This window comes from Pongo pygmaeus, chromosome 17 (genome assembly GCF_028885625.2).
Source record: "Pongo pygmaeus isolate AG05252 chromosome 17, NHGRI_mPonPyg2-v2.0_pri, whole genome shotgun sequence".
NCBI lineage: Eukaryota > Metazoa > Chordata > Mammalia > Primates > Hominidae > Pongo > Pongo pygmaeus.
Window position 1 is genome coordinate 91,986,776 of NC_072390.2, and position 243,793 is coordinate 92,230,568.

Here is a 243,793-nt window from a genome sequence, read left to right on the forward strand (position 1 = left end):
GGATCCCATCTGGATTGAGAACATCTCTCAGAGCAGAGTGGCACTTCCAGCAACCAATACACATCCCAATTAACCTCATGCCAGATATCTGAAAGGGTCATTTGAGACATTAAAGAGACATTTTGTTCATTATGATCAAAAGCTTCTCTATTTGAAGGTAGACCACCCACCACGATTCATGCTAAGGTCACTTAGAAAATAAAAAGGTGGGAGACAGAGGTGGGCGGATCACTTGAGGTCAGGAGTTTGAGACCAGCCTGACCAACATGGTGAAACCCCGTTTCTGCTTAAAATACAAAAAGTAGCCAGGTCTGGGGGCTCCTGCCTATAATCCCAGCTACACAGGAGGCTGAGGCAGGAGAATCACTTGAACCCAGGAGGTGGAGGTTGCAGTGAGCTGAGATGGTGCCACTGCACTCCAGCCTGGGGGACAGAGCGAGACTCCATCTCAAAAAAAAAAAAAGAAAAAGAAAAAGAACAAAACATAAAGAAGAAAGATTGAAAAAGTCAAGTGACTGTTCGCAAAGAAGGTACAGTACAGCAGGACCGAGAGTGCCTCCTTGCCTGAGTCATCGCTGATTCACCACCCACATCTTCTTCCTGACGCTTAAATTATGTTCTCAAAAGGCCAGCTCCTCGGAGGCATCGGATCCAAACTGCTGGCAGCATTTACAGTCTGTGACATTTTAAGTTGAAATGATAGAGCGCAACTTAAACATCGCAAATTCAGAATAATCTGTTTGGATGACAGATCCCTTTCCTTCCAATCCAATGGCAGTGTCTTTTAGATTTCTTTAATCAGAATATTTTCTTAAAATTAGTAATCAAGTGATTACAATATTATAATTAATACTATTTGCAAATGGTTATAAAATAAATGCAAATAGTTTCTGTTATCATTGCTTTTCTTCTTTCTCTTGTGATAGTGATAAATCTGGGCCATTCTCTTTTTTTTTGAGACACAGTCTCACTCGGTCACCCAGGCTGGAGTGCAGTGGCACGATCTCAGTTCACTGCAACCTCCACTTCCCAGGTTCAAGTGGTTCTCCCGCCTCAGCCTCCCTACTACAGGCTGGGACTACAGGCGCGTGCCACCACGCCTGTCTAATTTTTGTATTTTTTGTAGAGACAGGATTTCACCTTGTTGGCCAGGCTGGTCTTGAACTCCTGACCTCAAGCCATCCACCCACCTTGGCTCCCAAAGTGCTGGGATTACAGGTGTGAGCCACTATGAAGGGCCGATCTGGGCCCTTCTTGACTGCTATAGAGAAAAAGGCAAGATGAAAAGGAAGATGTCAGTGAATTACTGTTTTTTGGCTGCTTAGAATGAGAAATTTACAAGGTTGGGATCCCAGGCTGAATTTTCCTATGGGCACTGTGATCCTATGTCACATATTTTTTGAGGCAGTCATAATTTCAAATGTTCTCTTTTGTTATTTTTATCAATACATTGTAGTGTGTCAGACTGTGAGTCTCCATTTTTATTGGACACTTTATCTAAGGATATGTGCCCCGAGCAAAGAGATGTGTCAGGTCTTTCATCAAGAAGCCTGGGGAGCAAGTACGAACAGATCAAAGCAAGTATATCCTCACCACCTCCAGGCACACACCTGGACAGTGCATCCACAGTACCATCTTCCTATGGAAAAGAAGTTTGCAAAAACAAGTCTGGCAAATGGGATATCAAAGTAGTAGAGTATGGCCAACATGGTGAAATCCTGTCTCTACTAAAAATACACAAATTAGCTGTTCATGGTGGCGTGCACCTGTAATCCCAGCTACTGGGGAGGCTGAGGCAGGAGAATCACTTGAACCCGGGGAGAGAGATGTTGCAGTGAGCCGAGATTGCGCCACCGTACTCCAAGCCTGGGTGAGGCAGCGAGAGCCTGTGTGGAAAAAAAAAAAAGTGGAAAAGTAAAGTAAAAAAAGTTATTTTCACTGGGTTGGAAAAACTTGATGTGGAAAGAGAAAACTGTACATTTCCAGCTAATTGGTGGAGTCTCTAATAGGTACAGCTGAAACGTTAATGACAGACTCCCAGCTCTACAAGTAATTCCCATGAATCAAAAAGAACTTTTTTTTTTTTTGAGACAGTCTTGGTCTGTCACCCAGGCTGGAGTGCAATGGCGCAATCTCGGCTCACTGCAACCTCCGCCTCTCAGGTTCAAGCTATTCTCTGCCTCAGCCTCCCGAGTAGCTGGGATTACAAGCACCCACTACCACGCCCGGCTAATTTTTGTATTTTTAGTAGAGATGGGGTTTCACCATCTTGGCCAGGCTGGTCTTGAACTCCTGACCTCGTGATCCCCCTGCCTTGGCCTCCCAAAGTGCTGGGATTACAGGCATGAGCCACCGTGCCCAGCCTCAGCTCACATTCTTGATGACAACAACATGCTGCATATAACATTCAAATTACTTTTTGAAAATACTGTTATCACAGCTAGGTACGATACTCATAGGGAAATAGGGGCAGTTGAACAGTCCTGCTTTTGGTGGTGGTGGACATCACTGTGAGGCTGGAGGATGAGGAGTAGCAATGGGAACATGCATGCAGTAGTGAACGGTAAGTGTATTCAGGGAGGGAAAGGAAGACAAGACTTTTTAAGGGGAAAAAACTTGAGGAGGATTATGTAATTCTTTTAAAATAATTATCTTTGGCTCTAAAGATAAAAAATGAATGACAGCAGTCTGAGGTAAGACAGGCAGTTGCTGAGCAGATGTTCTTGCAGAAGTATTTTTTTGTGTAAGGCTGTGATGGCCTTTGTGCAAGGTTGTGGGTTTTGCAGTCTTTGCGATAGTTTTTGTTATCAGGAATACAAGTGTGAGAACCCTCTTTTCATGACCTTCGTTGGCTGTATTTGTCAAGGGTTTGTTTGTTTGTTTGAGACAGGGTCTTACTCTGTCACCCAGGCTGGGATATAGTGGCGTGATCTCAGTTCATTGTGGCTTCTGCCTCCTGAGTTCAAGTGGATCTCCTGCCTCAGCCTCCCAAATAGCTGGAATTATAGGCATGTGCCCAATTTTGCACCAACCTAATAGTACTACAATGGCACAATAATTTTTTTATTTAACCAATGAATACTAAAGGATATTTTTAGATTAGCTTCTGTGAAGTTACCAGCAGAAGCTATTAATTGTGAAGTTGTAATTACATCATTCTTCTGCCAAGTGAAAAAACGTAGCATTAACGGGGGTAAAAGGCTCATTATGATATGGAGTCTTGCTCCGATGTCTTGGAAAAAGCTGTCTACAGTGTGAAAACATCAACTTCTCTTTCAGATTTGTAGCTTAAATGGCTCTGGTAATGGCATTGTGCAGTTTGGTAAACTTTTTGTGTGGCCCACACATAAGCATGACAATTGTTTCTTAAAATTTATCTAGTTTCAGTTTATAGGGCTTTAGAAACAGAGCAGTTTTGCAGTTTTGTTTTTCTTTTTTTTTTTTTGGAGACAGAGTCTTGCTCTGTTGCCAGGCTGGAGTGCAGTGGCACAATCTCAGCTCACTGCAACCTCTGCCTCCCAGGTTCAAGTGATTCCCCTGCCTCAGCCTCCCAAGTAGCTGGGATTATAGGCACGCACCATCATGCCCAGCTAATTTTTTGTATTTTAGTAGAGATGGGGTTTCAGTATGTTGGCCAAGATGGTCTCGATCTCCTGACCAATTTTTGTTTTTAGTTCAAGAATTACAGCTAAATACTGGAGGAAATTAGAAGAATTTCGTATCTAGTTTAGTCCATAAATAAATAACAAAAACTTGAAAGCAATGCAAAGGGCTATAATCTAATAAAAAGTATATTGCAATTTTTATTGGGAAACATAACTTTTTCTCTCTGCATTGATTACATGGGAATCTCTGATTTAAATAACCCTTGAGGCTAGGAAGCCAAACCAAGGCAGATTTTAGATTTGCCTACAGTCTTAAGGTTCTTGGGCTTGCCAGGAAATGACAGTTTGTACTCACTCACTGTAAGGCTGGGAACTCTTGAAGCCAGGCATTTTATGCACATTCTTAAACGTGAAGTTTCAGTTGAAGCCTTGTTAATATAACAGTGTTCCCAGTTGTATCCTCCTTATTAAGAGAAAGCAGATCTTTATTGAATATATATAAACAAAAATAAGAATAGTCACAAATAGTTTTTGAATTCTGGAGGAATCAAATAGGGAGAAAAAGAAAATGCTTTCACTATTTGTTTACCAAAGTATACTTTACCAAATAGTTGTAAACTATAGATAGCTTATGAGAAAAGTTTCTTTAAATCTGGAAAACAAAACATTTAAATAAAGAATCAGGCCAGGTGCGGTAGCTCACGCCTGTAATCCCAGCACTTTGGGAGGCTGAGGTGGGCGGATCACGAGGTCAAGAGTTCGAGACCAGCCTGGCCAATGTAGTGAAACCCCGTCTCTACTAAAAATACAAAAATTAGCTGGGCATGGTGGCATGTGCCTGCAGTCCCAGCTACTTGGGAGGCTGAGGCAGGAGAATCACTTGAACCCAGGAAGTGGAGGTTGTGGTGAACTGAGATCACGCCACTGCACTCCAGCTTGGTCAGCAGAGCAAGACTCTGTCTCAAAAATAAGTAAATAAATAAAGTAAATAAATAAATAAATAAATAATCCATAATATTTCAAACAAAAGACATTATCTTGTTACAAAGACATTATCTTGGTCAATTACTGAATGTCACATAATGAATTTTTTTGTTGTAATTGATCTTGATTAGCAGTTTTATGAATGCATCAGTTTCTATATTTGAGTTTTAAAATTTTTTACTTAATTTATCTTTTTTATTTTTATTTTTATTTTTGAGACAGAGTCTCACTCTGTTATCAAGGCTGGAGCACAGTGGCACGATCTCAGCTCACTGCAACCTCCAGCTCCCAGGTTCAAGGAATTCTCGTGCCTCTGCCTCCCAAGAAGCTGAGACCACAGGCACGTACCACAATGTCTAGCTAATTTTTGTATTTTAGTAGAGACAGGGTTTCACCATGTTGACCAGGCTAGTCTCAAACTCCTGGCATCAAGTGATCCTCCTGACTTTGGGATTACAAGCATGAGCCACTGTGTCTGGTCTTCATTTATCTTAAAGTTATCAGAAATCTGTGTTTGAGAGTGCTTGTCTTTTGTGTGAAGAGCAATTTTGGACTATAGCTGATTGCAAATGTTTTTAGAGAATAATTTGAAACAGCAATAGCTGTGGATGACAAAAACTTAGAATAGCCATGGTTAAAATCTGATTAAAATTTCCAACTGATAAGGAAATTTAGTTATTTCTAGTACATTCAGATTTTTTTTTTTTTTTTTTTTTTTTTTTTTTTGTAGAGATGAGGTCTTGCTACATTGCCCAGGCTGGTCTCAAACTCCTGACCTCAAGCAATCCTCCTTCCTCAGCCTCCCAAAGTATTGGGATTACAGGTGTGAGCCACTGTGCCTGGCTATGTGCAGCATTTTAAGATGACAAACAGAATCATTACTGACAGCATCAATTGAGACCATCAGACTTCTATAAATTTCATATAATATTTAGGTTACTCACATTAGTAGAATATCCATACATATATAATTTTAGAAAAGATTTAACACAACTATCAAAATTATGACTGATAACATTAGATTTCTATGAATTTATATAATTTTAAAAACATTTTGGCTGGGCGCAGTGGCTTATGCCTGTAATCCCAGCACTTTGGGAGGCCAAGGTGGGCAGATCACAAGGTCAGGAGATCGAGACCATCCTGGCTAACACAGTGAAATCCCGTCTCTACTAAAAATGCAAGAAAAATTAGCCAGGTGTCGTGGTGGGCACCTCTAGTCTCAGCTACTTGGGAGGCTGAGGCAGGAGAATGGCGTGAACCTGAGAGGCACAGCTTGCAGTGAGCCGAGATTGCCCCACTGCACTCCAGCCTGGGCCACAGCACGAGACCCCGTCTCAAAAAAAAAAAAAAAAGAAAAAAGAAAAAAATTTATATTAACAACCTACCAATAAATGTAACTGAAATGAGATCAAGCATCACTTATCATTTGACAATATTTCTGATATAATTTACCAAATAAGCCAAATAATTTAATATCTCTACCAGATGAGCTACATTATTTGAGCATCTCCAGAGGTCCAACTGGAAAATCCCAAGGTTCCTTTTTTTTTTTTTTTGAGACAGAGTCTCACTCTGTCACCCAGGCTGGAGTGCAATGGTGCAGTCTGGGCTCACTGCAACCTCCGCCTCCCGAGTTCAAGCAATTCTCCTGTCTCAGCCTCCTGAGTAGCTGGGACTACAAGTGTGTACCACCATGCCTGGCTAATTTTGTATTTTTAGTAGAGACAGGGTTTCACCATATAGGCCAGGCTGGTCTCGAACTCCGGACCTCAGGTGATCTACCCCCCTCAGCCTCCCAAAGTGCTGGGATTACAGGCGTGAGCCACCACACCTGGCCCCAAGGTTACTTTTAAATCAGAAAGATGTAATTTAAGATTTTGATCCTGGGGAAACCTGCCAAAGATATCAAATGGTTCAAAACATTTGATCAAAACAAAATCATAGGTCATTGTTAGATTGTATATAGTCATCTAATCAAAGTGATAATCAAGACTTCTAAAGCTGATTTTTGTATAAAGTGAGAGATGAGGATCCAGTTTCATTCTCCTACATGTAGCTTGCCAATTGCCAATTATCCTGACATGATTTGTTGAATAGGGTGTCCTTTCCCCACTTTATGTTTTTGTTTGCTTTGTCAAAGATCAGTTGGCTGTAAGTATTCAGATTTATTTCTGGGTTCTCTATTCTGTTCCACTGGTCTATGTTCCTATTTTTATACTAGTACCATGCTGTTTTGGTGACTATGGCCTCATAGTATGTTTGAAATCAGGTAATATGATGCCTCCAGATTTGTTCTTTTTCTTGGTCTTGCTTTGGCTATGTAGGCTCTTTTTTGGTTGCAGATTTGAAACTATAAAAATTCTAGAAGATAACATTGGAAAACCCCTTCTAGACATTGGCTTAGGCAAAGATTTCATGACCAATAACCCAAAAGCAAATGCAACAAAAACAAAGATAAATAGGTGGAACTTAATTAAACTAAAGAGCTTTTGCACAGCAATAGCAACAGTCAGCAGAGTAAACAGACAACCCACAGAGTGAGAGAAAATTTTCACAACCTATACATCCAGCAAAGGACTAATGTCCAGAATCTACAAGGAACTCAAACAAATTAGCAAGTAAAAAAAATCCCATGAAAAAGTGGGCTAAGGACATGAGTAGACAAATCTCAAAAGAAGATATACAAATAGCCAATGAACAGATGAAAAAATGCTCAACATCACTAATGATCAGGGAAATGCAAATTAAAACCACAATGCGATACCACCTTACTCCCACAAGAGTGGCCATAATAAAAAAATTAAAAAATAATAGATCTTGGGTAGATGCGGTGAAAAGGGAACACTTCTACACTGCTGGTGGGAATGTAAACTAGTACAACCACTATGGAAACAGTGTGGAGATTCCTTAAAGAGCTAAAAGTAGATCCACCATTTGATCCAGTAATCCCACTACTGGGTATCTACCTAGAGGAAGAGAAGTCATTATATGAAAAAGATGCTTGCACGCACATGTTTATAGCAGCACAATTCACAATTGCAAAAATGTGGAACCAGCCCAAATGCCCATCAATCAACGAGTAGGTAAAGAAACTGTGATATATAGATATGTCACAGTTGTTGTATACATATATATATACACACATATATATATGATGGAATGCTATTCAGCCATAAAAAGGTATGAATTAATAGCATTCGCAGCAATCTTGGTGATATTGGAGACAATTATTTTAAGTGAAGCAATTCAGGAATGGAGAACCAAACATCATATGTTCTCACACATAAATGGGAGCTAAGCTATGAGTATGCAAAGGCATAAAAATGATACAATGGACTTTGGGGACTCGAGGAAAGGCCTGGGAAGGGGGTGATGGATAAAAGACTACACATTGGGTACAGTGTACCCTGCTCGGGTGAGGGGTGCACCAAAATCTCACAAATCACCCCTAAAGAACTTACTCATGTGACTAAACACCACCTGTTCCCCAAAAACCTATGGAACTGAAACTTTAAAAAACAAAACAAAGCACAATAAAAAAAGGAGCATAGAAAAAAAAGGCTTCAAAACAATACATCAAGTCATATGGATGTACAAATCTTAACCCTTTTAAAGCTCAGTTTTCCAAAGTAATTACAAATCTAATAAGACAACACAAAAATTATCTTGATAAAATGTAAAATCTTTGGTTTTTTAAGAGACCAGTTGCAAAAAAAGGTAAAGGAAAATATCCTGCAGTGTGATTGTCTCTTCTGAAGGGAAGGCCATTTAAATAACTTGGAAAATTTGAATACCCTTTTCAAACCTGATGAAAAGTGTATTCAAATTTAATCAGACACAGGAAATGTGTCAAGGTTTATGAGCATACACTATATTATGGAGGAATATAAACAAGAAAACTAGTCAGAATACATGATTCTTAGTAACAGCATAGGAAGTTTCCTGGTTACATGAACAATTCAGATATATTGAGAAAAGCCAAGAGTGCAGGGTCATGTCATACTGCAGGGAAACATTGCTTTTCCAGACCTTCCACATAAACATTTCAGTGTCAGGCCATAACAGCAGAGTTGGAACTAGAGGTAAAAAAATGTTATAGAGTTGACAAGCAGAGAGTCATCATCCCAGCCAAGCAAAAATACATTCCTTTTCAAGGAGAGAAAGAACAAAAGGCAATGAGGAATGACCTGCAGATCATGTGCAGTAAGGTAAAGAAAGGTGAGCTTCTGAGATATAAATCTGAGAAGTTTGGGGGAAAAAATTTACCTCAAGAAATAAAATTGGTATTCTGAATAAAAAGGATGACAATTTTCATCCTGAAATAGAGAAATTAATTAGGTCACAGGAAGAAATAAAAACTGTCAGTAGTTTAGAAGATGGCTGTTAAAAAAACATCAAAATTAAAAATCAAAATGCCTGTGGTTTTAGTAAGAGGTAATCAATACTTTAAGAAAACCTGTTGTTGTCACATAGGGGACCAAATTTTTTGGTTTTGTATTAATGTCTTTTTTTTCTTTTTGAGATGGAGTCTCGCTCTGTTGCCCAGGCTGGAGTGCAGTGGCACAATCTTGGCTCACTGCAAGCTCCGCCTCCTGGGTTCACACCATTCTCCTGCCTCAGCCTCTCGAGTAGCTGGGATTACAGGCACATGCCACCATGCCTGGCTAATGTTTTGTATTTTTAGTAGAGACAGGATTTCACCGTGTTAGCCAGGATGGTCGCGATCTCCTGACCTCATGATCCGCCCACTTCCTCCCAAAGTGCTGGAATTACAGGCATGAGCCACCTCGCCCGGCTGTATTAGTGTCTTTTTAATATCAAAGCTCAACCTTTAGAAAGACTTATAAGTTACAATCATAGCCAAGTAAATCACGCACAAAATTCCTGTAGTAAATTCTCTTTTTGTGAACTTCATCGCAACTTAATCAGACTATTAACGACAGGCTTGGACTTTCTAATTTTCCCTATTATTCTTCTTTTTAAAATAAGCAGTCATTTTACTGCAGGACAGAGTTCACCACAGGAGATTCTTTCTCAAACAAAAGTATTTCTTTTCTTTTTAACCTTCCTTACCAGAAATACGTCTTCATATCTAGAACTTTTCTCACATCTCCTTCTCCTACTTACTGGTTCCTTTTTATTTTGTTTGCTATTTTGAAACAACCTCTAAATAACCTCCAAATTCAACAAAATTATTTTTTCTTAATCAAGAACATATTTTATGCCTTTCTCATTAAAACACACATCTTATTCTTTTGGCACATTTTACATATAAACATATATATATTTTAACTCTTAGTAACCCTAAATTTTAGTGAAAACTTAGAAGGAAGAAGTCTTGAATTGTCTGTCATATATCAGTATTTTATAGACGACAACCATTTTATGATGTTTAGAAACATGTTTCCCTATAATATTTTTATGTATATTAGTAAACCCAAATATATGTAATCTTTCTATAAAATTTAAGAAACCAAGAACAAAATTATGTATATGTTCAGCAATTTGTTTTCATTGTTTTTAAATCTTATTTAGAAATAACCCAGACATTTAATATTTACCAATTAATTTAACATAACTTTAAGATTTCAAATGGCATACAAGATTAATTTATAAACACTTATCCCATTTACATTTACTTAATTAATTTATTTTTGAACAGTTTACCTAGATTACTTATGAGAACTGGAATACAAGACAAAGTTGGTCATGATTTCAAGTTATTTCCCTGATATTCATTTCTTATTATTTTTTATTTTTTTATTTTTTGAGGTGGAGTTTCACTCTGCAGCCCAGGCTACAGTGCACTGTTGCCATTTTGGCTCACTGCAGCCTCCAACTCCTGGGTTCAAGCAGTTGTCCTGACTCAGCCTCCTGAGTAGCTGGGACTACAGGCACTCACCACCACACCTGGCTAATTTTTTGTATTTTTAATAGAGACAGGGTTTCACCATGTTGGCCAGGCTGGTCTTGAACTCCTGACCAGGTGATGCACCTGCCTCAGCCTCCCAAAGTGCTGGGATTACAGGTGTGAGCCACCACACCCAGCCCTGATATTCATTTCAACAGCCTGTGAATATCAGATGTTCACTTAGGTAAGAATCTTAAATACATAGGCATCTTGCCAATAATGCAGAAGATACGGAAGTTTTTATTAAACCAATAATATTAAATTAGTCTTATCAAAAAATTTACACAAAGATTATTCTGTTTTAGGCTGGTTTTATACTTTTATAACCTTTACATCAAATTCTGACACTTTAAAATATTTAGGATAGACAAATATAAGACTGTCTGACTAGGAAACCCAAGCAAAAATGTATGCTGACAATTCTGAAGACATTTCTATTTTTATTTTACCAATAATTTTAAAACCAGCTTATCTGTTAAAGTTTTACTTAAGTCACATGAACTCAAAAGCATTTGTGTTAATTACTATGTATTTTATATGAATGTTCATTTATCTTTAAGGTATTTCTGGCCAACTACCCAGATTTTACTATGTGGACACAGCATATAACATAATGCATGTATATATGTGTAAAGAACATCTAAATGCATACACACAAATAAAGATCTTACATCTTTCACTTAATAATTTAGTCATGAGATAGTAATACAAACTCACTGGTTTATAAAAGATAGTTGAATTCAAATAATATTTGTGACAAAATTGGAAGCCATTCATATAGCTAGACTTTAGTTGCTCTGTTAGGTCATCTAATGAAAGCTGTACCCTTCTGGGTAAAGGAGTTTCCATGGCAGTTTGATTTTTAAAAACTTTTCACCCCTTTTTTTCTTTTAGTTTCAAGTAAGTTTGGGGTTAAATGTTCAATGTTTGCATTTTAGCTGGGACTGGCTGAATTGTGTAAGAAAAACAAAATCTCCAAGTAGTGTTGAACTAGTAACAAACCTATCTTTTGTTTGCTGGCCTGGTTTGCTTGATTAGCAAATGTGTGTGGGGAAGAATTTTAGCAGTTTTTTTTTTCTTTTTTTTTATCCAGCCTTTTCTTTTTGGACTCTGCATGACAGCAAAAGCAAAAACTGAGAAAATCAATGAAAGGAAGAAATCCTAGATGGCACCAGGATGTAACATGGGAGGACTCTGAAGAAAGATGGTGTGATGTGTGAGGAGCAGCACTGTGGGGAGGAAGCCTTTCCCTGGTCATGAACTGCCTGGATCGCTACCTGTCCAGCATCTCCACCCAATGGCACAGTCGCAGCTGCTGGGTGCAGTCCACATGCTGCTGGCCTCCGAGCTGGGTGAGACCATACTCCTGACCATCAAATAACCATGCATCTGCACCAACCACGCTGTCTCTCCTTGCCAGTTGTGGCTGTGATTGCTCTGATTTCCTGGCCCTGATTCTGCACCAGCTCTCTCTGCCCTGTGACCAACAGATCTTGGTTGAAAAGCACTCCTTGACTTTTTTGTCCCTGTGTGCTAGAGCTTACACTTTTGCTGTGTACCTGTCATGCCTGATTGCAGCGGGCACCATTAAGGCCATGTGCAGGGCCAGGTGACTGCTCCACACCCAGAACGAGCTCACAGAGCTGCTGGCAGGGGTCACTGAAGTGGGCTGCCTGCAGGCCTGTCGGGAGCAGATTGAAGCTGCACTCAGGGAAGCCACCCAGACCAGTCAGCCCAGACCAGTCCCAGCCCAGTACCCAAAGCCCAGTTGAGCTCTGGCAGCCAGGGACCCAGCCAGACCAGCACTCCCATAGATGTTGTGATCATCCACCTATCCACCTGTAGCCCTGGAGAGGCCCCCTCAAGTGGCCATTAAGCAGAGGAGAGGCCACTGCTACCTTTCTCTCTGCCTCCAGGAACAAGCCACACCACAAAGGGGCTTGTTTGGGAGCCTAGTCAAGTCTCTACTCCCTGGATGTCAGCAGCTCAGCAGCTCAGCTCCTTCCCTGACTCTAGCTGGGGGTGAGCCAGGCTGGTCAGGGAACATTGGAACAGGTAAAATGCCTGCACCAGTGTTCTTTTTGAGGCTGCCCCATCCCCAGGACTCTCATGTTCTCAACTGCCAAAATGCCCCTGTGTCTTCTGAAAGTGTTGCCTTTCTAGGGTTATTGCATTTAGATGGGGGTCCTTCCAAAGATGAAATTTCAGGCATGATTGATTGACAGACACGAGTGAGGGGACATCGTCCAGATGGTTCCTCTCAGCACGTTAGAGGCCCCTGTATAATCCACTCTCATAGTTGCTCCTGGAGGGAAGGGTCTCGGCCTCAAACCAGAGGAGCAAGAAGCTATCAGTTCCTCTTTGCTTTGCTTGCTCAGCTTCTCCTGTGTGATTGAGGGGTTTGGTGCTGATGTGAGAAGTTGTTTTAATTTCTTAATTGCTTTGAGTACAACTGTAAGAAGACGTACTGGGCACTGCCTATCACACAAGTTGTGGGTTTCTGTTTCCTTCCCGTCTGCTGCTGGCTAAAAGATCTTTGTGGTGAAAGAGTTGCTGCAGCCTGGGCTGGGGTCAGGCCCTCTTCTCCAGGGAGAAAGATGAGACAGGGATGCCTCGAAGGTTGTTGAGACCCTATCTAGAGAGGGAGGCAAGTCCTGCAGACACAGGTCTCTCCTATGGCCACAAGGTTTAGGCTGGTGACCAAGGACCATTTTGCTACCTTCAGAAAGATTATAGATTAAAAGATGAAAAAGAAAAAATGTTATATTGAGCAGAGGTACTTTGGGAGTTTTTTTGTTGTTTGTTTTTGTTTTTGTTTGAGACAGAGTCTCACTCAGTCACCCAGGCTGGAGTGCAGTGGTTCCATCTCAGCTCACTGCCACCTCTGCCTCCTGGGTTCAGGAGATTCTCCTGCCTCAGCCTCCCGAATAGCTGGGAATACAGGCACATGCCACCACGCCTGGCTAATTTTTGTATTTTTAGTAGAGACAGGGTTTCACCATGTTGGCCAGGCTGGTCTTGAACTCCTGAGCTCAAATGATCCACCTACTTCAGCTTCCCAAAGTGCTGGGATTACAGGCGTGAGCCACCATGCCTGGCCTGGACAGAGATACTTTGTATTACTGCTCTGAGCTCAAGATTTTGACTGGTTTGATCTGAGAGCTTAACTTTTATAAACACTTTATCTAGAGTTCTTTATCTTTTAGAATTTTACATTTTAATTTTAAATTAGAATTCTAATTTAAATTAAAATAAAATAAATTTAAATTCTAAATTTAACTTAGAATTCTAATTTTTCTTAATTACTAATTAAGCATTCTATCACTATATGCCATCATTAGTCAGGCAAACCTGAATTCATATTTCTAAAATGTGTCTAGGTTGTTGGTTACCACGGAGCTGTTGTAATTTGTAAAGTCATTAATTTGAAGGATCTTTAAGACTTTTTTCTTTTTTGTCATGGCTGGAATGTCATAAGCAGTGAGTTTCATCTCAAGACTAGAAGAAAAGTCAGCAGATACGCAGGGCACAGTGGCCCATGCCTGTAATCTCAGCGCTTTGGGAGACCAAGGTGGGAGGATCGCTTGAGCCCAGGAGGTTGAGACCAGCCTGGGCAACATGGTGAAACCCCGTCTCTACAAAAAATACAAAAAACTAGCGAGGCATGGTGGCGCACACCTATAGTCCCAGCAACTCTGGAGGATGAATTGGAGGATCACTTGAGCCCAGGAGGTTGAGGCTGCAGTGAGCTATGATCCAGCCACTGTACTCCGGCCTGGGTAACACAGTGAGACTGTCTCAAAAGAAAAAAGAGAAAGAAAAAAAAGTCAGCAGGTTCAAAGTAGGCTGAAAGAAAGTAGTGAGAAAGAGAACTTAGAAAACCATGTTAATTCTACAGTTGCAGATTTTTCAAATAATGACCATTTGAGCTCTGATTTTTACTTGATGTAATTTGCCCATCAGTTTAGAAATACGCACAAGAACAGGCCATGATACGTAACCAGCTGGAGTCCCAGAGAACCTGGCATGACTTACTGTGTGAGAATCCCATTCTATTTCTTATTAACCCTTGAGAGCAAAGAAAATCCTATAAATCCTGTTATGGAATGTCAGAAGGGTAGACCGATGTTTGTTGGGCGTGGTGGCTCACGCCTGTAATCCCAGCACTTTGGGAGACTGAGGCGGGCGGATCACGAGATCAGGAGTTCAAGACCAGCATGGCCAATATGGTGAAACCCTCTCTCTACTAAAAATACAAAAATTAGCCTGACGTGGTGGCATGCACCTTTAGTCCCAGCTACTCGGGAGGCTGAGGCAGAGGAATTGTTTGAACCTGGGAGGCATAGGTGGCAGTGAGCCGAGATTGCACCACTGTACTCCTGCCTGGGTGACAGAGCGAGACTCTGTCTCAAAAAAAAAAAGAAGGGTAGTCTGATGTTTTAGATGGTGGTGGCCACCCTAGTGACCTTTATTTTATTTTATATATATATATATTTTTTTTTTTGAGATGGATTTTCACTCTTGTTGCCCAGGCTGGAGTGCAATGGCACGATCTTGGCTCACTGCAACCTCTGCCTGCCGGGTTCAAGCAATTCTCCTGCCTCAGCCTCCTGAGTAGCTGGGATTACAGGTGCCTGCCACCAAGCCCGGCTAATTTTTTGTGTTTTCTTTTTAATAGAGATGGGATTTCACCATGTTGGCCAGGCTGGTCTCGAACTCCTGACCTCAAGTGATTCACCTGCTTCAGCCTCCCAAAGTGCTAGGATTAGAGGCATGAGCCACTGTGCCTGGCCCTTAGTGACCTTTAATGAGCCATCCTGTACCCACAATCCAGCATGTTTATTTTACCTTTGGAAGATTTTCAGAAACAAGCAAAGGAAAAGAGTCAAACCAAATCAAAGGAAATCAAAATAACAGTGTTCACAAAAATGTTAATCTAGGTATGCAGATCAAACAAAATATTAAACTAGACACGCAAACCAGAAATGGCATGTCACAGACAGAATGTAAATTCTGTAGAAACTGAGAGTACTCAATCCAGAAAGACACTTGTCTTTACATCAGAAAAGATGAAAAGCTTTTTTTTTTTTGAGACAGAGTCCCACTCTGTCACTTAGGCTGGAGTGCAGTGGTATGATCACAGCTCACTGCAACCTCCACCTCCCAGGCTCTAGCAATCCTTCCAACTCAGCCAACCAAATAGCTGGGGCCACAGGCATGCACTACCATGCCCAGCTATTTTTGTATTTTTGGTGGAGATGGGGTTTTGCCATGTTGCCCAGGCTGGTTTCAAACTCCTGAGCTCAAGCAATCCATGTGCCTCAGCCTCCCAAAGTGCTAGGATTATAGGCGTGAGCCACTGCACCCAGCCTGGGAAACAAAAAGTCTTTTATCATCCTAGGAGTGATGTATGATCCTTTATTAAGACAGCCTTATCCAAACAGATCCCAAACAATATCAAAAAGCCTCTACCGGCTGGGTGCAGTGGCTCACACCTGTAATCCCAGCACTTTGGGAGGCTGAGGCGGGCAGATTACCTGAGGTCAGGAGTTTGCGACCAGCCTGGCCAACGTGGTGAGACCCGTCTCTACTTAAAATACAAAAATTAGCCAGGCGCGGTGGCGGGTGCCTGTAATCCCAGCTACTTAGGAGGCTGAGGCAGGAGAATCTCTTGAATCCAGGAGGTGGAGGTTACAGTGGGCCAAGATGGTGCCACTGCAATCCAGCCTGGGCAACAGAGCGCGGCTCCATCTTAAAAAAAAAAAAAAGCCTCTACCAAAGGAAGGGAGACTCAGTCTAAAAGAAGATCCCTGCCAGGGCAGAAACATGGAGCTGTGGACGCAGAGAGCTCCAACAGCTCACATGAGAAAAGCACACCAGGTCCAAGAATCACCGACCTTTTTTCCAACAACGATCTTCTGCAGGTCCTGATATCATATATGTCAACCTGAACAACAAACAGAGAGAGTCTCTCTAAAATGAATGATACTTATTTGGGAATAGAGCATTGCAATGGGAATATGTGTGCCATCGTAAACAATGTGTGAATTCAGGGAGGTGAAGGAAGACAACGGTTTTCAAAAAGGAAACATGAGGATTGCATAATTGTTTTGAAAGTATTATCCTTGGCTCCTAAGACAATGCCAAGGGTGAGGCCAGTGCAAGGTTGGACAGGCAGTTGCTGGGCAGATGACCTTGCAGAGCCGATTTTGTGTAAGGTTGGGAGGCCTTTGTGCAAGGTTGTGGGTTTTGCAGTCTTTTGTGATAGTTTCTGTTCTCAGGCACATAAGCATGAGGACCCTCCTTTCCCCAACTCTGTTTATTGGGGTTTTCTTAACATTAGGGATTCCATTTTGATTCTGGCAACTTTCACATGCCTATCCCCTTTATCAAAAAGCAAAACACGTAAGGATTTCTGCAGCACCTCCTCACATACCAGTGAGGTTGAAAGTGTGTCGTTTCTATTTTTCTTCCAGACTAATCTTTGTGTTAATTTTAACCTGATTCTCTGCATAGACAAATAATAATTAACATTTATAGTGTCTATGTACACAAAGATTGTTTTGGTTGACTCTCATCATGATCAATTGAATTGATATTATTATTTCTACTTTCCAGGTGATGAAACTTGGAGGTTTATTGACTTTTTCATGAAGGAGAAAAGAGGCATGAAAGGACATGGCCAGCTTTTCTGACTCTGTGCTGTTACCATTCCAACAGACTGTCATTGTAGTACTGGGGGAGCGCGGCTGAGGAAGGACTCCGTCATCATCCCATTCCCATGAAAGGCCTTCAAACTCGTAACAACCAACTTTGGAAGCTTCAAAATTGGTAGTCATATTCAGAGCCAGGCCTATCACAATTCTTTTAGGAATCCAATTCTTTTTTTTTTTTTTTTTTTTTTGAGGCGGAGTCTCACTGTGTCACCCAGGCTGGAGTGCAGTGGCGCGATCTCTGCTCGCTGCAAGCTCCACCTCCCGGGTTCACGCCATTCTCCTGCCTCAGCCTCCCTAGTAGCTGGGACTACAGGCGCCCACCACCATGTCTGGCTAATTTTTTGTATTTTTTTTTTTAGTAGAGATGGGGTTTCACTGTGTTAACCAGGATGGTCTTGATCTCCTGACCTCATGATCCACCCGCCTTGGCCTCCCAAAGTGCTGGGATTACAGGCGTGAGCCACCACGCCCAGCCAGGAATCCAATTCTTAAAACCATTCTCCTTGCCTCTGTTTATTTTAGAGAGAGGATCTTGCTCTGTTGCCCAGGCTGGAGTGCAGTGGCATCATCATAGCTCACTGCAGCCTCAACCTCCTGGGCTCAAGTGATCCATTTGCTTCAGCCTCCTGAGTAGCTGGGACTACAAGTGCCCCACCATGCCTGGCTAATTTTTAAAAATTGTTTATTGTAGAGAGGGGTCTCACTATGCTGCCCAGGCTGATCTTGAACTCTTGGTCTCAAGTGATCCTCCCACCTTGGCCTCCCAAAGGACTGGGATTAAAGACAAGGGCCACCATGCCCAGCCCTTTTTGCCAATAAATAATTTTTTTAAATAAGAAGAAAAGTCTTTTAAAGATGTCACACATTTACCATTTCTGATGTCCTTGGGGCACCTGTGGGTGGAGCCCTCCATAGGCACTACGGCCAAGGGCTTGCACACGGTGATAGGTGCGTGTCACCCTCTCCAGGACCACACCTGTGGGTGGAGCCCTCCATAGGCACCATGGCCAAGGGCTTGTGAACAGTGATATGTGCGTGTCACCTTCTCCAGGACCACACCAGTAGGGCCGTGCTCCAAGAGCAGTTATTCACAATTTAGAGTGTCACACATATTACTTCTTCATTTGAAAATATTATGGACATAAAAACACTAGAAGTGTTTGCTAACCTAGTTTATTTCAAGATATCATGTATTTTGTTGTAAATGTTAAAAATTCTTTAAACGGACATGCACCTTTTTATTTGGAGAAGGGTTTCATGTGAAGCTTCACGTGAAAACTAATCTGTAAAGACATCCAGAATACCACGTGTTAGAGAGTGCAGCTGAATTAGCTCAAGCTCAACATGGGAGATCAACGCCAGCCTCACCATCACGCCAAAGAACCTGCCTTGAAACTTCTTTTGCAGCCAATTAGTTATTACTCACACAATAGCCTTCAGAAACCAGATCTGTTCTCTTTAGTAGGTTTAAAGTTCAGCTTCCCAGGCCAGATCTGCGTGGTTTGCTTCCAGCTTTGTCTAATCACCTACTTCCCGTCTGGCGCCTCCAATTGTCCCTTCAGCTTGACTGATAATATCACTATGTCACAATATCAAGGACCGTGGTAACTTAGAGCTGAACTTCATTTATAAACTTCTCATGATGATCCTGTGACGTAACAGACATGAGGGGTTGGACCAAAATTAAAATTTAGAGAGGAGAGGATGTTCCAATAGAATCATAAGCGATTACGTAATCTTTTGAATAAATCAGGTATTTTTCTCCAGGTTGGTTGTTACATGACCATAAAGGACAGCATCAGAAATAATAAAATAATTATATTTTCCTTTTCTAATTAAAATGAGGATGGAAAAAATTTCAGAAGGTAACATTTGCTTGGCAGGAGGTTTGCAAGCAGCTAGTTCTATCTCCAAGGGGCTGTGTGGTGACATTTAGGTGACCCAAGAGAAGCCAATGACATTGACTGGAAATGTCTCCTGTGAGCTGCAGATCCTGAAGGTGGTCCCTTCTAAGCAATGTCCCTAGATATCTTTTTGTTGTTGTTGTTGAGATGGAGTCTCGCTCTGTCGCCCAGACTGGAGTGCAGTGGTGCTATCACTGCACACTGCAACCTCCACTTCCCGGGTTCAAGCGATTCTCCTGTCTCAGCCTCCCGAATAGCTGGGATTACAGGCGCCCACCACCACACTCAGCTAATTTTTGTATTTTTACTAGAGACAGGGTTTCACCATGTTGGCCAGGCTGGTCTCAAACTCCTGACCTCAAGTGATCCACCCTCTTCAGTCTCCTGAAGTGCTAGGATTATAGGTGTGAGCCACCTTGCCCAGCTGACATCTTTTTAAAAATGCAATTGTGCTCGGAAGGGCAAATGAGAAGTAACATCACCATCAACATGACTGATATTTTGGCATGACTTCATTAACAAGTGGATTTCTGATCTGTCAGTTTCCTAGGAACCGGACTGGGAGGTTGGACTCCTAAGTTTGTCAGGTATCAAACACTTGGGATTAATACTAAAAAGAAATAAGCTGTCAAGTCATGAAAAGACACGGAGGAAGCTTCAACATATATTCCTAAGTAAAGAAGCCCGGGAAGCCTGCATCCTGCGGGGTCCAGCCGTATGACACTCTGGAAAGGTGACGCCATGGGGACAGCAAGATCGGTGGTCACCAGGGGTCGGACAGAGGGAGGAACAAATAGGAGGGACACTGAAGATGTTTAGGGCAGTGAAAATACTCCGTGTGTTACTGTAATGGTGGGTATATTTCATTATAAATTTGTCCAAACTTACACCTATACAACTTATACAACACCAAGAGTAGGCCCTGATGTGAACTATGGACTTTGGGTGACAGCGGTGCGTCAACGTAGGTTCATCAACTGTAACAAATGCGCCCTCTGGTGGAGGGGAGAGCACTGCACATGTGGGGACAGGGGTTCTAGGCGAACTCTGTATTTTCTGCTCAATTTTGCTGTGAACCTGAAACTGCTCTTAAAAACGTTGATTAAAAAATTGCAATACGTGGTAGCATCTTATATTATGAGATTAAAGCATTTGATAATCCTTCTGCAGCAAAGTAAATTGATCATATGCAATTCCAATACCGGGCTTAAACATGATTTGTTAAATTTATGGTTCATTTCTGAATCTATGAAATTTATTGACAAATCCGGTGGCTACTGCCAAGCAGAATGAAGTATTTCAAAATTGAAATTAATAATAAAAGCCATCTAAGGGCTATAATGACTCAAAACAGATGATCTAATTTGGCATTTCTGGCAATAGAACACACGTATAATCCTAACAGCACAATTAGCAATTTTGCTGAAATGAAGACAAGAAAAAATAAATTTACAATAACTTATTTAAATGAAATTTAAAAAATTCCAGGAACTCCAGTTCCAAGGGAAGGGGAGATGGAACTAGGGCCTTCCAAGAGCCAGGAAGGACTCCTTAGGGGCCTGAGGTGGGAAGGACCTTTGCTCCTGCAGCATGGGCAGGCTGCCCCTGGAATCGCATGGGTTGAGACCCAGGGACCCAGCAGTGTCCAGCTCTCCTCCTTGCATTGTAGGTGAGGAAGGGGCACCCGGGAGGGAGGGTGACGATGCAGCTGCAGCACGGCTCGCTCGCTGCCTCTGTGTCTTGCTCACATGCTTGCTTGCAGTATTGATTTTTTTTCTGATTAAAATTAGATGCTTCTCATTTCAGAACTCTAGGAACTATAGAAAAGCCTAAAGAGTAAATAAAAACAGCAAGAAAGATGGTTACAGAGATGAGCAATAGTAAAGTGACATTTTCAGAGCTGCGAGATGGGGCCTGGAGGATCTGGCTCCTGTTTTGTCTCCAGGTGACCCTTGTGTCCCCAGAGACGTCAGCTGACCTTGCTCTCTAACCGCTTTCTCCTCCCACTCTGCGACTGGCTGGCCAGGGCACCTCCTCCTGTCGTTTGTACATGTTCGCGGGGTTTTTTGCTGTCCTCCTTCCTGCAATGCTATGTCACCTGTCTCTGTTCTGGGGCAGGAGAATCCAGCCTACCCGCTTAGGGGGCCCTGCGGTGCACTGCTAAGTGTACTCATCATCCGTGTGGCCATTCAAACACTCTGACAAAAGCTTCCTGCATTTCAAAAGGCAACCTGTCCATTTTCCATTTTAAGATAGATACTTTTGGAAGAGTACAGACACAACAAAAACGGTAACATTATTCTATTTTTACAAGATATGTAATAAAAAGACTACATTTTCAAGAGAAACCTATAAAATAAAGTGTGCCAAATCCTCAAAAACGTTCCATTTTAACGGTGGGCTGGCCGGGACTTTTAGAAACAGTTTATCTGGAAAATGCCAAGCCAGCTTATAAATATTTTCCAGCAGCATCACTGCTAAAAGCGTGATGTGTTTATTGCAACTGTTGTGCGTTGTGCAGACCAGGCCATTTCACACGGTGAGCGATGGCGAGCTGGGTCTCTCGCTGCGTTTCCCAGTCTGTTTTCTTGCTCCATACTTCTCAAAACGAAGCTGTCACTCTCCTTAAGAGGCCAGTTCTACCTTGACTCTGAGAAGCTCTGCTGTAAATACTTCTGAAGTGCTCGTGTGGTCTTGCTTTTTCTTTCTTCTTTTTTTCTTTTTGCACTTAAAATTGATTTTAGGTGTTCTTATCAAAAGGAACTCCTTCAATCTTCCTGCATCTTATATAGTAATAATCGTTGCACTCACTTCAAAGAGGGCCTTACTGCCCGAGAGCTGGTCAACCTCACTGAATCACCCATAACACAAACCCTCCAGGAGCTACCGGGGGCACCTGCTGTGCTGGCTGAAGGGTCACGAGTGCCTTCAATGTCTTTATCGAAGGCTGTGGCATGGGCTGGATGTGTCCTTGCTTCCTGGGGGGCCGTGTCTTCACCTTTTCCTCTCTGAGGCTGTGGCTGCCTGGGGCGCTGTCCCTGCTGGAAGTCTCCCGTGGTGGAGGAGGCCTGGGGGTGCCATGTGTGGCCTCCGCATGGGCAGGCCTGGGGCGCTGTCCCTGCTGGAAGTTTCCCGTGGAGGAGGAGGCCTGGGGGTGCCGTATGTGGCCTCCGTGTGGGCAGGGCGGGGGTACCGCACAGTGCAGCACTGTCTTTCCAGGTCTTCTTTGGGACATGACTGTCAGCGTGTTGAGAAGACCAGCCAGGTCCCACTGCTCATCTCGGTCAGGGAGCCAGACCATCCCACCCGCACCCCTAGCGTCCTGTGAGGCCAACAGCACTGTTGGCCATGGCTCTGGCTCACCATGTCCCTGGCTACCGTGTTTGTTGGGTTTTTTAATGATTGTGGTAAAATATAAAGACATAGAATTGACCGTGTTAACCATTTCTAAGCGCACAGGTCCGTGCCACTAAGCATGTTTGCACTGATAAGCAGCCAGCACCACCCTCTGTCTCCAGAACTTTCTCCTTGTCCCCGACAGAAACTCTGGGCTACCTTGTTTTGTTTTATGAATTACCTCTTTTGTTCCACGTTGTCTCCCTAAGCAGGTTTTGCATCTCTTGAGAACAGGTCCGATCACACGGCCCGAACTGTGCGTAGCAGGAGCGCAGTGGACCCCTGATGCCTGCGTCCTGCGTCTGGGGGCCTCTGCCTGGCTCCTGCTCAGAAAACTGCCTCCTCCCTCCCTGAGCCCCTGTTCATTACATGAACCAGAACGCGCCGTCTGTAGCTAAGTGGACCAGGGCTGAGTCCTGACCCAAGAAGGGCCAACTGAAGTCACTCTGCCTTGGACTTGGAACAGAAGTCAAATCAGTCCTGGAAGTGACTGGAAACGCAACATTTGAACCGAAAAGCCATGGAGTCCCCCAAAAAGCAGACATGGGAATAGGCAATGAGAGAGAGAAAGGAAGTGGGGGGGGAGACGGAGGCTTCACGTCCTGCTTTTCTTCCTTTTCCAAGGCCTGACTCAGGTTCTCCTAGCCCATGGAATAACCCAGCGCCTCATATGAAATGCCTCTTTTAACTAATGCAGTTTTATTAAGACTGACCTGCAGGTGGTGGCACTAGCCCAGCAGCGTGATGCTTGCGGCAAAACTCACGACTCGAGCTTCCAGTGGCAGGAGTGAAGCACAGGAAACTGGGCTGAAGCTCCTGAACGTTGTTCCTGCCGGGGAGGACGCCTGCGGCCTTGCTCTGCTCCCACACCAGCTCCGCACGGGCTCCGTGCCCACCGTCCTCTCCCCGGCACGGGTAAGGGGCAGCCTGCAGAATCGCCTGGGTAGCGCCAAGCGCCGCGCAACCGGCAGGGCACTCGCAGATGGAGGCCATGCGGCCTGCAGAGAAGCCCCTCTGGCTCGGTTGTTGATTGAACCATTAACTTTCGGCTTCCATTTCCTGCAGGAGGCTGAGCCTTCCACTTGCAACACACATCTCCACATCTCAGGAATTCGCCATTCAGGTTTCTCTGCCCCGCGTCACTGTCCAGTGTCCGCAGCTGCTGCCCAAGCAGGGACTTGGGGCCCCGGGCTCCGTTCTCCTCATGTGGCCCTCAGGGTGGCTGATGGGAGAAGAGACAAGCGCGGATGCACAGGCCAGACTTTTTTTTTTTCTTTTTGTCTTTGTACAAGATTTTATTAAAGGTCTTTACAGAGCAACATCCAGACTCCAGAATACAGTTGCCAAGGAGACCCTGTTAGCTGTGGGGCCTGGCTGGGGCATGGCAGGTGGCTCTGGCTTCCCATCTTCTCTTTTGAGATGGGGGTGGTGGGCAGTATCTCATCTTTGGGTTCCGCGATGCTCACGTGGTCAGGCAGGGGCTTCTTAGGGCCAGTCTTGCCAGCTGGTCCCCAGGGAAGCATGATCTTCAGCTTGATGGCACCAGCCAGACTTTTATGTGCAGAGCTGGGGATGGCAAACGTGGCTTCCCTCACACACATTTGCCCCCTGCCTATCTGCCAGGGGTCAGTTTGGCTGTTTACCTAGGAGGAAAACAAAATGGGTTTGGGGAGCAGGTAGCACTGCCCACCACGCGCGTGAGGAAGGTCATTCTGAGCATTTTCCCCCTCGAAGTAATACACAGACTATTTTTATTTTTATTATTATACTTTAAGTTCTAGGGTACATGTGCACAACATGCAGGTTTGTTACATATGTATACATGTGCCATGTTGGTGTGCTGCACCCATTAACTTGTCATTTACATTAGGTATTTCTCCTAATGCTATCCCTCCCCCCTTCCCCCACCCACGTCAGGCCCCACTGTTGATGTTCCCCACCCTGTGTCCAAGTGTTCTCATTGTTCAATTGCCACCTATGACTGAGAACATGTGGTGTTTGGTTTTCTGTCCTTGCGATAGTTTGCTCTGAATGATGGTTTCCAGCTTCATCGATGTCCCTACAAAGGACATGAACTCATCCTTTTTTACGGCTGCATAATGTTCCATAGTGTATATATGCCACATTTTCTTTCTTTTTGTTTTTGAGACGGAGTCTCGCTCTGTCGCCCAGGCTGGATTGTGGTGGAGCAATCTCGGCTCACTGCAAGCTCCACCTCCCGGGTTCACGCCATTTTCCTGCCTCAGCCCCCTGAGTAGCTGGGACTACAGGTGCCCACCACCACGCCCGGCGAATTTTTTGTATTTTTTTAGTAGAGACGAGGTTTCACCATGTTAGCCAGGATGGTCTCGATCTCCTGACCTCATGATCCACCCGCCTTGGCCTCCCAAAGTGCTGGGATTACAGGCGTGAGCCACTGCGCCCAGCCATGTGCCACATTTTCTTAATCCAGTCTATCATTGATGGACATTTGGGTTGGTTCCAAGTCTTTGCTTTTTTTTTTTTTGAGATGGAGTCTTGCTACGTCACCCAGGCTGGAGTGCAGTGGCACGATCTTGGCTCACTGCGAGCTCCACCTCCTGGGTTCACGCCATTCTGCTGCCTCAGCCTCCCCAGCAGCTGGGACTACAGGTGCATGCCGCCACACCCAGCTAATTTTTTTGTATTTTTAGTAGAGACGGGGTTTCACCATGTTAGCCAGGATGGTCTCGATCTTCTGACCTCGTAATCCGCCCGCCTCAGCCTCCCAAAGTCCTGGGATTACAGGTGTGAGCCACTGAGCCTGGCCAAGTCTTTGCTATTGTGAATAGTGCTGCAATAAACATATGTGTGCATGTGTCCTTATAGCAGCATGATTTATAATCCAGTAATGGGATTGCTGGGTCAAATGCTATCTCTAGTTCTAGATCCTTGAGGAATTGCCACACTGTCTTCCACAATGGTTGAACTAGTTTACAGTCCCACCAACAGTGTAAAAGTGTTCCTATTTCTCCACATCCTCTCCAGCACCTGTTGTTTCCTGACTTTTTAAAATGATCACCATTCTAACTGGTGTGAGATGGTATCTCATTGTGGTTTTGATTTGCATTTCTCTGATGGCCAGTGATGATGAGCATTTTTTCATGTGTCTGTTGGCTGCATAAATGTCTTCTTTTGAGAAGTGACACAGACGTATTTTTAAATTCACTTGTTACTTTAGGGTTAGATAGAGAAGCAGCTGTTTCCTTCCTAAGTCTCACTTTTCAGCGGCAAGGAGCCATTTCTTCTGGTATTTATCCCACGATTTCTAAATGCAAGACAAAGATGCAGCTCTCGTAACACCGTCACTTTCTGTGTACTTTTCTGTCCTTTTCCCCACCAGTTTGAGTGTGTTTATTCCTATACTTTGCGGGTGTTTATTCCTATGCTTTGAGCGTGTTTATTCCTATATTTTGAGTGTGTTTATTCCTATACTTTGAGGGTGTTTCTTCCTGTGCTTTGAGTGTGTTTATTCCTGTGCTTTGAGTGTGTTTATTCCTATACTTTGAGTGTGTTTATTCCTATACTTTGCGGGTGTTTATTCCTATGCTTTGAGCGTGTTTATTCCTATATTTTGAGTGTGTTTATTCCTATACTTTGAGGGTGTTTCTTCCTGTGCTTTGAGTGTGTTTATTCCTGTGCTTTGAGTGTGTTTATTCCTATACTTTGAGTGTGTTTATTCCTGTGCTTTGAGTGTGTTTATTCCTATGCTTTGAGTGTGTTTATTCTTATACTTTGAGGGTGTTTCTTCCTGTGCTTTGAGTGTGTTTATTCCTGTGCTTTGAGTGTGTTTATTCCTATACTTTGAGTGTGTTTATTCCTGTGCTTTGAGTGTGTTTATTCCTATGCTTTGAGTGTGTTTATTCCTATACTTTGAGGGTGTTTCTTCCTGTGCTTTGAGTGTGTTTATTCCTGTGCTTTGAGTGTGTTTATTCCTATACTTTGAGGGTGTTTATTCCTATGCTTTGAGTGTGTTTAGTCCTGTGTTTTGAGTGTGTTTATTCCTGTGTTTTGAGTGTGTTTATTCCTGTGTTTTGAGGGTGTTTATTCCTATGCTTTGTGGGTGTTTATTCCTGTGTTTTGAGGGTGTTTATTCCTGTGTTTTGAGGGTGTTTATTCCTATATTTTGAGGGTGTTTCTTCCTGTGCCTTGAGGATGTTTATTCCTATGCTTTGCCAGAGGGCTTTCCAGGAGACCTGCAGGCTCCACGAGGCTGGCAAGCTTGAATAGAGCCCTTTTCTACTCTCAGGTTGAATCAACACTTCACTTGAAAATAAAGTTTCAGGTTGAAATCATGTCTTTTCAGAATTTGGAAGACATTGGTTCATCGTTCTCTAGCATCTAATTTGTTTCTGTAAAGTCCAACGTCATTCTGACTGCTGAACTTGTTAAAGTAAACTGTGTTTTTCCTCTTTCTCTTTCTTTCTGGGAAACCCTAGGACCCTACCTTTACCATCACCATTCTTAAATGACACAGCAGTGTACCCTATGTCTGTCTATTCAACAGGTAGAGACTTGGTGGGTTCTGGTTTTTGTTGTTGTTGTTTTTGAGACAGGGTCTCGCTCTGTTGCTCAGGCTGGAGTGCAGTGGGACAATCATGTTTCACTGCAGCCTCGACCTTCCAGACTCAAGGAATCCCCCTGCCTCAGCCTCCCTAGTAGCTGGGTCTACAGGTGTGTGCTACCATGCCCTGCTAATTTTTTTTTTTTTTTTTTTTTTTTTTTACTATTTTTAGTAGAGGTTGGATCTCACTGTGTTGCTCAGACTGTTCTCAAACTCCTGGGCTCAAGTGATCCTCCCACCTTGGCCTCCCAAAGTGCTGGGATGACAGCATGAGCCACTATGCCAGGCCCTTGGTACCTTCTTTTAAATTTTATGTCCTTTTGTTTAGGGACTTTTCTGTAATTATTTATTTGGTGATCTTGTCTTCTCTCTATATTTTTTTCTTTCTGGAAATTTTATTTATCAGCAGTTGAACACCCTGAATCGATCCTTTTTCCTTTTTGACAAGATCTCGCTCTGTCTTTTTATTTGGGGGGCTTTTCTGGAATTATTTCTTTGATGATTTTTTCCTCTGTGTTTCTTTTTCTTTCTGGAAATTTTATTTATCAGCAATTGGACACCCTGAATTGATCCTCTATTTTTTTTTTTTTTTTTTTTTTTGGGACAGGGTCTCACTCTGTCACCCAGGCTGGGGTGCAGTCGCATGATCTCGGCTCACTGCAACATCCTGCCTCTGCTTCCCGAGCAGCTGGGATTGCAGGCATGCACCACCACGCCCAGCTAATTTTTGTATTTTTAGTAGAGACAGGGTTTCACCATGTTGTCCAGGCTGGTCTCGAACTCCTGACCTCAAGTGATCCTCCTGCCTCCGCCTTCCAAAGTGCTGGGATTACAAGTGGGAGCCACTGTGCCCAGCCTGGTCCTCTAATTTGGTCTTCTACTTTTATATCTGTTTTCTGGTTTTGCTTTTTGAAAGATTTCTTCAACCATACCTCCCAATATTTCTATTGAATTATTTTGTTTCTGTTTTCATATTTTAATTTCTAATAATTTTTTTATTCTTTAATATTCCTTTTATACAGTATCTTGTTCATGTTTCTTGGATAAAATAGATTCTACTGTCTGTACCAGGACATAAATTGTAGAATTTTTTTGAAGTTTTCTTTTTCTCCTTATGCTTTTTTTTTTTCTGAGTTCCTCATCTCTGTCTTGCTGAAATGTTTTCTCAGATATCTAGTAATATTTAATTGTCCGTGTTTAAGAAGAGTAAGTCGTGATTGGAAGAGGGAGAGTTAAAGCTGATGGAGGTTCTCTGGTGGACCCGTGGCTCGCATTCCAGGGAAGGAGTCAAAAAACCTTTTCTACAAAGAACCAATAGTAAATATTTCAAGCTTTGTGGGCCATCTGCCCTCTGTTGCAAACTCCACCTCCACCCAGCCCTAGTAGTGTGTTATAATGCGAAAGGGGCTATAGGCAATACAAAAGGGGATGAGTGTGGCCCTGTTCCAACGGAACCTTGCAGAAACAGGCGGCGGCCCTGGCAGGGCCCATCAGCTGGACTCGCCAGCCCCTGGCATCGTGCCCGGCCCCCTCCCTCAGCTGTGCCTGGAGACCTTGAGGCCAGAGCCTCCCCGAGATAGGGTCACCAGAGAATAACTCCCTTCTGCCCGTCTGGGTCAGTTGTTGCCGGTACACACAAATTGTGGGAGGGGAACTGGGAGTTCTGATGACCAACCTGGTTTCAGGGTATCCTTGAACCTACTCTCAGAGGCTACGCTGCCTCCAGTCCTGAGGGTTTCACACCTCAGCCACGTCCTGTTATTTCCCATTAGGCAACGGGAAGAAAGCTTCAGCTTTCTCCAACTACAAAGTCAAGTACTCCTCAGCCATTTACTCCCCATTTCCCAAAATCACAGATACTGTATTTTTCTTTGTTTTTTTGTTTGTTTGCTTTTGTTGTTGTTGTTGTTGTTGTTTTTTTTTTTTGGCAGAGTCTCTCTCTGTCGCCAGGCTGGAGTGCAGTGGCGCGCTCTCAGCTCACTGCAACCTCCAACTCGCTGGTTCAAGCGATTCTCCTGCCTCAGCCTCCCGAGTACCTGGGATTACAGGTATGCACCACCATGCCCAGCTAATTTTTGTATTTTTAGTAGAGACATGGTTGTGCCATGTTGGCCAGGCTGGTCCTGAACTCCTGACCTCAGGTTATCTGCCTGCCTCAGGCTCCCAAAGTGCTGAGATTACAGGCATGAGCCACCACGCCTGGCCTCATTTTCTTTGTTCTTATGGGCTTATAACATTTCTTCCTCTTATGGTCATTTTGGTAAGGTTTCGGGAGGATGCTGAAGTAACATGTGTGTGCAATCTACCATGTTTAACTAAAACTCTGATTTGGCAACCTGTAATGTTTTAAAAAACAGATGCGAGTCACAGGGAATGAAATGAGAAGGAAAATTTTTAAGAGAAAAGAAAATGGGAAAGAAAGACAGAATGGAAGGCAGGAAGTAAAATAACATTCAGATTTTAAGTTTTTCCCCTAAACACAGAGACGTGAAATGTTAAAACCTCTTTTACTTTACCCTTCATTCTCTCCACATAAAAAGCCAGTAAGAAATAAAGTAATAAATAGCATTGAGAGGTACATTTTGCCTTAGAGACTGGAGCTGAAATATAGAGAGGTTACTCTAATTCACTTTCTCTATGTCTGCACTCAGAGGAAGCCAAAAAAATTGTACTAAATATGAAATATGACTTGCAGAGATCATTACTTCTGACAATAGCATTATTTTTGACAATATTGCAGAATCTTTTTTTTTTTCCTTCCCTGGGAAATTTTCAGGCGGCATCACACTGAGATCAGATGTAAAGTAATCACTGCTTCAGGATGACATAAGTGTTAATCACTGCTGAGACATCTGCCAAGGTAGTGTTCTTATTCCAGCCATTCCGGAGGAGCACAGTGGTTTGATCGGAAAGGTTCCCGAATCAGGATTTAATGTCATCATGACTAATTTTGTACAGTTAAAATGCCACGGGGCTCTTTCAGAATTAAATAATTGATTTTTAAAGTGCTGTTCTTTAGGGAAAGAAGAGAAAATAATAACGTTCCAAAAACAAAGCATGGCATCATCCCAGCTGCCTCCTCCTCCCCATCTTCCTCTCTCTCTCGCTGTCTCTCACACACACACACACACACACACACACACACACACACACGCCTCCAAACTGGCTGTCTTTCCATTGCACAAAGTTGTATTGCTCGATTTACAGTTGAGCTAACCTCAAATACAATCCATTCGGAACCTGACAGTATGGAGGAATATTCAAGCCAGAAGCTGCCCATGGTGGCCTGAGCGAGCCTGGAAATACTTCCCAGTGGCAGGGGCTGAAGGAGAGAAGGGAGAGCTGCGTGAAGCTGGGGAAGGCCTGCCCGCTGTGTGGCAGGTGCATGGCACCATCATGGTGTTCAGGAGTCCTTGGTTGTGGGTGAAGAAGTGAAGGACTTCAGCTTGACCTTGGGGTCGACCAGCTGTGGTCAGACAGACAAGGTGAGAGCAGGAGCGAACTCATTAAACTCTTGGCCCCACTCCACGGGAAAAGCAATGTCCCAGTCCCTGCTTAGTAGGTGAGACCCTGAGAAGCAGAAAGGCTAAGTGACTTGCTTGCAGTCACCCTACACGGTGATAGAGCCAGAATTTGCGCCCAGACAGTGTGGCTCTAGAGTTCAGAGTCATCTCAAATGGGATGAGAGTCACAAGCTTTGTGCAGTTAGATGAAGTGAAAACCAAAAATCCTTGAAGCTGAAAAGGTAGGAGGCAGGAGGAGAGAGGGTCTTCATTGGGGTAGAGCTGCAGCCTCTGAAGACTCTGGGACCTACATAGGATTCAGCCTGGTCTTGGGTTCTGGGTCTGAGCCCCTAAACAGCTGCTTGTCTTTGGGAAGTCACTGGGCGTTCTGGATCTGCGGCCTCATCTGCAGCGTGAAGAAGTTGAACCCAACGATCTCCATGGTCTTTTTCCATGAGAAAATCCTAGAATTCTAATATGTTCATCATCTGTGGAATTCGCTATGATCTGTTGTTCTTTTAAAATTATTTTCTGTCAAAGAGAACACAAACTTTTTTCAAGAGTGAAAGCACTGTCTGAGGCCAGGTTGTATCACTTACGGGGCTGTTTCCTCTTTGGTTTATTCAATACACTTAATAGGAAGTGTGCAAATTTTAAACTTGGCCTCCTTCCTTTGCTCCTATATTCAACCCATCACCAAGTCTTGTAACTTCTACGGGCCTCCACCCCTAAATATCTAAATCTGCCTACATCTACTCATTCTCACAGCCACCACTCTTGTCTTAGCACCTGCCGGTTTGGGAGCTGCGTTGGCTGCCAGCTAGTCTTTACGCTTTCACGCCTGACCCCTCAAACCACAAGACCATAATAGCCAGGGCGGGTGCTTCCTGAGCAGCCATGAAGCCATGTGATTCCCTGGCTCACGCTCATAGCAACTCCTCAGTGCATGGCTGTAACACCAATTCCTAACCTTGAAGGCTTTCTAGGAACAGCTCTCTCCTTTCCTCGCCTGGTGCAATATACTCCTGCCCTGTGGAGAATTCTGATTCTCAAACATTCCATCCTTTCCTACCCTTTGAGCTTCCCCCATTTTGTTTTTATTGAAGTAAAATTCACATAACATAAAATTAACCATCTTAAACTGTGCAATTCAGTGGCACTAAGTAGATATACAATAGTGTACAACCTTCACCACGACCTAGTTTTAGAACCTTTTCATCACTGCAAATAGAAACCCCATACCCATGAAGCAGTCACGCCCCATTCTCCCCTCCCACCAACCCCTGGCAACCACAAATCTGCCTTCTGTCCCTGTGGATTAACCTCTCCTGGATATTCCATATGAATGGAATCACAATACGTGACCTTTTGTATCTGGCTTCTTTCAGTTAGCATACTGTTTTCAGGGTTCATCTGCATTGCTGTATATATCCAACTTTATTCCTTTTTAGGGGTGAATAATATTCCATTGTAGGGATATTTCACATTTTGTTCATTCACTCATCAGTCAATGACATTTGGCCAGTTCCTACCTTTCAGCTATTGTGAATAGTGCTCCTATGAACATATGTGTGTAAGTTTCTGTTTAAGTACTTGTTTTCAGTTTATTTAGATATATGCCTAGGAGTAAAATTGCTGAGTCATATGGTAATTCTATGTTTACATTTTGAGGAAATACCAAACTGTATTCTATAGTAGCTGCACAATTTTGCATTTCCACCAGAGAGGGTGCCAATTTCTACACATCCTGACTTTATTTTCTCCATTTTTTATTACAGCCATCTGAGTATGAAGTGGTACTTCACTATAGTTTTGATTTACATTTCCTTAGTGAATTAGGAAATATTTGTCATCTTTTCATATGCTTATTTGCCATCCTCTGTCTTCTTTGGAGAACTGGCTGTTCAAGTCCTGTGCCCATTTTTTAGTTGAGTTTTTTGTCTTGTTGTTGAGTTGAAAGTGCTCTTTATATATTCTAGACATTAGATCCTTATCAGATATATGATTTGCATATATTTCTCCCATTTTATATGTTGTCTTCATTTTCTTGATAATGTCCTTTGATGTACAAAAATTTTACATTTTGAGCAAACCTATCTATTTTTTCTTTTCTTGTTCCTGCTTTTGGTGTCATATCTAAGAATCCATGCCAAATCCAAGATCATGAAGATGTACCCTATATTTTCCTCTGAGTTTTGTACACTCATGGTTAGGCCATTGACCCATTTTGAGTGAATTGTTGTTCATGGTGTGAGGTTGAGTTCCAAGTTCATTATTTTGCGTGTGGGTGTCTAATCATCCCAGCACCGTTTGTTGAAGACATTATTCTTTCTCCATGGAATAGTCTTGGTACCATGGTGGAAAGTCAGTTGACCATAGATGATGGGTTTATTTCTGGATTCTCAGTTCTATAACATTGATCTATGTCTGTCCTTATGCCAGTGACACACTCTTTTGATTGCTTTAGCTTTATAGCAAGTTTTGAAATCAAGAAGTATGAGTCCTCCAATTTACTCTTTTCAAGGTTCTTTTTTTGGCTGTTTGTGATTCCTTGTAATTTCGTATGAATTTTAGGATCAGCGTTTCCATTTCTTCAGAAAAGGCCACAGTGATATTGATAGGGATTTCATTGAACGTGTAGATTACTCTGGTGATCTTAGCATGGTAACAATATTAAATCTCCCAATTCCCCCCCCCATTTTTGCAATAGGTGCCTCCTTTTCACTTAAATTGTAGCTCCACTGTCTCCTTCTCAGAGAGGTCTTCACTGAACAATCACCTGCCATACATAATTGTGTTTTCATACTTCGTACGGTGCTTACCCCTGTCCTTTTATTCATGTTGGCTAGTTGCTTTGCTTTGTCTCCCTGTCCTAGAATAGAAGCTCCTTGATGGCAGAGGTATGTCAGTTTGCTCAGTACTTTACCCTAGGCATGTGGAACCAGGCTGGCACCTAGTAGACCCTTGACAATTTGTGATGATGAAGAAATGAGTCAAGGAAAGCTAGCTAGGGGGGTGGGGCAAGTGAGCCAAGGAGCAGAGCTGGAGGAGTCCGCTGTCCTCACCGCGGAATGAGATGCATGGACACATGCTATTGACATGTGACTCTGCAGAAAGCCTTTTTCTCTCCTACTGCTCTGATCTGCATGTCCAAGCATTTAGCTATAAGAAAAGTAGACAGAATTGATATTTGTAGTTGTTAAGAATTCACAAAAGCTACCAAATTGTTATTATATATTTGCATTCCTTTCTATTTTGTCCTAACGGTATCATCTCCATTTATCTGTCGGTGCTATGTGTCTCTGTCTGTGAGTGCTGCTGTAACAAAACACCCCAGACAAGGTAATTTCTAAAAAGCAGAATTTTTACTATTATGTCTTTTCTGGAGACAGAGTCTCACTGTTGCCCAAGCTGTAGGGCAGTAGTGCGATAGTAGCTCACTGCAACCCCAATTCCTGGGCTCAAATGACCCTCCCACCTGAGCCTTCCAAATACAGGTGAGTGCGAGCTGTTACACCCAGCTAATTTTTTTATCTTGTGTAAAAATCATGTCTCTCTATGTTGCACAGGCTGGCCTTGAACTCTTAGCCTCAAGCAATCCTCCCACCTCAGCCTCCCAAAATGTTGGCCTTACAGGCATGAGCCACTGTGCCTGGCCCCAAATTTATTTCTCATAGTTCTGGGATCTTGAGGTCCAAGAGGAAGGTGCCAGCAGGTTCAGTGTCTTGTGAGGGCTTTGTCTCCATTTCCAAGATTGTGGAAATTGCACAAAGACCACCTCTGTGGAATTTCCACAATTTGCCAGATGTGACACTTCTGGAGTCAGGAAGATGCTGGAGAACCCGAGTACCGGCCATATCCAACATTGGTGATGGTGGCAGAGAGCCCCGCACCCCTGGAGGTGTTTGTAGTACATCTGAAAGGTCAGCAAAAACAATTAATCGATGAATGGAGGTTGATGCAGTTTTGAATCTGGGGCCACATTCTGGGCCTGATTCTTTAAGTTGTGTGCCCAGGAGAACAAACAGCATCAGTGGCCCCCAGCCTGACTGTGATGCTGTGTGTTAAATTCAGGGACGGAGGAGACTTGGCCGGCTGTGGGGAGCTGCTCCCCGTGCTGCCCACCGTGGCCACCTCTGATGTGGCGCTCAGCACTGCAGGTGCACAGCATGGCGAGCCCCTTCCCGTGTCTCTGGTCACCTTTCAGCACCACGTTGGTCCCACCTGCTCCACAGGGATTTTCTCAACAGAAATTGCTTCCCTTGGGGCTAGATTAGCATGATTGAAGAAAAGCATTTTCTTTACTCTTTTGCCCAGTGCACTGTTCAATACAGGGCAAAGGGGAAAAGGGGAGAGTGTGTTTTGACACAGGGCAGCATAAAGAGCCACTCCCGGAGAACTAGTCTCTTCACTTGCAGCCAGGCCACGGGTTATGATGGAGAGCACGCTGGAAGAACGAGGTCCACTTCTTCTTTGCATCAGTCACTTAAATGTCTTCTCTGTGAATAAACATACCTTAGTTCTACTTGAAAAATAACACATTTTTTAAATGCATATCCTTTTTGTAGCTGTTATAAAATAATTTGAGTGGGAATGAAAATTTATGGCTTTCTCTTTTAAAAGGGGTCAGACTGTTGACCTCCAAGGAGGGTAAGATACTTTCCCTCATGCTTGTAAACTTCCCTTTTCTCCCTGTTCTCTGTTGCGCTCAATCTGCCCATCCATTCTCTCTGCATTCAGCCTCCTTTTAATTATTAACCAGTGGAGACCCTGGTTAAACAATGTGTGGGGAAAGGAACCTTTGAAGGCTCTTTTTGAGGCACTAAGTCCGGTTTCAGGAGGATTAGTGATTCACTGATTTAATTACCATGCACAAATTGTTCTTTTCTGGATGCATAACTGAAACATTGTCTTCAAACTCCAAGAGGAAATTGCCTGTGATATATAGATGAAAATGAAAAGCAGGCTTCTACCCAGGACGTTATGAGAGCTCATGATGAATTTGAATCTGGACACAATAGAACCCTTTCACACTTCAGGGCGATTGAAATGTCAAATAATTCTTAAAGTATAATGTGTGGCTTGTTAATCCCTGCAAAAGGCTTAGCGCTCTTTGTGCAATAAGGAAGACGGAATTAGAGCAGGGTGATAGTGAGAGGGGACATTTGTTCAGTAGAGTTCTTTGCTGTTGGCTCCTGCCTCCACGTTCGCCCTTGGGCCCCGGGAGGATTCTGGGAAACACGCAGCCTACCCCAAGCGTATTTCAAGGGCAGTGGTGAATAAAGGAAGAGAGTTCAGGGCCTTCAAGGATCGGACATTTTCTATCAAGTTTATCATCAGAGATGATAAAGTAGTTTGAAAGAGTTAATGATTAATCGCTTTAGCAATGTTCCTAATGATTGATATGTAAAATGCTCTCACAGATCAATAAGAAAAAGGCAACCCCATCACGCCACTTCCAGAGAAAAGTGTTAAGGATCCAAACAAGTGTTCACAAATGAAAAAGCTCAAAAGGCCAATGAACTAATAGAATACGTCCAACTTAAAAGTTGCTAAAGAAATGCAAAGTAAAAATGGGGTTAAAATATGCCTTTCTGGCTGCACAAGATGGCAAGGATTGTTTTTCCTCCCAAATGGTAATGCTTAGTGTTAGGAAAAATTTGGGAAACTGACAACCTTCTGTGCTGTTCTTGGGGTAGAATCGAGGGTGTCACTTTCTGGAGTGTGAGTCTCGCTCATCTTGGTAGATAAACCCTTGGCCTGACGGATCTCACACCCACACATTTACTCTTTTCCCTCAGGAGAAGCTGTGCATCTGTATAAATCCGTGTGTGTCACGTCATCACGACGCTTTCCACAGCCAAGGAATTTGAAATTATCTAAATGGCAGATCAAAGGGATATGGCAGAAACCGCTAGCTGTTCCCTACTTCTGTTCTCTCTTCCTCCACAGCAATAGAACTAAGTTATGTTCACTTGTCTGTTTTTCTTACTGGAGTCATGTGCACCAGCTTGAGTTCACTGTTACCCTTGCTTCACAATAAATCATCATGCTTAGCCCATGTGTGGCCCTTTTGACAGACATGTTCTTTCGTAAAAACGTAATGAGCACCTGTGAACCCACTACCCAGCGTGAAAACCAGAACTTGGCAATAACTGTGTCCACTTGCGTGTCTTCCCCACACTGTGTGCTGCCTCCTTGCCACCTCCTGACTGCCCAGAACCTGGACTGTTCTTTCTCTTGTGTTCCTTTCGACAGTAGTGTTGTGTAGAGCAGTGTAGAGTAGTGTAAGGTAGGGTAGTGCAGTGTAGTGTTGTGTAGAGTAGTGTAAGGTAGGGTAGTGTGGTGTAGTGTTGTGTAGAGTAGTGTAAGGTAGGGTAGTGCGGTGTAGTGTGGTGTAGAGTAGTGTAAGGTAGGGTAGTGTGGTGTAGTGTTGTGTAGAGTAGTGTAAGGTAGGGTAGTGTTGTGTAGTGTTGTGTAGAGTAGTGTAAGGTAGGGTAGTGTGGTGTAGTGTTGTGTAGTGTTGTGTAGAGCAGTGTAAGGTAGGGTAGTGCGGTGTAGTGTTGTGTAGAGTAGTATAGAGTAGTGTAAGGTAGGGTAGTGCGGTGTAGTGTTGTGTAGTGTTGTGTAGAGTAGTGTAAGGTAGGGTAGTGCGGTGTAGTGTTGTGTAGAGCAGTGTAGAGTGGTGTAAGGTAGGGTAGTGTGGTGTAGTGTTGTGTAGAGCAGTGTAGAGTAGTGTAAGGTAGGGTAGTGCGGTGTAGTGTTGTGTAGAGCAGTGTAAGGTAGGGTAGTGTGGTGTAGTGTTGTGTAGAGCAGTGTAGAGCGGTGTAAGGTAGGGTAGTGCGGTGTAGTGTTGTGTAGAGTAGTGTAGAGTGGTGTAAGGTAGGGTAGTGCGGTGTAGTGTTGTGTAGAGCAGTGCAGAGTAGTGTAAGGTAGGGTAGTGCGGTGTAGTGTTGTGTAGAGTAGTGTAAGGTAGGGTAGTGTGGTGTAGTGTTGTGTAGAGCAGTGTAGAGTAGTGTAAGGTAGGGTAGTGCGGTGTAGTGTTGTGTAGAGCAGTGTAGAGTAGTGTAAGGTAGGGTAGTGCAGTGTAGTGTTGTGTAGAGTAGTGTAGAGTAGTGTAAGGTAGGGGTAGTGCAGTGTAGTGTTGTGTAGAGTAGTGTAGAGTAGTGTAAGGTAGGGTAGTGCGGTGTAGTGTTGTGTAGAGTAGTGTAGAGTAGTGTAAGGTAGGGTAGTGCGGTGTAGTGTTGTGTAATGTTGTGTCGAGGAGTGTAAGTTAGGGTAGTGCGGTGTAGTGTTGTGTAGTGTTGTGTAGAGCAGTGTAGAGTAGTGTAAGGTAGGGGTAGTGCAGTGTAGTGTTGTGTAGAGTAGTGTAGAGTAGTGTAAGGTAGGGTAGTGTGGTGTAGTGTTGTGTAGACTAGTGTAAGGTAGGGTAGTGCGGTGTAGTGTTGTGTAGAGTAGTGTAAGGTAGGGTAGTGTGGTGTAGTGTTGTGTAGAGCAGTGTAGAGTAGTGTAAAGTAGGGTAGTGCGGTGTAGTCTTGTGTAGTGTTGTGTAGAGTAGTGTAAGGTAGGGTAGTGCGGTGTAGTGTTGTGTAGAGCAGTGTAGAGTAGTGTAAGGTAGGGTAGTGCGGTGTAGTGTTGTGTAGAGTAGTGTAGAGTAGTGTAAGGTAGGGTAGTGCGGTGTAGTGTGGTGTAGTGTTGTGTAGAGTAGTGTAAGGTAGGGTAGTGTGGTGTAGTGTTGTGTAGAGTAGTGTAAGGTAGGGTAGTGCGGTGTAGTGTTGTGTAGAGCAGTGTAAGGTAGGGTAGTGTGGTGTAGTGTTGTGTAGAGTAGTGTAGAGTAGTGTAAGGTAGGGTAGTGAGGTGTAGTGTTGTGTAGGGCAGTGTAGAGCAGTGTAAGGTAGGGTAGTGCGGTGTAGTGTTGTGTAGAGCAGTGTAAGGTAGGGTAGTGTGGTGTAGTGTTGTGTAGAGCAGTGTAGAGTAGTGTAAAGTAGGGTAGTGCGGTGTAGTGTTGTGTAGTGTTGTGTAGAGTAGTGTAAGGTAGGGTAGTGCGGTGTAGTGTTGTGTAGAGCAGTGTAGAGTAGTGTAAGGTAGGGTAGTGTGGTGTAGTGTTGTGTAGAGTAGTGTAGAGTAGTGTAAGGTAGGGTAGTGCGGTGTAGTGTTGTGTAGAGTAGTGTAGAGTAGTGTAAGGTAGGGTAGTGCGGTGTAGTGTGGTGTAGTGTTGTGTAGAGTAGTGTAAGGTAGGGTAGTGCGGTGTAGTGTTGTGTAGTGTTGTGTAGAGCAGTGTAGAGTGGTGTAAGGTAGGGTAGTGCGGTGTAGTATTGTGTAGAGTAGTGTAGAGTGGTGTAAGGTAGGGTAGTGCGGTGTAGTGTTGTGTAGAGAAGGGTAGCATGCAGTAGTGTAGTGTAGGATAGTGTAGGGTAGTGTTGTGTAAGGTAGTATAGGGTAGTGTAGTATAGCATGTGTTATGTGTATACATTCCAGAAAGACGATGTCTAATTGATAACTTTTAACTCTACAAAAAAAAGTTAACCTCATACTGTGTGTCATCTTTGAAATTTATTTTGACCAGGCGCGGTGGCTCACGCCTGTAATCCCAGCTCTTTGGGAGGCCAAGGAGGGCGGCTCACTAGGTCAGGAGATCGAGACCATCCTGGCTAACACAATGACATCCCGTCTGTACTAAAAATACCAAAAAATTAGCTGGGCGTGGTGGCAGGCTCCTATGGTCCCAGCTACTCCAGAGGCTGAGCCAGGAGAATGGCGTGAACCCGGGAGCCGGAGCTTGCAGTGAGCCGAGATTGTGCCACTGCACTCCAGCCTGGGCGACAGAGCGAGACTCCATCTCAAAAAAAAAAAAAAAAAAAAGAAATTTATTTTATTTGCTGAATGTGTATTGCCCATATTCATCCATATTGTTGCATGTTACTGTAATTTCTCCATTTGGGCTGCTTTTATGTTTTGATTAAATCATAATTTATGTTTCTACTTTTCTATTAATGGACATTTGAAATGTTTCCAGGTTTTTGCTCCCGAGAACAGAACTGCTATTCAAGCATGCATAGCACGTTCTTGTATACATCTGCTGCTATACATTTGCAAGTTTCTTTTTGGAGTGTTGTATTAGTTTCCTGGAGTTGTCATAACAAAGCACTACAGACTGGCCGGGCGCGGTGGCTCATGCCTGTAATCCCAGCACTTTGGGAGGCCAAGGCGGGCAGATCACCCGAGATCAGGAGTTTGAGACCAGCCTGTCCAACATGGTGAAACCCTGTCTATACCAAAAACACAAAAGTTAGCCGGGCGTGGTGGTGGGCCAACATGGCAAAACCCCATCTCTACTAAAATACAAAAATTAGCTGGACATGGTGGCAGGTGCCTGTGTAATCCCAGCCACTTGGGAGGCTGAGGCAGGAGAATCACTTGAACCCAGGAGGCAGAGGTTGCAGTGAGCCGAGATCATGCCACTGCACTCCAACCTGGGTGACAGAGAGAGACTCCATCTCAAAAAAGTACTACAGACTGGATGGCATAAAATGACAGAAATTTACTCTCCTAAGGTTCTGGGGGCCAGAAGTCTGAGATCCAGGTGTCCACAGAGCCCTGCTTCCTCTGAAGGCTGCAAGAGAGGGTCCTTTCTTGCCTCTTCTGGGCAATCCTTGCGGTTCCTGGGCTTGTGGCTGCATTGCTTCAACTTCTGTTTCCCTCTGTGTGAATTTGCATCTTCTTACAAGAACTGCAGTCATTGGGTGGACGACCCCCTCGTGCAGTCTGACCTCGACCTCATCTTAACTGGATTACTTCTACAAAGGCTCTTTCCAAATGAGGTCACAGTTTAAGATATTGGGAATTAGGACTTCAGCATATCTCTTTCGAGGAACACATAACTCATAACAGCTCTACACCAAGGAAGGAAATTGCTAGGTCATAAGATTTGTGAATATTTAAGAGTAATCCAGTGAGATTGCATCAATTTATGCCCAACTTGGGTAAGTTTAAAAAACATTTTCAAAGCAAAGTATTTTGAAATAAGTTTATTTTTTACAAATAACAGAAATGCAACTTTACGATTCCTTTGGATTTTACATTTATTTGAAAACCCTCTTCCTTCTTTAAATTGTTGTAGTTAAAATAGGGTTGACAGAATGGGCCCAGGTGAATGGTGAGACACCTGAGGGCTATCCATACCTGGAATACTACTCAGCAATACCAAGGACAAACTAATGATATGTGTGACAACTTGGGTCAGTTTCCAGGGAATTACACTAGCTGGAAAAAGCCAATACCAAAAGTTATATACAGATGATTCTATTTACATAACACTTTCTTTTCTCTCTTTTTTTTTTTTTTTTTTTTTTTTGACAAGTCTCGCTCTGTCGCCCAGGCTGGAGTGCAGTGGCACCATCTCGGCTCACTGCAACCTCTGCTTCCCGGGTTCGAGCAATTCTCTGCCTCAGCCTCCTGAGTAGCTGGGACTACATGCATCCGCCACCACGCCCAGCTAATTTTTGTATTTTAGTTAGAGACAGGGTTTCACCATCTTGGCCAGGCTGGTCTTGAACTCCTGACCTCTTGATCACCTGCCTTAGCCTCCCAAAGCACTGGGATTACAGGTGTGAGCCACTGCGCCCGGCCTATGTAACATTTTCGAACTGATAAAATTTTAGAAATGGAGGAAGATTAGTGGTTTCCAGGGCTTAGGAATGTGGGTGGGGAAGTGAGTATGGCCATAAAACGCCAAAGCCAGGATCGCCATGCCAAAGCCAGGATCGCCATGCTACTGGAGCTGTTCAGCATCGTGGCTGTGGTTGGTGGATGCACAATTGACAGTCTCGCTTGGCACCCACAGGGCATGGGTTCCAGGACTCCCCATCATGGGTACCAATATCTGAGGATGCTGAAGTTCCTTATATAAAAATGGAGCAGTGTTTGCCTATAATCTGTACACATTCTCCTGTATACTTAAATCATCTCTATATTACGTATAATACTGAATATAATGTGAATGCTATGTAAATTGTTGTTATACTGTATTGTTTATTTGTACTTTTTTAAAAAAATATTTTCCATCAGTGGTTGGTTGAATCTAAGGATGTGAAACCTGTGTACACAGAGGGCTAACTTCTATACAGAAGATAAAACCATATAGAACTGAATATACACATACACATACACACACATGAATACAAATAAAATTGGGAAATATGAATAAGATCAGTGCATTGCACTAACATTAATGTCCTGGTTGTGATACTGTACTACAGTTTTGCAAAATGTTACCATTGGGTGAAGCTGAGCAAAATGTATGGTGATTTCTCTGTATTACTCTTACAAATGCATGTGAATCTGCAATTATCTCAATAAATTTTTTAATTTAAAAAAATTGGGTTACCAGATTTAGCAAGTAAAAATACAAGATGGACACTTAAATTTCAGAGGAACAACACATCTTTTAGCATAAATGTGTCCCAAATATTGTGTGGGGCATACTTCACTTTAGACATTATTGTCATTTATCTGACCTTGAAATTTAACTGGGCATTCTGCATTTTTATCTGGCAACCTTAAATCAAGAAAAGAGATAGCACTGATGTGTCAGCAGGAGCTCGCCCCCAAGCCGGCCCCACAACATGGGACCACATCGGTGTCTGGGCCTCAGCTTTGCAGGTCCAGCAGCCTGACTTTTCTCGTAGACCCTGACTTGAACGGCTCAGTGTTCTGAGTTGCACACATAAACCAGAATCCTAATTTATAATTTGTGACAGGAAGCAAGACTTCTAAGCAAATGAGAAAAACTTATATTTGGTCATTTTGCCATCTCTCTTCTGCACTGGAAACCTATGAATGTTTAACTGGATGGTTTCCTGGTGATCCAATCCTTAATTTATTCCTGAAATCTCTGTGAACCCTGAAAATCTGAGACAGGTCTCAGTGAATTTATAAAGTTTATTTGCCAAAGTCGAGAACGTGCGCCCGTGACACAGTCTCAGGAGGTCCTGACGACATGTACCCAAGGTGGTCAGAGCACAGCTTGGTTTTATACCATTTAGGGAGACATGAGACATCAGTTGACATATGTAAGATGAACATTGGTTCGGCTCGGAAAGGCGGGGCCTCGGTGACATCAGTCGACCTATGTAAGATGAACATTGGTTCGGTTTGGAAAGGCGGGGCCTCGGTGGCATCAATCAACATATGTAAGATGAGCAGCGGTTCCGTTCAGAAAGGCGGGGCAACTTGAAGTGAAAGGGGGACAACTCGAAGCTGGGAGGGGGCATCCAGATCACAGGTAGGTGAGAGACAACAGCTGCATTCTTTTGAGTTTCTCATTAGCTTTTCCAAAGGAGGCAATCAGATATGCATTTATCTCTTTGAGCGAGGGGTGACTCTGAGTACAATGGGAGGCAGGCTGGCCCTAAGCAGTTCCCAGCTTGAGTTTTTCCTTTAGCTTAGTGATTGTGGGGGCCCAAGGAATTTTCCTTTCACACCTTACTGAGGGTCTACTCTGTGAGTCTCTGTCCTGGGTACTGAGTAGACATTGGAGAGTGAAATTGACGAGGTCGCTTGTCCTATTGGAGTTTTCTGTCTAGTGAGCTGATGGGACTAGAATGGAGGAAGCTGGTGAAGGCATCCTGGGTCAGTGTCATAAAACATCTGTCACCTCGTCCACCTGCCTGTGTTAGCTGACTTTTCTCCCTGCTGGAACACAGCTACTGGAGACTGGATTTGAGTCCCTCTATTTTGACACTCCCCGTGTGCCACTGAAATAGCTGCTTACCTGTCTGCTGCCACCATGAGGGCATCCTGGGTCCTCAGCACAGAATAAGCTCAACTACTATATGAACCACAGCAGTCATGGCCACAGCCTCATTCGCTTAGAGCCTGGGTAAACGATGCTGCCTGAGGATCTGCGGGCTTTCATAAGAGCCTCACCGACACAGCTGCCGTGGTCTCCATATTGGTGTCCCCCCAAAATTCCCATGGTGAACTAACCACCAATGCAATCGTATTAAGAGGTGGAGCATTTAGGAGGTAATTAAGTGATAAGGACTGAGCTTTCATGAATGGGATTAACATCCTTATAAAAAAGGTTGAAGGGAGAACTCTGATTTCTTCAGCCCCTCCATCTCTCCTGCCTCTTGAGGACACAGCAGTCATCTCTTTTTGCCCCTCCTGCCATGAGAGGACACAGCAGGAAGGCGTCATGTTGGATGTAGAGAGCCACCTTTACCAGGCACCAAATCTGCCTTGAACTTCCAGGCTCCAGAACGGTGGCAGAATAAATTTCTGTTCTTTATACATTACCCGGTCTCAGATATTTTGCTATAGCTGCACAGACAGATGAAGGCAATGGGTTCACAAGTTTTTTATTGTTGTTGTTACTGTTGAAATCATGTTAAGAACATGCAAAATTCAAGACACATAAAGAGAGGCATGTAGTGATGTTAGAACAAGACAAGGAGAGCTTTCTTTTACTAGCACATGTGGTAGGCAGAATCATGGCTCCAGAGATGCTTATGTGCAGTCCCTAGACCTGTGGCTAGGTCACCTTCCATGGTGAAAGGGACTCTGTGGATGTGACTAAGATAAGGACCGTGAGGTAGGGAAATTATCCTAGATTTTCCAGGTGGGCTCGGTGGAATCACACGAGTCCTTCAAAGTGGAGACTCCTTCCCAGATGCAGTCGACGGAGCTGTGCCCACAGAACTGTCAGGAGATGCAGCGTGCCTGGCTGTGCAGATGGAGGAAGGGGCTGCAGGCGGAAGCAGGTGGTGGCCTCTGGAAGCCTGAAAAGAAAAGGAACGGATTCTCTCTTAGAGGTTCCAGACGGCAACACGACCAGGCTAACACCTTGATTTTAACCCAGAGAAGCCCATTCCAGACTTCGGACCTTTGAAACTGTAAGGGAATAGATCTGCGCTGTTTGGAGTCACTACGCTTGTCAAAATTTGTGACTGCAGCAATGGAAAATGCACATGGTAAAGCACACACCTGCTTCATGTATAGACAACATTTGCTTTGCATTAGAAATATCTGTTATGAGCTGAATGTTTGTATCACCCCAAGATTTCTCTGTTGAAGCCCTAGCCCCCAGTAGGGTGGCATTTGGAGATGAGGCCTTTCACTAATCTAATGGAATTAGTACCCTTATAAAAGGAGACACCAGACAGGTTGCTCTGTCTCTTTCCCCACCCCCGAACACACACCCACACAGAAGAGGCCAGGTGAGTGCACAGCCCAGATGGTGGCCACCTGCATGTCAAGCAAAGAGGCCTCCGAAAACCTTCCCTTCCTGGCACCTTGATCTTGGACCTCCAGCTTCCAGAACAGTCAGGGAATAACGGTTTGTTGTTTAAGCTGTTTGGTCTATGGTATTTTGTTATGACAGCCAAGCTGACTGATCCACTACCTCTGTATAACTCATTGCTTATAGAGGGTTCATCCAGGAATAAGCTTTGAGCCTTGAAGAAAGCTTTGTAATTCAATTTTTTTTCCTCTAGGATGAAGTTCATTTACTTTTTATTTTATTTTATTTATTTATTTATTTTTTGAGATGGAGTCTTGCTCTGTTGCCAGGCTGGAGTGCAGTGGTGCGATCTCAGCTCACTGCAACTTCTGCCTCCCAAGTTCAAGCCATTCTCCTGCCTCGGCCTCCCGAGTAGCTGGTACTACAGGCGCGTGCCACCATGCCAGGCTAATTTTTTGTATTTTAGTAGAGATGGGGTTTCACCATGTTGTCCAGGATGGTCCCCATCTCCTGACTTCATGATCCTCCTGCCTCGGCCTCCCAAAGTGCTGGGATTACAGGTGTGAGCCACCGTGCCTGGCTACTGAAGTTTATTTCTAAGACCCCAAGCTCTTGGTGCTATTAAGAAAATGTTTATTGGTGCTTTTTTTTTGGCAGTTGATAATGCTGTGGTAAAAGACTCCAATACATCTGTAGCCACTCAGCAACATGGCAAGGTTTCCAAAGCAGAGATGCCTCCCTCTTCTCCTAGCAGCAGACGCCAAGGCTGTTTAAATGGAAGCAGCTAGGCTCTTAAAGAAGTAGAACAGATTTTCTAACCTAATAGAAAATTAGTCTCAGCAAATGTTTTGAAAACATCAAATCATCACTAACTAACAGTTGGTGAATGAAAGCCTTGTGGAACAAAGGAGAATGTTAGTTGTTCTCCCTTCTTCATGGAATATCTAGAGTTTCTTGCACAGAGTATTTTTCAATAATGAAATGTGAAAATTGAACATGACCTTGGAGATAGAAATTGCCAAGTCCAGCCGAGCGCGGTGGCTCACGCCTGTAATCCCAGCACTTTGGGAGGCCGAGGCAGGCGGATCATGAGGTCAGGAGTTCGATACCAGCCTGGCCAATATGGTGAAACCCCGTCTCTACTAAAAATGCAAAAATTATCCGGGCCTGGTGGCAGGCGCCTGTAGTCCCAGCTACTCGGGAGGCTGAGGCAGAAGAATCACTTGAATCCAGGAGGCAGAGGCTGCAGTGAGCCGAGATCACACCACTGCACTCCAGTGTGGGCGGCAGAGTGAGACTGTCTCAAGAAAAGAAAAGAAAAAAAGAATTTGCCAAGTCTAGGCTGGGCATATGGTGGCACTCGCCTGTAATCTCAGCACTTCGGGACACCGAGGTGGGCGGATCACCTGAGGTCAGGAGTTCAAGATCAGCCTGGCCAACAGGGCGAAACCCTATTTCTACTAAAAAATACAAAAATTAGCTGGGTGTGGTGGTGGGCACCTGTAGTCCCAGCTACTCGGGAGGCTGAGGCAGGAGAATTGCTTGAACCCGGGAGGGGGAAATTGCAGTGAACTGAGATTGGCACCACTGCACTCCAGCCTGGGCGACAGAGCCAGACTCCGTCAAAAAAAAAAAAAAAAAGAAAGAAAAAGAAGAAAGGAAGGAAGGAAGGAAAGAAAGAAAGAAGTTGCCAAGTCCTGTTAAGACTTTAATTGCTGATACCAAGAGACAGGCATAGCTTCCCAGCCCATCATTGTTTCCTGGGCCACGAGGAACAATCAACACAGTGAGGAGAGTTCAGATTCCTCCACATGTGGAGAGCAGCTATTCACATGTCACCTGTCAGTTGCATGGTCCTCCCCCCGCCTACTAAAGGGTTAGTATGCAGGGGGGAAAGACCACACAACTGAAAATTGTATTCATTATAATTTTCTGATTCTAAAAATAAGACATTGTCACTGTACTTGGAAACTGGGAAAATCCCAAAAAATATGAAGAAGTAAATTAAAAACACACATAACCTACTCTTCACATTTAGTGTTGGTTTCTTCCAGCCTGCCAGTTTATATACCTACCTGCTATCATCAGCATGGAAGAAATGGGAAACTGTGACTTAGACAGCACTTAGAATTCAAAAGCGAATTTATTCATCTCCATGTTTGCTGATATCTTTTTGGAAGAACCGTTTGTCATTAATACTAGGAAAGTAAGCAAATAAATAAATATATGAGCAAATCCTTTTTCCTCCCCCACCTGGGAATGCTGCGCAGACTCGCTCAATAACAAGCAGCTGGAATAAAAGAATCTATACTTGGAATGTGGAGCAGCTGCCCTTACAACTTTTCATTAGGGGCTTCTCTTCGTTCCCACTGCTCGCATTTCTACGCCCACAGCACCGTGGTAAGTATGGCATTGCTCTCTGGATTAACAGTGATGCCGCCTCCCATTGCCCCTCAGGTTCAGCCTCCTGGAAAAACAGCTGCCCCGTATAGATGGGGATCCCTGGGACTCCCCGAAGTGAAGTCAGACACCTGACAGCCAAATATACCTGCCAAATCTGAGGACAAGCCATCCAACTGATCTTTCTCCAATGCAGTAATAAACACACATAACCTTCATCTAATTTGCAAAAACTTTTTTTCTGGTTTACGTAAGGAATTGGAACTTCATTGCTTTTTGTTTGCTTTCCATGTGCTAGACCAGCTAAGGCAAGGCAGAAATGCCAGGTAGAAACACGCTGGGTGAAGAAGATTTGGCCAGCCGGGCGCAGTGGCTCATGTCTGTAATCCCAGCACTTTAGGAGGCCGAGGCGGGCGGATCACAAGGTCAGGAGATCGAGACCATCCTGGCTAACACGGTAGAACCCCGTCCCTACTAAAAATACAAAAAAATTATCTGGGCGTGGTGGTGGGCGCCTGTAGTCCCAGCTACTCGGGAGGCTGAGGCAGGAGAATGGTGTGAACCCGGGAGGCAGAGCTTGCAGTGAGCCGAGATCGCGCCACTGCACTCCAGCCTGGGCGACAGAGCGAGACTCCGTCTCAAAAAATAAAAAAAATAAAAAAAAGATTTGACCATGTGTCTGTGTTGGCTTCAGTTTCAGATGCTCCCAGGAGGCTTTTTCTGCTTGACCGGCTCCCAGCATGCATCCTAAACCATCCCTGCCTCTGTAGAGATCCAACTTAGAAAGCCACACTCTCTCTTCAAGTGTCCAGGAACCCCTGGCTGGGCCCTACGTGCCCATCCGGGAGGAAGCCTAGGCTTAGCCAGGGCGTTTGGGGATGCAGGGGTTCTTCAGGCTTACCTGACCCCAAACCAAGGGGGGCTCAAGGACACGTAGGTTCCCAGGGTGGCCCAAGGGGCAGGAGGTGTGCTGGAAGGACGGCGGCCTGGTCAGACAGAGCATGAAAACATGCCTATCTGCCTTCCACATTCCAGGCTGTGCCCCGCATCTCCCATAGGATCACATCATCCAACCCTGAGCCCAGATTCTAAACTGCCACTTCACAATGGAAGAATAAGGACTGGGAGTGGCCAGGCAACTTGCCCCAGATCACACAGAGCTGCTAAGTGACCCAGCCCTGCAGAGAGTCTATGAGGCTTGTCCTGAGGGTTGAATCTCCCTGGAAAGCCTCCGGCTGCAGTGGCATCTGAAGCGCAGCTCTCCCCTGACCCCTCGAGGGACCCCATTCCCAAGCCCCTCTTCCTCTGGGGCAGCCATCCTGGCTGGTGTCTCTGCCCTCTGCAGTCAATGCTGCTGGCCATTTCTGTCTGCCCTTCTGTGTCTTCTGTGCTCTTGGTAGAGCCAAGCTAAGACAGCTCCACTCCCAAATGCTCACTGCCTAGAAAACAAGCATAGGTGTAATCCCAGCATTTTGGGAAGCCAAGGCGGGCAGATCACAAGGTCAGGAGATTGAGACCATCCTGGCTAACGCAGTGAAACCCCGTCTCTACTAAAAATACAAAAAATTAGCTGGGCGTGGTGGCGGGCACCTGTAGTACTGGCTACTCGGGAGGCTGAGGCAGGAGAATGGCGTGAACCTGGGAGACGGAGCTTGCAGTGAGCCGAGATTGCGCCACTGCATGCCAGCCTGGGCGACAAAGCGAGACTCCACCTCAAAAAAAAAAAAAAAAAAAAAAAAGGAAAAAAGAAAAAAAGAAAACAAGCATAGGAAGAAGTCCCTTGTGCTGCATTGACTGAGGGAAACCAATTGTCTCGTTATCCTTTCCAGATTTTATTTGGAATTACAAAGGCTACAAAAATATTTTGTGTTTCATCTAATTTTTTGACGTTCTCCTTTTGCCTCCAGGGAAATTTGTCAGTCCCGAAATGCAGCAGGTCCTTGGGAGAGGTGAAGACCAGAGGCTCTGAGGAAGGATGGAGGGAGAAGGAGAGGAAGGCTCGAAGGCACAGCAGGGGGCATTCAGAGGCCAAGGGGTGGACAGGCGGGCTCTGGAGCTCTCTGCACAGCAGCTGCATGGCACCACACAGCTCCAAGACTGGGAAGGTGTGCCCACTGGGTGTAACAACAGCTGACTCACTGAGGGCGTCTTGTGCTCAGTGCTTCTGTAAGGATTTCACTTACGCCACTCACAATCCACAACAACCTCCTGAGGGGCTGGGAGCTCCTAGACGCAGGTGCAGGATGCCAGGCAAGGGTGAGCCCCAACCCCAGAGCTGGCCAGGCCCCTCCTGGGGCAGGGCTCTTAAGGACCAGGCTCTCGGGTGAACCTAGGACTGTTGACGTTAACGGTCCTAAAATGATGGCAATGGTCTCGTTTTAGACCTCGAGGTTTTCATTGAAGATTTCTCATTTTGTCTTATTCGTACTGACTTCATTGCTGAATGCGTTCAGCCCAACCTACCAACACACGTGTGTGTGCGTTCCTCACATGGTAACCAGTGTCGCAGTCATCTGAGACGAGCTTCTGCTTTTCTACCTACACCTTCGCTGTTTGTTTCGGGTATCAGCTGAGATCCAGCGGAAGCTTTCATTTCCTTCCCCTTGTGGCGAAATGTCAGGCATATCCTGCGACTTTGCAGAGTTTTCTATGTAGCAATTTTCTGTGTCTCAAAGGTAAGCCTCAAAAATCATGGAATCATCAAAGTGGCAGAACTAGAGAGAACATTGGCAATCACTTACTCTAAATAGAATAATAAATTGGGGCTCAGAAAAGTTAAGCAACTTAGCATGCAACAACTACATAATAACTAACTGTAAGAGCCCTGGGCTCCCGGCTCTAGACTCCCCTGAGTTCTCATTCTTCGGTGTCATTCTGCAGAATAGCTCCTGGAAGAATCTGCTGTGCAAGAGAAAGTTACATAGTCTTTACTAGACATCACTCGAAATTAAAACTCACCTTTGGTATAGGCAGCATGTCTAAAACTTTGCTATTCCCAAGACCTACCCCTGGGAGAAGTAATGATATTAACATCTCAAGAATATCATAAAATAAATATAATCCAAGTCTGTTTTTCTGGGGAACCCAGAAGCAAACAGTGTTGAACAAATGCTGACATGTGTTAAGCATCCTGAACCGAAGGTTATCATTGTCCATAAGTTTTGAAACAGAAGTGTCAAATCAAAGGCTGCAGCCCCTGAGTAATGCATTTTCATGGATGTTATTATTGTTATTTTTCTTTTAATTATACGTCACAGAAATGAACCTGTGTCATTGCTGCTATTTCACTTTAAATGAGAGATTTAAATAATATTTTCCAAAATGTTGTAAGCATACCACAAATAGCATGGGAAATTGTTTTAGGCAACACCTCAACAAGTATGTTTTATTTAAATATCTGTGAATTTATTAAATGTATATTAAAAATATATTGTGAAACACATATCTGATAAAGGACCGATATCCAAAAATATACAAAGAACTCCCAAAACTCAACAATAAAAAAAGAACAATCCAATTAAAAAATGGGCAAAGATCTGAACAGACATCTCACCAAAGAAGATCTACACATGGCAAATAAACATATGAAATAATGCTCAATAGCATACATCATGAGAGAATTTCAAATGAAAACAAGATGCCACTCCACACGTATGAGAGTGGCTGAAACCCAGAACACCGGCTTCATCAAATGCTGGGAGGATGCGGAGCACCGGGAACCCTCACTCATTACGGTGCAAATGCAAAACGGGCAGCCACTGTGGAAGACAATTTGGCAAAGCCAAACACAGTGTTACCTCGTGATCCAATTGCACTCCTAGGTATTCACTCAAAGGAGCTGAAAACTACGTCCACACAAAAACCCAGACACACACGTTTACAGCAGCTTTATTCATGATCACAAAAAAACTGGAAGTCACCAGGATGTTCTTCGGTGAGTGAATGGTGAAACAAAAGGTGGTACATCCACTGTAAGAGAAATGAGCTAAAGATAAATGAGCTATTGAGCCACACAAAGACGCGGAGGAAACTTCAATGCACAGTGCAAAGTAGAAGAAGGCAACCTGAAAAGGCTACATGCTGCATGATTCCAGTGACAGGACATTGGAGAAAAAGTGGAGAGGAAGAGCAGGGGATGAGCAGGCAAGCCACAGGGAGAGTGAGGGCAGTGGAGCTGTTCTCCATGGCACCAGAGGCAGGCAAATCCCATGCATTCCTCAAAGCCATAGACCTGTACAACACACAGGGAACCTTAAAGTATGGCATTTGTTTAACAATAATGTAGGAATGTTGCTTCATTAATTGTAACAAATAGGCCGGGTGCGGTGGCTTACACCTGTAATCCTACAACTTTGGGAGGCCAAGGCGGGTGGATCACCTGAGGTCAAGAGTTCGAGACCCACCTGGCCAACATGGTGAAACCTCACCTCTACTAAAAATACAAAAAGTAGCCAGGCATGCTGGAGGGCACTTATACTCCCAACTACTCGGGAGACTGAAGCAGGAGAATCACTTGAACCCAGGAGGTGGAGGTTGCAGTGAGCCAAGATTGCACCATTGCACTCTAGCCTGGGCAACAGAACAAAAACTCCATCTTGAAAAAAAAATTATAACAAATAACTGTACCACACGAATGCAGGATTATATTAATACGGGAAATGTTGAGGGGAGAGTGTAGATGAAAACTTTATTAGCTGCTCAAATATTCTGTAAATCTAAAACTGTAAAAACAAAATTGTCTATTTTTTTTTTAGAAAACTAGGCTGAGTATGGTGGCTCATGCCTTGCAATCCCAGCACTTCAGGAGGCCAAGGCAGTAGGATAGCTTGAGGCCAAGAGTTTGATACCAGGCTGGGCAACACAGCAAGACGCCAGACTTTTTTCTTTTCTGTTCGTTTGAGACTGGCATCTCACTCTGTCCTCCTGGCTGGAGTGCAGTGGCATGATCTCAGCTCACTGCAACCTCTTCCTCCCTGCTTTAAGCGATTCTCCTGCTTCAGCCTCCTGAGTAGCTGGGACTACAGGCACGCACCACCACACCCAGCTAATTCTTGTACTTTTAGTAGAGACGAGGTTTTGCCGTGTTGGGCAGGCTGGTCTCAAACTCCTGAACTCAAGTAATCCACTTGCCTCGGCCTCCCAAAGTGCTGGGATTACAGGCATGATCCACCGCACCTAAATTTTTTTAAAATTTAACTGGGCATGGTGGCTCATGCCTGTAGTTCCAGGTACTTGGGAGGCTGAGGTGGTAGGATCGCTTGAGGCTGGGAGAAGCTGCAGTTGAGTAGAGATTGCGCCTCTGCACCCCAGCCTGGGCGACAGAGTAAGACCCTGTCTCAAAAAAAAAAAAATTATAAAATAAAATTGTAGAAAATCTCATACCACTTGGGGGAGTTTATGACAGAAAAGAAAAAAGAAGAAAATCCCTGCGTCAGTATGCACTCAGTGCTAGGTACGCATTCGTGCCGCGCCCACCCTGCATCGGGGTCAGGGCTGCATCGTTAATAGCGCCCACCTGCGCTGTCTCCCGCCAGGGAAAAGCCCGTTACCACCACCGGGTGGTGTGCGCAGCATGCGCTGTGTCTCTTATTCATTTTTCCAATTCCGTTCAGATTTTTTTCTTGTTCCCTTTCCTCATCCACCTTTTGTCCCCGGTCCGCCACTCTAGGATCGCGAAGGCAAGACCCAACGCAGGGTCTTGGAAGCCTCCGAGCAAACGCGGAAGGGCAGCCTCGGGAATCAGACCGGACTTGCACCCGCGGCTTCTTCCGCGTTGGGGAAGGCGCGCCCTCCCTACAGCTGCCTGTGTGTCCAGAATTGGTGGGTTCTTGGTCTCACTGACTTCAAGAACGGAGCCACGGACCCCTGCGGTGAGTGTTACAGCTCTTAAAGGCAAAGGCAGCATGTCCAGAGTTGTTCCTTCTGATGTTCGCATGTGTTGGGAGCTTCTTCCTTCTGGTGGGTTCGTGGTCTCGCTGGCTCAGGAGTGAAGCTGCAGACCTTCGCAATAAGTGTTACAGCTCTTAAGGTGGTGCGTTTGGAATTGTTCATTCTTCCCAGTGTGTTCGCGGTCTCGCTGGCTTCAGGCTGCAAACCTTTGCAGTGAGTGTTATAGCTTATAAAGTCATTACTGACCCAAAGACTGAGCAACAGCAACATTTATTGCAAACAGCAAAAGAACAAAGCTTCTATAATTTGGAAGGGAACCAGAAAAGGTTGCTACTACTGGCTCAGGCAGCCTGCTTTTATTCCCTTATCTGACCCCACCCACATTCTGCTGATTGGTCCATTTTACAGAGAGCCGATTGTTCTGTTTTACAGAGAGCTGATTGGTCCGTTTTGACAGGGTGCTGATTGGTGTGTTTACAATCCCTGAGCTAGACACAAAAGTTCTCCACGTCCCCACTAGATTAGCTAGATACACAGCGTGGACAAAGGTTCTCCAAATCCCCACTAGAGTAGCTAGATGCAGAGTGTCGACTGGTGCATTCACAAACCCTGAGCTAGACACAGGGTGCTGATTGGTGTGTTTACAAACCTTGAGCTAGATACAGAGTGCCGACTGGTGTATTTACAATCCCTTAGCTAGACATAAAGGTTCCCCAGGTCCCCACCAGACTCAGGAGCCCAGCTGGCTTCACCCAGTGGATCCGGCACTGGGGCCACAGGTGGAGTTGCTTGCCAGTCTAGCGTGGTGCGCCCACACTCCTCAGCCTTTGGGTGGATGATGGGACTGGGCACCTTGGAGCAGGGGGTGGCACTCGTAGGGGAAGCTCTGGCCGCACAGGAGCCCACGGTGGGGAGGGGGAGGCTCAGGCATGGTGGGCTGCAGGTACCCAGCCCTGCCCTGCAGGGAGGCAGCTAAGGCCCGGAGAGAAGTCGAGCACAGCAGCTGCTGGCCCAGGTACTATACCCCTCACTGCGCGGGCCGGCGGGGTGGGTCGGCCCCTCCGAGTGTGGGGCCCACCGAGCCCTCGCACACCCGGAACTCGCACTGGCCCACAAGCACCCTTGGCAGCCTCAGTTCCTGCCCGCACCTCTCCCTCCACACCTCCCCGCAAGCTGAGAGAGCCGGCTGTGGCCTCGGCCAGCCCAGGAAGGGGCTCCCACAGTGCAGCGGTGGGCTGAAGGGCTCCCCAAGTGCCGCCAAAGTGGGAGCCCAGGCAGAGGAGGCGCTGAGAGCGAGGGAGGGCTGCAAGGGCTGCCAGCACGCTGTCACCTCTCACCTGGGAACCCGGCCACCCGCGTGCCCCTCCGTGCCGGGACCTGCCTCTCAGCGCCCGGACTTGCCCCGGCAGCGCCCCGCGTTCCCTCCCCAGCTGCACTGGTGGTTCGCGCTCCACATGCTCCCCACGGGCCTTCCTCATGGGATCCGTCAATGTGCAGTTTAGACACCCCAGGCTCTCCCGCCCTTCACGGAGATGAGAAAAAGGTTGATACAATAGATTACATTAGGCCGGGCGAGGTGGCTCACGCCTGTAATGTTAGCATTTTGGGAGGCTGGGGCAAGTGGATCACCAGAGGTGGGAGGTTGAGACCAGCCTGCCCAGCACGGTGAAACCCCATCTCTACTAAAAACACAAAAATTAGCCGGGCGTGCTGGCAGGTGCCTGTAGTCTCAGCTACTAGGGAGGCTGAGAGGCAGGAGAATTGCTTGAACCCGGGAGGGGGAGGTTGCAGTGAACCGAAATTGCGCCACTGCACTCCAGCCTGAGCAAGAGCCAGGCTCCATAAAAAAAAAAAATTACACTACACTCAAAACTTGAATTTATTAAGTGACAAAATAAGCTAAATTAGGCCACAGAATGGCGAAGATCTTTATAACACATTTATCTGATAGAATACTAGTATCTAGAATATATCATTATAATAGCTGGATTAAAATATATACACCTTATTTTTAAAATAGAGAAAAATAAAAAGGCAGATCAGTGAGGAGGAAAGTAAAATGAAGAGAAGTTTAACCTGCTTAGAAATTCCCAAAACTGAAAATCCCAGAGTTTAGTAAATATTGGGAAGTCTAATCACACCAAATGAAGATGAAGATGCACAGCAGGAATTTTCAGGTACTGCTGGCAAGAAAGTAAAGTATTTCAATCATGTTGAAAATGACTTAAAACCCTAGAATGTCCATTCTTACATTCCAGGACATTTACATACACAGAGACATACACAAGAATGTTTAAAGTGATTTTTTTGAGACAGGGTCTTGCTCTGTTGCCCAGGCCGAAGTGCAGTGGCATGAACTAAAGTAATATTATTTATAATTTTTTTAATATTAGAAATTGCCTAAATTTCATCTACAGGAGAATAGATTATTGTATAGTATACAATGGAATTCAACATAGCAGTGAAAATGAACAAAATTGAAAGTGAATTAGCCAGCCATGGCAGGGCACACCTGTGGTACTAGCTACTCAGGACTCTGATGGGCGAGGATCCCTTGAGCCTGGGAGATGGAGGCTGCAGTGAGTGGTGATTGCACCACTGCACTCCAGCCTGAGCAACAGAGTGAGACCCTATCTCTATTACAAATAAATTGAGGCTGGGCGTGATGGCTCATGCCTGTAATCCTAGCACTTCAGGAGGGCAACGCGGGCAGCTCACCTGAGGTCAGGAGAATTGCTTGAATCCAGGAGGGAGAGATTGCAGTGAGCCGAGATGATGCCACTGCACTCTAGCCTGGGTGACAGAGTGAGACTCTGTCTCAAAAAAGAAGAGAAAAAAGAAAAGAAAAGGAAGGAAGAAAGAGAGAAAGAAAGGGAGAAAGAAAGAAACAAAGAAAGGAAAAAAAGGAGAAAAGAAAGAAAGAGAAATTGAAAGTAAAAAATGATGCATAAAGACATGTACAACATGCTATCACTTATATAAAGCAGGCAAAACAATGCTATATGTAGCTTAGAGATAAGAGGCAGCAAAGGATAAAGAAACGGCTGGTAATGATAAACTCCTAGCTCTCTCTCTCTCTGGGTCACTTCCCCGAGGGAGGAAGAAAAGAGGGGAGAGTGATAGGCAGGCCTCGTTTCACAGCACAACTCTTGGGCATAGCAAGCAGGACTGGGCGGGGGCCCTGGAGTTAGGCACCACAGCAGCTGTGAGGACACAGGCCTCCAGCCTCGTGTCATGGAGGTGCTGATGGGCATGCAGGTGTCCATAGCAAGACTTCTACCATTTTGCACATCTTAAGTATCGCATGTTCTATGTTTAAATCCTTAGTGCAGGAATTGGCAAGCCATCATAATATTTTAGCTTAGGAGCGAAAAGGTCAGGCTTAAATGTGAGAGCTGGGACTCCGATGGCAGGAGAGCAGAAGGACTGTGAGAGGAGAGCCTGGAAGCAGAGGTTTGCGAGGTGACAAAAGCCGGGGGTCAAGAGGATGCAGGTGTCACACCAGGCTCTGGCAGCAGGACCGGACAGGAAGAGGTGGTGAGCCGAGCCTGGCCACTATGCCAATGATGTCGTGGTGAGGCAGAAATTTAAAAATAAATATGCATTTATTCACTCCAAGAAAAGTAACAGGCAAGGCAAGGGTTAAAAAGAAAAGACCACGTTTTCTTCTGCCTAGCAAGCTCACTTCAAAGACAGTTACAGGATAATGCTGTTTAAAAAACCAAGGCCAAAGGAATGGGCTCCAGACAACCCCCTCTGCCCCGCCTTCCAGGGCTAAGTTGAAGGAAAAAAAAGGCAAAAAGACAAATTCCTTTACTCTTACTCCTTTCCCTGGCTTCTTAAGCATAACTATGTTTTACAAATGTCTATAATTTAGCCAGTTCTTGTTTTTCTTTCAGTGCAGTTACAAGCTACAAGCTATGCAAGGCCACAAGTTAAGTGATATTTTGCTATAGATTATGTGACCTATCATGTGATTAACTGCTTTTGTTTGCTTCTGTAAGTTTGCTTATAAAAACCCCGCTCAGTCTTTGTTCAATGCTCAGCTTTTTGGATATGAATCCACTAATCCAGTGAGCATCTGAAATAAGCAATCCTCCTGTTCTCCATGTCAGTCTCTCTAGTCCTCAGTTTCCCACAACAATGGTCCGCGCCAGCTGACTGATCAGACAGATTCGCCAGGGAATCAAGGAGTGCCAGCCAGGGAAGCGAGATGGTTGCTAGAAGAGAGGCAGATTGGATGGAGCAGGGAGTTTGGGTGTGACAGGATGACTGTGGTGTGGTGGTAGGACTTCGATGTGTGGACCCCCAGGTATTTGGAAATGTAGGTCCAGGGTGCACTGGAGGGCTCCGGACTGGAAGTGCACTTGGGGAGCCACAGAAGCGCTCCCAGAAGTGCACCCAAGAGGAGCAGTGGGGGGCCTGGGCTGGCAGGAAGCTTGAGGAGCACCCACCCGCAGGGAATGGGAAGGACAGCACAGGAGCTTGAGGAGAGGACGCTCAGAGGGTGAGCTTCAGAGGAACACCCAGGGTGCGAGGCACAGAACCCAGGCGTGGCACAGCTGCATGGAAACCCGGGGCAAAGCAGCATGAGCAGCTGCCAAGAAGTCCGGAGGGCTCCGCGGTGGGCAGACGCGTCTGTGACGGAGCCCACGGCAGGTGCAAGTGTGAGCTGAGACCTGGGTCTGCTAGAGAGAATTGAGGATGCCCCTGATAAGGTTTTGAAGCTGAAGGTGCCACGGGAGGCTTGATGATGGGGCAAGCAGTCCTGGGGGTGGGCGAGGAGAGCACACTCAGCATGCGTGCTGGTAGGAGGGGCTGAGGTCAGGGGACAGGAAGAGAAGGTTGGGATGGTGAGGGGAGAGCGACACTCAGCATGCGTGCTGGTAGGAGGGGCTGAGATGGGGGGACAGGAAGAGAAGGTTGGGATGGTGGGGGAGAGCACACTCAGCATGCTTGCTGGTAGGAGGGCTGAGGTGGGGGGGACAGGAAGAGAAGGTTGGGATGGTGGGGGAGAGCTACACTCAGCATGCGTGCTGGCCGGTGGGGCTGAGATCAGCGGGGACAGGAGGAGAAGGCTGGGATGGTCGGGGAGGAACAGCACCTCTTTTCCCGTGTACCTTGGACTCCAGATGAAGACTGGCCCAAGTTGAGGTTGGCTGAGTTGAGGATTGAAGCGGCTTGGAGAGGGCTATCTTCTCTTTTGAGGTGGCTGCCCTCTGTGTACCCTATCTCCCCGGAGAGGGACAGTTCCGTGCTATCAGTGATCCACATAAAGAAAGATGGCCGTAAGTTTACTCGTGAATCATTAGTACATTTTTATTTTTATTATAGCCAAGTGTGCTCTCACAGCTGTGATCAAACGAGCAGACAGGAACACTCTGAACCCTAGAAATGGATGGCCTCCAGGGCCATTGACTTCTAACCATCATCCAACAGATTTTCTAAAAAAAAAAAAAAAAAAAATGCTTGATGTTTTATGGTTCAATCCTAGAAAAGTCATAGAATATTAAACTTTGTGACGACCTCAGAGAGCAGCTAATTCAACTTTCTCATTTTACAATTTGAGACCTAGAAAGGTCAGGTGGTTTTTCCTGGGGTCACACGGCTTGACACCTGTATTTTTCTGTGAAGTGAAAGGCTCTGAGCGTCTTTCAGGAATCTACAGAAGAAAATATGTTGGAATTTTTAAGCTTCACAGAGCAACCGTCACTCCCTAAAACATTGGCTGTAGAACGTTGTTGCTTCCTGCAATTTAAAGTAAGCATGGGGCCAGGCGCCGTGGCTCATGCCTGTAATCCCAGCACTTTGGGAGGCCGAGGCGGGCGGATCACGAGGTCAGGAGATCGAGACCATTCTGGCTAACATGGTGAAACCCCGTCTCTACTAAAAATACAAAAAATTAGCCGGGCGTGGTGGCGGGCACCTGTAGTCCCAGCTACTCGGGAGGCTGAGGCAGGAGAATGATGGCGTGAACCCAGGAGGTGGAGCTTGCAGTGAGCCGAGATCGTGCCACCGCACTCCAGCCTGGGTGACAGAGCGAGACTCCGTCTCAAAAAAAAAAAAAAAAAAAGTAAGCATGGGTGGCTGGTCTGGTGGCTTATGCATGTACTCCCCACGCTTGGGAGGCTGAGGTGGGAAGATCGCTTGAGCCCTAAAGTTAAAGGCTGCAGTGAGCTATGGTCACATCACTGCACTGCAGCCTGGGCAACAGAGTGAGATCCTGTCTCTAAAGTAAATACATAATGAAAGTAAAGTGATCAGGAGGAGTGGGTGTGTGGAAGAGAAATAGTCCATGCTGCTTCTTCCTGTCCCCTGGGGCAGGTGAAGTTAATTGGCTGGTAGGAAGGCTCAGCTTGCATTAAACTTCTCATTTTCTGGGAGGAATTGAACAGATGAGGTTTTCCTGCCTCCAAATATAAGAATGTTTTTGTGTTTTCTGTTTTCGGGGGAAAAATTATCTAACTTTGTATCCACCACAGAATGACAACAGCCTCTTTAATTTTCTGGAAGAATGAACTGAAGTCATTAGTCAAGGCTGAAGGCTAGGAGGCCTGGAAAATTGCTACAGGGTAACACTTCCATGGAATGATAGAACACATTACTTGTTCTTACTTATTTAAGTGGAAATACACACATAGATCATACTTCCAAAAGGTAGTTTATGTCACTGAAGTTTGTACTGTACACTGTCCCAGAATGTTTTATAGAAATGGAAACTCGAAAGATTTATTGACAATATATGTTTATTCAAAGTGGTTGAAAGAAAAAAAAGATTTATCAAGTGCAATTAAACAACAGAAATCTACATTTTATTTCATTAGGTGGGGAGGATGGCTGCAGAGCTTGGAAAGGGGTCTGTGTAGTTGTGTCAGAGGGGACATATTTATCTGTCCTCTCCAAAGAAGATGTGTTGCCTCTCCCCAGGAACCTGCAGGGCCATAGCGTACCTGTGCTCGGCAGTTCTTTTTATGACCAAACAAGCTTCCCACCAACATATGCTCTAAGCAATGAAATGAAAGGAGAACATTGCTGAATTGCTGATCCGTGTAAGAAGTGTGCTGTATCTTCTAGTATGTTCTGAACGTAGACGTTGTTGAAACAGATTGTTACTTCTGCCTCAGTCCTTGGTGCAGATGAATAAAGAAACAATGTCAAAGACCAAAGGGCTGGAGAAGGGTGGTGTAGGATCCAGGTATAAACTCAAAAAATTGGAGTCGGAGCTGTTGTGGGTAAAGATCATATGGAAAAAAGCACTGGGCTGCGGATCTGAACATCTCTGGAGAACAGCTCTGCTGTTCATTTTCCACGAATTGAGCAAGTGTGTTAAAATTGGACTAACACCGCTCGTATACTTCAAATGGTGCTATGAGAATCAAATGATAACAATGAAATATTTTATTAAAAAGAGATTAAACAGCTGGGCGTGGTGGCTCACACCTGTAATCCCAGCACTTTGGGAGGTTGAGGCAGGAGTTTGAGACCAGCCTGGCTAACGTGGTGAAACCCCGTCTCTACTAAAAATCCAAAAATTAGCCAGGCGTGGTGGTGGGTGCGCCTATAATCCCAGCTACTTGGGAGGCTGAGGCAGGAGAATTGCTTGAACTTGGGAGGCGGAGGTTGCAGTGAGTGGAGATGGCGCCATTGCCCTGTAGCCTGGGCGACAAGAGCAAAACTGTCGAAAGAAAAGAGAAGAGAAGGGAAAGGAAGGGAAGGAAGGGGAGGGGAGAGGAGGGGAAATTATAGTTTAGGAGTCATGCGGAAGGAGGGAGGGAGGGAAAGGAGGGAGGGAGGGAAAGGAAGGAAGGAAAGAAAGAAAAAATTATAGTTTAGGAGTCATGCAGCTAGAGGCTACAAGATTCTGACCCTCCCTAAGCTGCTCCTAAGATCGGTGCTTGAGATAGTTTGCAGACCCTGCACTCAAGCTGGCACCACCCAGATTGATAAACTGGCTCATGTGATCTTGTGGTACCCCACCCAGGAACTGACTCAGTGCAAGAAGACAGCTCTGTCTCCCTTTAATTTCATCTCTAACCAATCAGCACTGCCGGCTCACTGACTTCCCCCCACCCACCGAGTTGTCCTCAAAAATTCTGCTCCCCGAATGCGCTCGGGAAACTGATGTGTGTAATAATGAAACTCTAGTCTCCTGCCCAGCTGGCTCTGCGTGAATTACTCTGTCTCTATTGCAATTCCCCTGTCTTGATAAATTGACTCTGTCTAAGCAGCAGGCAAGGTGAACCCACTGGGAGGTTACAATTGAGTAACACTGTTCTTTATTTCAGAGCAGCTGACTATGCTTTTTGAAATCATGCTCTTGTTAGCAACCTACCTTCCCCCCAGCCCTTCACTCCCAGCCCCCATCAGTTCCTTGCTGGTCCTCACATGATCCCTTCAATGATCCTTGTCATGTGGAACTGTGTCCACTTTCTTGGGCTGCCAAGTGCTTCCTAGAAAGTCATGAGATGAGGTTGCCTGGTATCGCTACAAATTTCAGATTGGATTTAGCAACCATTTGATTTAGCTACTTGTTATAAGTTGTTATTAGTATTATTTTCACTATCATATTATTTCTATTTGCTTAGGTTGCTAAACTAAGTTAGTTTATCCCTGGAACTACTCCAGACAGTTTCAACTTGATAAAGGAAAAACTTCAGCCAAATTAAATTTAAAGGAGTTTAATTGAGCAATGAACAATTTGCCAATCAGGCAGCCCATGGAGTCACAACAGGTTCGCAGAGACTCCAGCACGTCCACATGGTGGAAGATTTATGGACGGAAAAAGGAAAGAGATGTACAGAAAATGGAAGTGAGGTACAGAAACAGCCAGATTGGTTACAACTCAGCATTTGCCTTCTTTAAACACAATTCAGGCTGGGCGAGGTGGCTCACACCTGTATTCCCAGCACTTTGGGAGGCTGAGGTGGGTGGATCACCTGAGGTTGGGAGTTCCAGGCCAGCCTCACCAACATGGAGAAATCCCATCTCTATTAAAAATACAAAATTAGCCGGGTGTGGTGGCGCACACCTGTAATCCCAGCTACTTGGGAGGCTGAGGCAGGATAATCGCTTGAACCCAGGAGGCAGAGGTTGTGGTGAGCCGAGATCATGTCATTGCACTCCAGCCTGGGCAACAAGAGTGAAACTCCGTCAAAATACAAACAAAACAAAACAAAACAAAAAAACACAGTTCAAACAGTTGGATACATTTGATTGGCCAAAATAGGTGTAGGCTATGATCTGTTTACACCTCCACATGCTATATAGTCCACAAGACGTACAGAGAAATCTTTAGGCTGAACTTAAAATATGTTAGGAGGCAGCTTTAGGCTAAACTTGATTTAGCAAACTTCAGGCCAGTGTCAGGATTTAGTTTAATTTGGAATCTGTGAAATTAAACAACTCTGGAGTGAACTCAAGTTAAATTTCTAGATCACAGTTTCCTGAACTACTAGGTATATTCTTCACTCTGCTTACCTGGTGTAAGAAAGAGTGCAAGGCCTCTAGAGGCCTTGAGGCTGCTTTTCCATCCCAACTCCAAGACTTACTGTGTCATTTTAGGCGAATATTTAACCTCTCTTAACAAACTTGTAAAATGGGAGTCATCGTACACTCTTCAGGAAATTGTGAGACAATGAAAGGAGAGTAAATATGCAACAGGCCGGGCGTGGTGGCTCACGCCTGTAATCCCAGCACTTTGGGAGACCAAGGCATGCAGATTGCTTGAGGTCAGGAGTTCAAGACCAACCTGGCCAACATGATGAAACCCCATCTCTACTAAAAATACAAAAATTAGCCAGGCGTGGTGGTGCATGCCTGTAGTCCCAGCTACTTGGGAAGCTGAGGCAGGAGACTCGCTTGAGCCCGGGAGGCAGAGGTTGCAGTGAACTGAGACCATGCTACTGCACTCCAGCCTGGGCAATAGAATGAGACTCTGTCTCAATAAACAACAACAACAACCTGTAACAGTGTCTGGTAGCAAATGATCGATGCCAAACCTTTTTCCTTCTTCATTACCCTTGCATAGCTTGCACCATATCTGCTGGTGTTTCATCCTTGGCAGCTGAGAACAAAAGGCAAGAACAGCAACAAATTCAAAAGCTGAAACATCATTTCTATGACTTGAAAAGTGTGTGTTCAGTAAGAGTCAAGAGAGAGAAATACTTCCCAATTCAGAGACCAGTGTTACCCTGATACAAAGACCCAAAAAACATGTTCCAAGAAAGACAACAACAAAAGAACAGGCTGAGAGCCCTCATGAATATAAATGCAAAACTTCTTAACACAATTTTAGCAAATCCAGCATTCATGCATGATAGAAACACTCACAAACTAGGAAAGGAAGGGCATGTCTTCAATAGGATAAAGGGCTTCTATAAAAAAAACTACAGCTAGTATAATAATTAATGGTCAAAGACTCATTTTTCTTTCTAATAGCAGGAAAGCAAAACAAATATTTCCTGTTACCATTTCTATCTGTCATTATACTAGAGGTTATAGCCAGTGCAATAAAGCAAGACAAAGAAATTAAAGGCTTCAGTTTTGGGGAAAAAGTAAAACTCTTTATTTGCAGAAAACACATTTCATTCTTTTCTTTCTTTTTTTTTTTGAGATGGAGTCTCACTGTTGTTGCCCAGGCTGGGGTGTAGTGGCGCGTGATCTTGGCTCACTGCAACTTCTGCCTCCCAGGTTCAAGCAATTCTCCTGCCTCAGCCTCCCAAGTAGCTGGGATTACAAGCACCCACCACCACACCTGGCTAATTTTGTATTTTTAATAGAGACGCGGTTTCACCATATTGGTCAGGCTGCTCTTGATCTCCTGATCTCAGGTGATCCACTCACATCAGCCTTCCAAAGTGCTGGGATTACAGGTGTGAGCCACCACACCTGGCCAGAAAACACATTTCTTTAGTTGAAAAATCCTTTTGGAATCAACAAAAAAGCTACAACAATTTATAAACGAGTTTCGTAAGCTTACAGGATACAGAGCCAATCTTTAAAAAACAACTGAACAATAAATTTGAAACTACATAAACAATATATTTTAATATATCAAAAATATGAAACATTTAGTGATGTATTTTGTAAAATATGGACAATATCTGAACATTGCAAATTGCAGAATATCACTGGGAGAAATTAAAGGAAACTTGAATAGATGGAGAGATATACTGTGTTGATAGGTTGGATAACTCAATCTTAATGAAGTATGAATTTCACCCTATCTGCAGTTAAAAGGAACGAGGTATTGATTCATGCAACAACATGGATAAATCTAAAGGTAACTATTCAAGGCAAAAGAAGCCAGAAAGAAAAGAAGATTTAGTGTATAATTCCATTTACTAAAAATGCTAGAAAATTAAATCTAATCTGTAGTGACTGAAAAAAGATCAGTAATTGCCTGGGAATTAGGGAGCAGGGAGTAGAAAGAGTACAAAGAAGAACAAGAAGACATTTAGGAGTGACGGGATATGTTCATGCATTGGTTGTAATGAAGGTTTCACATCTACACACGTGTCAAAACCTATCAAACTGTACCCTTTAATATGTGCAGTTTAACATAGGTCAATTGTATCTCATAAAAGCTATTAAAATGAGGCATAACAAAAATTAAGACATGAACCCTTATTAAATCCTTGGAAAAATAAGACATTTTAGGCTCAATCAAGCAAATGTGAATGTGGACTAGGTATTAAATGATGTTAGGAGATTATTTAGTGATGTATTTTGCAAAATATGGACAATATCTGAACATCGCAAATTGCAGAATATCACTTAGGCATTATACTTAGGCATAATGATGGAATTCTGGATTTGTAAGAAAATGCCAGTATTCTTAGAAGATTCGTTTCCACTGAAGTACTTAGGAGTCAAATGTCATGTCTGCAACTTATTTCGAATCTTTTAGCAAAATAATCTATAGAAAAATAGATACAACAAATATAGCAAAAATATTAACAACTGATAAATAAGAGTTAATTATACTATTATTTCAACTTTTTGTGTATGTTTATTTTAGAATTAAAAAATCGAAAAATATTGACCAAGCACATTTGAAAAAGGACCAAATTACAAAGACAAAAAATAATTAAATTATCAGAGCAAATGGAGAGGTTTAACGGAAGACATAGTAGAAGATAAAATTAGTGAATTACAAAATAAATCTAATAAAATTACCCAGAATGCAGTATAGAGAGAAAAAAAGATAGAAAATATGAAAAAAAAAAGTTAAGAAACTTGGAGAATACAATGACAAGGCCTATCATATGGGTGTTGGAATTTCAGAGGAAAGAGAAAGAATAAGGCTAAGATTATATTTGTAGAAATATTTCTAAGAATGTTTCCTCAGAAATGATTCCTGAGAGGCCAGGCGTGGTGGCTCACGCCTGTAATTCCAGCTCTTTGGGAGGCTGAAGCAGGTGGATCACCTGAGGTTGGGAATTCGAGACCAGCCTGACCAACATGGTGAAAACCCGTCTCTACTAAAAATACAAAAATTAGCCGGGCATAGTGGTGGGCACCTGTAATCCCAGCTACTCAGGAGGTTGAGGCAGGAGAATCGCTTGAACTTGGGAGGTGGAGGTTGCAGTGAGCCAAGATCACGCCATTGCTCTCCAGTCTGGGGCAACAGAGTGAGACTCTGTCTCAAAATAATAATAATAATAATAATTATTATTATTATAATTCCTAAGAATTTCTAATAAGTAAATGGAATAAATAAAAAGAACCCACAGTTAGGCACTCCATCATGAATTATCAAGCACCAACAACTAAGAGAAGCCTCCAAGGCAGCACTGAAGACGATGGAGATGTCCAAATGAACAAAGATTATCTATTTTCATCACCCACAACAGAGGCAGAGCTAAAAATGGAATATTGTTAGCGAGCTCAAAGAAAATAATTGTGTACCTAAAATACCATACATAGAAAAAAAATATATATTTTAATATTTAGAGTGCCGGGTGCGGTGGCTCATGCCTGTAATCCCAGCACTTTGCGAGGTCAAGGTGAGCGGATCACCTGAGGTCACGAGTTTGAGACCAGCCTGACCAACATGGTGAAACCCCATCTCTACTAAAAATACAAAAAAAATTAGCCGGGCATTGTGGTATGTGCCTGTAATCCCAGCTACTTGGGAGGTTGAGGCAGGAGAAGTGCTTGAACCCAGGAGATGGAGGTTGCAGTGAGCCGAGATCGCACCATTGCACTCCAGCCTGGTCGACGAGAGCGGAACTCCATCTCAAAAAAAAAAAAAGAATTAGAACAAAATACGGGTGCAGTGGCTCATGCCTGTAATCCCAGCACTTTGGGGAGCTTGAGCTCAAGAGTTCATGACCAGCGTGGGCAACATAGTGAGACCTTGTCTCTAATAAAATTTTTAAAATGTTAGCTGGGCATGGCAGTGCATGCCTGTAGTTCCAGCCACTCGGGAGGCTGAGGCAGAAGGATAATTTGAGCCCAGGAGATGGAGGATACCAGGCTATGCTTGCGCCACTGCACTCCAACCTAGGCAACAGAGTGAGATCTAGTCTCAGAAAAAAAAAAGAAAAAAAAAAATTAGGGTAAGATAAAGACATTTTCAGGTAAACAAAATGAGTGTTTGCCACTAGACATCCTCACTAAGAAAACTTGTAAAAAATATACCTGTATATAAGGCAGAAGGAAGATGATGCCAGATGAAGGTCAGACACACAAAAAGTAAGGACAAAAAACTGGCCAATATGTAGGTCTAAACAAACAAACAAAACAAATTAGACTAAATAAAATAATCCTTTCTGCAGTTTATTTTTATGTATTTTTTTTTAGGGGCCATGCTAGTCTTCTCTGTGTTGTTCCAATTTTAGGTGAATGCAAAAGTAATTGTGGTTTTTGCATTGTTGGAATTTGCTGTTTGATACTGGAATATGTTCTTAAATAAATATGATGTTATACATCATTTTAACGGGCATTTCTCGCTTTATGTTTTTTGCTAATGACTTATTACTTGCTGTTTATTTTATGTTTATTTTAGACTATGGAAATGATGTTAGACAAAAAGCAAATTTGAGCAATTTTCTTATTTGAGGTCAAAATGCAGAAGAGACAACTGGCAACATCAACAACGCATTTGGCCCAGAAACTGCTAGGGCACACAGTGCAGTGGTGGTTCAAGAAGTTTTGCCAATAGATGCCGGCCATCAGAAGTTGACAGTGATCAATTGAGGGCAGTCATCAAAGCTGATCCTCTTACAGCTACAGAGAAGTTGCCGAAGAACTCAGCGTTGGCCATTCAATGGTCGTTTGGCATTTGAAGCAAATTGGAAAGATAAAAGGCTCAATAAGTGGGTGCCCCATGAACTGTGCGAAAATTTTTAAACATCATCATTTTGAAGTGTCATCTCTTATTCTACATAACAACAACAAGCCATTTCTGAATTGTATTGTGATGTGCAATGAAAAGTGGATTTTAAGGGCCTGGGCAGTGGCTCATGCCTGTAATCTCAGCACTTTGGGAGGCTGAGGCGGGAGGATAACTTGAGGTCAGGAGTTCAAGACCAGCCTAGCCAACATGACGAAACCCCATCTCTAAAAACATTAGCTGGGTGTGATGGCGGGGCCCTGTAGTCCCAGCTACTTGGGAGGCTGAGGCAGGAAACTGCTTGAACCCGGGAGGCAGAGGTTGCAGTGAGCCGAGATCGCGCCACTGCACTCCAGCCTGAGCGACAGAGCAAGACCCCTCTCCCTGCCTCCCCCGCCCCCCCAAAAAAAGACAGAAAAAGCACAGCCCTCCGTTGAGGCCTCTGGGCGATCCAGTAGGATGGGTCTAGGCGCGGACTGCGTGGGGACCACGCACGACCGTGACAGGCGCAGTCTTGAGGACACTGGCTTTGAGAGCAGCTGAGGGACTGGGCGAAGAAGGGGCTGCAGGTATGAGGGTCAGGCTAGCCCAGAGGAAGTGCGCACGGGTGTGCGGGGGTCATTCAGGGCCCTGACGGAGCTAAGGGGAAAATTTAGCCCTGAGTCGGCTCTGGGATGTGGGGTGGCGGGATGGGGTGCCCTCCCCGGGGTCAGGGCAAGCAGGGTGCGGGGCTCCTGGAGGCTAGCAGGATTAAGGTCGTTTTTAGGATGAGTGAGCCCTGCAGGTTCCCTGCTTTCAACCCGGAGGGAACCTGGGCCCACGTGATCCCACGGAAGGGGCACCGAGACGCGCGGCCGCGAGGGACAGGGGCGCCCACGGGAGCGTGCGGCTCATATTATTAGGGAGGCTGTCCAGGGCGTCGTGCCCCGGCCGGGCGCCAGGTGGCGGCAGAGGCCGGTGCGGCGCAGCTTCCTCGGCCGCGGGACAGCGGTGCCCCCAGGGTAGGAGGCTGGGGCTGGGCTGGAGCAGAGCCGGAGGGAGGAGTGCAGCCAGCAAAGACCATCCGCGAACGCCTGAACTTGGGTGTCGAGTTGTATTTTAGGATATGTTAAAAAGTTAGGAATATTAAGTAATTGGCACTTGGCCGGGAGCGGTGGCTCACACGTGTTATCCCAGCACTTCAGGAGGCCGAGGTGGGCGGATCACCTGAGGTTGGGAGTTCGAGAACATCCTGGCCAACATGGCGAAATCCTGTCTACTAAAAATACAAAAACTAGCTGGGCATGGTGGTGCGCGCCTGTAGTCCCAGCTACTAGGGAGGCTGAGGCAGGAGACTCCGTCTCAAAAAAAAAAAGGCACTTAATCCCAGACTGAAACCCTCTTTTCAGACTCTACATTAAGAGCTTAAAGAACTTAGGTCCAGGCAGGCGGGTCACTTGCGGTCAGGAGTTTGAGACCAGCCCGGGCAACATGGCAAAACCTGTCTCTACTAAAAATACCAAAATTAGCCGGGCTTGGTGGTGCGAGCCTGCAATCTCAGCTACTCCGGAGACTGAGGCAGGAGAATCACTTGAACCTGGGAGGCAGAGGTTGCAGGGAGCCGAGATCAGGCCGCTGCACTCCAGCCTGAACGACAGAGCGAGACTGTCTCAAAAAATAAATAAATAAATAAAATAAAATAAAATAAAGAGCTTAAAGAACTTAAGTAAACACCAAATACTTTGGAGGTACCAGTGGCAATGTAATTAATGAGGATACTCAAGGAAGGTGACATAACTTGCCAATGTAAAAATAATTAAACAATTTCCAAAAGTCTATTTCAGTGAAGGGAACATTTGTCTTTAAGGGAAACATCAATGAAAATTATGTTTATGGCAAAAATGAGCCCTTTCTGCAAGCTTCATTTAGAAAATTGTGGGCATAATTATCATTTTACACAAAATAACTCTAGAAAGCTTTTTGAAATAAGCTATTGAAATAAAATGCCAATTAATTACCCATTTAACTTATTAAATGAGAACTATAGGGTGCTGATTTTTAAATATTTTTTTAAATTGCTTTGAAATAATACCCTTTCTTTAGACTTGAGAACATATATAGCTAATATGAATTGGTGGAACAAAGATTTTTAATTACTTCTTTTATTATTTACCTATATATTCTGTACCAGTTAATTTCATTGCTTAAATTATTAATGTCTAATATGCCACTTGAAGCATTCATATTCTGAAAATGATGTAAGTTACACATGTCGGTTGGCCGAAAGTATTATATACTAGGACACAGCGGAGTTTGGGGGTGTCTGCTGCCTGTCCAGGAAGCTGCAGGTATATGAGTTGTAAATGTAGGAGAATTCAGTTCAGTATAAATAGTTTAGCTTCCTGTTATATTAGGATAGGCAGTTAAGCTTATGTTTTTGCCATAGACAAATTATCATTATCTGTCAGTCCTACAGTTTAGGTTTTGACATAACTCTTTAAGTACAAATGGAGAACACATCCCCAGCAGCACTGCAGCCCTCGTTCACACCACTGAGTTTCAGTGTAGTCAGGGGCTTTGAAGTCAGTACCATGGGAAACGCAGATGGAGGATGAATGAAAGGCACAGAAAAGTCCTAAGGTAGAAATGGGGGGAACAGAAAAGCAGACAGACACCAGAGGGCGCAGGAGGAAAGTGGGTTGGAGTCCTGGAAGAGGAGGCGGGCTGGGTGAAGGAAGATAGTGAAGAGGGCACTCTGAAAAACCATCCAAATCTACCTACAATGTAGGTAGGCACCACCCACATCATGTTGTCATTGCAAACTGGTTCCTTCCATACGTCCCGAAAGGCTCTCCATGGTAGCTTACATCTCTCTATTTGACATTTGATGGCTTTCTTAAGGTATTTAGGTCCATTTACTAAAAATGACTAATCACTTGTTAATTAGATAAGAATGTTTATACATTTTTTTCAGTTTAATTTCAACCATAGGAGATAAAGAAAAAAGGTGCTTGTGGCCGGGCATGGTGGCTTACACCTGTAATCCCAGCTGAGGGGAGGCCGAGGCGGGCGGATCACCTGAGGTCTGGAGTTTGAGACCAGCCTGGCCAACATGGTGAAACCCTGTCTCTACTAAAAATACAAAAATTAGCCAGGCGTGGTTGTCCGCGCATATAATCCCAGCTACTCAGGAGGCTGAGGTGGAAGAATCTCTTGAACCTGGGAGGTGGAGGTTGCAGTGAGCCAAGATTGCGCCACTGCACTCTAGCCTGGGCGACAGAGTGAGACTCTGTCTCAAAAAGAAAAAAAAAGAAAAAGAAAAAGAAAAAAGAATAAAGGTGCTTGTTCACCTGTACTTTGTGCATGTCAAGTGATATTGAAAACCAAATCTGTAGACTGCGTGTGGTGGCTCACGCCTGTAATCCCAGCACTTTGGAAGGCTGAGGCGGGCAGATCATCTGAGGTCGGGAGTTCAAGACCAGCCTGACCAACATGGAGAAATCCCATGTCTATTAAAAATACAAAATTAGCCCAGCGTGGTGGTGCATGCCTGTAATCCCAGTTATTTGGGAGGCTGAGGCAGGAGAATTGCTTGAACCCGGGAGGCGGAGGTTGCAATGAGCCAAGATTGTGCCATTACACTCCAGCCTGGGCATCAGGAGTGAAATTCCATCTCAAAAAAAAGAAAACCAAATCTGCAGACGAACTTGAGTGCCTGTGTAACAGGTTGTGTTGTCTGTTGTCTATCGTGTTGTGGACTTGTGTTGTCCATATGCCCTTTATGCAAATTATTTACCAAAATAGAGCTTTTTGAATCGTGTTTTCCATTTACTATTTCCTAAGACATAGTGTGTATCTATATTAAAAAGTTAAGAACAGCAGAAAAATGTACTTTCATTTTACAAGAATGACTTCAATTTAAGTTAGTTTTTATTCACCAAAACCTATAATGTTCCATGTGTCACAATAAAACAAAGCAGACTGCCAGCGTGAATCCACTTTTACTGAGGATGAGGGTCATTCACGGACCTAGAGGTTACAATAGTCAAAGTGTTCTGCACGAGGACAAACACACAGATGTCTTCCAAATGTGATGCAAAAGTGCAGACTGCTGCCTCCTACTGATGAAGAGGAAATGAGTGAGATGCTATGAGTCACTAATTGTGAACCTAGTCAGCCAACAACTCCAAGGGCCCACTTCATGCTGGTGATGAGATCCACCAGTGGTGGTCTGGCATGTGAGGGCTTTAGTTGAAAGACAGGAGAGGTGGATCAGAGACAGCTAGAGGAGCAGGCAGTTCCCGAGTGCTGTAAAGAGGGACTCATCCCGCTAGGAGAACGCCTATTAGGGAATTCAGACCAAGTCCTGGAAAGGAATCCACAAAGAAGTCTCCGGGAGCAAGGAGGAAGGGGAAGGGAGAGGCAGCTGGGAAAATGCGAGACACACCCATCCACCCCTTCCCCAAAACCCTGGCTTACACACTCGTGAGAGCCTCCTGTGGCTCAGGGAAGTCTTAGGGGGTCCTAGGAAACATCACACATTTCACTTTCATCTGTGCACCAGTTAGCTACACTCGGGCTTCCAGATCATCGATTTTGTTTTTTAGGAAGTCTTGTTCTATAGCCCAGGCTGGAGTGCAGTGGAGTCATCTCAGCTCATTGCAACCTCAGCCTCCCAGGTTCAAGTGATTCTCCCACCTCATCCTCCCCAGTAGCTGGGACCACAGGCACGCGCCACCACGCCCAGCTAATTTTTGTATTTTTAGTAGAGACAGGGGTTTCAACATGTTGGCCAGGCTGGTCTTGAACTCCTGACCTCGTGATCTGCCCGCCTCAGCCTCCTGAAGTACTGGGATTACAGGTGTGAGCCACCACGCCTGGCCGACAGGTGTTTCCTAAAAGCAAAAGCAGAGAGAGGGTAGGAGAGAACAAACAGGAGGGGAGGGACATCTTCTGGCCACTGGGCTCTCTTCTCAGGAGAGAATGAGGCCTGAGGTGGGCACAGGGCCCTCTGGGTGTGTAACAGGCCCAGGGCAGCCTCGCCAGCCTCCACTGCTTGTCCATAAACAAAGCATAACATTATGTGTAAAAACAAACATCATCACAAGATAGGCCAGGTACTGCGTTGCGACAGCAGCCTTGTGACTACTGGATGTTTGTGGGTTGACCTCAGTAAGGTAGGCGCCCTTCTCCGCACCATCGTGCTCAGGGTCAGGCTTGCAGTTCCACAAAGCGGCCCCCTTGTGGGTTGCCTTCAGGAGCATACCTCTGACTCAATGTCCCAACCTCCTCTGTCCTGCCATGCCCAGGGCCCTCATGTGCACACACCCAGGATCTGCCCAGGGCCTTCTCTGCTCAGCCCACAAATACTGCTTCGTTCCCCTGGCTGACTGGCTGCACCTCCAGGTAAAGCAATGATCTCAGGCCCCAGCCAGGTCATTCTTCATGGCATTATTCTATGTACTGTGGGAGGTTTAGCAGCACCGCTGGTCTCTACCCCTGACGTGCCGGTAGCGCCTCCTCTCAGTGTGACAACCAAAAATGTCTCCAGACGTCACCAAATGTCCTGAGAGGCAAAATCTCTCTGAGTTAAGAACCACTGAATGCAATCTGAGAAAAGCTGAGCGTGCTAAGGAACGCCTGGAAAATAGCTGAGTGGCCTCAGACCCTGCCTCTCCATTGCTCAAGACATTCATGCTCCCCAAATTTGATGTCTCCTTTGCACAAAAGTTTAATCCTGGCTTCTCTTTGTTCAGGCTTCAAGCAGAGTAGCCCCTTAGGTTAACCCTAAAAATATGAATAAAAGTGTAATAATGTATTAAAATTCAGTTTAACTTTCAACAGATGATGATGTGGTTGAATAGGTTTTGGTCATTTTACAATGACTGGCTGTGACATGCGAGCCTCAGTCCTCGCTGTATCAGGGAGCAGCTTCCTCCGACTATCGGAATCACCCTTGCCCGATGGCATCTTCTCAGCCCCATGCTTAGTAAGTCCCCACATTCCTTTACAGGTGTTCATTTAATTCCCTTTGGGTTATTTCTCAGTAATTTCTTTCTCCAAGAGTAACCTGATTTCTGACCTATACAATGACCCCTCTGGTCCAGTGGACCATTTGCCTTTCCCACTTTTCTGTCCCCAACACGCACACACTCCACCCCCTTGCATAAAATAACAGTAAGGAAGAAGCAGAATGAAATTCCACCCCTGCATCAACTACTGGAGTTGGGGCTGAGTTTTGTCTGATTAAGAATTGCCAGAGCAGTGGCTCACACCTGTCATCCCAGCACTTTGGGAGGCCGAGGCGGGCAGATCACCTGAGGTCAGGAGTTCGAGACCAGCCTGGCCAACATGGTGAAACCCCGTCTCTACTAAAATACAAAAATTAGCTGGGCGTGGTGGCGCACATCTGTAATCCCAGCTATTCGGGAGGCTGAGACTGGAGAATCGCTTGAACCCGGGAGGTAGAGGTTGCAGTGAGCTGGGATTGCGCCATTGCACTCCAGCCTGGGAAACAAGAGTGAAACTCTGTCTCAAAAAAAATAATAATAATAATAAAAATAAATAAATAAAATAAATCACTGGGTAAATCCCCATGGGGATGCACTGAAGAGGAGCCTGGGTGTTGGCGTGGCTCCGAAGAGGACCGAGGGAGGTGCAGCTAGAAGGGGCAGCAAGAGGAAGGCATGAAGGGTCGATGTCAGCAGAAATACAACCTGGACAATCACCCTGGTGGCTGTGGTGTGGATTGAGTGTTTATTTTATTTATTTTGTTTTGAGACAGAGTCTCACTCTGTCGTCCAGGCTGGATGGAGTGCAGAAGCGTGATCTCGGCTCACTGCAACCTCCACCTCCCAGGTTCAAGCGATTCTCCTGCCTCAGCTGGGATTGCAAGCCTGTGCCAAGCCCGGCTAAGTTTTGTATTTTTAGTAGAGACGGGGGTTTCACCACGTTGGCCAGGCTGATCTCGAACTCCTGACTGCAGGTGATCCACCCGCATTGGCCTCCCAAAGTGCTGGGATTACAGGCGTGAGCCACTGTGCCTGGCCAGGTTGTGTGTTTTCTCTGTTGGAGGCCCGCTCGGTGTGCGCAGGACCCTCCTCAAGGCCTTCCACCTCTGCTCCTACATCCTCCGCTGGGTGTATGTTACAAATAGTCCCAGATTTGTTGTACATCTTCTCACACTTTTTGCTATTGAAAATTCTTACAAAGTTTTCTTACCTGCCAGAGGGCAGAGAAACAAATTGTCATGAATGTTCTAGGACCTAGAACACAGCTTGAGGCAGGGAAAGTATTCACAATGTTGTTGGCTGCAGTCAGGAATAATACATCAATGTTGAGTGGATAAACTAATGAATAGTTTTGGATGGATTTATGCCAAAAAATAGTAATCTCCAGGGTAGCTGGGCACGGTGGCTTACACCTGTAATCTCAATGCTTTGGGAGGCCGAGGTGGGAGGATCCCTTGAGCTCAGGAGTTCAAGACCAGACTGGACAACATGGTGAAACCACATGGCTGCAAAACGTCCAAAAATTAACCGGGCCTGGTAGCGCGCATCTGTTTTCTCAGCTACTCAGGCTACTTGGGGATGCTGAGGCGGAAGAATCACCTGAACCTGCACTCCAGCCTGGTTGACAAAACAAGATCCTGTCTCAAAAAAAAAAAAGAAAAAAAAAAGAAGTGATCTCCCAACACCCTAAAAGAATTCCAGATAAGAGCAACAGGTCAGCCCGATCACACTCCTCCAGGTATCTCTGAGTCTGATGGCAGTGGTTGCCATGCTCAAGGGAGGGAGGAGGAAGCTGGTTGTTTTCACTACCAGTAAGACCCTGGGAGGCCTGCTGTGGCTTTGATTGCAGTTCCGACAGATCCTTCCTTCCCAGCTGGTACACACCCAATGCACCCCTGCAGAGAGAGCCAAGGATCCCCTGACAGGCATGTTCGTGGGGGAGCGTGCACAGTCCTAACAGGTTGCCTGCGGACTCCTGCAATTCGGCTTCCGGAGAATCCCAGTCTTACAACCGTGAAGAGGAAGTAGGGTTCACATACTGTAAACAGTAAGCAGGCCCTTGGTAATCCTGGGGTTGCTAATTTTTGAAAACCGAAGTTTTATTTTCTAAAGCAGAATACATTCCATTAACTTGACATCCTTTAAAAAAAATTAAGGCTGGGCACAGTGGCTCACGCCTGTAATCCCACCACTTTGGGAGGCCGAGGCAGGCGGATCACGAGGTCAGGAGTTCGAGACCAGCCTTGCCAATATGATGAAACCCTGTCTCTACTAAAAATACAAAAAAATAGCTGGGTGTAGGATGGGCGTGGTGGCTCACGCCTGTAATCCCAGCACTCTGGGAGGCCAAGGCGGGCGGATCATGAGGTCAGGAGATTGAGATCATCCTGGCTAACACAGTGAAACCCCGTCTCTACTAAAAAATACAAAAAAGAAATTACCTGGGCATGGGTGGCAGGCGCCTGTAGTCCCAGCTACTTGGGAGGCTGAGGCAGGAGAATGGCGGGAACCCGGGAGGAGGAGCTTGCAGTGAGCTGAGATCGCGCCACTGCACTCCAACCTGGGCGACAGAGGGAGACTCTGTCTCAAAAAAAAAAAAAAAAAAAAAAAAAAAAAAAAAAAAAAAAAAAGCTGGGCGTGGTGACACATGCCTGTAGTCCCAGCTACTCAGGAGGTTGAGGCAGAATTGCTTGAATCTGGGAGGCAGAGGTTGCAGTGAGCTGAGACCGTGCCATTGCACTCCAGCCTGGGTGACAGAACGAGACTCCATTTAAAAAAAATATTATTCCATGGAGGTATTTTAATTATGCAATAAAAGGCAGAAGCGACTTTACTGCTGCAACTCCCAGAGCAATTGTTTGCATTTAGGTTTTTTTCCAGTCTCCAAGGGGTCTTGATTTTCGAAGCCACTATCACCCCAGCAAACACCTGTGAAGCTGAAGGCATGTCCTTCTGACGTTCTCTCCCATGCACTGCCCTTGATCAGCCTTCAAAATCCAGGGTCCTTGGGTCACCGGGCTCTGGAAGGGAGCCCACAGGTTGATCTCTCCAGTTCCACTTACCTTTTCCCCTTGTATCGTAGTATTTGCTGCCTCTCCCTTTCCCATAAAACCTGCAAGTTTCTTAAGACTGGGGGTGGCTTTTTTTCATCATTGTATCCCATTCACACTGCATGGCATTCCACAGTATGTGTCCCATTAATCTCAAATGAAAAGCATTCTTCTTTCCCCCCAGAGGCCAGCTTAGGGAACAGGAGCACTGGCATTGTCATGCCCTTGGGGGGTTTGTGGATAAGGACTGGGTTAAGGATGAAAGGACTTTTTTCACTTTTGTGATCTCTGTAGGCTTCCCAGGGGTGCTGAGCACTAGTGCTGAGTGCAGAGATGAGCGATGCCGGAGACCATCATCTTCTCCACCTAACTCCATTCGGGCTCCTTGGAGTGCTTTTTCCTTTTTCCCTCTTTTTTTCTTCTCTCCATTCTAGCCTCTGGGTGCTTTTTCAACTAGGTCCTGACTTCTGGACTTCCGTGTTATCTCTGCATTGTCCAATTTTAGCAAGAGTCCTGCTCAGCCTGTTTAGCTACACCCCGCACCCTCGATATCTGACAGGTTCCTCATCCTCCACCCTCCGCCAGGCCACGTCTGATCTCCCTGGCCTGCCCTCTGCAGGTCCTGTGAGGTTGGCTTAGCCAGAGTCCTCCCTCACCTCTGATGTCTCCTCTTAGTAAGTTTCCATCCAGTGACCTTCCACCTTCTCCTTAGCTATAAATACCCACTTTTTCTTGTTGTATTTGGAGTTGGGACCAATCTCTAAGCCCCATTGCGAAGTGGTCCCTACTCAAGGTCCCTACAAAGGGGTCCCTTGAGTAAAGGTCATGCCCCTGCTTGACTAAAGCCTTCCTTATTGTCTTTAAGAAGTGTCATGAATATATATTTATATATATATTTTTCTTGAGACAAGGTCTCACTTTGTCGCCCAGGCTGGTGTGCAGTGGTACGATCACGGCTCACTGCAGCCTCGACCTCCTGGGCTCAAATGATCCTCTCGTCTCAGATGGGACCACAAGCACTTGCCACCATGCCTGGCTAATTTTTTTGAAAAAATAGTCAGGGTCTCTTTATGTTGTTCAGGCTGGTGTCCAACTCTTGGGCTCAAGAGAGCCTCCTACCTCGGCCACCCAAAGTGTTGGGATTACAGGTGTGGGCCACTGCACCGGACCTGAATTTTTTTTTTTTTTTTGAGACGGAGTCTTGCTCTGTTGCCCAGGCTGGAGTGCAGGGGCGTGATCTCGGCTCACTGCAACGTCTGCCTCCCAGGTTCAGGTGATTCTCCTGCCTCAACCTCTCACGTAGCTGGGATTACAGGTATGTGCCACCATGCTCGACTAATTTTTGCACTTTTAGTAGAGATGGGGTTTCACCATGTTGGACAGGCTGGTCTTGAACTCCTAACGAGCCACCCTACTGCCTTGGCCTCCCGAAGTGCTGGGATTATGGGCGAGAGCTACCACGCTGGCCCATATCTATTTTCATAGAAGCCTTTGACGATATGCTAAACAAGGGGTGGACTATTCATGCCTCCTCTTTTCAGACCATATAGGGTAACTTCCTGACATCGTCATAGCATTTGTAAACTGTCATGGCGCTGGTGGGAGTGTAGCAGTGAGGACGACCAGAGGTCACTCTCGTCGCCATCTTGGTTTTGGTGGGTTTTAGCTGGTTTCTTTACTGCAAGCTGTTTTATCAGCAAGCTCTTTATAACCTGAATTTGTTTTTTCAGAGACGAACTCTTGCTTTTGTCCACCAGGCTAGAGTGCGACGGCGCGATCTCGGCTCACTGCAACCTCTGCCTCCCGGGTTCAAGTGATTTTCCTGCCTCAGCCTCCCGAGTAGCTGGGATTACAGGCATGTGCCACCATGCCCGCCTAATTTTTGCATTTTTAGTAGAGACGGGGTTTCACCATGTTGGCCAGGTTGGTCTCGAACTCCTGACCTCAGGTGATCCGCCCGTCTTGGCCTCCCAAAGTGCTGGGATTACAGGCGTGAGCCACTGCGCCCGGCCAGCCTGTATCCTTTTTTGGTTTGCTTGTTTTTTGAGATAGAGTCTCACTCTATTGCCTATGCTGGAGTGCAGTGGTATAATCTCCGCTCACTGCAACCTCCACCTCCCGGGTTCAAGTGATTCTCCTGCCTCAGCCTCCCGAGTAGTTGCGATTACAGGCGTGCACCACCACGCCTGGCTAATTTTGTATTTTTAGTAGAGACGGGGTTTCACCACATTGGCTAGGCTGGTCTTGAACTCCTGGCCTCAAGTGATCCACCTGCCTTGGCCTCCCAAAGTGCTGGGATTACAGGCATGAGCCACTGTGCCCAGCCTATGACCTGTATCTTGTGCCACCCTCCTATCTCATCCTGTGACTCAGAATGCCTTAACCATCTGGGAATGCAGCCCAGTAGGTCTCAGCCTTTTACCGAGCTCTTATTCAAGATGGAGTTGCTCTGGTTCAAATGCCCTCTGACAGTATCATATCCAAGAAATCATTGCCAAATCCAATGTTATGAAGCATTTCTCCTATATTTTCTTCTAAAAGTTTTATAGTTTTAGCTTTTTTAGGTCTTTAAGTTCTAAAAGTTTTACAGTTTTAGCTTTTTTAAGTTTTATAGTTAAGTCTTTGACCCATTTTTAGTTAATTTTTGTATGTGGTAGAGGGTAAAGGTCCAACAGTATATTTTTTGCATGCGAACATCCAGCTTTTCTAATGACATTTGCTGAAAAAACTGTCCTTTCCCCATGGAATGGTTTTGGCACTCTTGTTGAAAATTGACCAACATGTGACGGACTATTTCTGGGCTCTCAATTCCATTCTATCGGACGGTACATCTGTCTTTGTCAGTGCCTGTTTTGGTTACTGTAGCTTTTTCTTATTATTTTTATTTTTTTTCTTTTCAGAGATGTGGTCTCACTATACTGGCTTGGCCAGGTTGGTCTTGAACTCCTGGCCTCAAGCATTCCTCCTGCCTCTGCCTCTCAAAGTGCTAGGATTTACAGGCATGAGCCGCTGCACCTGCTTTTTTTTTTTTTTTTTCAAGAGACACAATCTCACTATGTTGCCTCAAACTCCTGGGCTCAAGTGATCCTCCCACTTCAGCCTCCCAAGTAGCTGGCATTTTAAGCATACACCACGGCTCGGAGCTAATTACTGTAGCTTTGTAGTAGGTTTTGAAATCAAGAAACACGAGGCTTTCAATTATATCCTTCTTTTTCAAGAAGGATAGTTATTTGGGTCCAACTACATAACTTTTGAAAGACCCAGAAACTGGCAGAGCTAAGACAGACCAACAAGCAAGTTTTCAACAATCAAACTTCCTTTGCTTTTAATGCTTTTTAATGATTTTAAGGAGTGTGAAGCTTAATTTTATGTATTTCTGGGTGTGCCTGCGAGGGCATATGCAGAAGAGATTAGCAACTGGGTTGGTCGACGGGGTAACGAAACTCCACCCTCAGTATCGAGGGCAGGCATCATCTCATCCGTTGAGGGCCCAGACAGAAGAACAAAAAGGGTTGAGAAGGGCCAATTTGCCTTTTTACCTCAAGCTGTGACTTCCATTGTCCCCTGGACATTGAGCTCCTGGTTCTTAGCCCTTTGGCCTGAGAATGAATGACTGCACTGGCATTCCTGGTTTTCCAGCTTGCAGACGGGGGACATCTCAGCCTCCATAATCATGTGAATCAATTCCTATAAGTCGTCTCCTCTATCTTTTATATAGCTTATTGGTTCTGTTTCTCTGGGGAACCCCAACAGGTGGCCAACTAGGTGAATCAGACCAAGGCTCCTATTGAGGGCAATGAAGCGCTCACAAGTTAGTTAGAAACTGTCAGCCCAGGATCCGAGAGAAGACAGGTTAAGTCAGCATTTGTAAGCTGTTTTTGCCTAGGTGTTTTTTTTTTTTTTTTAAATCCAGAGTACTAAGGCTGGGGGCCCTATGAAACTGCTAAGCACTGAGAGCTGAAAACCCCATTGACTGTACCTAGGAGGAAGGGCAAACTGGAAGCAAATCTGCTCCTGCTCTGGGCTATGGCCATCCTTGAATCACGGGGTGGTGCAGGCTGTCCAGTCTGAAATAAAACAAAGGTGCTCACAGAATGCCAGGAAGCTGGCAGAAGCAGATGAAAATCTTTTATTGAAGTATATCATCTTATACGTTAAATTACTTTTTAAGTAATTTTCCAAGTCATTTCTTGTATATATCTAGACAAACAAGAAGGCAGGGCAACACAAGAAGAATCAGCACAAATTAGAAACAAACAAACAAAAAAAGGCACACATGCACTCCCTACAGTAGAATTATCAGGAATTAGGCTCATGAGGTTAAAATGAAATAGAACATATATATATACATATATATATATATATATATATTTTTTTTTTTTTTTTTTTTGAGAGAGTCTCACTTTGTTGCCCAGGCTGGAATGCACGATCACAGCTCACTGCAACCTCCACCTCCCAGGTTCAAGTGATTCTCCTGCCTCAGCCTCTCAAGTAGCTGGGATTACAGGCATGGACCACCATGTCTGGCTAATTTTCGTATTTTTAATAGAAATGGAGTTTCACCATGTTGGTCAGGCTGGTCTCGAATTCCTGACCTCAGGTGATCCACCTGCCTGTCTCCCAAAGTGATGGAATTACAGGCGTGAGCCACCGCACCTGGCCTAGAACATTTTATTATTATTTTTTTTGAGACGGAGTCTTGCTCTGTGGCCCAGGCTGGAGTGCGGTGGTGCGAATCTCCACTCACTGCAAGCTCTGCCTCTCAGGTTCAAGCCATTCCCCTGCCTCCACCTCCCGAGTAGCTGGGACTACAGGTGCCCGCCACCACGCCCGGCTAATTTTTTTTTTTTTGTATTTTTAGCAGAGATGAGGTTTCACTGTTAGCCAGGATGGTCTCGATCTCTTGAACTTGTGATCCACCTGCCTCGGCCTCCCAAAGTGCTGGGATTACAGGCGTGAGCCACCGTGCCCGGCCAACATATTTTAAAAAATTACTTTGGGCTGGGCATGGTGGTTCATGTCTGTAATCCCAGCACTTTGGGAGGCCAAGGCAGGTAGATCACTTGCACCTAGGAGTTTGAGACCAGCCTGGATAACATGACAAAACCCCATCTCTACAAAAAATACCAAAAATAAAAAATAAAAAAAAATTAGCTAGGTATGGTAGTGCACACCTGTAGTCTCAGCTACTCAGGAGGATCACTTGAGCTTTGGAGGTCGAGGCTGCAGTGAGCTGTGTTTGCGCCGCTGCACTCCAGCCTGGGTGACAGCGTAAGACCCTATCTCAAAAAACAAAACAAAGCAAACTCTGCTGACGTGAAAAAGAGTCAACTAAAATTCAAGAACTGAAAAATCCAAAACCCAGCTTAAGAACTTAATGGGTATGTTCAACAGTAGTTTTGACATAGCCACGGAGCAATTTAATAAACTGGAGGATAGATCAGAATAAACCAGAACGAACGATAAAGGAACAAAAAGATAAAAACCTCATATAGAATAATTTTTTTTAAAAGTATAAGATGATCCAACATTTTTTTTTTTTTTTTTTTTTTTGAGACGGAGTCTCGCCTTGTTGCCTAGGCTGGAGTGCAGTGGTACGATCTCGGCTCACTGCAAGCTCTGCCTCCTGGGTTTGAGCGATTCTCCTGCCTCAGCCTCTGGAGTAGCTGGGACTACAGGCATGCACCACAATGCCTGGCTAATTTTTGTATTTGTAGTAGAAACAGGGTCTCACCACGCTGGCCAGGCTCGTCTCGAACTCCTGACCTCATGATTTGCCTGCCTCGGCCTCCCAAAGCGTTGGGATTACAGGTGTGAGCCACAGTGCCTGGCCTCCAACACATGTTTAATTAGAACTCTAGTAGGTTAGAAGAGAGATATTTGGGCAGAAGCAGTATTTGAATATATAATAGCCAAGAATTTTCCAAAATCGAAGACATTACAACAATCCAGACACTCAGTAAGTCTAATCAATTCTCAATAAGATGAATAAAAAGGCATATACATCCAGATAAACTATAGTAAAACTGAAGAAAATTGAAGACAGATAAAAACTTGAACGCAGTCAGAAGAAAATATTTATTTCAAAAAACAGCAGAAAATACGGATGCACGTAACAGTGGAGTTACATCATTAATGTGTTGAAAGAAACGAGCTGACAACCTAGAATTCCATACTCAGAAAAAATATTTTTTAAGAATAAAGATTAAATACAAATATTTTCAGATAAACACAACTGCGATGATCAGCAGACCTCCTCTAAAGGAAATAATAGTGGGGGTACTTCAGGTGGAAGGGAATGACCCTAGAAAGTCACAGAAGGATAAAACGCAGTGATAGTGGCATATATGTGGGCCATCAAAATGAACATCAACAGTACTGTGTTTTGTGCAGTTTTAAATACAGAAACAACTAAAATATCCAATAAACTGTTTTAGCATTGTCTGGGAAGAGGAAAAAATACTAATTTACATTAGACATCGATAAGTCAAGAACGCATGTTATAATCTCAAGTGTACCACTAAAGGCTATTTATATATATAAATCAGCTGTATATATGTAAATATACATAGCTTTATATATAAACATATGTAATATAGTGTATATATAAAATATTCATATATATAGAAGTATATATAAAACTTTTTTTGAGACAGTCTCACTCTGTCACCCAGGCTGGAGTTCAGTGATACAATCTCAGCTCACGGCAACCTCCCAGGCTCAAGTGATCCTTCCCACTCAGCCTCCTGAGTAGCTGGGCCCACAGACACACGTCACCATACCTGGCCGTTTTTTTGTATTTTTGATAGAGATGGGGTTTTCCCATGTCGCCCAGGCTGGTCATGAACTCCTGAGCTCAAGCGACCCACCCACCTTGGCCTCCCAAAGTGCCGGGATTACAGGTGTGATCCACCTCGCTGGAATGCAGTGACGCTGTCTCTGCCTGCTGCACTCTCTGCCTCCTGGGCTCGAGTGATCCTCCCACCTCAGCACCCCAAGTAGCTGGCACTATAGGTGCTCACCACTATGCCCAGCTAATTTTTTGTAGGCAAGGGGTTTCACCATTTAATTTAATTTACTGATAAATAATTTACTGATAATTTTTAAACATCAGTAATCCAAAACAAAGCAAGAAAGGCGTAAAGAACATAAAACATATGAGTCAAATGGAAAATGTGAAAAGACATCTTTACATGTAACAATATCAGGAATTACTCTGTATAAATGTACCAAATGATCTAGCTCTTAAATTTTGCTGTACATCGTCAAATTACCTACAGATCTTAAAAAACAACAATAACAAAACACCAATGCATGGTTCCCATTCCTGTCAGATTTATGGATGTGAGGTACGAACAGGGCATTGGGACTTTTAAAAGCTTTCCAGATTATTCTGAAGTGCAGCAAATTTGGGAGCCACCACTCTTTCAAGACAAAGATTATCAAATTGGATTTTTAAAAAAACACTTGGCCAGGTCCGGTGGCTCATGCCTGTAATCTCAGCACTTTGGGAAGCCAGGTAAACTCAGGAGATTGAGACTAGCCTGGGCAAAATGGTGAAACCCCATCTCTGCAAAAAATTAGCTGGGCATAGTGGTGAGCACCTACAGTCCCAGCTACTTGGGGTGCTGAGGTGGGAGGATCACTCGAGCCAGGGAGGCAGAGTGCAGTAGGCAGAGACAGCGTCACTGCATTCCAGCCGAGGCAACAGAGCCCGACCCTGTCTTAAAAACAAACAAACAAACATCATACACACACACTTCTTTTTTTGAGACGGAGTCTCGCTCTGTCGCCCAGGCTGGAGTGCAACGGCGCGATCTCGGCTCACTGCAAGCTCCGCCTCCCGGGTTCACGCCATTCTCCTGCCTCAGCCTCCCGAGTAGCTGGGATTACACACGCCCGCCACCACGCCCGGCCAATTTTTTTTTTTTTTTGTATTTTTAGAGAGACGGAGTTTCACCGTGTTAGCCAGGATGGTCTCAATCTCCTGACCTCGTAATCCGCCCGCCTCGGCCTCACAAAGTGCTGGGATTACAGGCGTGAGCCACCGCGCCCGGCCACACACACACACTTCTTAAACTCACCTTAACTCTAAAGGTACACACAGGAAAGCAAGCTGGTGGTGTTATTTACATATGAGGCAAAGGCAACAACAGCAAGCATTATTAGAAATAAAGAGGAACATTTCATAATTGGAAATATTCAAAAGAGCTGGAATACATTTGTCTTATTTAAGGTATAGAAAGAAGACTCGCATGGCTGTAGACAAAACTGATTGGAGGATAACCAGGTACTAAGCTGTATCTGTAATCCAGGTGAGAGAGCATGGCTCAGGGGTAATATACGTGGGGATGACTTGGATTTGGTTTATATATTGGCGCTAGATCTTTGATGAGATTGAGCGAAGGCTGCAGTGGGAAAGGGTAAGCAAGAAGGACTCCTAGACACAGCTCAGCAATAAAAAGGACTTAAATATTTATCAATATATAGATGAATTCCAACATAATTATGCTCAATGAACAGCCCCCACTTCCCTAAAGATTACATAGGATACAATTCCATTTATATAAAACACCAAGAAAAACAGGTTGGGCACAGTGGCTCACACCTGCAATCCCAACACTTTGGGAGGCTGAGGCAGAGGGTCAATTGAAGCCAGGAGTTCCACAGCAGCCTGGGCAACACAGAGAGACCCCATATGTTTAAAAAAAAAAAAAAAAAAGCTAGACATGGCGGTGCTCACCTGCAGTCTCGGCTACTCGGGAGGCTGAAGCAGACTAATTAAGGGCAGGAGTTTGAGGCTACAGTGGGTCCCGATCATGTCACTGCACTCCCGCCTGGGTGACAGAGCAAGCGAGACCCAGTCTGTATAAAAAGGTATTTAAAAACTCTAGGAAATTCAAACTATAGTGACAAAAAGCAGATGGGTGGGAGGGGGAGGAGGGAAGGAGGGAGAGAGGAAAGGGTTACAGAGAGACGGGAGGAACATATGAACTGTTGCTTGTGATGATGGTTTCACAGTGTATATATGTGTCAAGATGTATCAAACTGCACACTTTAATTTGCGCCACTGCACTCCAGCCCAGGTGACAGAGTAAGGTCGCCTTCCCCGGGCTCGGCCGGCCTCTCCACCCGGCGCTCGGGTGCTGCGCTGCCTGTTCCTGTTGCCATTTCGTGCAAGTTAGCGCGGGCAACAACACACAAGACCAGCACACGTGAAATGGTCCACTAATGCACTGCCCCCAGGGAAAGGAACATTACCGACTTCTCGCCAGGTCGTCTTCCCAGTCCCAGATGGCGGTTCCGGGTTTGGGCTCCGAGGCCCTTCGCAGCACTAGGGCGGCGCGAGTAGGGCCGCCCTCCAAGCCATGCTGCGGTCCGAGGTGACGCGCGCACGCGAGCTCGTGGACACGCACGAGGCGCCCGGGCCACGGAGGTGCAGGGCTGGCCCCGGGTCCCCGCCAGGCCGAGCTCTAGGGCTCCGGGCCCGGCCCGGCCCCGGTGACCCCCGCGCTCCCCTCCGTCCGCTAAGGCCCCGCGGCGCCGCGCATGCGCCCCGCGCCGCCCCCGCCCCCACCGCACCCGAGCCCAACGCCCCCACCGCGGCCCGCGGGCCATGGAACCCGCCGAGGCCGGCGCGGTTCGAGCGCTCCGGTGCGCGCGTTCGGGCGCCTTTCCCCCGTGAGCCCGGCGGCGCTCGGACAGGGCCGCCCGCCGCCGGGCAGCTCCGCCCGCCTCTAGCGCCGGCTGGGCGCGCCCCCGCCCCGGTGCCCGCGCGTGCGCGCCCCCGCCGCCGCGTGTGAGTGTGAGTGTGAGTGTGAGTGGGTGTGGGTGCGAGCCAGGCCGCCGACGATGCCGCGGGGCCGCCCCCCGAAGCCCAGGGAGAGCAAGGCGCGCGGCGACTCCGGTAAGGCCCGCGGCCGCGCCCTCGCGCCCCGCCGGCGGCCGGTGCGGGGCCCGCGCCCTGCCAGTCCCCGGATGCGGCGCGGGGGGCGCCGGGAGCGGCGGGGCGGGGGCGGGGGCCGCGCAGACCCGGGCCGCCGCCGCCGCCGACTGGCCGGGCGGGCCGCAGCGCGGGCGGAATGATACGGGCGAGTCGCCGCCCGGCCCCTCCGCGCGCTGGGCCTACTTTCCTGGGCCGGGCGGCGGCTGAGGCGGGAGGCGGGAGGCGGGAGGCGGGAGGCGGGAGGCGGGTGAGGGAGCAGGCGGCCGCCTCCTCCGCGCGCCCTGACCTCCCCCGGCCCTGCCGCGGCCCGCGCTGAACTTGAGGGAAAGTGGCCGCCCCGTGTTCCGTCCCGGGGCCGGAGGGCCGCGGGGCGTGCTGGGGAGGCGGCCTGGCCAGAGCCCGGGCCTGCGGATACCGCGCCCTGGGCTCCTCCCGGACGGCGCCCCCGCCCGACCCTGCGCGGCGCCGGCTGCCCTGGGGACGTTGGGCTCGGCCCACAGGGAGGCCGTGGAGCGCGGGGTCGTGCACACAGTAGGCGCCAGCGTTGTCCGGGAAGCGCAGGGTCGTGCACACAGTGTGCTCCAGTGTTATCTGGGGCGCGCTGTGGGTCGTGCATACAGTAGGCGCCATTGTGGTCCGGGAACTTGAACCCTGAGCCTCTGCAGACGCTATGGGGAGTGCATACAGTAGGCGCCATTGTGGTCTGGGGAGCTGGAACCCTGGGCATCTGGAGAGCGCTATGGGTCGTGCAAACAGTAGGCGCCATTGTGATCCGGGTAGCTTCAACCTGGAGCTTCTGGAGAGCGCTGTGGGTCGTGCATACAGTAGGCGTCAGTGTTATGTGGGGAGCGCTAGATCGTGCACACAGTAGGCGTCAGGAAGTGTTTTCCCCAGTAATTTATGCTCCATGGTACTTTGCTAAAGTCATGAAATAACTCGGATTTTGTTTTCCAAGGAAGGAGAAAGGCCCAGAATTTAAAAGCAGGCAAACACACAACCGGGCACCCCCAGACCTTGGCCCTTCCAGCAGTCAGGAATTGACTTGCTTTCCAAAGCCCCAGCCCGGAGCTTCAGGAACGACTTTCCTGCGCAGGGGGAACGGGGCGCACTCGCCGGTGCCGCGGTTCCCAGGTCGAGGGCAGTGGGGTAGGGGGCGCCGCGCCTTTTCTCGCGGGCGCCGTGGTTCCCGTGCGGCCTTGGACGCGAGTCCCCCCCTGCAGGCCTGGTCCCTGGTCCTGGTCAGCCGTGCAACTGGAGCGGCGCTCCGCGTTTGGAAAGGGTTTTGAAGGGGCTCTAAGGGGGAGTAAGGGCCTAGGACTCCGTATGGGAGTCGGTGGGTTATACTTTGATTGCCATTGATTTTTATTTAACTGCTTAGCTTAGTGACTCAAGTGTTTCCCTTTTCTTGGGGATGAGTAAACTGAGGCTCATTAAAGAGCTTGTGACCAAACACCACAGGTGCCCCAGAGAAAGGTCAGGCCTGGAAACTACAAAGGATTGTGTTAATTTTGTGTTTAGGAAGAAAGAGGTAATGGGTAGGAATCAATGTAAACTTACTCATAGGCCACACCAAACCAGGAATTCTTCTTGTCGTGATTGCACTTGGTAGAGTTAACACACATGCACATTAGGGAAACGTTGGTGGCCAACAGGCGTTTCAGCGAGCGTTTGCACACCTCATGGGCCTTTGTGGGCTGCTGGACAGATGTTGGCTGCACCGTGACCCAGGTGTGCAGATTTGTAGTTGGATAACAGCAGTGCTCAGAATTTTGATTAATGGTTGATGGTGTCTGGCCTTTAAGGAAGTCTTTGTTGCCTCTTCCACTTTGAGTTTTGGCCTTGACCTTGTTTCATTAGTTTAATTGTTTTGTTTTGTTAATATGCCGTCTGCCAAAAATAATGTAAGGTGCGGTGTCTCAGTTACTTTGAAGAAGGCTTAGGATAGAGAAAGAATGTAAAATTTCCACGGCCACAGGCGGGGCACCCATTCCCCCAGTATCCCCATCTCACCGATGGTATCCCTGTCCACCTGGTGTTTCACCCTCAGGCCTCAAGAATTATTCCATTTCTTTTATGCCCCAACACACTACCTAATTCAGTGTTGCAGCTTCTACCTCGGGAATGTATTTCCAGTGGGCCCTCCTCTTTCCATCTCCAGAGACACCCTCTGACCCAGCAGCCCTCTCTGGGCTGGAGAGCTGCAGGAGCCCTCTTCCTGGGCCCTGCTAGTCCTGGGCTCCTGTAAATAAATCCGTCACTTGTCAGCGTGGATGATCTTGTTAAATGTAAATCAGATGGCCACACCCTGATTAAAAGCGTGCATTGGCTTCCTCATCCCTTTAACAGAAACCCACTCCTCCAGGATCCTGTTGATTGGGCCTTGTCTGGCTCTTCTCTGTTTCCTTGCTCAGGCATGCAGTCTTTTGTGTTCCTTGATGCCACATTAATTTTTGTCTTAGGGCATTTGCCATTTCCTAGTCTGAGAAACACTTTTTGCTAGTCTGTGGCTCTAGGTGATTTAGCGTCTTCAGAGAGGCCTTCCTCAAGCCTGCTTAAAAGTAACCTTTCCCTTCTTAACACCAGTCCTCCTGTAGCAAAGTGGTTCTCAAACTGTGGTTCCTGGACTCCTGGGGGTTCCCTGAGATGTTTTCAGGCTTCTGTAAGGTAAATATCATAGAGTAAGACTATTAGGCTTTTTCACTCTGTTAATTTTTGCACTAATTATACGAAACAATTGTTGGCACAACTGCTGACATCTTAGCACAAATCTAGGTGGTGGTGGCAGTGCCTAAGAGTGAGGCTGCATTACCTTCATGTATCACAGTCAAAAAGAACAGGTTGCACCAGAGAAAATGCAGAATAGATATGACAATCCAACTGTCTTCTATTAATCGAGACATTACAAAGATTTGTAAAAATGAAAACCATTCTTACTATTTTTGGGGAAGACATGTTTTTCATAAAAATAATTATGTTAACATGTAGACATTTTAAATAAGTAAATATTTTTAAAGTTGCTTAGTTTTAATTTCTAATAGGACAAACATCAATAGATAGAACTTACATAAACTAGAAGGCTTGTAGGGCCTCTTTTTTTGTTTTGTTTTGTTTTAAATAGAGATGGGGTCTCACAGTGTTGCCCAGGCTGGTCTTGAACTCCTGGGCTCAAGTGATCCTCCCACCTCAGCCTCCCAGAGTTTTGGAATTACAGGCATGAGCCACTGCTTCCAGCTGAGGGCTGCATTTAAGAATGTATCAAGGGGTCCTGAAACCAAAATGAGGGACATTGCTCTATCACTTACTGTGTTAATCACGTTTCTTGTAAGTGAAGTGGTTTTATTTTCTTTGTTGCCCTATTATGAATTTTATTCCTAAGAAAACTGTGCAAGGGATGTAGGGATTTTTACAGATAGGGGAATGAAGCTCAGAGCGGATACCTGATTTTTTTTTCTTTTTGAGTTGGAGTCTCTATTGCCCAGGCTGGAGTGCAGTGGCACGATCTCGGCTCACTGCAACCTCCACCTCCTGGGTTCAAGCAATTCTCCTGCCTCAGCCTCCGGAGTAACTGGTATTACAGGTGTGAGCCACCATGGCTGGCTATTTTTTTTTTTTTTTTTTTTTGTATTTTTAGTAGAGACGGAGTTTCACCATGTTGGTCAGGCTGGTCTCGAACTCCTGACCTCAAATGATCCGCCCGCCTCAGCCTCCCAAAGTGCTGGGATTATAGGCGTGAGCCACCGCGACCGGCCTGGAAACCTGATTTGGAAAGTCCACCCAGTTAGTGAGTGGCAGTTGGGAACTGGATCTCCATTTGCGTCCAAAGCATGCATTTTAGGCTTGTCACGGTGGCTCACACCTGTAATCCCAGCTCTTTGGGAGGCTGAGGTGGGCAGATCACTTGAGGTCAGGAGTTTGAGACCAGCCTGGCCCACATGGTGAAACCCCATCTGTACTAAAAAAAAAAAATACTAAAATTAGCCAGGCATGGTGGCTGGCGCCTGTAGTCGCAGCTACTTGGGAGTGCTGAGGCATGAGAATCGCTTGAGCCCAGGAGGTAGAGGTTGCAGTGAGCTGAGATCGTGCCACTGCACTCCAGCCTGGGTGACAGAGGGAGACTCAGTCTCAAAAAAAAAAGGCATGCATTTTAGTGTTCTGCCTTGATAAATATAAAACCCTTCATGTGCACTAATTCCTGTATTCAACAACTATTTTTTTGTTTTTGTTTTTGTTTTTTTTTGAGACACAGTTTTGCTCTTGTTGCCCAGGCTGGAGTGCAGTGGCACGATCTTGGCTCACCACAACCTCCATCTCCTGGGTTCAAGCGATTCTCCTGCCTCAGCCTCCTGAGTAGCTGGGATTACAGGCATGCACCACTATGCCCAGCTAATTTTGTATTTTTAGTAGAGATGGGGTTTCTCCACGTTGGTCAGGCTAGTCTCGAACTCCTGACCTCAGGTGATCCTCCCACCTCGGCCTCCCAAAGTGCTGGGATTATAGGCGTGAGCCACAGCGCCCGGCCTGTTGTTGTTGTTGAGACGGAGTTTTGCTCTTTTTGCCCAGGCTGGAGTGCAGTGGCATGATCTCGGCTCACTGCAACCTCTGCCTCCCGGGTTCAAGTGATTCTCCTGCCTCAGCCTCCTGAGTAGATGGGACTACAGGCGCATGCTACCATGCCCGGCTAATCTTTTTGTATTTTTAGTAGAGACGGGGTTTCACCACGTTAGCCAGGATGGTCTTGAACTCCTGACCTCGTGATCCCCCCACGTGGCCTCCCAAAGTGCTGAGATTACAGGTATGAGCCACCATGCCTAGCTGAACAACTATTTTTAGAGCACTTCCTGTGATAGGTGAGCCCTGTGCTAGGGTCTAGAATACAAAGCTGAACAAGAGACATGATCTCTAGGTATCCTTATAATGGTAGAAACTGTTCATGGTGACAGATGGGACACTTGAAGTCTAGGCTTCCTGGAGAAAATGTTGTTAAAATTGAAACCTAAAGAAATTAGTAAGAAGAGGCCCACTGAAAGAATATTTGTTGAAGTAGTCAGGACGTGAGAAGTGAGTCTCACAGGCATCGATGGGGCAGCATTCGTTCAGCACTTGATGTGTCCCTGGCACTATCCTGGGGATAGAAGGATGAGTGGGATATGCTTTTTTTTCTTTATCATAATTATTTTAGCAATAATGTGACCTTGAGGGAAACCACATTTTGGAATCTTGTATGACTTCCATCTGTTTTTTCCAATGGAATAGTGCAAAATTTTTCTTTTCAGCTTGCCCCTTTAGTTGCCCTCCTGCTGTTTCTTTTTCCTTTTGGAGGGATATTTGTAATACTTAGTTCATTTCCAGAGAGCGGAGACAGGCGGACCATGAGCCCAGTGGATAAACAAGTCTTTTCCTGGTTAGGTTACCAGTTCAGGAATTTTCAGTTTTCTTGAATGAATTCAAGAGCGCAAGGGGAGGCACCACCAGTGTAAGCTAGGGGTAGTAGGACTCTCCTTTTTTTTTTTTTTTTTTTTTTGAGACAAGGTCTCGTTCTGTCACCCAGGCTGGAGTGCAGTGGTATGATCTTGGCTCACTGCAACCTCCGCCTCCCAGGTTCAAGTCATTCTCCCACCTCAGCCTCCTGGGTAGCTGGGATTACAGGTGCATGCCACCATGCCTGGCTAATTTTTTGTATTTTTAGTAGAGATGGGGTTTTGCCATGTTGGCCAGGCTGTTCTTGAACTTCTGACCTCAGGTGGTCCACCTGCCTTGGCCTCCCAAAGTGCTGGGATTATAGGCGTGAGCCACCGCGCCTGCCAAACTTTATCTTTTTAAGAGGCAGGAGGCAGCCAGAGCTGTAATACCATCAGGCTTATGGTAACAGTGGAGTACTTACTTGCTTCAGGGAGGCAGCTTCTGCTTAAAATAGTAACTTTCTAACAATATCAGGTATCTATCCAAATTTTTTAGGTAGGCCGAAATTTGGAGTATGTATTTATTTATTTTGGAGATGGAGTCTCGCTCTGTTGCCCAGGCTGGTGTGCAGTGGAGTGATCTGGGCTCACTGCAACCTCCGCCTCCCAGGTTCAAACAATTCTCCGGTCTCAGCCTCCTGAGTTGCTGAGACCACAGGCACACGCCACCATGCCCAGCTAATTTTTTGGATTTTAGTAGAGACAGGGTTTCACCGTGTTGCCCAGGCTGGTCTTGAACTCCTGAGCTCAGGCAATCTGCCCGCCTTGGCCTCCCAGTGTTAGGATTACACGTGTGAGCCACTGTGGAGTATTTAGTATTTTGAAGGAAGTGTGATTAGATAACCTCTAAAGATTTTATAATCCTGGCATTAAGTAGTGACATCACATGCGTTTAAAACCTTGGTCTTTTATGCAAAACGACTATAGTGTAAACCATAATTCCTTATTAGATAAAGTCAATTCCACGCTTTTGGAATGCTTTTTATATTTCACTCCTTTATATTGTCTGTGTGTACAGAGATAGTGTGTCTCTGCTTTCAAGAAAGTAGCAGTGGTTTTCGAGCTGTGTTTTGTCATAGAACTTTTCTTCACATGAAGTGTCATGGCAAGGCCTGCAGCGTGGCTCTCACCCTTGGCGGCTCATGCATTATGGAATCTCCTGGGGGAGGTTTTTTTTTTAAATTTTGGACGGAGTCTCGCTCTGTCGCCCAGGCTGGAGTGCAGTGCCATGATCTCGGCTCACTGTAATCTCTGCCTCCCGGACTCAAGCCATCCTCCCACCTCGGCCTCCTGAGTAGCTGGGACTACACCCTTGCGCTACTACGCCCGGCTAATTTTTGTATTTTTTGTAGAGATGGGGTTTCGCCATGTTGCTCAAGCTGGTCTCAACTTCCTGGACTCAAGCTATCCCCTGCCTTAGCCTCCCAAAGTGTTGGGATTACAGGCATGAGCCATGGCGCCCAGCCAGTTTATGATTGCTAAGAGAAGCCAGAAATGTGTATATTTATTTGAAACCTCTTTGTTGTTACGTTTAAGTAACTATTTTATTCACAAAAAACATCTGCCTAGAAAAGTGCACAGGTTTTAGGTGAGGAGCTTCATGAGTTTTCCTGTCAAGCCAGCACCCAGTGTATTTGTGCCCCTCGCAGTTACTGGCCCTCCCTGCACTGTCCTGGCTTCTGATACCACGTTAGCTTTACCTGTTTTTGTTTTGTTTTTTCTTTTTTGAGACGGAGTCTCGCCCTGTTGCCAGGCTGGAGTTCAGTGGTGTGATCTCCACTCACTGCAACCTCCGTCTCCCGGGTTCAAGTGATTCTCCTGCCTCAGCCACCTGAGTAGCTGGGATTACAGGCACGCGCCACCACGCCTGGCTAATTTTTTTTTGTGTTAGTAGAGATGGGGTTTCACCATGTTGGCCAGGCTGGTCTTGATCTCCTGACCTTGTGATCCACCCACCTCAGCCTCCCAAAGTGTTGGGATTACAGGTGTGAGCCACTGCGCCCGGCCAGCTTTACCTGTTTTTGAACTAAATTGAATTTATAGTATGAACCCATTTTTTTTTCTGACTTGATTCATTCAATGTTTATTTTTATGAGATTATTCCTGTTGCTATGCAGCAGAACTGTGTTTATTTTGATAAGTATATAGTATTACATTATATGAACCTACCATAAATTACTCTTCTCCTCTTGATATTTGGATTATTTCCAGTTTTTGGCTCTTTTGAATAAGTGTTGCTACAAACTTTTATATGTATTTATGGGCCATAGTGGATACAGCCCGCCAGTCTCCCAGTGACAGTCCCGGCTTCCTCTCCTACCAGCAGGGGGTGAGCGTGCATTTGGTGCATTTGTTCCGCAGGCTCAGTAGCACTTAGTATCGCCTCTCCCTGGGGATTCAATGTTTCAGCTTCCCTGGGCCACACTGGAAGAACTGTCTTGGGCCATACATAAAATACGCTAACACTAATGATAGCTGGTGGGGTTAAAAAAGAAATTGCAAAAAAAATCTCATAATGTTTTAGGCAAGTTTACGAATTTGTGTTGGACCATATTCAAAGCTGTCCTGGGCTGCATGTGGACTGTGGATTGGACAAGATTGGCCTGTCCCTTTATTGTTTAGCTGTTTTGGTATGTATAGTGGTATCTCATTTTGATTTTTATTTTGAGTTCTATGCTAATACAGTTTTTATGTTTGTCAGCCATTTGTTCTCTTTTGCTAAGCTCCTGTTGAAGACCTTGGCCTGTTTTTCTACTGGGACATATATATTTTAAAATTAATACTTTCTTTTCTAGAGCAGTTTCATGCTTACCCAAAATTGAGCAGATAATATGGAGCAGATAGTATGGAGAGACGACTTCTGTCTCTCCTCACGGTTTCTCCTATTGGTAACATCTTGCATTAGTGTAGTAAATTTAGCCAATGTTGATACATTGTTATTAACTAAAGCCCATCGTTTGCATTAGGATATATTTTCTGAGTTGTGTATCCCATGGGTTGGACAAATGCATATCTGCTGTACAGTGTCATACAGAATAGTTTCACTGCCCTTTCCTCCGTCTATTCATCCATCCCTTCCCTGACCAATGGCAAGCACTGATATTTTTATTGTCCTTATAGTTTTGCCTTCCCCAGAATGTCACATAGTTGGGAGCATTCAGTATGCAACCTTTCAGATTGGCTTTGAGTAAGCAACATTCATTTGCATTCCTCCATGTCTTTTCAAGGCTTGATAGGTATTTCATTTTGTTGCTGAATAATATTGCACTGTATGGATGTATCACATTTATCCATTTACATTTTGAAGGACATCTTGGTTGCTTCCAGTTTTTAGCAATGTGAGTAAAGTTGCTATAAATATTTGTGTGCAGGTTTGTGTTGGACGTAAGTTCTCAAGTCATTGGGGGTAAATCTCGGGGACTGTTGACTGCTGGGTTGTATGGGAAAACTATGTTTAGTTTTTTCTAACAGGCTGCCAAGCTGTTTTCCAAAGTGGTTGTACCATTTTGTATTCTCACCGGGAATGAATGACAGTTTCTGTTGTACATCCTAACCAGCATTTGGGATTAATTAGTTTTTTGGATTTTAGCCATTCTGTTAGGAGTGTACTGGATATCTCATTTTAATTTGAAATTTCCATCATATGTTTAATTTTCAACGTATGATGTTGAGCGTCTTCCCATAGGCTTATTTGCCATCTGTGTATCTTCTTTGGTGAAGGGCTGTATGCCGTTTTATTACTGATTTATAGGAGGTCTTTATATACTCTGGATGAGTTTCTTATAGTCTCCTATTCACTCTTTTAAAGATACCTTCTAATCAATTAAACAAGTTCTTAATACCAATTTGTCAGTCCTTTAGTACTTTTCGGATCTATTTAAATAATATTTGAAAATAAGTAATATTTTCCTGTGTTTTCATCTAGAGGCTTTATTGTTTTACATCTTTATTTTATTTTTTTGAGACAAGGTCTCGCTCTGTCACCCAGGCTCGAGTGCAGTGGTGTGATCTTGGCTCACTGCAACCTCTGCTTCCTGGGTTCAAGCGATTCTTGTACCTCAGCCTCCTGAGTAGCTCAGATTACAGGTGCGCACCACCGCACTTGGCTAATTTTTTGTATTTTCAGTAGGGATGAGGTTTCACCATGTTGGCCAGGCTGGCCTCCAACTCCTCGCCTCAGGTGGTCCACCCACCTTGGCCTCCCAAAGTGCTGGAATTACAGGTGTGAGCTGCTGCGCCCAGCTATACGTCTCACCTTTAGATTGACGCTTCATCTGAGTGTGATTTGAAGAGGGAAAGGTCAGGATTTTTTTTTTTTTTTTACACATATAGATATCCAATTAATCTGCAGTATTTGTTGGAAATACCATTTTTGTCTTTTTTTTACGTGATTGCAAATCAGGTGAAGAATTGTTCTGTACTTACTCTTTTCCATTGTTTTTTTTTTTTTTTTTTTTGTTCCTGACTAGTCAGTTTCACGCTGTCTTAATTATGCTATTCTGAGTCTTGGTATCTGGTATGGGAAATATAAGTCCTCCATTTAGTTTTTAATTTTTGCGATCATCTTGACAGTTGTTGGTACTTTTCAATTTCATGTAGATTTTTGAATCAGCATATAAGTTTTCATTAAAAAACTTGCTGGGATCTTGATCAGATTATATTGACTCTATAGATAATGTGGGTGGAACTAATGTCTTTACAATCTTGAGTCTTTGAATCTAAACATGATCTCTTCTATCATTTCTTTCCTCGTTATTGTCTCTCGGTAATGTTTTGGGACTTCAAGATACAGGACTTATACAAATATTTTTAAATTTATTCCTAGATATTTGATATTTCCTGAAACTGTTGTTGATGGTATTTTAATAATTTCATTTTCTATATGTTGCTTGTTTATAGAAATACAATTGGTTTTTAAAAATTGATATTGTATCCAAAGTCTTTTACATATTTATTATTTGTAATAGTTTAGCTGTAGATTCTTTTGGAATTTTCTCTAATCATATTTGTAAATATCAACAGGTTTATTTTTTCATTTCTAATCTTTATCACTTTCGTTACTATTTTTTCTGGCTTATTGTACTGGCTAGGATCTCTTCTATAATGGTGAATAAATGCGGCGAATAAGGGACATTCTTGACTTGTTCCCAACTGCAGAAGGAAAATTATATTATTAACTAGGGTGCTTGTTGTGGGTTTTCTTTGGGGGGTGGAGGTAGATATTATAAGATTACATACGTTTTATTTCTATTTTGCTAAGTGTTTTTTATCACGAATGGGTCTTGAATTTTATCATGTTTATTTTGTATTTTTTGTGGTGATCATGTGATTTTTCTTTTATATTTTGTTGATAGGGTGAAAAACATTGGTTTTTCTAATGGTAAGCCAAACTTGTGTCCCTGGGATACAAGCAAACTTGTTGTGATGTTATTCTTTTTTGTATATCTGGATTTGATTTGTACATACTTTATGCTTTTTATGTCTGTGTTTATGAGCCACATTGGACTACAATTTTATTTTTTTATATTGCCATTCTCAAGTTTTGATATTAGTATTTTGCTGGCTTCATAAAATAGGTTGGGAAGTCTTCCTTTATTTTCTTTTCTCTGTAAGAGTTTATAATAAGGTTGACATTACATTGTTTTTAAATCTTTGGTAGAATTCCCTGTTAGAATCATCTGGGCTTTGAAATTTCTTTGGGGAAATTTTATATTTTTAATTTTTAAAATAATTTTAAAAATAGGCATGAGGTCTTGTCATGTTGTCCAGGCTTGTCTTGAACTCCTAGGCTCAGGCAGTCCTCTCACCCCGGCCTCCCAAACTGCTGGGATTACAGGCATGAGCCACCATGCCTAGGCCTTTTGGGGAAAATTTTAAATTACAGATTCAATTTCTTTAGTATATATAAGACAACTGAAGTTTAAAATTTTACTTTGTGTCAGTTTTGGTAAGTTTTGTTTGTAAGAACCATCTAATATTTTAAAATTTATTAACAGAACATTATTCATAAGTATCTCTTATTATCTTTTTATGACTGTAGGCTCTGTGGTGATGGCCCTCCTCTTTTCCCTGATGGTGGAGATTGTGCTTTTTCTTATTTTTTTCTTAGTCATGGCAGGGTTTATCAATTTTAACAATCTTCTCAAAGATCCAAGTTTGGACTTTCAATTCAATTTATAGATGTTTGTTTTATATTCCACTAGTTTCTTCTCTTTATCATTTTCCTCCTTCTACTTTCCTTAGGGTTTTTTTTTAATTTCAAGTTTTAATGAAAGCTTGTATATAAGATTACTTTATTCCTGCATCTACTCAATTGTTTCTTCCTTATATTTGCCCTTTTACTTTTCTACTTGGCGATATTTGGCTTTCCGTTCAAGGATCTTTTTGCGGTCTTTGTCCAGTTTTATCCTAGTGATAACCACCTTGCTGGGGTGAATGCCTGTATGCACAGTTGGGGTGAATGCCTATATGCATAGTTGTGCCATTAGCCTTTTACTGTTGCACCTGTTCAATGTAGAGGACCTATTTCTTCCTGTAAACCCAGACTACTTTGCCAGTTTGCTGACCTTTATAGCGTCCTCGTACAACCTGAACATCATCCTTTCGGATGGGCATGGATCGAACATTGTACTTATCTCTTAGCTCTTTGGAAAGAAGGGAAGACAAAATCTTCCTGCGAATGTGGGAAGGTGCATTGAAATGTCTTTTGTGGTTGTTACTTTGGTCAGAAGTCACAAAGGGATTGAACTTCATTTGGGCTGCTCTCGCTTCAGTGATGGCCGCAAAAGGGACGAGAACTACACACACACCGCTTCCGCTTCTGTACCTACATTTTATTTTCTGGTTTTTTTTTTTTTTCCTCAGCTTCTTGATGTGGATACTGAACTAATTTTCAGCCTTTCTTACTTTCTAATATCTACATTTAAGGTTGTAGGTATTAAGGCTATTGGCAATTCTACAGTTTTAACTGCATCTACCAAATTTTGATATGGTTTATTCTTGTCTTCACTAAGTTCAAGATTATTTTCTGATTTCTATTGTGAGTTCTCATAAGTTATTGCAAAAGGTGTGGCCAAATTTTGAAATTACCTTCATTGTTATTGATTTCTAGTTTACTTGGATTGTTGTCAGAGAACTTAACTTGAATTATTTAATTATTTGAAACCTTCTTGGGTCTTTTCATGTTATGTGGTTATATTTGGTAAATGTTCCATGTGCACTTGAAAAGAACATATATCGATTTTTTTCTGTCAGTTACTCAGAAAAGTGTATTAAATATTAAATTCTCCTATGCTTGTGAATTTGTCTATTCTTATATTCTGTCAATCTTTATATTTTGAGCTACATTTTTAACCATACAAATTGAAAGATCTTATATTTTATTGGTATAGTAACCCTTTTATCATTATGAAGTAAGTCATACTTTATATCTAGTAATGATTTTTGCCTTAAAGCCTCCTTTGTTTGATATTGGTACACCTGCACCATGACTGCTTTGGCTGGTGTTCTAATAGTATTTCTTTCTCAATTCTTTTACTTTGTCTTTCTGTCCTTATATGTAAGTTATATCTCTTGCAAGCAGCCTATAGTTAACTTTTCTAAGTATGGCCTGATGATCTTTGTCTTTAATTGATATGCTGATTTTAAGTACATTTAAGGCTGTTTTGAGACATAGTTTTCTACTTGATTCATCATTTTACATTCCCTTTTCTTTCTTGCCTTCTTTTGGCTCAATAAAGTATTTTTAAATGTCATTTATATCTCTCCATCCATTAGCCTGCTATTTATACATTCTTTTTTGAGATGAAGTCTTGCTCTGTTGCCTAGACTGGAGTGCATTGGCACAATCTTGGCCCACTGCAACCTCTGCCTCCTGGGTTCAAGTGATTCTCTTGCCTCAGCCTCCCGAGTAGCTGGGATTACAGGCGCCCGCCACCACGCCAAGCTAATTTTTGTATTTTTAGTAGAGACAGGGTTTCATCATGTTGGCCAGGCTGGTCTCGAACTTCTGACCTCGTGATCTGCCCACCTCGGCCTCCCAAAATGCTGGGATTTCAGGTGTGAGCCACCACGCCTGGCCTATACAGTCTTTATAGTTTTTTTTCTTTGAGGCAGTGTCTCACTCTTTCAGTTGCCCAGGCTGGAGTGCAGTGGTGCGAGCATAGCTCACTGCAGCCCCAAACCCCTGGGAGCAAGTGATTCTCCTGCCTCAGTCTCCCAAGTAGCTGGGACTACAGGTGCCCACCACCATGCCTGGCTAAATTTTTTTGTTTTATTTTTTAAAGACAGGATCTTGCTATGTTGCCCTTAAACTCCTGGCCTCAAATTATCCTCCTGCCTTAGCATCTCAAGTAGCTGGGACTGCAGGCGTAAGCCACCATGCTTGGCCCTTTTCTCCTTCTTGATAGTGCCCTTTGATTCACAAAGGTTTTATTTTCATTTATTTATTTATTTGTTTATTATTATTATTATTATTATTATTATTTTTTGAGACAGAGCTTTGCTCGTCGCCCAGGCTAGAGTGCAGTGGCGCGATCTCGGCTCACTGCAAGCTCCGCTTCCTGGGTTCGTGCCATTCTCCTGCCTCAGCCTCCCGAGCAGCTGGGACTACAGGCGCCTGTCACAGCGCCTAGCTAATTTTTTGTATTTTTAGTAGAGGTGGGGTTTCACCGTGTTAGCCAGGATAGTCTCGATCTCCTGACCTCTTGATCCACCCGCCTCGGCCTCCGAAAGTGCTGGGATGACAGGCATGAGCTGCCGCGCCCAGCCTATTTATTTGTTTTTTTGAGACACAGTCTTGCTCTGATGCCCAGGCTGGAGTGCAGTGGTGCAGTCTCGGCTCACTGCAACCTCTGCCTTCCAGGTTCAAGCGATTCTTGTGCCTCAGCTTCTGGAGTAGCTGGGATTGCAAGCGTATGCCACCATCCCTGGCTAATTTTTGTATTTTTAGTAGAGATGGGGTTTTGCCATGTTGGCCAGGCTGGTCTCGAACTCCTGGCCTCAAGTGATCCGCCCCCTTCAGCCTCCCAAAGTGCTGGAATTACAGGCATGAGCCACCATGCCCAGCTTTCACAAAAGTTTTAAATTTTAATAGAGTGCAATTTGTGTTTGTTTCCTCCTGGTTATTTGTAGCTTTTCGTGTCAAATTTAAGACACTGTTGCCAAATCCATAGTCATGAAGCTTGTCCCTTATGTTTTTCTTCTAGGAGATTTATAGTTTTAGTCATTAAATTGAAGTCTTTGATCTGATTTAATTTTTGTATATGGTACGTGGTGAAGGTCTGAATTCCTTTTTTTCTTTTTCTTTTTCTTTTTTTTTTTTTTTGAGACAGAGTTTCACTCTCATTGCCCAGGCTGGAGTGCAGTGGCGGAATCTTGGCTCACCGCAACCTCTGCCTCCCAGGTTCAAGCAATTCTCCTGCCTCAGACTTCTGAGTAGCTGGGATTACAAGTGTGTGCCACCACGCCTGGCTAATTTTTTGTTGTTTTAGTAGAGACAGGGTTTCACCATGTTGGCCAGGCTGGTCTCGAACTCCTGATGTCAGTCGATCCGCCCACCTCAGCCTCCCAAAGTGCTGGGATTACAGGCGTGAGCCACCGCGCCTGGCTTTGAATTCAGTTTTTAACCTGTGTATATCCACTTCGGCTAGAACTGTTTATTGCCTCATTGAATGGTACTGGCATTCTTGTTAAAAATCAATGGATGATAAATATATGTGTTTACTTCTGAACTCTCACTAGTGTCTCTGTCCTTTTGCCAATATCATACTCTTTTGATATGTCAATGATACTTTATGTCAAGACACATTAAAATGGATAGATAGCCATTAGAATTAGTTATTTGTGTATCACTTAACGTCACCTCACAAATTGTTGGTGGTACATGTCATATTTAGAAGACACTGCACATTTTTAGGAAATATATACTTTTGCATCATTGGGCAGCAAACTAGGCTCAAATACTCATCATCACATTTATCAGCTTGAAAATGCTTGGCAGAGAACATTCAGTGGATGGGTTAAAAACATATGGAGTGAAGTACATTGATCTTGGGCACAGAAGTCAGAAAGAGACAACTGTCTTTATTGTGTTAATTTTCATAAAGTTATTATTTAGGAGAACAACCAGTCTTTCTATCCCATGACTAAGACAGAGGGCCTTATCAGCTTTAGGGAGATTATGGTTAAGTAAACATTAGAGCTTTTTACTGTAGAAAATAATGCATAGTGCATGTAAACCTTTAATGCCTTTATCTCTCAGGGACTTCACTGTGGTGGGAGGAGTGCTGTGACTGTGGAAAGTCGTGCAAATTTCAGGGATTGCAGTCGTGATGGCTGTGATTCCAGATGGAGTCATAGTTGACAGTTTAGTGCAGGAGTTGGCAAGTATTCTTTATGTCAAGGGTCAGATGGTAAATGTTTTAGGCTTTGTAGGTTGTACGGCCTCTGTCATGACTACTCAGATCTGCTATATGCCTGAGTTTCAGCAAACCTTTGTGTACCAAAAAAGGCTAGGCCATAGTTACTTGACCCCCAATCTAGAGGAAAAGACAGGAAGAGAAAAGAAAGTTATGTATTATAGCACTTTACTTTTGAGTAAACTATATTGATATATAACACACAGAGAAGATCAGAAATTGTGGTTGGCTCAATGAATTTTTCACAAAGAGAACTCACTTATGTAGTCAGCACCTAGATTAAGAAAGAAGACATTAGTGGCACCCTAAGAAATCTTCACTGTGCTCCATCCCAGTAAGGACCCTCCTTGTTGCGACTAGCCACTTTGCTGATTTCTAACAACATAGGTTAGTTTTGCCTATTTGTTGAACTTTTTAAATAAAATGAAACCATACAGATTGTTTTCTTACATCTGGCTTATTTTGGTAAAAATGTGAGATTTGTCCGTGTTTTTATGTAGAGCAGAAGTTTGCTCATTCTCACTGTTTGATAGTATTCCATCATAAAATCTGCTCTAACATATTTGCCCATTCTGTTGTTGGAGGGCATTTGTGTTGTTTTTTGTTGCTGCTGTTATAAATTGTGCTACTGTGAATGTTTTAAACATGGCTTTTTGGTGCACATACATACACATTTCTGTTGGAGATGTACCTAGGAGTGGAACTGCTGGATTATAAGTTATGCATGTATTTAGCTTTAGTTGATGCTGCTAAATAGCTTTCAAGGGTGGCTATAGCAATTTTCATGCCCTCTAGCAATATATGAGATTTCCAGTTACTTCATTTCCTCATCAATCTGTGGTATTGTCTGTCTTTTTAGTTGTAGCCATCTGATGGATGTGCACCTTAAAAAGTATTTTAAAAGTTATTTCACATTTATTATATAACTTGGATCTTAACAACCCTGTGAGTAGGTAGAACAGAAATCATTATCCTTATCTTTGGGTGAAGAATCAGGCTGAGAGAGTTTATTTGGCTTGCTGGAGACTCACAGCTCATAACTTGGCAGGAATGAGACTCACCCTCAAGTCGTCTGACTCCAAGTGCTGTATTTATCAGTGTCTTCCCAGTCTCTGCTGTGTATCCATATTTTCATGTATAGATATCCACCTTTCAAGATGCATGTTTTATTGAACATGGGGACAGAATCTCAGAATGGGCTCTCCAGAGTTCTCTGTGGCGCTCTTTAGCTCTACTTTATCTAAAAGTTAATACGTGTGTTGTTTTGATGTTCACACAAATTGTATGTTTGTAGAGGTGAAAACAGAATAATGGCAGCAAACAAAACAATAAATTATGCTGTATATAGAAAATTAGTTTTTTGCATTGTCAACGGAAGCACTCTACTTTGCAATATGCTGCTGGATCATTTTCAGAAAGGACCTGTTACTTTCAGATCCTGAGCCTAGAATTCTTAGAGTTCTGGTTAAAGGTAAGGCTATAGACATTTGAGGTGTTATTTTGTTATAATTTAATATGCTGTGGTTTTTAAAAATTTGGGTAATGTGTGTGTAGTGCATGAACATACATCTACCCAAGTTTACAGTCTTTCTTTAGAAATACAAATTTACAGGTAGTAAAGCAAGTATTTCAAAGGGAGTTGGTGTTTCTTTAAAAAATGAGGGAGACCAGCTAGGTGCGGTGGCTCACGCCTGTGATCCCAGCACTTTGGGAGGCCAAGGCGGGCGGATCACCTGAGGTTGGGAGTTAGAGACCAGCCTGACCAACATGGTGAAACCCCGTCTCTACTAAAAATACAAAATTAGCCAGGCGTGATGGCACATGCCTGTAATCCCAGCTTCTCAGAAGGCTGAGGCAGGAGAATTGCTTGAACCCAGGAGGTGGAGGTTGCAGTGAGCTGAAATTGTGCCGTTGCACTCCAGCCTGGGCAACAAGAGTGAAACTCCATCTAAAAAAAAAAGGAGACGTTAATAACATTAAGCATGAAAAGAAAGAGTTTACACGAATACAACGAATACATACAGATACTGACAAAATTAGCATTAAAAGAACACCTGGGTAAAGGTGAACTTTTTTTTTTTTTTTTTTTTTTTTTTTGAGATGGAGTCTTGCTCTGTCGCTCAGGCTGGAGTGCAGTGACGCGATCTTGGCTCACTGCAACCTCCGCCTCCCAGGTTCAAGTGATTCTTCTGCCTCAGCCTCCCGAGTAGCTGGGATTACAGGCATGTACCAACATGCCCAGGCTGGAGTGCAGTGGTGTGATCTCACTTCACTGCAACCTCCACCTCCCGGGTTCAAACGATTCTCTTGCCTCAGCCTCCTGAGTAGCTGGGATTACAGGCATGTGCCACCACACCTGGCTAAGTTTTGTATTTTTAGTAGAGGCAAGGTTTCACCATGTTGGTCAGGCTGGTCTCTAACTCCTGACCTCATGATCCACCCACCTCGGCCTCCCAAAGTGCTGGGATTACAGGCGTGAGCCACCGAACCCGGCCTCGTTTTTGTATTTTTAGTAGAGACAAGGTTTCACCACGTTGGTTAGGCTGGTCTCGAGCTCCTGACCTCGTGATCCACCCACCTTGGCCTCCCAAAGTGCTGGGATTACAGGCGTGAGCCACTGCACCCGGCCTCATTTTTGTATTTTTAGTAGAGAACAGGTTTCACCATGTTGGTCAGGCTGGTCTTGAACCCCTGACCTCAGGTGATCCACCCGCCTCGGCCTCCCAAAGTGTTGGATTACAGGCGTGAGCCTCTGCTCCCGGCCAGGTGAATCTGTTCTTGGAAAACAGTCTGCTGCAAGAATGTGAGTGAACCGACACTATTAAGGACCATTTAATGAGTTTCTGAACAGATATTTATCATGTCACAGTTATATTTCATACATTTATTACGGCAAATACCAAAGTTTTGGAATATAATTGTTTCATTGGAACTACTCATGCCTTTGATAATTGGGTACTTTGGCTTGGCTCCTAATTGAATAAACAGTCCTAGGCTTACATATTAGTATACATCGTTGCTGATAAAATCCAAATTTGTCTGTTGTTTTTACACTAGGCTCAAAGTAGCAACTGGGTTTTTTTTTTTTTTTTTTTTTTTTTTCTGAGATGGAGTTTCACTCTTGTCATCCAGGCTGGAGTGCAATGGCACGATCTCGGCTCACTGCAACCTCTACCTCTGAGGTTCAAGCCATTCTTCTGCCTCAGACTCCTGAGTAGCTAGTATTACAGGCACGGGCCACCACACCAGGCTAATTTTTTTTTATTTTTAGTAGAGACAGGGTTTTGCCATGTTGGCCAGGTTGGTCTGAAACCCTTGACCTCAGGTGATCTGCCTGCCTCGGCCTCCCAAAGTGCTGGGATTACAGGCATGAGCCACCGTGCCTGGCCTAGCAACTGGGGTCTTATCTCAGAAGCCATTATCTTAAGAGGAGTGGAAGCAAAATTAATTAGGAGAGTATCCTGGATTATTAATTGAAAATTATTACTAGCTATGCCACTGGTTTAATTATGTGATCTTGACTAAGTGGCTTAATTTCTCTGGGTGTTAGTTTTCTTATCCACAAGGGCACGGACAATATGACTGGCCTTCCCCCCACCCCCCATAAAGTTTATTTTCTTTCATGTTTAATTCTTTTTTGTTAATACGTTATCACCATTCAACCTTCACCCGTGATAATTATGTACCTCTCCCTTACCAGCCCCCATTCCCAGTCAGATAGTTGCCTTTTTCACAGGGAACCAATGCTACTTTTTTTCTGTGGTTTTAGAGGAACATTTTTTGAATATACAAGCAAATGCATGGTGTAACTCTGCTCCACCCCCCCAACTTTTTTTTTTAAGAAGTGATACCATAGCCTGGTGCGAAGGCTGACACCTGTAATCCCAGCACTTTGGGAGGCTGAGATGGGCAGATCACCTGAGGTCGGGAGTTCGAGACCAGTCTGACCAACATGGAGAAACCCCATCTCTACTAAAAATACAAAATTAGCTGGGTGTGGTGGCACATGCCTGTAATCCCAGCTACTCGGGAGGCTGAGGCAGGAGAATCGCTTGAACCTGGGAGGCGGAGGTTGCGGTGAGCAGAGATCGCGCCATTGCACTCCAGCCTGGGCAACGAGTGAAACTCCATCTCAAAAAAAAAAAAAAAGCGATATCATTCAGAACATATTACTTTTCCTGTTGAATACAGGTTAGGGATGAATTTTCCATATGAGTTACATTTCATTTCCATTTGAGTACCCACTTATGAGTAAATACATTTGAATAGATAATTGGTAAAATTCAGAAAGGGCAGGAGTCTTCTCTGGTTCTCTCAACTTCTCAGTGCAGGTGCTTTTGAGTGACAGGTGAGAGCTCCTTCTTGGAAGAAAGCAGGTGCCTGTGGCTGGTGCTGTTACCCAGTCCTAGCATTTGGCTTTCTGAGGGACTCTGCAAAGAAAATAATGCAGACTTATTTCAGCTGGCTCCTGGGAACAACCACATGGCCCAGGTATGTGTGTATAAAATAAGAATAGTCAAAGGGTACTTAACAAGCTGGAAAAAGATTAAATCTAATGTAGGCAGTTTTGAGGTGGAGGGCATGAGCGGGTGAGGCTGAAAGGTGGGAATCAGATAAATTGGTTTTGGGAGCTTCAGACAACTGGGAAGAGGTTTTAAAAAAAAAAGCCATTAGCGCCTATCTATTTCCAAATATTTAATGTGTATTTGTTAGGTACACATTACATGCCAGGCTTTGTGAAGCAAAAAGGGCTCCAGGATCCAAACACTTCAGAGTTTCACCGGATAAAGTCCAGCTGTGTTAAAACCTGAACGCTGACAAATGTGGGAGGAGCAGTAGAAACAGGGAAGAAAGTAGAAGGGAGTTTTAAATAAAAGTAAAGAAGAGGCCGGGCACAGTGGCTCACGCCTGTAATCCCAGCACTTTGGGAGGCAGAGGTGGGCGGATCACGAGGTCAGGAGTTCGAGACCATCCTGACTAACACGGTGAAACCCCGTCTCTGCTAAAAATGCAAAAATTAGCCCGGCGTGGTGGCGTGCACCTGTAGTCCCAGCTACTCAGGAGGCTGAGGCAGGAGAATCACTTGAACCTGGGAAGTGGAGGTTGCAGCGAGCCAAGATTGCATCACTGCACTCCAGCCTGGGCTACAGAGGGAGACTCCGTCTCAAAAAAAAAGGAAAAAAGTAAAGAAGAGACCGGGCGCAATGGCTCACGCCTGTAATCCCAGCACAGGGAAGAAGGTAGAAGGGAGTTTTAAATAAAAGAAGAGGCTGGGCGCGGTGGTTCACGCCTGTAATACCAGCACAGGGAAGAAGGTAGAAGGGAGTTTTAAATTAAAGAAGAGGCCGGGTGCAGTGTCTCACTCCTGTAATCCCAGCACTTTGGGAGGCCGAGGCGGCGTCAGGAGTTCGAGACCAGCCTAACCAACGTGGCGAAACCTGTCTCTACTAAAAATGCAAAAATTAGCCAGGCATGGTGGCACATGCCTGTAATCCCACCTACTCTAGAGACTGATGCAAGAGAATCGCTTGAACCTGGGAGGTGGAGGTTGCAGTGAGTGGAGATCACACCACTGAAATCCAGCCTGGGTGACAGAGTGAGATGCCATCTCAAAAAAAAGGAAAAGTAGAGAAAGGATGGTAGAGATGACCTAAAGTGGTAGCAATCTGGAGTGGCCTGATGCCTGTCAGGTGTTCCAGGCATACTTGTGACGACAGCATCTGGTCTCCAGATGAGAGGGTGGGAGCAGTGTGGGTGCCTGGCCAGAGGGCTGTTGTCTTGGAGGAATAGTGGGTGACGGAGTAGGGATCTGAGGGTGGTGCACACTGAGAGCAGAGTGAGGAAGATCAACCATATTTTAGAACGATTTTTATTCAAAATGTAAAAACAAAAACATGAAAAGCCTGGGGGTTAGGTCAGTTATTTTAGAAAGTACTCAGAAACTGAAACTGTTATATCTCTCATTTTAATATGAAATACATCATTAACATTTATGGATAACTGAGATTTTAAATGCACACTGCTTAAGAGTTTGTCATAAGAGGCCAATTTGAGTTAAATCCATGGAATGCTATAAATGCAATAAGTTTTGTTGGAACTTGGTATCCAGTAGACATTTTGTATAAATCAATGTAGGGTCTCTAGGTGGGGAATAAAAGACCTTTGCCATTAAGATTTAGCTGGTTAGCCTGATTGCTGGGCCTGATTGGGGTAGAAGAGCAATTTTTAAGATAGCTTATCTAGTTCCAAGTCATGACAAACCAGGCCTGAATACAGTCATGGAATAGCAGGATTATGGAGTGATGGGTAGGGCATTGAACAAAGAGATGGCCATGGTCCTAAGTTATTGGCAGGCCCTTGTCCCAGTAGCTACAGGAAACATTGTCTTATTTATTCCGCACAACTGTGAGATAGGCTTTCTTATTTTTGGGGTGGTAGACAGCTATTATTCTACTTAGAATATTTATGTAAAGCCTTAAACTGATTTTGAAACTAGTCTCTACTTAAGGCAAACAAAGCTGCTCATTTTCTGATCATTGTGCAATCAGTTTTTGTTTAATTTTGATAGTTTAAAGTTCTTGGTAGCAGAAAGGGTGAATAATTAAAGCAAACAGTGGTCATATTTTTATGTGTGAGGTGGCTGTGTGGGTAAACTGCCTTGGAATTCTACATATGCACCCCCTGTGTACCGTGAACTCTTACAGTGACCTACCCTCTGTCTTCTTAGGCGGCAGAAACACATAGCTGAAAAGTACTGTTCTAAATCTTAGATTTGATAACAGTTAAACACAGGCAGCTTTGTGCATATTTTGGTATGTGTGTTTGTGCGTGAGTGGCAGAGAATACCTATTCTGACTTGGGAGGCATTAGGAATGTATGCTGCTAAAAACCTCAAGTCCTTCTTTTAGCTGCCTTTAAAAAAAATGCAGCTGGGGCTGGGCATGGTGGCTCATGCCTGTAATCCCAGCACTTTGGGAGGCAGAGGAGGGTGGATCACGAGGTCAGGAGCTCGAGACCAGCCTGACCAACATTGGTGAAACCGCATCTCTACTAAAAATACAAAAATTAGCCAGGTGTGGTGGCGCACACATGTAATCCCAGCTACTTGGGAGGCTGAGGCAGGAGAATCACTTGAACCCGGGAGGTGAAGGTTGCAGTGAGCGGAGATTGCGCCATTGCACTCCAGCCTGGGCAACAGAGTGGGACTCCATCTTAAAAAAAAAATCAGCTATCCCCCAGAAGGCCATCCCATGAAGAGGCAGTCATTCATTTGATCACATCTTTCTTTGATCACTGGTCCCCTAGTGGATTTGATAACCTCTGTGGCTGCAGAGACCCCTGCACAATGGAGGTGTGTGGAGACGTGTGCACATGTGCAGGCGTGGGTATGCTGTTCCAGCAGAGTTCGCAGTCTCCTGCAGCCTTGCTGGGGCTCCTCTCAGTTAAAAGCCCTTATCTAAGGATGCATTAATTAAAGACTCTCTCTTCTTAAAAACTAGAGAGAGTCTCGCTATATTGCCCAGACTGGTCTCAAACTCCTGGCCTCAAGCAGTTCTTCTGCCTCCACCTTCCAAAGTGCTGGCATTACAGGCATGAGCCACCATGCCCAGCCAGGATGCATTAATTTAATAGACCTCTTTCTGAACAACAGATACTCTGGGGACCAGAAGTTTGAATGAACTTGAAGGCATGATGGACCAAAGGTGTTATTTGAGGCCTGGGACACTGCCCAGAAAGGGCCGACTCTGAGCAGAAGGAAAGCAAGCGAAGTGGGGACAGTGGAGGCCACCACGTCCTGGCAGGAAGGTGTCAGGGCGGAAGGTGCTTCCGCAGAGTGAAGGGAACTGGCTCCCTGTACAAAGGTGTGCCCCTAGGCAGAGCAAGAGTCTAGACCGCCATTGGGTTTCCAAATTATGCTCAGTATGGAAACTAAACCATGTTGTTGTTTTTAAACAATTTTCCAGTCATACTTTAATTTGAATTATTGTTTTAAGTTTGTGTCTGAACCAGATTAATACTGTGTTACATCACTGTTTGGAAGAAGAGACTTACTGAAATAATAATTATGTTTTGAGTTTGTTAAGGTGCAAAGTCTTGCTTCTTAAGGTAACTCTTTTTCTGGAAAAGTCTTAATTCATAAGTAAAGCAACAACATTTTTCTTTCTTTTTTTTTTTTTTTGAGATGGAGCCTCCCTCTGTTGCCCAGGTTGAAGTGCAGTGGCGCAATCTTGGCTCACTGCAACCTCTGCCTCCTGTGTTCAAGCGATTCTCCTGCCTCAGCCTCCCTAGTAGCTGGGATTACAGGCGTGTGCCATCAAGCCCGGCTAATTTTTGTATTTTTCGCAGAGAAGGGGGTATCACCATGTTGGCCAGGCTGGTCTCAAACTCCTGACTTCTGGTGATCCACCCACCTTGGGCTCCCAGAGTCCTGGAATTACAGGCATGAGCCACTGTGCCTGGCCTCAACATCATTTTTCAATTTTAAATGTATAGTCCATGTCTCCTAGGGTTTTATCTATCAATTTCAGTTAATTCCTTCTCATTTTTGGGCAGCATATTAAGTAGTTTCAACATAGAGGCTGTGAAAATTGTTTTATCATCCTGAGATAGCTTTTTAATTTTGCATTTCAGAAATTAAGTTGAGGAGCTCTTTTATTAATGTACTCAGCCTTTAGGTTAAAACACTTGTGACTGTGTTCTGAAAACCCAATTTTCAACAGACATTTTATTTGTCTCTTCCTAACCTCGAAGCTATTTTTTACCATACTACATAGTTTTCCAAGGGAATTGTATATCAATTGCTAGGGTCCCAACAATCATTTTATTTCATTTTATTTATTTTTATTTATTAATTTTTTTTTTGAGACGGAGTCTCGCTCTGTCCCCCAGGCTGGAGTGCAGTGGTGCGATCCCAGCTCACTGCAAGCTCCGCCTCCCAGGTTCACGCCTTTCTCCTGCCTCAGCCTCCCGAGTAGCTGGGACTACAGGCGCCCACCACCATGCCTGGCTGTTTTTTTTTTTTTTTTTTGTATTTTTAGTAGAGACAGGGTTTCACCATGTTAGCCAGGACGGTCTTGATCTCCTGCCCTCGTGATCCGCCCGCCTCGGCCTCCCGCCTCCCAAAGTACTGGGACTACAGGCGTGAGGCCCCACGCCCGGCCCTCACAATCATTTGATTTGGGCCTGGGAAGTCATAAAACATTTGCTGTTAGTTTTAGTGTAGAAATTTTGAAAGTATGGTCTTTGAACAGGATGTGAATATAGTTAAGAATAAATGGAATAAAAATTATGCATATCTTTTTCTTAGTAGACTCACTTTTTATGTCTGAAGTTGCAGTCTTTTGAATTGAATTGTATTTCTTGAAGCCGGAATTTGCCATTTCTCAAGGTTCTGCAGAACAATGTTTGCAGCTGTTGCTGACTTCCTCCACCTTGTCTCTGTGCCCCTCCCACTTGGGCTTCACCTACCTCCTGTCTTTTGGAATCTCCAGGTCCTTGCTACAAAGCAGATTCAACCTTTGGCCAGGAGACTTTTGGCAGAAATGGGAACTGCAGGCTGTTTTCTCAAAACAAAGATTTCAAGGTCTATAGAACATTTCGAGTGCCTGTGTTTACCATACAAACTCTTGAGAACAAGGGGCTTTCTTGAGCTACTTGGTTCTTCAGCTTACCCCGTACTCTACTCCCAAGTTTCTGAAGTCTAATATTTTTGGATCAAATTTGATACAAATAGCTGTGTGCAACATATTTCTGGTCTTTACATAGCAAAGTATATTACATATTTATGTCCAAATTATAACACTTGAAGTATATTTATTTTTAAAAATTGTAGAGATTTAGGGCATCTTTATTATGGCATTTTTGACAAGTTTTATGATTATTCTGTGATATGTTATTTGTCATATATAGTCTTATTTGAAAATACTTTTAAGTTAAAAGCACTTTACCTGGGTGGGTTTATAGAAACTCTTTGTAAAAATTGAGGGTTGTCTGAGGCATTGCAATCTCTTGTCTTCCTGAACCTCCTAAGCCATGTCTATATATGAGAGAGCAAAGGTTTTATTTTTAAGAGACGGGGTCTTGCTCTGTGGCCCAGGCTGGGGTGCAGTGGTGCGATCATAGGTCACTACAGCCCGAAACTCTTGGGCTCAAGAGACCCTTCAGCCTCCCGAATAGGTATGACTACAGATACGTGCTGCCATGCCTAGTTAATTTTTTAGTAGACATGGGGTCTCACTGCGTTGCTCAGGCTGGTCTTGAACTCCAGGCCTCAGGCAGTTCTCCTGCCTTGTCTTCCCGAAGTGCTGAAATAAAAGGCATGAGCCACTGTGCGTGGCAGTTTTTCTTTTTTACTTAATCTTGTTTTGCAGCAGTTTTGAGACATTGAGTTTGTGAATTAGCATTTAAAGTCTTTAATATTTCTACTAGAGTTTTGTTTACTGAGTGATTTAAGAAACAATGTGGATTATTGATGAAATCTTAAAGTGATTTGGAGGTAAAATGCGTCAGTGGTTTGTAGTGACTTTGAAACACTATACAGTAGGCTCACATGGTTTAAGAAGCATCATTATGGCTTTTGTGTGTTTTGGTGTGTGTGGCTGTGAAGCCTCAGGAATTTAGTTTAAGCTTCTGAAAAGCCCACCAAGATGTGTTTAGAATTCTGTTGTCCCATATCTTAGTCATCTCAACATTTCTTATTTCTAACTTTAAAACATGTCAATTAAAAAAATTCAGTATATCATTAATTTCATCTAAAATCTCTCATAAATCTCTGAGATAATTTGGTTTTTAAACAATAACCAATAATCTGGTTTTATTTATGTGATGAGAATAACAACTGGTATTTATTGTCTATACTTATGCAATTTTATAGATGGAGTTTTAACATTGAATGCGGAGAACACTAATTATGCCTATCAAGTTCCAAACTTCCATAAATGTGAAATCTGTCTACTATCTTTTCCAAAAGAATCCCAGTTTCAACGCCACATGAGGGATCACGAGCGAAATGACAAGGTATGTATTTTCAAAGGTGATGTCAGGAATGTGAGCGTTGAAACTGGAGGTATTGTAAAAATGAACAAGTAAAATCAAAACTTTTATTTTAATTTAGGTTCCTAAATAGTAAAACATTTTATATTCTACAAATAAATATTTTGGCCTTTTTAAAAGTTGTAGTTGTATTCCTAGCTATTATTTGATAAGGCGAGAGAGTGAGAGCTTGTCCTGGTGAATTTGTAGTTATTTATTTGTGGACAAATAAATATGACTTTTTAAAAGTAGTTTCAATTTCCTGTATGACTGAACACAGAAGTTTGTGTTTTGAAGTATTTTTCTCCAGTGGGGAGTTTTATCTTTAAGTGATCTTGCATTTAAAAATGGTATTCTAGATGTTTTAGGTTGTATTTCAGGAGGCAGCAATATTAAATATTATCTTAAATAGAAATTTGAACTATTTTTTGCAGTACCTCTTGTGGGATATGTCAAGAATTTTAGTACCTTAATGGAATGATTTGCCTAATAGATGGAAAGTGGCAGTTAAAACTGTAATTAAAAAAGTGATTGTCAACTTTTCTCTAGGTAGGAGCATGTAAGCTAGTGAGCCATTTGAAACCAGAAAAACACCAGGGACCTCATTTAGAGAACAGGATATGACCATCTCAGGCTTGACTTTCAGCACAAATGGTGCTGCTGTAGCTATGATAATATAATATAAATATAATATACCAGTATGCACCAGCATTATTTTCTCAGGTTTGGCAATCTGAAGATACTGACTTATTCCTCATTAGGAGCTTGTTACTTCAGAGATAAATACTGGTGATTATCTTTTTACAAGTGAATAGCAGAATACCTTCCATTTTGGGAAAATCTTAGACCTTGATAAGCAACTCTATTAAAATCTAGTAAAATTTTTTATGATTATTTTACTTGAAGTTTTTTTTTTTTTTTTTTTTTTTATGAGATGAGTTTCACTCTGTTGCCCAGACTGGAGTCTCGGCTCACTGCAACCTCCTCCTCCCAGGTTCAAGCAATTCTCCTGCCTCAGCTTCCCGAGTAGCTGGGATTACAGGCACGCGCCACCATGCCTGGCTCATTTTTAGGGTTTTAGTAGAGACAGGCTTTCGCGTGTTGGCCAGGCTGGTCTCGAACTCCTGACCTCAGGGTGATCCGCCTGCCTCGGCCTCCCAAAGTGCTTGGATTACAGGCGTGAGCCACCACCCCCGGCCTGCTTGAAGTGATTTTGTTTATAATAGTGGATTTGGTCAGAAATAGAAGGGAAAAATCCAACTTAATGAGTTGAAATTTTTCAGAGACTACAATCCAATAAATTTATATGCAGCTTTTTCTTTTTTTATTTTAAAAAAAAGCTTCATCATAAACTATTATTTCAATGAATAGAAGAGTTTGACAGAGAAAATGTTTGGAAGAAAACTTTGAGAATACATTATTAGAATATGTTTCTTTCTGTGTTCATTTTACAGCAGTATCCATACACTCTTACAAACAGCAAATGTAAGCATGCATACTTAGATGTTCAACACAAACCCATATCATGCAAACACATGGAGAAAGAAACTTTTTTTTTTTTTTTTTGAGACAGAGTCTCGCCCTCTTGCCCAGGCTGCAATGCAGTGGTGCAATCTTGGCTCATTGCAACCTTGGCCTCCCAGGTTTGAGCGATTCTCTTGCCTCAGCCTCCCAAGTAGCTGGGACTATAGGCACCCGCCACCATACCTGGATAATTTTTGTATTTTTAGTAGAGATGGAGTTTCACCGTGTTGGCCAGGCTGGTCTTGAACTCTTGAGCTCAAGTGATCCGCCCACCTCGTCCTCCCAAAGTGCTGGGATTACAGGCGTGAGCCACCGTGCCTGGGCGCAGAAATGTTTTAATAGCATGTTTTAAAGGTTATCTTTGAAAGGTGTTTCATTGTCAAACACTTATACTCACTGAAAGAAAACAGCTTATATACAGCATTTCTTATTAGAAATATTTCTTACATGTATGTATGTGTTTTCATCCTTATAATCCTTTCAGTAATTCTATCAGGTGCTTTACTGTGTTTATTTTGGATTTATTGACTTAAGGGCCAGAGGAGACTTCAGAAGTTTCTGTAGATTGTCTGTACATTATGGTACTTGTTAATATTTTCATAACATTTGTTGAACAAGCATCTGTAAAAAGATTGTATTTCAGTGGCTTCTTCACTTTTCTCTCCAAATAGCCACATCGATGTGACCAGTGCCCCCAAACATTTAATGTTGAATTCAACCTGACACTTCATAAATGCACTCACAGCGGGGAAGACCCTACCTGCCCTGTGTGTAACAAGAAATTCTCCAGAGTGGCTAGTCTCAAAGCGCATATTATGCTACATGAAAAGGAAGAGGTAATCGTCATCATTTTGCATATACTTTGTTAACTGATTGTTAAAATACATCTGATTATGAGTCAGGAGGATTTTAGATATAAACTCGTTTTAAAAACCTTTTGTGTAGATTTCAAGGAGTGAATTGTCATTAGATTTGCCTTGATACCAGTTGACTGATAAGACATTTCATTTGCTGGCCCTGTCAATGCCTTAGGGTAGAGACATCTTAATATGTAGTATATTTGAAGGATCAAAATATATCCACTTGGCTGGCAGAGGCTCCTCCTGGTGCCTCACCCCCCTCTTTGTAAACAGAAACTAACTTTTATACGATTCTGCCATGGCCAAAAGTAACTTTTCTGCTTCTGAACATGGTAGGATCTCCTTGCTTACTCCTGGGTCTTCTGATCTGTGAGAATCTGAGGGAAGAGAATCATTTCATCATGGCCCAAAGCAGCTTATACACCAAAGTGACCACTCGTGGTAGCTCCACAGGCGCAATGTCTAGGACAGCTTAAGGATGACAGGTCACAGTGCTGGGGCGGGGGCTGAATCTAAAGTGCCAATGACTATGGCTTAAAAAATATGCTCCTCCTTGGTCAGGTGGAGTGGCTCATGCCTGTTATCCCAGCGTTTGGGAAGCTGAGACAGGAAAATTGCTTGAGGCCAGGAGTTTGAAACCAGCCTGGACAACATAGTGAGACCCCATCTCTACCAAAAAAAAAAAAAAAAGAAAAAGAAAACCTTCTCTGAACTCCCCCTTTGCATTATTACTATAGAAAATTAGGAAGATACAGAAAGTTAAAGGAGAAAGTCATCTCTAATTCTGAGATAATTACTGATAACTATTTGGTATATTTTCTTCCGGAGACAGAAAAACACAGTATTGAAATTGCATATTCAGATGATCCCTGACTGAAGATGGTTTAGACTTAATGTGTTTTGACTTTACGGTGGTGTGAAAGCAAACACATTTCTTAGAAACCTTACTTCTCTTGTGATGTTAGGCAGAGGCAGCGAACTGCAGCTCCCTGTCAGCCACACGCTTTTGGCTTGTGATATTTCCAGTTCACCGTGGGTTTATCAGGATGTAATCCCATCGTAAATCAGGAGGCACCTGTATAAAATTTACATTGTGAAAGCTGACTTCACACTTTGTTTTTTTTGAGATGGAGTTTCGCTTTTGTTGCCCAGGCTGGAGTGCAGTGGCGCCATCTTAGCTCACTTCAACCTCCGCCTCCTGGGTTCAAAGGATTCTCCTGCCATAGCCTCCCGAATAGCTGGGATTACAGATGCCTGCCACCACGCCTGTCTAATTTTTGTATTTTTAGTAGAGATGGGGTTTCGCCATGTTGGCCAAGCTGGTCTTGAACTCCTGACCTCAGGTGATCCACCTGCCATGGCCTCCCAAAATGCTGGGATTACAGGTGTGAGCCACCACACCCAGCCTGACTTCATACTTTCTACGTGATTTTGGATCCTGTTTTTATCAATGTCTTTAATTTTTATTTTAAAGTAATTTATTTTTATCTCTTAAAATCTTATAATACAAGTAATGCATATTTATTTTGGAAAAAAATTAGTAAAAAAGGTAACATTAAAACCACCCATAGTGGACTTTAACAAAGCTGAACACATAGAAACAGCAAGGTGGTGGTTACCAGAGGCTGGGGAATGGGGGGGTTGGGGAGATGTTGGTCAAAGGCCACAATATTTCAGTTAGACGGGAGGAGTAAGTTCAAGAGATCTGTTGTACATCATGGGGACTAAGTTAATAAGAATACATTGTATGTTTGAAAATTGCTGGCTGGGCACGGTGGCTCACGTCTGTAATCCCAGCACTTTGGGAGGCCGAGGTGGGCAGATCACCTGAGGTCAGGAGTTCAAGACCAGCCTGGTCAACATGGTGAAACCCTGTCTCTATTAAAAATACAAAAATTAGCCAGGCGTGGTGGCAGGCACCTATAATCCCAGCTACTCAGTAGGCTAAGGCAAGAGAATCACTTGAACCCAGGAGGTGGAGGTTGCAGTGAGCTGAGATCATGCTATTGCACTCCAGTCTGGGCAACAGAGCAAGACTCTGTCTTTTAAAAAAAAAAAAAAAAAGAAAAGAAAAGAAAAATAAAATTGCTGTGAGAGTAGATTTTAAGTGTTCTCTCCACAAGAAATATATATGTGAGATAACACATGCAAACTAGGTTGATTTAGCCATTCCTCAACGTATACTTATACCAAAACATGTGGTACACCATAAATATGTACAGTTTTACTTACCAATTTAAAAATCAATTAGTTAAAAAAAATTATAAGAAAGAAAACATACTATGTGGAGAGAATACATTTGTGGTATTTCAAACTGTTTTTTCTATACATGCTTTTCTTAATAGTTTATGTTTAAAATAGTTTTTTAAATACAAAAATAGGATTATGTCATTATACAGACTACTTTTGTAACCTACCTTTTTCCATAACATATTGTAAATACATACTCCCTCTTTTCACTCATAAAAGTTATCACTCATTATCAAATATTAATATTTTAAATTATTAAAATCTGCAGTATCTTGGGTGGGTGTGGCAGCTCCTGCTTGTAATCCGAGCACTTTGGGAGACCGAGGCACTTGAGCTCAGGATTTTGAGACTAGCCTGAGCAACATAGACTGTCACTACAAAAAAAAAAAGTCTTCAGCATCTGGATTTAGCATAATAAAATTTAATAATTTTCATCATTGTTTAACATTTACATTGTTTATATTTTTTAATATTGTAAGTAATATATCTTTGCATATGAATCTTCTTATGCATCTTTAATTATTTCCTTAGGACAGATTTCTACAGTTAGATTAATTGAATTAACAAATAGGACTTTTTTCCCTCAAGTTCTTTATAGAATGCCATATGACATTCTAGAAAGTACATGTCAATTTAACACCTTCTCTTGCACAGTTTAGGAATGCCTGTGTCACTTATCGATAGTGCTATTTGAAAATGGCTATAGTTATATTTATATTTTTATTTATTTTTGGAGGGGGAGGAGTCATGTTCTGTCCCCCAGGTTGTAGTGCAGTGGCGTGATCTCGGCTCACTGCAGCCTCCGCCTCCCAGGTTCAAGTGATTCTCCTGTCTCAAGTCTCCTGAGTAGCTGGGATTACAGGTGCCCCACCATATCCAGCTAATTTTTGTATTTTTAGTAGAGACGGGGTTTCGCCATGTTGGCCAGGCTAGTCTTGAACTCCTGACCTCAAGTGATCTGTCCACCTCAGCCTCCCAGAGTGCTGGGATTACAGGTATGAACCACTGTGCCTGGCCAGTTTAATTTCTTAAAAGCAGAAAATGTATTAAATAATGGTGTATTAATATATTTTGGTATAAGTCCTACGTGCACACAGTAAGAAATCAAACAATAGAGAAGGCTATAGAGAGCAAAAAGTTACATCTCCTTTGGGTTCCTAAGTTCCAGTTTTGCTCCTCAGAAACAACTTTCATTAGCAGTTTCTTCTGTATCCTTCCAGGGACATTCTATGCCTATACAAATCTCCTCTGTACCATTATTAGTCAACCCATAATATTCTGTGCCTTTTCATCAGTTAACTATGTGTCTTAAGTGTAATTCCACATCTGTTAATCAGAGAGCTGTCGCTTTCTTTTTAACAGATGCATGGTATTATATTGTTTATATGTGTATCATAATTAGCAAGTCACTGCTGTTAGGCATATAGGTCGTTTCCAGCCTTTTCCAAACAAAGCTATGGTGATCAAATATGTTTGTCCATGTTTGAGTTCTCAAGATGGGCAGTGTGGTATCCCAGAGGACATTTGGTTATCACTGTTGTGGGGCTGGGTGTGGATGGCATGCTTCTGTTATCTTGTGAGTAGAGGATGCTGCCGAACACCCTGCAGTGCCCAGCACAGCCTCCATTGCTACGAGTAACCTGGCCCAGAACATCAGTAGTGTGAGGTTGAGGAAATCCTGGGTTAATAGAAATGTGAGATATATTCCTGGAAATGGAGTTGTTAGGTCAAAGGATATGTGAATTCAAAATTTAGATATTGTCAAATTGTTTTCCAAAGAGATTTTGTCAGTTTATCCTCCAGCCAATAAATGGTGTTTAAGATTGCTCATTTCTTCATACCATTTTCTTTCTCTTTAAAAAAATTATTACTTGAAAAAAAATAGAAATCAGGTCTCACCATGTTGCCCAGGCTGCTCTTGAACTCCTGGTCTCAAGTAGTGATTGGATTACAGGCATGAGCCACTGTGCCCAGCCCATTTTCTTTCTTTCTTTCTTTTTTTTTTTTTTTGAGATGGAGTTTTGCTCTGTTGCCCAGGCTAGAGGCACGATCTCAACCCACTGCAACCTCTGCCTCCCGGGTTCAAGTGATTCTCCTGCCTCAGCCTCCTGAGTAGCTGGAATTGCAGGCACCTGCCACCACGCCCGGCTAATTTTTGTATTTTTAGTAGAGATAGGGCTTTGCCATGTTGGCCAGGCTGGTCTCAAACTCCTGACCTCAGGTGATCCACCTGCCTTGGCCTCCCAAAGTGCTGAGATTACAGGCATGAGCCACTGCACCTGGCCGGCCATACCATTTTCAATACTCTGTTGTAAAAGTTGTCTCCTCCAATCTGGTAATTTAAAGATGGTATGTTTTTGTTTTAATTTATATTTCTTTAATTATGAGTGAAGTTTAGCATCTTTCCATGTTTATTAGCCATGAATAATATTTTTATGTTAATTAAATAATTTTTTTTTTGCAAGGTGGATGTGTGGGGATTATTGGTCTTATTCTTGCAAACTTGTGTAAAGTATTTACATTCCTGGAAAGTTAGGTTTTTCTGCCTTGTGTGACAAAATTATTTCTTGGTTTCTGGTTTCGTTATTTTCTCTTCCTGGCAGAAATTTTTAAATTGTCATGGACTCAAATTTTCAATCTGTTCATTTATGGATTCTGGTTCTTGTGGCTTGATTAGAAATGCTTCCCAATTCTAAAATTATTTTCTAAAATATCCCACACGTCTGGAACATCCCACATGGATCTGCCTGGTACAGATCCTCATACATGCAGAGCAGAATTCGCATGGAAGGGATGTGTCCACACTGATGCTGCAGTGTAGCCCATCCCCGCGGGGCCTCCCTGCCTTCCCCTAGTTCCCACGTGGACCACTTCTCTCGCAGGGCTTCCCCATGTTCCCCCAGTTCCTATGTGGGCTCCTTCTCTCTCAGGGCCTTCCCGCCTCCCCGTAATTCCTATGTGGGGTCCTTCTCTTGCAGGGCCTTTCCCCAGTTCCTGTGTGTGCTCCTTCTCTCCCAGAACCCAGCGCCTGGCAGCACTGGCATCATTACTCACTCTCTCATCCTGGATGCTCTGAAGGAGCCGTCTGCTCAGCCGGGACCCCCATGGTCTTCCTATCCAACAGCCCTCAGGATGTCCACATTTCTCAAGCCAGCCCCCCGACCCTGCTTCAGATGGCAGGCATAATTAGATATGGTCTTCCTCCTCTGCCATGGTTTTGTGAAGGCAGCAGGGTCACCTACTTCAGTTTGCCGCCATGTAGGACCTCTCCCTTCCTATTCATATGATTCCAGGCCTTCAGTTAACCACCCTCCTTCAGATTACATTATCTGACCAAAAGACACAGTCCAAAGCAGAGGAGAGTAGAAGGCTCGGGGTTTAGTTTTTGAATATTTGGATATTAACCAGCTGTTAAAAGTCAAAGTAACACAGGCAGGTACACTCGGAGGAGAGCCCGTCTCCTGCACCCTTGCCTGCCCAGTTGCCTCGGCTTTCCCAGGCTGCCTTCCTGCTTTTCTAGTGTGTCTCTGCTGTGTCTCTCTTTGTAATGAGAAATAAATGTTTGTATGTTCTTATTTTCTTTTTCTGGCTTATCATAACATGTGAAATTTAGAATTTTATATAGTTAAATATAGGCTGGTATTTTTATTGTACTAAATATTTAGATTCAGGGGAGAACTGAACATGTTTATAATGTTGAATCTTTATGAGAACACGGAATGTGAAAACATCAGCGATGTTTGGTTACTATGGATTCAGTACACTTTTTACATTTCTTAAGTATTTTAAGATTCTAATGATATTGTGTAGGGAGGTCTTTTGGCCATATGTTGTGTTACGTGCCTGTAGGAAAGTGATGCATTTGTGTGTGTTAGTTTTCCCTGCCATCCTCCCTGATTCTCTGTGCAGCCTCATCTACACATAATAATCGGGTAGTAAGTTTTTGGTTCTGTGTTGTTGCAACTAGCATATGCGCAGTTTTTAAAAAAAATCACCCGTCATTTATTTGTTCTCATAGTATGTAGTGATGGCATATTCACCTAACTTTTTATTTTGAAAAATTCCAATCCTAAGTGAAGATTTGAAATAATAGTACAATGGATATTTGTATAACCTTTTCCTGGACTCACCAATTGATAAATTTGCCAGATCTCACCTTCCCTCTTCTCCCTTTTTTGAACAATTTTCAAGTAAGCTACAGATTTCACGTTATTTTACCACTAAATACTTCAGGATGTAGCCCCTAAAAACAAAGACACTGTTCTTAATTTCACAAAACAGTGATCACAATTTAACACTGCTGTAATATCCATTTTCAGAGGTCCCTATCTGGAGGGGAAAAGAGTGGCATTTTACAAGGGGAGCAGTTAGTTTTGAACAGATGAGATACTTCTCTTTTGACCCTGGAAGAAGTGGAAGAGGGCTCAGGTGGAGGCGGGTGCAGGTGGAGGAGGAAGGGGGAGAGGGCTTAGGTGGAGGTGGAAGGGGAGTAGCTCCTGGTATGTCTTGCATGTGTTCCCAGCCTTCCTCAGACTGTGCTTTCTTAGTGTCTAATGAAGTTTTTCATAGACTTTCAGGCAGAACCCAAGGGTCTGTGTATTAACCAGTTAGATCTGTATGATCTAGTAAGTATTTCTGTCTTAATAACTTAATAGTTATTTGAAAGACCAACCCGGGTGTGTTGGGTACTGCACAGTGTCTATATCCTTGCATTTCCTATTTACAGTCATTTGCACATTGATTTTGGAGTTTTCTCTTCCACGTGGTTCTTCACTTCATCTTTGATCTTTAACCACAGCAACCGCGGAAACTTAGCTTCACAAAGACATTATGTTATTGAAACTGAAGTACCTCAATCTAGTTTCTGGGTGTTATTGGACAAGAGTGGAGCACTGCCGTTTCCCTTGAACATGTGACCTATTCTTGGGCCTCCTCATAAGCTTGTTATGGTGCACTGCGGTGCCTCAGTTCACGGGCTGGGGCTGAGGCCTTAGAGCCCACATTTCTCTGGGAAATGGAAACATTACTCTGTCTTCACCAAAAACATGGGGTGGCCTGAGGCATCTAGAGATCTGCATGGGGGGCCTATTTTGGGAATGGGAGCAGAACCTGAGTGGGTCACATCCATGGGCGGCCCTGGGAGCTGAGAGCCCATCTGGTTGTGGAGTCTGGGCTGGGCAGGGGTATGGTCTCCTTTCCACCGCTCAGCCCCTGGGAGGAGTGGAGATGGTGGTTTGCCTGGAGATGGGGGCTTCTGAATCGTGTGCTGTGGAATAACAAAGGAGTCAGGGCCATGGGAACCTTGGTGGGAGAGCCGACATGTTGAGCCGTGTGGTCTAGGCAGAGAGGTGAAACTTGAGGGGTGTGTGTGAACCCTCTGTTAGGATGACACAGGTGGGTAAAGGTGGTTGAAGACGTCTGTGCATGCCACACGCTCTGGGTGGCCCAACCCGAGGACGACATGAAGGGTAAAGATTACCTCTAAGGCTACACCCATCTACAGGGGTCACCAGAACAGTGAGCTTTACAGTTTTCCATTCTGAAGTTCCTTCAGATGTGCCTTTTAATAATTCACTGTGATTTCCTCCATAACTGGAAAGAGAAACAACTGTTATCTGTCATTCGCAGATGTCCTAAAGTATTTATACCTTATTTTGAAAACCTTCCTTTCGTCCTGTTTTCTCTTCCACAGATGGGCCAGGTTCTTTTCCAGATCACTTCCCACAGTGGTGCTCACATTCTTTGCTGTTTGCTTCAGTCCCTGCCTCTGCTGTTGTGTGGTTTTGTTATGCGGTGATCTCCTGAGTAGGACCACATCATCTGAACTTTGTGCAGCCTGCTCTCATCCAAACCCTCAGTTCTGTTTGTAAAACTCCAGCTCCCTTCATCTCTCGCTGTTGTGGTGGTTAAGAACTTACACATTCCTTCGCTTCTGACTCCTTTTTAAATTTTTTTGAAAAGGCTTTTGAGAAATATGTGTTTTCTGAAATCGCTTGACTTTACATTTCTGTTACTACTCACCCCTGCTTCTGGTTTCTCCCTTCAGCACACAGCAGGCTGTCTTTGATTAATAAGTGCTAACAGGAGAAGAAAGCGGGGAAGAGTCATGGAAGAGGCTTTGCTGAACTCTGGCGTGAAGCTGGTGAGGGAGCTGTGAGGATGCTTCACTGCCTCCTTGGCACCGCGTGTCTGTGCTGCCAGGGGAAGGGTTCTGGAAGTTAGGCTGTCATATTCAGCCACCTGAACTTAGCAACCTCATACTGAGCTCAAGATTTACATGAGCAGAGGAGAAAAAGGCCTCATTGTTCTTGTTCTGTAATAACACTTTGGCAATATGTTGGCTCTCTTTTTTCCAACCGTTGTGTTAATGCTTAGGTCAGAGTTTGTGACTGTGCCTCACCTGGCAGCCTGGCGTATGTGGTACAGAGCTGGTAGGGCAGCCGTGCCCTCAGGCTTGTCCAGCATCTTCATTTGCTATCTCTGAGTTATTTGCTTCTGAACCATGGTTTACAGTGAGAACGGGAGGAGGAAGGTGCACTGCTTCTCTTTAAAGGCGTGATCTGGAAGATGCATTTCAGTCCTGCTCACATCCGGTTGGGTAGAACGTAGTCATCAGGCCAGTGATCTAGTGGTTGGGGTGGCTGCGAAATAGTGTTGAGTTGATTAGCTGTATGCTCAGCCAATAAGTCTATTAGTGCATAAGAAAGGAAGAATCAATATTGGAGCACAATTATAAGTCTTTTCCCTATATGTCAAAATAATACGTTCCTTGCTGCGTTTGCATTTTGTGTTTGATTTTTCAGTTAATTGATTTGAATATGGCATATTAATAGTAACTAGAGGGATAATTTCTTACCTTTAATTGTATTTAAAAATAACCTCTAAGGTTCCAGCCACGATGGAGCAGCTTCCTTCTCCTAGGGGTCCCCTGTATCACTGTTGTTAGAGATAACCAGTCAACAGGCACAGGAGGACTCTGAAAGGCATCAGAGGTGGCGGACAATTGGAGGGACTTGAGGAATAATGTGGCCGTCAGCTCCCTGGGTTTCTTTTTTCTTTTTTTGAGATGGAGTTTCGCTCTTGTTGCCCAGGCTGGAGTGCAGTGGCGTGATCCTGCTCACTGCAAGCTCCACCTCCTGGGTTCAAGCAATTCTCCTGCCTCAGCCTCCCGAGTAGCTGGGACTACAGGCGCCTGCCACCACCCCTGGCTAGTTTTTTGTATTTTTAGTAGAGATGGGATTTCACCGTGTTAGCCAGGATGGTCTTGATGTCCTGACCTCATGATCCATCCGCCTCAGCCTCCCAAAGTGGTGGGATTACAGGCGTGAGCCAAAGTGCTGGGATTACAGGCGTGAGCCACCGTGCCTGGACTGGGTTTCTTTTTTTCCTCCCAGACACCTGGACAGGGTTTTGAAGAAGCCTGCAGCCTTCTGCCAACAAGCGGAGAAGAAAAACACTCCAAGAAAAGCTGGTTTCCCTTAGCTAGTACTGGGAAAAGGTTGGTCCAACAGAACAGAAAATCTTTTTATGGTATTTACTCAATTCCAGTGAAATGCCAACTGAAAAGCTGCTCAGCGGAGCTGAGTGCAGCATTGAACTTCTATCCCATTCTGCCCCCATCCCTTGGGAGCTGGCAGCACTTCGATTTCCCCGGTGCTTGGGCCCAAGCAGGGAGCTAACCTTGCATCCAGGAAGGGGATTCTCCTGGCAGAGGGAGGAGACAGAATTCCCCTCCCAGTGTGTTGGCAGAGCCTATCTGGAAGCCCGCCTTCCATCCTCCCTTAGCAGAAGCAGGCAGTTTTCTGATTCTCCCTCCAGAGTGTGTCAGTGGGTCCATTAGGGAGCTGGGCTTCCCTCCCCATCAGTGATGAGACAGAACCATGCAAGACAGACAAGTCTGCACTGTGCTTTCCTCCCTCTGGGGTCAGTGGGGCTCTGCAAAATGGGTCTCCGCTGCTGCTGGTCCTTACACTGCATCTGAACAGGGCAACTGCTGGTCAAAGGAGAGCCCAAGAACTGGTCCCACAGTTTAACACCCAAAGTGTCCAGGACACAGACACGAGCCAGCACAGTCCCTGCTGGAACAAGGAAAGAGCGATATCAATATGAAGAGGGCCTGGACATTGGAATTACCTGACAAGTACTTTAAAGCAGCTGTCAAGAAAATGCTTTATGAGTTTTGAAACAAATAAAAAAATAGAAGAAAGAAATAGAAGAAATAACCAAAGGGAAATTATAGAACTGAAAAAGCCCATGATTGAACTAAAGAACTCAGCAGAAGGGCTCACTGGTGGACCAGAGAGGACAGAGGAGAATCAGAGGAGAACCTGAAGATAGAGCAGCAGGAATGACTTAGGCTGAGCAACAGAAAAGAAATAGAAAAATTAACAGGGCCTCAGGGAACTTTGGGACAGTAACAGAAAATTCTACATTTGCATCGTGGTCATCACGAAGGATAGGAGAAAGAGTGTGGGGCTGGAAATGTATTTGAAGAAATAATGGCTGAAAATGACCCAGACTTGGTAAAAGTCATAACTCACAGATTTAATAATTCCAAACAGGATAAACCCAAAATAATATGCACCAAGACGTATCATAATGAACATTTGAAAACTAAACCTAAGAAAAAAATCTTGTGAGACACTAGAGAGAAATGATCTGTTGTTTACAGAAGAACACTGATTCAGGTGACAGCAAATTTCTCATCTGCCTCCATGGAAGCTAAAAGAAAATAGCACAAAATTTTTCAATTGCTGAAAGAAAAGAATTGTCAATTACAAATCTTCTTTTTTTTTTTTTTTTTTAAATTAGAGACAGAGTCTTGCTGTGTTGCCCAGGCTGGTCGTGAACTCATGGGCTCAAGCGATCCTCCCACCTCTGCCTCCAAAGTCCTGGGATTACACATGTGAGCAACCATGCCTGGCTACAAATTCTATATGTGGTAAATGTCCTTCAGGAACGAAGGAGAAATAAAGACATTCTTAGATGAAGGAAAACAAACTCTTGCTAGCAGACTTACCCTTAAAGAATCACTGAAAGATCTCCAAACAGAAAGGAAATGACACCAGAGGGAGGCTTGGAGCTTCAGAAAAGAAAGAAGAATGGTGTGGTGGTTAATTTTCTGTGTGAACATGGAGAGTGTTTTTGGATGAGATTAACATTTAAACCATTGAGTAAGCAGATTGCCCTCCATGATGTGGGTGAGCCTCCTTCAGTCAAAGACCTGAATAGAATGAAAAGACTGACTTCCCCAAGTGAGAGGGATTCTCCCGCAGACGGCCTTTGGTTGTCACTTACATTATCAACTTTCCTAGGTCTCCATCTGCCAGCCCACGCTGCAGATTTGGGGCTTGTCAGCCTCCATAATCATGAGCCAATTTCTTACAACAAATATCTTTTTTTTTTTTTTTTTTTTTAAGACAGAGTCTCACTCTGTTGCCGAGGCTGGAGTGCAGTGGCACTGTCGGCTCACTGCAACCTCCGTCTCCTGGGTTCAAGCAATTCTTCCGCCTCAGCCTCCAGAGTAGCTGGGATTACAGGCATCCACCACCACGCCCAGCTAGTTTTTATATTTTTAGTAGAGATGGGGTTTCATCTTGTTGGCCAGGCTGGTCTTGAACTCCTGACTTCAGGTGATCCACCCGCCTTGGCCTCCCAAAGTTCTGGGATTACAGGCATGAGCCACCGCACCCAGCCAACAAATATTTACACACACACACACGCACATACGCACATGCGTTTTCTTTGTTCTGTTTCTCTGGAAAACCTTAACACAAAAAGAATGAGTAAGAATACAAAATTGGGGTGAATATAATACACTGTTCTTCTCCTTATGAATTCTTAAATCGTAGTTGATGGTCGAAGCAGAAATTATCATCTGGTGTGCTCAGTGTACATGGAGGAAATACTCAGGACAGTGATATTTAAAGAGGGGAAACGGTACAAGACTCTGAATGGAAATAAGGTTTTCCATACTTCTCTCAAGGTGGTAAAATGTCAATGCCAGTAGATTGTGATAAGTTCCGTATGTATAATCCTACCTAGAACAATCTCCAAGAATGCCATACAAGGCAATGTGCTCGAAAATACTACTAATAAATCAAAATGAATTCTAAGAAATTCTAAAAAGTAATCCAGGAAGGGAAGAAGAGAAGCAGAGGAAAAGAAACAGTGAGCGAACAACAAATAATGACAGACTTCAGCCTTCAGATACCAATAATTACTTTAGATGTAAGTACGTGAATTAAAAGACATTGCTGGCTGGGCACGGTGGCTCACGCCTGTAATCCCAGCACTTTGGGAGGCCGAGGCGGGTGGATCACCTGAGGTCAGGAGTTCAAGACTAGCCTGGCCAACATGGTGAAACCCCATCTCTACTAAAAATACAAAAATTAGCCAGGCGTGGTTTTTGTAATCCCAGGTACTTGGGAGGCTGAGGCAGGAGAATTGCTTGAACCTGGGAGGCAGAGGTTGCAGTGAGCTGAGATCATGCCATTGCACTCCAGCCTGGGCCACAAGAGTGAAACTCCATCAAAAAACAAAAAACAAAATAAAAAAAAACCTCTCATATGATCTAACAATACATTGTCTCCAAGAAACTTACTCCAGACATAAAATGGCCCAGCACAGTTCCTGGCAGGTAGAGAGTTCAACTAGTGACAGCTGTTGGAATTATTGCTTTTTAAACTATTCACCACTTAGGACATTCAGAGAGCCTTCTGAAGAAAGCTGCTTCGTTTGGTAGAAAGTGCAGGTACATTGAGGTCTGGGGGAGCTGCTGTTGCTCCTTCAGTGAGGTTGAAGATGAAGTGAGATGAAAGTCGGTGAAGCACCCAGCAGTTTGTTGGGTGCAGACAGTATTGGGGGCACCAGTGCAGGGTCCCCTGAAACCTTGGAAATAGGACTAAAATTGCTTTCTAAGGGTTAAACTCTGAAATCATCAACATTGGATTGGAGTAGTAAAAAGTTACAGTTAAAATGGGTGCATTTGTTATATGTAAAGTTTGCCTCATTAAAATTGATTTAGAAAATAACTTGTAAACATGTCTTCTTACATGTACTTAGGAACTATAATTAAACTTTTGAGTTTAAGGGGTTCCATTTTTAAGTTTTACTTTCAGAACACTGAAATCTAATTTTTAGTTACTGCTCTATTGAGATTTATAGTCTAAAATTCACAGTGGTCACTACTCTGACCAAACAAATCTCAAACCCAGAAGAGTGAACCGGAAAAATTACTGCAGTTTTTAAATCACTGAGGAATTTTTCTTCAAAGTCACGTAATTATTGAAGGTCACATTATTTTTTGAGTAAATCACTTCACTTAAGGGGTGTTACAGAATGTTTGGAGAAACAACACGTGCATGCCCACACGCACTCAACACAAACAACTTTCCCATGGAAGACATTGTTCACATTTATTGATCATCTCAGTAGCATGCACAAATGAATAGTGATGGATCAGGTTCTATAAGTGTTGAGAGAAGAGCAGCGTTTTGTGGGGTGGGTTTGGGGTTTATTTTGTGTGTTGAGCAGTACCTGAAGTCAGCAGAGGCACACTGCATTAGGAAAAGAAGCATGGCTTCTGAGAAGGCCAGGACAGGAGACAGGATGATGATGGGGTTGGATCCTGGAGGGGATTCGGAGAAGGGGAAAATCCCAAACACGCGGAGTCTGGTGAACACACGCTGCCATCCTAGGGCAGCGGTTGGACAGGAGAGCAGCCTTGAGGCAGTCAGTACCTAGCATTGCACGCTCTGGTCTTTTAGAGATGATCATATCTTCAGCAAGGTGGAGACAGATTAAAACGCCATGCGTTTCTCTTGATGATTTCCCATGGCCAGTTAGCATCATGAGAATTACCCCAGGACAGCCTCTGCTTCTAGGTGAGAGACGTGATGTTAACTCTGTATGGAGAATGCAGTAAGTGGAAGGCCTGTTGTCCTAGTGGCCTGTGACTATACATGGGGTGTTGTTCTTGCAGAAGACTTCCTCAAGTGTTGCCAGGGCGGGCAGGGGGAGGGATGAGCATCCTGGCTCTTTTTGGCTTGCAGGAAAGAAAGCAGAAAGACAGTGATGTAGCCATCTGTAAGCTGGCAGGTCTTGGCTGTGGCCTGGGAGGTGCTGGATCCTGCTCGCACCATCTGAGCACGTTGTGCATAAACTGGGGTTGTCACTCAGACAGATCCAACAAATGCCTGAGTAATATCCATGTAGATATCCCTGAAACACATGAATCAGATCATTTGGTAAAAGAGTAAGTGAAAAGAGGGTGGGTGTGAGCCAGGGCAGTATCAGTACGGAGAGGAGCGGGCTGCGAGGGGTTTTGTGATGCGATTTTGAGACAGGAGGCATAGTGGGGAATCATTGGTAATGAAAGCAGTGCATTTTGTTCAGATGCATTCAGGACTGCAGAGGTTTTTTTTTTTTTAAGAGCTGCATCAAATTATGATTTTTTTTTGTGGGGAGTTTCCTAGAACAAATTTTCTTTTAATCAACAAGTCACTAAAAATTTAGTAGTTTATTATTTCCTTAAATTATTATACAATACTACTACTTTAAAGTTATTTAAATGATTTTTGGATTTCTCAAAATATTTCACTTTTCTTTGTCTTTTTCTGCAGTGTAGCTAGAGGTAGTATCAATTAACAGCCTCATTTTAATGAGGTTTACAAACATTTATTTACAAGACTAGTATATGCAGATCAGAAAAAAGTCTGGTAGGAAAAAATCAATGTATTTTATTTGGAAATAACAGTTTATGCTCATTGACAAGTCATGTTTTTTCATGTTTGTACAGTTCATTTTGAGGATCATTCAAGTAAATACTGTAATTGTGTGATGGAACTCCAAATGAGTGAATTAACTAAAATTTTTACTAAGTCAGCAATGGCTACTGATGAAGTAATTATTGAGTTCTCACTCTAGGCCATGCACAGTCAGCGTCTTACAGGTGTCATTTTGTCTAACCTTGTAACAGCCCTGTGAGGGCAGGGGTTATTATCCCTGTTTCATAGGCTCAGGGTGGGCAGCACACCCAAACTAGCAGGTTAGCTAGTGATTGGCAGCCTTAAGGTGAACCTAGACCCAGCTGTAGAACATCTAGACCAGCATCATCTAAGTGAAAGATGAGTAATTTAAAATTTTCTAGTAGCCACATTTTTAAAAGAAAAAAAAAAAACCCAAACAGGTGAAATAAATGTTAATATATTTGTTAAAATATGTCCAAAATATGAACTCATATATTAAAGATTACTGAGCTATCATTCTTGTATTTTTGCTCGGAGTCTTTGAACTCCTGTGTGTGTGTGTTCTGCAGTTACCCCATGCCTTGGTTCAGAGGGTCCCTGGTTCACAAGCTCAGTAAGCCAGGCCACCGCCTGCGCTCTGCTCTGCCTCTAAACCAAGCGAGACAGTGATGTGATCTATCTATTAAAAACATGAAAGGTGTCATTTTGTTTCAAGGTTGTCTCTTAAACCATAATCTTAGTTTGAATTCTTTCCTGACCCTTTGTAGTGCTGAGGTCATCCTACTTCTCTCTAAAGTGCTCACAGAATAGGCGGACCCAGTGCCATTACCCAACACCAGTTCAAAACAGAACTCATTTTGCTCAAAAATTGTGTCGATCTCTCACCCTTTTCCCAATGTTTCTGTCTTTTTCTTCCAATAAAGAAATGATTTTTGTATATTCAAATACATTTTTGAGAGGTGAAAGTGATGCTTGTTCCAGAGGAAAGTATTAGATCAAAACCAAGATTAGAGGGACCAAGTAGTTTTCATTTAATTTGTGTATTAACCGTTGATCATACCAGTTCTTTGAAGGAGTGGTTTTGAAAGGTTTGCTCTGCTCACCGATGGGTTTTCTGTTCCAGAATCTCATCTGTTCTGAGTGTGGGGATGAGTTTACTCTACAGAGTCAGCTGGCCGTGCACATGGAGGAGCACCGCCAGGAGCTGGCTGGAACCCGGCAGCATGTCTGCAAGGCCTGCAAGAAAGAGTTCGAGACCTCCTCAGAGCTGAAGGAACACATGAAGACTCATTACAAAATTAGGTATGAGTCATTACATGGGCTTGGTCAAAAATCCATCTAATATGTTAAAAGCTGGCGCACTTTGCTACGACCCACTAGAAATATTTGCTGCAAGAACCCAGCAAAGTGGAACCCCACAGATAATTTGGTGTCAGAATGTCTTTTATAACATCCATGGTACATCCCAAAACATTAATGAATAGTGTCAGGCTATGTGAGTAGAAGTGTTTACCTAGTGTTATAATGTTGAAAGCTGTAGAACAGGGTACTGGCAATACATGTTTATGGGTAGGTAACAAAATATGTAAACTAGACTCACAAGGGTTTAATTAGTACTCCTTCTAATAAATTAGTTTGTGGTACCCAACTGTTAAAACTCATATGTGCCTGACACTGTTCTTAGCGTGTATATAAACAGAACCTCATTTCATCATTACAAACAACCCTGTTAGGCCAGAGTACTTTTACGTTCCCATTTTGCGATGAGAAAACCAAGATTAGAGGGACCAAGTAGTTCTATGAGATTTTGTAGCTTATAAGTCAGGAGTTTGAAATTTAAACCCTAATAGTCTGATTTTAGAGCTCATAATCTTAACAACTGACTATATTTGAATGCATTTATACATTTATTCCTAGTCAAACTTAACGTGTTTTTAAAAATTTTATATTTTGCCTAATTCCTGATAACATGTTTTTACTGATGTTTCTGTTTCTTAATAAAGTGAAATAAAATATTCTTCCTGGCCCTTTGCTCAAGTTAGCTAATGGTAATAATCAGTTTTCACACTAATTTAGCTAATTTCTCCAACAAACTCTAAAAGGCAATATTGGGCCAGGCACAGTAGCTCACGCCTGTAATCCCAGCACTTTGGGAGGCCAGGGCAGGCGGATCACCTAAGGTCAGGAGTTTGAGACCAGCCTAGCCAACATGGTGAAACCCCATCCCTACTAAAAATACAAAAATTAGCCGGGTGTGGTGGCACATGCCTGTAGTCCCAGCTACTCAGGAGGCTGAGGCAGGAGAATTGCTTGCACTCAGAAGGTGGCGGTTGCAGTGAGCCGAGATCGTGCCATTGCACTCCAGCCTGGGCAACACAGCGAGACTCTGTCTCCAAAAAAAAAAATTTAAAATAAAGGCAGTATCAATTATCATTTTAACTACTATATTATCAGTTTAGCTTGCCATCCTTCTAAGCTGCAATGTTTAGGAAATAGCTGTACTTCTTAACAACAAGAAGTCCCATGCCAGTTGATTAACACAGTTTATAAAATGCCTGAAGACTCTAATGTTTATTTATCCTCTTAGACATTGCATTTGAGAATGTGGACTGGACATGTCTGTATGATCAGCTGTCTCCTGTCTTTCTTTTTCATTTTGCCTCCTGTTGACTAATGTGGTACGCACCTAATACTTTGTGATTTCAGTGATTTTTTTTTTCTTTTATCCCCAACCAATTTGATGGTAATTTCAGTGATTTTTAAACCCCCAAATATAATACGTGGTCTCTATGCACTCCAGATTTTTATTCTGATGAGGCTTTAATGCAGGCATTTTTGATGTTTCCTTGGAGGTTTGAAAGATGATTGAAGATGTTTAGGTGCTTGTGGCACTCAGACAGTCCTGGCTTCTAGGTCTTTCCAGCCTGAGGAGCAAACCAGACAGACGAAGCCTTGCCCTCACAGAACTGCCCTTTAGTGAGGAGATAGGCAATGACCAAGTGAGTGGGTTAGTCAGTCCCACAGTTTCAGATAGTGGTGAGTGTCAAGAAAGAAGGACAGTGGGATGGGTGTGTGCAGTGTGGCTGAGGGAGGCTAGGGAGGCAGCTGTTGTGCGTGGGCCTTTCTGAGTGGGGCTTTTGGAAGGAGACTGGGGTGAGGAGCAGGGAGCCCTGCAGCTTTAGGGGACCCGCCTTTCAGGCCGAAGGAGTGTGTTGGTGGAAGCAGTGAGCCTCCCTGGTCTGAGAAGCGGGAAGGTGGCCGGGGTGAGGAGAGCCTGCCCGGCAGGGCTGCGGATGTGCATTTCCCATGACTGGGATGGGAGCCCTTGGAGGGTTTTGCACAAAGGGAATGGCGTAACCAGACTTTCGGGTGGCACTGGGCCTAGTGTGTGGGCAGGAGTCAAAAGCAGGGAGACCTTTTTGGAGGCTATGGAAGCAGTGCACTGGAGAGCTGAACCCGTTCTGAGGCCGCAATGGTGGCTGGAGGGTGGAGAGACATGTCCACATTTGGGGGTGTTTCAGAGTAAGACCAGCAGCTTTTGGAGATGGACTAGAAGAATCCAGTGTGACTCCTGAGACTTAAACTTGTGCAAGAGGGAGCTTTCATGTCTTGACATGGAAAGGAGCAGGTTGGGAATCAATGAAGAGTTCTGTTTTGAACACCACCCATGAGGCAATGCCAAGTGAGAGTTGGCTGTCCAGGGCTGGAGCCAGAGGAGGAGGCAGAGTTGCTGGAGGTAGGAGTTTGGACATCATTGGTGTGCAGATGGTACAGAGAGCAAGAGACTGGAGGAGATGGTGTGGGTCAGGTGTCAGTGTAGAAATTATACCCATAGCATCTTTGTTTCTGACCATCACAGGTAAAGCTTTGTCTAGAAGAGACATTTTGCTCCCCCTGCCCCAATTTCAGTTTTTGACCTGGAAAAAACAAATTTTTTTTCATCAGAAATAGAGAAAAATGAGTTTTATGATTTTTAAAACTAACACATATACACACAGACACATACATATGTGTGACTGATTTATCATTAAAACAGGTTCTGATGAGTAGTCAGCCAAATTTTCTGGTAGGATTTTCATTTTGAAATTATGGTACAAGGGAGACATCTTACTGTGTATTTTACCCCCCTTTATTATACTAGGGTATCAAGTACAAGGTCTTATAACCGGAACATCGACAGAAGTGGATTCACGTATTCGTGTCCGCACTGTGGAAAGACGTTTCAAAAGCCAAGCCAGTTAACGCGACACATTAGGATACACACAGGTATGAAAACACTGACTTCTGGATGACTGTGTGGCTTGAAGGGAAGAACAGGTGCCTTTGTGCTAGCTCGACTTGGAATCTGATGCCGGCTTTCTCATAGTTTGCTGGGTAATCTTGCTGAAATTAGTTACTCTTTGTGTGATTTTATTTCCTCACTTGAAAAATGTGGCTCTTTTATCTGTATATAGCTGTCCTAAATTATAAATTAAAAAATATACGTAGTGCTCATTGAAAAGTGCTTGATACATGGTAGGCTGTTAATAATTGGGGGTTGATATTATTGCTGTTATTGGTATGATATTTATTTATTCCCTCATTTGTTGTTACTGTGTGTCAGATATTATACTGCACTAATTAGAGCTAAAGTAACAAAGACCGGATGTGGTGGCTCACGTCCATAATCCCAGTACTTTGGGAAGCTGAGGTGAGGGGATCTCTTCAAGTCAGGAGTTCAAGACTAGCACGGGCAACATAGCGAGATCCTGTCTTTACAAAAAATAAAAAACGTAGCCAGGCGTGGTAGCGCCCACCTGTAGCCCTGAGGTGGGAGGGTTGCTTGAGCCTGAGAGTTTGAGGCTGCAGTGAGCTATGATCGTGCCACTGCACTCCAGCCTGGGTGACAGAGCAAGAAGACCCTGACTCTTAAAACTAATAAAATTAAAAACAAATAAAATAAAAATCAAGAAAGCAGTGGATTTTCATATTCTTTTGTAATTTTTCCTTCACTAAGCTATGAAACATTGAAATAATAAAATTTTATTTCTCCATGCCTTATCTTGTTCCTTAGTTTTGCTTGAATATTTGAAAGTGAGTATAGCATTCATAACTGAATACTCTTTGCCATCTTGTAAAGAGCAGCCTGCTTATAATATTGTATTAGTAACACACATGATCTCTAGGGAAGGAAAAAGGAAAATTGTACAAATATTTTTAGTATTTGAGGTTTGCAATTAAAATGATCCATGCTTTGTCCTTTTGTTTTCTTCTGTATTTCTTGATTTGGTTTTCTTTTATAGTGATAAAGTAAGAAATCTCACAGCTATTTTGCTTGGCTGCTATTGTTTGTCAATCAGTTCTATTATGTTACATTGCTTTTTTTTTATTTTTCAGAGTTTTAGTGAATATTTCTATGCAGAGTATTGTAGAGTCATTCAGATGACTTCAACGTTTATATGTCAGCATAAAGTTGATATTTTTAGGGCATCAGTTATTTATTTTCTAGAATAAGAGAGAAAGAAAACAATGCCTTTGTAAATGTGCTAATACATTATGTCTGTAGAGTATTCAGCTTTAATGTGTAGTCTCTGAAGTTTTAATCAATGAAAAAATAGTTTAAAAAGTTATAAACTTTACCCAAAGTAAAGATAAAGTAAAAAGTAAAGCAAATCCTTCTCGTGTTCACTTCTCAGTTGTCATTTACCTTTAACAGTTTGATACCTACCCCATTAGATTTTTTTTACGCATACATAAATATACATACATCATAAGCATACTCTCACTCCTAGAGAGACAGATGCATGTAGAATCACATACTTATGTGTCATTTTGGGATTCTGTGATGCGTACTCTTCCTGCATTGAACTTGAAGCATGTGTCACTTGCTCCAATTGGCTTGTGAGCTGCCTGGAGAGAGCAGCAGGTCCTAGCCCCAGGAGTCACTTAGGCCAGTGTGGTTTAAACAGGAGGCTGGCGGGCCCGGGTGGAGGTGGCAGGGAGTGCCCGCTTGCCATTCAGGCAATTCCGTGTTCTGGGCTTGGACTTCCAATAGCTGTGCCTCACAGTGTGTGTGATGATATGAGGGGGGTGACCAGAATCCTGCTGGACCATGCCTGGACTGTGTATGACCCAGCAGGGCTCCTGTCCAAAGGAGGCTGAGTACATTGCAGCATCGTCATCTAGAACAGGAAGGGTATCTCTTCGCAGGCAGTGCCGTGACCGGGCCACACTCTCGCCGTGCCTCCTGCCTGCCTGACCTCCTCTCCTGTCTGCCCTCCTCTCCTGTCCCCATGCAGGCAGTGCTGTGACCGGGCCACACTCTCACCGTGCCTCCTGCCTGCCTGTCCTCCTTTCCTGTCCCCACACAGGCAGTGCTGTGACCGGGCCACACTCTCATCGTGCCTCCTGCCTGCCTGTCCTCCTCTCCTGTCCCCACACAGGCAGTGCTGTGACCGGGCCACACTCTCACCGTGCCTCCTGCCTGCCTGTCCTCCTTTCCTGTCCCCACACAGGCAGTGCTGTGACCGGGCCACACTCTCATCGTGCCTCCTGCCTGCCTGTCCTCCTCTCCTGTCCCCACACAGGCAGTGCTGTGACGGGGCCACACTCTCACCATGCCTCCTGCCCGCCTGTCCTCCTTTCCTGTCCCCACACAGGCAATGCTGTGACCAGGCCACACTCTCACCATGCCTCCTGCCCGCCTGTCCTCCTCTACTGTCCCCATGCGGGCAGAGCCGTGACCGGGCCACACTCTCACCGTGCCTCCTGCCCGCCTGTCTTCCTCTCCTGTCCCCATGCGGGCACAGCCGTGACCGGGCCACACTCTCACCGTGCCTCCTGCCTGCCTGTCCTCCTCTCCTGTCCCCACACAGGCAGTGCTGTGACCAAGCCACATTCTCACCGTGCCTCCTGCCCGCCTGTCCTCCTCTCCTGTCCCCATGCGGGCAGAGCCGTGACCAGGCCACATTCTCACCGTGCCTCCTGTCCTCCTCTACTGTCCCCATGTGGGCAGAGCCGTGACCGGGCCACACTCTCACCGTGCCTCCTGCCCGCCTGTCTTCCTCTCCTGTCCCCATGCGGGCACAGCCGTGACCGGGCCACGCTCTCACTGTGCCTCCTGACTGCCCGTCCTCCTCTTTCACACCCTTGCCCCTCCGAGTTAAAGCAGGGATGTTTACCATTTGTGTACTGTCCCCAAGCTTGTTATATCTCACTCACTTATTTAACCCTAAAGCTGTTCAGAGAAACAGGGATCTGATGTTACTATGAACTCAGCTGCTTTCTGTTTCTCAGGGAGTGAAAATTTAGTAAGACTAGAAATTTAAGTAGCCTTGCAGTCAGGTTCTAACCTAACTCGATTTTGTCTTTTTGCTCATTCCTTCATTCATCAGATCCATACTGCGTGCTAGTGTGCACAAGGCCCTGTTCTAGGTGCTGAAGAGCCGCAGTGCACAAGCGCTCGCCTTCTTGGAGTGTGCATTCTAGGGAGGGGAGATGGACATTAAGTAAAATGCAAAAGGTCAAATGCTGAGAAGTCTGCAGAAAAATCAAGCAGAGAAGGGGGCCAGGGGTTCCCAGGGAGGACACAGATTTTAATGTTAAATAGAATGGACCAGAAAGTCTTCAGTGCAAAGGGGATTTTGAGCAAAGGCCTGAAGGATCTGAGAGAACAAGTCTTGGGGATACTGGGGGGAGAACCGCCCAGGTGGCGGATTTCAGAGGCCCGGAAGTGGAAACCTGCCTGGTGTGTCTGAGGGCGGTGGCAGGAGTGGGTAGAGGGAGCAAGAGAACAGGGTCAGGGGAGCTGACAACAGCTGGTGTGCGAACCACTGCACTGGCGCCTCCCCTGCTGAGTATTTAGAAGAACTTCGATTTTACTCTAGGGGGGATTGGAAGCCATTGAGGGTTTTCAGCAGACAAGTGACTTGCTCAGACTTAAAGAGGGTCATTTTGTCTGTTGTTTTGAGAGCAGCCTAGGAAGGGGCCACGGTGGAAGCAGTGAGTCAAGTTGGGGGTGGTTTCAGGAGCTTTGAGTGATGGGAGAGTCCTTAGCCTGGAGTGGTGGTTGTGGACGGGAAGCAGGGCTGCTCTGGGTGTATTTTGAAGTTATTATTGAGTGTGAGACGTGACAGAAACCAAAGATAAGGATGACTCCAAGGTTTTTTGCCTGATCCCCTGGAAGGATGGCATTGCCTGATCCCCCGGAAGGATGGCATTGCCTGATCCCCCGGAAGGATGGCATTGCCTGATCCCCTGGAAGGATGGCATTGCCTGGGGAGTCCTGCAGGTGGAGCAGTTTGTGAGATGGTCAAGTGCAGTTTTGACATGTTAATTTTGAGATTTAAAGTAGACACTTGCATATATGCGTCTGGAGTTCTGGGGAGACATTTTGGCTGGAGGGATAGGTTTGGGTAACTTCAATGTTGTTCTTTTTAATCCATAAGATGCCCATACAATATGGAATTATATTTTGATCATTTTTCTCCCACTCTAGGTGAAAGGCCGTTTAAATGTAGTGAATGTGGAAAAGCTTTTAACCAGAAGGGGGCACTGCAGACCCACATGATCAAGCACACAGGTGAAAAACCCCATGCCTGTGCCTTCTGTCCTGCCGCCTTCTCTCAGAAAGGGAATCTTCAGTCTCACGTGCAGCGAGTCCACTCAGAGGTAAACACAGGTTGGGGGCATAAGCAGTATTTCACAGGGGACAGTAGGTATCTTTTGGGTTAATAAACGGACCTGAGAAATTCTTTTCCATTTAAAAAAATGCAGATTGATTTTGTGCCGAGCAGACCCTGTTTTAGAAAATACATATGTGAGAATTTTTTTGGTTTATTACATGTGGAAGAAATATAAACTACTATCTTTTTTGTCTTCTTGCTGACAGCATGGCTTTGGTGAATAAATATTTGAAAATAATCCTAATACCTTTGTTAGTTATAGTCTATCATTCTAAATAATGTATTTCATCCCTTTAGCAAACTTGAAACACAGGCAAGTGTAAGAAATTAAAAGATAAGAAATAAAATTGGGGAAAAAAAGTGTTTTTCTTACTGCTAATACTACAGAGCTCATATGGTACATGTCCATTCCCTCTTGGACAGAGACCTGCTCTGTTCATTTCCTTCCATGCTGCTTGTCCACTCTTTCGACTAAAATGATGATTTCCCATGGTAATTTTCTGGTGTCTACAGAGCATACTGATGTGTAGATCCTCTGCAAGTATTTCTGTAAAGCAGGTCAACCTTTGCTGTAACTAACCATCATGACTTACTGATTTATATTTTAATTGTAGAATACAAAGAAATATTTAAACAACACAAATACTTTTATCATGGATCAGTATATCCTATTAAACGATTTTGCAGAAAGAAAACTATCATATTCTTAAGAGCAAATGTGTATCTCTTAATTTTTTACTTAGAATAATACCTTAACTAACACTGAAGTGAACTTAGAGTTAATACTCACTATCCAAGTTTAATAAAAACAAGTAGAAGCTGTCTTTGATCTTAGATGAACAGAATGTCTAAAATGAAAAAGAGAATCTAAAATGAGAAAAAAACCCTGCACATCTCACGTAGTTTTATGAACAGATTCAGAGTTCCATGTTCAATGAGTTAATCTTTTTAGTATCTAAGACCCAGAGACATTAGGAAGGCATGTCAGTATTAGTGAGGTACTGAGGTTACCTTTAGATTTCGGAAGAATAAATTTGGGCTGTTGTAAGTCATTCTTGTGGTGTTGCCTCTGGGTGAAGATGATTGCATAGGAAGGATCGTCTATTTGTGTAGCACACAGAAATACCTCACTGGAACCTTAGAGGAGCCTTGTGAGGTGCTTGTCAGTACTCCTGAGTTTAGAAAACTCCCCCTATACTAAAGGGCCCAGAGACTTGCCTGTTGCCACTGAGAGGCACACTCGGACCTGTACTAGAATGAGTTGTTCCAGAAAGAGCCTCTAAAGATTGGTTCATAAATATTATCCAATCTTGTAAGAATCTAAATTTGGTTCTTAGAGAGGCACCAGAAACAGAATGGAAGTCTTACTCAAGTTCGGAGGAGGCCAATGAGTTTTCAAGCTAGCCTTCATAGTTCTACAGTAACTAACACTGGGTTTTAGTAATAGAGAAAGAATATTTTAGATATTTTCTCTGTTCACAGCTGTTCTTACTCATTTTACTGGTTTCCATGGTTTCTGGATTTATCATAGTTTTAAAAATTAGTTGTTAGGCCGTGTGTGGTGGCTCACGTCTGTAATCCCAGCACTTTGGGAGGCTGAGGTGGGTGGATCCCCTGAGGTCAGGAGTTCGAGACCAGCCTGGCCAACATGGCAAAACCCCATCTCTACTAAAATACAAAAATTAGCTGGGCACGATGGCAGGCGCCTGTAATCCCAGCTACTCGGGAGGCTGAGGCAGGAGAATCACTTGACCTGGGAGTTAGAGGTTGCAGTGAGCCGAGATCACGCTACTGCACTCCAGCCTGGGCAACAGAGCATCTCAAAAAAAAAAAAAAAAAATTAGTTGTTGATACAGAATATCAAAATTGATGAAAAGTTCATATATCATTATGACCGTCTTTCCTAACCTCTGTGGTTTTGGCCATCTGAAAGCATATTTGGTGTAATATGTATTTATATATAACTGTCTGGCCTTTGCTATTGAACATTGTATTCAACTGTTTAAAAAACCGAGAACATCTTATGCCTGACAGTTTGTTTTTGTTAAATTACAATAATTGAAAAATGTGTTCTCTCACTCTTGAATAATTTCTATTTTATAGAAAAGACTGAAATTTCAATTCATCTTATACTGGCAATATTGTTTAAAGAGTTGGGTCATTGGTTCTAGAACTATCTAATTTAAAAGAAAAAAGGTAATGTTGAAGGGTTAGATCATTTCTGTCATTTTGAATGGAATGGTAAATTATGATTTGCCATAATTTAAATGTTTAAATTTAACAATTAATTGTAAAACATCATTTTTTTCTTTTTTATTCTTTAAGGTCAAGAATGGTCCTACCTATAACTGTACAGAATGTAGTTGTGTATTTAAAAGTTTAGGCAGCTTAAACACGCACATCAGCAAGATGCATATGGGCGGGCCACAGAATTCAACAAGCTCCACAGAGACTGCTCATGTTTTAACGGTAAGTTTAGTAATTTGGAAGAACTTCTTTTTAAACTAAAATCTGTCATTTTAAATATGACCTTTACAATTGAATATGTAGTAGCAGAAAGGTGCTATGAACATTTTTTATATGGAGAAAAGGTGCGACTTTTTAAAGAATTAAAGAAAGTCAATCTTTTTAAATTTGAGAATAATAATTAGATGACTTTGATTCAGACTGTCATCTGAACCTGTAAAAATAAGACAAACTGTAATCATTAATTTGTGAAATGATCATTTCTACAGTGTTATTGATGATTATTGAATATTCTTTATCTTTAATTATAATTTAAGAATTAATTATCCTTTGTAGGTAATATTTCTCTTTTCTTATGTGACAGTGATAATTTTTCCCAAGTCTTTGGACTTTTGAAACTAAATTATATTTTTCAGTACACGTAGTTAAAAATTGTATATCTCTAAATACATATGCCTACACACAGAGAGGCACAGGTGCGTGCGCACACACACACAGGGACATATACACATTCTTATTTTTTCTGTAGGCATCTTTAGCTCAGTCTCATTTAGTTACTTGTACTGCACTACCCTCTCAACAGATTAATAAATGGTAAAATTTAAGCATCAACTATAAGTATCTTAATAGTAGTAGACATTAAATACAAAAGTGTTGGAAGTTTTAATGTATGCTTATGAATGCAGTTACTTGGTTGTATTATGTCAACAGCTGCCTCCTACCAGTATGGAAAATAAGTCTAATTAATACTTAGTTTTTAAACATTAGGTTTACCTTTAGTGTTTGTTTTTTCTTTTCTTTTTTCATAATATTTGCAGTGTGGGATGGTTCCTCAATATATTCTTGACCAGGTAGAATGTTGTAAAATGAATTATAAAGCTAGAGAATAGTTAGAGTCCAATAATTATGTCTTCAAAATTCTATTTTGGTCTGAATTTTTTTAAATACAATTTTTAACGTTGTGTAAATCAACCGAATATTAGTTTTCATCATTTCCTTTGGCAATATGCAAATCAAAACATAGATGTAGTGAATAATCTAGACTAATAGTCCATCATTTTAAACATTTATATTCTCAATAAAAAGAAATGTAGTTATAGGGATTTAGAAACCTGGAATCTCCCTTGTACTCTTATTTAGGCAGGTAGGAACATTAGAAGTTACATTATATATATTCTTTTTCAGAACTGTCTAGGAATCAGTGTTCAGCTGCCAGGATTGACTCTATGTGTCTCTTACTTTACCTTTCACATTTTGTAACTCTTGGCCTTTTTCAGCCCTAAGGTTTTTTTGTCTGTCACCCAGGCTGGAGTGCAGTGACGTGATTATAGCTCACTGTAACCTTGAACTCCTGGGCTCAAGTAATCCTCCTGTCTCAGCCTCTCGAGTACCTGCCACCATGCTCGAATAATTTTTAAATTTTTCGTAGAGACAAGGTCTCACTATGTTGCCCAAGCTGGTCTCAAACTCCTGGCCTCAAGCGATCCTCCCACCTCAACCTCCCAAAGCCCTGGGATTACAAGCATGAGTCACCAGGCCTGGCCTGGAGAGGTCTCCTCAGCTTTATCTTATGACTCTTTTGAATTTTTTTTTTTTTGTAGTAAGATTTTTAATTTCTGAGAGCTCTGCCTTGTGATGATCTGATTGTTTCTTTTTCATGACTTTTTTTTCTTGTTTGATGCACTTTCTCTGAAATCCAATAAACATTTTGTTTTAAAAAGTTTTTTGTGCTCGTTGAGTTACTTGCCTGGGGTCATCTCCCCTTCTCTTTCCTGGGCCTGCCCCATCATCTTTGGTTGCCTGTTTGTGTTTCAGGAAGGGGCAGCGGTAGCTTTTGTGTGAACTGTTAACATGTGGATGGTGCTTGTTGATCCAGGGGTCACCTGGAGTGTGAGTGGCCAGGGAACCAGCCCTTCACGGGACCCTGGTGGCAGAACACAAAAGACTTATACTTAGTCTGGGAATTCAGTGCCACAAAAGGTGCCCTAGTTCTTCCCAGGTCATTTATTCTTTTTTATCTTTTTAGAGATAAAAGATATTTAGAGATCCCTCTCTTTTTTTTGCCTGAAAGTAAGTGCCTGTCTGCCACTTCCTCCGTGGAGGAAGACAAGGGCGTTCATTTTTAGTCCTAATACTTTTTGTTCTTATTTTTTCTAAATTGACAGACTTGAATTTCAGAGCAGTTTTTACAGACAGTTTGGGCAGAAAGTACAGAGAGATACCATATACTCTCTTTCTCTCGTGCTCAGTTTCCCCCATTTCTGACATGGTGCATTGGTCGGGTACATTTGTTACAACTGGCGAACGAATGTGGATATATTATTATTAGTAACCCAAGTCCGTAGTTTCTGTTGGGGTTCACTCTCAGAGTTGTCCATTCGACGTTTCTGTTGGGGTTCACTCTCAGAGTTGTCCATTCGACGGGTTTTGACAAAGGTAGAGGGTCCTGTCCCCACCCTCACAGTGTAGTACAGGTAGTTTCCCTGTCATCCGGTTTCTTCTGGATGGGACGTTTCGGATTCCTGAGCCCTGCAGGGATGGGACTGGCCCTCTCTCCCATCACAGCCCTTTCCTCTGACTTAGGTTTTCTTGGCTGTCTCCCTGCAGGTTTTCTCGTGCAGTCTCCCTGCAGGAAGAATTTTTCACGAATGTGTTGAATTATTTTGACTGCAGTGGTTTCTTTCCTACTTTTTAAATTTGTATAACTTGATATTTTAAAAATTCCTTCACTTCAATTTTATGGGCTAATAGGAAGGTGAGGGTTCGTGTGCTCAATCTGCCATCTTGAGTCTCTATGCTCACTTGAAAAAACTGTACAAAATTGCATTAGAACAATTTATTGAGTATGTTAAGAGCCAATATCGTGCCAAACACAAGAATCAGTGAGGCATTGTATTTAAAATTTATGTTTAGGATACTCTTAGATTTTAACACCTTTAAGGAGGGTATTGCCTGTTTTTTTTTTTAAATTTTCCTTTTTAAATTGAAGAGCAAAATTGTACTTTTAATGAAAATGTTTTTGTGTTTCAGGCCACACTCTTTCAGACGTTACCTCTTCAACAGACGGAAGCCCAAGCCACGTCGGCCTCAAGCCAGCCGAGCTCCCAGGCGGTGAGCGACGTCATCCAGCAGCTCCTGGAGCTCTCAGAGCCGGCGCCGGTGGAGTCGGGGCAGTCCCCGCAGCCTGGGCAGCAGCTGAGCATCACAGTGGGCATCAACCAGGACATTTTACAGGTGAAGCATGCTTCCCTGCGGTGTGAGGCTTACGCGCTCTTGCTGGGTCAGAAACCAGGGATGATAATTGAGAAATAAATCTGCAGGGCTTGTCAAAGTCAGGGTATCCTCATGAAAAATGTGCCTGAACCGAAAGAAATTAATATGCCTACTTAATTGCTCATGGACGGCGCGACATTTAAATGATTTATTCATCTATACATTAAAAAAAAATCACAAACTTGTATTTTTTTTCCGTAAGTGAACTTACTTGAAAAGAACAGGCTTTTCAGAAGTTGTTATGTCTATTTATGTTGACAGAGGTGGAAAAAGTGTTTTATTCTTTCTTGAGGTTCTGGTTTATGATTTGGAGACAGTCATGGGTGTTGACAATTCGGAGAGCGTTCATACTGCCTGGCCTTCTCTCGTGGGTGTGTGGGCAGCACCTGCACGTGTGGGAGAGGAGGGGGGCAGGAGCGCAGAGCCCCCAGCCTTCTAGTCCACCGCGACTTCACGCTACCTCTTCACTCCTCCTGTGTCTCTGTTACTTGTTTAACCTTCCTCCTGTACCTTCATGGGGAAGAGCTGGCCAGGGGTATGAGGAATCTCAGGGTGTCATTCTACAGCCGATACGTGAACGTTAAACCCAGTGTAACTCAAAAGCCTTAAAATAGGGATTCCCAAATCTATTTAGAGACAACCAAAGTTGTGTGAGGTAAGATTTCTGAAAGTCAAATAAATTTTAATTCCCTTTAATTTAGAAATGTAAATGCTTATATTATTTTGGGTGGGGGCAAGATGTCATATATCAGAAAGGACGTTACAGCCTCAGAGGGTTGGAAGCCTCACTTATAAGTGATGACTTGGAATTGTAGATTCTTATTTCTTGGAGTGGAATTAGAATTCTCTAGGTAAAGCTTTTGATTGATTTTGGTAGGCAGATTTGGGCCATCGTTACCTTCTAACCTTTTAGTTTTGTTCTGTCTTAGCAAGCCTTAGAAAACAGTGGGCTGTCTTCAATTCCAGCTGCAGCACATCCTAATGACTCCTGCCACGCCAAGACCTCCGCACCACACGCTCAAAACCCAGACGTTTCCAGCGTTTCAAATGAGCAGACGGACCCCACAGACGCAGAGCAAGAAAAAGAACAGGAAAGCCCAGAGAAACTGGATAAAAAAGAAAAAAAAATGATAAAGAAGAAATCGCCATTTCTACCTGGTAATTTTGCTAAACTTTAAAGTTTAGACATTTGGGATAGCGTATTGCTGGGTTTTAAGAAATATGCCCTTCTTTTTTCCTCTGAAGGTGATAGGTCATGTTTGTTGAATGTTTTGTAGCTAGCTGTAGTTGGGTGGTATTTAAAATTAAAAAGAATGACAGCCATAAAATGCCTGAAACTTATCTCTTTTCCTTAACCTGGCTTCTTTCCTGTATTCAGTTTCTCTGACTCCTCGCCAGGGCTTGAAAGCTTGTTGTCTCCGGCTGTTCTCTTGAAAGCTTGTTGTCTCCGGCTGTTCTCTTGAAAGCTTGTTGTCTCCGACTGTTCTCTTGAAAGTTTGTTGTCTCCGGCTGTTCTCTTGAAAGCTTGTTGTCTCCGACTGTTCTCTTGAAAGCTTGTCGTCTCCGACTGTTCTCTCTCTGCCCTACTTAGGTGCCTCCTCTCCACTCAGATCCATGGCTTTGCTTCAGTTCTTCTCGCCCTTGGTGCTTCTGGCATCCAGCCATGTGATTCTAGTAGCCTCTGACTAGTCCTTTCCTCTTCATCATCAAAGGACCCCTGCAGCACAGCTCCCTCCTCCACGCCTCACCATTTCCCATTATACCCAAGATCCATTTCTCAGCTCCTGAGTATCCTATCACCTGTCCAGCCTGCATTTCCATCCACCCTCCCTCTGTGCTTCTCGGCACAAACTTATTAGACATCATACTGAAACTGGATTCCTGCTGTTTCTAGGCGTCCCTGTGTTTCTGCACATCATGCTTTCTGCAGGCTTTCTGCAGCAAGGATGCCTTCCTTCTCCCTCTTCCTCTGGTCTCTGTCAAATCTTGGCCATCATTCAAGCATCTTCAGTGCTCCTCCTCGTGGACGGACTCTGAGGGGTGCTTTTCCTTGTCCTGCCTCCCACAGCATTTAGAGTGTTTAGGATTCCTGCATTCTCTCATGTTAATTGTGCACAGACGCAGTCTAATATCCCTTCTAGGTAATAAGCTCTTTCTGGCCGGGAATACAGCCTTTTCATTTCTGAACACCCCACAGTGCTCAATATGGCTCTTTCTACAGGAGCAGGAATTTACTGCATCTTTCTTGAAAAAGACAGATTCCTGTGTTTTTGGCAAAACTGTTCCTGTAAAAACCTTTCCCAGTTGTCTTGGGGAACAAGTGCATTCTTGCTACAAAGCATGGAATAACATTGCCATTTCTGTTAACACTTCTTTCCTAGAATACATTTTCTCATGTATAACATGATTGTGAAGTTCTTGTTTCTCAAACCACACAAGTCAGGCTCTTCTTCCTCTTGATCTGGCCTTCTTCTCCCCAAGTGAAAGACAGGATGCTGGAATCTAAGCAGTTTCTCCCGCACAGTTTCCTGGTATCTGGCAGGGCAAGAAAGGAAAACAGGAGCCATTTCCATGTATTTTGATTAGCTGTGTGGTAGTCTTCCAGGTTACATGTGTGTTATGTGTTCCTGATAATCTGATGCAGATTTATTACCTGTGTGCACGTGCCCGCCTGAGCCCCACGGGCCACTGTCTCTAGTTATTGTGCTAAATCAGATGCTTTCACATGGGCAGCAAGCCACTGAGGAGCCATGTCAGACCTTCTCTTCCTGAGAGTACCACATAGCCATGGTCCTTAGACCGAGAAGGTGAGCACCACCCCGTGCTGCTCCTTCCAGACCCTCACCCGCATGTGCTGGAAGCAGCTTTCTCCCTGCACCAAGTACTCGCCGGGGAATTCCACATGGAATTGCAGGAAACCTTCCTGGACGGTATTCTAGCTTGGGGTGCTGTGTTTACAGCGTTGGTAAAAATTAGGTAATTTCTGGACTACTTAATCAAATACACATGTAGAGTACTGAGCAAGTGCATGCAGTTCTAATAATTTCCCGTTACATTCGTGGGATCCCTAGTACAAGTTGGAGCCAGTGCTTTTTTTTTTTTTTAAGTGACCTCTCTAATATGGTGATGAGAAAACCACTGGGGACTTTTATTTTTTTTGAGACTGGGTCTTGCTGTGTTGTCCAGGCTAGAGTACAGTGGTGCAATTATAGCTCACTGTAGCCTTAACTCCTGGGCTCAAGCAATCCTCCTGCCTCGACCTCCTGAGTAGCTGGGACTGCAGGCATGTGCCACCACATATGGCTAGTGAAAAACACTTTTTTTTTGTAGAGCTGAGGTCTTGCTATGTTACCCAGGCTGGTCTTAAACTCCTGGCCTCAAGTGATCCTCTTGTCCCAGCCTCCCAAAATGCTGGGATTATAGGCATGAGCTACCACACTTAGCCTGGGGACATGTTTCTATATAAAGATGTTCCTTTTAATTAAAACTTTTCAATCACCAGTGCACTTTTAACATAGTGATTATATCTGAAAATACCTCTCCAAGGATGGAATATCCTTTGATATCTTAGAAAGACCATGAGGAAAACTATTCTTTTCTCGTAAGTCATAACATTAATTGCTTATAACTAACCTTCATTATGTTCCTAAGTTAAGCATACTCCACCATGTAAAATTATTGCTTTTGATTTATTCACTTTTATCAGAGTGAATGTTTTCGGCAGGATTTGCTTGGTTTGAAGAAGTTATATTAAAAATTTAACAAATGCTTTTATAGTTATCATGCAGCTTGTGACACATAAATCATTGTGAATTTTTAGTAAAGTTTGAAATTTATGACCAGGCGCAGTGGCTCATGCCTGTAATCCCAGCACTTTGGGAGGCCGAGGCGGGTGGATCACGAGGTCAGGAGTTTGAGACCAGCCTGGCCAACATAGTGAAACCCTGTCTCTATTAAAAATACAAAAAATTAGCTGGGTGTGGTAGCGGGCACCTGTAATCCCAGCTACTCAGGAGGCTGAGGCAGGATAATCGCTTGAACCCGGGAAGCGGAGTTTGCAGTGAGCCGAGATCATGCCACTGGACTCCAGCCCCGGCGACAGTGTGAGACTCCATCTCAAAAAAAAAAAAAAAAAAAAAAGAAATTTATCGTGGTGAAATATTGGCTATCTAGAAATCATAGTGAATGGTGTTTTGGAAAGCTGATGATTGACTCCTTTAAGGATGAAAATGGTATGGTATAGTGAAACTATTGTGTATGGAAACTTTTCTAAAAGTCGTTGCATACTTTACCTTCTTAGATCAGAGTGTGGTCTTGTTAACTTAGCCACTTCTTGATGACCTGGGGTCATTGCTGTGAACTTCGGTGTACTCTACTGGGCTGTAATTGGCTGGCATCCTACTATCCTGTTTCAGTCCATGGGCTCCAGGATGGTGTGGCTCTTAGACTCATCTGCTTTTTGAAATTATTATCTCTGCGAGTGTGCTTTTTAAACATTCCCTGTAACAAACCTTCTCCCACGTTCTTTTGTTGTTTGTGGTCTGCCAAGTTCTTACAGCTCAGATAAGTTTGATTTTTATAATTGCATAAAAGCTAAGTGCAGGTAGCCCTTCTCCTTCTCCTTGGGGTCTGCATCCATGAGTGCAACCGACCTCATATCAGAAAATCCTCAGTAAGTGTACTGAAGTAAGCCCAAAGCAGTGTTAAAAATACTAGTGTGAATGGCACACAAAAATTGCTTTTTTTCCCCTTAAATTATTAACTGGAATTCTCATTGTGAAGTAGACCCAGGGAGATGCAGTCCTTAGAGTTCCCTCCCTGGAAGAGTACCTTTAAATAATTCTTATAAAACTTTAGCCTCAGGCTGCTGAAGCACTTGACAAAAGTCCTAAATCATTCCTGGGGCAGCGTGCGAGGAGGGCAGGTTTCCTTGGTGAAGATGCTTAGTGCATCCTGGGCTGCATCTGAGATGCACTGTTCTCAGTGTCGCTATGTAACCACATAAGCCAGTACTGTTTGTGCATCTGCCAGGACAGAGATTTGTTTTCAAGGTTCTGGGAACCACATGGGGGCAATGCGCTTATAAACAGGAGCAAGAAATCCCACAGTCCCTCTGAACCTCCCTGAGGTTCTCAACTTTGAAGGACAAAACCCGTTTCTGTGCACTTGGATCTGGATATTCAGCTGCTCCTGCGAGATAGTAACCAGCACTCATTCTCTGTTCTCTGTACCTTCACTCATTCCACTGCCTGTGACTGACATAAGGGAGGCAAAGTAACTCCTCCGCAGCATCTGCCTTTCTCAGCAGCAGACTGGTTGTTTTCTTCTGCTGGTCAGAGCAATTCTTCAACAACTGCATGAGCAGAGGCATGAACATCTGTCGTAAAATGGGGATACCTGTGTCTTAGGCTTGGCTGTAAACTGCTTGATAAAAGGAATGAGTTCTTGGGGGTCTCTTCCTTCATAGTCTTTGAGCACATGTCTGAGAAGACAAGAGGAACAGAAGGGCGTCTTCCTCCAGGCAAGTAATCATGCAATGAGGAAGAACATGGGAACTCTGCTTCTGAGCATATCCTTCTGTAAGGCACAGCTGAGGGCCGATGAGAATATCTGTAAACAGTTCAGAGCCTCCGAACAGCCACGCCATTCCCCAGGCTGCTTGCTGCTCTGGCAAGTCCTGCAGCATGGTTGAAGCAGTCTGTTGTAGATGCCTGCCTTTCTTCCCCTGCGGTCAGCATCAATGTTCCTAACAGAAGTTTAAACTGTTCCATCAGTGGAGTCCACAGATTCCTCAATTAATGCTTGCTTCCTTTTTGATGGGTGTTTGCTATCAATAATCGGTACTCCGGCTGTCTCGTAAGCAAATAGTTGATTATTGTTCTTCAGTAAGGACTGCTATCCATTCTCAGTGGAGAAAGCCCTGATAAGTCTTCTATTCTATTCAGAATATCCTCAGTGAAAGGATTCATTGTTTCTTGAGACATCTGACAAATCTAAAGAACTGCTAAGCAGTTCCGCTGCTCGCTTTTGTGCTACAGTGTTGCAGACCCCCTGTGATCTAAGAAAGCCATTAATACCCATGGCATGTGTTGAGGTTCAGCTGTAAAGAACTTTTCTGTCTGACAAGTTCCGAAAAACTCATGTCACAGATACATGCTGATAAGAGCTAACTCCTGACATTACCAACGGCTGTGTCATATTTGCAGAGTACCAGCCATTGAACCAGCACCTGAGAAGGGGGCACCATGAGATCCTGGAAGAGCTTCTGCCAATTTCTATAGCAAGCTTGCTGCTCCTGCAGCTTTCATAAACCGTGTAGCCTACCAGTGCTGTGGTGTCGAAATATAAACTGCGCAGGAGCCAGCAGTAACTGGTGAGGCTTGAGCTAGCTGGTCCAACAGTAACTTCTGTTGTTTTTTATAGTTGACAAACATGGCTTCATCGTTACTCTCATTTTCAAAGATAGGGTCTTCATCATAAGTTCCTTTGTGACAACTAACATGATTGCCGCTGCGCCAGCTTTCTGCTGATCTGAGAGCACTCTAAGATGTTTCAAAATCTGAACATAATCACAGCAAAAGCCAGTATCTTAGAGGAGGTCCTGTCATCAAGAGCTGGTCACCGCAGCATCAGTGCCACTCTTGTTTCAGCAGCTCCTAGTGCCTCTTGAGCATTCTTGATATCCCCATTCTTAATTCACATAGTCCAGGTAACTATCAGTGACTGTCTCTTTCCTGTGACCAGCTGAGAAAACCTGGCCAGGAAATCAACATCATCTTCGTGGTCAATGCTGAAAAACCCAGCAGACTGTAGTACTTGTTAAAAAGATTCTACTGGCTGGGCGCGGTGGCTCACAACTGTAATCCCTGCACTTTGGGAGGCTGAGGTGGGTGGATCTCCTGAGGTCAGGAGTTCGAGACCAGCCTGACCAACATGGTGAAGCCTGTCTCTACTAAAAATACAAAAATTAGCTGGGCATGATGATGCGCACCTGTAATCCCACCTACTCAGGAAGCTGAGGAAGGAGAATGGCTTGAACCCAGGAGGCAGAGGTTGCAGTGAGCCGAGATCATACCACTGCACTCCAGCCTAGGTGACAGAGTGAGACTCCATGTCTAAATAAATAAATAAATAAATAAATAAATAAATAAAAAGATTCTACTAGCTCCATTTCATCAGCAGGGTCCGTTCCTCGATTTACAGTTTCAGATATCCAGCAGCATGCTTCTGTTAACCCAGTCCTAGCAGCATATCTATAAACCTATCACTGGTTGAGGGCCAGGTTTATGTAAGAGGCTGTATTAGTCTGTTCTCATGCTTGTAATAAAGACATACCAGAGACTGGGTAGTTTATAAAGGAAAGAGGTTTAATTGACTCATAGTTCCACATGGCTGGGGAGGCCTCACAATGACGGCAGAAGGTGAATAAGGAGCAAAGTCACATCTTACATGGCTACAGGCAAGAGAGGCATGTACAGGGCAACTGCCCTTTATAAAACCATCCGACACAGTGAGACTTATTCACTGTCAAGAGAACAGCACAGGAGAAACCCACCCACATGATTCAGTTACCTCCTACCAGGTCCCTCCCATGACACGTGGGGATTATTGGCATTCACGGTGAGATTTGGGTGGGGACACAGAGCCAAACCATATCAGAGGCTTTTGTGTGAAGCCCCTAGACCCAGCACTGACGTGTCACTTCTGATTTGTATAATGATTATTTGGTAAGATTTGCTGCCGTGGTTCCACCAGGTTTGAATGCACTGTTCCCAGTGTTCTAGTAGGTCTGCTATTGCGAGAGTGTTTAGAAAAAAAAAACAAACATAAAAAACAAACGCCAGGCGCGGTGGCTCACACCTGTAATCTGGCACTTTGGGAGGCCGAGGCAGGTGGTTCACAAGATCAGGAGATCGAGACCATCCTGGCTAACATGGTGTAACCCTGTCTCTACAAAAAAATTAGCCGAGTGTGGTGGCGGGTGCCTGTAGTCCCAGCTACTCAGGAGGCTGAGGCAGGAGAATGGCATGAACCCAGGAGGCGGAGCTTGCAGTGAGCCGAGATTGTGCCACTGCACTCCAGCCTGGGCGATAGAGCGAGACTCCATCTCAAAAAACAAACAAACAAACACTTAGGCTGTGCAGTGAGATATTCTGTAACAAAAGTCAAGAAGGTGACTCAAGCTGTTGTATTTCATGTAAAGGTCTCCTGTGGCTGAAGAGTCTGCATTTGTGCGTGACGCTGAGATATGAGTCCTTCTGTAATTAGATGTTGGACAGTAGTTACTTCTGAATATTTGATGTTCTGGTCCTTGAAAGACTTTGTGTCACCCTGACTGTCATCTGGGCTAGAACTTCTGTATGTACCTGTCAGGCGTCTGGGGGAATCTTTTGATGTTCCCAGCAGGCCAGGTCCTTTGTTGGAACCAGCATTTGGATTTTGCCCCAAAAGAGCAGGCTTATCCATCCCAGGTGCTCTACTTGGAGTTTTCTGATTACAGTAGGTGCTCTCCGATCCCACAGAAGAACCCACAGATGTTTTTCTGGTCACTCCATTCCCCCTGCCTGCCTACCCTACCCATGTCTGGCCAGTGGTCTTCCTCTTTGGTCATCCTCGTCCTCCTGATAGCCCAGCTAATGCTGGAGATAAAGCTGGCTGGATGGCCCATGGCACCTTCCCTTGCATGGGAGCTAATTGAAGACTGAAGAGAACATGTCTAGGCTTTTTTCCTCTCCTGCCAAGAAACTTTCTGCAGCATGTAAGGCTTTCTGTAATTTAGCTCTGCCTGCACTTCTGACTCTTGCTAGTCCCACCAGACATCTTGTACCCCAGCCGTATTGAACTGGACGTTTCTGGGACTCACCTTCACACCTGGCTTTTGCTGCTGCTTTTATCTGATAAATATACCTCAGGCCATGTCCTTCTTGGCAAATATCTGCCTTCGAAGCTCACCCGCAGGGCCACCTTATTTCTGCAGAAGTTTCTGAGCCTCCTCCTATGGAAGTAATCAGCCTTGTCTTTGCATTCCTGGTGTGCATCCATGCACACATCTGTCTTGGCACCTCTGATGCTCTGCCATACATACTTGGTTACACTGCCCTACCTGCTTCTCCCCTAGACCACAGTCCTTTCCAGGGCAGATACCTTTTGATGCCTGGCATGGTGCTTGGCATTTGTCATGCTGTGCTTAAAGTAGCACTGGGAAGACAGACCTCCTTGAGAAAACTGCACTTAGGCGCTAAGATCGCATGGACCTCACTGGCCATCTGGTCCTGGGCAAGTCAGTTAAGATGTCAACTTCTCATCTGTGAGGTGGGACTAAGGATAGAATAAATGGAAGAGAAGCGAATGGGAGGATCCATGTAAAGTAGATAGCATGGTGGTAGCTGACCAATAATAAGTGCTTAATGAATATATATGTTTTTAAATTATTTTTAAATAGGTGAAACATGCTCATGCCACACAATTCAAAAGACAGTGGTGTACACAGAACTTCTGTGAGGGGTCTTCTGCCACCCCTCCCCAGGGAAGCACACCACTACTGTCTTTTGTCTCTTTTAAACAAGCACAGGCATCTGTGTGATTGTTTTCTAGGAGGACGAGTGACTTCCTGCTAGAAGTATAATATAATGTGATGTTATTTTTTAGGTTACTTTTTTCCACTTGATATCTTATTTTTCAAAATGCTTGAATAGTGTTTCATTTTATGAATGTATCATAATTTAACCAATCTGCAGCCATTTGCTAACATGAATGATGCTGCAGTGGCCGTGTGTGTAGCTGCATCATTTCACACATGTACGTTTATCTGTAAGGACATTTCAGTTTTAAAATAATTTCAGTCTTAGCGGAAACGTTTCAAAACAATACAAGGAATTCCCATATACCCTTCATCCATATTCCCCCAAATGTTAACATTTTACTACATTTGATTTTGCTGTTTAGCTATTTTTTTCCTGAATTTTCTGAGAGTGACTTGTAGATATAAGGCCCTTGTAACTGTAAATACTTTAGTGTGTATTTCCTAAAATCGAGGACATCCTTGTACATAATCATAGTAAAATCATCAATATCAGGAAATTAAAATTGACCCAGTACTATTTATTGTCCACTGTACCCAACCTTATTGAAATTGTATCATTGGTGTCAGTAACGTACTTGATAACAAATGAAAAGGATTTTGTAAACAGTTACACTTTCCTTTTGGTAAGAAGGAATAAGTTTTGATAAACAGTTATACTTTCATGTAGTCATGTAGATTTACCCAATTATTGGAGCACCTGTTTCCTCACAGCCTTTTCAAGAAATTATCAAAATTTGGGGTTTTTTTAACTCATCCAATGGGTTAGAAAATGGTTCTTATTGTACGTTTAATTTGCATTTTTCTTACAGAGAGTAAAGTTGAAAGCTTTTCAAAAGAGTACCTATATTTTCCTATAAGACTAATTCTTGACTTCTTTTGTCCATATTGTATTAAAGATGATAGTATTTTGTGAGCTATATTTGTAGGATACAGTTTACTCCTAGACAACACAAATTTGAACTGCAAAGGTCCACTTAGATGCAGGTTTTATCCTGCCTCTGCCACCCCGAGAGAGCAAGACCCCCCACTTCCTCAGCCTACTCAACATGTAGACAAAGAGAGGAAAACCACTTCCACTTAATGAATAGGAGATATATTTTCCCTTCTTTATGCTTTTCTTAATATCATTTTTTCTCTAGCTTTATTGTAAGATTATAGTATATAATACATGTACAAAATATGTGTTATCTGTTGATGTTACTGGCAAGTCTTCTGGTCAACAGGTGGCTTTTTATAGTTAAGTTTTTGGGGTATCTTATAGGCAGATTTTTAACTGCATCGGGGGTCAGTGCCTCTAACCTCCGAGTTGTTCAAGGGTCAGTTGTACATTTTTTTCTAATTTGTTTGCCTTTTTGAGCTGAAAAACTTTTTTAACTGGGGAGATATTTATATATATGTATAGCTAAGTTTGTCAATGTTTAATGACTTTGGGCTTGGGTGATATTTAGACTTCATCACTGACATTATGGAAAGATAACCTCTTCTCTTATATCTGACTTTTATAATTTAATAGGTTTTTTTTTTGAGACAGGGTCTCACTCTGTTGCCCAGGCTGCAGTGCAGTGTCACGATCATAGCTCACTGCAGCCTTGACCTCCCAGGCTCAAGTGATCCTCCTGCCTCAGCCTCCTGAGTAGTTAGGACTATAGGTGTGCACCACCACACGTGGCTAATTTTGTTATTTTTATTTTTGTAGAGACAGAGTCTTGCTATGTTGCCCAGGCTGGTCTTGAACTCCTGGCCTGGAGCAGTCCTCCTGCCTTGGCTTCCCAAAGTGCTGGTATTAACAGTCATGAGCCACTGTGCTTGGCCATAATTTAATGTTTTAAACTAAATCTTTGATTTAATTTTTTTTTTCAGGTGGCCACCCAGATGTGCAAACATCATTTGTTAAATAAGTCATGTTTTCCCAATTGAAATGTAATGCCACCTTGATCACACTCCCAAATCTATATATGTCTTTTCTGGACTGTTCTACTCCACTAATCTGTCTTTTTATACAAGTATTCTGAGTGTACTTTGATAACTAGAAAGCCAGTCTTCTCTTGATACTCCTTTTTAAAAGTGTATTCTTCACTATTTTCACATATTTATTTTTCAGATGCACTTTAGAATCTTCTGCTAAAGTTCCAAAAACTTTAGTTCCAAAAAACAATCTTGTTGGTATTTGTATACAGATGATAAATTAAACCAGGGAGAATTGATGTCTTTGTAACTTACAGTCTTTGTCCGAAAGAATAGGGTATGCATTTCCATTAATTTATCTTTTTTTTTTTTCTTTTTGAAAAGTATCTCAGTAATGTTTTGAAATTTTCTTCTGGGTTTTTTTTTTTTTTTTTTTTTGTAAATAGGAAGGATATTGATTTTCTTGTATTAAAACTTGGGTATCTTTCTGAGTTCTAGGTTTGTTAGATTATATGGTAATATCATTTGAAAATAATGACTGACACTTCATTTCTAGTGTATACTGTATATTTCTTTATCTTGACTAATGTCATTGACTAGTATCTCTAGATCACTATAAATTAATGACAGTGATAGTGGACTTTTCTCCCTGACTTTAATATATTTTTCTATTAAGTTGAATGTTATATTGAGATATGTTTTATTCACCTTTTCCTGTTTTTAGACCTTTTTTAAGACTAGATGTTGAGTTTTAGCAAATGCCTTTTCATGTTGAAGATGAGTATATATCCTTTACTTTTCTATATTTACATATATATGTATATATACATATATATGTATATATATGTATATATATGTATATATATACGTATATATATACACATACACATACATATATATATATATAAACTTATTGAGATGGAGTTTTGCTCTTGTTGCCCAGGCTGGAGTGCAATGGTGCAGTCTTGGCTCACCATAACCTCTGCCTCCCGGGTTCAAGTGATTCTCCTGCCTCAGCCTCCTGAGTAGCTGGGATTACAGGCATGCACCACCACGCCCAGCAAATTTTGTATTTTTAGTAGAGACAGGGTTTCTCCATATTGGTCAGGCTGGTTTCGAACTGCTAACTTTAGGTGATCCGCCCGCCTCGGCCTCCCAAAGTGCTGGGATTACAGGCGTGAGCCACCGCACCTGGACTTACTATTTGAAGAGGAAAGCTACTGCCCAACTCCAGGAAAGCTTGCCATGTGGGATTGCAGATCTAGCTTTCCAGATCTTTCCATTTGTCAGAGTTGGAAATCTGGATTCCATTTTCTTTTTTAACATTGTGCGGGTGAAACAAAACATATGCAGGCCAGATTTGCAGACAGCCTCAGGACTTCCAGTTCGTAGTCGCTGTTCTAGTCTATTCACAGATATTAGAACCTGGTGGCAGATTTAGATTATGTCATCCTGTATAACTTGAGATACAGTTTTATTTTGGTTTGGAAAAAAATCTGATTTCTGAGGAATGGTGTCCTAATTTTCACTAGTAGATATTATAGTCTCTCATACCCTTTTATACCTTGCATTTTTGATTTGTCATGATAAAGCCTTTAGGTAATTATGCACATTTGTGAATTAATTTTTACCTATTAATTTTAAGCAGTCTTAAATTTTAGATGTCTTTATGCACTATCACCACAAAACAAATGTCTCACCTTTTAAAACCAGTTCCCTTATTTCCTTCTCCATTTTTACCCCCGTGATTTGTGTCTGCGCCTTTCTTTGTTTTTATTTACATTCTGTCACTGTGTTTAAAAAAGATATTATTTTTCATTCTTTTTTTCTACCTTTCTTTCCTTTTTTTCTTTTTGAGACAGGGTCTGGCTCTGTTGCCCAGGCTGGAGTGCGGTGGCACAATCATAGCCCACTGCACCTCTTACGTCCTGGGCTCAAGCCATCCTTCCATCTCAGCCTCCTGAGTAGCTGGGACCACAGGCATGCACCACCACACCCGGCTAATTGTTTTAAAATTTTTTCTCTAGAGACGGAATTTTGCCATGTTGCCCAGGCTGATCTCAAACTACTGAGCTCAAGCTATCTGTCCACCTTGGCCTCCCAGAGTGTTGGGATTACAGGCGTTAGCCACTGCGCTCGGCCCACCTTTCTTTTTTATGTGAATTATTCTTGCAAAGAATATTGTATTTGAGAAAATATGTTTTCTATCTTTACAGATTTACTTGCATATATGGAGAATTCCTTATATTTAGTGATAAGAGAGAAGGAAACAGAAGGGTTTCTTTTTCCCTAAGAAAACTATGTTGGTACAGACACAGTTAAATAAATTTTAGTTAAAAGTGTTCTGGTGAATTTCATTAATGTGGCCAAAATCTTTCTGATTTCCTGTGGATTCTTTATATGAGTTATCTGTATAGTCACTGTAGATGCTACCTTAATTTCAGATGAATAAATCTAATCAAAAATTTTAAAAATAAGATGATTCTAAGTTTTAGTTACTTGCATTCAACCAAATTCCCAAAAATATTAAATGGAAAATTCCAGAAATAATTCATAAGCTGTAAATTGCTTACCATTTCACCTTCCACTGTCCTGCTCCATCCTGAGAGGGGTGAGGGAGACACGGGTCATCCCTTTGTCCCATGCACTCACGCTGCTGCATTTGCCACTCAGTAGCTGGCTTGGTTTTCAGATGGAACCACTCGGGTCTTGGCACTATTTCCTGCTGAAAACAGAGGGACAGGTGTACTTACTATATTTCCATCAATTTGTGATTTTTTTTCTATTAGAAATAGTTTTAAACTTGATTCAAAATTGAGTAATAATATGAGACAGATCCACTTATATTTTATCACGAATTGATATATACTATTTATTTGTCTTAACTATTAACAAATTTCCTTTTATAGCATATGAATTTACTGTTTCTTAATTATTTGCGTTTTTTTTTTTTATTGGTGATATCCAGTAGGCCCAATAAATACTTATTCCAGCGTCATTCCTTCTCTTCTCGTTCCTTGCGTTAAGCATGAGGTCATTCGATCCCATCTGCTTTTGTTCTCATTGAGAGGGAGCCAGCTGTGTCCTGGTGCCATTGGACCTACAGAATCAATCACCTCAATGGGCGCTCTTTTTCAGAGACTGTGAATTGTGTTTTCCCCGACTGTTAGGGGTTTCAGCGAAATTAACTCCTAGCCCTCGATAATGTCAGTGATCCTGGGAATTCCAAGCTTTCCCATAACTGATCATGCGTGCAGCTTTCCGTAGGGACCGCAGGGGGTCCTGGACCCGACACTGGGCGGGGTGTCCAGGCCAAGTGGGACGTGTCCTCTCCCTTCGCAGGCTCCATCCGCGAGGAGAACGGCGTGCGCTGGCATGTGTGTCCCTACTGCGCCAAGGAGTTCCGCAAGCCCAGCGACCTGGTGCGCCACATCCGCATCCACACCCACGAGAAGCCCTTCAAGTGCCCGCAGTGCTTCCGCGCCTTCGCCGTGAAGAGCACGCTGACAGCCCACATCAAGACGCACACCGGCATCAAGGCATTCAAGTGCCAGTACTGCATGAAGAGCTTCTCCACCTCGGGCAGCCTCAAGGTGCACATTCGCCTGCACACAGGTACGGCCTCAGGGCTGGGCCCACACGGGCACTGGCCACAGGGGCCACACACATTACTGCACGCATGTACCAAACACAGGTATGGCACACAGTAGGTGCACAGGTACTGCACACAAGTACTGCCCACAGGGACTGCACGAAGTATCACACACAGTACTGTGCATAGGTGTGGCCCGCAATGCGGCACCCGCACCGGTACTGCCCAGAGGGACTGCACACAGGTACCAAACAGAGATACCGCACACAGTACCCAGCACAGCATTGTGCACAGGTACTGCACACAAGTACTGCCCACAGGAACTGCACACAGTACTGCACACAGGTACTGCACACAGTACCCAACATGGCACTGTGCACAGGTACTGCACACAAGTACTGCCCACAGGGACTGCACACAGTACCGCACATAGTACTGAACACAGTACTGCTCACAGGTATGGCCCACAGTGCTGCACCCACACAGGCATTGCCCACAACTACAAAACACATAGTATTGCACATAGTACCCAGCACAGCACTTTGCACAGGTACTGCTCACAAGTACTGCCCTCAGGGACTGCACACAGTATCGCACACAGGTATGGCCCACAGTGCTGTACCCACACTGGTACTGCCCACAGAAACTGCACACAAGTATCAAAGGCAGGTACCAGACACAGTACCACACACAAGTATGGCTCACAGTGCTGCAGCCACGTGGGCACTGGCCACAGGGACCACACACAGTACCAAACACAGGTACTGCACATAGGTACTAAACGCAGTATCAAGCACAGTACCAAACACAGTACTAAATACAGGTACCGCACACAGTTACCAAACACAGTACCACACACAAGTACGGCTTGCAGTGCTGCACCCACACAGGCATTGCCCACAGGGACCACACACGGTACCAAACACAGGTACTGCACACAGGTACCAAATTCAGTATCAAACACAGTACTAAATACAGGTACTGCACACAGGTACCAAACACAGTACCACACACAGGTACAGTCTGCCATGCTGCACACACACAGGCATTGCCCACAGAGACTGCACGCAGTACCAAAGACAGGTACTGCACACAGGTACCAAACTCAGTATCAAACACAGTACCAAACACAGTAGTGCACACAAGTACCAAACACAATAGTAAATACAGGTACCGCACACAGGTACCACAGTACCACACACAAGTACAGCCTTCAGTGCTGTACCCACACAGGCACCGCCCACAGGGACCACACACAGTGCCAAACACAGGTACTGCACACAGGTATCAAGCACAGTACCAAACACAGTACTGCACACAAGTACCACACACAGTACCAAACAGCACTGCACACAGGCGTCATGCACAGTGCCAAACACAGTACTGCACACAGTACACAAACAGAGTACTGCACACAGGCGTCATGCACAGTGCCAAACACAGTACACAAACAGAGTACTGCGCATAGGTATAGCCTGCAGAGCTGCACTCACACAGGCACTGCCCACAGGGACCACACACAGTACCAAACACAGGTACCAAACACAGTACAGCACACAGGTACTGCACACAGGTATGGCCTGCAGTGCTGCACACAGGTACTGGCCACAGGGACCACACAGTACTGTGCATACGTACTGCACACAGCTACTGCACATAGTACCAAGCACAGTACTGCATACAGTACCCAACACAGTACTAAACACAGTACACACAAGTACTGCCCACAGGGACTGTATACAGTATCACATGCAGTACTGCACACAGTACCACATACACAGTACTGCACTTAGGCACCAAACACAGTACTGCACACAGGTACCAAACAGTACTGCCCACAGTTACTGCAAACAATACCCAACATGGTGCTGTAGACAGGTACTGCCCACAGGGACTGCACACAGTACTACACACAGTACTGCACTTAGGTTCCAAACACAGTACCAAACATAGTACTGCACACAGGTACCAAACAGTACTGCCCACTGGTACCGCATACAGTACCAAACACAGTACTGCACACAGGTACCACATACAGTACCAAACAGTACTGCACACAGGCATCGTGCACGGTACCAAACCCAGTACCACATACAGGCACCTCACACGGTAACAAACAGTACTGCACACAAATAGTACATAGAGTACCAAACACAGTACTGCACACAGGTACTGCATACAGTACTAAACACAGTACTACACACAAGTACTGCCCACAGGGACTGCATACAGTACCACACATAGTACTGCACATAGTACCACACACACAGTATTGCACTTAGGTACCAAACACAGTGCTGCACACAGGTACCAGTGCTGCCCACAGGTACTGCACGCAGATACCACACACAGTACCAAACAGTACTGCACACAGGCATCATGCACAGTACCAAACACAGTACTGTATACGGGCACTGCCCACAGTACCAAACACAGTACTGCACACAAGTAGTGCATATAGTACCAAACACAGTACTAAACACAGTACCACACATGGTACCAAACAGTGCACACACAGGAACTGCCAATAGGTACTGCACACAGTACTGCACACAGGTGCTGAGAAGGGATTGAGTCACAGCACTTGGGGGAGCAATAATTGACTACTTGGAGGGTGTGTTTCTGTCTTTTTATCAGCACTTGTTGAGTCTCTTCTATAGGCTGGGCATGAAGTATCTACAGGTAAAGAAAACAGATGCAACCGTGGTCTCCATGGAGCTAAGGATATGCTGGGGGAGGCATTGAAAACAAGTAACACTTACAAATGAACGTAGAATTGCAGAGGGTGAAAAGAGACTTCTGTCCGGATCAGATTTGGATTTAGACTGAGTGAGCCTTTCTGAGGACACAACATGTAATCTGCATTTGATCTGGGAAGACCTGAAGGCTTTAGCTGGGCCAGGAGGAGGACCGGGGACCTGTTTGTACTGAGGCGTGAAATCTTTCATTATGGAGCTCCGTTTTTTTAATGACATATTTATTGAAATGTAATTTACATATAATATTTACCATTTTAATGTGTACAATTCTGAATTGTGCACTCTACACCACTGTCTGATTTTGGAACATTTTTATCACCCCGCAAAGAAACCCTGTACTCATTGGCAATATCTCCCAAATTCCCTCAGGGATCCTCCTCTGGGCTGACAATGTGGATGAGTATTTGACAAAGCTGAAGTTACTGAATTTTGTTGTATGTGTTTCTTTGGAATTTACATTTTCATTTGCTAATAAAATTGTAAAACAAGGAAATATTCTTTAGAAGTGGGGTACAGTAGTAAGAGGATCATTAAGAAGATATTAGTACTATTATCATCATTTACAATCAGTGACAACTACTATTTACTGTTTATTTGCAGAATGTGAGACATTGCTAAGTGCTGTTTAAACGTTAGCTTACTTAATCTCAGCAGCAGCCCTGGAGGCAGGTGTCTTTAAGCCACTTTACAGGTGATGACTTAAGAGAGAGAGCATCCTTACATACTGTAAAGTTCTTAAGAACTACGATCCGTATTTTACGATGTAAGACTTTGTCCTAAAAATACTAAATGTTCTTTTTTTACTTAAAATACTCTTATAACATGCCTTAATATCTATGATATGCACTGTATACAAACAAGGGAAAATAATTTACAGTATCCATTAAATTATAAGCATGGCCTAAAATTGAAGATTCAAATCAGTATTGGAAATACTAACATTTTATGTTGGCATTTGCTGTTGAGATGTAATTTCTGGAAATAATTCTAAAATGTGATTTCATTTTTATTAGGAGTTAGACCTTTTGCTTGTCCTCACTGTGACAAAAAATTTCGAACCTCAGGCCATAGGAAGACTCACATTGCTTCCCACTTTAAACATACGGAATTAAGGAAAATGAGGCACCAGCGTAAACCTGCAAAGGTTCGTGTTGGCAAGACGAATGTTCCAGTCCCTGATATTCCTTTGCAGGAACCAATCCTCATAACTGACTTAGGTAAGATGGATTGTAGGGCGTCTTTACAATTTATCGAGTACTATTTTCTTTGGCATTTTGTGAATTGTGTATGCACATTATGGTCTGTGTAGTTAAATGGTTTTTAGGCATAGTATTAATGAAGTCTGTGTTAAGCCTTGTTTTGCTTTATGGACTAGTATGTTTTACAGTCAAGATTAAAATCTAAGTTGTATCCAAACTACTGCTCAAATTTTTTCTTGGATTAGAGACAAATAATGTGTAAGTGAAAACAGTAGCGTATAAGTCCTCATTGAAGAAACATTGCTACCTCAGTGGAACCATCAAAAGTGACAAGTGGTTTTCATGTGAAACACACAGCGCACGTTGTTGTTTTCATCTTTAGGTTCTTTGTGCTGTGTTACAGATTATTTGGGCTACTTTAATCTTTGGATTAAAAAGGAAAAGAAAAATCTGCTTGCTTTTCTTTTTAGGTTCAGTGTTATTATAACCAACCCAAACTATGATTTTGTTAACGATCTAGAAAGAAAACACTGCTTGTTAGAATCTTTAGAAAAATTACATTTGTCAGTACTAGAACAAAATTTAAGAAACCTCATTGTCTTAGTTTGTTTGAGCTCCTGAATCAAAAATACCACTAACTGTGTAGCTTATAAATACTAGAAGTTTACTTCTCACAGTTCTAGAGGCTGGGATGTCCAAGATCATGGTGCTGGCAGATTGAGTGTCTAGTGAGGTCTCTCTTCCTCATAGATGGTGCCTTCTGGCTATGTCCTCCCAAAGGTCCTACCTCTTACTACATGAATTTTGGAGGACCACAAACATTTAGACCACAGCACTTATTAATGTGTGAATTTACATTTTTATGCAGTTTCTGTATTTCACTACTTTCCTAGGAAAGATAATTCAATCTATAAGCAAAATTAATATTAAACAAAATATAATTCCTTTATTCCAAAGCATAACCTCTATTTACAATAATTGTAAATTATTGTATAGAGAGATTTTAGATTGTTATAAATTGGGGGCCACCAATAAGATGATCAACAGCCATAAACTTGTGTGAATCTAAGAGTTTAACATCAAAATATTTAAACTAAAAAAATTCAAAGAAAGGAAATACTCAAATTCTCAAGTGCAGTGAAAGATCCTCAGTTAGACAGGTCAACTTAAACACCGAAAACTGAAGATTTGAGCACACAAATAAAAAGAGTTACTTAATAGCTTTATAGAATCTTTTGCCTTAAGTTACATACTTTTAAATAAGCATGAAACGGAAGTTGATCACATTCTAGGATACAGAAAAATTTCAGTAAATTCTCAGAAGTTGATTTTGTATAGGATACAATCTCTGATTACAGTTCACTGAAAAACTTATAAAATAGCCATCCAAAATTTCGTTACATGAAAAGAAGCACTCAAAACAGATACTGCCTACTACACATGTGAGTATTATGTAAACAGATTGGATGGACCAAAGCCGTCCTAGGAAAAATTAAGACTTTTGAGTATTCTTAGAAAATAAGACAGATTGAAAATAAGTAAAATATTTAACTAAAAAACTAGGAAAATTAAAAGAAAATAGCAGAAAGGAATTAATACAGCAGTTCCCAACCTTTTTGTTATCAGGGATTGGTTTTGCAGAAGACAGATTTTCCCACAGATTGGGGGTCGGGTGGGAGGAATGGTTTCAGGGTAAAACTGTTCCACTCAGATCATCAGACATTAGATTCTCGGAAGGGGTGTGCAGCCTAGATCCCTCACATGCACAGTGCACAATAGGGTTCGCACTCCTGTGAGAATCTAACACGTCGCGGATCTGACAGGAGGCGGAGCTCAGATGGTAAAGCTTACTCATCTGCTATTCTCCTCCTGCTGCATGGCCCAGTTCCTAACAGGCAGCCTGGGGCTTGGGGACCCCTGAATTAATACATATAATGGAATTGGAGATAGAAGACAAAACTGTAGTGAACTGAAGTTTTACAAAACTTATAAAAATGAACAGAAAATATAGATGACTTGTCACTAATAAAGAAACATGAGAAAACATAGTATTAGGAATGAGAAAGAAGTTGTAAGCACAGATACAAATGAGGTAACAATTGTTTGCAAATACTGTACAACTATTTCCTAATATATTTGAAAATGTCGATGAAATGAATCTTTTCTAAAATAATATGCTTGGTAGAATTGACTGTAGAAGAAATAGAAAACTCCAAAATACACAACAAATTGACAAGATAGTAAAAGATCATCTTCTCCAAAACACCAGTCTGACTGGGCACAGTGGCTCATGCCTGTGACCCTAGCACTTTGGAAGGCCGAGGTGGGTGATCACTCGAGGTCAGGAGTTTGAGACCAGCCTGGCCAACATGGCAAAACCCCATCTCTACTACAAATACATAAATTAGCCGGGCGTGGTGGCAGGCACCAATAATCCCAGCTACTCAGGAGGCTGAGGCAGGAGAATGGCTTGAACCCAGGAGGCAGAGGTTGCAGTGAGCCAAGATTGCACCACTGGACTCCAACCTGGGGAACAACAGTGAAACTCTGTATCAAAAAAAAAAAAAAAAAAAAAAAAAGTCTGCTAATTTAATATATGAATTGTACTAAGCTTCCTAGGAACTATAATTATTATGGTATTTAACTGTTTTTGAGCATAGAATGGGATCAAAACCCCCATGGTAGCTTAGAATACTTTGATAACCTTGTCCAGTTTTGGTTGCTCACAAAATGAAACAACAGACCAGTTTCTTCTTTCAGATTGCCATAAATCAAGTTATACACTCATGGGTTTCTGGACTTCAAGTTTTTGAGTCTTCAGTTGAGTTAGGTTCTTGACTCTTCAGAAATTTTTCAGGGTTAAAATGGGATATATTTTTCTTGTTGGCTTCACATATGCCTGTATCTTAGACCAGATGGGGGAAGCTGAATTCTTTGGTTTAGGCTGAGGGGAGACACATGAGGGAAATGATCGCTAGAGGGAGCTTCACACTGTAAATTGTAAAATATTGTAACTATGTCTTATGCTTAATTTTGTTATTTATATTTGTGTTCATCTCTTCTCTCAGACTCTGGGCTCCTTAGAGGCTATAGAGAAGACTTGGCTGTCATAATCTTTGGGGGACAGAGTTTGATAAAAACATGGTAAGGAGTTAGCATAGAATAGTGTTATGAGAGTAAGTGAAAGTAGAATGCTCATTGAGGAAGCTAGCGGTAGTCCAGGAGAGTCCTTGACCAAGAGCAATGTGGAAGAGGAAACCTGCGTCCAGTGTTCTGCCATCACTGTTTTTGAGAACCAGGCATGGCATTCAGTCAGCATGTCACAGCATGTGTAGGGAAGGTGGTAGGCGTGGACTGGATGCCTGCATTTTTCTTTCTTTCTTCTTTCCTTTCTTGAGACAGAGCCTCACTCTGTCACCCAGGCTGGAGTGCAATGGTACGATCTCGGCTCACTGCAGCCTCTGCCTCCCGGGTTCAAGCGATTCTCCTGCCTCAGCTTCCTGAGTAGCTAGGACTACAGGCATGTGCCACCATGCCTGGTAATTTTTGTATTTTTTGTATTTTTTTGTTTTTTTTTAAGTAGAGACGGGGTTTCTCCATGTTGGCCAGGCTGGTCTCAAACTCCTTACCTCAGGTGATCCACCCACCTTGGCCTCCCAAAGTGCTGGGATTACAGGCCTGAGCCACTGCGCCCAGCCTGCATTTTTCTCTTTTGAGCAGGACGAGTTCTTAGGAAAAAGTGAGGCTGTGCTGTCAAGCACAGCGTGGTGTCAGAGCTGCCCGGAGAGAGGTCTTTGACACAGCTCTTGATCGTCCAGAAGGCTTGTGAGATGAGAAAAGGCTTGATAGTCTTAGGGGTTGTGCTGTGTGGATTATATCACAAGGGAGGGTTCTGAATACTTTTTGAAAAATAAGTAAGGTTCTGATGCAAGCTTCAGGAAGCATAAGTGAATTTCCTTAAATCTAATAATGAGCTAGGTGAAATTGGTTGGGCTGTCAAATTCCCTCCAGCTTTGTAATTGTTTCACTGTTATTTGAGATTGGTGGCAGTGGAAAAAGAAGAGAAGATGCAAGTTTAAGAGACATTGGAGTGGTGTTGATCATCAGGACTGGCAAATGCCGAGTACAGGACAGGGAAGGGAACTCTCTTCCCTAAGGTCCCAGCCTTAGGGACCAGGAGAAGACTGTTCCAGGCATGCAACTAGGAAAGCTGGGAGAAGTGGGCTTTAGGGGAAGAAATTGAAACGGAATCTGTATTTTTATGGAAAGTCAGGAAAAACAGAGTGTGTTCAGAGGTGCATCATGCTAATCATTGCATAGCAGTTAAGGTACAACTGAGGGAGGAGAGAGGACCGGGAATGGAGAGCTGTGGGCAGAGGACAGAATCTTGGCCAATGCCTCTTTGTCTTGGCAGGAGGAGCAGCCCAAGGCTGATTAGAGGACTGACTGCGTGCGTCATTCTCTTAACGTTCCAAATGACTCTTAAGGAATTCAAAAGTTTACCCCTAAGCTTGTCCTGAATTCCTGAAATACTGCAGTAGCTTGATCAAGTCATATTTGTTAGATGGTCAACCTGAAGGAATTCTTTATTTAGTAAATGTATATAAAACGTGAAATATTTAAATTAGTAATTTTGTTATTTGTAGATATCCCTTTAGTGATATCTGTGAAAATGCTAACCTTTTTAGAACAAAAGATCATGTTAGAGTCACTTTTGCTTTCAGTTTATTATAGTATCTAGTGTGCAGTATTCATACTGAATAAACAAGGTATTAAAATCTTGCTTATCCTGAATTTTGGACATAGTTATGTAGACTCCATGTCAACAAATGCCCATACAGAAAGTAAATGTAGAAATTCATTAACAATTGGCTGTGGAATCAAGGGAAGTAATTGTGACTAGATATTTCTCATGTTGAAAAAAGGAGGAACATTAATATATAATAATTTATAATGTTTGTTAATTTATAAATTAATTTGTAATATTATATTATAAATATATTAATTTATAATGTTTCCCCATAGGTATTCTTTGAATAGCCAGTTCCTAACACAATTAAAATAACACAGTTGCAACCTTAGAATCTAACTTAGCAGAATTTTCATCTTCTAGGTAAAACATATGCCTTGTGACATTTAATTGTATTGCTAGCATTGACAGTGAATTACATCTGCTTTTCTTTTGCTTTGTAGGTCTTATCCAGCCCATTCCAAAAAACCAGTTTTTCCAAAGCTATTTCAATAATAATTTTGTCAATGAAGCAGATAGACCATACAAGTGTTTTTACTGTCATCGTGCATATAAAAAATCTTGCCACCTTAAACAACACATAAGGTAAGGTAATGGATTCATAGATGGAAATTTAGTATAATTAAACTGACTTAGTGACCAGATGACGTCTAGAAGTATTTAGGATGGTAGCATTAGCTTTTGGTATTTAAGATGTCACATTTGACTCCGAAACATTTATTGGTAATTAATATTTTTATTCTTTAATGTCTTGACTAAAATATTTTATCCAGAAATTGCTACTGGAGTTTATGTATATGCTCATTAAATTTCAATGTTTGCAATTTCCAAGAAATATCAAAGAAGTTTATTTTATTAGACTTCCTTTTACATTTTTCAGATGTATTTCTCAGAGTTTAGATTAATTCTTAGTGCTAGCCACAGTGAAAAGGAAGTCGAACCTTGATCATGAGAGACAGTATGATGTCATGAAAAAAGTACAGAACTTAGAAAAAGATTGGCTTCTAGCTTCATCTCAGTCGTGTGACTTGAGGCAGTTGGCTCAAGCACTCTGAGTCTCAGGCTTCCTCACTTGTAAAATGCGGGAGCTCCGGCATTGCTGCTTAGCTTTAAAAAATGTGATGAAGTGAAGCGAAATGCAAGAGTGCATTCTAGTCACAAAGCATTATAAAAGTATAAGAAACATATTCATTAAAATGTGTATTTTTTTTTTTAAGATCCCATACAGGTGAAAAACCTTTTAAATGTTCTCAGTGTGGAAGAGGCTTTGTTTCTGCAGGCGTGCTCAAAGCACACATCAGAACACACACAGGACTGAAATCTTTCAAGTGTCTGATATGTAATGGGGCTTTCACTACTGGTGGCAGCTTACGGCGACACATGGGTATCCACAACGACCTTCGTCCCTATATGTGTCCCTATTGCCAAAAAACATTTAAGACTTCACTAAATTGCAAAAAGCACATGAAAACCCACAGGTGGGTGTAATTCTGATGGTCACTTTTTATCATCTTTATAATTTCCAGTAGATGGTGGGGAGTGTTTTTAGGAAATAATTATCTTTGATTCTTACATTATTATTTCTAGCTCATACTATATGGGCTCAAGAAATGTAAGTATTAGTGTCTAAGGATCTAATGGGAGCCATAGACTGAAGTATTAGCATTTTCATTTTTAATTTAATAATGAAGTAGTTTATATTCTGTAAGCTGTCTTTTAAAGCTGTTAGTTGGTAATTAGATGAAATGCTGGACTGTGTCTAGTATAGTCAGATAGTGAATATTTCAGAAAACAGAATCTTAAAGACCCTGTGATTTCTAGGCCTGTCATCAGCAAATCTGAATGGCAATTATTCTATGTTGTTGACTTTAAAGAATACATGTTTTAGATATTCCATAAACTTTTCATTCAGCCTAGCTTATATTTTCACATGATTGGAAGGCTAGCTCATCTCTATGTGGATGTAATCCGGAAGAGATGCATTTCTGACTAGTGCTGGGGCCTATTCGATGAGTATTTCTGTGAAGCTACAGAATTCTGTGTGGTACCGTAACACCTGGGTAGGGTGACCACAGCTTAGGAGATGTGAAAGGGAGAGTCACTAGACCTAAAGCTGCTGCCCTGGAACATTTGCTTTGAGACAGCATTTTAACCCAGATATGTCTGCCTGGATGTGGTCTACAAAGCAAAACCTTAAATATTAGAATAAGTTAACTGTGATAGTGTTTTTTGATATTATTGATCTGAATGCCTAAGCACCCTCAACAGAATTGACGTTTTTGATTTCAGCATCGTTGATTGCTTAGCTGAGAAATTTACCTACTGCTTGAGACCACCCAGGGAGTGTGGTATTGGCGGTGTTATATGTGGACTCCTGTCAATTACATATCCACTTATATTTCACTGCATTTTGTGGAGGGAATCCTGTGCAGGGCACTGCATGTGTTTGGGAGCTGGGGAACTCGGGGGCACATGGATGTTGAGGATGCTTGTGTTTCTGCTCGCTGTAGCAGGATGACGGGTCCCCAGTTGGCCGGAGAGCTTACCATGCTAAGAAGAGTGGAGCTTGGGCGCTTGCTTGCTCAGTGGAATGTTAAATCAAATCTTTTTCAGTCAGGAAGCCAGCCTTTTCCAGGGTACTTTTTGTAGCAGTATTGGGAATATGGGTGTTCAGGCCCTTGTTTCCGGACCCAGTGACCAATGGTGTAATTGCGGGGTCACCTTTATTAAGTGGTATGTTACGTGACCATTGTTTGTCATCAGTTTCGAGGGACACATGTAGGGGTTCAATGTAGAGCTTTGAGAGGACACTAAGCAGATCAGCCTGTCGTTGCAGAGCTGCAGTGCTTTCCTTTTACAGATTGTGTGCACTTGGAATCTGCCTACAAGGAGAGTATCCAGCCAGGGTTTCATTCCTTTGTTTGAATTGTTGGAAATTCCCAAAATACCACATATACTCATGCTAAAGATAGGTAAAGAAGGTTACTATAGTAAAATTTATGGGAAAAAACAACCAACGAAACAAACAGAAAACAAGCCTCCATCAGTTAGCGTGAGACACACATGTGCTTAGGTTAGAGTGGCTTTTACAGACCCCTGCGTGCCATTGCGCTGCTGTGTGGAAGCATCACAGTGGAGGTGCAGGCGTGCATTTTCTAACTCTTCTCTATTATGCGACACGTTTTTGTTCTCCCTTCCACAGTAAAAGTAGTTATGAGTTGTCTATTTTGGATATTAGAAAACGAAGAGGGAAAATTTTGTTTGGAACTGAGAATGAAATTCTGAGTAGGCAGATTCCTAAGACACTGGAATAGAGCCCGTGATGCAGCTTGTATGGTCAGTGTGTGCAGAGGCAGAAGAGGGGACCAGGCGGCTCTTTTTTATGTGTGTGGGTGTTTTTGTTTGTTTGTTTGAGACGAAGTCTCGCTCTGTTGCCCAGGCTGGAGTGCCGTGGTGCAATTTTGGCTCACTGCAACCTCCTGCCTCAGCCTCCCAAGTAGCTGGGATTATAGGTGTGCACCCCTGCACCTGCCTAATTTTTGTATTTGTAGTAGAGATGGGGTTTCACCATGTTGGCCAGGCTGGCCTTGAACTCCTGACCTCAAGTGATCCTGCAGCCTCGGCCTCCCAAAGTGCTAGGATTACAGGTGTGAGCCGCACGCCTGGCTGGCTCTTTGTCTTAGATATTCTTAGTACTAGCCAGCCTGTTAGTCAGATAATTGTGTGAGATTTTTTCTTTTTTTTTTTTTCAAGTTCTCAGTTCATTGCTGAATTCATTGTTCATCTTTTCCTTTGAAAGAGAAATCGTTGACTTTCATGAATATATGCTGGATACGCTTTGTGTACGTAAATGTTGCTGAAAGCAACATTTGGATCGTTGGTCCAGTAAGGCGCCTGAGGCCCAGGCTGTGAGACAGTAGGTGATGAGGCTGGAGGCTCTCTGTCTGTGCACCACATGTGTTGTCAGATTTAGATCAGTCTATAAAGGTGTCGTCTCATTTAGTACAATTATTTTTCTGAATACTTAGACTCATTGCAGAACTTGAGTTGGGAGAGTTTTACTTTTAAACACGAGACATCTTTTTAAAGTTTTTAAACTATTAGGCATTCGGGTGTGTGTTGTCCTTCATCCTCCGTTCATGCCTTGTGTCGGTGGAAGCACTTAAAGATAAGGCAAACGAGCTCTCTTCAGAGTTACTAATGTGTTCAGTTTTTACCTGAATTGCCATCATGACTTCAAAATGAAATCATTAATAAAAAATGTTATTTAATCAATGACAACTTTTTCACTGTAGTATCCCACACAAGTAACCTTTGACAGCATCTAATCTGATGAACTGTTGTTAATTTTTCTGAAGATATGAGCTTGCCCAGCAGCTCCAGCAGCATCAGCAGGCAGCCTCGATAGACGACAGCACCGTAGACCAGCAGAGCATACAGGCCTCCACTCAGATGCAGGTGGAGATCGAGAGCGACGAGCTGCCGCAGACGGCGGAGGTGGTCGCAGCGAACCCCGAGGCCATGCTGGACCTGGAGCCTCAGCACGTGGTGGGCGCAGAAGAAGCAGGGCTGGGCCAGCAGTTGGCAGATCAGCCCCTGGAAGCAGATGAAGGTAAATGTTTCAGGATATTTAACTTTGAGTGATCCCAACAGAGTTTTGCAGCCTTTCCCACTCATTGCAGTCCTTTGGTGTCTCCCATCACTGACTTTTAAAACAATTTGTGCTGTATGTGAAAGAGATTGAATTGAGTATTTGATATCATTCCATGTCCTCTTAAATTAGATTTTTACTTTTCAATTTTATTAGATTTCTTAGGGGAAGTTCTTTTTCAAAAAAACAAAAACAAAGTGATCAGACTTCTTCTTAGGAAATATTCGAAATCTTGTTAGGAAGTAGTTGAAATTTTAGGGCTACAGCAAAATCTACCGTCCTTATTTTGATATAGGTGCTTCCAATTTTTTTCCATACAAATATGCAGGGGTGTGTGTGTATGTATGTGTCTGTGTGCGTGTGTGTGTGTGTTTGGTATGCATATAGAATCATACAAATAAGGCTGGGTGTGGTGGCTCCTGCCTGTAATCCCAGCACTTTGGGAGGCTGAGGCAGGTGGATCACTTGAGGTCAGCAGTTCAAGACCAGCCTGGCCATGGTGAAACCGTATCTCTACTAAAAATACGAAACTTAGCAGGGTGTGGTGGTGCATACCTGTAATCCCAGCTACGTAGGACGCTGAGGCAGGAGAATTGCTTGAACATGCGAGGCGGAGGTTGCAGTGAGCCGAGATGGCACCATTGCACTCCAGCCTGGACAATGGAGTAAGTGAGACTCTGTCTCAAAAAAAAAAAAATATATACAAATAGGATCTTGCAGTGCATACTATTTTGTGACCTTTTATCCCCAGTATATTGAGAACATCTTTCAAGTGTACACCTGTATGATCTTTAGTATTCTATAAAGTACACTCAGTGTAGATTCAAAGATGAGTGTAGGTCAGTGAACTGTTGGTGACTGGTCTGCAGTGAGATTAGGCTCCTGAACCGGAATATAAAGCAGCACATTGCTTCCTTCATCAGTAAAGTTTGGCTACAACACACAATGTCAGGTCAACTGTAGACTGTGTGATTAGTGACATAGCTGGCTGCGTCTGGCACAGGCTTCTTATCTCACACAGGCATGTCAGCAAACAGTGTGCTGACCAGTTTACTGTTTTGTTTTATGGATGTCTGAAATGTATTCCGTCTTTGGGGAGGATTATACACTTACCCCATCGTGCCTGCAACGATGCACACCCAGAAAGGTTTTAAACAATTATGGAATGTAATAGCATTTTAGAATATTGTTTAATGGAACAATGTCTAAGTTTTCAGACAGACGCTAAAGGCTTTCCAGGATGATATTCTAGAAATGCAAAGGGAATGCTTTAAGCATATGTATGTATATAAATTATCTCCCTGTTTTCTTTTCAAGATAAGGTGTCTGATATTTGAAAACTCGCCGAAGTGTGCTTTTGGACAGATTTGCAGATGTGAAATAACTTCCAAATGTATGAGTCCCCCTTTTTTACATCTCATCCTTAGATGGGTTTGTGGCTCCACAGGACCCTCTGCGAGGGCACATAGACCAGTTTGAAGAGCAGACCCCTGCGCAACAGTCCTTCCAACCGGCAGGGCTACCCCAAGGTCAGTGGTGGGTTTTCAATGAAATTTGTAAGTGAGCTGTACCTCAGTTGAATTTAATTTCATGACAACCTTATGTGTTTTCTTTTAAGGCCCTTCTAAAATGTATGGTTTCAAACCAAATAACTTTTTGCATGCATTGTAGATTTTTTTTTTTTATTGATGCATACTATTTTGTGGTCTGCTTAGGTCGTCTGGAAAGTGACCTTTGCAGCCATTCTACATGTAGTTTCCAGTCAAGAAAAGGTGGCTGAGTAGAAATTGGAACTTCGTGGTGGCTGGTCCTGTAAAGCCTCCGGTGCTGTAATGTCTGCTGAGCACAGCCTCCTGCCTGTTAGCAAACAGTGTTAAAGCTTGCTAATAGCAACTAGTCCTAATTCTAATTCAGAAAATAGAAATGCCCCTTTAGACATTTTAAATTTATAAACCCTTTTTTTAGAACATTTTAATGTAACTTTAATATTTTTGTAGAACTCCTCTTTTCTAATTTATTTTAGGTTTTACAGTGACTGATACGTACCATCAGCAGCCTCAGTTTCCACCTGTCCAACAGCTACAGGATTCCAGCACACTTGAGTCTCAGGCTCTCTCCACAAGCTTCCACCAGCAGAGCTTGCTGCAGGCTCCCAGCTCTGATGGGATGAATGTAGTGAGTATGGACAGAGGGGTGCATACATGGCAGTATTTAGCAGGTGCTATTTTATTCTTCACTGTGATTATTTAAAATTTCCTTAAGGGAAATTTTAAGAGGTGTGCTCACTTCTTGTAGCATTAAGGTTAGTGCATTACCTGGGAAATCCTCAGTGTTTAGTACATAGGGCTTTCTTTTTCCTTAAAACATTTTAATTTTACTTAAAGGTTTCAGTGCCATGGTGTGGCCTTGCATTTGTGATTAAAAACCAAGAATTTACTAGAGTGTTATGTAATAACACATTGAAAGATACTATGTTGCTTTAGGCACAAAGCCTCAACATTTTTATTTGTGGACTTCTAAACATGTTAGAAGGAAAATATAATGAATGCTAGCATGAAAAAATATTTAAATGCATCATTTAAAATTTTATCTCTTTCTCCTTGTTGGAGACATTTTAATTTTGGTTTTGGTTTTAATTTTTCTGCTTTTGGATATTTCTTAATAGTGATGAGAGATGATTGACCAACTGTTATCCCTCTTTAAAATCCACTACTGGTAGCTTTGCCCAAGTGGTAGGGCTGGACCCTCCTGTGAAAATTTCAGAACATTTTTTCTCATAGCTAGAAACTACATAATTGGCAGCAGATGCTGAATCTGGGAAGTGGAGAACGTACTTCTTAGCAGCTGACTTTACTCCAGAGCGCTCTAAATAAAACTATGCAAACCCAGTTCTGTTGTTGTGGTTTATCTAAATTGGTTTTGGAAGTCAGGTAAACAAATGCCACACAGGCCCTTGCTTATAGCAACATGCAGCTGCTGCACAGGGGTGGATGACTCCACTGTTCGCAGTCCTGTGGCTCCAGGCCTTCTGAAGGTCAGTGGAGCTTACCCTCTGCTCAGTGTGAGCATGGATCTATTATAGAGTGGTTAGAAAACAGTGACCAGATTTTTGTTTTGTCCTTGCTGTGGTAGCGTGGGTTGTAATGCCGCTGTCAGGAAGGGATGGGGTCAGTGTGACTGCTCTATGTATGCGTGGTACCGTTCTTGGGGATGGAGAGCACCCTCTGGTTTGTGTGACAAGAGGAGACATAATATTATACTCTCTGAAGGTGGGGTTTTATTCACTGTCAGTAAGAGTAGAGCAGATGAAAGAGGAATCTCTTATTAAGATATATAAAATAATCAGTTTTATGGTTGATTAAGCTTTGTATTAAGGTAGAGTAATAGAAAATAAATAGGTCTTCATTTAATAAAATCTGTATAAGTGATCTTTATTATTGCTCTGGCCTAAATGATTGCAATGAACTGTTTGGGGTTTCTCCCTTTAAATCTACATTTTATGAATGTTCTTATCCTTAGTTCTTAGCTGCTGAGTTGTTTTATGTTTATTCACAGATATTCAAGTAGTTTGCTTTATACTTCTCTTAAATTTTAGACAACTCGCTTGATTCAGGAGTCATCCCAAGAGGAACTGGACCTGCAGGCGCAAGGTTCCCAGTTTCTGGAGGACAACGAGGACCAGAGCAGGCGCTCTTACAGGTAGTTGTCTGCACAGACCAGCTCATGGTACTGCCGGCTCCCAGGAACGGATGCTGCTGTGTGCTTGCCCTGCTCCAAGGGCTCTGTGATTTCATTCTCTCAAAACTGTTCAAAACAGTTCCGTTGTCATCCATATTCTGTAAATAAAGGATCTGAGACAAAAGAGATTAACTTGCTAAACTTTTTACAGCAAATAAGTGAGCGGGCCAGGATTTGGATACGGCAGTCTTCAGTTTGTCTGTTTGAAGTACTCTGCTGTAGCTTCCCGTCACTATTTTAAGTCATTATTATTCCATTTTCAGAAATTACTTAAATTTATATTATGCCCTTTAGTTCAAGACTCTTCATGTGCTTTACATATTGTGTACCAGGATACAGCACAATTAGAAAGACAGCTTTTTAGATGTGTCCATCCACTGGCTCAGCAGTACATAACGAGCACCCTCTGTGCACAGTGTACAAGTAATTTTTGTATTTTTGGTAGAGACGGGGTTTCACCACATTGGCCAGGCTGATCTCGAACTCCTGACCTCAGGTGATCCACCTGCATCGGCCACCCCAAGTGCTGGGATTACAGGCGTGAGCCACCGCCAAACCAAATTTACAAGGGTGAATTTTCAAAATGTATTCAGACACTTCCAGCTTTTAGTTTAATTTGGACTTCAGAGGAAAGTTAGTTGCCTCTGTGGGCACCCAGTCTTGACTTAGGTTATAGTGTAGGGATGTCACTAATCTCTTACAGGAGATTAAAACTTGAGAATGGACAAAAGAGTTACTAATGGAATAAGCTTTTAATAATATGTGAGTAAGAGTTTTAAAATTTATAATTATTTTAATCCTTAAGATAACATTAGTTTTTTCAGTAGCAACTCAAGGGGAAATAATACTGCATATTTATATATTATTCAGCATAACTCCAGTAAACTCTGTTTTGTATTTTATAAACCAAAGGAGTACATGGATTGGCATTTCCAAGTGACTAGATGCAAGAGTGATTCTGCCTCTGAGGCAGTGGAAGGATTCACAGTGTCTAATGACTTAATATTAAGAAAAGAGTACATACATTTTCTTCCTGTTATGCTTAGAGAGAGTTTCTAATTAATCAAATATTATGTCTGCTGGGGAGTTATAGGATTTACTATTTTTTAAGTAATACATTTAAGACTATAAATACTCTAAGCAGAATTTGGTCTAACAAATGATTGTTGGCAGTATTTTATAGTTTATAATTTCTTCAGTGTTGGAGAGCACACCTAGGTTCTATAACAGTTGCGCCTAAATGTTTCATGGTTGTTGGTGAAGCTTGTTTGCTTTTCTTCCCTTTTCAGTTGCTGTATTTGTAATTGTGCTATGAATTAACGTGGTCTGAGTTCTGTATGTTTGCTTTGTAGGTGTGACTATTGCAACAAAGGCTTTAAGAAGTCCAGCCACCTGAAGCAGCATGTGCGGTCGCACACCGGGGAAAAGCCCTACAAGTGCAAGCTCTGTGGACGCGGCTTTGTTTCCTCTGGGGTCCTCAAGTCTCACGAGAAGACACACACAGGTCACTGTCTGCCTTGTACTTGGAGATTAGTCCCTTAAAGAAAAAAGCTTTATTGAGATGTAATCCATATACCATTCAATTCACCCACTTAAAGTGTACAATTCAGTGATTTTTAGTATGTTCATAGAGTTCCACAACCATCAAAACTGTAATTTTAGGACATTTTTATTACACACAAAAGAAACTCTGTACCCATTAGCAGTTACTCCCCATTTCCCCTCAATGCCCAGAACCTCAGGCACCCAGTATTTACCTCTGTCTTTATAGATTTGCCTGTCCTGGGTATCTTATAGAAATACGTGACATTTTGTGTCTGCTGCTTTCACAGCACAGTGTGCTCAAGTTTCACCTGTGCTGTATGGGTGGATCAGAACCTCATTCCTTTCCATTGTAGGATATGCCACGTCTTATTGATCCATTCATCAAGTGATGGGCATTGGGGTTATTTCCATATTTTGTTTATTATGAGTAATCCTGCTATGCACATTTGTATATAAGTTTTTGTGTGGACATGGGCTCATTGCTCTACCTAGGAGTGGAATTGTTTGGTCATATGTTAACTCTGTTAAAACATTTGTTTTCCATTGTGGCTGTGGGATTTGACAGCCCGCGGTAGCGTGGGAGGGCTCTGGTTTCCCCACATCCTTGCCAATGGCTATTATTGCTTCTCTTATGACCGGCCTTGTTGGATGGTCATGAGCCTTCCGACGTGCCATTGTGGTTTTGCTTTGATTTGCATTTCTTCGATGGCTAATCATGTTAAACATCTTTCACAGACACTGAGAAATGTCTTTTCTAATCCTATGCCCATTTTAAAATTGGATTGTTTGCCTTATTGAGTTGTAAGAGGTTTTTATATTCTGGCTACTGGACCTTTATCAGATACATGGTGTACAGTTAAAAATATTTTTAACATATTCTGTTATCTGTTTAATATATTCAGTATATTCATTATAAGGTTAATATCAATGTATATTTTGTATAAGGCTTTATTTGAAAATGAAGATATACTGCTTAGAAACATATAGCCAAGCAAAATAAGGAAAAGTTTTATTGACTGGTCCATAGGCTGATGATTGAGGAGTGGTTTTAGTGGATATTGGAAAGATTGCTGGGAGTAGTTTATATGGTACTTTGAAGGACCTGCTACGGAGGCGGAGAGCAGCGATATATGACTTTTATAAGGAACGGTGGAAGAAAGACAGAAACAGGAAGAAAATAGCTAGTTACTTGGTTCCGTGTCATTGGTCCAGAGGAGAGAGGGCCTTCTATATGGGACTTTATTTGAAAGTAAAACTGTATAGAAGATTTATAGACTAGTTCTTAATGCCTAATCTACCTCATGTGCTGTGGGAGTGATGAAAAGATGGATTGGAGAAAACATTTCTGGGATAGAATCCACATGTTGCCAGTTTAAATGTAAAAGACCGAGGACAGAGAGGACTTGATTTGGAGACTGTGACTTCACAGAGCCTGCTGATTTCAGTAGAGAAGGCAGTAAGATGTCCTATGTCAACTTCCATGTTCTTAAAACAATCCCGTTTCTAAAAATTGGAAACCCACACCAAATAAACTGTCTGTAATTTTGTAATTTACTTTTTTTTTTTTTTTAACTCTGCTAAGCCTCAGGATAATGTTGTGACTTATTAAACATATCTTTGTTTGGTTTTGACTGCTTCTGGTTTTAAGGTAATGAAATAGGATTGGTTTCAGCCATTTTTTCTCTGTTTCTGTGCTTGTAGGAGTGAAGGCGTTCAGCTGCAGTGTGTGCAATGCTTCCTTCACCACCAATGGCAGCCTCACCCGGCACATGGCCACACATATGAGCATGAAGCCTTATAAGTGTCCGTTTTGTGAGGAGGGTTTCCGAACTACAGTGCATTGTAAAAAGCACATGAAGAGACACCAGACAGTCCCCTCTGCTGTGTCAGCCACTGGGGAGGCAGATGGAGCAGGTATTTTCCATTTGTTGATTCAAGGGGTATAAATCCATTCACAAATCACCGGGAGTATTCTGACCTGGCTATGTACAGATTAAGTGCCGTAGCACCCTGAGTTTTTAATAATTTTATTTTCTGATTATGAAAGCCATACATGCTCTTGGAAGAAAAATTCAGAGGTGCAGTGAAGAAAACATCTGCTCTTACAAATCACCACGTGCTGAATTCACATTCACTCTCACAGTGTGTTCTTCCTTTCATGCTTACACGCACATGTTGCTAGAGACTTTAATGTTTCTTAACAAATATGGTATCTTGCTCTATATAGTGTTGTATGCTTAATTTTTCATCTACTGAAGTTTATTATAGGCATATTTAATTTATTGAACACAGGTCTACATCAGTTCAGATGACTCCATGGAATTCCATCATATTTTATTATATAATTTTCTGTCGATGGATTGATGGATGTGTAGCTAGTATCTGGTCTTTCACTGAAATGGTAATGGTAGCATTTACGGAGTACCGTAACCCTTGGTAAAACCTGTGCTTACCATTACATTGTCTCATGTAATAGACACAAAACACTGCATAGTTGGAGGGATTAATCTCATTTTGTACACTAGCCAGCTAAACATTAGACAAGTTAATTCACCCAAGTCCCATACCAAGTGGAAAAATCCTGAGTATTATTTTTGTGCTTATACTTTTTGTACTTATAAGACAACTTCTTTTTAGGAAGTTCCACAATGAAATTATACAGTTAAGAATAGAGCACATTTTATATTTTGACACATTGTGCCAGCACACAGATTGCAGTTTTAAAATCTGTGTTAGTTCTGACACTCTTGGAGGTCACGGCTGGTCTGAGTGTATGTGTTGGCCTGGGCTCTTGCCTGTGCCGCAGCCATCCTGTCCTGGCACAGTTGGTGCGCAACGTTGTCAGTGAATCTTGTGTCAGTGGCTGTGTGGAGACGGGTGCTAAATGGGGACTGTCATCAGAGGTCAGACCTGCTGGTGGCCCATTATACTCTCTCAGGGTACTGCCCCTCTGTCTGCTTTGCCACCAACCATCTGACCGAAAGACCACAGTGAGACCATCCGGGGTCCCCGGTGGGTTACGGCAGTCTACCTTTCTCTGCTGTTTTGAGGAATAAGTCTGTAAAACTTGCCTAAACTCCCTCAAAGTAACAAAAACTGCGACTTAACCATTGCCAGAACCATTGTGCACCTCATTTTTTTAGTAGATAATTCTGGAATAAAAGTTTCTGACCTGTTATACTGAGATAGTTCAAACTCTTTAATCTGATGATACTTAGTAAAGCCTTTATTTCCATTTTTAAAATGCTGTCATGAGATTTCTTAAAGTATAAAAAGAAAATGACCCTTTCCTTCAAATGAGTTAAAGGCTATAGGACACCCAGGCATTATTTCTAGAACCCTGTCATTTGGAGAGTGTTAATTTATCAGCCAAATACAAATAATCTCTAAGCCTCTTTACATATTCCTTCCCGTCAATTAATAAAGCTTCTAATGCTACTGAATTCTAGCATCGATTTGGGGGTTCTGTTTGGGCTTCATCTCACTGCTACATATTTATTTAGATTCACCTTGTATGTCTTGTTTTCCTTGGATCATTGTGGGGGAAACTGCAGATGAACTCTGTCCGTAGGAGGAAAGTCACGTGTTAAATTGCGTTGTTTTGCCCAAACCTAGAGACTTGGATAGGGGTTAAATTCCCTCACATTTATTGCGACGTTAGCCTGCTTGGCCTAACACTTGCCGTCTGTTTCATGCTGTCTGTCTGTCGTGATTAATTTTGTTGTTCTCTGTCTCCAGCCTGTGCTATACTGATTGTGTTCTCAGTTCCTTAAAGAATGTTAACAGAGTTACCTCCTTATTTCCTCATGTGTGTTGGTGGGGCCGCTATCTATAAGCTGCCCTCAAATCATTCCAAGCTTTATTGGTGTAATGTGGACTTTTAGTTTGCTGTATCTTCTTCTGGAATTTCTATGAGATGGACATTGAGTCCACTGGCTTTATCCTCCATGACTTTTTCCCTCAACCAACACCCTTGCTGTCCTTTGCTTTCCTCTCTTTCTTCTCCCCTCCCCACTCCCCTCCCATCTCTCATCTTTTTTCCCTTTTATGTGCTAATAAAAATGATCCAGTTGGTTTTTAAATTTACTTATTTGGTGAATTAATCACTGTCCACTTTGCAATTTAGTGTTTCTGTGGAGTTGTAAGTTTTTTTCAGTCAGTCGTACAATAATGACCTCCCTGCTCCCAGCCAAATTTTTTTTCCTTCTCTATTATTCTTTTTTAATCAATTGGAATGCGTCCTTATTTTTCATTTAGGAATGAATACTTATGCATATAGTTCTCTCTCAGTATCAGCTGAGGATTGGTTCCTGGACTCCTGAGGACACCAAAATCTGCAGATGCTGAAGTTCCTGATATCAAACAGCATAGTGTCTGCATGTAACCTACACGCATCCGCTTGTATACTTCACACCATCTCTAGATCACTTATAATACCTAATATAATATAAATGCTGTGTAAATAGTTTGGGGTTCTTTTGAGAGACAGTCTCTGTCACTCAGGCACGAGTACAATGGCACAATCATAATTCACTGTAGCCTTGAACTCCTGGGTTCAAGCCATCCTCCCACCTCAGGCTCCTGAGTAGCTGGGGCTACAGGCTCATCACCATGCCTGGCTGATTAAAAAAATTTTTTTTTGTAGAGACGGGGTCTTGCTCTGTTGCCTAGGCAGTCTTGAACTTCAGTGCCAAGCCCCACCTTGGCCTCCCAATATGCTGGGACTACAGGAGCATGCCCCCATGCCTGGTTAATTTTTAAATTTTTGGTAAAGATGGAGTCTTGCTGTGTGGCCCAGGCTGGTCTCACACTCCTGGCCTGAAGCAATCTTTCCATCTCAGCTTCCCAAAGCAGTGGGATTACAGGTGTGAGCCACTACAGCTGGTTGTAAATAGCCAGTATAGTGTATCGTTTATTGAATAATAACAAGAGAAAAAATATCTGTATTTTCTAACTGCAGTTGGTTGAATCTATGGATGTGGAAGGCACAGATACAGAGGGCCAACCGTATATATTTTTAAAGTTTTATTTTCTTCTTTGTAGTAATTGTTTTTAGTTGGGGGCTGTTTGCTAATTTATTAATTTGTCTCCCATTTTTGGGCTTCTGGTTTTTAAAAATCTGATGGTAATTCATTTTTTGCCCTTATTAATAAATGAATATCTATATTTATGAATACTGGTAGCTTGTGTGGACACTGTCAGCCTCAAAGCTTACTCCTGAATTTTCAGGGAGGGGTAGAAGCAGGTCTTTAATCTGAGCATCTTCCTCATGTTGGTTATCACTCTCCTAAAGGATGCCCTTCACTTGGCTTTTTTTTGGTTACATAATATTTGTACATATTTATGACGCACATGTGATATTTTGTTTCATGTATAGAATGTGGAATGATCAAATCAGAGTACTTGGGGTATTCATCACCTTAAGTATTTAGCAGTTTCTAGGTATGGGAACATTTCAAGTTCTCTCCTGTAGCTACTTTGAAGTATACATTGTTGTTAACTGTATCACCCTACTCTGCTATCAAACATTAGAACTTATTCCTTCTATCTAAGCAGATGTTTTCACCCCTTCACCAACCTCTGTTCATCCCCCATCCCCCACTTTCCAGTACACTTGGCTGTTTTCTTTCCATGACCTAAGTTTCTCAATGGAGGTGGGAAAATATAGCAACTCTCTACCATCATAAAAATAGCTTGGTTGAGTTATTTTCATTACATACATACCTATTTAGTTTTAATTGTTTTGCTAAAAACCTAATTTTTCTTCATTAGGATTTTGATCCCTTTTCCTTGATTTTGTTTAGACATTTGTATGGAGGAAGAAGAAGAACATTCTGACAGAAATGCATCACGGAAGTCTCGTCCTGAGGTCATCACTTTCACAGAGGAGGAGACAGCCCAGTTAGCCAAGATCCGGCCGCAGGAGAGCGCCACGGTGTCGGAGAAGGTCCTGGTGCAGTCCGCGGCAGAAAAGGACCGCATCAGCGAGCTGAGGGACAAGCAGGCGGAGCTGCAGGATGAGCCCAAGCACGCCAACTGCTGCACATACTGCCCCAAGAGCTTCAAGAAGCCCAGCGACCTGGTGAGGTGAGGGCATGGCTACGCCGCGAGGGTTCCGCTCTGAAGACTGGAGGTGCAGGCAGCTGCTCCTTCGGTGACTTTCACTGCAGCAGGGCCATTAGTTTCTGAACCTGGTGTCACCTGAGTGATGGCGGCTTACTTACTTGAATGTATGGTTTTAAGCTTGAATTAGTTCCCTGTAGTAAACTCATTCAGAATATTAATTAGACAGTCTGTTTTCGGCTGTGCGTGGTGGCTCACACCTGTAATCCCAGCAATTTGGGAGGCCGAGGCGGGAGGATCACCTGAGGTTGGGAGTTTGAGACCAGCCTGACCAACATGGAGAAACCTGGTCTCTACTAAAAAGTACAAAATTAGGTGGGCGTAGTGATGGGTGCCTGTAATCCCAGCTACTCGGGAGCCTAAGACAGAAGAATTGCTTGAACCTGAGAGGTGGAGGTTGTGGTGAGCTGAGATCATGCCATTGCACTCCAGCCTGGGCAACAAGAATGAAACTCCGTCTCAAAAAAAAAAAAAAAAAAAAAAAAAAAAAAAAAAAAAAAAAAAGTCTGTTTTCTCTGTAGATTGCTTATGCTTATTTCTGTATGGTTGTCATAGTAGTAAACAATGAAAACAAATGTATCCGTTGAGGAAGGCAGGGCTCTAAGCTTTGTGGACAGGCAGAAGAGCAGCAGGCGCTCTCCCGCCTGAGGCCTGCCAGTCAGTGTGAAGAGCAGGACGCAAGCGCGTGACAGGAGGGAGACTAATTGGCAATTGGCCAAACAGCAGTGGCTGATACATGAGATTGAGTTGAGCAGAACCATGAAGAATCTGGAAACCAAGACCCATGGTACAGAAGGGGCTCTCAGAATGTCCTTCCTTTCTGGAGAAAGGAAGACCAAAGTATCAGCGTTCTCCTGAAGAATCAGAAGAGTTTCTGTATATAAGGGGGATGCTTATGTTTTTCTCTAGGAGATAGAACTAATTATTCAGCAACTTAATAAAACAAACTGTGAAGATTTTAATATTGCAGGATGTTTCAGAAAACCAAAGGGTGTGTTCCTTGTACTCTGTTCTACAGAGGGCAGCAGCAGGTGCTGCAGTCAGAGTAGGTGGTTTCAAGGAGCTGCTGGGTTGGCAGTGCCACCCTAGTGAGCACACACCTTGACTGCTGGCCTTCATGTTTCGACCACAGCAGGAAGGGGAGGTGTGTTCAGCTAGAGAGTGACAATGAGGGAGGTGACTGGAGAAGAGAGAGAGCCCAGGTCCCATTGGGTGGTGTGGCCACAGGACCCTCGAACAGCGAGCTCTCGTTGAGCCATGCAGTGAAGTTCTGGGGTAGGATCTAAATTGATGGTGTGATCTGAGGTTGGGCATAAGACATAGAAAGTTAAACTAAGGAGAAGAGGAGCTAAGGGGTTGTGATGGAAAACTTGGGATGTTTATAAGAAGGAGTCCAGTCTGGCTAGCAGTTGTGTGTGGCCTGGAGGAGCTCATGAACTAACTGATAGGGAGAGGTAGTTTTCCAGTAGGGGTTAGTGGTGGAGTCATAGATGAGAAAGTCAGGCCTGGCAAGGATGTCACGTGGAGGTGTTGAGACAGCACTTTGTGACCTGCCTGTGGGTGGGGCGTGCCAGCCAATTAGCAGAGACAAAATGCTACCAAGGCGACATAAAGTGCTAAACGTGTCTCCATCAACTGTACCTGAAGACCAGAAGAGTGGGACATTCTTTTTTTTTTTTTGAGATGGAGTCTCGCTCTGTCGCCCAGGCTGGAGTGCAGTGGCGTGGTCTTGGCTCACTGCAAACTCCGAGAACGGGACATTCTTATAGCTGCGTTTTCTTCTTCTTGTCCTATCCTTCATTTTAAAAAAGTTCAAGGTTCAGACTCCCAGTGGGTAAATGTGATGAGAAACAAAAAATGGTACTGAAGGGTGTCCTGCTCCCCAGAGATAACCACTGTTAACAGTTTTTTGGGTATTTTTTTTCGGAAATGTCTGGACATATACCAATGTTAAGTTGTACGATTCTGGTTTTTAAATTTTTATATATCAATGAGTCATAGATATTTTTCTTTGTCAGTATCTATAAACCTATTTTATTCTTTTTAATGGCAATGTAGGGTTCTGTTGCATGGGCATACCAAATTAATTTTACCAGACCCCTCCCGACGAACACTGAGTTTCCACGTTTGATGACTGGCAGGGCGCTGCGGTGACTGTCTTCCATGAGCCTGTGGGCCTCTGATGGCTCAGTGAGGGTAGAGTCTGGCAAAGACCACCAGAGGGCCGTGTGCCTCTGTCTTTCAGACTCCGAGTGCCTGTTTTACAGCTCCAGCCAACAGGATGGGGGAAACGATATCTCGTCGTTTTCATCTGCTCTTCTTTGATTCTAAGTGTGGTTGAACAGCTTTGCATATATTTTTTGGCTGTTTGTATTTCTTCTGTCAACTCTCTGTGCATTGCCTACTTTTCTACTCTGATATTGTTTGGGTTTTCCTGCTGATTTGATTTGTCAGAGTTCTTGGGTTTTTAAGGAAATTGTCTTTTTTTTTTTTTTTGAGACAGAGTCTCACTTTGTCACCCAGGCTGGAGTGCAGTGGCGTGATCACAGCTCCCTGCAACCTCTGCCTCCTGGGTTCAAGCGATTCTCCTGTCTCAGCCTCCTGAGTAGCTGGGATTACAAGTGCCTGCCACAAAACGCCCCATTAATTTTTGTATTTTCAGTAGAGACAGGATTTTACCATGTTGGCCAGACTGGTCTCGAACTCCTGACCTCAGGTGATCTGCCCGCCTCGGCCTCCCACAGTGCTGGAATTACAGGCGTGAGCCACCGCTCCCGGCCCTAAGGAAATTATCTCTATTATTATTTGTCTTGCAAATATTTTCGTTGTTATTTGGATTTGTTTATGGTATTTTTTGTATGGAGTGAAGCTTAAAGCTTTTCTTGGCCAAACTTAATCAGAACGTAGTAACACCTAATTTTAATTTATATAGTTATAAATTTCAAATCATGAAGTCGTTTGTCAATGTGTCTATAATTAATGCTTTTTGGATAGGCATGTTCGAATCCATACTGGAGAAAAGCCATACAAATGTGATGAATGTGGAAAGAGTTTTACTGTGAAATCCACTCTCGATTGTCATGTGAAGACTCACACAGGTAAGGAAAACATGCCTGCGTCATTGGTAGAGGTCGTAGGCTAGCATTTCATATGTTTTGTTCCTATATATTTTGTGTACATAAATACTTTCCAAATTATAGAAAGCTTAAAAATGAGGCACCATGAAGAAAGTAATATAAAAGATTTTTTTATTCCTGACACAGGGAAAACTGTCCAAATGACACTAAGAAAAAAAAGGATTAGGTCTCAAAAGTTGAATTTTTCTTAAAAATTGTCACGTATTCTTACTCATGCTTAAATAACTTTGTTAAAAAGATTACCTCTTAGTCTTATTTAAACCAAAGAGATTTAGTTTGTTGAGGTTTTGTAAAAACTGGCACTTAGCAAATCTGATGGCAGTTATCATTTCATAATTATTTTTATATGGGGAGAAACTCTTGCAAAGGCAGAAATGAATCTCCAATTTTCCTGGCCTTTTTCTCATCTTCATCTTGTCTGCGCCTTTGCTTCTGGAATTCTGCACAGTGCCTCCTAGCGGTGGGGAGGCTACCTCTGCCTCTGCCCGCTTGGGAATCCTGTAGTCCTCCTGTGACCTCTGTGGTCAGCCCCAAGTTTCTCCTGCAGAAGATGGGGCTAATAGTTTTACCTCCGTCTTTGGGAGTTCACACATGTAAATAGCTTTAAGCATTAAGACATTCAAATAGCTTGGAAAAGTGTTTGGCCTTTGGTAAACACTCAGGAATGGATTGGCCTGTGGTAAATGCACAGTGAATGCAGAGCTATTGTTATAATGATTCATAGAATGAAGATTATGAGACTAATTTACATTCTTCATTGTTGGTTATAAGCAGAATTCAACAGACAAGAACAAATGGACTTTCACACATTTACCTGAAGCCCTGTGATTCTTTTCTGATGGGTTAATATTTGTAACTAGATAAACAGATCCCTGAGCTTATTTATATGACTGTCCTGTGTGCAGTTTTTCTGTTGTTTCATTAGGCTCCCTGTATTTGTCTCTTTTGTGTAATGCAATGAACTTTTTGTGGATATGGAGGGCCCGGCCTCACTTATCTTTGTGCCCCCAGGCCTAGGGCACGGCCTCTCATGCAGCAGGTGCCCAGTGACATCCACGATGACTTGGTGCACGCTGCTTCATCATTTCCTTGGTTTTGGAGTTCAGCATAGGCTACGTAGATAAGGACTAGAACTGGAAGTCTCTGGATAAATACCTTTTGGTGCCTCTTTCTCCATTCTGAAGTAGAGTGTGAGTTCTGAGGAACCCAGGGTGGTGTTGGGATAGCAGGTTGCACTAGTCCCTTTGTGGATCCTAGTGTGCACCATCCTGTAAAAATTAGCATTTGTTCCTGGACAGTAGAGAGGAAAAGCCAGCCAGGAAGTTTTTCAGCTCCCAGAGGCTCTTGGAGGATGGAGCCTATGCTCATGGTGCTCCGAGCCTTCATGGCCTTCGATATACCTAGTAATCATGAAAAGAGCCTAAGGAACTAGGTACATGATACTAGGCGCACAGCCCTTTGACCCTAGAATAGAACTTTCCTTTGCGTATTCTTCCAGTGTGATGCCTACCTGTGCTGGCATTTTGGTTGCCCCTGTTTGGCAGAAGAGAAGATAGAGAGATGCTGAGATGTTAAAGTACCATTTGTAAAATTAAAGAAAAGTGACAGTAATTCAGAGCTGGGCTGTTAAGTCATACCACCCATTAGCTTCTGATAAATATAAATCAAATACTCCAATCAAGGTTCAGAATAATGCAGTGGTTCAGAAACACTGTAAACCTCAAAGGCTTGTGAAAATGCTAAATTCAAATTGTAAACAATATACTGTTAAATTTATGCAGCAATTGCCTGTGACATCCATAACATCTTATAGGTGAAAAGGATTCTCATTAAAGTACTTGCATCACTGATTCAACATATTTACATCCATATTGACAGCTGAGTGGGGTGGGTGTGAGTGTCACGACTGCCATCGCCTCTGCTGATTCTTGGCTGGGCTTTTCACAGGTCAGAAGCTCTTCAGCTGTCACGTCTGCAGCAACGCCTTCTCCACGAAGGGAAGTCTGAAGGTCCACATGCGTCTGCACACCGGAGCCAAGCCCTTCAAATGCCCGCACTGCGAGCTGCGTTTCCGTACCTCGGGTAGAAGAAAGACACACATGCAGTTTCATTATAAACCAGACCCAAAGAAGGCCAGAAAGCCTATGACTCGAAGCTCGTCGGAAGGACTGCAGCCCGTAAACCTCCTCAACTCCTCCTCTACCGACCCTAACGTGTTTATCATGAACAACTCTGTTCTAACAGGACAGTTTGATCAGAATCTGCTGCAACCGGGACTGGTGGGCCAAGCTATTCTCCCTGCCTCTGTGTCAGGTAAACGCCGAGCTGGGGGAATGAAAGCGGCACAGTGATCGAACTGTTCTGCGCTGCTTCTGTCTATTCCCACGATAGAAGAGGTGTTGTTTACTGTAGCACCATGTTTGCCTTCTTTGAGTCTTTTTCTTGTAAGGCATTCGAAAAAATTGAAATTCCATCTTGCAGACATTGCTCCTTTCCATTTCCCATTCTGTCTTCCATGACAGCTGCTTTTTTACACTAAGCACTTTGTTTAGCTTTTGTTTTTAGTGGGTGTCAACTTGTTTTTACTCAGTTGGCATTCTCATAAATTCAGTAGTGAGAAGTGTAATTTATAAATACTCATTAGCATTGTTTTTGATATAGTGCAGTTTTCCAGTTGTTCTTGGGTCTCATAGTGCTTGAGAAGTGTTACATTTTAGATAGTTGTGTTGATTTGTGTACCTGCGAGTAAATGCAGCAGTTGTACGTGGCAGTCAGATGTCCTGTGTGCCCTTCTTTCTGTTTCTGTGACTTGTGGCATGATCGCAGCCTGACCACCACTCAGTAGTAGTGGTTGTTTTGAACCTTCGGCTAATCAGTAGAATCTTTTTGAGCTACTTTTCTGATATGTTTAAAGTGGGCAATATGAGTATCTGTTTCACAGAGTTGTTCTGGGGTGATTAGACAGTGTATGTATATGTGGTATAAAGTAGGTTTCTGGGGTGATGAGACAGTGTATGTGTATATGGTATAAAGGAGATTTCTCAGGTGATTAGACAGTGTATGCGTATGGCATAAAGGAGTATCTGTTTTACAGAGTTGTTCTGGGGTGATTAGACAGTGTATTTGTATATGGTATAAAGTAGGTTTCTGGGGTGGTGAGACAGTGTGTGTATATATGGTATAATGGGTGATTAGACAGTGTATGTGTGTATATGGTAGAAAGTAGGTTTCTGGGGTGATTAGTGTGTGTGTATATGGTGTAAAGTAGGTTTCTGGAGTGATTAGACAGTGTGTATATGGTATAAAGAGTGATTAGACTGTGTATGGTATAAAGGGTGATTAGACAGTGTGAGGGTATATGGTATAAAGGATGATTAGACAGTGTGCGTGTATATGGTATAAAGGGTGATTAGACTGTGTGTGTGTGGTATAAAGGGTGATTAGACAGTGTGTGTGTATATGGTATAAAGGGTGATTAGACAGTGTGTGTGTGTGTGTGTGTGTGTGTGTGTGTGTGTGTGTGTGTGTATGGTATAAAGGGTGATTAGACTGTATGGTATAAAGGGTGATTAGACAGTGTGTGTGTGTATGTGTGTATGGTATAAAGGGTGATTAGACTGTATGGTATAAAGGGTGATTAGACAGTGTGTGTGTATATGGTATAAAGGGTGATTAGACAGTGTGTATATATGGTATAAAGGATGATTAGACTGTGTGTGTGTATATGGTATAAAGGATGATTAGACAGTGTGCATGTATATGGTATAAAGGATGATTAGACAGTGTGCGTGTATATGGTATAAAGGGTGATTAGACAGTGTGCGTGTATATGATATAAAGGGTGATTAGACTGTGTGTATATGGTATAAAGGATGATTAGACAGTGTGCGTGTATATGGTATAAAGGGTGATTAGACTGTGTGTATATGGTATAAAGGGTGATTAGACAGTGTGTGTGTGTGTGTGTGTGTGTGTGTGTGTGTGTGGTATAAAGGGTCATTAGACTGTATGGTATAAAGGGTGATTAGACTGTGTGTATGGTATAAAGGGTGATTAGACAGTGTGTATATATGGTATAAAGGGTGATTAGACAGTGTGTGTATATGGTATAAAGGATGATTAGACAGTGTGCGTGTATATGGTATAAAGGGTGATTAGACTGTGTGTATATGGTATAAAGGGTGATTAGACTGTATGTGTATGGTATAAAGGGTGATTAGACAGTGTGTATGTATATGGTATAAAGGGTGATTAGACAGTGTGTGTGTGTGTGTGTGTGTGTGTGTGTGTGTATGGTATAAAGGGTGATTAGACAGTGTGTGTGTGTGTATATGGTATAAAGGGTGATTAGACTGTGTGTATGGTATAAAGGGTGATTAGACAGTGTGTGTGTATATGGTATAAAGGATGATTAGACAGTGTGTGTGATTAGACAGTGTGTGTATATTATAAAGGGTGATTAGACAGTGTGCGTGTATATGGTATAAAGGGTGATTAGACTGTGTGTATATGGTATAAAGGATGATTAGACAGTGTGTGTGTGTATGGTATAAAGGGTGACTAGACTGTGTGTGTGTGTGTGTATATGGTATAAAGGGTGATTAGACAGTGTATATGTGTGTGTGTATGGTATAAAGGGTGATTAGACTGTGTATGATATAAAGGGTGATTAGACAGCGTGTGTGTATATGGTATAAAGGGTGATTAGACAGTGTATGTGTGTATATGGTATAAAGGGTGATTAGACAGTGTGTGTGTGTGTATAGTATAAAGGGTGATTAGGGCTGGGTGCGGTGGCTCATGCCTGTAATCCCAGCACTTTGGGAGGCCGAGATAGGCGGATCACCAGGTCAGGAGATCGAGACCATCCTGGCTAACACAATGAAACCCGTCTCTACTAAAAATACAAAAAAAATTACCCAGGTGTGGTGATGGGCGCCTGTAGTCCCAGCTACTCAGGAGGCTGAGGGAGGAGAATGGTGTGAACCTGGGAGGCAGAGCTTGCAGTGAGCCGAGATGGCGCCACTGCACTCTAGCCTGGGCGACTGAGCGAGACTCTGTCTCAAAAAAAAAAAAGGGTGATTAGACAGTGTGTGTGTATGGTATAAAGGGTGATTAGACAGTATGTGTGTTTATATGGTATAAAGGGTGATTAGACAGTATGTGTGTGTATATGGTATAAAGGGTGATTAGACAGCATATATGTGTATATGGTATAAAGTAGGTGTTCCTATTCCACAACAACATTGTATTGACATAATGTGTACAACTTATGTGTTTAAAAATCCCTATGTAAAAAATGAATTACTTTAGTTTTAAGAAGTATTCATAATATTCGGTCATTCCATTTCTCTTTCTCTGGCCAGCTGGGGGTGACCTGACCGTGTCTCTGACAGATGGGAGCCTGGCTACCCTAGAAGGCATCCAGTTACAGTTGGCTGCTAACTTGGTTGGACCAAATGTACAGATTTCTGGAATCGACGCTGCCAGCATTAATAACATTACGTTGCAGGTATGACACCTTCCATGGTCTCCTGCGCTGTAGTTCTCTTGGATACAGAGACGCGTGAAGTTTTCATTACAAGTACCTGTGCTGGTTTTCAGATTGATCCGAGCATTCTGCAGCAGACGCTACAGCAGGGCAACCTACTGGCTCAGCAGCTCACTGGGGAGCCTGGCCTGGCCCCACAGAACAGCTCTCTCCAGACGTCGGACAGCACGGTCCCCGCCAGTGTTGTCATCCAGCCCATCTCAGGCCTGTCCTTACAGCCCACAGTGACCTCTGCGAACCTGACCATAGGCCCGCTGTCTGAGCAGGATTCAGTGCTGACCACTAACAGCAGTGGTAAGAGCCACTCACTTTTGCTTATTTTGACAGCTGGAGTTTCGGTTTCTTGCTTGTGATCACATATTTGATTTTAGGATGTTATGATGTCATTTTCTTCTCTTTGTAGAAGAGAATAAATCAAATGTCCTGAGAATAAAATAAGCTTTTCTTACAATTAATGATATGTATTTAATATATGCTCTTAGATTATTACTACCTTCATTTAATTACTCTTTTCATCCTGGCTTCATTTCATTGCAAGGCTTTCTTCTTAGACGAAGGAATTAGAGGTGACTGATGCTTTGTTTTAAATCTTTGTCTTATTGAAATATTTAATAACAGTTTAATTAAAATATTTTTAATATAAAAACAGGGGAAATTGGTTTTTTTGAAACTCAACTTTGTTTTGCTTTGTAATAACAATCAGGGACCCAAGACCTCACTCAAGTGATGACTTCGCAAGGTCTGGTGTCCCCCTCCAGCGGTCCCCACGAGATCACCCTGACCATCAACAACTCCAGCCTGAGCCAGGTCCTGGCACAGGCCGCTGGGCCCACTGCCACGTCTTCCTCGGGGTCTCCACAGGAAATTACCCTGACTATCTCCGGTTAGTAAGTTATTATTTTAAACATCTTTTCACCCTGCAATTTAAGTACTGTATATCTTACTATCTCTTTTCCTACAATACTCTGCTGTGCATAAAGCCCGTGCTCAATATGTATTTGTAATTTATGGGAGAAGTTGAAGTTTAGTGAAAATAATGTATTCTAATTCAGATCTGGTACCAGAAATGAAAAATTATAGTTTCTCATGTCACTTCCAGTTTGAGTACAGTCAGTTATTTAATTCTTTCATTCATTGACTCATTTTTAGAGAATAAGTTATTTTTGTTTAGCTAAGAGCAGAATGCGTAGCTTTGTGGTTCTCACTCATGCTCCATGAAACTGGAATAAACTGTTTACATTTGGGCGTTTTAGATCCCCATGGCACTCTGTTTACCGTATGTCTTCAGAATTCTACTAGGATTATATAGAAAAATTGAAACATGGGAGAACATTGAAAAGTAGATAAACAGGTAGGAAATACCCTTTGGCAGTAAAGCCCACCTAAAATTGGCAATCTAATTATCTCCGCCAGTCACCAGGCTGACTCATTCCCTGTCTCAGGGCTATGCTGCTCGCATTCTTACTTTTCTCCTTGTGTGCCTTCCTTGGTCCTTATGTATCATTAATTCCCATAGTGTGTTCGGATCTCAGTGAGCATTGAATATATTTTCCTGGTGTGCTTCGCTCATGTAACTCTTAACTATATAAACTCTTCGTATTACTAAGAGTCATTTGTTAATTCAGCAATTTTTAGAGCCTTTACTATGTGCTAGATATTATTCTAGTAACTTCCACAGATATTAACTCATTCAATATTAGTTCATTTAAGACTCGTAACCTGACGATGATGTTAACAAAGACATTTTGCTAGGAATCAAAACACCCTCTGTGGAGATCTGACGTGACAGAGGGAAGCAGCCCCACTTCCCTGAAACACACCTATGGAGAAGGACAGCATTCTAGATGGACTCAACCATGAAGGGCAGGATTTCTGCTGTTTCAGAGATATTTCTGCAGAAATTAATTTCAGAACTGAAAGAAAAGGTATTCATAAGAAAACCAGAAGCTTTCTTTTTCAGGAAGGTGTCTTTATTTCTTTTAATATATTAGTGAGAAATTTGAGGAACTATTTTTAGGTACAGCTTTGCTTTTAAATGAGATGCAGTGGTTTTTAGATGCTGTTGGACAGCAAAAATTAACATTGAATTTTATATAATTCAGTAACCTTCCTCCTTTTAAAATTGTATTTATATCTGAATTTTAATGTTGGAAATACAGAAGAGTTATAATATTTTAGGAAAGCTATTTGGTTGATCCAATTAACTTTCTTGAGTACACTTAATATAAGAAGTATTGTGCTAGGTCCTATCAAAACCACATAGTGCATGGTTCTTGCTCAGAGTTAAGAAAATGTGTTCTTCAGTTTGTGGATTGTGCCTCTATTCTTCCTGTGTGTTATTATTGGCCATTTGGTTATTTTGTCAGTATATTTGAAAGTGTAGATGAATATAACTAATATTTTAAGAATTTGGCTTCAGCTGTTCTAGGAGAAAACCTTAAATGAGTTAATGAAATAAGTTTGGTTTCAACTTTGGGCTTAAGATTGTTTTTTCTCACTTATTATGATGGATAATGAAAATTGGCTATACAGTTCCTTATCCCATTTTGAAAGGGCTGCAAAAAGCTTTTAATTTATGGTAACCTGTTAAAAGCATCTAGATATTCCATAGAAATTTTCAAAGATTTCATAGTGTGTTCTTTTTTCCATTAACACATAGGATTATAAATGCATGCAAGTACTAGAGGATGCACAAATCACTTCAGCTAAGTTTTGCAGACTTTAGGCAGTTCATGAATCCTAGCATTCAGAAAAAGGTTACACGTTGAGTGAAAGGCAAAGACAGTCCTTTGCCTCCCGGAATTACCCTGTCCAGATACAATGAAAGTCCTTTTACCTGATGTTTTCAGCCCAGTTATTAATAAAAAGGTATATAAAATTGGGAACCAAACAAGTGACACCTGCATACTTTGGAGATTCCTCCACGGATCTTTTGAATATGGGTCTGCTCAGGTGATAATATGTTTTCTACTTTTTAAAATTTTTGCGTGTACTCATGTTCATCATGCAGTTTCATTTCCTGTTTCTATTTCTTTAGCGTTGCGTGAGAATGTAGGTCACTATAAAGCAATCATGGTGCAGCATACTTTCGTCTTTTGAATCTTTTTCTCTCTGATTTTGTGTAGTTGTCTTGCCTACACCTATTTTGACAGCAGAATGTTTAAAGTATCTTGTCTTTACCAAGTTTTTCCAAGGCATTCAGTTTGGTTTCCATTGGATGTCCAACAGGTTTTTTATTCTCATATTCATTTCTAGTTGCCATACTATTTGATTTCATTATATCATTACAGTAGCTGATGAAACTGGCATAAATGGGTTTTGAATCAAGCAAATGTGTTTTAGTAGGAATGTATTGCAGGCATGTTAGTGTGTACTTGAGAGCATTCAGAACACACATGATAGGAACACAGCACACGGGAAACCGCAGCATCGTGGGCTCGGCAAGCCTGCCCAGTGGAGGGCAGGGAGGGGAGGTTCTGTTATCGCCTGGTGATGCCCCTCAGATCCTTTTAACATGCTTTTGCTATACCTGGCAGTGCACTGTATTTGGAAATATTTTCAATTCATTGACAGTTTTATTTAACAAAGTGTGTGATTTTTAGGGCCTAAATACTGAGTTAAAGTAGAACTCATAAGAAGTATTTTTAAAATACTTCACAGCTTAAAAAGTGTGAACCAATACTGTCATTTAGGGAAATGCATTTCGTGGTCTCATTTTCATTTTTCCATAAATTTTACTGAAATGACCATGAAAGCTTTGAGGATACAATTATATGTTTAACACACTTGCCAATACGCATCTTAGAATGTTGTTTTCAGATACCACAATATTAATTTCCATTTAGGTCAAGAACTTATTCAACACAATCCTAATGGAAATAGTGAACTATTAATGAACGGGAGCATAAGATTGTTAGCGCCTGAAATCAATACTCAATCTACAGGTGCCACCCTAACAATAAGCAGTGATCAGCTTCTCTCCCAGAGCACAGCATTGAGCTCTTCAGGTACACAGCACACGAGTTAGCCAAGAAAGACATTATAAGAGGTCGGAGCTAAAGAGCTCTGCCCACAGTCAATGAGGAGTCAGACTGTCCTTAGCATGACAGGTGTGTCAGCATCATGCTTTGTCACATGGATTATCATTCTGTAAGCATTACTGGCTTATGTCTAATTCTAGGATACAAAATTCTCTCTAATATTACCAACCAATCGATGATGTTACTTTTTAATTCATGAAAGTAAATAATTTTATTCAACTGTACAAAGCATCGTATATTTATACAAGTTAGCATGTTAATAACTCCATGTACAAAGCTGTCCCTTTCTAACCCAGTGCTGGAAGACTCTTACTTAGCTCATTACTTCTGCCCTCCAGTGAGAATTTTCTGACACCAGCTGAAAATAGAATAGAAAAATGGAAAGGAGGCAGCTTTCTAAGATTTTAAAGCATAGAATTTTATGAAAAATAAACATATTAATATTGGCAAAAACTGCAGTTACTTTTGCACCAATATAATAAATGAGCTCATGTAAGATAAATGACAGTTTCATAAGTAACCATTAACAGTTTAGGATAACATACCTATCTCGTTCTCTTCACCTTGTAGAGATTTCATTCACTTCTTAGCCTTGTTATTTTCCAACTATGTATATCACTTTGTGAGGAAAAAAAACTAATCTTCAGATATGTTTGTACCCAAAAGCTAGACCTCTTTTCATGCTTAATTCTTAATTGAAACGACCTCTTGTCCCATAGTTCATTTATTCCATAAAAGATTATAGTGTCTGCTGTGTGGTAAGAATTGCGTAAAATCTGGAACTGTGACTCTGGGCAGGTCAGAGCTGGTCCTGCGTTCTGGATCTTAGAACAAATGGAGTGCAGACATTTTTTGAAGAATCCACAAGTGACTATAAAATTACAGCTGTAACCATATATAAAGGAGAGGTGATGGCACAGAGAGCACATGTCACAGGGGGTGGCCCTACGGCTTGTTTGAGGACATCCTGGCTGAGCTGAGAGAGGGGCTTGGGAGTGTGGCGGCTTTTCTCCCAACGCCAGCCGCTCAGCTTTGCATGGCCTGTGGTGGCCTTTAGCTGAAGCGAGGAGGTGTGGATATTTTAATGGGTGGAAGATCCAAAATACATGATGTATTGTTGAAGTTACATAGCAAATGTTTTTCTCCAAACGTTTTCTAAAACTCATAGTTTGTGGTTTTTAAAGGATCAGGCAGTGTGTTCTTCTCATCTCTAGAATTCTAATCTTAGGCTGTGAGTTCATCATCTTTCTCCTGCTGCACGGTTCATGTTGCAATGGGAAGACGTGCTGCTTGTGTGTGGGCTGAAGCGAGTGGTAGTCGCTCGTGGTGCAGGGCTCTGGGTGAGATGTCTGGATTCACGCCCTGCTGGCCGGCCTCACTGAGCAGGAAACTGGCCGTCAGCAGTGCAGCCTCATGTCTTCCTGGAAACTCTGCTCAACATCCTTAGTGAGCCCCTGGCACATTGATGGAGAGACAAGTCGGGTTGTAGAGGTTTCAGTTTGAGTGGAGTGGTGTTTGTGCCTCTTGGTGATCCTGGATGTTTGCAGGTGCAGCAGATTGCTTGATTCGAAATTGGGGATGTTCTGACCAAAAGGAGAAGTTGGATGGAATGAGGGTGCACGTACTCCAGGGCTATGCTCTGGCTGCCCACGTTTCTTTAAACTCCTGTGATCTGGCAAGTTCGGTAGTAAGTGCTGTACCTATAAATTCACCTCCACAGACGCATGTTGAAAGTGTCACACCAGCATCTCACACTCAGGTGAGGGTCCTCTCAGGGCAGGCAAGCTGTCCTCAGTCAGTGGGTGCAAGGCTCCCACATGTTATGCAGCCAACATTTCTGTACAAACAGCAACATACCCACTTTGCTGATTTGCATTTTTTTAATTATTATTCTTTTAGACCTTTTTTTAAAGAGCCAGCCGAGGCCGGGCATGGTGGCTCACGCCTGTAATCCCAGCACTTTGGGAGGCTGAGGCGGGCGGATCACCAGAGGTCAGGAGTTTGAGACCAGCCTGGCCATCATGGTGAAACCCCGTCTCCATTAAAAATACAACAAATTAGCTGGGCGTGGTGGCGGGTGCCTGTAATCCCAGCTACTCGGGAGGCTGAGGCAGGAGAATCGCCTGAACCTGGGAGGTGGAGGTTGCAGTGAGCCGAGATTGCGCCACTCCAGCCTGGGTGACAAGAGCAAAACTCCGTCTCAAGAAGAAAAAAAAAAGAGTCAGTTGAGAAAATCAGTCTCTCTCTCTCTCACTCTCTCTCTCTCTTAGGCTACTTTAGCTTATATCCCACTTGTTAAATTAAAAAAAAGAAAAGCTTTTCAAGGGATTGGGTGACATTATAAAATAAAAGATGAATGCATAATTAAAGAATATTTGTGTATTAATGTAATATTGGCTATTCTTAAATACAGGCTTAGTTTTATGTGATCAAGTAAGTTGTCTTATGTTCTTGAATACCTTTGGCATCTTTGAATAATCCTGGGTATAGGAAGCAATTGTTCATATATTGACCCACTCAATCCTTGATATTAAGCAGATGTTTTTAGAGTGGCTTGCACATCCCATTTGTCCTAGTTATAATTATGTAGTGGATCTCAACTGTGTAGTAGCAGTTAGGAGATTGCCTCTTAGTGAGCAATATTTATTTAGAGTCAAAGTCAGTTTCAGATCTAGCTTGAGGCCACACCACTAATAATTGAAATTAAAATGACATTATTTTGAAATTAAACATGACTCTTCTAAGGTAAACACTCAAAAACCTCTAATGCCCATACAAAACTTATGTTGAGCATAATGAATATGTATGTGGCTATTATTATTTTTTGATTCTCTATGCAAGCAAGGTTTGGTTAAGACTCATCAGCTTCTAGGTTAACTCTGGCTGTTTCATCTTAATCGAAGGCATTGAAAGAAGTGTATCACCACTTAGGGATTTGCGATAAATCCAAGTGAGACAATTAGTCAGAATTTCACATGCAGGACAAAAGCACATGCTTTTGTTGAGATTCGTGATGCAGGAGTTGAAGACTATTTCAGAGTTTCATCCCAACAACATCCATTCCCAAATCTGACACAAAGAGTTTTCCTTAAAAAATGATCCCATAGAATGTAAGTACTGTCTCAGAAGCAGATCGTAGTCTTGACAGAGGCTTGAGAAATTTAGCACAACTTTTTAAGGAATTCATCTCAAATGAGTATTATCTTTTTGTTCTTACCTTTGTCCACTTTTAAATTTAAGATAATTTTGATGAATAAATTGAGTTCTGCTTTCAATGAAAGAAGCAAAGACCAGTATTTGTTTTCTATTTATTTGTAAGGTTATTCTAGCCTTAGTTTCTTCTAGATTTAAGTATGATCACTTATTTTATGTTTAAATAGTTCAACAATTTAACATTTCCCATTCCCCGGTGTATATTAAAACCGAAGAGGACATTCTCATCCTCACGAGTTGTCCCTTTGAGTGACCTGGATGCTTGGGAACGAGGCGCTACCCCGATGCTTCTCTCCTGTTCTGCCACCCCCCACCTCCTGTCTTCCCACATTTCAGTTAATCGCAAGAAAAAACTGATATCATATCTTTTAAACTATTTTTAGAACCTTACAAAATTATGTTTTCTTAGAAGCTATGAGGCGATATCCCAAGAGATTTAAGACAATGTTGGGTTTGATGAGTGTACAGTTTATTAATCTTTTTAACTTATTTTTGAGTCAGAATCATAAAGTCAGACTTGTATTGCTCTATACATGCTGGTGGAACAGTGGCTTCAGAAAAATAAGTGAAGAATAAAAGTAAGAGTCTACAGTCTTCACTTCAGCATGGGATCTTCATTTTCATGCTAAGAGTATTTAATTTGAATATAAAATCGTAGCTTTTAACAAATAGATAGTTAAGAGCTATTTGTAGCTTGTAATTTAACTGCATGCTTAAGAAAATTTCAACTTTTTCTGCTCTAGTCACGTGTTCTTTTCAATCATATTGAGGACAGTTCTACTGGAACCGGTATCATCCTCTTTGTGGAAAATCCATTGAATTAGGACATTATTAAAGGTTCACTGTTTGAGTTGAAATACGAAATTTGGCCCTGTCTGAAGTTGTTTATTATTTTCATTGAACTTTGTGTCAGGTTTCACTTTAATCAAACGCAAGGCTTCTCTGTCTTTTTACATTTTTCATGCTGCACAGTCCCGGAACCTCTGATACCTTAATAATCACTAGAAAGTCAGGATTAGTTGACTGGTGGGAGTGGGGAGAAGACCTTTGGTTCCTTTATTTCAGCAGTTGGGGTGAGGTTTGAATTTTTGCTGTGCGCTGGCTTCGCCTTGGCTCTAAGTGTGATCCTGGGCGAGATTCACAGGCACGTGCATCTCTTCCCTCTGTGCAAGCTCATTGGCAGCTGCCACCTGCCCCCCCGCCCCAGTCTCTACGGTTTTGACCACTCATGTTAAAAATGTACCCTCAGGCTAGTGTGCGGTAAGGGTGTGTGGAGGGAATTTTAGGAGGACAGCTATTAGGTCAGCTGCTGTACTGGTCACTGGAACACGTAGCGCATGCAGACGTCCTCCACAAGGCCACACTCCTCGGGCTCCCACCAGCACTCTGTGCGGACGCTGGAGCAGGCGGGAGGGTCTGACCTAGCTATCTGTGGAGCCCCGGCGGCTGCTTCAGCGCTCGAGCCTCCCAGCCTGCTAATGGTTCTACTGCTTTTGAAGGTTCCAGGTCTGTGCAGCACAGTGTGGGACCCCAGGAGTGTGGATCTGTGGAGGCATTGTATTTGGAGAACTCCAGCGACAAGTAAGTAACCTAGTTTTCCTGTTGGCCCCTGACTCCTAGGAGAGCGCTGGACTGATGGGACCCAAGTCACAGCAAAGTACTGACAGGAGCGTGTTTCTTTTGTTTTGAAACCTGGTTAGGAAATAGCTTTTTGAACTTTCCTTTGGTCGTCATCTTGGCATCCTTACCACCTGGCACAGTGGCTGGCACAAGTGGATGAGGAATACGTGTTTCAGATGAATGGATGGCTCGACTGTGGGATAAAGTGGGCGTGCGTGTGTGTGCCTATGTGTTTATACTGTCAACGTTGTGTTCGCTGGTGCCCACTACAGGACTTTGATAATCCCATGCTGAACCTGTCTCATCTGCCAGCAAGTTGCATGAGTATCTGTTTTGTAAAAGAAAAGCCCTTTCTTCACTAGATACCTTCGTTTCTCTTAGTATCGGCTGCAAGGGGAGATATTTCAGTTTTGTTGTCTTTTCTGAAGAAAATTAAGATGTCATGCAGGATAAATGAATATTTAAAGGATTTATGAGATTTATTTTGACCTCCTGTCTTTTAGAATAAGAATCAGTCAGAGTGATGAAAGTGAGAAAATGAGCAGAGATGGTCAGATTTATCCCGTAAGCTCTGGAGCTAATTATTGCTCAGTGGATCACACTTGCTTCCTTTCTTCAGCTGGTCTCTTCAGTTGTGGATGGGGACAATGCCCTGGAAATTCTTGTCTGAGTTTTCATTCTACAGTAGTAGCTGTGACTGGGACTGTGGGGTCACATTTTCACTCTTTGTTTACTGGTTTTTCTCTGTGTGTGTTATACTTAAGAAGCACAGTATATTCATATGTAAAGATGTTTAAAAACTAAGAAAAGCCTTAACTTAAAATTAGAATTGAAGACCCTGTGATTTCTTTGGTGCAGCTTGGAGACCTCGGGCAGCATGAATGCTGCTTCCTGCAGGTGGGAGCATTGCTCTCCCTGTGTGCTTACACCTGGACTTGTCTGGTCTTCCCATTGATCTACTTACTTTGCCTCTTTTGTAGAACTTAACACTACAAGCGGAAGCCTTCCTTCAACAACACCGATGTCTCCATCTGCCATCTCGACTCAGAACCTGGTCATGTCCTCGTCGGGCGTGGGAGGTGACGCTAGTGTCACGCTGACGCTGGCCGATACTCAGGGTATGCTATCTGGAGGCCTGGACACTGTCACACTCAACATCACCTCTCAGGCAAGTGCTCCCCAGAGAGGGATGCGAAGGTCCTTTCAAAAAATGATCTTTGAAAACATTATTCATTGACTCCTTCCTAAATAAATAGTCTGAGCATTTTTTTTTCCAAAATCGAAGTATTTTTTTTTCTGATTAAAAAAGTAATACGGTAAATATAAAAAGGGGATAAAAATTCAGATAATGTAGAAGAACATAAAAAATAAGGTAAAACATAAAACCCACAGCTTTCATCCCACCACCCAAATGGAACTACAGTTAACATTTTAATGTATATATCCTTCTACACCTTTATGTGAATGTATAAGGTACATATTTATAAATTTCTGCAGCAATTTATAAAATGATGTACACATTATGTAGATGAGCTTTATTGAAGGGCATTATGTTGTATTCATGGTTTCAATAAGTAGTATGGAAATTTTCACGCCCTTAGTCGCTGAGATTCTTAGATGAATTCCTACCAGTAGAAGTGCTGTGCCAAAGGGGTGTACATTTTTACATGATTCCTTGAGCTAAGATGCTGAAAAACCTTTCAGACTTTAATTAGGAAAATCATAATGATACATTATGATTAGTTATAATGTAGGTGAATTATAACAAAGCTATGCCAGCATTTTGATAGTTGAAGACTAATTATAGCAAGGCTGTATCAGAATTTTCATAGTTGACTGTAAAAAAGTCTGTTCTTAGTTGATGTAAATTGTGATTTCTATGTTTCTGTTCCTGGCTGTAATAGAAGCAAAATACGCAGCAGAATTAGAAAGCTGAGGCTGGACACAGGTGGCTTCTGCCTGTAATCCCAGCACTTTGGGAGGCTGAGGTGGGAGGATTGTTTGAGCCCAGGAGTTTGAGACCAGTCTGGGCAACGTGGCAAAACTGTGTCTCTACAAAAAATAAAAAATTTGGCCAGGCATGGCAGTGCACACCTGTAGTACTAGGTACTCCGGAGGCTGAGGTGGGAGGATTGGGTGAGCCTGGGAAGTCGATGCTGCAGTGAGCCATGATTGCACCACTGCACTCCAACCTGAACGACAGAGTGAGACCTTCTCTCTCTCAAAAAAAAGCTGAGGTTGTTTTCACCAAAACACATTCCTTGATTGTCCTGTCTCTGCTTTTTAGGCTCACTGTACAAGAAAAACAGATTTTGGCATCTAGAGCAGGATTGGTCCTAACACTATTACAGCCACTTGCTGAAGAAATGACCTCTTCTAAGCTCTAGTCCCTCTCATTAGTGAAATAGCAGCATTTCCTCTGCATCGCTTCAAGGCAGCATTCAGTCAGTCTCCCTCGGTTGTGGGATGCTCACATGTTGTTGGCAAATAGGCTTTGCCTAGGGCTCCTCACTGAGGCCCCCTGCACAGCCACTACCCTCTTCTGAGGTGACCCAGGTGCACCGCACGCCAAGGTTCCGGCTCACTGGACACAGGGGCTCCCCTTTGGCTGACCTGCCTGTAGCCAAGCAGCCCTGCCTATGTCGTGCCCCCGGGGACCTGTCGGGCAGCCCCTGACAGCCACGTGTGGTGCCGGGAAGCAGACCGTGCATCTCACTCAGAGGCATTCCTCCTGAGCTGTGCGGAGCGCATGACTGCTTATGGAGTTTAACACACCTTCTTTACCTGCTCTTACGCACCATCAACTGCTTGTCACACAATTAACCTTCTAAATGTTAGCAATTCGTATCATGTTTTAAAATTGTGGTTGGAACAAAACTAAGTGACTGGCTGGGCGTGGTGGCTCACACTTGTAATCCCAGAACTTTGGGAGGCCGAGATGGGCTTGAGGTTAGGAGTTTGAGACCAGCCTGGCCAACATGGGGAAACTCCGTCTCTACTAAAAATACAAAAATTAGCCAGGCATGGTGGTGGGCGCCTGTGATTCCAGCTACTTGGGAGGCTGAGGCAAGAGAATCACTTGAACCCAGGAGGTAGAGATTGCTGTGAGCTGAGATCGCACCTCTGCACTCCAGCCTGGGCAACAGAGTGAGAGTCCATCTCAAAAACAAACACAAACAAACAAACAAAATACCCATCCTAAGATGTAAATGACTGGGGTGTGCTTTCCTAGATGCAAGAAGCATGATGATTATGGTGGACCAGCCAGGTCTCCTTTCCTACCTATGATCTTGGTCACTGTATCTCAGGGCCTAGTGAAGCCCCCTGAGGTCTGGGGCAGGCAGTGGGCAGGGGGAGGCTGGATGGGAGAGCACTTTTCCTTATTTACCATTCAAGGAACACACTTCAAATCCAGATACAGGAGTCTGTACACTAACTCAGAGTCATTTGTCTTTCCCGCGTTTTTATTTGCTGCTAAGATGTTGTTTTTATATTTAAATGATGACGGCTGTAAATATGACCTTACACTTCTCGTTGTCTTGTAAAGCCTTAAGGGTGTAACGTGCATTGGGCTTTGGGAACACGGTGGGCAACCCTAGCACTGCATTTGGGAACATGGTGGGCTACCCTAGCACTGCATTTGGGAACACGGTGGGCTACCCTAGCACTGCATTTGGGAACACGGTGGGCTACCCTAGCACTGCATTTGGGAACATGGTGGGCGACCCTAGCATTGCATTTGGGAACATGGTGGGCTACCCTAGCACTGCATTTGGGAACATGGTGGGCGACCCTAGCATTGCATTTGGGAACACAGTGACTGTCCTGTTATATGTGTGAGTCAGCTCCCAGGGTCCCTGGTGTGTTTCTTATTGTAGACTTTTAACTATCGTAATTGAAGACATAGTAAAGAAGTAAAAATTATTTAAAATATAAATTTTAATTAGTTAAATGCCTTTGAATAACTTTTGGGGAGAGTGGGGATTGAGTTTGATGAGAAAAACCCAGAAAGGCATTTATTTCAGTGATTATGAGAGTATATTTTCTGTATGTTAAGTTTTATCACTTTGATAATTATCCACTCCAGTTAAAGTTCAGTAAGTAGTTCTCAGTATTTTCTAGGTTGTATTTTTAAAGTCTGCAAATATTTGCCAGGATGTCCCATGCCTTTTTTGTAGAACAGGGGTCCCCAACTCCCAGGCTGTGGACTGGTACCTGTCCATGGTCTGTTAGCATTCGGGCCGCACAGCAGGGGTGAGCGTGGGCCAGAGAGCATTACCGCCTGAGCTCCACCTCCCGGCAGATGAACTGGGGCATTACATTCTCAAAGGAGCATGAATCCTATTGTGAACTGCACATGTGAGGGATCTAGGTTGTGTGATCCTTATGAGAATCTAGCTAATGCCTGATGATCTGATGTGGAAAAGTTTCATCCCGAAACCATCTCCCCAACATCCCCTACCTCAAATCCATGGAAAAATTTTCTTCCACGAAACCAGTCTGCCTGGTTCCAAAAAGGGTGGGGACTGCTGGTGTAGTGCACATGGGTCACCCAGGAGCCTTGTGAGCGGGCAGGTGGTTCTCCAAGCAGGTTCTTCAAGAAGGGCTGTAGAGTGAAGTTTCGGTGGCAGTGATGACCCTGGGATGCGCTGTGGCCCGTTTGTGGGCCTGCTGTCCTCACCAGCTGGCAACCCAGGCTCCCTGGCTTCACACCAGTGGGGTCACTTTCTCATTTAGGATGCTGCTTTTGGACAGAAGTCCTGTGGGTCCCCAGCGCCTCAGGACAGACTCCATCAGCTGCCCCTCTGGCTCCTGCCTGGCCCCTGCCACGCCACATGGACTTGGGCTCTGCCGGCTGAGCTGCCAGAAGCACCTCGTTTGCCACGCCCTCTCCCTCCCACCCACTGTACAGGTGGCTCCTGTGCCTGGCATCCAGGATGTGCCTGCAGCCACACACCCTGCCATTAGTGCTTCCCTGCTGCCCCCTCAGCCCTTCCACTCTGGCCTGTGGACATGGGAGCAGGAGGCTTTGTGAGCAGCAGGAGCCGGGTGGCTCTTCTGGAGCCTGTGTCTATCCAGATACATGAGTGTTTCTGTTAAGCTTTGGTGGGTTAAGTTCATGCTGTGTATTCTTTTCTGTACTTTAAAAAAAATTATCAAATACAAAATTTTTAAACCAAATTGATTAATTAGCATGCATTGTCCAACAAGTAATTTTAAAATATCCAGTAGAAACTGTGTAGCTTTATTTGAATCTTTTTTCTATTAGCTGGCAAACTTAGACTTATGCTGATTTAATACTCTGAAAACTTGCAAAAACCAGATGAAAACTTTCTTAGCTTTATGAATGGTATTTTTCTAAACATAATGAATCCTTGTAGCAATAAAACCACCATTTTATTGTCAAGAGATTAATGAACCTACAAGAAAATGGCTGTAAATATGTAAATTAAATTTGACCTGAAAATTAGGTGGTCAAGAGAAATTAACCAGTGTCTAATGATGATTGTTCAGTTAAGAGTTATTCACTAGGGGATAGATGTTGAATGATTTAATATTAGTTCCTTAAAATGACATGTGCTCCTTGAATTTAATGAGGAAACAGAATAATAGCACGGGGAAGAGATCCAATGTGAAGAAATCAAATTGTTCAGCATTATACCGCCCTGAACACTGCACTCTGTGCATGGAAAAATAAGAATCTCCCTAAGGGAACTGAAGGAAACAGTAATATAAACATAGAAATTACTGCACATATTTAAAAGATAGGAGAGTCATGTAAACTTATTATGTATTATTTTTTGTTTCTTTGTAAAATCCATGAAAGAAAGTGTTCCTAAAAACAGAGAAAGGTGGTCTTAGTTTACTTAAATAGTATTCTTTTTTTAATTTTAATTTTTTTAAATTTTTTTAATTTTTTAATTTTTAATTTTTTTTTTTGAGACAGAGTCTTGCTCTGTCGCCCAGGCTGGGGTGCAGTGGTGTGATCTCCGCTCACTGCAAGCTCCGCCTCCCGGGTTCACACCATTCTCCTGCCTCAGCCTCCCGAGTAGCTGGGACCACAGGCGCCCGCCACCACGCCTGGCTAACTTTTTTGTATTTTTTAATAGAGACGGGGTTTCACCGTGTCAGCCAGGATGGTCTGGATCTCCTGACCTCGTGATCCGCCCGCCTCGGTCTCCCAAAGTGCTGGGATTACAGGCGTGAGCCACCGCGCCCAGCCTAGTATTCTTAAATAATGGGCAAATTTGGCTGGGCGCGGTGGCTCACGCCTGTAAATCCTAGCACTTTGGGAGGCCGAGGCGGGCGGATCACGAGGTCAGGAGATCCAGACCATCCTGGCTGACACGGTGAAACCCCATCTCTACTAAAAATACAAACAATTAGCCGGGCATGGTGGCGGGCACCTGTGGTCCCAGCTACTCGGGAGGCTGAGGCAGGAGAATGGCGTAAACCCGGGAAGTGGAGGTTGTAGTAAGCCGAGATCGTGCCACTGTACTCCAGCCTGGGCGACAGAGTGAGACTCCGTCTCAAAAAGAAAAAAAAAAAAAGGCAAATTTGAGTTCATAATAGCAAAAAATTTGGAAATATATGTTTTTATAAGTCCATAATTAATCCTAATTTAAAACTTGAAAAGGGCCCAATTTTGGAAGAATATTGTGGGAGTAAATGATAATTTTAGTTCAGAGAAAACTGGCTAATTTTGAAATATAATTCTGATTTATTTGTTCCAAACTTCAGACTCTTCAGGGGTGAGGAGGAGCAGGCCGCTGGTAGTTGTGTGTCCTGCTTGCCCACTGAAGTCTGACAGTTTTATCAGGAGGTGTAAACGTGCATGCAGAAAATCTATTCAAGAAAGCAAAATGATTTTTAGTTCTTATTCTGAATACAAGAAGAAGTAATTTACTTATTCATGAAGGGAATTCTCTTTTATACTAATTCTTGTCATTAAAAAAAAAACAACTCATTATTACAGATAATTGGCCAGGTGCAAAAACATTTAAAACTTTGTATTTAGATATATAAATGTGGCTTTTTAAGTCTAAATTTGACTGTGGGGTGACCCAGAAATTGGCAAATCTTATTACAGACTCCTGATGGGAGAAGAAGCCAATTCCGAAGTAACAAGTTAGTTGTAAGTTTAACACCAAGAGTCATCTGGCCCATGCTGTTTAAAGCTTTCTTAATTTTGTGCCTTTCTTAGCCTTCATCTTCTACAAGTCGTTCATATTTACTCTTGTACTTGTAAATACCTTGACATTTTTATTGAGGCAGTGTTTTAAGTTTATTAAGAGTTGTGTGTAGGCCAATAAAATTATGAACTGCTAAGAAAAATATTTCTAATGAAATTGTAGTACATGCGAGCAGTAAGTGAGGTTGATTTATGGGTACTTGACGGTGGTATAGTGAAGTTTGTTATTGCGTGGAATGCCTTTCATCAGTATCCAGCCCTTGCTCATATTTTACAGCATTTCCCAGATTCAGTCGAACATTGACATTCCTGGGTCTCAGCAGGCCCAAGTTAGTTCAGTAGTCATGGGTGGGGCTGGCGTCTGTGCTGTTCATTACCCACCCTCCCTGTGACTGACGCAGCTGCCCCAGCTGCCAGGGCCAACAGCTGTTGCGCCGTTCCTCTCTGCTGGTGCTCAGTGCTTGCTGTTACATTCTCATGTTGCAAAGTTCATGTGCTCCAGGGGAATGCAAATTCCTGTAATCTTTACCTCAGTGTAAACCAAATATAGCAAAGAAACCAACTGCAAATAATAATACAAACTAAAAGTAAATAACCTTTAGATTATATTGTTTTAGCTGATTTGTGTATCACTTCCATAAGTATAGCTAACTGTTGAGTATAGATTTTATTGGACACTCATTTTTAAATCAGGGAATTTGCATTAAGAATACTTAAGGTTGGCTGGGGGTGTGGTGGCTCATGCCTGTAATCGCAGGCCGAGGCGGGTGGATCATCTGAGGTCAGGAGTTCGAGACCAGCTTGGCCAACATGGTGAAACCCCGTCTCTACTAAAAACACAACAAATTAGCTGGGTGTGGTGGCATGTGCCTGTAATCCCAGCTACTCGGGAGGCTGAGGCAGGAGAGTCGCTTGAACTCAGGAGGTGGAGGTTGCAGTGAGCCGAGATCATGCCATTGCACTCTAGCCTGGGTAACAGAGCACGACTCTGTCTCAAAAAAAAAAAGAATACTTAAGGTTTGCAATTGAAACACAAATGATAAGCTAATAATTTACATTGTATTCAAGTTTTTTTAATTAAAGTTTTTATTTTGAGATCATTGTAGACTCATGGGCAATTTTAAAAAAATAGTACAGAGAGATTCCATATACACTTACCCAGTTTTGCCCAACAGGAGCATGTTGCAGAACTGTAGTATAATATCACAAACAGTTATTATCATTGATAAGCCAAGATACAGAATATTTCCATCAGTATAATATCACAAACAGTTATTATCATTGATAAGCCAAGATACAGAATATTTCCATCATCTCAAAGACCCCTCGTGTTGCTTTTTATAATGACTTCAAGACCCTCTTAACCCTGACATCTGCCACTCTGTTCTTTATTTCTGTAATTTTGCTATTTCAAAACAACAAGAAGTTGTAATTTTTCCCTTGATATACCTATATAAGCTAAGACTCTCAAATATCTTACCTTTAGTTTGGGAATATATTAATTTATTGAGCAATTGGTTCTTATGTGCATCAGAATTTCTGACCAGCAGTTTTTTTGGTCTTTGATTAATAAAACAAATGTGAATTAATAAGTCCAGGTTGATTAATACAGTTTTTCAAATTGGGTAGTCTGATAAGGGTGGTGGCAGTAGCTGTCAACAGACATGTCACAAAAAAGTATAGCATTCACCAGTATTTGAAAATAGCAATATTCAATCAGCTTCTCTATGTAGGGAGGTAGGGACCATGAAGCTTTATTAGTATAGATAGGAACTTCAGGTGCAGTGGCTCACACCTGTAATCCCAGCACTTTGGGAGGCCAAGGTGGGTGGATCTCCTGAGGTCAGGAGTTTGAGACCAGCCTGGCGAACATAGTGAAACCCCCATCTGTACTGAAAATACAAAAATTAGCCACACATGTGGCGCATGCCTGTAATCCCAGCTACTTGGGAGGCTGAGGCACAAGAATCACTTGAACCCGGGAGGCAGAGTTTGCAGTGATCTGAGATCAAGTCACTGCACTCCAGCCTGGGTGACAGCGCAAGACTTTATCTCTAAAAAAAGAAAAAGGACTTTTCAATTTAGATCATGTTTATGTAAAAAATTAGGCTGATATATGGAGATACCTAAAATAGCCTCGTTTTGCTTTTTTAAAAAGCTGCATATGGGAAGTAAGGAACCCAAATCAAGTTAGAAGCTCTCTTTTTCTGGAATCCCTGATGATGACTGTATGTTTTTGGCTTCTTTTTGCCACCTGCCACTCTTTCCCTTAAGAAGTGAACCTAAAATTCTCTGATGGAGGAAGTTTTTAAAAATGCCACCTCAGTCCTATTTTTCCTCTGCTGTGTCTGATATAGTCTGGCCGTGTCCCCACCCAGATCTCATCTTGAATTCCCACGTGTTGTGGGAGAAACCTGGTAGGAGGTAATCATTCATGGGGGCAGGTCTTTCCCTTGCTGTTCTCATGATAGTGAATAAGTCTCATGAGATCTGATGGTTATAAAAAGGGGAGTTTCCCTGCACAAGCTCTCCTCTCTTTGCTGCCATCCATGTAAGATGTGACTTGCTCCTCCATGCCTTCCACCATGATCGTGAGACTTCCCCAGCCACATGGAACTGTCAGTCCAATTAAACCTCTTTCTTTTGTAAATTGCCCAGTCAAGGGCATGTCTTTATCAGCAGCGTGAAAACGGACTAATATAGCATCCCCTTCTCAATTCTTAATTTCCTTTTGGGGGCTCAGCTTGTGTAGTTCCCTAAGACATTGAGAAACACCCCTCACCTTGAAGCACAGGAGCCAAGAACATCAGCCATGCTTCCTGTGGTCAGCCACGGTTTTAACTGTGTGTAAAATATGTTTAGAATCAGTGCTGATTGCAGCAGTTCAAGTTGCATGCTGAATTATTTCTATAAATTCAGCATTTGCAGTAGATATTCAGACCCTTTAAACTGCAGCTTCCTCTCTGCTCTTGTGCCCCATACCATCCTACCTTTCTCATTCTCTCTTATTCTCTCAGATCCGCTCTCATAGCTAGAGGTGTGCTGGGCTGGGAAGAAGACTTACAGTAGTTTTCTATAGCATAGCAAAATTGTATATGCGTTTCTAAGCAAATAAGTGTTTTTTAAATATACACACATGTAGAGACTCTGAGATGTAATTTATATAAGTTCACCTAATTATTTAAAGTATACAATTGAATGGTTTTCAGTGTATTTACAGAGTTGTACAACCATCACCATGGTCTAATTTTAGAACATTTCATTACCCCTTAAAGAAACGTGGAGCCATGAGCCATCACTCCATGTTCCCCCAACCCCCGGCCCACCCTCACCTCTGCCCCTGGCAACTGTCAGTCTACTTTCTGTCTCCGTAGATGCATCCATTCTGGGTATTTCATAGAAATGTGATCATCCGTGTGGTCTTTTGTGACTGGCTTTTTTCATTCCTTAGAGTATTTCCAAGGCTATTACTGAACAATATTCCCTTATACCACATTTCATTTGTGCATTTATCGGTTGATGGGCATTTGGGCTGTTTCCATTTTTTGGCTATGGGTAATTCTCCTGTGGACATTTCTGTACAAGGCTTTGAGCGGACTCTGTTTTCACTTCTCTTGGGTTGCTGGGTTACATGGTGACTCCACGGTTCACTTTTTGAGGAGCTATCAGCTTGTTTTCCAAGGTAGCTGCACCATAAAAGATCTTTTAAATTATTGCTTGTTTTGCTAATGTTACAACTTCTGAAATAGTACTAATCTTTTGCCAGGGTCAGCAGTTCCCAGCACTCCTCACGGATCCCTCTCTCTCGGGCCAGGGTGGAGCAGGCTCGCCGCAAGTCATACTAGTGAGCCACACGCCACAGTCAGCGTCTGCTGCTTGTGAAGAAATAGCCTACCAGGTACAGGATATTCCTTCATTCACAGAGCTTTTGTCGCTTTTAAAAACATACAGATTCAGAAGGGATGGTGGTAGAGGGTCATGGGGGTGCTGTGTGGCCCAGGTAGCTGGGGCTGACTTCTGAGGTGTCCCCAGCTGAATCCTGAGTGGACATAGGCTCTGTGGGGGCGTGTGTTGAATGACGGGTACGATATCTCATTTGTTTTGTGACTTGTTTCCTAGGGAGTGAGGTTTTAGTACCACAAAATTAGATGTAGCCACCAGTTACATGTAAAGCTAATTTTAAATTTATTAATATCTTATTATATTTGCCTACTGATCAGACTTCACATATCCAGCCACTTGTACTTAGTTCTTTCTGCAGATTTTCTACTAACACCTTTGCAGATTCTGTTAAGTGTCATATACATTTTCATATACGTGTGTGTGTGCGCGCGCGTGCGTTCAAGATCTATTTGTCATTTGGCTAGTCTTTTTTCTTAAAATACATGTTTTTGGGAGCCAAAATATTTAGTAAGCAATAGTCTAAATATAGAAGAGTCTAAAAACTCTTTCCTTAAAAGTTTCCAGGGTCAGAATTAAAGTACAGATGATGAATAATCTCTGAATTTAGGAAGCATTAAACATTTTTAGCAAATGAGTTTTCAAAATAATGACTTAACCGGTTTTTCTGTAGAACAAGGGCTTTTTCACAAAGAGATGAGATATAAAGAGCACTGGGGATGTCCTGCAGTTTGACCTGAGTAACCAGAGCTGTCTCACTGAATTTCAGTTTGTATAACTTTAACACATTTGTGTCTAGGGTCCCCAAGACTGCCCTCAGGTTTGACGATTCACTACAAGGTCTCACTGGATTCAGAGAAATCTGATCTACTGATGGTTGTGGTTTATACTTGTGGTTACAATGGAAGGGTGCAGGTGAGAACCAGCGGAAGGAAAAGGCACGTGGGGTGGAGTCCAGAGAACCCAGGCACGAGCTTCCCAGTGTCCGCTCCAGTGAGGTCACACGGACACTGCTGATTCTCCCAGGAAAGTTGTGTGACACCGCCTGCCAAGTGTCGCCAACTTGGGAAGCTCAGCTAAGCTCTGGTATCCAGAATTGTATTACAATCAGTCATGTGGCCATGGAGTGCCCGTGTGGCTGGGCTTAGCTATGCGGTCTCCAGGCCCCTGCCCCTCCAGGTCAAACTGATGCAGTGGTCCAGGTCCCCAGATGAAACAAAAACAGGCCTTCACCATAAGTCACATCATCAGCACAAACTATGTGGCATTGCCCAAGGTTCTGGGTATGAAATACAGTCTTACCTACTAATAGCAGGATGTTCCAGGGGCTTATGGGTGATGCTCGGGAGCTGATCAAGGGCACTGTGGAGTGTGCAGGGTTTGAGCACCTCAGGCCTGGTGAGGTAACTGTTGATCACACACATTCATTGAGACAGAAAAAGCATTGGCAGCTTGGTCATATTTTTAAGCTCTCTTGCTCATGATGCTTTTGTAGTGAAACCTTATTAGTCTGGTATGTTTCAGAGAGTTCCTAAATCAGTTCCAAGGCACACCTTACCTAATTCCTATATTTTATGTGACTAGTAAACGAAACTACTTTGCTATTTTTTAACATTATGATTTTAGCATTTGGTTTAATATAGCTAGAAGAATAATGTTTGTAGAGTAATCCTATGTTAATATTAGTTTGAAATGTCCCCACTGAAGTGATATATTCCATTTTAACTTCCATATTCCATTAGATGGAAATGAGAGAAACCAAATATTAAAACTTTGTCTAGCTTGTAGTTTTTTTTCAAAATTTGACAGATTAAATATAAAAATGAGGTAGATAACCAATCTGTATGAGTGAATACAGGCATACCTCAGAGATAACGTGCATTCAGTTCCAGACCACTACAATAAAGCGATTATCACAACAAAGTCATACATTAACATTATGATTTAGTTTTCTGGTTTCCCAGGGCATATGATGTTTATACTATACCATAATAATAGTGTTCAGCAGCATTATTTCTTTTTTTTTTTTTTTTTTTTTTGAGACAGAGTCTTGCTCCTGTTGCCCAGGCTAGAGTGCAGTGGTGCAATCTCAGCTCACTGCAACCTCCGCCTCCTGGGTTCAAGTGATTCTCCTGCCTCAGCCTCCCAAGTAGCTGGAATCACAGGTGTGCACCACCACACCCGGCTAATTTTTGTCTTTTTAGTAGAGATGGGATTTTGCCACATTGCCAGGCTGGTCTCAAACTCCTGAGCTCAAGTGATCACCCACCTTAGCCTCCCACAGTGCTGGGATTACAGGCGTGAGCCACTGTACCTGACCAGCATTATGTTTTTTTTAAATGCACATACCTTAATTTAAAAATACCTTATTGCTAAAAATGCTAACGATCACCTGAGCCTTCAGCGAGTTGTAATCTTTTTGCTGGTTGAGGGTCTTGCCTTGATGTTGATGGCTGCTGACTGATCAAGGTGGTGGTTGTTAAAGGTTGGGGTGGCTGTGACAATTTCTTAAAATAAGACAACAGTGAAGTTTGCTGCGTTGATTCTTCCCTTCATGAAAGATTTCCCCATAGCATGCGATGATGTTTGATAGCATTTTACCCAAAGTAGAACCTCTTTCAAAATTGGAGTCCATCTGTCAAAGCCCACTGCTGCTTTACTAAGTTTCCGTAATCTTTTAAATCTTTTGTTGTAATTTCAACAATGTTCACAGCATCATCACCAGGAGTAGATTCCGTCTCAAGTAACTGCTTTCTTTGCTCATCCATAAGAAGCAACTCCTTATCTGCTCAAGTTATATATACCATGAGATCCTTATCTGCTGAGTTATATATACCATGAGATCCTTATCTGCTGAGTTATGTATACCATGAGATCCTTATCTGCTGAGTTATATATACCATGAGATCCTTATCTGCTGAGTTATATATACCATGAGATCCTTATCTGCTGAGTTATATATACCATGAGATCCTTATCTGCTGAGTTATATATACCATGAGATCCTTATCTGCTGAGTTATATATACCATGAGATTGCAGCAATTCAGTCATCTTCAGGCTCCACTTCTAATTCTCTTGCCCATTCCTCCACATCTGTAGTTACTACTTCTGCTGAAGTCTTGAACCTCTCAAAGTCATCCATGAGGGCTGGAATCAACTTCTTCCAAACTCCTGTTAATGTTGATATTTTGACTTCCTCCCATGAATCACCAGTGTTCTTATTGGCATATAGAGTGGTGAATCCTTTCCACAGATTTTCACTTTACTTTGCCCAGATCCATCACAGGAATCACTATCTATGTCAGCTACAGCCTTATGAGATGTATTTCTTAGAAAGACTTGAAAGTTGAAATTACTTCTTGATCCATGGGCTACAGAGTGGATGTCATGTTAGCAGGCATGAAAGCAACATTCGTCTCTTTGTATATCTCCATCACAGCTCTTGGGTGACCAGGTGCATTGTCAGTGAGCAGGAATATTTTGAAAGGAATCATTTTTTCTGACCAGTAGGTCTCAGCAGTGGGCTTAAAATATTCAGTAAATCATGCTGTAAACAGATGTGCTGTCATTCAGGCTTTATTGTTTCATTTGTAGAGCACAGAAAGAATGGATTTAGCATCATTCTTAAGGGCCTTAGGATTTTTGGAATGGTAAATGAGCATTGGCTTCAACTTAAAGTCACTAGCTGCACTAGCCCCTCACAAGAGAGTCAGCCTGTCCTTTGAAGCCAGACACTGACTTTTCTGTAGCTATGAAAGTCCTAGAGGCATCTTCTTCCACTATAAAGCTGTTCTGTTTACACTGAAAATCTGTTGTTTAATGGAGTGACCTTCATCGATGCTCTTGGCTAGATGTTCTGGAGAACTTGCTGCAGCTTCTCCATCAACACTTGCTGCTTCACCTTGCATTGCTGTGTTATGGAGGTGGCTTCTTTCCTTAGTTCTCATGGACCGACCTCTGCTAGTTTCCAACTTTTCTTCTGCAGTTTCCTCACCTCTCAGCCTTCATAACATGGAAGAGAGTTAGAGTCTTGCTCTGGATTAGGCTTTGGCTTAAGCGAGGGTTGTGGCTGTTTTGATCTGTCTAGGCCATTAAAACTTTCTGCTTATCAGTAGTAGTGCAGTTTCACTTTCTTATCATTCATGGGCTCACTGGGTGACACTTTTAATTTCCTTCAAGAACCTTTCCTTCATTTCACAACTTGGCTAATAGTTTGACACAAGAGTCTGAGCTTTCAGCCTGTCTCAGCTCTCTACATGTCTTCCTCATTAAGCTTAATCATTTCTAGCTTTTGAAGTGAGGGATGTGTGACTCCTCCTTTCACTTGAACACTTACAGGCCATTGTGGGGTCGTTAATTGGCCTCATTTTAGTATTGTTGTGTCTCAGAGAATAGGGAGGCCCAAGGAGAGGGCCAGTTGGTGAAGCAGTCAGACACAAACATTTATAGGTTAAGTTTGCCATTTTATGTGGGCGGGGTTTGTGGTGCCTCAACACAATTACAATAGTAGCATCAAAGATCGCTAATCACAGATCACTGTAATAGATACGCTGTAATGAAAAAGTTTAAAATATTGCGAGAATTACCAAAATGTGACACAGACACACGAAGTGAGCATGTGCCGTTGGAAAAATGGCACCAGTAGACCTGCTCGAAGCAGCCTCGCCACAAACTTTCAATTTGTAAAAATGACAGGATATCTATGGAGGGCAAAAAAAGCAAAGTTCAATGAAAACAAGGTATGCCTATAATTAGCAAGAGAAATTCTCTTAGATGTTTTCTGTAAATTTCCCTTGTTAGGTTGTAGCACTGTTTGCCAACATTAATTGGTTTTAATCACGGTCTAATTTCATCCTAATGCTCTCTTGACACAGATAGAATGCACATTGATGCTTCCAGGCTCTGACCTGGGCCCTGACCAGGGACTTGAGACACATGCCTGGGTCTGCCTCTGGCCTGTGCTTCTGGGAGGAAGCTGGGACCACTTGAAGCACGCTGGGTTTATCTGAACCCACGACAGAGCGGCTGGGAGTGCTGGCTGTAGCCTCTGGTGATGTCTGTACATCCCTGCTCCCGTGCTTTCTGGCCAGGAGCCCTCAGGCAATCCTACATCTGTGTGATGGCCTGTTTTTAAGACAGAGGTGGCCAGGCACGGTAGCTCACACCTGTAATCCCAGCACTTTGGGAGGCTGAGGCAGGAGGACTGCTTGAGCCCAGGAGTTCGAGACTGCAGTGAGCTATGATCACCACTGTACTCCAACCTGGGTAACAGAGCAAGTCCGTGTTTCAAACAAAACAAAACCCAAACCCCCAAACAGGAGTGTAGTTAGGACTACCTCATAGTGGTCAGAGATTGGGCATGTAATGTTCCCTGGCACGGAGCACAGGTCCTGGCCCAAAGTAAGTGCTCAGGTGAGGACCCTGCTGGTGGCGTTGGAGCAGCTACTATGGCCTGGGGCTCACTTCGCTCTCTGGTGAAGTCCCTAGAGCAACAACCTTTGCTTTTTAAAAATCTTTTTCTTCATGGTTCATCTGAAGAGAAATCCATACTGATCTGACAAGATGTGTACTCACAATGTAAAAACGTCTTTATCCTAAGAGAGCCATTGACAGACTGCCCCCTTACTCAGCCTGTCTTTACAAAAACGAATGAACTAATTTCTGCCTGACCCTTCCCATAAGGATCAAGAGACCTGACCTAACTTTGTTAGCAACTTCAAGCTATTAAATCAGAGGGGAGCCGCTGCAGCAAACTGCCTTTCTTCCTTCACTTACTGCTTAAGGGGCCATGGCCTTCTTTTGAAACTGGTTTTGCAGGAGAAAAGAGCCGACACTTGCTGGCCAGGTGCCTAAGGCCAGGCTCCCACTAGGCATGTGGTCTTATGTAGCCGAGCCCTTCCCACAGCCTGTGAGGTGTCTAAGTGTCACGGCCCCGTTTTACTCACAAGGATTCTATCATTTAAGGGTAGCTTTGAATAACTTAAAGTCACCCTGCCAATAGAGACAGAGCTGGCGTTTGAACCCGGATCTGTCTTATCTCACTCTTCATGTCTGAATAGAAGAATATCGTTTTGAGCATTTACAGCTGGATTTCCTGTTACTTGAGATCAGCTGGTCTCAGCTGGGAACTTTTTAGTAAGGGGCAGGTTTTTAGAGGGAGGTTTGGGGTCAGAAGGGTGATCATGTGCCCAGGTGTGTGTTGTGGGCAGCATTTCTTTGAAATATTGACCTTGTTTCAGTTCAGCAAACATTTAAGTTCCTGCCAGTGCCGGCCGCTGGACGCAGAGGATGTTGGATCCGCGCCAGAGGAGGTGGATGGAGAGGCCGCTTTCCTCCCTCTTCTGCTTCCCAACAGCCACACTCCTCATGCTTGGGAGGGGGTGGACATACACGCTTCTACCTTCCCACCCCATGCAGAATAACCTGCTGTGGGAAGCACATTATTTCTAGCTGTGGCCAAGTTCATGCCTCAGGCTTAAAAATCATCTCACTCATTCTGTAACCGATTTCCCCTTCTCCTTTGGGCAAGTATGATTTTAGCAAAATTCTATTAATATAATTCAGTTTCTAGATGTATATATACATGTAGTTATGAAATTCAGAACATTGGAGATTCGTTTCACAGTAGTAGCAATGATTCAGAAGCTTTGCTTCTGATGCGATTATGCTGAAAAATATTTTGCAGAAATAGTTTTTAAAGTTTAGTGTGTTTGTTTGTCTTTCCTTGAATGATGTGGACCAGATATTGAATTTTCACATCTCATGAGTAAAATGTTTGGTTCAGAAACAATTTTCTGTGTGTGTTCATTGCCATGACTACTGGTAGATGCTTCGTAATACTGATGGAGGACATTAGGTCGCTCCATAACTACAGGTTTTTGTTTGAGTTGATGTTCTTCAGCATGCATTTATCTGCAGTTACACAACCAGCCTTTAGTATCATTTATTCCTGTGCTTTTCAGACTTTTTTGACTCACATGGAATATATTTTATGCAGTGACCTCAACACACGTGTTTCTGTCATTTTTCTTTACACTCACAGATATTCACATGTAGACACACACCCGACACAGGTGTCATTTTCTAGAATAACACCTGCAGATACTCACGTGTAGACACACACACCTGACACAGGTATCATATTATAGAATAACACCTACAGATATGTGTAGACTCACACCTGACACACAGGTGTCATATTCTAGAATGACACCAGTCCCTGCACATCTCACGTGGCTGCAATGTCTTTTCTGATCTTTTCCTTTGTTCCTTTTTTTCCCCATTCCATTTTTTTAATTACAGCACAGATTAATAATAATATAGCACCCTGTATAAATCTTTTTTGTTAAGTATTTTTCTTTAATGTTTACTTATTTCTTATATTCCAGAATTAATGAAAAAGTATTTGATAAATTAGGAATAATAAAAATGTGGACAGATCTCATTAATTTTCATTAGAATTGTTTTGTTAATCCATCACATAGAAATTTGCAAAACTGGAATCTGTTTATAAAAGCTGAGTCAGCCAGGTACAGTGTCTCACACCTGTAATCCCAGCACTTGGGAGACTGAGGCAGGAGGATCCCTTGAGGTCAGGAGTTTTAAGACCAACCTACGCAACATAGGGAGACACTGTCTCTACAAAAAATAAAAAAGTTAGCTGGGCATGATGGTGAAGTGGTGTGTACCTGTGGACCCAGGCATGCGGGAGGGCTGGGGTGGGAGGATTGCTTGAGCCCAGGAGTTTAAGGCTGTCATGAGCTGCGACTGTGCCACTGAACTCCAGCCTGGGCAAGAGAGCAAGACCCCATCTCAAAAATTTTTTTCAAAAATTTTGAAAATGATTTTTTCAAGTGGTGGTGGCATCCCATTAAGATGATTTGAAAACCTAATTGATTGTGATCCACAGTTTGGAAAAAATGGTTTAATTCCATTAAAAGCTAAAAACACTTTTTGTTGTTAAGAATTGTTTATCTAAAGCTACTACCAGTAGCGAGCATTTAGTGAATGCTTGCCATATGCAGCCCTTGGTAAGCAGGTGTTCTCCCACGAGGATGCAAGCACGGACTGGTTAAGTACTTAGCCCAGAGTAGCCCGGACAGGCACGTTGGAGCTGGAATTTGCACCTGGTCAGTGCGGCGCCAGAGCTCATTCCTTAGCTGCTGTTGTGCGGTCTCAATCTTGCAGGACACAGTGTGCATTCTGGTCTCATATTGTATGGAAGGCGCCTCTGGCTGAATTATCCTGATGATAGGACATGCAGTGTGGGCTTGGCGTGTTCCTCTTATCACCGTGGTGTGTGTCACAAACTGCACAAATCCAGCCAAGTGAGTGGAAAGTCACAGAAGTTCTGGCTCTTTCCAGGTAGCTGGCGTCTCTGGGAACCTGGCCCCGGGCAACCAGCCGGAGAAGGAGGGCCGGGCGCACCAGTGCCTGGAGTGTGACCGCGCCTTCTCATCGGCGGCGGTGCTGATGCATCACAGCAAGGAGGTGCATGGCCGGGAGCGCATCCACGGCTGCCCCGTGTGCAGGAAGGCCTTCAAGCGCGCCACGCACCTCAAGGTAGGCCCACTGTGCCGCGGCACAGCCCCCAGGCGGCTAGAGATGCAGAGTCCAAGATTTAACACCGGCCGGGAATCCGGCATGTGTTTTTGAGGAAAAGGCTGGTTTTTGAGGAAAAGGTCACTAGATGTAGATGTATTGTTCCAGTTGTAAGAGGTCCGCTTGCTGTACAGAAGAATTGCATGTTCACCTGCAACTCACAATCAGTTTGCAATAGAAATTGAAATAACATTGAAATGCCCTCTCTCCCTTGTCAGACTGGCAAAAATGTAAAAGTCTGTAGGCACCCGTTGTCGAGGCTGCGGGGAAACAGAGGCTCGCTCACGTAATTGCTAGTGAGACTGTGACTTGGTAGGTCTTTCTGTAGGGGCATTGGGCGGCCCTAACAAATGCATGTGTGCTCACCCTGGGGACCAGCCCTGAAGATGCCCCTTCAGCCTCCCAAGGTTTAGCTGCCCACGCTTTCCACTGCAACAGAGCTGTCATTGCACACTGGAGACCTGAGTGCCCGCATGTGGGAAGCAGAGGATGAGTTCTGGGACATCCCCACAGAGGGTGCTGTGCTACAGTGGGCAGGAGGCAGAATTCCAGCAGGGTGCTCTGATGTCCAGCCCAGGGCGCTGTCTTCCGTGTGAAGGGAATGGGGCGTGGAAGGGGTGGAACACAGAGGAGCGTGCAGCGCGGATGCCTAGCCAGCACCACTCCAGCCCAGCGGCCGTGGCCAGCATCAGCACCCACACATCAAGACTGCATCTGTCCTTGGCAGTGTGGGATGAAAATGGCACTTTTCCCAAAAACCCCGTAACATGAGAAAAACAGACAAATTCCATGAGGGATAGCCTGCGAAATTTCTGACCAGCCGTGGCCAGGCCACGCAGAGGGCAGAGGCATGCCACGCTGGCCGGGAAGGAAAGCTACACTAAGATGGCTGGACCCTTGGGGTTCCTGTGTATGTTGCGGGGGCAGGGATTGTTTTTGGCCTTCGTGTGTCTGTTGTCTTTTAATGAGTGTAGGACTAGAAGAAAGGAGAGTCCTATTCAGGGAGAAATTCCTGTCCCAGGAACTGGAATCCTTGGATCCCTGTGACCAGGATGGCATTTTTGGAGTGTGGAGTAGAGCACATGGGCTTTGGGTGTATTGCAGGCCAGTGGTGTCAGCAGTGACAGCCCTGTCCGGGCTGGGAAGCCCAGGGCCCACCTGTGGTGCTTGCTGTGGCTCCTCTCCCAGGTCCCTCCAGGGGCTGATGAGCCCGGAGACCCTCAATCCTCCCTCTCTGTCCTGAAGGGAGCCTGTCGCTTTGCTGCTTGGGTTCTTTTTTATTTTTAAATTTTTTTACTTTCACTTTAGGTTCGGAGGTGCATGTGCAGGGTTTGTTATACAGGTAAACTCAGGTCACAGGGGATTGTTGTACAGATTATTTCATCACCCTGGTACTAAGCTAAGTAGCCAGTAATTTTTCCTGCTCCTCTCCCTCCTCCCTCAAGGAGGCCCCAGTGTGTGTGATTTGCTCCTCTCTGTGGGTCCATGTGTTCTCACCATTTAGCTCCCACTTATCAGTGAGAACATGTGGTATTTGGTTTTCTGTTTCAAGATAGATTGAAGACTGAAATGTAAAACCCACACCTCTAAAAACCCTGGAAGACAACCTAGACAATACCATTCTGGACAGAGGAACAGGCAAAGATGTCATGACGAAGTGCCAAAAGCAATTGCAACACAAGCCAAAGTTGATAAATGGGATCCAGTTAAACTTAAGAGCTTCTGCACAGCAAAATAAACTATCAGCAGGATTCTTTCTTTTGAAACCTTCTGATGAATCTCCCTGCCCCAGGGCTGCATTAGCGTCCTCTGGTGCAGTGAGCTGATGGCCATGTTGGGGGACTCTGCTGAGTTCCCACCAACTTCAGGGCACAACACCGCCCCTTCTTTACGTTTCTTTTAAAGTCATCAGCATAGAGTGGCAGCCGCATGTACTGTTACCACCGCAGGAAATTTCTCTCTCTGGAGGTCAGAGAGACAGAAGCCAAGGTTATAAAAGCTTTCCTTTCCAGCCCACCAGACAGTCTGTTTTCCCATGGGCTCTCTGTCCTCCTTTCAGTTTAGCAGTGAGTGCCTGCTGTATGCACAGAAGGTGGTCCCAGAAACAGGCGGCTCCATCCTCAGGAAGCTTAGCGCTCAGTGTGACTGCAGTTACGTCCAACACAGACCGGGTGGGAACCCCAGACGGAGTGGGGGAGGAATGCACTCTAGCTGTTGATGGTGATTGGTATCATCAGGGGTGGTGTTGTCACTGGTCAGGCCTTACCTGCAGTCCTGGCTCTGCCTGGTCTGCGGTGCTGGGAAGGCTCCCCCACTCACCTCCCGAGTTTGTTTTTCCCACCCTGCTGCTTTCATTACACCCACCTCCCAGACTGTGCTGTGCCTTGAGCAATGTGATGTATGCAACTGGAACACAGGCAGTCACATTGAACACACACAGGAAACGTGTTCTTTTCCCTGACTCCTGCCTTACAGGGTAGAGGTTAGCTCTAAAGACTGGGATTCTATCAGGATAATTATTATGCTTGTGCAATTTTGGAAAATAACCACATTGCCCATCCTCAGGTGCCTGCAAGGGCAGCAGCTATCAGATCTTTGAGAAATTTGCAGTCACGTGAATGCAGTATCTCTGGCAAGTTGCCAATCACAACATGAGAAGGGAACAGTTTCCTCTTGGCTTTAGAAGCCTCTGTCGTATCACCGGGAGAATGCACTTTGGAATCACGGGCATTCCGTGAGGACTCGTGGGTGAGAGTGACTGAACGCGTCCCAGCTGGGTGCCGCAGGGCCTCAGGCCACAACCTATGGGTGGCCACAGGCCACGACATATGGGTGGACTCGTATGTGAAATGGGGACAGGATCCCCCACAGCCAACGGAGAGAGCTCACCTGGACTCCTGCACTAGGCTCATGGCTTGGCGCCATTGGTCTCGGTTAAAGCTGATGAAGGAGATATTTCTACCCCTATTTGGGACACAGATGTGGCCAAGCCCTGCAGGTGCACATAGCTAGCAGGTGGTAAAGCTCAGATGGGGACTGGAGTCTCCCCGAGAAGCCCCAATGTTGTCACTCTGTTGTCACTACCATCACTGTTGTCACTACCGATACATTAAAGTCCTTAAGAACACAAATCACAGATTAGCCTTTGATTTTGTCCTTGCCACTGACTTGACCTTTGCAGTGATTTGCTTCCTCTTGTTTCTAGTCTCGAAAGCTCTGTTTTGATCTCGTTTCTTGGTTTCTGTGTGTTGTCTCCCAGGAGCACATGCAGACACACCAGGCGGGCCCCTCTTTGAGCTCCCAGAAGCCAAGAGTGTTTAAATGTGACACTTGTGAGAAGGCGTTTGCCAAACCAAGCCAGCTGGAGCGCCACAGCCGCATACACACAGGTAACGGGGAGGGACAGGCTTTTGTTTCCTTACTCTTTGAAGTAGACATCATGGGTGAGAAAACAATTCCACCTATGCAATATTCACGAGCGATGGAATGCTTTATTTATAAAGCAAGGTCCACATGTTCCATTTCCCCTGAGTTTTGACCTGTTTATCATCATAACTAACTTTTCACGTGGAAGATTTTGCTGCTTACATTATGACCATATGAAAGAGAAGCATCAGGCAAGCCTCCCATGCCGTGTCTGGGATGTTGACCACGTCACGTCCCTCCTTCCCTTCTGCTGGAGCAAACAGGCGGCCCCCAGTGCCTGGGTCCCATGTCCTCAATGTCACCGGGGAACTTAATTTTTAATCTTCCTCTTCTGCCTTAAAACTTTTTTCTCTACTGGCTTTTCCTACACCACCTAAATCTGCTCAAATCTCTTGTCTTAGAGAAAAAAAAAAAACACACAGAACAAAGAAACAAGCTCTTCCATCTCTCTGCCTCTTGACTGGTACATGATAGCTCGTGTCAGCCCTTCTGTCCCCGCCCTGCCCTTAACAGGATATCATCCCGGGCTCATTTCTGTTGTGATCATCTGACCACTCACCGTGGGCCTGGGGTTCCACAGGCTGCATCCACGGTGGCCCTTCCATGGCTCTCTGATCCCTCCGCCCCATCTGCTGGGGGTTGTTAGGACCTGGCCAGGCTCCCTCTGGTCTCCCCATGGCTCCTCCAGCCCTTTGTTCAGATGACAGCCAGGCTGAAAGCCTAAGAGAAAAGAGGAACATTCAGTCCCTCTTGTTCATACCTCAGGGTAGAGCCCAGGCCTCCACTATACTCTTCTTAGAGATATTGACGTGCCATTTTCTGTACAGGGGAGCGGCCGTTCCATTGCACGCTTTGTGAGAAAGCTTTCAACCAGAAGAGTGCGCTGCAGGTGCACATGAAGAAGCACACCGGGGAGCGGCCCTACAAGTGTGCCTACTGCGTCATGGGCTTCACGCAGAAGAGCAACATGAAGCTGCACATGAAGCGGGCGCACAGCTATGCTGGTGAGAACGCTGCACCTGGGAGTGCGTGCTGTCCGGTGGCCTGCGAGGCACCGTGTGTTTCGCATACATTGTTTCCTTTAGTTTACACAGTGATTTTGCATTGAACGTGGTACAGCCTCAGTTGTGTGGACTGGAAGCCTGTGCTTTATTTTTTTATTTCCATAGGTTATTGGGGAACAGGTAGTGTTTGGTTACATGAGTAAGTTCTGTAGTGGTGATTTGTGAGATTTTGGTGCACCCATCACCCGAGCAGTGTACACTGCACCCTATTTATAGTCTTTTATCCCTCACCCCCTTCCCATTCTTTCCCCCTGAGTCCCCAAAGTCCATTGTGTCATTCTTATGCCTTTGTATCCTCATAGCTTAGCTCGCACTTATGAGTGAGAACATGCGACGTTTGGTTTTCCATTCCTGTGTTACTTCACTTAGAATAATGGCCTCCAATTTCATCCAGGTCGTTGCAAATGCCATTAATTCATTCCTTTTTATGGCTGAGTAGTATTCCATTGTGTGTGTGTGTGTGTGTGTGTGTGTGTGTGTGTGTATATATATATATAAATACCACAGTTTCTTTATCCACTAGTTGATTTATGGACATTTGGTTTGGTTCCCTGTTTTTGCAGTTGCGAATTGTGCTGCTATAAACATGCGTGTGCAAGTGTCTTTTTCATACAATGAAAAAGATTCTACTTATTTTCCTCTGGGTAGAGATACCCAGTAGTGGGATTACTGGATCAAATGGTAGTTCTATTTTTAGTTCTTTAAGGAATCTCTGCACTGTTTTCCATAGTGGCTGTACTAGTTTACATTCCCACTAGCAGTGCAGAAGTGTTCCCTGTTCACCACATCCATGCTAGCATGTACTATTTTAAAAAATTTTTTGATTATGGCCATTCTTGCAGGAGTAAAGTGGTATCACATTGTGGTTTTGATTTGCATTTTCCCGATCCTTAGTGATGTTGAGCATTTTTCCATATGTTTGTTGGTCATTTGTATATCTTCTTTTGAGAGTTGTCTATTCATGTCCTTAGCCCACTTTTTGATGGGATTGTTTGTTTTTTTCTTACTGATTAGTTTGAATTCATTGTAGATTCTGGATATTTGTCCTTTGTCAGATGTATAGATAGTGAAGATTTTCTCCCACTCTGTGGATTGTCTGTTTAGTCTGCTGACTGTTCCTTTTGCCGTGCAAAAGCTCTTTAGTGTAATGAAGTCCCAGATATTTATCTTTGTTTTTATTGCATTCACTTTTCTGCTCTTGGTCCTTGCCTAAGCCGATGTCTAGAAGGGTTTTTCCAATTTTATCTTCTAGAATTTTTATAGTTTCAGGTGTTAGATTTTTTTTATCCATCTTGAGTTGATTTTTGTATAAGATGAGAGATGAAGATCCAGTTTCATTCTCCTACATGTGGCTAGCCAATTATCCCAGCACTGTTTGTTGAAAAGGGTGTCCTTTCCCCATTTTATGTTTTTGTTTTCCTTATCGAGGATCAGTTGGCTATAAGTATTTGGGTTTATTTCTGGGTTCTCTATTCCATTCCATTGGTCTGTATGCCTATTTTTATACCAGTACCATGCTGTTTTGTTGACTATGACCTTATAGTATAGTTTGAAATCAGGTAATGTGATGCCTCCAGATTTGTTCTTTTTGCTTAGTCTTACTTTGGCTATGTGAGCTCTTTTTTGATTCCATATCAATTTTAGAATTGTTTTTTCTAATTCTGTGAAGAATGATGTTGGTATTTTGATGGGAATTGAGATGAATTTGTAGATTGCTTTTGGCAGTATGGCCATTTTCACAATATTGATTCTACCCAACCACGAGCATGGGATGTGTTTCCATTTGTTTGGGTCATCTGTGATTTCTTTCAGCAGTGTTTTGTAGTTTTCCTTGTGGAGGTCTTTTACCTCCTTGGTTAGGTGTATTCCTAAGGTTTTTTTTGTTTGTTTGTTTGTTTTTGTTTTGTTTTTCCTAGCTATTGTAAAAGGGGTTGACTCCTTGATTTGATTCTCAGCTTGGTTGCTGTTGGTATATAGAAGAGCTACTGATGTCTGTACATTAATTTTTTATCTGGAAACTTTGCTGAATTCTTTTATCCGTTGTAGGAGCTTTCTGGAAGAGTCTTTTGGGTTTTCTAGGTAAGCAATCATATCATCAGCAAACAGTGATAGTTTGACTTCCTCTTTACTGATTTGGATGCTCTTGATTTCCCTCTCTTTTCTGATTGCTCTGGCTAGGACTTCCACTGCTATGTTGAAGAGGAGTAGTGAGAGTGGGCATCCTTGTCTTGTTTCAGTTCTCAGAGGAAATGCTTTTAACTTTTCATCATTCAATATTATGTTGGCTGTGGGTTTGTCATAGGTGGCTTTTATTATTGAGGTATGTCCCTTGTATGCCGATTTTCCTGGGAGTTTTAATCATAAAGTGATGCTGGATTTTGTCTGATGCTTTTTCTGCATCTGTAGAAATGATCAAGTGATTTTTGTTTTTAATTCTGTTTATGTGGTGTATCACATTTACCGACTTGCATATGTTAAACCATTCCTGCATCCCTGGTATGAAACCCACTTGATCATATGGTGGAGTATCTTTTTGATATGTGTTGGATTCGGTTAGCTAGTATTTTGTTAAGGATTTTAGCATCTATGTTCATCAGGGATAATGGTCTGTAGTTTTCTTTTTGGTTATGTCCTGTCTTGGTTTTGGTATTCGGGTGATACTGGCTCCATAGAATGATTTAGGGAGGGTTCTCTTTTTCTCTGTCTTGTGGAATAGTGTCAAAAGGATTGGCACTAATTCTCCTTTGAGTGCCTGGTAGAATTCTGCTGTGAATCCATCTGGTCGTGGACTTTTTTTTGTTGGTAATTTTTTAGTTACCATTTCAATCTTGCTGCTTGTTATTGGTCTGATCAGGGTATCTAATTCTTCCTGATTTAAGCTAGGAGGGTTGTATCTTTCCAGGAATTTATCCATCTTTCTAGGTTTTCTAGTTTATATGTGTAAAGGTGTTCATAGTAGCCTTAAATGATCTTTTATGTTTCTATGGTGTCAGTTGTGATATCTCCCATTTCGCTTCTTATTGAGCTTATTTGGATTTCCTCTCTTCTTTTCTTGGTTAATCTTGCTAGTGGTCTATCAATTTTATTTATCTTTTCAGAGAACCAGCTTTTTGTTTCAGTTATCTTGTGTTTGTTTGTTTCAACTTCATTTAGTTCTGCTCTGATCTTGGTTATTTCCTTTCTTCTGGCTGAGTTTGGTTTTGGTTTGTTCTTGTTTCTCTAGTTCCTTGAGGTGTGACCTTAGATTGTCTGTGTGTGCTCTTTCAGGCTTGATGTAGACATTTAGGGCTACGAACTTTCCTCCTAGCACTGCCTTTGCTATATCCCAGAGGTTATGATAGGTTATGTCACTGTTGTTGTTCAGTTTGAATAATTTTTTAATTTCTATCTTGATTTCATTTTTCACCCAATGATCATTCAGGAGCAGGTTATTGAATTTTCGTGTATTTGCATGGTTTTGAAGGTTCCTTTTAGAATATATTTCCAGTTTTATTCCACTGTGGTCTGAGAGAGTGCTTGATATAATTTCAATTTTCTTAAATTTATTGAGGCTCATTTTGTGACCTATCATATGGTCTGTCTTGGAGAAAGTTCCATGTGCTGTTGAATATAATGTATATTCTGCAGTTGTTGGATGGAATGTTAGTTATATATCTATTAAGTCCGTTTGTTCCAAGGTATAGTTTAAATCCATTTTTTCTTTTTTGACCTTCTGTCTTGATGACCTGTCTAGTGCTGTCAGTGGAGTACTGAAGTCTCCCACTATTATTATGTTGCTGTCTATCTCATTTCTTAGATCTATTAGTAATTGTTTTATAAATTTGGGAGCTCCAGTGTTAGATGCATGCATGTTTAGGATTGTGGTATTTTCCTTTTATCATTATATAATGTCCCTCTGTCTTTTTTAGCTGCTGTTGCTGATGACAATGCAGCTAAGCAATGATATTTTTGCAGTGAATTTTCCAGGTGTTCTTTGTGCTTCTTGTATTTGGATGTCTAGGTCTCTAGCAAGGCTGGGGAAGTTTTCCTCGATTATTCCCCCAAATATGTTTTCCAAACTTTTAGATTTCTCTTCTTCCTCAGGAATGCCGATTATTCTTAGGTTTGGTCATTTAACGTAATCCCCAGACTTCTTGGAGGCTTTGTTCATATTTTCTTATTCTTTTTTCTTTGTCTTTGTTGGATTGGGTTAATTTGAAGACCTTGTCTTCGAGCTCTGAATTTCTTTCTTCTAGTTGTTCTATTCTATTGCTGAGACTTTTCAGAGCATTTTGCATTTCTATAAGTATGTCTGTTGTTTCCTGAGGTTTTCCTTGTTTTTTATTTATGCTATCAATTTCATTGAATATTTCTCCCTTCACTTCTTGTATCATTTTTTTTTGATTTCCTTACCTTTGGCTACACCTTCCTCTGCTACCTTCCTGATTAGCTTAATAACTTCCTCAATTCTTTTTCAGGTAAATCAGGGATTTCTTCTGGGTTTGGATCCATTGCTGGTGAGCTAGTGTGATTTTTGGGGGGTGGTAAAGAACCTTGTTTTGTTATATTACCAGAGTTGGTTTTCTGGTTCCTTTTCATTTGAGTAGGCTCTGTCAGAGGGAAGGTCTAGGGCTGAAGGCTGTTGTTCAGATTCTGCGGTCCTACGGGGTATTCTCTTGATCTAGTACTCTCCCCCTTTTCCTATGGCTGTGGCTCCCTGAGAACAGAGCTATAGTGACTGTTACCTTTCTTCTTGGTCTAGCCACCCAGCAAGTCCACCCGGCTCCGGGCTGGTACTAGGGGTTGTCTGCACAGAGTCCTGTCATGTGAACCATTCATGGTCTCTCAGCCGTGGATACCGGTGCCTGTTCCGGTGGAGGTGGCAGTGGGGTGAAATGGACTCTGTGAGGGTTCTTACCTTTGGTGGTTTAATGCTCTATTTTTGCACTGGTTGGCCTCCTGCCGGAAGGTGGTGCTTTCCAGAGAGCATCAACTGTGGTAGCATAGGGAGGAACAGGTGGTGGGCAGGGCCCTAGACCTCCCAAGAGTATATGCCCTTTGTCTTCTGCTTCCAGGGTGGGTAGAGAAGGAGCATTGGGTGGGGGCTGGGCTAGGCATGTCTGAGCTCAGACTCTCCTTGGGCGGATCTTGCTGTGGCTGAGTATTTGCGGTGTCTGCTGGGTCCTGCAGGAGTAATCCACTTCCTTCAGAGAGTCTGTGGGTCCTCTCAGGTTTCCTGATTTATTCCCCTAGTTGTTCGGGAGCAAAAATTCACAATGCGAGCCTCCACATGCTGCCCTGTCCCTCCGAGCTGGAGGTGCAGTCTAGTCCTGCCTCCCATCCGCCATGATCTCAGGAAGCCTGTGCTTTTGTTACTTTAATACTTAGTGTTTGCAGTTGTTGAAGTTGGCTATGGACTGCCCCCCTTCACATACACACACACACATACACACACACACACAGAATTTGATTAGATTAAATTTATGATATATTTTGGCAAGGACACAGAAATTTATTGGAGTAAAATGGCAGCCCAGAACCTGAGCAAGTGCAGCATTTCTGAGCAGCTCATTTCTCACTGGACAGAGCTTTCTGTAGGGGCCTTCAGCACCTGGGCAGTCAGAGGCCCAGAATAGCATCTCTGTCTTCACAGCATGTCTGGAAGCCCCTTTTCCTGGAGCATGCAGTTCAGGTGCTGTCTTGGTACTCAGGGGCACAGCGCAAACAGAATCTGCACCAACTGCTCCTGTCTGCATCCTGTTGACCTGGCACAGACAACACGTGGGCCTTGGTTTTTCTCTTGATTCGCTAACGTTCATGCCCTTCAGAGTATGGATATTTGGGTGTGATCCTACTGCTTGTCTGTCTCTTGTTCACCTTTGTTTCCTACACAGAATCTAGCAGTAGCATCCATCTCTGAGGAAGGAATGACAGTAAATGGCCTAGACTAGGTTTCAGAGAGTGGCAGTAGCTATGCAAGGAGCTAGAAATGTTAAAGTCTGAGTAGACCCCTTGGTGCGCTCCGTGCATTTTGTGGGTGTGATTTGATTGTTGGAGGTGGTATGCTCTGTGAGATGTGTGGTTTGGTTGTTGGAGGTGATGTGATTCGTGAGATATGTTATTTGGTTGTTGGAGGTGATGTGATTTGTGAGATGTGTTATTTGGTTGTTGGAGGTGATATGATTCGTGAGATGTGTTATTTGGTTGTTGGAGGTGATGTGATCTGTGAGATTTGTGATTTGGTTGTTGGGGGTGTTGTGATTCGTGAGATGTGTTATTTGGTTATTGGAGGTGGTGTGATCAGTGAAATTTGTTATTTGGTTGTTGGAAGTGGTAGTGTGATATGTGAGATTTGTGATTTGGTTGTTGGAGGTGGTGTGCTCCATGAGATTTGTCATCTGGTTGGTGAAGTTGATATGATCCGTGAGACTTATTTTTGGTTGTTGGAGGTGGTGTGATCTGTGACATTTGTGATTTGTTGTTGGAGGTGGTGTGATCTGTGAGATTTGTGATTTGGTTGTTGGAGGTGGTGTGATCTGTGAGATTCATGATTTGGTTGTTGGAGGTGATGTGATCTGTGAGATTTGTGATTTGTTGTTGGAGGTGGTGTGCTCCAAGTTATGTGACTTGGTTGTTGGAGGTGGTGTGCTCTGTGAGATTTGTGATTTGGTGGTTGGAAGTGGCGGTGTGCTCCGAGTTATGTGATTTGGTTGTTGGAGGTGGTGTGATCTGTGAGATTTGTGATTTGGTTGTTGGAGGTGTTGTGATCTGTGACATTTGTGATTTGTTGTTGGAGGTGGTGTGATCTGTGAGATTTGTGATTTGTTGTTGGAGGTGGTGTGCTCCGAGTTATGTGACTTGGTTGTTGGAGGTGGTGTGCTCTGTGAGATTTGTGATTTGGTGGTTGGAAGTGGTGGTGTGCTCCGAGTTATGTGATTTGGTTGTTGGAGGTGTTGTGATCTGTGAGATTTGTGATTTGGTGTTGGAGGTGGTGTGATCTGCGAGATTTGTGATTTCTTGTTGGAGGTGGTGTGCTCTGAGTTATGTGATTTGGTTGTTGGAGGTGATGTGATCTGTGAGATTTGTGATTTGGTTGTTGGAGGTGATATGATCTTTGAGATTTGTGATTTGATTGTTGAAGGTGATGTGATCCATGAGATTTGTGATTTGTTGTTGGAGGTGGTGTGCTCCGAGTTATGTGATTTGGTTGTTGCAGGTGGTGTGCTCTGTGAGATTTGTGATTTGCTTGTTGGAGGTGGTGTGCTCTGAGTTATGTGATTTGGTTGTTGGAAGCGGTGGTGTGATCTGTGAGATTTGTGATTTGTTGTTGGAGGTGGTGTGCTCCGAGTTATGTGATTTGGTTGTTGCAGGTGGTGTGCTCTGTGAGATTTGTGATTTGCTTGTTGGAGGTGGTGTGCTCTGAGTTATGTGATTTGGTTGTTGGAAGCGGTGGTGTGATCTGTGAAATTTGTGATTTAGTGTTGGAGGTGGCAGTGTGCCCTGAGTTAAATGATTTGGTGTTGGTGTTGGTGGTGTGCTCTGCGTTGTGTGATTTGGTTGTTGGAGGTGGTGGTGTGTTCTGAGTTATGTGATTTGGTGTTGGAGGTGGTGGTGTGATCTGTGAGATTTGTGATTTGGTGTTGGAAGTGGTGGTGTGCTCTGAGTTACATGATTTGGTTGTTGGAGGTGGTGGTGTGCTCTGAGTTATGTGATTTGGTGTTGGAGGTGGTGGTGTGATATGTGAGATTTGTGATTTGGTGTTGGAAGTGGTGGTGTGCTCTGAGTTACGTGATTTGGTGTTGGAGGTGGTGGTGTGATCTGTGAGATTTGTGATTTGGTTGTTGGAGGTGGTGGTGTGCTCTGTAAGATCTGTGATTTGGTGTTGGAGGTGGTGGTGTGCTCTGAGTTATGTGATTTGGTGTTGGAGGTGGTGGTGTGACCTGTGAGATTTGTGATTTGGTGTTGGAGGTGGTGGTGTGATCTGTAAGTTATGTGATTTGGTGTTGGAGGTGGTGGTGTGCTCTGAGTTATGTGATTTGGTGTTGGAGGTGGTGGTGTGACCTGTGAGATTTGTGATTTGGTGTTGGAGGTGGTGGTGTGATCTGTAAGTTATGTGATTTGGTGTTGGAGGTGGTGGTGTGCTCTGTGAGATTTGTGATTTGGTGGTGGAGGTGGTGGTGTGCTTTGTGAGATTTGTGATTTGGTGTTGGAGGTGGTGGTGTGATCTGTGAGATTTGTGATTTGGTTGTTGGAGGTTATGGTGTGATCTGTGAGATTTGTGATTTGGTGTTGGAGGTGGTGGTGTGATCTTTGAGATTTGTGATTTCGTGTTGGAGGTGGTGTGATCTGTGAGATTTGTGATTTGGTGTTGAAGGTGGTGTGATCTGTGAGATTTGTGATTTGGTGTTGGAGGTGGTGGTGTGCTCTGTGAGATTTGTGATTTGGTGTTGGAGGTGGTGGTGTGATCTGTGAGATTTGTGATTTGGTGTTGGAGGTGGTGGTGTGCTCTGTGAGATTTGTGATTTGGTGTTGGAGGTGGTGGTGTGCTCTGTGAGATTTGTGATTTGGTGTTGGAGGTGGTGGTGTGATCTGTGAGATTTGTGATTTGGTGTTGGAGGTGGTGGTGTGCTCTGTGAGATTTGTGATTTGGTGTTGGAGGTGGTGGTGTGCTCTGTGAGTTATGTGATTTGGTGTTGGAGGTGGTGTGATCTGTGAGATTTGTGATTTGGTGTTGGAGGTGGTGGTGTGCTCTGTGAGATTTGTGATTTGGTGTTGGAGGTGGTGGTGTGCTCTGTGAGATTTGTGATTTGGTGTTGGAGGTGGTGGTGTGATCTGTGAGATTTGTGATTTGGTGTTGGAGGTGGTGGTGTGCTCTGTGAGATTTGTGATTTGGTGTTGGAGGTGGTGGTGTGCTCTGTGAGGCCAGCAGGTGTTCTTCGGTTGTTTGAGGTGCTGTACTTTGTGAGGGGAGCTCGACAGCTTTCAGTGTAGGGAACCCAAGGGCAGAACACTATATTGTGGGGAGTTTTTGAGGAAGGAAAAAGGGGTAATTTTTTTCTTTAACGTCTACACTGTAGTGCTTCCTGCTTTCCTTTTTATTACAAAAATCATGTGTGTTGGTTATTAGTTGCTCATCCTGATGCTGTGTTAACGTGGCCGTCATGGGAGTGCACTCGTATCACGAGTGCTGTGTGTGCGTTCATACTCACGTAACAGGAACTACCGCCGGCAGACTCGTTTAACCCGCAGCTCAAATGACTCTTTTTTCATTGGAATGGAAAGCAGATTCCTTCAGAAATTCCTTGTCTCTTTTTACCAGAAAGTCTTTATTTAAATGGGAATAGTTTCGTGCTCTGGAAGGTCTGAGGCTGCTTGTGTTTTCTTTGTCTGCATGACAGGAGCTCTGCAGGAGTCCGCAGGTCACCCGGAGCAGGACGGGGAGGAGCTGAGCCGGACCCTCCACCTGGAGGAGGTGGTGCAGGAGGCCGCCGGCGAGTGGCAGACCCTCACCCACGTCTTCTGATGCGAGTCGGAAGTACACCTTTAAGAATGTTTCTGAAGTTACATTTTGTGAAGAGCAAAGCACTTGGAATCTCTGTTTTAAAGCTTCAAGTGTTTAAAATGTTACAATAGTTTTTTAGCTATAAAATTATCTAAAGAATCATTGTCTTTCAGAGACTCATAGGAAAAAAAACTGGGAAAAGTGTCACCGCGTTGTTCTCTTTTGTCTACAAATCACTGAACTCAGGTACTACGGTAGGCGGTTTCCTCCTCAGTCTCCTCCGCGGCTAGTGCGTCTAGTTCACGAAGCAATTAACTGGGTCTTACTATCATTGTAGTGTGATTTCTTTGTATTAGCAAAGACAAAAACGCTAACGTGGAAAAAGTATGTCAGATTTTCCTTCATGCTTCTGGTGATAAGAAGCATAGCTTACAAAGCAAGAGTAAGATTGGGGCGTGAAGTTCAGAAAAAAAATGTTACAACACACAGGGAAGTTTTTTCCACTGTTTTCTCTGTGCATTTTGAAAATTAGTCAAAATGGACTCTTTTTAGTCTACCGTAAGTTAATATAACTGATCCCTTGAGAGGTGGCTGGACCAATTCTCTCTCCGTGACAAATGTTTAATCATTAGTTACAAGAATGCAGTATCTGGGGCGTCAACACGGGGACTCGAGTAAACCTGACCCACCAATAAGGATTCAGCTGTCCACACGGGCTGACGACACACTTACCGCATCAATCTGTGTTCAGGTCCAGAGTTACATAATTGCAGAAGCACAAGCCATACATCGCAGGTAGGAAACCACAGAACCGTCTGCAAGGAGCAAGCAACCGTGGCCCTGTCCACCCCAGCAAATAAGAAGCATATCTGTAGCTTAAGGCCAAGAATCCGTAAAAACCCCATGACTTTCTCTTCGTGCATATAAACAGATGTATTTTTGATTTCAGGGAATTCTTTCGTATCGTCAATGGTGCCACATTAAACATGTCCCAAACCAAATCCCACCCGTGCTGGGCAGAGTGCGTGCACGCCATTCCTACAGCATTCCAAAGATGGAAGGTTCTTTACTTCATGTTAATTTTTCCTTTGAAATTATTTATATGTTCTATATATAAATACATATGTACATAGACAGATATATGGGCCTCTGTGTGGCTGAACAGTATATTTTGTAAATATAAGTACTAGTCCTAATTGCAGAAAGAGCGTCTGAGTTTCACCTCCCCACAAGCACTTCAGATCAGTATTGTATTCATTTTATTAATAAATGGATATCTTTTTCATTGTAATATAAAGCTGGGTTTTATTTTTTTTTCCTGAAAAATAATTGCCTTTATTTTCTCTCATTGCCTCCTTGGTTTCAGAAGAGAGTAGTTTTATTATAAATATTGTATGGACTTTGTATATTAAAAGAGGAGCTCATTTCAGATTCCTAAAGAAATAGACATTTTACTGTTATTTTGAAAGGGCATCTTTTGATTTTTTTGTTGTTGTTGTTCACTTTTGGCATATGTATATAAGTATTATTGATGGTGATATGAAAACTTTTGTTATGTGAAAATATTTAAGTCAGAAAATTGTTAAATAATATTACTTCTTTTCCAAACTGCTTTGTGTATTGTATATTTTTTTAAGAAAAAGAAAAGCCTTATTTGACTTATTCTTGTGATACTGGACTTCTTACCAATCCTGAGGTCTCCTTCCTTGAATCTGAGTGTGTAAACCTGGCTGTAGTCACATATTCAGAGTAACTGTAATTGTGCTAGAGTTTAAAGGTTCTGCTTTTAATGCACTTTTTATTTTATAATTTTGTATTGAAATATTTTAGAAATGTTGATTAATTTTGGTGAACAAATATCCCCAAAGTTGAAATTATTGGAATTTTAAACTTTTATTCTTGCTGGGTTATTTATTTTGATTTTAGCATTAAATGTCATCTCAGGACATCTCTAAAAGGGGTTGTTTAATTCCTAATTGTATAGAAAGCTAGTTTGGTGAATTGTATTCGTTAATTGACTGTTTAAGGCCTTAAGAGGTGAATCTAGAGCCTACTTTTATTTTGGTTAAAGAAAAAGAAAATATCAATAATTCAATTTTGTGTCTTTTCTCAATTTATTAGCAAACACAAGACATTTTATGTATTATTTTGATTTACTTCATAATTATAAAAGCTGCTTTTTTGCAGAACAGTCCTTGAAAATATAAGGTTTTGAAAAGACATAATTTTACTTGAATCTTTGTGGGGTACAGGTTGATCTTTATATTTTACTGGTTGTTTTAAAAATTCTAGAAAAGAGATTTCTAGCCTCATGTATAACCAGGGTTTTGAGGATAAAGAACTGTATTTTTAGAACTATCTCATCATAGCATATCTGCTTTGGAATAACTATAAATAAAAGATGAAGATAGGAAATGTGATTAATTTTTTTCGTTTGAAAATATTTAAGATAAAATAGTTTGGCATGTAAATTAATTTCAAGTTCAGATATTTTTAAGAGAAAACTTTAGTGGTATTTTCCTTTACCTCTGTGAAGTTCAGAGGCATTTACCCCTGCAGTGTCCACTGGAAAGGCTTCAGACTTTAAAAATCAGGGCATGGCTCCGCGACAGCGAGTCGTGGGCGTCAGCACAGTGCCCTGTGCATGTGCCAGAACTGTTTCTGTTCCCTTTCATTTGCTGCTTTATTCAACAGCACCCAGTCATTGAGGAACCTTTTGAAAGTTCCTAAGTGTTTTGATCCTGCTTGTGTGCTCAAGTAACCATGAAGCACTGAAGCTGAAAGAATGAATTGCCTTTGCAAAGATACCAAATGTGAAGCTGGGATGCAGCTATTGAGGAAGCAGGAGGCACGTAGCGTGTGTGGAGTCCCACCTGCCAGATAATGCCCAAGTGGCTGCGTTTCCATAGAATGGCAATAGATGAAAATGAAGACATGTTTTCAAACATGCAGATTCAAATGCTACCCCACCCCCATCAAGCTCTACTTTTTCCCCTTTTAAAAACTTGAGGCACTCAGAAAGTATCTAAATAGAAAAAATGCTATGACATGGCATCTGACAGCTTGCAGCCAGGTCAGTGGGAGGTCCATCAAACGCCGCTCTCCTCTTCCTGACAGTATTCTGCTGGTGGGACATGAAGTGTCAGTGCTTGTCCGGCACTTAACTAGGGGATGTTTCCTTTGTGCATATTTTCTACTCCCCTGTTGTAATATTTTAAGGAAACTTGATTTTTGAAATTATAGCTAGTGTTCTATGTCTTCCTTTGAACTCATATCACATTTATTACAAGAGACGCATGTGTTAGCACAGGTACAAGATTTTTAAAAGTAGAAGTGGATTTCTTGCTGTGGGTTTTCCTCATTTTAGAAGAATATTTGTAACTCGTTAAGATACACATTTTAACATGAAATGGCCATCACACAGATTTATGTTTGGAAATATTTAAGATAAAATAGTTCGGCATGTAAATCAATTTCAAGATTTATGTACATAAGATTTTTAAAGGAAATAGGTAAGATACATAGAACTGCTTTCTAGTGTATATTAAGGCTATCTCATGCCTGCTTCTTACATTTTTTTCTGAAGCTTATTTCAAAATTAATACTGTGCCCTTCCCTCACTAAAAAAAGTTAATCCAAGGATTGATCGTTGCGAATTTATCCCTTTTCCAAGACCTACTGCATAGGAAGTAAGTGAGGCAGAGATGAGATTATGTGGCGGATACTTCGAAGGAAGCGTTCTCTTTGTGTCACTTAATCTGTGTTCACGTAACTTAGGCACTTTGGATTTTTTAGAATAAAATTTCAAAAGTGCCTACACCCATAACCCAATTTAATGTCGTATCTGTACTTGGGGCCTCTACATCTTTCCCATATTCTAATGAAAAGACCATATGCCAAAGGCCACTGAGCTGGCATCTTCTTCATTGTGGAGAAAGTGGGAACCACAGAGCTTTTTGTGGGCCAGATGCCCACACATTCCTAGCCGAGACATGTTCTTTTTCATGGTGTGGCTTGCCACAGCATGTCCTGTTTGGTGGCTGGCCCTCTCCGAACGGATTCCCCTCCTCAGACCCCCACAGCATGTCCTGTTTGGTGGCTGGCCCTCTCCGAACAAATTCCTCTCCTCAGACCCCCATGCACGGATGAGCACATACTCACCCTCACACTCACCCTCACACTCACCCACACACTCACCCACACAACCTCACACTCACCCACACACCCACTCACCCACACACTCACCCTCACACTCACCCACACACCCTCACACTCACCCTCCCTACACAGAGGCATCGGGGCAGTTCTTTATATGGATGACTAACAACTAAGAAAAAATGAAGATTAGTATGAATGGCAGGAGCAACAGACAGTCAGAAGAGATTTTTCTATTTAATCTTTCATGTGTAACACTTTTTACGGCATGAAGATGTTGTATTCTATCAAGATTTGTATCATAATTGACAAATTCTCAAGTGACATAGGGATTCGTTCTTGATTCACCACTAAAGAAAATTTTTAAAGTTAATTTTTTTTAATTACAGAAGAATTCTCTTTTTATCTTCACAATTGTTTCATGATCTATTTATACATTGGATGATATTTATTTAATCCACTTTTGTATTAGAAATGGATAGTGATGCCAAAAGCCACCATGCTGGCTTTAAAAATAATAAAAATAGTTTTTGTATTATTTTTAAACTCCTGTATATTTACTTCTTTGGGTTTTGGGTGAATTTTCACTGTTTAAAGGCGGACACTTCCTCTAGGTCACGTTTGCCATGGCTTAACACAATAGAGCAATGCTGAGTTGGCAACATATTCAAGCCCAGGGCATTTAAACCCTGGAGGATGTCCCAGGTTCCTGCTCTCTGCTTTCTCTCATTTGAAAGGTATTAAAGAGTGACTTGAAATGCAGTGCGCATCCATCATAATATCAGTGTGTCTGTTTATGAGAGATGCCAGATCCTGGACTTCCCAGAAACATCCATGGAGTTATTTTATATCATCGGGCTCTTTGTAAAGATATATTCATCTATTTTACTATGCCTTACATTTCCAAACTGTTAGGGAAGTTGGTAATTGAGAGAGTCATCATCCTGTTGAAACAACAAATTTCAATATATGTTTTCTTGGCCCTGAGTAGGGACTCCAGATATTTTTGGACTGAAAAAATTAAAGTGATGTTGACTTCCTGGATGTGGCTAAGAGGGAATGGTAAGAAATTGCTTTACTGTTCTTTTTGCTTCTTTCTTTCTTTGTAGGAGGCATATTGCTCTGATAGATTTTGAAATAGAGTGGGTGAGGGAAGTGCTTTGGATCCCACTACGATGGATCGTCTCAACTATTGGCAGTGCTTTGCCAGGTGAGTTTTACCCAGAGGCTGGACTCCCTGTGATAGTGAATAGAGTGCTGTGCCTTAAGCACAAGCAAAGGCTTGTACCTCCAAGTGTGCTGTGCGCTCTCAATGCTGTGAGGGAGTAGGCGTGGGCCCCACTCAGACCAACTCTGCCTCTGACGGCTGCCTGTCCCTGGGCCAGCCAGTCACATTCTCTAGGCCTGGCTTCTCGTCCCTGGGGTTAGTTGATTGAATTTCTTTCTTTCCAGCTCTGCCTTCTACTTCTATTCTCAGTTAACCGACCCCATGGTATTGGGAATCACTCTGCGTGGGCCCCTCGCATTTCTGTGTGTTATCTCCACATGCTCTTGTTGGGCTGTTTGTACAGAGCGCAGCCTGGGGAGATGGAGATGGCCTCTTTCTCTAGCATGAAGGGGTGCTTGCTTACTGATCAGTGTAATCAAGACACTGTTGCCCACCGTGCCAAAGGCCAGGCAGGTGCACTTCAAGTGAGCCCCCGTCTTGGCCTCCTGAGCAGCTGAAAGTCCGCTCCTCAAGCTCAGGCCCCTCCGCCACCACACCACCCACTGTATGTGCTGGCGTCTCCTGGCCCACTTTGCTTCGCGCTTTGGGGCTGGGGGCTCAGATGTTCAAACAAATGCTGGCCCTCTGGCTACTACTCCTGTTACTGTGAGTGAAGTCCCCTTTGTCACCCAGGAGCCCACGTCTTCTGCCAGCAGCCAGGAGGCTGGCAGGCTGTCCTGAAAGGAAAGTGGGGAGAATCTGGGATGCTTCATGGCTGCTGACACTGTGGTCAGCCCTGGCTCAGCTTACAGTATGCCTGGAAGTTGTTAAAATAAATGTTACTGATTATTCCACACTGCCCACAGTGCTGCCCCCATCATTGAGGACCTTCTCTTGTGACCTGGCACCTTTGAAACATTCAATCCCTTAAGGCACTACAGAAAGAATGACAGATGACACAGTGCACACCCACGGAGACGCCTCACACACCCCTTCTACCAATTAACAGATGCTTCCCCAGTGTTATTATTCTGGGCCAATGAAGAGAGTTTTACGTTACTATTTTAGTAATTAGAACAAAGAGATCATTGGTTACCTTGGTAACCAAGCTCTATAAGAAAGAAATTCTTATATTTAACATGAGACAGCTCACTTTGATGTTATCTCAGCCAATTTTTTAGTAGTTCTTGGTAGAGATGGACAACAGCTGGCCATCTGCCTTGAGATGTTCCTTTATTTTTGAGGTAGGGTCTCACTTTGTCACCCAGGCTGGAGTGCAGGTCATGGCTTACTGCAGCCTCGACCTCCTGGATTCAGTGATCCTCCCACCTCAGCCTGCTGAGTAGCTGGGACTACCGGTGCACACCCCGCACCCAGCTAATTTTCATTATTTTGTTAGAGACAGGGTCTTGCTATGTTAGCCAGGCTGGTTTCAATGTCCTGGCTTCAGGTGATCTCCCCGCCTTGGCCTCCTGAGCAGCTGAAAGTACAGGTGGGAGCCACTGCCCCTGGCTCAAGATACTCTTCACCATGCGCATTTTCTAGTTACCTTTCAATCATGTCTCTCAACTTTAGTAACGCTAAGTCTTTGTCCTTTTTTTTTTTTCTTTTCTTTTTTTTCTTTTTTTTGAGACAGAGTCTTGCTCTATTGCCCAGGCTGGAGTGCAATGGTGTCCTCTCGGCTCACTGCAACCTCCACCTCCCAGGTTCAAGTGATTCTCCTGCCTCAGCCTCCCGAGTAGCTGGGATTACAGGCATGCATCACTGCACCTGGCTAATTTTTGTATTTTTAGTAGAGACGGGGTTTCACCATGTTGGCCAGGCTGGTCTTGAACTCCTGACCTCAAGTGATCTGCCCACCTTGGCCTTCCAAAGTGCTGGGATTACAGACGTGAGCCACTGCGCTCAGCCTGTCTTTTTTTTTTTTTTTTAAGCAGTTTCAAGCTTACAGAAAAGCTGCAAGAACTAAGAACTCCCCATGTGCAGGCCTCCATAGACCCCACTCACATGCTGCCCATATTTGAGTGACGGTGTCTTCCTAGCACACCGCACTTGCCATAGCCTGGTACTGCTTATAGCTCTGAAGTTTGCTTGCCACGGTACAGATGAAACTGTCTCCCAGGAGACCTGAAAGCTGCCCAACCTGTGTGGCAGGGACATGATCTTGAGGGCTTTTGCCACAACCTGTGGTCAGGCAGGCAGGCAGG

At 43.3% G+C, this 243,793-nt stretch overlaps 1 protein-coding gene, 1 long non-coding RNA gene, 1 other non-coding gene and 1 pseudogene across 10 annotated transcripts; 1 reads left to right on the forward strand and 3 right to left on the reverse strand.

The window, feature by feature from the left end:
• Positions 1–43,949: 43,949 nt before the first annotated feature.
• LOC134738468 (uncharacterized) lies at positions 43,950–48,327 on the reverse strand. The gene is made up of 2 exons (XR_010124207.1): positions 48,148–48,327; positions 43,950–44,385 (listed from the first exon to the last, which is right to left on the reverse strand). It is a non-coding gene; the product is annotated as an uncharacterized LOC134738468 (long non-coding RNA).
• Positions 48,328–66,896: 18,569 nt separating this feature from the next.
• LOC129019187 (U6 spliceosomal RNA) lies at positions 66,897–67,000 on the reverse strand. The gene has a single exon (XR_008495534.1). It is a non-coding gene; the product is annotated as a U6 spliceosomal RNA (small nuclear RNA).
• Positions 67,001–86,073: 19,073 nt separating this feature from the next.
• ZNF236 (zinc finger protein 236) lies at positions 86,074–237,832 on the forward strand. 8 transcript variants are annotated; one of them, XM_063653845.1, is made up of 32 exons: positions 86,706–89,123; positions 94,443–94,548; positions 113,210–113,352; positions 115,563–115,727; positions 131,874–132,052; positions 134,892–135,016; positions 139,227–139,399; positions 141,739–141,882; positions 144,910–145,113; positions 146,082–146,310; positions 159,983–160,255; positions 164,005–164,208; positions 169,384–169,525; positions 170,158–170,418; positions 173,299–173,552; positions 175,019–175,120; positions 175,615–175,766; positions 177,187–177,290; positions 178,682–178,833; positions 180,576–180,788; positions 184,679–184,961; positions 187,992–188,095; positions 190,082–190,447; positions 193,501–193,646; positions 193,739–193,979; positions 194,389–194,568; positions 203,539–203,726; positions 213,517–213,648; positions 222,017–222,214; positions 225,513–225,642; positions 226,507–226,683; positions 236,121–237,832. In XM_063653845.1, exons 1-32 carry the CDS (start codon positions 89,103–89,105, stop codon positions 236,243–236,245), a joined length of 5,616 nt encoding a protein of 1,871 aa, XP_063509915.1. In that variant the 5' UTR covers positions 86,706–89,102; the 3' UTR covers positions 236,246–237,832. The 8 variants fall into 8 exon arrangements, with proteins under 8 accessions (XP_054316217.1, XP_063509920.1, XP_063509921.1 ...); XM_063653847.1 differs by lacking the exon at positions 86,706–89,123 and adding an exon at positions 90,924–91,251; XM_054460242.2 differs by lacking the exons at positions 86,706–89,123; positions 94,443–94,548 and adding an exon at positions 86,074–86,420.
• LOC129018624 (large ribosomal subunit protein uL24-like) lies at positions 98,212–98,671 on the reverse strand (annotated as a pseudogene).
• Positions 237,833–243,793: the final 5,961 nt, after the last annotated feature.

Excerpts from the sequence above, each read along its gene's own strand:
- ZNF236 (XM_063653845.1), top strand. The coding sequence starts at position 89,103 with ATGTTTTCAGGCTTCTGTAAG. Across the intron at positions 89,124-94,442 it reads TGTTTTCAGGCTTCTGTAAG|GCAAGTTTACGAATTTGTGT; the intron begins GTAAATATCATA and ends ATAATGTTTTAG. Across the intron at positions 180,789-184,678 it reads TGGGGAGGCAGATGGAGCAG|ACATTTGTATGGAGGAAGAA; the intron begins GTATTTTCCATT and ends GATTTTGTTTAG.